The sequence below is a fragment of the Canis lupus genome, chromosome 10 (genome assembly GCF_011100685.1).
Source record: "Canis lupus familiaris isolate Mischka breed German Shepherd chromosome 10, alternate assembly UU_Cfam_GSD_1.0, whole genome shotgun sequence".
Taxonomy (NCBI): domain Eukaryota; kingdom Metazoa; phylum Chordata; class Mammalia; order Carnivora; family Canidae; genus Canis; species Canis lupus.
The window spans coordinates 64,754,905-65,014,335 of NC_049231.1; the positions used below are offsets into that span (position 1 = coordinate 64,754,905).

A 259,431-nucleotide genomic window follows, 5' to 3' on the forward strand; every position below is an offset into this window, starting at 1 on the left:
TATATATATCCATTCACCTATTGATGGACATTTGGGTTGTTTCCGATTTTTAGTTATTACAAACAACGCTACCATGAACATTTATGTTCAAGTCTTTGTGGGGATGTATATTTTCATTTATCTTGGGTTAATACCTAGGACACGAGAGTATAAATACCCAGGTAGGTATATGGCTTAACGTTTTAAGAAGCTGCCTGTTTTCCAAAATGGCTGTAACATTTTACATTCTCATTAGCAATACATGAAAGTTCCAGTTGTTCCATATCCTCTCCAACATTTGGTATGGTTAGTCTTTTGTATTTTAAATATTCTAGTGGGTGTACAGGTACATCACTATGATTTTAATTAGCATTTCCTTTATGATTAACAATGCTGAGCGTGTTTCCATGTGCTCATCTGCCAACTGAATATCTTCTTTGGTAAAAATGTCTTTTCATATCTTTCGTCCATATTTTTATTTGTGTGTTTGTGCATATAAATGTGTGTTCTTATTATTGAGTTTCAAGAGTTCTTTATTAATCTGGTTACAAGTCCTAATCTGATATGTGATTTGCAAATATTTTCCTTCAGTCTCTGGCTTGCTTTATCATTCTCTTCATAGTGTCTTTCAGAGAGCAAAAGTTCTTAATTTTGAGGAAGTCCTATTTACCAATTTTTCTTAGTGGATAATCCTTTTGGTGTAGCATCTAAGAATCCTTGCCTGCCCCATAGACACCATGATTTTTTTCTTACAGAAGTTTTGTAGTTTTAAGTTTTATATTTAGGTCTATGATCCACTTTTTAAAGATTTATTCATTTATTTGAGAAAGAGAGAGTGAGAGTGTGTTGTGGGGAGGGATAGAGGGAAAGAGAGAGAGAGAATCTTCAAGCAGACTCCTCACTGAGTGCGGAGCCTGATGTGGGCTTGATCCCAGGACCCTGAGATCGTGGCCTGAGTCAAAATCAAGGGTCAGACACTCAAATGACTGCCACCCAGGTGCCCATCTATGATCCTTTTTGAGTTAATTTGTTTAATATGATGAGAGACACAAAGTTCTTTGTTTTGTACATAAATGTCACATTGTTCCAGCACCATTTGTTGAAAAACAAAAACCACCACATTTTCTTCAATAAAGTACCTTGTACTTTTGTTGAAAAATCAATGAACCATATATATGTATAGATCTATTCCTGGATTCTCTATTCTATTCCTTTGAACTACTTTATTATCTTGACACCAGTATCTTTAAATCTTGAAGTCATGTAGCATACTCTTTCAACTTTGTGGTGTTTTTTCATAATTGCTTTGGCTGTTCTTGATTCTTTGCAATTCCACATGAATTCTGGAATTGACTTGTCAATTTCTACAGCTTGCTGAGATTTTCATGGAGGTTGCATTGAATTTATAGATCAATTTGGCAAGAGACATCTTAAAAATATCAAGTCTTCAATCACTTGGGTGTTTTTAAAAAATGCTTATGCCTGGCTACTCCTGACCAACTTAATTAGAATCTTTGGGGATGGGAGATGGGTATTGCTTCTTTCTAAGAAATTCCCTGGGTGATTTTATGTGTGGCCAGGGTGCTGAACACTAAGACCTGACACATCTCTTAGTGGAATTATGCCTGCTTAGTACTCCAAACAGAATGAGCCATGTTGTATAACACAAGGAATGACTGAGGGAACCAGTGACACTCAACTTAAAGAAAACCTTTGGGGCGCCTGGTTGGCTCAGTCAGAAGAGCAGGTAATTCTTGATCCTGAGGTTGGGACTTCCTGGGAGAGGCGGTCATTGTAGTCCTGTAGACCAAATAACTCCTTGGTGGGATTCATTCATTCAACATCCATCAGGCATCTATTATGTACTAATAGAAAAGTTGTGGAAGCTTTTCAGCATCAGCAGAATTCTTGAAAAAATGGCTTAGCTAACTCTGAGTTTCTGATTCTACAAAATTTCTTTAATTTCAATGGAATTTTCATGAAATGGCAGCATTACATGGTTGGGCCACAGATATAGACTTTGTTATAATTCATATTCAGAGTTGGGAAAAAATGAAATAAATTGTGTAGATAGGTAACTAGTTCTGTGTGAGGGATATGAACACAGGAGCATATAGCATTATGTGGGAGGGACAGTAGAAATGGTTATAACAGGAGCAATCTCACTGGGACACGGAAGCTTAGAACCATGAAACTTCCATAGAATGAGTCTACTGTGTTGATCACATGAGCAGCACAATGATATTGTATATGAAGTTTATATGCAGGTAAAGTAGTAGTAAAGTGTTTGACAGGTTTAAAAATAAATGCAATTAGTTTTTTTAAGGGCACATGGAATGTTAACCATGACTGACCATATTCTGAGCCATAGTTTAAAAAATTTTCAAATGATTAAAACCATCTAGAGCATAGTGTCTGATTATAATGGAATTAAGCTAGAGATCAATAATAAAAAGATAACTAGAAAGTTGCTAAGTAGAAATTAAGTAGTACTTTTCTAAATAACCAATGGGCCTAAGAAGTAACCACATACACACACACACAAAAAGGAAACTATTTTGAACTGAAATGAATATTTAAAACAAATTTTTTTTAAGATTTTATTTATTTATTCATTAGAGACACACACACACACACACAGAGAGAGGCAGAGACACAGGCAGAGGGAGAAGCAGGCTCTGTGCAGGGAGCCTGATGTGGGACTTGATCCCAGGTCTGCAGGATCACGCCCTGAGCTGAAGGCAGCGCTAAACAGCTGAGCCACCCGGGCTGCCTGAATATTTTGTTTTGTATTATGGAAATACAGTATATTGAAACTGAGATTCTAGTTTCATGGTACTCAGACCACCCGGGCTGCCTGAATATTTTGTTTTGTATTATGGAAATACAGTATATTGAAACTGAGATTCTAGTTTCATGGTACTCAGAGAAAAGAAGGCTAAAAATCATTTTACCACGTAAGCAAATACCAACTTAAACCCAAAGGAAATGTTAGAGTGAATCATTTTGAAATTATTTGTATCCAACTACTTTTTACCGATAAAAATAGCAATTTCATTTTGGTCAGCCTAATAGAATGAAGGAAATAATAAAAAGCAAAACTTAACAAGTTACAATAAAATAGAAACAAAATTACAATGGTGAGAATCAAAACCAAAGTTAGTTCCTTATAAGACTAGTACAGAAATTCTTAAAATATAGTCTGGGGATACTTAGATGTCCCTGAGTTCAAGGGGTCCATGAGGTCAAAATTCTTTTTTTTTTTTTTTTAAGATTTTATTTATTTATTCATGAGAGACAAGAGAGAGAGAGGCAGAAACACAGGCAGAGGGAGAAGCAGGCTCCATGCAGGGAGCCCGACACGAGACTCGATCCTGCGTCTCCAGAATCATGCCCTGGGCCGAAGTTGGCGCTAAACCACTGTGCCACTGGGGCTACCCAATTATTTCAATAACAATAGTAATAATATGCTATTTTCCTTTTTTATCCTCATTCTCTCACAGGTATGAAGTTTTCCAGTGGCAACATGACAACATATTACAACAGGTTGAAAGCAAAAGTAGATAAGAGAATCCAGTTGTTTTTTATTACGTATGATATTTATAGAGGATTTGAAATGTAAAACATCATTCTTATCATTCAATTTTTTGTTTTGAAAAATATTGCAATTTTCATTAAAATAGAGATATTTTTATAAAACTGTGTTATTTTGTTAAAATGTAATAACTTTTATCTTTTTATTTATTTTTTTAAAGATTTTATTTATTTATTCATGATAGTCACAGAGAGAGAGAGAGAGGCAGAGACATAGTCAGAGGGAGAAGCAGGCTCCATGCAGGGAGCCCGATGTGGGATTCGATCCCGGGTCTCCAGGATCACGCCCTGGGCCAAAGGCAGGTGCCAAACCGCTGCGCCACCCAGGGATCCCCAAAATGTAATAACTTTTAAATAAATATTTTTAAATGTTCATAATTTAAATTTCTAATATGGTAATGTTGGTACATATAGCCAATATAAACAAAAGTTCTGTAAGATCCTGAATGATCTTTTTAAGATTTTATTTATTTATTTATTTATTTATTTATTTATTTATTTGAGAGAGAGAGAGTGTGTGTGCACGCACCTGTATGCATGTGCACAAGTGAGGGCAGAGACAGATGGGGAGGGAGAGGGAAAGAATCCCAAGCAGACTCCACATTGAGTATACAGCCTGTTTCAGGGCTCGATCTCCTAACCCAGAGATCATGACCTGAGCTGAAACCAAGAGTCAGACAGTTAACCGACTGAGCCACCCAGGTGCCCTATGGTCCTCAACAATTTTTAAAAGTGTAAAGGATCCTGCAAATCACCGAACTAAAAATTGATTTATCACTGGGGTGTTGATCAAGGAAAAAATAAAAAATAAGGCATGAATTCTAATATCAGAAATAAAAAGGAGATATAGACATTAAGAAGTAGTAAGATATTATAAAAATCTTTATGCAAATTCATTTGAAATTTTAATGAATTGACAAATTCTTAGAAAAATCAACTAAAACTAACAAAAGGAAGTAAAAATATAAAAAATTCCATATCAACTTAAACATTTAACCTCTAATTAAAAACTCTTCTCACAGGCAGCTCTGGAGGCTCAGCGGTTTAGCACTGCCTTCAGCCCAGGGCCTGATCCTGGATCAAGTCCCACATGAGGCTCCCTGCATGGAGTTGGCTTCTCCCTCTGCCTGTGTCTCTGCCTCTCTCTCTCTCTCTCTGTGTCTCTCATGAATAAATAAATAAAATCTTTAAAAAGAAATAAAATAAAACTCTTCTCTGATATACTCAAAACTTCTAGATCCAGATGACTTTGCCAGTGAATTTTACCAAATAACTAAAGAAGAAATAATACCAATCTTAATGAACTCTTCGAGAGAATAGATTAAAAGGGGAAATGTGCCAACTTACTTAATGAGACCAACATAACCTGTTACCAAAACCTCAAAGGGACAATACAAGAAAGAAACATCACAGGCGAATCTCTTTCATGACAGATGCAAAAGTCCTCAATCAAATATTAGCAGATTTAATCTGGTCATAGATAATAGGGTAATATATCACCAAAAGCTAAGTTTATTCCAGGGGTGCAATGTTGGCCTAATATTTGAAAATCAATCAATATAATTCATAACAGAATTAAGATAGAATTAAGGATATCACTTAAATGCTCAATTTGATGATACAGAAAAAGCATTGCCATTAAAAAAATCCAACAATTATTCATGATACAAAAATAAAGCCTCTTAACAAATTAGGTATACAAAGGAACTTCATTAATCTGACAAAAAATAGTTACAAAGTACCTATAGAAAACATCACACTTAATTTGAGATCTTGAAAGCTTTTCTCCTGAGATTAGGAAAGAGGCAAAGATGCCCACCATCACCACTGTTATTCACTATTTTCCCAAAAAGCTTCACCAGTACAATGTCAAGAAAAATATATGATAGGTATAAGTATTGGGATGAGAGAAAAATGATAAAACTATCATTATTCACAGGCAATAACAACTGTATACACAGAGATCCAACAGAATTTTCAAAGAAATCATTAGCATTGTATTCATGTAATTTCACTCTTGTATATATATCCAATAAAAAGTGTAAATATGTGTAAAAGATACAAATGTTTATAGCAGTATTATTTACAAGTCAGAAACTGGAAACAACCCAAAATGCCCATCAACAGTACAATGGAAAAATAAGTTGAGATATATTAATACAATGGATACTATCCAGCAACAGAGAAACAGACCAATGATAGATGCCAACAACATGGCCAATCTCAAAAGCATTGTGTTGAATGAAAGAAGTTAGACATAAGAAGTGTGTATTGTGTGATAATGTCTATATGACACTCAGAAACAGGTGAAACGAATTTATTGTGTTAGAAGTCAGAAGAATAATTATAATTCAGAAATCAGAAAACGTGACTATGGTATGGGGGGGATTTCTGAGGCGTAAGTAGTGCTTTACTTTATTTCTTGATCCAAGTGGAAATGACTTAGATATGTTTACTGCATAAAAATTCATCAAGCTGAATACCTATGAATGTTGTACTTTTTTGAATATATATTATATTATGTATATGTATTATGTTTCAGCAAAATAATTAATAAAGATGTTTGTACAAGACATTGAAGAAGAGATATTTTTTTACCTGTTAATGCAAATGAATGAGTGTGAATAAGAAAGCTTTGAAAAATTCCAAGGCCAACGCAAAAATATTTTTGAGATAAATCAAACTGTACCAAAGGAGGAATCATAATAAATTATATAATTTAGCTCAATGTTTTTTTTTTTTTTTTAATTTTTATTTATTTATGATAGTCACACACAGAGAGAGAGAGAGGCAGAGACACAGGCAGAGGGAGAAGCAGGCTCCATGCACCGGGAGCCCGACGTGGGATTCGATCCTGGGTCTCCAGGATCGCGCCCTGGGCCAAAGGCAGGCGCCAAACCGCTGTACCACCCAGGGATCCCAATTTAGCTCAATGTTATTATGGAAGAAAAAATACTTATTTTGTTTTAGCATTGGAAATTTAGATAAAAGTATGAGCATATTTAGAAGATAATAGTATAGAGAATTATAAATGTAATGAGTCACTATTTATTCTAGGAACTATATAAAACATCACAGTAGAAGCCTGGGAAAAGTTGAACCTCAAATTAAGAAGACCTCCCACTCTAATAAAAGTATGCTATGGCTAAATATAAAATAAACTAGACATAATTTTAGAAGAGATCAGTGAAGTCCAGGAGATGGTAGGTCAGAAGTTACATAGAGCAAAAAATATTATAAAAATAACTTTGAAGGGCCACAAAATTGAATAGAAAACATTTTTTATGACAATTTATAATAAAATTGTCCAAAATCAATCTGAGAATCAATGGAATCAGGCCATCATCAATGGAGCAAGTGTAAAATGAAGGAATAGCTACAGAAAGCATTTTTTTCTTTCATCTTTATTAAGAATATTTTAGAAAATGTCTTACTTCTGAACTCCACTATTCTCAGTATTTCAAACTCTTCTCTCCCCCCACTATCAAATCTCCTGAGGAAATCAGACTATTCCCATGATTTCTTTTCCCAAAATTTCGACCACCACCTAGCTGTTTGATATCTTCCAATCTTTATCTCCAGCCACCCCTATTCTGAGTTCCAGATCTTTAACATTCTACTGCCTCAGATAATTCACACACAGCCCCCAAATGTCAAAAGCCAAGTTTATGACCTTTTCAGGCAAATCTGATCTTCCTTTGTTCTAAATTGTAGTTAGTGGTACTATTCTCCTAGTTGGTCAGTCTGGAATAATCTTAGTCATCTTCACCTCCTTCTTCTCCCTTAACCCCCACCACAAACCATCCCTCCATCTGTTGTTTCTACCTCCGAAATCACTCCTGGATCCCCACCTCTCAGCTTCTCCTACAACTGTCTCAAAGCAGGTCCCTTTTTATTATTTCCATAGATTATTCCAGTAATTTCCTATCTCCCTAGGTTCTCTATTACAAAGTCTATTTTCCACACTGCTACTGATATCATCTTATATTTATATATATATACAATATATATATTTATAAATATATATATAATCTATCTAAATCTATCTAAAATACAAATCACATTAGCCCCATGCTTTAAAACCTCCAATGGTTTCTAGGCCCTGCTTATAAATCTCTTAATCTGACAGATGTAGATGGCTCTGTTAGGTAACAGCCTTTGCAAAGACATGCTAACCCCCACTCAACTATCTCCCTTAACGTACAGATACATACCTATGAGCAAGCAACATAGAGAATCAGGGAGCACAATCTTGGGGTCATCTTCTGAGCCCTGAAGCAATATTTATCAAAAACTTTTCTAAGAGAAACCATGAATTAGTGCTTGAAAGAAATAAAGGTCATTAATCCTTCCTTATAGTCCAGATAGTCTAAAGCATACTCTTGCACGGATTAAGATCATCAGAGAGCTAGATACCTATTCTTTGTTGAAATTGTCCCCTGAAAGTTAAGCTTCCCTGAATAGCACCTAATCGTAATGTGATCAGCCCATACCGAACTACTATGACAAATTGCCTCTTGAAACTTGCTGTTCTTGTCCAGGAAATTGTTTCTCCCTCTTTATAAGGTCCCATGGGAGAAATTCATGTCTATTCTGTGTATTAATATGCCTCTTAAACAATTGGTTTGTTTGATCTTAAACACACTGAATTGCTGGAAAAGTTAGAGGCATTGTATAGATCATTATAGCATGCATTTTCACTATCATCAGTGGCTCGAGTTTATGTCCCATCTTACTTTTTTTTCTTCTACCTACTTTCAAGGTATATTATCTTGGATCATGGTAAACGATCTTAAAGTCTTTCTGCAACAAGAGGGAAATAGAAGAAATAACTAAACAAATACATAAGCATTTAAATAAATAAATAAATAAATAAATAAATAAATAAATAAACACATCCCACTACCTCTCTTGTTTTATGCAGTATTGTCATAGCTGCACACCAAAACTACCTTTGAAGTTTTATAAATATTTCATGCCTAAAGCTCCTTTCCAGACTTACTGAATGAGGATCTTGAGGGAAGAGGCCTAGGAATTAATATTTAAAAATAAACACAGAACCATATAGGTTGCTCAATAAAAGAAATAACTGATCAATTGGACTTCATCAAATTAAGAACTTTTGCAAAGATACTGATAAGAGAATGAAAAGATAGGTCACAGACAGAAAATATTTGCAGATCACACATCAGATAAGAGACTAGTATTAAGAATACATAAAGAACTCTCAGAACTTAAGAATATAAGTAACCCAACACAAATGTAATGTGAACATAAGATTTGAATAACCATTTCACCAAAGAGGATATACAGATAGTAAATAAGCACATAAAAAGATATTCAACACCGTAAGTCATTAGGGAAATGCTATTACAACTACAATGCAAGTTAAAAACCATATCTATTAGAATATTTAAGATTTAAAAACTGATCATACCAAGTATTAGTGAGGGTGTGGAACAACTAGAACTCTCATACACTACTGGTGGGAATATGTAAATGTTATAGACATTTTGGAAAACAGTTTGGCAATTTAATTTAAAAAATTAAACATCCATCTACTGTATTGAAAGCATATATCCATATAAAGAGTTATAGTTGAATGTACATAGCATTTTATTTGTAAAATCTCAAATTGGAAATAACCCAAATGTCAATCAACAGGTGAATGAATGAACAAATTATGTTAATCCATATTGGAATATCACTCTGCAATAAAAGAAATACACAACTGATACATACAACATAAGTGATTCTGAAAATAATCATGCTGAATGAAGGAAGCCAGACAAAAAAGAATGTGTATATAAATTATTCCATTTATATAAAACTTTAATGAACACAAACTAATCTATAGTAATAGAAAACAGGTCAGGGGAAGACTAGAAATGAGGGAATAAAAAAGAGGGAAAGGGAAGAATTGCTGAGGAAACTTCTGGGGTGATAGAGATGGTCATTTTCTTGACTGTGATGATGATTTCATGGATGTACACATTTGTCAGAATTTATCAAATTATACATTCTAAGTATGTGCAATTATACCTCAATAAAACTATTTTTAAAAACATACAGTAAATATAGTACATATATAGATACTATAAACTATACATATAGACAGATACTATATATATAGATAGATATTGAATCTATCTTTTGAGGGGTAGAAAGATTATTAAGATAGCTAACAGTAAAATTCATAAGCAGGTTCAGGACTGAGTGACAAAATACATTTACATAAATCAACAGGCTCAGGCAGGCATCTTCCCAATTATTTGAAAGACCTATAGAAACTGTGAAAATACTAGATCTGTTTTCCAAAGTGTGTAGCCCATTGTATAAATGTCTACTTTATGGTAGGATGAATTGTTATTGCATCCAACCATAAAACATTTATACTTTTGAAAACAAACAAACTTATGTTTTGGAGGAAAACTTAGGGAATAATAGGTGTCAGAATAGATGTTTATTTACATTCCCACAATGAAAGATAGGATTTAAGTGTGCTTACGTAATTATATTCTTTAAATAGGGAATGAGGCAAAATAAAATTTCTGAGAAATAAGGCATATGTTTGTCCTGGCATATTCTGATTTTGCAGGAGCCTCAGAGACAGTATGCTGCTGTTGCGGTAGACCTCTCACCTGAGGATAAACCATAATCAATCTTGTAAGTGTGTATTTCCTTGGGGCTTGATGTTGATTAAGTACCTTGTGAGGAATTAATGGTAAATGCTTTCCATTTTTGAGTGCAAAAATGGGAGGCAACCTCACCAAAGTCTTTCAAATCACTTTCTCAGATAGACAGAAAACACTGCTGGAAAAAAAAATGTTTTTAGCTTCAACTTCTAATCCATGTGTGAGTATGGGCCTTTAAAGCTTAATCCAGCTTCATGATAAACAAAATCTGTATGTCTGAATTATCCTTTCGTTAACTTTTTCCGAAATACTCCAAGAACTAGTTCTTAGAATCAAGATATTGTCCTACCTAGTCTTTGACATAGTTTCTTAAGTCGAGTTCTAGGTTTATAAAGATAAATAACACAGAGTAGCTGCCCTTGAGTTGTTCACACTCTTTCCCTCAACTACCTACAACAGCTGTGTTCTAGACGCCAAACAGTCTAGGAGTTTTGTATTCTTATTTCCAGCTCTGTGCCCATGCACTCAGCTTTTCAGCTATGCAGAGCTGTTTGCTTCTGTCTTGCAGAAGCCTCAAATGTGTCAGAGTGACTGGCAGTCAATGACCTTTCCGATAGGAGGCCTGGCCCAACACACTTCTGTTTAGTAAATGAATGCTGCATCTCTTTTTTTTAAATTTATTTTTATTTATTTATGATACATACAGAGAGAGAGAGAAAGGCAGAGACACAGGCAGAGGGAGAAGCAGGCTCCATGCACGGGAGCCCGACGTGGGATTCGATCCTGGGTCTCCAGGATCGCGCCCTGGGCCAAAGGCAGGCGCCAAACTGCTGCGCCACCCAGGGATCCCTGCATCTCTTATTTTACCCAGAGAGAAACGTCCAAATGCCATAAAAAAGCTAGAGGAAAGGGTTCTCTTGTGGGTCATGGGAAACTATGGATGCCAGAGTACAATCTGGAAAGAAGAGATAGAAGGATTATTCTGCCCTTTAACAGAAGGATACCCTGCTGGTGAGCCAGGCTGAACATTATTATCCTCAATTATAAAGAAGAAAATATTTTCCTGTTACACGTTTTTCCTTCCAAGCACAGAACTCCCAAGGATATACTTGGCCTAATCAGAAGTAGGGGCTGAAGTATAACAAATCAAAGGCAGCTTCAGGAGGAGAATCACAGTGGTTGAATCAGCCCACAAAGTCTAATTCAAGACACCTGCTGTTTCGTTTACCAATAACAGCCTTCTCAGGACAACACATCTTTCTTTGTTTCCTAGCACTGATGGATAATGTATGCACAGCTTGTAAAACAACATTTATTATGCTAACTAACTTCAGGAGGAATGCAAGTGATAAAGAAAATAAATAGCTAGGTAGGTGTAATGGAGCCTTTTTAGGCTCTAAAAAAAAAAAGAGCCAAATAAAACACAACAAAAACCAAACAACATGTGGGACCTGAAATCCAGGCCAAGTTGTCATCTTACATTCCTCTCTTCACAAAGAAAATCATTTCAAAAAGAGATAGGCGCGCTACACACAGTTGGAGTTGAGCCACCATTGAAAACTGGAGAATCAGGTCTGTTACAGAATTAATTTAAGAAAAGTGGATTGTTTGCTGTGAGCCATTCTGTTTAATCAGTGCTATTTCCCTCTGTATTATTATTTCAGAGCTACATCCCTGAGGAGCATCACACTATCCCTCTGTTTCTTTCCTGTAGCATTTCCATATTTAATCCCAATCTAAATGCCAAGACTTCAACTGGCCCTGAAGTGCCATGCAGATATTTGCTGAGCATAGGCATTCCATGATCAGCACATATTCAGCACCACACACACCTGTCCGTGCAGCAGACATCGCATATATCAAATATGTGTACCCAGAAATGTTGGGATGGGATAGATGTGGGGTGACTTGGGAGAAGAAAGAGAAGGAAGGGATAGGGAATTACACTGAAGTGCCTGTAATATGCCAGGCACTCTACAAGATACTTTGTGTACATTAGCCAAAGCTTAAAGCTTGCCTATCTCCTCTCCCTTCTTACCCAACCCAAGATTTTCCATTCAGTAAAGGATATGTTCCTACTGATGGCATCATGCCCCAGGTATAAACATGCCAATTTATCCCAGGCACACCCAAGGGGTGAAAGGTAGGGAGAAGGTAAGCCCAAGGTCCAAGGAGAGGGGACATTTAACTCTGCCTGGTAGCAGTAAAAACTTATTCTTTTATGTAATTCTTATTCTTTATGTCATTCACTGTTGAGAGGTCGTCCAGAGGCAGTTTGTCATTTCACTCATTCCTTTAGCAATATTGAGTGCTTGCTCTAGACACTGTAGAGTCTAGGAAAACAGACATAGTCTCTGTCTTCAAGAAACATAGCCTTCTTGGGAGACAGACAGACATGTCAACAACAGAAACAAAATGATCTGTGGGGTGAGTGTAGTAGTAGGAGCAGTTACAAGATAGAAGAGGGGAATAGAGGTGGGAGCAATCCCTCTGCTTGTGGGAACTAGGTAAGCTTCCTGGAGGCAGTGACATGTCCCTCGCGTGAGTCATTAGTTCATTATTACTGGAACCATAGTGGCAGTGAGTGAAATTGCCACTTGCCCACATCCTGTTGAGGTTACTTCGGGTAGGCCCCAGGATTCTGACTCTGACAAGTGCTCTCTGGCCACCACAGGAGAAGAAAAAACTCTTTCTCTACCTTCTCATGTTCGTTGGCTGTGGGTCTGCAATTTAAAGTGACAACAGACAGATTAATGGGAAGAAAAAGGAGTTTATTTATGTGTGCAATGCTCCTACAGATAGGAAAACACTGTGATGAGTAACTGAAGGGGGAGGATAAAATTTGGGGCTTATATACCATCTCAATATGTGAAGATGATGGGGAGAGAGACAGGTAGGGGAAAGCAAATGACCCTTTTTGAAAGACACATGAGTTCTCATGAGAAAATAAAACAAGAGATAAAGAGCTTGTGATAATGTTTGTCATTATAGGCATGAGTGGTCTTCCTAGCTTCTATAGGGCCATAAAACTTCATTGCAGAAAAGATGTGAGGTAGGTTTTATTCACATTCTTTCTGCTGAGGCTGGATCCACCCTGAAGAAGAATTTGTAGCAAGCTTTCTTTCCCAGAAATTGCTGTTTGTAGTCAGATAAGGGAAATTCTGAGGCTTTTTTTCTACACCTGTTGAATCTCATATGTCCTCAGCTTAAAAGAGTCTTTATACAAAAGTAGCCTATTTGAGGGCAGCATGCTTTGGTCCCTTTTACCACCTACCCCAAAGCAATAAATCCACAGGCACGAAGTCTGTGTGTGTGTGTGTGTGTGTGTGTGTACATGTAAAAAGAATCACTGGGAAATGCAGAGAGAATTGGATGGTTAGCCTGGAAAGCTCTTCCTTCACCTCTTCCTCATGTAAATTCATCCTTCAAACTATAGCCAAGTGTCGTTTTCCCTTACACAAAATCTGGCCTGACTTCCCTGACTAGGCCAAATCCTAGCACCAAATCCCCAGCACCATTTTACATTTGCAGTGCTGCTTTTATTTGCACAGCTTCTGTTTGTTGGATTAGCACCTAACTCCCTTCTTCTCTGTCTCCACGGGGGACATGACTATCTATGTCTTTTTCCTCAGCATTGTACACCCAGCATCTGACACTGAACTGGAGACAAAATGTATGGTCAATAAATATTTGTTGAGTGAATGAACAGAAGTGAGGAAGAATCAAAGCAGAGTGGGTTGTCACCTAAGTACCCAGGGATCAGCAAGAAGGTCCCAGAAAACACCTCTGAGGCAGCTAAAAGGGGCACTCAAAAGAAGACATAGAAATCCCAACGACAAACTTTGGCCCAAGACTTGTCTTAGATTGGCTGGCAGAGGGAATTTCTTCTGAAAATAATGAAATGTGCCTGCATTTGATAACAGAATCTGGGCATAAGAAAATATGGGTTCAAAAAAGTTCTGATCCTTTCTATAATAAGAGTCGTATAGATTAAAAAACGTAAGTGACAAGTAGATGAAAGATGACTCTTCAAAGATGATTTTTTTAAAATTCTGAACTTCTGAAAGAAAAAGAAAAAGAACAACTCCATTTAAAAAAAAAAAAATGAAGCTTCTAGAGGGAAGCCCTGGCAAAGATCTTGCTGCGATAAGAAAAGACAGTGAAGTAACGATTAACTCAAAATTTAGGCCCAATTACCCAAAACAAATGTTAGCAAACTGAAACATTTTAAGATTACTGCATTCTTACATACTGAAAATCATAGACCATATATGCAACTGTATTATAGTACTTACATTCAAATCTCAGTGTTGAAATTGTACAAGGAACCAATGTTGTATTCAGACACAGACTTTAAAATAGGCAAATTTCCATGAATCTTGATGTTTGGAGTGGATTTCTTAGTCTCTGAGAGCCTCAGTTTCTTCATATACACTATGAACATAATTATGCTGCCTCTCAAACTTGTAAAGATTAAATGAGACAATGTATATAAAGAATCTGGCTGTGCTTAGGTTATTAGGGTTCAATAAGTGGTAATTATTGTTAAATTAATAAAACTATCTCTTTCAAGCATTTAAGAATATTTCTTAGGGACGCCTGCGTGGCTCAGCTGTTGAGCATCCTGCTTTGGCTCAGGGCATGATCCTGGAGTCCTGGGATCGAGTACCACATCGGGCTTCCTGCATGAAGCCTGCTTCTGCCTCTGTGAGGCAGACCTCTCTTTCTCTGTGTGTCTCTCATTAATAAATAAATAAAATCTTTAAAAATAAAAAAGAAAAGAATATTTCTTTAAAAAAATCTATTTGCCACGAGATTTGCTCTTCAACTTCATTGAATTGGTTTTTTTCCTCATTTGTGAAAAGAATATTTAAATATATTCTCATTCTTCCTAGTCAACACTAGTGAAAATGTGTTCCTTAGGCATAGAGGAGAAAATATTTCCTTTTTCCTTTCCAGGTTCTTTTTCATATTGGAGGAATTGTTTCTTCCTTCCTCCCTTCTCCCCCCTCTGCTTCTTTTGTGCACACCTAAGCTGACTACTTAGCATGAGTTCACACTCATTGCTTCTCCCTCTCTCTGGTGTAGGGAGCTGAGCTCATTCATTATTGAAGAAGAGTGGAATGTCATTTTTTAGTAGGTATTTTGAAAGAATACTAAATTGGCACTTATAAATTAAGAATCTATAAATATTACATTATATACATTTATTATTCTATTTTAATATTTATAAAGTTCTTAATGCATCTTTCCTGCAAATAATTTACTTTCCTAGAGTGCTATGTTTTAGGAAAGGTTTATCATATTCCTCTATTGTCCTTTTTTTTTTTTTTTTTTTATGATAGGCACACAGTGAGAGAGAGAGAGAGGCAGAGACATAGGCAGAGGGAAAAGCAGGCTCCATGCACCCGGAGCCTGACGTGGGATTCGATCCCGGGTCTCCAGGATCGCGCCCTGGGCCAAAGGCAAGCGCTAAACCGCTGCGCCACCCAGGGATCCCTGTCCTTTTTTTTTTTTTTTTTTTGCTTAAAATTAGGCATCTGGCAAATGCATATACTCTTCCACCTAACTGAAGCAAAAGCAAAGGAACTACTAGAATCTTAGATTCATTTCCTGTCCCTAATTTGAACCTTGCAAGTTTTGATTTAGGCCATCTGGAGAAACTTGAATTGTTTATACTAAGTTTCTGTATGATTGTGTAGCAAGACAAAGACTTTTTTAAAAAAGAATACATCAAGATATGGTACCAATATACACATTTTTTTGAGAGGGATAATGCATGGGCATGTGCAGAGGGGAGTCGGGGGGTTGGAGGGTGGGTGGTGAGGTGCAGAGGAAGAGAGAGGATTTTAAGCCAGATGCCAGGCTCTGTATCATGACCCTGAGATCATGACTTGAGCTGAAATCAAGAGTTGGACACTTAACCAACTGAGCCACCCAGGCACCTCTGGAATATCTTTAACCAACATAAACATTTTTATTAGTAAAAACAGAGTACACATCAGTAACACAGCCTCATGTTTTGAAAACAAAATTAATTATATTGACCTATGGGGTACCTGGGTTAAAGTCTGCCTTTGGCTCAGGTCATGATCCCAGAATCCTGGGCCTGAACCCCATGTTGGGCTCTTTGCTCAGTGGGGAGCCTGCTTCACCCTCTCCTTCTCCCTCTGCCTGCCATTCTGCCTACTTGTGCTCATTCTCTCTCATCAAATAAATAAATAAAATCTTTTAAAAAATAATAATTATATTGACCTAGCTTTAGATAAGACATATGTGTTTGCCACAAACTCCTTAGTCTAAATTTTTATGTTCCCATTTCATTTTGTTTCTCTAGGCAACAGTCAATTAGGAAGAAAGTAAATACTTGAATAAAAAAATTCAGTCCCATTATGGAATGTCTTTAGGAGGATGTCTCCATGCAGTTTTGAAGAAAGGACCTAAATAAGCATCTTGATGCAAACCTTCAGGAATCCTGGATAAATTTTAACGTCAAGGATTTGTTTATGATACTGCTGGTGCCCAATGTGTATGTCAATTACACCTCCTTAGATCCCCACTTACATCCTCATCTCCGTGAAAATGCTGAACTTTAGCCTGTCAGCCTCTCACTTTTTTTTTCAATATGGTAAGCAAGTCACTGACTAGTCATTTAAATAACCACAACTAAGACATAAGATTGTGTTTCATCAAGTAATACAGACATGACATAAAGCCTTATCAGAGGAAAAAAAGTTCTCAAAAAAATTCAAATTGCATGCACTGATGTAATGACACAATATGAAAAAAGAATGATTCATACTCTTAAGAGAGTAAAATTGTACAAACGTGAGCACCACAAGCACAGGGAATTTTATCTTTTGGGACTTGATATATTTCAAATGCCTAGAACAGTTTCTGGAATATAATAAGTGCTCAATAAATATGTATCGAGTGAATGAACAGTCAAGACAATATAGGTGAGGAAAGGGCATAATTTCTAGTAGATCTCTGATCCATGATTGTCCTAGCCTTCTCCTATGAGTACATCTGCCTTGAATTTTTTTTAAATTACACCAACTAGAATTTCCTGGGATCCTAAGAAAAATAAACATGGAACAGGTAAGTTTAAACTGGGGAAAAATTATGGTGCCCATGACCTTACAGAAAATGGTGCTGGGAACTGAAAAAAAACAAAAAAACAAACAAACAAAAAAAGAATTTAGAAGGATAGAGTACTCAAGATGGGACCCTAAGGGCAAAGATGTCTTCAGGTAAGAAAAAGCAGGCATCTTAAGGCAAACATTACCAACTAGGTAATTTTGCCCAGGGTAACCTGGATTCACACACCAGAAGAAAAGTGTGTTTAAGTAAGTAGATTACAAAAACAGACTGAGGAGTTCCTCTACCTACACCTATTGTTAAAACTATTGGACAAAAAAAAGATGAAAGATGCATTCATTGGAGAGTTTGGAGGCTTATTTAAAAATAACACCACATCTATTAATTAAGGGCGCTGAAATTTTGAAAAATCAAATACGTGACTTATTTTCATTGGCTCTTCTAGATTAGACTACTTAAAAAGAAGTATTAAAACAAACATACATCAGAACAGCACTACCTAAAACTGGAGGTAAACTTGAGGTCTGACCATAATCCAACCTCTATCAATTAAAATGATAGCACATATAAATCATTGCTAACCCAAGATACTAAGGTAAAATGATTGGTAAAATTGGTTGCCAATATCATATCTCTTTCTCTTTTAACCTTAGATAGAACTCATGATATGTAGCAGTCTGTGGGTGTATGCTGCAACATTTTATAACCAGAATAATTACACAGTCCTTCAAAATACATGTGAAAACAAGTAGTATAATTTTCCAGTCCATGATGTTCCAGGAAAGTCAAGTTTCATAAAAAACAAAAATAAGCGATATGTCACTGATGGGTATGATTTGCAGGTCATTACCCAGGGCTCTTTCCAGTAAGGAGTTTGATCAACAGATGTAATGGGAAACAGGAGAATTCTTCTTAGTAAATTGTCCAACTTCATATTTTTATACTTGAGAGAAACATATGTTTCAATACTTAGCAGAATGAGCAGTAGTGGGAGGCCTGTGAAAATTGTTTGCAGCCACAACGTGGAATACATCTTTAGGGCTTCTCTTACAATTCTTTTAAGGACTTCTTTTCTTCCTAAAGCTAAATACAGATACAATCCTATTTTATTCACTTATACCATTATCTCTTAAAATCAGTATATTATCTAATGGGCATTTTTACTTTTACAAACAAAACAAAACTACCTCAGCTCAGTTGTTCAATTGTGCAACTGATTTTCTTAAAAAATTACTTTTTTTTTGTTATTACTTTTTGTTACACCATTCTGCAAATGGATTTCAAAATGATGACTTAGATGCACACAAATGCTACCTACCTTGGCTACTCTCACGTTTTCAAATCTTTCTTTTAATCCAGTCATACTGCCTTCTGCTTATGACACTGCAGACTTCAGTGTCACACACATATGTCTGAGGAGTGTGCCTATGATTCTGACCACTCAGACCTTAAACATAGATTCTCATGCAATAACTACAACAACAAATAGGGAAATAAAGACAAATGCAAAACAACAACAGTAACAACCAGCACAACACAACAAAAGCAAATAGCATGGAGCAGCGGTAGAGGAGGAGAGGGGATGTGGTGAGAAACGGAGGCCAATATGGGTGTATGACCCAGGATTCTAGCAGTTAGCCTTGGAATACTATGTCCCATTCTAGGGTTGATGCAAGAACAAATCACAGAATATGGAAACCTAATTCCTTGTTTATATTACCTCTTACATCTTCTTTCCCCAGAAAAAGGTGGGCCAGGCCAGGGGCAGAGACTAGGTCTGTTTTACAATTTTTTCTCTATTGATAGATACAGATGTAGTGAAATGCCAGGACACCTGCACCTCAATGTTTATAGCAGCAATGTCCATAACAGACAAACTGTGGAAGGAGCCACAATGTCCTTTGACAGATGAATGGATAAAGAAGATGTGGTCTATATATACAACGGAATATTACTCAGCCATTAGAAAGGACAAATATCCACCATTTGCTTCGACATGGATGGAACTGGAGGGTATTATGCAGAATGAAGTAATCAATCGGAGAAGGACAACCATCATATGGTTTCACTCATACAAGGAATATAAGAAATAGTGAAAGGGATTATAAGGGAAAGGAGGGGAAATGAGTGGGAAAAATTAGAGAGGGAGACAAACCACGAGAGACTCCTAACTCTGGGAAATGAATAAAGGATAGTGGAAGGGGAGATGGGCGGGGGTATGGGGTAACTGGGTGACAGGCACTGAGGAGGGCACTTGGTGGGATGAGCACTGGGTGTTATACTATATGTTGGCAAATCAAACTTCAATAAAAACAAAAAAACAAAAAAAAAGAAGTAAATCCTGTGAAACTAATGAAGTTTAAGCTGGGGAACTTTTGTTTTGTATGAGCCTAGGAGGGTCCTAGCAATATGTTCACATGTAAAATGATACTGTAATATTTGCAAAAGTAATATGTTCTAACTGCAATCACTATTGAAGTAAAAGTATCCCCATTAGAGCTTCTTACACTTTCCTGCATGGTGTAGTGTTGGAGTAACTGCAAGTAAATTTAACTAAGGGAAAGTTGAGTTGGAGATACATCTGGTTTGGGTTTGGTGGGAATGTTCATGTGATTTGTATAGTTAAGTTTTTGCTAGCTATCTCAATGTAGGAATGGCTCCCAAGAATACCCCTAAATTATCCATGACTTCAAGTGTTCAAGACCCTAAGGCAAAGTAGCCAGAGATTGTATCATGATGTAAACAGGTCCTATAGTGGCCAGTAAAGAAGTATATAAGTAGTGGAGGAGAAGCTAAATTTGAAATGTATGGAACCAGAAGTTAGCCTGGGGGAAATTCTAGTCATTAGTTGTGCATAATTACAAGTGGAAGGTTTAATTCTCATCAATATTTAACAAAATAGAAGTTCTCTTCTGTACAGGATGAACTTGACAATATCACTTATATAATTAAAAACACACTATACACCTTCTCCCATTTTAATAAAAATTGGGTAAAAAGAATTATCATCATGCCTGTGTTCATGAGGAACAAACCTGTAGCAGTATTACAAATGATAAGTGCAGATGAGTATGTAGTGTTCATGTATCTCAAAGTATTATCACATGAACACACTGATAAAAATTTAAATTGCTTGCTGATTTAATATAAAATACTGAACCAATAAAGATAATATAAAACTTAAGATACCACCACATTGAGGACACCAATAACAATTCAGAGCATTAAGATTACCCTCTGTATGAGAGAATTTGAAATTCCTCAAGTCTGACTGCTTACACAACTTGATAGGAAACTTAACAGGGGTTTTCCCAAATTCTAAAAATTCACATGACATTACTAACAGTTTCAAATTTTATTTTTGATCAACCATGCTAGAGGTCTTTCCATTATTTCTATAGGAAAAATTTTACAAAACTATTGTATGAAGAAACTACCGAAAAGTATATAAATGTAAAAATAGGGGAGAAGGATTACAGAGGTTTGTCACACAAGTTAATAAAGATACTATATTATTTTTTTAGATATTTGTAATTTTAGTGGTATTTATCAGCTTTTAGAAGCTTACATTTGTTATGATTTCTTTTCTCTAATTTCATACCTTTTTAAAAAAATATTTTATTTATTTATTCATGACAGATACAGAGATAGAGAGAGAGAGAGAGAGAGGCAGAGACACAGGCAGAGGGAGAAGCAGGCTCCATGCAGGGAGCCTGACGTGGGACTCGATCTCAGGTCTCCAGGATCACACCCCGGGCCAAAGGCAGCACTAAACCGCTGGGCCACTGGGGCTGCCCAATTTCATACCTTTAAAGAAAAAAATATTTATTTATTTATTCTAGAAGAGGGAGAGGGGCAGAGGGAGAGTGAAAGAGAGAATCCTAAGCAGATTCCCTTTGAGCGCAGAGCCCAATGTGGGGCTTGATCCCATTACCTGGAGATCATGACCTGAGCTGAAACCAAGAGTTGGACACTCAACCGACTGAGCCACCCAGGCCCTTCATACCTTTTTTGATATGTAATCTAGTATTCTTTTTCTTAAAGAGGGCTCTCAAATTATATAAACTCAAGTCACACGAAAGATAGATCTGCTTCTTTCCAGTGCCTGGCTCAGAATTGACACATTAGATGTTTTTTGAAAGAATATATAGGAATTATTGTCAACATAAAGGTGGTGACATGATTCCTTGTGAAGGGAGGGCCAGCCAATACTCAGGTTCTTTAACCAGCCTTCAAAGCTAGACCAGTTTGAGAATGGTGGTGGTACCACACCTGCCAGTAGAGATCCTGAACCCAGCTAGTGAGAAGCCAAGATGGCAGAGGCAGAGAAAATTAGCCTGGAGCCTGTCATATTGTTTCACGGCCAAGAAACAATAGTTTTCCTTAAGCTTTCATTATTGACGGGCGCTGAAATTAATTAAAATAAATTCTTCCTATTCCCAAAGAATATGCAAATTAAGTTTCACGTGTTTGGAAATGTATTCCTTTGAATTATGTTTCCCCTCTGAGGAAAATGGTTCCTCTTTCTTCCCTTTAAATGGAATAATGCAAATCATATGTGAGTGGGATTACAACAGGCCCCAGGATATCAATGTTTGGAAATGACTAAAATCTTTTCACACAGTCTCAAGTTAAAATACCTCACTTGAATAAAATGCATGCTGTAATCTGATATTGCTATTCACGTTCCTATTTGACAATATTCCCATTCCAAAACAGTGTTTAACCTCAAATTTTCTTGAGTGCTTCATTTCCATCAACTGCCAGAAGTCTAGGAAGCTCTATTAACCAAAGACAAAGTGAAATCTAGACACATGGTTAAGCTAACTGCTTCCCAATGGGGCTGCTTCTGAGGTATCAGCAACCTAGAACTAAACCCACCCAGAAGACCAAATGGGATTTGATGGGAGAGGTGTGGATTAGGCAGTTGTCTCTCAGGGTGCTGAGAGAAAGTAGCTCTGAGTTCTGATACTCAGATTATGAAAAAGGTGGAAATAACCCAGAGGAAAGCAGTTTGGAAGTCCAAGAAGGCAGCATCAGGGAGTCCTGTCAGTAGCTAACAGAACTTTAGCTACCTGGCTGGTGTTCAGGGACAGATTCTAGTCCCTGGTGATAGTAGAAACTGGTAACAAAACAGGACTCTGGTTATTGAAGATATTAAGTCAGATAACAGCCACAGGGAAGCAAGGCAGGAACTCAGTTAACCAAACTGATGCGCAAGTGGGTCTTGGAGGGTAAAGTGGGGACTTATAATCAGAACTTGGGCAAGTAATCAGAGCTGGGCTAGCAAGAAAGATATCCTGATGCTGAATCCCATAGCATTAGGCTACAGCCCTATAAATCTCCTGTGCTCGAGGTCTGGATTGGACAGCAAGGTGAGTGAGCTCATAGTGAGGATCAAGCAGCCTTTGCAGAGGGAAGAAGAGGACTGCAAAGACTGGGGACCAGATAAGACCAGAATGATGAAAAGTAAAGGAAGGCCCTAACTCTGTACAGGGCTTTTGAAATAAGTCATCAAAAAGGAACATATACATAAAATTTAACAAGAGGATAACTTGAATCTTTTAGGCTACTTCTAATAAAAAGAAGGCCTCTTAGTAAGGGGAAGTATTTTTTACTGGGAGTAAGAAATAGAGCTTTTTTTTTAAAGTATAGATTCTTTAGCTTTCCTTTACACATACTAAGGCATGAAATAAATTGTTAATACAGATTGTAATTAAGGACATTTTCTTTTTTTAAAATTCAGGAAGCATTAAGTTAGGACCAGAAAAAGCAACTTTCTCTTCCTAAACTCTGATTTAACAATTATTTGATATACATTCCTCACTTATTAAGCTGCTTGGCACATTTTATCTCTTGACTCACTGCCTGATGGGTTGTGCCAATCGTAGATGACACTGGGATTCATCATGTACCATCACATATCATGGCTCAAATCCTGCCTTAGTATTCCAGTCCCTTGTGGGTTAGAGCCTTATACCAAGCCCCAGTCCACTCAGCTGGGCAGCTGATCTGTGGATCTTGACTCTGAAAGACTGAATCCTATTCCCTATACCTTTATCTTCTGACTGGGATTCTTCTCTGAAGATATGGATGACCCTAAGTCATGGAAATGGTGCCTGCTTCTCTTGGAGTATTACTTACTGAAACATCTGCCTGAGTAACATGACATTGGCCCCTTCCCAAACATACAAACAAACAAAACACAAAGATTTGGAACCTGACAGCACAGAGTTGATCTCAACCTGTTACTTAATTGTAGATAAGTCACTGAGCTTCTCTAAGCCTATTTCCTCATCTGTAAAATGAGTGATTCCTACCCACAAAACAACTGTGAAAATTAAATGAGATAAATACTGTAAAACATCTACTATAGTGCCTGCATATAAAAGCTGCTTCAAAGAGGATAGCTATTGTGATTACTAGGAAATATAAGAAAAAATAAATAAAATCAACTCATCCAACAAATGTTTATTAAGTGATTAGTTGCCAAGTTTTTTTTTTTTTTTTTAAGCAGGCTCCACACTCACTGTGGAGCCCAATGCAGGGCTTGTGATCAAGACCTGAGCTGAGATCAAGAATCAGATGCTTAACTGACTGAGCCACCCTAGTGCCCCAGTAGCCAAGTATTTTACTGAGCTCTGGAGTGAGGTATCAAGGGGAAGATGACATGGCCTTCTAGGTTCTAGGTATTTGCATCACCAGCATCTTCGCCATAGACATATTTGCCACAAGTATTTTCACTACAAACATGTTAGCTGTATCTGTCATTGACCGTAAGGCAAATTTGCTTAAAAGATAAAAAAGTAATTGATTGACAGTTTAGTTTGACTGTTGTTGGTTTCATCAACTGGTTGACAATATGATTTCAGAGCTCCACTGAAGCAGTACTCCCATTTTTATGGGGTTAAATCTTAACCCTCATAAAGTTCTGTACTGTATCAAAGTTTTGAACTCACATTTTCTATGGAACTTTGGAACTTCTGTCAATGGACAGGAACTTCTGTCAATGGACAGGTGACAATATATCAGGAACAAACAATAGCATAGAAGGTTTTCAAAATTCAAGACAATGTTGAGTTACAAATATGCATCCTAGTATTTGAAAACTGTCTTAATGAAGGAAAAAAACTTAGCAAAAAAAAAAAAAGTGCAATGTTGCACAAGGAAACAAGGACCTTAATGAATAAAAGACCTTGAAGACAATGCTTAGGTACAATCCACAACACAAATTCAGTCATTTTTGCAGTATTGCCATGAATCTACAGTACACATTTTGAATGTATTTAAATATTTTACATTTTGCAATTAGGTCTTTTTAATTTTGTTATTCATTTTTAAAGTTTCATCATGGTCTTTTTTAAACAAATGTCCATTATTTTTTGTGATTTTATCTTTTATGGCAAAAGTGCCTTATAGTTAGTTAGTTAGTTGTGCAACAAAAATGTAGCAAAATGCCTGAGGCAAAAATGCTTGCGGCAAAAATGCGGCAAAAATATCAAACACGGGTCCCTCTAGTGGGGACAGAGGATAAGTAAATAGAAATTATCAACACAATGTGTTGTGAATAGTACAATGACAGGTGTCAGCTCAGCATGTTATGGATATTCATAGGAAAGGCATCTAAACTGGAAGAGGTGATCATAAAAGAGCACCCTAAAGAAAAGAGTAGATTAAAAGAAAGGGGGATAAAAGGTGCTCCTGGTAGAAGCTTGAAAGAGTATGGTGGATTTGGGAAACTGTAAGTAGACCATGAATATGGCTGGAATACAGATAGGGAGTAGGGAGGAGTCAGAGAGGGAAATGGAAAGGTAAGTGTGTTTCTCTCCTGATTGCCTTTGTGGCTAGCATAAGGAGTTTGGGATCAGACCTTAGGGCTGGGACAGGTTTTAAGCAGAGGAACAACATGAGCATATTTAGTTTTAGAAAAATACTCCAAAGATTTGAATAGCACTGAAAACAAGCGTAGAATCACCATTGGAAAAGCCTATGTACCACTCAAGAAGGAAGTTCCTCTCTTATTATTTTTGTAATGTAAATGTCATGACAAAATGATTCCAAAGGTCTTCAGGCAATGAAAAAAAAATTAAATAAAATGCCTTTTACTGTGAGCATCCTGAGTTTTTTAAAAAAAAATTATACACTTTCAAAGATGATTAAAATGAAATTCTAGGATCCCTACACATGCTCCAAATCCATGTTCTTAACACTCTGTGCCCCTGGTGGTCACAGGTCTAACTTAAATGACTTTTGGGTGAGAGGGAGGGAGAAAGAGAATATTAAGCAGGCTCCACACCCAGTGTGGAGCCCAACATTCAGATCGATCTCACAACCCTGAGATCATGACCTGAGCTGAAATCAAGAGTCAGACTTTTAACCAACTTGAACCACCCAGGTGCCCCTGAAAATGACTTTATAAAAGGAAATTCTATTTAATGTAAAATGCTTAGTCTCCAAGGATTAGTGTAGAACTATATTTGCACCAAACTCAATGAGTGTTATTGACAATTTGAAATTCTTAAAATTCTCAATTTTGTAAAAATACTTAGTACTTTCATAGTATATGAGTGTGTGGCATTTCCATTTCTAGGATGCTGGCAGGAAATTTAATTTTTGAGAAATGATTGTGAAAGAACTTAAGGACACAGAAGTAAGATTAAAGACATCTGCTGAATCATACATACATTAGGAATATCTGTCAAAAATGTCAGATATTGGCTGTTGAAACTTTTATTTCTCAAAGGGCCAAACTGGCCAGATCATATCAAAAAGGCACACTCCAACAAAAGCCCAGCTCTGAATTGCCCTGTTTTATGTTTGTACTTTGCCATTTATCTTTTATCCTTCAATATTGGTTTCCATTTGTGCAATAGACACTGAGGTTATCTCTTCAACATCCTATCTCCTGACATTGTGCATCAGCTATATGGTTTAAGGAACTGACCTGGGCAACTGAGGCAAGCCCTGATAAATCTGACTCAGTCAAGAAAATCTGATCTTTCTTGCCTATAATTAGTCTAGGAATCAATGCTTAAACCAGTCAGCATATGGCACTCCTTTACAAACAGGCTGGCTTAGGAATAGGCACATGACTGTGTATCTAGGCCAATGAGATATGCCAAGAAGATTGCTTGGAGGCTTCTGGGAAATGTTTTCTCACTCTTAAGTGAGATTCATTAGAAAAAATGGCATTTTTTTGTTTTTTAAACTAAGAAGCATATAGGTCCAATTGTTGCTACCATCCTGTGACCACAGGAGATCATGTTAGTCTAGACCTAATATATTATCCTGAGTCCTTATTAACATTGTTGAACTAAGTTTCAACCAAACCTGAAACTAAGTTTATCTCTGAATTTCGAATTGTGTGAACCAATAAAGTTCCTTACAGTTTAAGCCATCACTTTGAGTTGGGTTTCTGTTACTTGTAGCTAAAAGCATTCTAAGTGATGTAATTTCCTACCGCTTTTGCCTATCACCTTTGCTTTTAATCTCATGTACCAACTGGCTATCTTTCTTAGCTTTAAACATCAGCACTCTTTTATCTAGTCATTTAGAATGAATATTTTGGTTGTCTAGCTAATGTCTTCTCCCAGCTTCTTCCACTAGACATTATCATGCAGGATAGATTGTATGAACCTAGTGCATCCATGACAGGAGCTAGCCTGAGGACAAAGTCAATATGCTGAAAAAGATGAAACAGAAAAATGTGGGGGGGGGGGGGAATAAGACCTTGATAATGTCATTTAACTGCTGGAGTACATTATTTTCAGACTTCTTATCATCTGACTAACAAATATTCTCATGTTTAAGATAATATGAGTTAAGGCATTCTGGTGTTTGAATTTGAAAACAACTGGGATGATAAAGAATTTGCTACCAAAATGTGGGATGCTTCAAATAACAAACCCCAAGTTATGGAATTGGATGAGTGGAAGTGGTGGACCAGGGGACAGTGATAATCCCACTATTTCAGACCGAGATAATGGTCACTCTTATTCTGTGGTAGAACAACATTTCATTGAAGTATCACTCTGTATCAGAGACTCAGACTTTGAGACTTTAGTATTAGGGGAAATGGCAGTAAGAATGAGAATATTAGTATGTTTTGGCTACTTATTATGGCTTTTACTAAAAACCTATAACAGAGAGGGAAGCTTAGGCTGAAAGCAATAGTAGGAGATGAGCTTAGTTGTCAAAAAGTTTCTCCTAATGATGTTCTGTTAAATAATCTACATTGGACAAGGATAGCTAATTTTCTGCCAGATATTGGATTACAGATGGGACTTTTCTGCCTAAGTCCATTGTTTTCAATTTCACTGGGGTGCAGAGGTCATCAAAATGTGGACACGGGGAATAGACAGATCTCCGAGAGATGTCTGTGGCTAGAAGATTCTTCTCAGACCCAAACACTACATTTAGATGAGCCCTTTGACTATATTTACTGGTTTGTGGAATTGGCCAAAAGGAAAGAAATCAGGACTCACTAAGATTTTAAAAGAATTGACTGCTGAAGAAATTCTAAGCTTCGCCAATCCATAACAATGAACACTTCTGTGATAGTTCAGTCCCTAAGGCATTCACCAGTCTCCCAAACTCACGCGAACAGGAAATGCTAAACCCTCCAATATCTGTCTCAAATGTGGCCACAAAAGACAATGAATAAGAAAGACGCTCCCAAAGGACAGAACCAAGGGCCATGGAGGCCAATGGATTTTCCTAGAAATCAAGAATCAGAGGCTACCAGATTCTGACTATCAGGATGGGCAGGCTCTCCTTTCTAATAGGATCTGATATGGGCTACGGACCAATGTCCTCTGAGTGTTTTCCATTCTCTCCTTTCCAGATGACAGTTTTGAGTGTAGTTATTCTGTTCCTTGTCCATTATTGTATATTGAAAATGGAGTGGAAAACGTATGTTAAAGCCATGAATCCCTGGCTCCCAAGGAGCCACCCAGACCTGGCAGAGAGCTCTTGGCCTTGGAGCTGGATATGGTTACTGAGTGAGACTGGGTTGTCTCCCACTGGGGAGATAAAAAATGTGTCTCGTGTATGTATGGACATTTTTAAGACAGTATGAGTGGGAAGAGGGAGGTACAAAACTTGACTTATATATGATACTGTTATTGTTTATGGGACATCCATTTCCCCTTCTTATTATTGAAAGAACTTACCCTCTTCTATTTGTTCATGTGTATCAGAAGAGACTGGTCTCTTGCCCACTCCCAAGACTGGTCTAGGCCAATCATGATTCCCCTAATCCTCTTGCTGGTAACTCTTTTAGACATGGGTGTGCTGAGAAATGAAACAAGAAGTTTGCCAAAAGACTTCTGGTAAAGATTTCTCTACTTTTTAAAAGAAACATAAGAAAGTCACAGTCTCTGTCTGTGTGCTGTACCTTATCAGTCAGGTTATGATACATGGACCTGCTGCAGTCATCTAATGACCATGAGGAGAGCTTCATACTAAGTACAAAACTGACATACTTAGGAGAGAAATACAATGGAAAGAAACAGGATCCTCCAGACACTGAATTGAGTAGTCTCATAGCTTCTTCACCTCGGATTTATTGTTCTTTGTAATAATAAATATCTTTGTTGTTTAAGTCTATTTAAATTTAGAATGTCTTTGACTTGCTATTCAAAGCATCCTCACTGATATAACACCTCTCTGTTTCACCCTTTGAGTGCTGTTTTCACCTGATTAATATTTCATAATGCAAACTTCCCTAGAGGCAACTCATTGAAGGCAGAGGCTGGACACTAACCTAGACACTATATTCACATATACTTTTTGGAGCACAAATAATTTATTCAGTCATACCACACAAATATTAATTCAGACCTTAGTCTTTCAGTATCTGTTATGGACTAAATTGTGTCCCCCTACCCAAATTCATATGTTGAAGTTCTAACCCCTAGTATCTCAGAATATGATCTTATTTAGAAATAAGGTCTTCACAGAGGTAATCAAGTTAAAATGAAGCCATTGGGGTGGATCCTACTCTAATATGAAAAGTGTACTTATAAAAAAGAGGAAATTTGACACAGATATGAATAGAAGGTAAATACTGTGAAGAGACATGGAGAAGATAGTCATCTATAAGCCAAAGAGAAAGACCTGGAGCATATCACTCCCTCACAGTCTACAAAAGGAACCAACTCTGTCAACACTTTAGTCCCAGATTTCTAGCCTCCAGAACCGTGGGACATTTCTGTTATTTAAGCCATTTAGTTTATGGTACTTTATTAGAGCAGCCTTAAGCAAACTAATACAGCCAGTGTCTGTGCCATTCCTTCTAGGATATAATGTATGTAAGTGTTATATGTAACTTTTGAATTACTAAATTGTATACCTGATACTAATATCACACTGTATGTTGACTAACTGGGATTTAATAAAAACTTTAAATTATAGATATAGACATAGATATGTAGATATAGATATAGAAGTACTTACTCCCTATTCTCAACAAGCTCAATAAAGCAACTGACTGGGTAGTCACATTTAAACTAATTAAGAGAGAAGTTATTCTCAAACGCTTTAGAAGAAACTGTTTGTTTTTTTTTCATGAGAAACAAATGGAAAGACAGACAGAGGCAGAGGGAGATGCAGGCTCCCTGCGAAGAGCCTGATGGGGGACTTGATTCCAGGACTCCAGGATCATGCCCTGAGCTGAAGGCAGATGCTCAACCACTGAGCCACTCAGGCATCCCTAAAAGAAATTATTTGTAATTCAACAAGTCATATGCCAATTGCAGATCATTCTTTGTGTGCATTAAAGTAGATTTCTGTTATAAATGTTCATGGTAAGTAAATGTTATGCTCATGAGAGGAATAAAGTATTACATTAATCTTAAAATATTAGACAATTAATTTGGATCAGCTTCTATAATTAATTTTAATTGGTAAGTTTTTATCTAAAAGATTTGCAATGAACAAATTTTTAACAGTTGCTGCAGACCATCAATAAAGTTCCCAGGATGTGGAGATTATCAAGGAAGAAGGATAGTTTAAAAATATTAAAAGTATGGTCTTTGTCCTCTTTTAGATAATCTAACAGCCATACTAAGAACAATGAAAAGATAATTATGCTTACAAAGTGAGGTGTAGGAAAAAGAAAATGTAGGCGATGAAAGGAAGATAGCACTAGGAAGCGGATAGCCATGGAAGGCTTTCTCTGTAGAAAGTGACAACTTTTGTGCTGGGTTTTAAAGTAGAGCACCCATCACTGGTCACTGTTCTATTTCTCTTCCCTGTTCAGAGCCAAGATTTAGATCTACATTTATTTTGCCAAGGAAACACCAGACTCTTCTTGCTACCAAGACTTAACAGCCAGTCCCTGCCAACATGCCTTGGGCCAAACCGTGGTGAGCCATAAAATTCTTATAGTCCAATTAATTTCAGATGCCTTTTCTTTTCTTTTTTTTTTTCAGATGCCTTTTCAAAAAAAAATGTACAACTATTACCTAAGAAATAAGTGGTCATGGCACAAAAAGATTTAAAATTTTATTTGAAGTCTATTTATCTTGAGCTCTTCTAAATTTGTCTTAATATTATAATTTACCACCTATTTACAGGAAGCCATAGAATAAATCCTCAACAGTTGAGTTTTTTTAAGAAACAGAATTAAAAGTAAATAACATATTTGACTTTAGATGAATATGCCATTTTTGAGCTACTCATGTGAAATTTCATGTAAAAGTAAGCTTATTTGTAAAAGAGAGAGAGAGAGAGAGAGACAAAGAGAAATAAATATTTAAAATGTCATTTTAATGTTCAAATGTTTCTTTTATCCCAGAAGAAATCTCTGGTTAGGAGAATGAAGTAAAAACAAGTATCTTTATTTTGGCTTTGATTAGATTGCATCTATCATAATTATTTATTGAATTGAAATCTGAGGTATTTTTCTTCTAAGTATAGTAGTAATACTATATTTAATATCCCTAGAATGTTACATTTCTCAGTTGAAATGACACTAACCTTAGAAAGATCCACTTTGAATTTTGGTAGGTCATCAGTGTTCCCAGATCCATCTATGATCTGAAATGTTTTAGAATTGAGCAAATGTGTGTTTCTTTTTTTTTTTTTTTTTTTATTGGTGTTCAATTTACTAACATACAGAATAATACCCAGTGAAATGTGTGTTTCTTACCTTTGCTTAATTAATATATCTACTAAGAATGTTTCTCATGTTAGAGTCTGCCAATACAAATAATAATTTTCTTCTTCTGGAATTTTTTCCTATTTCATAAATCAATGGCATTTCTGAAGAGAGAGTTTGGTAAAAGTGAACAAAGTGGCCAGGAAATCTAGCCTATGAGTATATTAATTAAGAAAGCTCACCAATATCTTATTGTTGTTGAATTCAAGAACAGAAACTGAATATAAAGGCAGGTAAACCACAGAGGGTTGGTGGTATCTCAGAAACAGACTCTTAGATTTGGAAGTGATCTCAAACATTATCAAGTTACAAATGAGATAACTGAGGCTCACTGAGACTTAGTGACTTACTCGAACCATAGAACATTCTACCCAAACTCTAACCAACTGAAACACTAGGTTTCATACTTGCACCTGTTCAGGAAGTGAATCCTTTTCACATGTCATGACACAAAAAAATCAAGGTTTTCTCTTTGTAGTTAGGTCTTTTATAGCATTTCTAGAGACCCTGACATTTCGAAGGCCCACATCTTGAAATCTATGTATGGACTTGAACATAGGCACTTCAAAAAATGGGTCAAAAAGAGGCCATGCCTGCCAATTAGCATTTGTTTTTCAAAATAATGATATTTACCATTAATTATCAATGGAAATTTATCAGTAAGCTCCTAAATGGAACTATGGCTCATGAGATTCTGACATTTTCACTCTGACATTTATTCCTTGGAAGAGACACCAACTGGGTAGCAAAAATTCCTGTGAGTGTGACTTATCAATTTCAAACACACAAGGAAAAAGAGTTTCTGATTTAATACTGAAAAAAATAATAAATTTGGTCATCAGATTTATTGCCTGCAATAAATTTGCACATTTATTGCAAGCAATAAACATATGGAATATATGCTAAAAATAGAATGATATTTCTTTTTGGCAGAATTTGTATAGTGTAAACCAGAAAAGTATCATCTTTTCATACTATATTGTTGAGTAATATAGAACTAACATACCAAAAGTTGAAAAATTTGGCTCTTTGCTTAAGTAACTTTGAGTAGTGAGTTATATAACTTGCCAGCACTTACCATCTGCTGTAGCCCCTACCTCTTTATTTATTCTGGGTGTTTGAAATGATTTTTCTGGATACTTTTTAATAGCTCTTAATATAGAAAATACTATTCAAACATTACGCTTATTTTATTATGTTTCATTATGTTTATAAAGCAGATAATATCTTAGTTTAGACTGCTATCAAAAATGCCATAGACTGGGCTTATAAACAACAGAAATTTATTTCTCACGGTTTTGGAGGCTGAGAATTTCCAGATCAAGGCACTAGCAGATTCAGTGTCTGGTGAGATGCTGCTTCCTGATTCATAGACAGCATCTTTTCTCTGTGTTTGCATAAAGTGCAAGTAGGGAGGGACCTCTTTACTGTCTCTTTTATGAGGGCACTAATTCCATTTATGAGAGTTCTATCTTCATGGTCTAATCCTCTCTTAAAGGCCCTACCTCCAAATATCATCACACTGGGGATTAGGTTTCAATACAGGAATTTTGGCAGGACACAAACATTCAGTCTGTAGCAGACAATAAGAAAATAAAAGTAAGTTATTCCTAGCAATTCACTTTTTCATATTACTGAGGAGGTTATGACTCAGGCTTGAGCTCTCCCTTGATCTCATTCACCACATACTCAATTCAGTGTCAAGTATAGGCAAGGCACTTGCAGACATCCTTTGGGAATTTAAATTACTGAACACAAATACACATCATGTCAGTCATTAGTTTTAGGCGTGTACTTTAACATCACTGACAACTAAATGCCATGCTTTTATACTTAATTTCACATTGTTCTTTCAATCTTTTACCGTCACACATTACCAGAAAATGACACATGATTAAGTGAAAAAATTGGCACTGAATTGAAATTTAATTGAAATAGCTGCCTTCAGGGGGAGTTTTCATTCACAACAGGTTTATCCTAGATGATACTGTACTTGGTATTTGATTGTGACTGACTATAAAATTTTATCTGGCTCAGTTATCCCTTTCATACTCAGAGTAAGCTCATACCATATTTTCCCAAGCACATTAAGGAGAAGCATCTTTCTCAGTTCCTATTCCAGGCCTTTGGAGGCATAGAAATATTCTGGAGAACAAGCCAGATGCTCTCATCCCAACTCCATGTATGTGCCCTTACTCTTCTTAATGCAAGGTAGCCAGATCCCAAATTGCAAAATAATGTTAGCGAGCAGAGCTAGAGCGACTTAGCAGAATTCTTCAGAGCCATGGTGGACCAGCTCTCAGCCCCTAACCTCTTCTTCTTCAGGCCTATTTCTTTGTCATATATGACAAGAGCATATGCAGAGTCCATGCCAGCATGTCTCTGGTTGGAAACAGGAGCAAAAGGAAAGCTAGCCATGTCATATCAAACTGATCCAGTTTTATTCTCCCTTATAGAAGCAAAGGTATCAGGACTAACAATTCCAGTCAAGAATTAAATATATTTTTGACAAAATTGCTTTCTGCTGGGAACCTATATATTCAGTGAGTACCCCACCTAACCCCATTTAGGATCACTGAATTTCAGAACTGGGAAGCATCTTAATGACTCCAATTGGAGTTGGGAAGTTAAAGATCAAAATATCACCTTTATTATTGAGAAGCCTGCTGGGGGAATGAGGGTTAGAGTTGAAAGCCAGATGAACTTGCTAATATTTCCTGACATACCCCACTGCACCTCTGCCCCCAAACCAAACTCTGAACAGAACTTGATACTGCCTCAGTCCTGTCCAGGACTGAAAGTTTATGTGTTTTTTTTTTTAAATGGATTACTCAATTATAATCTGTGGATTCATAGCTGTCAGCTACTAATCAGGTGGATTTGAGGCCAGAGTGCTATTCTGGGGAAATCCTTCTGAAATAAAGGTAGACGGAAAACACATCATTTCCCCCAGCATTATGATGGGCAGAGCCATAGGAAGTTTGGTGAATAGAATCCTCCATTTCATTTCAAAGTAATTTGAGAACAGTCTAGTAAGAGTGTACTGTAATTATTAATACAGAATCTGGTCTACTCTTAATAATATATAAAAGAGGTTTACTAACCTCTCCCAAACATACTAGCAAAAAAAAAAAATAAAATAAAATATAAAGTACTGGGAAGCCTGGGTGGCTCAGCAGTTGAGGGTCTGCCTTTGGCTCAGGGTGTGATCCCAGAGTCCAGGAATCAAATTCCACATCGAGGTCCCCACATGGGGCCTGCTTCTCCCTCTGCCTATGTCTCTGCCTCTCTCTCTGTCTCTCATGAAAAAATAAATAAACTCTTAAAAAATAAAATAAAATTTAAACCACTGTAGGGATTTTTCCTCTTAAAGTGTTATCACAACAATTTATCTTAACGTCATATTGTGAATAATTTTAACAACAAACTTATTTTGAAGGAAATAATGCTGGATATAGAACTCTTCTATATGAGAAAAATTTAAGCTTAAAACTAAGATGAGTTTTGCTTGCAGTTTAATTCTAAATGATAAGACTTTTAAAATAAAAACTTAAATCTCAGAAAATGACATTACACTGGATTGGTGAAGTTCACAAATATATAAAAGCCATCTATCTGAAAGCAATCAAACCAACAAAGGCAGTCAGTAACAGGTTCATATATTAGGTGTCTAATTACTTATTGAATTATTACAAAGAGTGATTATATAAAACCTGAGGAATTGGCTTTTTATCTCTGAACATTAAGACCTTTAATTCATTCAGGGCTCGTCATTTTAATAAAATATATGAGGTCACAATCTGTGAACTTACATGTTATGGTCTTTAGTAGAAATGCTATTTATAACAGGAATTTACTGAAACGAAGCTGGCAGGATATTGAAAAAATCATTTGAGTTGCTCAAATTATTAAAAATAGAGTATTTTATCTACAATTTTTAAAAATTTAATTCCATCATAAGAAATATTTTTCTTTAAATGAAATTTTTCGTCTACCATATACTTTAGATTTTGATGAGACTCCACTCTACAACATTTGACTTATCAATCTAGTAAATAGAATAGGTAATTTAAAAAATGATATGTAAAATAGCACCAAAAGACCAGGAGAAACTGCAAATACAAAATTACTTTTATAATTTATTGAGCATCCTAATTTGAGGTTCTCTACTACCCGATGTGTTCTCTTCTATTCTCTTCTGGATAATCTTATCCACTTTCATGTTTTCAAATACCATCTTATATGTTAAGATGGTACATGGGTACTATGACTACAATAGAAAGTGAGATAGGAAAAGCTTCAGAGAGGAAATAATGATGGAATAGATGTCTAGGGGAAGAAATGACAGAAGAGAAACAAGTAGGCTGACACTGCAGGGAGAAAGAACAGTATGAGTCAAGTTCCTGAGTGTGAATCAGCTTGCCAAATAGTTAGTTCCCTTAAACACTGGCCCTAGCTCACAGTAAGTAGGAAATGGCCAGAAACCAGGCGAGAGCCAGATCAGGGAGGGTCTGATTTGTCTACTTGGGAATCCAAATGTATTCCATAGTTCTTATTCCTATGTGCAGCAATAAAGAGACCCGAAAGGCCTTTTTAAGCAAAGGAAAAACAGGATCAGATTTGTATTTAATAGGGAAGAAAGAAGTTTCTATTTTAATCCCTCCTGCCTTCTAAATAATATGAATTAAATTTGTTCTGTTGAGCCCCTGAAGAGATTTGGTTGTACACATTTGTAAGTGGAAAGCTAGAGAACTAGGTGAACTGCTAGAGGGAGAACAAATTCCTTAAAACAACTTTAGGGAAATAGAACAAAAGTGAGAGAATCCAGGAAAATATCCAAAGGCAGTGTCTCCATAGGTTCTGTAAAGTACTAACTCACAAATACTATGAGTGGTTGGCTTTCTGTCTGTTTGTTTTGGTAGAAACTCGGCTTCACTTTCAAGATCATTCCCAGAGATAATACTCACTAAACAGATCTTGAGGAGAGGAAACCATGAGAATGTTTTGACAAACAGACTATAAGGTAACTCCCCATGATCTTTGCTTCTTGGTGTTCACATCTCTGGTGTTTACAACCCTTGAGTATGGGCAGACAGAACCTGTAACTTGCTTATAATGAATGGAATATAGCAAAGGTGGTGGGCTGTCATTCCCATGACCACATTGGTCTATCTTGTTTAGTAAACTCACTCCAGGGACTTTCCTTGCTGGTTTAATGAAGTCAGCAGACATGTTGGGAAAGTTCACATGGTGAGGGACCTCTAGGAGCTGAGGGCAACCTAGAAGCCAATAGCCAGAAAAAAGTGGGGTTCTGAGTCATACAACTGCAAACAAATGAATTTTACCAACAACCTGAGTAAGCTTGGAAGCAGAGTCTGTCCCAGTCAAGCCTCCTGTTGACACTTTATAGTCTTGTGAGACCCTAAGCAGAGGGACCCAGCTAACCTGTGCCAGGATTCTGACTGTGAAATTATAAATGTATATGTTAAGTCCCTAAAATTTGTGGTGATTTGTTAAACAACAATAGAAAACTAATACAAATATCACAATTCCCCAACCTGTCTCCCATTTCACCAAATTTATAGATATTTCATAGTCTGAGCTCTGAGTTATAAAAATTTTAGGGAAATCACTTTCTAAAGCTGCAAAAAGGATGGATTAAAGGAGTAGGAGAACAAAGGCAGGATGTAAGGGTAATAGTCCAAGTGAGAAATGGTGAGAGCCAGAGCCAAATTATGAAAAATAGGAGAAGAAATGTAACGAGTCCATCTAGAACATGATAAATTCAAGATGTCTATAGAACTTCCAAGTGATTATATCTAGTTGCTTTGGTACTAACTTTGAGAGATACTAGTTTTTATCTAGCAAAACACATTTTCCTGGACATAACCCTTCAAACTTGACAATAACCTGCCTTTTCAGCCCTCACCATGTATTCTACACTTCATGGAGCAACTAGATGCTCCCCAAACAGGACACACATATTCACATTTCTATATCTTTGTTCATGTTGTTCCCTTTGAGTGAAATGTACTTCCCAATTATGTTTATTTATGAAAATCCAACTCACCTTTCAAAATCCAATGAAAATGTCAATAAGCTTTGTTAGAATGTATGCTTTCTCAAAGGCAGGGCTCTTTGTTTTGTTTGCAGTTATACCTTAAACTATACTATAGTTTACTATATTATGCTATAGAATAATATCTGGCACCTAGTAGGCACACAATAAATATTTCTTGAGTAAATGGATGAATGTCTTAGTATTAGCCATTCCTAATTGTCTCCCCATCACAGAGCAAGTATTGTATATTCCACATGCTTAACAAATGTTTACTGATAAGTAGTACAGTTAAAAACCTCTTCTAATGTTTCTGAGAAAATAAAGAAAAGAAAATGTAAACTGCAATCACGGCGATCCCTGGATGGCTCAGTGGTTTAGCGCCTGCCTTTGGCTGGGGCGATCTGGGATCAAGTCCTACATCAGGCTCCCTGCACGAAGCCTGCTTCTTCCTCTGCCTGTGTCTCTGCCTCTCTCTGTGTGTGTCTCTCATGAATAAATAAATAAAATCTTTAAAAAATAAATAAACTGCGATCACTTGTCAATTCATTCAACAAATGGTCAACAAATGGTTACTGCACACATAGTATATACAAGAGACTATATCAGCAATATAGTATTACCCTAAAGTCATTCTCAACACCTTCTCCCTTGCCTCCTTCTAATTACAGAAGTGGAGTAGATGCTGGTTCTCCCAGGGTGTTTTACAGCTAAAGATAGTCATGTAACACCGTTATGGTCATTAAAATGCAAGAGGGAGGGATCCCTGGGTGGCGCAGCGGTTTAGCGCCTGCCTTTGGCCCAGGGCGCGATCCTGGAGACCCAGGATCGAATCCCACGTCAGGCTCCCAGTGCATGGAGCCTGCTTCTCCCTCTGCCTGTGTCTCTGCCTCTCTCTCTCTCTCTCTCTCTGTGTGACTATCATAAATAAAAAAAATAAAATAAAAAAAATTTAAAAATGCAAGGGGAAAAATAATTGAATAGGTGATTGAGAAAGATGCATCTTTCTCGGCAAAAAAAAGAGTCAAGTAGAAAGTTCTGTTCGTGGAGTGCCTGGTTGGCTCAGTCAGTTAAGCTGCTGACTCTTGGCTTAGGTTCAAGTCATCATCTCAGGGTTCTGGGCTTGAGCCCCTTGAAGAGCTTTGTGCTCAGCAGAGTCTGTTTGGGGATTCTCTCTCCCTCTTTCTCTGCCCCTCCCCCTGCTCACACATTCTCTCCCTATATATAAAATAAATAGATCTTTAACAATAAAAAAGGAAGCTCTGTGCATAGCGTGTCCTGCTTTCTGCCTTTGAAAATGGTTATGGTGCTTATAGCTATTGCATCCAACTTGTGACTACAAAGAAAAGGCAAAGGGAACACAGAGATACTAACCTAAGCGCTTATATTAAACTGCTAAACCAATGCCAGCAAGCACCTAATTCTGGATTTCCTCTTATGTTAGGCAAATAAACTCTCTTGCTTAAGATCTATTAGTCTGTTATTCTGTTGCTTATAGCTCAAAATATCCCCAAATTAATAGATAAGGTTAAAAAATTTGGATAACAATATAATCTGGCAAATAATGCTACACGTGAAATAGGTTTAAAATGCCTAGTTGATTTTGAAATTGTAGTGTTGAAAGTAACACTTATGTATCTTTTAAAAATATACAACATAAGTGACACTATCTAGCATTTGGCTATGTTGTCATAGTCCTCACTGTCTCTCAGGATGTAAACCTTATCCTGTGGATAGTTGTGTCAAAAATGAAGAAATTACGATTTCAATAGAGTAGTTTGTCAACTCTGAATTCAGAGGTAGGCCTATTAAAATTCAAAGGATAGGATCTAGTTTAAAAATGGAAAATTAGTACTAGTGAAATTTTCAAATTTATCCACCCAAAAGTTTCCAAAAATTATATTCCAAAATAATGAGACTGTCTCTGCCCTTTTCAGAAAAGTTAAGCAAGACTTTTGATTTATAGACATTGCAAAACACAGGTGGTAATAAAAGAGCACATTGCATAATTGTATTCCTATAAAAACTCCAAGCCATTTTGTAGGATCATTTTTACACTGCTTTTCTATTAAGTACAATGAGAACTCTGTTTTTCTCTGTTACACTTGCCAAGTGTCCTCAGAGCCTGAGCAGTGTTTTAAATTGCTTTTATAAATGAATAGTGTAGCCAATCACCGGTTCCTAGAACTGCTGAATAAATGAAGCAAATATTCAATAAAAAACTACCAGTGTAATGAATAATAATCCTGGAGACTTTTCAATAGATTAAAAAAATGAATCATTTATTAAAACTATTTCTAAGAAATTTCATTAACAGGAAGTGTTCTGCATTAGCAGAATTACTCTACTATGAAGAGTAGTTATCAACATCTTCCTTCTTACTGTTTATTCACAGGCACTATTTACTCAGAAAACACTTACAAGGTTAAGGAAGCATTGAGCTGGGTCTGGAGTTGCATGATACACAGATGAAGGAGACTCTCCCCTCCAAAACAGCTTTTGCTGTAGAGTAGCGGCAGCTACATAGGCTAAAAGCCTCTCAACCATGTCCCAGTAGTTCTGTTAAGGTTGGGCCTATTAGAATCTAAGGGTGGAAGAGTAGCTTAGATGGATGACTTTATTTGTTCACTTACTTAGGAGCTGCTTTTAATCCCATACTAATAGAAGTGTCCCTGTTAACCATGCCCATAATGAGATGAATGTACCAAGTTTAGCGTGGGTGACAGCTGCAAGCACCAATGCAAATTATCGTGACCAAACAAAAGAACCGACGCAATTGCATAAAGCTGTCTTTGGTTTTGTTTTTTACTCAAATTACATATTGCTGCTGTTTTAAGAGATCAGGTCAATGTTTACTGATGTGAAACTTGTTTGTTTATTGATAGTGCCTTGAGAAACAAAAATGAGGATACTTATTAGAATTCTATATCTTATCTCTTGGCAGTATTGTATTTTCATTCATACAACATTTTATTTTTTTACTTTTTTTAAAGATTTTATTTATTTATTCATGAGAGACGGAGAGAGACAGAGAATGAGAGAGAGAGAGAGAGGCAGAGACACAGGCAAAGGGAGAAGCAGGCTCCATTCAGGGAGCCGGACGTGGGACTTAATCCCAGGACTCCAGGATCACGCCCTGGGCAGAAGGCAGGCGCCAAACCACTGAGCCACCCAGGGATTCCCCATACAACATTTTAAAGTCAGTTGTAAGCAGGTTGACCAATTCTTACAGAAATTCCTGCCAAAAATAATGTTATTATGGGTGATTATCACTAAAAAAGAAAACTAATCATATCTTATAGTAAGAAGCTGAAAACACCCACAAAAAGCCTTATACAAAAATATTCATAGCAGCTTTTTTTGGTAATAGCCAAAAAAAAAAAAAAAAAAAAAAAAAACCCAGCCCAAAACAAAACAAAAAACAAACAAAAAGGAAAGAAAGAAAAAGAATTCAAATGTCCATTATTAGCTCACTGGGTAAATAAAACTGTGATACATGGTGGTGGGTTGAATAGTGGCTCCCAAAAAAGATATGTCCACTTGGAACCTGGGAATGTGACTTTATTTGGGAAAAAAAGGATCTTTGCAGATAAAATTCAGGCTCTTAAGATGGCATCATCCTTGATTAATGTGGATACTAAATCCAATGACACTGTCCATCTAAAAAGACATAAAAGAAGAAAGACATAGAGACACACAGGGAAAGGCCATATGAAGACAGAGGCAAAGATAAAGTGTAGGAACAAGGAACCCCCAGAAGCTGGAGGAATCCAAGAAGGATTAGCCCCTAGAGTCTTCAGAGGGAGCATGGCCCTACCAACACCTTGATTTCAGACTTATGACCTCCAGAGCTGTGAGAGAATAAATCTTTGTGGTTCTAAGCTATGAAGTTTGTGGTAATTTCTTAAGACAGTTCTAAGAACCTAATAAGTATAATCATACAGTGGAATACTGCTCAGCTATAAAGAAGAATTAACTACTAATCCCCTCAGCAACATGGATGACTCTTACAAAGTAGTTGGGTGAAAGATGCCATATAGTCAGACAGAAAGACACAGTATTCATTTTCATGAAGTTCAAGAATAGGCAAACTTAATCTATGGGAATAAAAACCAGAGGAATAGTAGACTTCTTGGGGTCAGGGTGGGAGCTGACTGAAAGAGGCACGAAGGCACTTTCTGGGTGAATGGAAATGTTCTACATCTTGATTGGGATAGTGATTACATAGGTGAATAAAACTCATCAAAAAGTACGCTTATGAGCTGCTACATTTTATTCAACATAAATTAGATCTTAATAAAAAAATACTGAGAAAAAAACACACAACAACAAACAGCAATGAGGACTGAAATTATGTACCAAGTCAGGGGTTGGCAAACTGTAACCTATGGGCCAAACCTGACCTGCTGCCAATAAAATTTTATTGGAGCACAGCCAGGCCCAATCATTTACATATTATCTAGGGATGCTTTCATCCTACAAAGTCAGAGTTGAGTAGTGGTGACAGAGACCGTATGGCCCGCAAAGCTGAACATATTTACTGTCTAGCCCTTTAGAGCAAGTTTGCCAACCCCTGCACTAAAATTATAGTCTATAACTATGCCTGTAACTATGGAGGCCCTTTCTTGTTTAATATTCTTGTATAACTCTCATTATACTCAATGGCATAAATTAGCAGTGTTTGCTAAGTAAGATGCTTGAAATGTCTTCACCCTAGGCACCTAGGTGAGACTGTGAGCTCAATCTTAGGATTCTTAGTACATCAGTTCATTTTTCTTTCACTTGCTGTTTTTCAGCACAATAGTTCAGTACTACACTCTCCAAAGTCATGGCATATTACCCATATATGTGTTAACTTAATGGCCTCACCTGTGAGGCATGCTAAGAACTGAAGGAGTCCAGAAATGTCACTCCAAAATATGCCACTCTGGCATATTGATACTTTGAATTAAAGGCACTTGAAAAACAGCAAATATGAGAAAAACCTTCTTTTTCTTGAAAGTGGGAGATGAAATTCGTATATCAAAGATGCCCTCCCTATACCACAAAGAACATAATATTATCAAGGACAAGAAGTTAAGACCAAGAGAATGCTATACACACATTGTGAAAATAATTCTTCTCTTCTGTTAGCCTCCACATATAGTCTTTTCCCCATAATTGCCTCTCTTTATTCAACCTAATATAAAAGTGAGTAGGTTTTGCCACTTGTTTGGATTTTCTCTCCTTATGAAGGCTCCCATATCATGTAAAACTTGTATTAAATAAATCCGTATGCTTTTCTCCTGCTGATCTGTCTTATGTCAATTTAATTCTCAGGCCCAGTCAAAAAGAACCCTAAAATGGTGAAGGTAGAAGTTTGCCTCACTTAAGGAACTTGACAGTTGATTACAGAGAAATGAAAGACAAAATTGGCAATGGATGGGGCCAGGGCTAAGAGGACTTAGCCAGCAGATGTAGTGATCCCAAGCAGCTATGGCTCAGTGCTTGAGAAAGGCCTAGCTAACTTGTTTGGATTCTTGCAAACATAATCATCAAAAGTGTCTAATCCAAAGGTCTAGGGACTCTAGGGCAAAATTTTATGAACTTAGGAAGTAAAAACTATCAGCCAGATAGGGCTTTTCATTGCATTTAGAATAAAAACCTAAATCCTTAAAATGGTCTCCAAGGCCCTCAGTAATATGTCATTGCCTACCTCTCAGCCTTTCTTCTTCCTTCCTTCTACAACTTCTTTTAACAGTAGGAACATGATCAATGTTGACTTCAAGAAGATTTCTCTGGCAGCAGTAGAGGAGAGCCTGAAAATGAAGAGAACAGTTAGGAACTACAAGGATGGCTTAAGCAATAAAGAACAATTTCATGAATGTCTGAATTAGGAGAGTGACAGTGGGAATGAAGAAATGATGGATTCTGGCATAAATAAAACATTTTATTATTCACTCAATGAAACCCTATATAGCAATGAAAAAAACCTCCTTTAATTAGGTGTTAGAGTTCAAAAAAACCTCCTTCAAATTAGAGTTCATTATATGCATCGTAATTTCTGGTATGTTACCAATGGATAGGAGTTCCTCAGAACCTTCATAGGTCAGGCGGCTGGAGTTTCCCGTAGGTAGAAAATATTAAGGTGTCTGCTCTCCTAGCTCCATGGTTCTCAAACTTGAGCATATATCCTAATCTCCTAGAGGGCTTATTAAAACACATCTTCCTGGGTTCCACCCCTAAAGTTTCTGATTTATAGGCCTCTAGTGAAAATTTGCATTTCTAACGAGTTCTAACAAGTTCCTAGGTGATGCCATTGCTACAGGTCTAAGGACAACATTTTGAGAACCACTTTCTAGCCCAAATCAGACAAACTGGCAAAGTGAGACCCCACTGAAATGGTTGGAGAGAGCTTCTTTGAGTCTGGCTATCCAAGCACAGGAGAGAAGCACTCTTTTCTAAGGTACTTAGAAGAAGAGTGGACTCCATTTACCCATGCAGGCCCCCTTTTCCCAAAGGGATTTGGCCTTCCCAAGTTATAGGCCACAAAGTATCTTCTCCTAAAGGTGGCCCCAGAAACACAGATAGTCAACAAGGGCCTCTGATGGCTGCTTTTAATTACTGAGTTGCTCCAGTAAGGAATTAGGGGGAAAAAAGAAAGAAAGGGGTTGGGGGTGGGGGGTGGGGTTCAGGAACATGTGTTTGAGCTATTTTCTTCCCAGAAACTCCTGTGAGAATTTAAAGAGATAAAAAAGCAATAGTGCCTGAGACAGTAAGAGCACTCAGAAGATGTTAGCTGTTATTGTTGTGACTTCAACTTTTTTGAGGTAGGTGTTTGCAAAGATGGCTTTGTCATAACAGAGCATGTAGGAAAAGCCAGTTTATCGGAGAGGTGATTAGCTTAGTTAGGCACATTTTAATGTCTGCATTTTCATATTTATAAATTTTAATGACATGGCTCTAAGGTGAAAATTGAGGAATTTTATAAAACAGAGCTAACAAGTTATATAAAAAATAGAGAAGACAGCAGAAAGACTCTGGAGCTTCCTTAGGGAAATGGAGATGTGACCCCATTTGAGGCCTCACTAGCTAGAGGGTATACCCTAATGTTAGCAGCTGGCTGGCTCATGGAGACTAGTTTTTGAGGACAGGCAGCAAACACATGTTAAGCTTGTGATGTGATTTGGCAGAAAGTCTTGACAAACTTCTCTCATTCTTTAAACACGTGGTTCCAAAGTTTCTAAACAAAGTGCAGTGTGAACTTTGACTTTGTGTCCCTTGGTGTGGGGAGGGAGGGGCAGATTTTGCAATGCCTTATTAAATATGTCAGGGTTTTGCCTGCTGCAAAAAAACATGTACTCTCTTCAGGCAAGTTACTTTTTGGTACATGCCTATACTTTAATATTTGTATCTCAACAATCCATTCCAAAGTATTTCTATGCTTCATATAGTTTCAAATTACCCTGAGACATTTACATGAGTTCTATGAATTATACACACCTTAAAGTAAAAAAAAAAAATCGCAAAACCCATATAAATTTAACTAAATTTATTACAAATTATAGGAATATATTTATTTGAAAAACTTCAGCGACTATTTTGTCGTTTGTTTTTTTAAGGTCAAATTATGAACCTGTAACTTTAGAAAATCTACATAGTTAATGTTCTTAACAGTCAAAATGCAGTTGTTAGACCCATTCCATATGATTCAGTTAAATGCAATTCAACATTCATTTACTGTGTGACTGGTAGGTTCAGGGGACATTTAGGAGAATAAATAATGAAGTCCTTGTCCTTAAGGAGTTCATAGTCTTTTGGTCATGTGTTTCTTTGTTTCTTTGTCACTCTCTCCCACTAATTATGATTGTCTAGTCCCTAGACGAAGAAGTGACTGCCAGGCAGTCTGAACATGTTGTCACTGAGGAAGTGAACTTCGGTTGGCTTTTGAAAGATATTAAGAATTGTGGTGGGGAGGTGAGGAGAGGAGGGCAGAACATTCTAAACAGAAGTAACAAAACAAGCGCAAAAAACACTGACTTAAAAAATAATTTCTTGAGATTGACAAGCAGCTCTATAGGGCTATAGCACCTGTGTTCATTTCAAGAGGGGTGCAAATGAGGGTAAAAAAGTTAGGTGGGGCCAGATGGTAAAAGGTTCTTTTTTGTGCTCTAAGGAGTTTTGATTTTATGTAGGTGGCTGGAAGCCATGGAAGCTTTGTAAGGGAGCAAAGCTAACAAGATTCAATTTGTGTTTTGGCAACAACTTTAGGGGCAACATTATAGACAGTGGACCATAGTGAAGTACCACAACAAAGCCATGTTAGGATTTGGTCACAAAAGCCCTCAGGAGGCAGAACTCTGTTTATTGTGTTACCAAGTGTTTAATTTGGCAGTAGCCTTAAATTGTTTTTATTATTTTTAAAAAGATTTATAGATTTTTAGAGATAGAGAGGGAGAATGCCAGCTGGGGGTAGGGGTGGGCAGAAGGAGAGAGAGTCTTAGGCAGACTCCTCACTGAGCCTGGAGCCCAATGCAGGGCCCGATTTCATCATCCTGAGATCATGACCTGAACTGAAATCAAGAGTTGGACTTGTGCCCAAGCCACATGTCTGGCTCCATGCTCAGCATGGAGTCTGCTTTAGACTGTCTGTCGCTCTCCCTTAGCCCCTCTTCCGCTCCATGCTCTCTCATGTTCTCTCTCTCGAATAAATAAATAAATCTTTAAATTCCAGTTAGTTAATATACAACATAATATTGGTTTCAGATGTAGAATTTAGTGATTCATCACTTACATACAACACTCAATGCTCATCACAAGTGCCCTCCTTAATGTCCGTCTCCCATTTAACCCATCCCTCTGCCCACCTCCCCTCCAGCAACCCTCAGTCTGTTCTTCCATAGTTAAGAGTCTGGTTTCTGGTTTGCATCTCTTTTTTTTCCTCTACATACATCTGTTTCATTTCTTGAATTCCACATATGGTGAAATCATTCAATATTTGTCTTTCTCTAACTGACTTACTTCGCTTAGCGTAATACACTCTAGTTTCACATTGTTGTAAATGGCAATATTTCATTCTTTTTGGTGGGTGAATAAAATTCCATTGTGTGCAAGTATGTATGTGTATACACACACACACACACATATATATACACATATACCTACACACTCACACACACACATAGACACACACACATCTTCTTTATTCATTCTTCAGTCAATGGGCCTTTGGGCTCTTTCCATAACTTGGCTATTATTGATAATGCTGCTATAAACATCAAGGTGCATATATCCCTTAGAATCAGTATTTTTGTATACTTTAGGTAAATATCTAGCAGTGCAATTGCTGGTTTGTAGCGTGGTTCTATTTTTAACCTTCTGAGGTGCCTCCATACCATTTTCTAGAGTTGTTATACCAGTTTACATCCCCACCAACAGTGTAAGAATGTTCCCCTTTCTTCACATCCTCACCAACACTTGTTTCCTGTGTTGTTAATTTTAGCCATTCTGATTGGTGTGATATTTCATTGTAGTTTTGATCTGTATTTCCCTAATGGTGAGAGATGTCAACTATCTTTCCATGTGTCTGTTAGACATCTGTATGTCTTCATTGGAAAAATGTCTATTCATATCTTCTGTCCATTTTGTAACAGGGTTATTTGTTTTTTGGGGTTTTGAGTTTTATAAGTTCTTTATATATTTTGGATACTAACCCTTTATCAGATATGTCATTTGCAAATATTTTCCTGCCTTTTAGTTTTGTTGATTGTTTCCTTCACTGTGTGGAAGCTTTTCATCTTGATGAAATCTCAATGGTTTATTTTTGTTTTTATTTCCCTTGCCTCAGGAGACATATCTAGCAAGAAGTTTCTGTGGCTGATATCAAAGAAGTTACTGTCTGTGTTCTCTAAGATTTTGATGGTTTTCCTATTCCATGTTTAGGTCTTTCACTGATTTTGAATTTATTTTCGTGTATGGTGTAAGAAAGTAGTCTGGGGCGCTTTGGTGGGTCAGTTAGTTAAATGTCTGACTCTTGATTTTGGCTGAGGTCGTGATCACAGGGTCATGAGATTGAGCCCCAGGTCAGGCTCTGTGCTCAGCAGGGAGTGTTTGTGAGATTTCTCACTCCCTCCTTCTCTCCCTCTGCCCCTCCCCATGCTTCCGCACTGCCTCTTCCTACTAAATATATTTTTTTTAATAGTCCAATTTCATTCTTTTGCATGTTGTTGTCTACTTTTTCCCCAACACCATTTTTTTTCATTGAATATTCTTTCCTGCTTTGTTGAAGGTTAGTTGACCAATAGTTGTGGGTTTATTTCTAGATTTTCTATTCTGTTCCATTGATCTATGTGTCTGTTTTTGTGTGAATACCATACTATCTTGATCACTAGAGCTTTGCAATACTTGAAGTCTGGAATTATGGTGTCTCTAGCTTTGCTTTCCTTTTTCAAGATTATTTTGGCTATTTGGGGTCTTTTGTGGTTCCATACAAATATTAAGATTGTTTGTTCTAGCTTTGTGAAAACTGCTGTTGTTATTTTGATAGGGACTGCATTAAATGTGTAGACTGCTTTGGGTAGTATGGACATTTTAACAATATTTGTTCTTCTAATCCTATGAGCATGGAACATTTTTCAATTTCTTGTGCCATATTCAAATTCTTTCATCAGTGTTTTATAGTTTTCAGAGTACATGTCTTTTACCTCTTTGTTTCCTAGGTACTTTATGGGTTTTGATACAATTGTACATGGAATCAATTCCTTGGAGAAATTAAATATTAATTGAAAGTAGCTCTTATTTCATATAGGTTCTCAAAATGAGTCATAGAAGAAAGTACTCAGTCAGATCAGCTTTTGTTATATTAATTTACCTCATGGAGGGGGCACCAGAGTGGCTCAGTGGTTGAGCATCTGCCTTTGGCTCAGGGTACGGTCCCGGGGTCCCAGGATCCAGTCCTGCATCGGGCTCCCCGCAGGGAGTCTGCTTCTCCCTCTGCCAATGTCTCTGCCCCTCTTTCTGTTTCTCATGAATAAATAAATAAATAAATAAAATCTTAAAAAAATAATTTGCCTTATGTAATGTATAAAAAAAAAACCAAGAAACCCTACTAAATTTAATTAAATCTTTTAAAAGATAGCATAAAATATACTCATCAGAAACTCTGATACCAATTTTTTTTGTCTTAAACATGGAACCAAATTACAAACAAACCTCACTTAAAATGAATTGCTTTTATTTTCCCCTATTTTTTGAGGTAAAATTGGTATTTGCTTCAGGTATACATTATAATTTGATATTTCTATACACCATACAAATGATATTTGATCACCACCATAAGTCCAATTACCAGGCATCACCATACAATAGAGCTCCTTCAGCCATTTCACCTACCCCCCAAACATCCTTCCCCTTTTATAACTACCCACCTTCATCTGTGAATTTGTCTTTTAAGTTGAAACTATGCTCAAAGTGGGGCTTGAACTTATAACCTTGAGATCAAGAGTCATATGCTCTACCAACTGAACCAGCCAGGGACCTGTTTTGTTTTTCAGGTGCTGCATATAAGTGAAACGATATAGTACTTGTTTTTCTCTGTCTGACTTATTTCATTTAGCATAAAACTGTTAGGATCCATCTATGTTGTTGCAAATGGCAAGATTTCCTTCTCTTTTATGGCTAAGTAGCATTCTGTTGTATGTGTGTGTATATATATATGTACATATGTATGTATGTGTATATATATGTACATATGTGTATTGCCATCTTTTTTATTCCTTCAACCATCAATGGACACTTAAGTTGTTTCCATACATTGGCTATTGTAAATAATGCTGCAATGAACATATGGTGCATGCATCTTTTAGAATTAGTGTTTTTGTATTTTTTTTTAATAAATACCAGAAGTGGAATAGCTGAACTGTATGGTAGTTCTATTTTCAATATTTTGAGGAATCTCCATACTATTTTTCTGGAATAACTGCACCAATCTACATTCCCACCAACTGTGTACAAAGGTTCTCTTCTTCACATCCTCTCTAACACTTATTTCTTATCTTTTTGATAATAGCCATTCTGACAGTTATGAAGTAATAACTCATCCTGGTTTTGATTTGCATTTCCCTGATAATTAGTGATGTTAAGAATCTTTTCATGTGCTTCTTGGTCATTTGTACATCTTCTTTGGAAAAATGTCTATTCAGATCGTCTGCCTATTTTTTAGTCAGGTTGTTTGTTTTATGTTTTTGTGAGTTCTTTATATATGTGGATATTAACCCCTTACTGGTTATAGATTTGTAAATATTTTCTCCCAATAAGTGTCTTGCCTTTTTGTTTTGTTGATGGTTTCCTTTGTTGTGCAGATACTTTTTAGTTTCATGTAGTCCTATTATTTGTTTGTTTGTTTCCCTTGCCTTTGGAGTTGGATCCAATTAAAAAAATTGCTAAGATAGTATTAAGGAGCTTACTGCCTATATTTGCTTCTAGAAATTATATGGCTTCAGGTTGTACATTCAAGTCTTTAATCTATCTGTAGTTAATTTTTGTGTATGGTGTAAGATAGTAATCTAGTTTCAGTCTTTTACATATGACTATCCAATTTTCCCAAAACCACTTATTGAAGAGATTGTCCTTTCTCCATTGTATAGTCTTGGCTTCAATTTCTCCCTTTAGATCTGTTAATATTTGTTTATATTGGTGCTCCTTTGTTGGGTGCATAAATATTTACAAATGCTATATCCTCTTGTTAGATTAATCCCTTTATCACTATGTAATGCCCTTCCTTGTCTTTTATTACAGTCTTTGTTTTAAAGTCTATTATCACTATAAGTGATAAAGTCTATTTTATCACTATTATATCACAATAGCAACTTTCTTTTTGCTTCTATTTGCATAGAATATCTTTTTTCCATCCCTTCACTTTCAGTCTGGGATGTTCTTAGATTTGAAGTGAGTCTCTTCTAAACAACTTATAGATGGGTCTTGTTTTGTTGTTGTTTTTTATTTATGATAGTCACACAGAGAGAGAGAAAGAGGCAGAGACCTAGGCAGAGGGAGAAGCAGGCTCCATGCACCGGGAGCCCTACGTGGGATTCAATCCCGGGTCTCCAGGATCGCGCCCCAGGCCAAAGGCAGGTGCCAAACCGCTGCGCCACCCAGGGATCCCTGTTGTTGTTTTTTTTTTTTTACCCATTGAGGCACTCTATGTCTTTTGATTGGAGAAATTAGTCTATTTATATTTCAAATAATTATTGTCAGGCATGTACTGACTGCTATTTTGTTGACTGTTTTCTGGATGTTTTTGTTGTTCCTCTCTGTTCTTTCTTTTCTCTTATTCTTGTCCCTTGGAGTTAATTGATTTTCTTTAGTGTTAAGTTTCAATTCCTCTCTCATTGTCTTTTATGTGTGCACTATAGATTTTTGCTTTGTAGTTACCCTGAGGGTCACATAACAGTCTCCCTATAAAATAGTCTTTTTTTTTTTTTTAAAGATTTTATTTATTTATTCATGAGAGATACAGAGAGAGAGGCAGAGACATAGGCAGAGGGAGAAGCAGGCTCCATGCAGGGAACCTGATGTGGGACTCGATCCCGGGTCTCCAGGATCACACCCTCGGCTGAAGGCAGCACTAAACCACTGAGCTACCCGGGCTGCCCAAAATAGTCTATTTTAATATAGTAGCCTCTCTGTATAATAGTTTCTACATTTTTACTCCCCCATCAGATGTGCTTATTTTGTTTTTTATGTCATATTTACATCTTTTTTTGCAACCCTTAACTAAGTATTACAGTTAATTATATACATTTGCTTGTGCCAGCAAGATTTGTACTTTTATATATTTTCTTGCTATTTGTTAGTGCCTTTTGTTTTTTCATCTTAAAGAAGGCCCTTTAGTATTTCCTATAAGGCCAGTTTAGTGGAGATGAACAACTGTTGTTTTGTTTGCCTGAGAAACTCTTTATCTATCTTTCAATTCTGAATGATAACCTTGCCAGGAAAAGTATTACTGGTTGGAAATTTTTTCCTTTTAACCCATGAGTATATCATGCTAACTCCTTCTGGCCTGCAAAGTTGCTGCTGAAAAGTCATACCCCATAGTCTTATGGGGTTTCCCTTGTATGTTACAAGTTGTTTTTCTCTTGATACTTTTAATATTCTAACTTTTGGCATTTTAATTATAATGTGTCTTGGTATAGATCTGTTTGTGTTCATCTTATTTGGAAACTCTGTGCTTCCTAGAGCTGGATGTCTGTTTTCTTCCTCAGGTTAAGGAGGTTTTCAGTCATTATTTTTTCAAATAAGCTTTCTATTCCCACCCCGCCTCTCTTCCTGCTTAACCCCTGTAATGCAAATGTTATTCTGCTTGATGTTGTCCCACAAGTCCCTCAAGCTATCTTCACTTTAAAAAATTATTTTCTCTTCTAATCAGCTGCTTTGATTAGGTGATTTCCACTGCCCTGTCTTCAAGGTCACTGATCTGTTTTTCTACTTTGTCTAGTCTGCTTTGAGTTCCTTTAGTGTATTTTTTAGTTTAGCTATTGTATTCTTCAGCTCTGTAACTACTATACTTTATTATGCTTTCTATCTCTTTGATGACATTCTATGTTCATCCATTCTTCTCCCAAGTTCAGTGAGCATCTTTATTAATATTACTTTGAACTCTTTATCAGGTAGATTATTTATCTCTGTTTCATTAAGGTCTTTTGTCATGTTCTCTTGTTTGGGACATATTCTTCTGTCTTCTCATTTTGCTTCACTCTGTGGTTATTCTCTGTATTAGCTGAAACAGCTACTGTCTTGAAAGAGTGGCCTTACTTTGGAGGTGAATTTTATCACTCAACCTTGCCCTAGCTTTTGGTTGATCTTTGTAACTGTCTAAATAGCCTAATTTGCTCTTGATAGGTTCCAGTTGCTAAGGGTGTGCCAATACCTATCAGTGCTCCAAAGGGAGAGGTCTCAGAAAGTGCCTAGTTTCAGGCTAACTGTAAGCCAGATCTCTAGGCAACAGTTTTTAAGGTATATAAGCATGTATAGTCTTGTGGTTCCACAATTGTAAAACTTGCTGAGTTCCAGACCAGATCTAAAGGAGTCCCCTGGGTTGCAAAAGACATGGCTTTCAATGTGTAGAAAAGATCCTTTATGGGAGGTATTAGCAAATTGGCAAAGCCAAAGGACAGCAATAATATGGTGTCTCTCTGCCCATGCTTCCTGGGTGAATTTCTGTAGCTTCTGGATGTGTGACAAACCTGAAGACCACTCCTCAGACTGAAGCTCTTTGGAACAAAAAAATAGGCCTTTTTCACATGAAGACTGGAGATGTATTTCAGTCTTTTCATGCAGTGCTCTGGGAATAGTAGCCTGCCAAGGACTATCTATAATTTTTCAGATCTGTGGAGTCCAAAACTGTGATCTCCTCTTCCCCAGGGCCAGGCACTGTAGGGGCATCTCTTTATGTGTCTGCCACTGTGGCAGGGCAGGCCATGGCTGTAGCACGTGGGAATGAGGTGCTTGAACTGCCAGGCCAGGATATGGCATAATAGGCCATGGCTGTGGCTGTGGCGGCAGGAGCTTCCATTAGACCTTGCAAGCTAGAGAAGAAGTGTGAAAATGGCACAGTACTGGCACCAACAAAGTAGAAGAATGCAAAAATGGCACCCATGAATACTTCAATCTCTGGAGAAAGTCCCAACAGTTTCTGCCTCTCTAGCAGATGCTTTAAGATTAACAAATGAGTCTCTTTTGCATACAGTCTAGGAACCTTTCAAACTGTTGCTTTTGTATGGGTCCCAGGGTGAGTGGAAATATGGGCAAAACCTTTAAGAGCAGATTTTCCATTTCCTACAGCCCTCTGGTTCTCCTGGAAGTGAGTCCTATTGGTTTTCAAGACCAGATGCTTTAGGGACCTTCTTTCTGGTACAGTTCCTAAGGGTTGGGAATGTTGGGCACAAATCCCTCGCTCCTCAGGGACAAGCTCTGTATTAAGAGATCCCTCCCAACTATGGGTCTCTGCACCTAGGTTGGAGAGTTTCTTGCAAGACTGCTTCTCTGCCTCTCTTACTTATCTTGGTGTGTCCTTTTTATCCTTTGTTGTGGAGGTGCTTTTCACCTAGCTTCTAGGTCCTTATCACAGGGAATTGTTCCACACAGAGCCAAAGATTTATTCATTGTCTTTATGGGAGGAGGTGAGTTCAGGATCCTTCTATGCTGCCATCTTGAATCTCCTTCTATTTCCCCGCACACTTTTATTTTGTAAAGTTTCAAATCTATTTTACTGTATGTAAACTACACCTCAATTTTTAAAATTTCATTAAAGAAAAGTATTAAAAAGTTTCACTCTCAGAAAAACTTTTCCAAACTATATAAAAGTCTGGCATAATGAAACTAGAAACTCTCTCTTTCCAGAACCAATTAAAAGTAAGTTATAGACTACTTAGACATGTCACTTATCCCCCTAAACACATCAGCAAAACTTAAGAGGTATTTTGATAACCAAATTTTGTTATACTCAATTGACTCTTTCAAAAGCCACCATGGATCAAAGAAACATATACATGTGAAATGTAGAACGGGTAAGTTGAAATTAAATCTTCATTATATGTGATCAAAACTGAAGGTGAAAGAGCACAGCAAATTAGTGGGGGAGAAAAAAGAATTATTCAATAAAATAAAATCTTAAAAATTAAATCTTAATTTTACATGATATAATAAAAAGAGTCTAAACAGACTAATTAAGAACTATAGGTTAAAAAAATCTTATTATTAGGGATCCCTGGGTGGCGCAGCGGTTTGGCGCCTGCCTTTGGCCTGGGGCGCGATCTTGGAGACCCGGGATCGAATCCCACGTCGGGCTCCCGGTGCATGAAGCCTGCTTCTCTCTCTGCCTGTGTCTCTGCCTCTCTCTCTCTGTGTGACTATCATAAATAAATAAAAATTAAAAAAAATTTTTTTTAAATCTTATTATTAAAAGAGAAAATAGGGGCATCCAGGTGGTTCAGTTGGTTAAGCATCTGACTCTTGACTTTAGCTCAGGTCATGACCTTAGGGTCATGAAATAGAGCCCCATATCAAACTCTGCAGTCAGCATGGAGCCTCCTTGAGATTCTCTCTCTCTCTCTCCCTCTGCCCCTCCACCTCCTTCTCTCTAAAATAAATAAATAAATCTAAAAAAACAAAAAAGATGAAATAATCATTTATGTCATTATTTGCTTTTATATTTACAGTTTGCTTGATCTTGAATAAAACAAGGACTTGGCATAGTTTTTCTATGATTACCTTACTCCATTGTACATGTTATCATCCTTAATATTTTAGCTGCATCTTATTTTTGTACTCTCTCCTTTATCGAGGTGTAGATTAATTTTTTCTTTCTTCTTGCCACTGTGTTTCCTGAACTTCCCATGAATATTACCAACTCAAAATTTTTACATGTCCTAGAATTGCAGCTTGGAAAGCAATTCCTTCAGATATATTTTTGGCTTCCTTCCTCAACTGGTTCAGGTCTTTGATCAAATTATTTCCTGGTGTCAGCTTCAAATTTTCTATCTCCTGCCCTCCTTCATTTTTTTTCATATAATTTATTACTACATATTTTATTAAATATTTATTTGTTCATCATCTTCCTCCTTTCCCCAAGAATATATATTAGGAAGGGCAGAAACTCAGTTTTATTCACTGATATGTCCCTAGGAGCTAGAACAGTACCTAGAACAGTAGGTACTTAAGTATTTGTTGATTTAATGAATTAGTGGCCTCTCCTACATGTCTTATTCTTTCCTTTTTTATGCAGATGAGTTCTTTTCTGTGTATCTATGCAGATGGGCCAAATATGGCTGCCCCCAGAATGACACTCTTATTCTCCCAAGTGACCAACAAAAAATTATCAGTATTTCTGAGTTCCAACTTCAAATTCCTAGGAGAGAAAAATCTCACTGGTACAGGTTGGGTCAGTAGTCTTTCTTTGGTCCAGTTAGGTGTATACAGTTAGGTGGCAGGTCAAAATGTGCACAAGGCCACAGAGGTCTTACCTCAGTGGAATAGAAGCTTTTAGAAAAGGGAGGGTCTGGGTAAGCAAGTACTCAAATATAGTCTTATATTTGCTGTAAGGGCAAACTGAGGAAAATTGAAAGCCAACATAGAAATGCAAGCAATTATAGTGTTCATTGTCAGATAAAACACTATTATATAGAATCAATAAAGTAATATGTTAATTTAAAATCATCTTTAGCATTGGCTTATAGTGTAACAATATTTTAACATTTCGATTTTTCTTGCTTTATCTTCTTCTTACTTAATTCATTGCCTAGACTTCTAATAGCTTAAACTCTTGCCCCTGCCCCAGCTTTCCCTCCCTTGAGCCTTAAGTAATCTTCAAAACTTATTGTTAACTTTTCCTTTCTTAAGTAATGGAAGATTGCCTATCTTTTTGTTTCTCAAAATATTGCCTAATACTTGCTTTCATTAGGAAATAAACCACTTTATGTTACAGAAGCTTATGAGTTTGTATTTTTTATGTATTAAAAAAGAAAAAATCCTCCAAAAGATACATATTTTAAATTATTATGATAAAAGTAATACATGTATGAGTTAAAAAATTCAAACAGATGAGTAGAAAAAGGAAAGATAAAAATGTAGCCCAACGATTGTCCAGAGCCTAGTTCTGCTTCCCAGAGCACTTTGTTGACCAGGACACAAGTAGGAAATACATTTTACACACACACACACACACACACACACACACACACACACACAAAGTTGAGAAAAGTTTCAATTTTATTACACTTACTAGTGCAATGCAACTTAATATTTCCTTTTTCCTTCTTTTTTTAATGTAGGTTGTAACCCACTAAATTCATTCCCACAATTTGAAAAAAAAAGTACCCTAAAGGTAGCTATATCAAACTGTTTAGTATTTCTGATAGTTATCTCCATAATTGAAAACAATATGTACATACTGCCACTTTTTTTGGGTCAACTCCTGACATTTTTTTTATTGACTCCACACTGAAAATGAACAATGAGAATTTAGGTCAATTATATTGCTCTTCATTTTTCTTCCCTTGGTCTTATCTTTGAAACTTTTATTATATTACATTAAGTTCTATTTGTTACTTTATTATTTTATTTTATTTATTTATTTTTTTTTTTTAAATTTTTTTTTTTATTTATTTATGATAGTCACAGAGAGAGAGAGAGGCAGAGACACAGGCAGAGGGAGAAGCAGGCTCCATGCACCGGGAGCCCGACGTGGGATTCGATCCCGGGTCTCCAGGATCATGCCCTGGGCCAAAGGCAGGCGCCAAACCGCTGCGCCACCCAGGGATCCCTTACTTTATTATTTTAAAGAACACACTCAAACCTTTAATTTATGATCCACTCTTCTGAAAATGTCCCTTGACTTCTATATTACGTAAGATTAATATATTTTGCATTCTTTCACTTCCCTCCACTTAACCAACTTCCATTAGCTTCTATCACTTTTTACATTGTCATTATTTATATTTACTTTGTTAGAATAATCAAGTCTTCCATATTTTATCTTTAAATTTAATTTGAAAAATGAATGGTTTCTTTTTCAGCATTACAATTTTTAAAATCCTATTCACTGCCGAATCAAGTAGTATGAATAAATTCATGAAAAGGGAATCATAAACCATGCTACTAAATGTTCTAGGTGTAATGTCAAATGGATTCTCTTTGTTATATGTCCACTGATTACTCATAATAATGTCACATTTTAGTTTGTTTCATCTTTGGGCCATGGCTTATACAATATTTTGCCTTTACTAAAGATTCCAGTTGTCTTTCTTTGGTGTTGATGACAGGAGAAGCATATGTCACCCTATCATTAAGATTACTAATGTTTTTATCATGCTATTTCATAAAATTAATATACATTTTTCTTAAAGATACTCTTCTAGATCCTTCTTTCTACTATTTCTGATCCTTCTTTCTACTACTTTCTGTTCTACTATTATTGATTATGTTGAAGCCCTAAATATTTGTGGTTCCTAAAATATCCTACTACTAAGTTTCCACATTTCTGTCTTGAGTTCTCTTTTCATTTTGCTGGAACATTTCCTTAGGCATTTTTTCCCCCTGAAAAGGCGCAGGAGGCCAAAAAAAAAAAGAAGATATTCCTAATTTGTCCTCATCCTTGAATGTTTTGTTCATAGAATTGTAGGTTCAGAGATATTTTCTCTCAGAACTTTGAAAGTATTGCTTTATTGTCTTCTAAAAATCAATGTTGCTGAGAAGATAAATGGCAAACTTCAATCTACTTCAATTTCCCCATCATTCTACTGCTCTTGTAATGGTAACTGGCAATCTACTCAGCTGACTCTTTTCTGTCCTTAGTTTAACTGAACTCTATTACTCACTTTTCTGAAACTCACTTCTCTGGGTTTTATACCACACACCTATCCTAGTTTTCTTGAATAATTGGCTCCGCTTGCTCATTCTTCTTCACATGTTTTTTCCTTTCTCTATATGACCTCTAAATGCCAGAGTTCTTTTACCCTCTGTCTATTCCCTATGTATTTTCCCTACACAATCGTATCCATTCTTAGGGCTTTAAAAACTATTTGCTGACAATTCCTAAATTTATATCAGTAGGCTAGAATTCCTTTCTAAGCTCCAGATTCACATCTTTAAATATCTACTTAACATCTCTCTTGTGTGTCTCCTAGGCATTTCAAACTTAACATGACCAAAATGGTTCTCTAAATCTGGATCTCCCTCAGCCTTTACCAACTCAATAAATGGCCCTGTGATAAACTGTCCTCTACACTCTTCCCTTTTGTTCACTCCTCATGACTCCTTCCTCCTCAACAAATCCATCACCAATTCCTGTTCTTTCCACCTTCAGACTATATCTCTATACGCTTTTAAAAAAGTAAATTAGATCATGTCAATTCTCTGTCTTAAATGACTGAATTGCTTTTCATAGCATTTAGGGTAAGTCCAAAGCCTTTACAGCCAGCTCTACGTGACTGATTTCTTCCTATTTCTCCAAAATTATTTCTTGTCTCTTGCCATGTTCTACTCACTTATTTCCTCACTCCATCTTCCTGTCATCTCTTAGAATACAGATCGCTCCTTCTATCTCAGAGCCTCTGTACTTGCTGTGCTATCTAGCATACATTCTCTATAGGTCTTTATATGGCTGAATTTTTAATCTTTCAGATTTTAGCTTAAATGCTCAGGGCTTCCATGTTAACCTACACAAAAAGGTAACCTTCTGGAGAGTTAATGGTGTCAATTGGAATTTAGCCTCCATTGGTAGAAGTCTAAATGCTACCTTTCAGAAAGGCTTTCCTTGACCACATTACCATATTAACGTTCCCTGTTATTCTGGATCACAGCATTCTATTTCATTCATAGCTTTTCATTCAATCTGTAATTATTTAATAATAATTAATAATTATTATTTTATTTATTGGTTTATAGCCTGTCAGCCCACTTAGTAAACTTTTCTGTTAGGTTCACTATTATAAACCTGCAGCCTACTAGTTCCTGGTTCATGGTAGTGTTCAATGAATATTTTTTGAACGAATAAATGAATGAAACTATGCTCTGAAACTTCATAAAAGAATGTGAAAAATAAAATGATTTCAGTTTAGTTTTTCCTGGCCTGGGCACATTTCATCTGAAAAGTCATTTCTCTTCACGTTTTCTTTTACCATTTATTTAATTATTTCTACCCCTTGAATTTTTCTGTTCTATTTCGTGGAACTTCTCTTTGATATATCATAGGACTTGAGTGGGACTTATCCCTTTGCCCTAGAGTTGATGATATGTCAAACTGAGTGCCAAGAGGTGTTAAGTATCTCATTTTAAAGAGAAAGCCTCAATAATTAGAGCTTTGCTACCCCCAACCAGTACCCAAATCCCTCTTCCCCATTTATCCTGTGTCTATGACTAGATGATTGAGGAAGGATAGAGAAAAAAGAAATTGTCAGCATTTTTGTGGGCAAGAGTGCAGCATCTTTTCCAAGGGGAGCAAGGGAATCTATTTCTTTCCTCCTAAACTAAGTGAGGTATGATGACTGAAAATCACTTCTCACAAGAAGGGAAGATCAATGTCAACCTCAAATGTTGGCTATCTTTGAAGGAGAGGGAAGAGTGAAAATACAGACATACTTCCCTCTCCACTGCAGGTTCCTGGAGTCACAAGTAAAAGCTGAGCCAAAATGATTGGAGAATGGGGAGATAAGATTTAAGTGGGATATTAAATTGAAATTTCAAACTGAACTATGGGTGTCTTGAAAGCCAAAAGTAATCAGTGTTGTCAAGAGGCAGGAAAGGGCAATTTGACAGGTCATGACTGAAGAAAGTGTTTGATACACCACATCATAATTTCTCTCTCATATTTTCTATTGTTTTGTCTCTATGTTCCAGGAATTCCTTGAACTTTACCTTTCATCCCTTCTATCAAATGGTTTAATTTTAGCAATTACGTTCTTAATTCCCAAGCATTATCTCTTGTACTCTGATTATTGCTTTTCTATAGCTTGTTCTTATTTTATGTTTATAGTGTCCTTAATTCTCTGAACTAGTCTTCATGTCCTTCATATTTAAACTTTGTTTTATCATTGCCCTTCTCTTTGGTGCAATTGATTTTCCTCAAATATCTAATAATTCTTGATTTTCCGTATTCATGAATGAGGGACTAGGTTGATGAACATTGGTGCTGGAATGTGGGTTTTCTTTGTTGTTAGGTAGATATATACTTTAAACATGATTTTTATTTTTATTACACAAGCACTTGTTCATTGCAGAATAGTGTATAAAAATAATTTTAAAAAGAAAGGTTACCCATGATCTTACCACTCAGAGGTAACCGTTAACATTCTGGTGTATTTTTATCCAGTCTTAGATAACAAGCAAGCAAGCAAACTTTTTTTAAACAAAGGTTTGTAAAAACTGGCCTTACTACATATATTTTTTAGCTTGTTTTCCCCCACTTAGGATATAAGGAATATCTTTCCATGATAATATATATATTACCAAATGTATTTATAATTTATTCACTGGTTAGTGACATTTGAGTTGTATCTTCATTTTTACTATTAAAACAATGCAAGAAATATCCTTGGAAACTTGGAAGTATCCAATATATCTTTAAAGCAGTATTTTTTAAATTATGTTAAAAATGTATTTTAAAATCAAACCTATCTTTTTCCACTTAAAGACTTTCAAGATCTCTGAAAAGCAGATCTCTTAAGTTTAATGGTACTCATTTTTCTCTTTCTTTTTTTGAAGAAATGGAAAGAGAGATAAGGGGGAGGAGGAGGGAGAAAGAGAAAATCTTAAGCAGCTCCACACCCAGTGCAGAGCCTGACATGGTGCTTGACCTCATAATTCCGAGATCATGACCTGAGCCAAAATCAAAAGTTGGACAACTTAACCTACTGAGCCATGCGGGTGCCCCATAGGGATACTGATTTAATCAGAAAGTGATCAGAAGAAATTTCTTCCTCAGAAAGGTTTGGGGAATAGAGTTTCAAGGTGAGAAATGAGTGGGCTGAAAATACAATCCCGATGTGCAAAGATTAAGAGCAGTTCTGGGGGTAAACAAAGAATAAATGAGTATGGTTTGATTCTTCTTTGACGCCACATTAATGAGTTATCAGTCATCTATGCTGTGTAATAATAAATAGTATTGGATTTGACTCAGCTGGGCGACTGATTCTTCTATGGTCTTCTCTGAATCACTTGTGGCTGGGTTGACTCATTAGGCAGTCTGACTACAGCTGGAGAGCCGAAGATGGGCTCCAACACGTCTGGCAGTTAGTCCTGGTTGGTCTAGGGAGTCTCAACTAGAAAAGCTCTACTTTAGGTGGCTTGCCATTTTCCAGTAGGCTAGAAATGGCTTTGTTATATGGTAGTCTCAGGGCATCATACCAATGGGGAGATTAGAAGTTGAAAAGCTTCTTGGGGCTAAGGTTAAATGTCACACGCTATCACTTCTGCTTCATTCTACTGATCAAAGTAAGTCACTAGGCCAACTGAGACTCAAGGTGTGTTGGGAAGAAAAGTCTGCACCTCTTAATGGGAGGAGTGACAAAATCACCTTGCAAAGGAGTGGGACACAGGGATGGAAGGAACTGTGGCCATCTTTGTTAACACTATCACAACAGAATTTGTTTTGAAATGCTCCCTTTAGTGTTCTAAAGGTAAATTTATAAGTTGACCATTTGCCATCCAAAATATTGATACCTAAAGAAATAATGAGGAACAACCAATATATACCTATATAGTACTCTACAGCTTTTAAATTATTTCATAAATACCTCATTTGAAGTTCATTCAACAAATTTCTTTTGAGTGCCAACCACTGTGATATGCTCTGGGGATATAAGATAGATAAAGTTCCTTGCATCTACGTAGGGAAAATATATATTTAATATGTAATAACAAGGAATAATAACTTGACATTATGTCATGGCAATACAGGAAATCATTAATTGAAATCATCATCATCACTCATACTCTGTGCCAACAGTCAGTGAGATGATATTTATGATAACTCTGTAAGAGGCAAGACAGGTTATTAGGTGTTATTCTCATTTCGGTGAGGAAACCAAGTCTTACAGAGCTAATCAAGTAATTTATCCAAGTTTTTTGGGTTCTAAGTGGCAGAACTAAAAAAAAAAAAAAAAAAACAGGCTATTTTCCAGTCTTTTTTTTTTTTTTTTCCAGTATACTCTTTTGCCTCCTTAAGAAACCAATATGAGTACCTGAAACGGAAAAAAATACCAATAAATTAAAACAAACACCTTTTATTTTGTATGGATTCTTCACAAAGGACCTCAGTGTTTACAGCTTTAGGGATTGATTATGTAGTGTGTAACACACCTAATCTAGTGCACCTACCTAAACAACAGGCAATTCTGTTTACTTCCTAAATCTCTTTGGATCCTAAACTGTTATCATTTGGTTGCACTAGGTTGAGAAAAAGCCATTTTAAAAATAATACCTGAAGGGGTTCTTTCAAATGACTAAAGACAACAGAAGATTAGACGAGAATGACTAAACCGAGTTACCACTCCATAATGAACTATACCATATCCAGTGCACTAAGCAGTGAACTTAATCAGGAATATATACATCTCGGCCTCAAATTCTTTTTGGAATAAGAAAGGATGTAAGTGATTGATAAATGTATGGACATATGTAATAAATACCAACACACACACACACACACACACACACACACATATGTGTACATAAAGATTTCAGTAATTACCAGTGTGATTTTAGCATTGTTTTATTCCTTCTCACTAGGAAACTGGTAAAACCCTCAAGCTAACATGGCTTAAACAAAGTTTTGGTATATTTGGATCCTTATTTTTCTTTAATTATCCTGGTACTCCATCTGTGGCTTTATCTGGTCTCCATCTCCTGCTTATCTGTGTTATGTATCAAATAGTTTAAAGTCTCTGAATCTGTGATGCTCCAAATCCAGACGGCAGTGTTCAATAAGTTTATTTCTATTATTCCAATAATCTCAGTTTTTGTTACCATATAGATCCGTGCAAAGCCAAGACTTCAGTATGTTTGCAAACCTCTAATGTTTTCTTTGTTAAACACTGGTTGAAAGTCACTGATAATTGAGAACGGCCTGTCTCTCCCAGCACTGTTCTGTGCTCCAAATTCTCATTTTCTTGGTGTGCTGCACAGCAGTGATGGGAGGGGTAATATAAACCAGAATTTTCTAATTCAATGCTTTGAATGGCTTATAGCTGTGAAGCATGATGTTGAGCCTTTAAGGCCTGGCGCAGGCAGTTGGGACCCCCCAGGGCTGGTTACTTCCAGCTGCTAGCAGCCTTTATCAGAGGGTGGTCCAAGAAGAGCAGAGTCTCTACAGGTGGAGTGGATGATGAAAAACATTCAGTAGTTCCACAGGCCACTCATCCAAGGTGAATAGCAGTATGCTCAGCAGTTGGCTGCTGAAGCAGATGTCCAGATGGCAGAGTACCTCCTTGGCTGTGTTTAGCACAGCACAGCAAGCATGTAGCTCCTGCCTGGATGGTGCAACTTTGGTGGCTCTGAAACTCTGACTTCACAGACATCAGATACTGCTGATTGTTTGCAGCTGATATGCTCTTTCAGTGGCATCCAAACTAGTTTTGGTCTTACTGATCCAACAATGTGTATGTGTTACAAATCAAAGCTTCATCATTATTTGAAAATAATTTGTTAGGAAAAAGTGCAGCTGAACCAAAAACCACTGAGCTGAACCACTTGCCTTATCACATTAAATTTGCCTTATTACATTAAATTTCATTATTGTGTTTATCAGTAAAAAGAAGTGTTAGACTCCTTGAATATAATTTCAACCACTATACATTTTTTTATGGTTTCTAAAGAAATGGTTAAAAAATTTTGCTTAACTCTATTTAAGCATCAACATTTCTCATGAATAGTGACTGTGTTAGTTTCCTCTGGTTGCTAAAACAAATGACCACAAACCAAGTGGTTTATAACAATATATGTTTATTCTCTTACAGTTCTGGAAGCCTGAAGTCTGAAATGGGTTGTTTCTCTGGAATCAAGGTGTCAGCAGGGGCACATTACATCTTACAGACTCTAGAGGAAAATCATTTCCTCGTCTTTTTCATCTTCTATAGGCTGTTTCCATTGCTTTGCTCATGGCCTTGAATCATGTTGCCTTTTCTACCCCTGCCTCCATTATCACATCACTTTTTTCTTGTCTGTTTTCAAATCTCCTTCTACCTATGCTTTATTATTTTTTATATAACCTCTACTTCCAGCGTGGGGCTTTACCTCATGACCCCAAGATCAAGAGTCACAAGCTCTACTAACTGAGTCAGCCAGGGGCCCCTTTCTGCCTCATTTTATCAAGACACTAGTGAATACATTTAGGGCCTAACCAAGTAATCGAAGGATAATCTCTCCATCTGAAAATCCTGAAAGTACCTGTTACCATAGTCACAGGTACAAGGGGTTAAGAACTAGTTATCTTTGAGGACCACTATTCAGTCTACCATAGTGACTATCAAGAGATTTGAAGAGAATATAATTTGAAAGCCTTGATCAAAAACTATGTGTAGCTTTTTCAAACATAAAACCTGACTCAAAGGTTATGTTCACTTTTGAGTTCACAGGTGAGTTCAAATTTCTCATTCAAAAATTTGAAAACATTTTATCTCAGAGTTTTATACAAGTTCAGTAGCTAATAATTCCCCTATTACTTTGCACTTACTTTTATTTTCATGCTTTTATTATTTAAAAAGCAATTAACCTATCACCAAGTCCAATATGATGCCCACAAATTCCCTCTAGGTTATCTCAGGATGTCATACAAATATTATCATTTTCTCTCTGTGCTGTGGATGAGGCAGAGGTTAGGAAATAATAGCTCTGCAAAGTTTAGGAAGCTAATACAAAGGAGAAAACAAAGCCAAGGTTTTAAATAAGCGAAGTCTATAACTCTTATAAAAGAAGTCAAACACATACTGCCTAAAATCCAGGAACCAAAAAAATGGCAATATAAGCATTTAGAAATAGGTGTATATAACTGTCAGAAGAAAAATGGTTGCCTCTGGCGTGCACAGACGGAGTGAAGAGAGGTAGGGCAACAGAGTACTGCTATTCATTATGGACATTCTGGCACTGGTTAGATATATATATTTTTAAAGATGCACATCCTTACTGGAATGCTTTTTTAAAAGTTCAACTAAAAATGGTACCAGCATTTAACATTAATTTTTTCTGTGGTCTTTTCTCTAAATGACATTCCTCCTTCTTTCCACTCTAGAGAGGGGAAAACATTGTTACTTTTAATTCCCTAATCCTATTTCCCATTTAATGACATATAGTCACCCAATTATTTAGGTCTCATCCAAAGAACAGTCCTGAGGATTTTCTCTTTAATACTACGAGTGGTGGGTGTGAAATGCTTAAAATAAATTCCCCAAGACTAAGTTAGGGAACAGAAGTTCTTTATCCTTTCCTTTCCAGTGGTGGCACTGGCAGGAAATTTAATAAGCTAGACCAGGGACAGAGATGTTTGGAAAACCATCAAAAGACATTCGATGGAAGGCACAACAGGGAATCTTTAATATGGTTGAAAGAGGATGAAAAAATAGGATTAAACGGAATACTTTTCTATTTCACCGCTCTTCTGTATGAGGATTTCAAAGTCAATAAGTAGCCTCATCTATACATATATCACTACAGCAAAGCAGAATGTTTATTTTGTCTTATGAATTTAGAAGCAATGTATTATTACTTAGCGAGTCTTTTTATATTTCTGAATTATGATTACATGATGATCTATGTTTATTAAAAATCCTGAGAGAATATAGGATTTTTTTTTAACGGTTATCTACTCATTAAAGAAATGATTCCTTTGTCTCTATCATCAAGGGGGGTCTGGAGATGCAGTTTGGCACATGAGAGAGATACAACCATTTCATGGGCATCACCATTTCTCACCGACACTCTTCTCTGGGCAACATGCAGAACAGGAGAAGCAGGAGACAACACAGTAAGGACGTGCCCTCTATGCAACTCTCAAAGGAGAATCTAGAGGGGAATTATTGATAAATGTGAACAAGATAATACATGTTGTAGTTAAACCACATTCTTCTGAGCCTGATGACTTTCAAAACTACTTAGAAGATTTATCAACTCTTATCAACTTAGATAATTATCTGTAATGTAAGACAACCTTATTTTTTAAAGCATCTTAAGTTATTTGAAATAACTGCTACTGTTATGATATAAAAGTTAAGTAATCTGCAAATTTAATTTAAAAATCATAGTATGAATAAACGGAAGGATATGTCATAATTTAAATTCACAACTTGTTTCAACAAACTTCCTGATTCATTGGCAACAGGAAAGAATGAAGTCTTTCTCTTCCTCAAGTAATTGGAAACACCATTCATTTTTTTAGTCTACTCATTCATTAGCGGTTTGTCTCATCGATATTATTTGATACCTTCTTCCAGTTAACCCTGTTTGGTTACCTTTTGAGTCAAAATGAAATGCCCTATTGTTAGATCTAGTCGGTACATGGCAATTTCTGACTAACAGTGGCCCCTTTTCCCTTTTTCATGTGGGTGGCCTAGGATTTAGATAGGTACAGATAGGAGCCAATATTGAATCTGGGCAACAGTCTAGTATATAATTGCTGCCTGGTTTCTTGGCTAAACACCCGGGGCAGTACAGAGAAATTTTTATGTCTCTGACATGTTCTCCCAAACTGCCTTGCTTTATTTTCTTGTGTGTAGGGTATGGAAGTAGGATAGACAAGAAAAAAATAATAGACCACACACATGGCTGGTCTGTACAGTTATTTCATACTTTAGCAATTTCAAAACCACCTCTTATTAGATAATGCTCATGTTGGGAGCTTAGCAAAACTTACTGTAAAGCCATCAGGACATTGCATTTACTGCTATTATACTTTGGCCCAAGTTCACATTCTAGGTAGAAATAACTATAACTTAGAAATTCTTTACCTCTAAATAGAAGTTAAATTTTAGAATCTTATTGGTGGCACTAAACTGGCTATTCAGTATACACTCATTGACTGAATGCTTGGTATGGACCAGATACTGTGCTGAGCACTAAATCTAAAAAGGCATCTCATTCCAACTTACTCCTGCACACACAGTCCTTCCCAGGCCCCCATCTTTATCCTCCTTTAGAATACCCCCAAGTTTCTGCAAAGGTTTAACCTGCAAATCCATCTATCCATATTACAGATTTCTAATGACAGATGTATCAACATCATGCACTTTGAAGGTAAACTCCACAGTAGTATGTCCTTTAAAAAACGATTAAATACACATACACATCCCAGAGAAAGTGATTTCAGGCATTAAGATGTATAAGTATACAGAGAAGTAGGCAATTGCCTTTTAAGCAGACTTGCAAGTGCTCCATTGCCATGACCTTTCTCCCCCTATCCTCACCTGATCTGTCAAGTGAGGTCGTTTCTAGTGGCTCTGAGGGAGTGGGAGGCTCTTTTACAGAACGTTTGGAGGTTCAAAACTTAAGTTTAAATCACTGTATAAAGAAATTCCATTTTACAAGGGCACTATTTGCAAGTAATACTTGGGAATAGAGCTTCTAGGGTGCTACTTCTCCAAGAACCAGTCTTTGGGCAATTATGGACATAACTGTTGAAGACAGGCAGTTACTTTACCATTTGGAGATTTTTTGAGGCAGCAAATGTACGATATCCCTTGGCACTATATCTCAATATTTAATCATTCATAAATCAAGATATCATTCCTAGGTATTACCAAATCTTCTTGCTGTAATGAAAACGCACTTTCTCTCCTTAACCTTCTGTAAAGTTCGAAAATAACTGATCCTCCCACTGACAAAAAAAAAAAAAACCTTATATAAATGAAAGACTCTTCATTGCCCTTTATCTTTTGCAGGCTAAGCAAACCTACAGGCCCAAATGTTTTGGTGGCATCTTATTTTGGTGTTACCACTGATTGATAAATCCTAATTGGTGCCTATAATTTCTCTACCTCACACAACAGAGGCGGAGGTTCTGATTAAGATTGTGTCTCCAGGGATCCCTGGGTGGCCCAGTGGTTTTAGCGCCTGCCTTTGGCCCAGGGTGTGATCCTGGAGACCCAGGATCAAATCCCACATCGGGCTCTCGGTGCATGGAGCCTGCTTCTCCCTCTGCCTGTGTCTCTGCCTCTCTCTCTTTCTCTCTATCATAAATAAATTAATTAATTAAAAAAAAAAAGATTGTGTCTCCAAGTGCTCTTATTAAGATGTAGGTACCTGGGTTTTATTTTTTATTATTTAAAAAAATATTTTTAAGATTGTATTTATTTATTCATGAGACACACACACACACAGAGAGAGAGAGAGAGAGGCAGAGACACAGGCAGAGGGAGAAGCAGGCTCCATGCGGGGAGCTCGACGTGGGACACTCCCTGGGCTGAAGGCGCGCTAAACCGCTGAACCACCTGGGCTGCCCTTATTTTTTAAGATTTTATTTATTCATGAGGGAGAGAGAGAGACAGAGAGAGAGACACACACACAGGCAAAAGGAGAAGCAGGGTCCCTGCGCGGGGAGCCTGATGCTGGACTCGATCCCACAACCAGGGATCATGACCTGAGCCGAAGGCTCCGACCAAAGGCTTCCAAATGGAGGGGGAGGGGAGGTGTTTGGGAGAAAGTGGGGGCTTGGGGTGTCAGATGTTCCACCACTGCAACCCAGGTGCCCCGATATCAGGGTTTTTTTTTTTTGGATATTTCCTTGGTTTTATTTGGGGAAATTAGTTTTCTAGCTGAGAGGTCAACCCTTTTGTATTTCACATAAGAAACCTATCAGCAAGATACCTTGTGTTGCTCTGTAGCATGACCCATCACCGGCCTTGTCTGTGTCACTTCTCAAAGGGCACTTCCATATGAATATGTGGCACTAAAGAACATGAAGGTTTTGTTTAGGGATGAATCATCATTAGAAAATTCACACTTTACCTTGGTTGATTAGTGTGGTCCAAAGCCTCAAACTCCTAGATTTACTTGGTTTATCGGAGGCCCCTAAGGGAGCGCTGACAATTGATCTGTCCTGACGCAGGCTGACGGGGTCGTGGGGTCTGAGACACACCCTCCGGGTCCTACAGGTGTGGGCCACACCAGGTGTGCCTTAGCGGGCGCTGGGCGGGGCCCCTCTGGCCGCCACACCATCGCCACACGTTCTCTCAACATCTTCCTTCCTTGTGGACTTCGAGAATATCAGAGGTGAGCATCTCTGGGGTCACAGCCATTTCCACTTGAGTCAGGAAAGGAAATCTGCCTATGGCAGCAGAAATCCCGGCGGGAGTAGGTAGTGTGTGTGGGGGGAGCTCCGGTGGCGGAGCCTCCATCCGACACTTTTCCGACTCCCTAAGTCCCTCCTTCTGTCAGCGGGCCCCACACATCCCCCTGCTTACTCCTTAACGCACCTGCACCCTCCCCAGGCCACAGGGAGCGAGGACAGCAGGAATCTACTGTGAAGGGCCTGGGCTCGCTCAGGTGGCTGCCCGGGGGCGTTCCGGCTCCAGCCGCCGTTTAGATACCGATCTTCAATCCCAGGTAAACCGGGACATTTCTGAAGGACTGTTTAAAAAAAAAATAATATTTTTTTTTTTTAAAACCCACTCGTGCTGAAGTATCTGCAGGAGGCGGGGGATTCTACCCGGTGAGACACCCCCTGCCCCGCCGCCGCACGTGCGGCTCCCTCAGGCGCCTCCCGGGGTCCGGCTCAGCGCGCCCACCTCCGCGGGGCTCCCGCGGGCCGCAGACGCCCCGCCCCCTGCCACCTCCGCGCGTCTCATTGGCCAGGCCTTGCGTCCGCCTCGGCTCCTGATTGGCGGTTGCTGCTGCCTGTAGGAGCCGCGGGGACATTTCCGCATTGAAGCGGGGGGGGGGCCTCCCCCCGCTCCCAAATGGAGGGGGAGGGGAGGTGTATTGGGAGAAAGTGGGGGCTTGGGGTGTCAGAAGCCGGCAGCCAGGTGGGCGCAAGGGGGCCGGCGGCTGGGCGGCGACCGCTGGCGAGGAGTTCAAGTTGTGCGTGTGTGTGTGTGTGAGGGGAGAGGGGGAGAGAAAAGGGTGCCTCAGAGGTGACATTCTCTCAGCCTGCGAGTCTTCCTCCCGGGGCGCCATAAACGCCCCCCAGTTTCTCAGCTGCTGAAAGAAGCGGAAGGTGGGTCTCGCGGCGGCGGTGTGGAGAGGGGCGGGGAAGGGCTTCCCACGACCCCTCGGGCGGGTGTTTCCCTCCGGGAGCTGCGTTAAGCTCCGCTCCGCGACCGGCTGTGTGGCCCGGGAGGCCGAATTTGGGGTGCGGGGCCCTCCCGCGCTCCTGCCCCCCTCCTCTCGCGGGCGGCCCCCGCGCCTTTGCAGCGGGGAGGGGGGCCTTTCCCCCTCCCCCCTCCCGGAGGACGCGCCGGGGGCCGGTGTCGCCGCTCTCCGCTGCAAGGGGGCGACCTGGAGGCCCCGGGCCGCCGGCGGGCGCGCGGGATCTCGCCGTCTCCGGGTCCCGGGGCGTCCGCCGGCTGCTAACAAATGGTGGCGTCGTCGCCCCCTCTTCGCGGCCTCCCCCCGCCTCCCCGGACCCTGCTCGGGCGCCCGCAGCTGTCCCGGGGTTTCCCGGGGACCTGGCCGGAGGCTGGACGGCCGCGAGGGGGAGGGGACAGGGGGTGCGGCCGGGCGGGCGTTTGCCGCCGTCCTGCCCAGGAGGGCGTGGGGACGGGGGGGGGGGGGCGGTGAAATCGCTGTCGTAGATCCTCCTCTTTCATTGATGAAATTTAAGTTCGTGTGGTGTTTTTTTTTTTTTTTTTTTTAAAAACCTTTTCCGGGAGTCTCCAGCTGGCCCTGGTGTGTGTCAGGAGCGCGGTGTAGACAGGAGTTCCAGGCAGGCTCAGTCACACGAAGTTCCTGTCTTTTCTGAAGTGGAGGAGGTTTTCCTGGTGTTTGTTTGGTTTGGGCTTTTCTTTTCTTTCTTTTTTTTTTTTTTTTCTTTTGAGGTAATTTTAATCGCTTTGAATAAATAACTCTCCCTTAAGTGACTGGCCGTAGGAAGGGGAGAAAGAGCACGGCGGTGAGTTAAAGCCGGGGAGGAAGAGAGAACTGCCCCATAGCGTGGCTCCTCTAGAAATTAACACACAAATACATACATCATCAGAGTGTTTTACTAGATCCCAAAAATGTCGAGATATGTGCAAGGTAAGACACCCTTTTTTTTTTTTTTTTTTTTTTGTCTCCCGTGTTGCTTCCGTCGGGGGTGGTGGTGGTGGTGGTTTGGAAGTGGAAATGTTCCTTTGAGATCCTGTCAGCGAAACCCTTTTCCTCAAATTGACATTTGAGCTGCTGTGAGCTGCTCGGGTTGGCATTTCGGGTACGGAGAGTTCATCCCCCTGGGCCCTGCCGGGATTCAGTTCTGCGTCCCCGAAATCAGGTTAGTGGCACTCGGGCTCGCTAGGATAGTGGCGGTACATGACGATAAAACAGGCTTTTTTGGCTGCTGATCGACCGGTCTCCTCTTTTTCCTGGTGGAAGTCAAGGTAACCGACCGGGAAGGGGAGCTGGGAGGGTTGCGGGGAAGGTTAGGTGGGTTTTGCCAGGACTGTTGGGGGAGCTTTAGTGTTCTCTGCTTCTCCTCCCGCTTGTATGTGAGTGTGGACGTGGTTGGAGTCTCAGATTCAGTTCTTGCGAAACCGGGAGTCGCTTGGAGGAGCTGGAGGTCATTTTCAATAAGAGAAACGACTTTGCTGCATTGCTGCTTATTTTCCCCTCTTTGAAAATCTGGGGAGATTCTTCAGGTTGCTTTGAATCTTGAAAATTGCCCTCTAGATTTTACATGTGTAATTAAAAAGGTTCGCGAATGCCTCTGAACGGAGTTGAGCGGAGTTAAGCATTCACACTGCTTCTCTCTCTCTCTCTCTCTCTCTCTCTCTGTGTGTGTGTGTGTGTGTGTGTAGAATGTAAACAGTGGGATTGGTGCTGCCTTAAACCTGCCACTCACTAGTTTTTAGCCTAGGATTTGCCTAGTGCTATTGCAAGTAATAAACCCTTTTCTTTCAGACCCCAGACTGTTAAAAGCTTCAGCTATCCTGCCCAACACACACAGCTAAGAGCTAGTGAAAGTTCACAACCACTTAATGTGACTCTCAACAGATGTATTTTTTAAAAAATTGTCAGTTATGGCCATTTTTAACCCTAGAAATAAAAATGCCGTAGTAAGTTTTATATCCCTTTTTTCTTTTTTTTTTAAATCTATATATTCATAAGAGAGAGAGGCAGAGACATCGGCAGAGGGAGAAGCAGGGAGCCAGACGTGGGACTCGATCCTGGGACTCCAGGATCACACCCCAGCCAAAGGCAGGCGCTAAACCACTGAGCCACCCAAGCATCCCTTTATATCCCTTTCTTAACCCTTCTTTGAGTTTTGTATAATAAAGAATATTTTCACTGCCTGTCTTATTATGGAAACAGATGGGACAACTTACGCCTGCATTTTAGCACTGAGCTCAGAAATGTCACTTGTCATTAGACTTTCAAATTCATGTTATAAGTTATATGCGGTGAGAGAGGCTTTTTATATTCCGATTGAACAACTGTCTTAAGAATGGAAAAGTAGAGGTAACTGTTAATTTGCCGGTTTTGTAACAGCAACAGCAAAATTACCAGAAAGCTGTTTTTGTTGTTGGTTTTTTTTTTTTTTTTTTTTTTGCAAGAATATGCTAGGGAAAAGTGGGCAAGTCACTTCTTTTTAAAAGTTAAGACGATTACACTTGAGGTATTCCTTACAGTTACGCGTTAGAATAGCTTGCAGAGGTGGTGTGTGTTGACTGATTTCACAGCCTTTGCTGTTAATGACTCTTCAGGAGATTCAAAGTAAGTAAGTGGCAATAGCTAAGAATTGCTATGTGTATTTCTTTCCCTTGCCATCTGCTTTTTAAGAAAATAAGCTTTTTATCTTGGAAAACTTTTAGATTTATAGAAAAGTTCCACATTTGTCAAAACTAAGAAATTATGGGTACAGAACTATTAACTAAACTGCAGAGTTATTCAGGCCACTGTTCCATGATTCAATCCAATACTGCATTTAGTTGCCATCCACTTTTGCTTTAAATGGTAGTTTTCCTTTTAAGTTATTTTGCACAAAAGGGCAATACCGTCCCCTCCAAATTTAACATGATTGTGTTCCTGTTTATCGTTTAAATTTTGTATCGCAGGTGTAAACCCCCTATACATTTAATTAACGCCTGCTATTACAAATGATAAACCTAATTGGCTAATGATTCAGGTGTCTCTACTGATCACTTTTCAAGTGTAAGGTTTGGGATTTTTGTCTTGGAATTTTTTTGTACCAGATCAAATTGTTTAATCTTTGCTCTATCACTTATCGATATTTCCACTCAGTGACAGTTAGCTCGTGCCATAGGAGAAAGTTTGAATCAATATTAGGCCTCTGTTTTCATATGTTGTCTCATGTAAGCTTCACAAGAGCCCGTAAGAAGTAGATTTTTATCATGACCTTACAGCTGAGGAAATTTAAGTATCTTGTCCAAAGGTCACAGCTAAGTAAGCGTTGAAAGTCATATATAAATGTGTCGAAAATCCTTGTCGTTTCTAATACTTTTTGTTGCTTCTTACATTAAAAACTTACCCAAATGGCTTGTTTCTCCAACTGGACTGTCCATTCCCTGTGGACAAAGATAATAATATATCCCTGGGGAAATACAATGTCTTGAAGTGGTGGAGGTTCCAGAAGAATTTGTCATGGATGCCAAATGAGAAACTCAGCATTTTCCATGTATTTAGTAGGTTAGCCTACATTTTTATTTGCAGTTGTAGTTTTTTTTTTATAACACCACTTAGATTATATAAATGTTATGAAAAATAGAAGGGTTTGGATTTAGGTTTGAATCCTGCTGACAGGTGATCTTAGATACATAACTTTTCTGAACCTCAGTTTCTACTTACATAAATATTGGGTATTAATACGTTGCTATGGGGTTATTGGGAAGCTGAAACGAGATGAATTAAATGAATGTCCTAGTCCCAAATGGCCAGTGAGTTTTGCTTTTCCTTCTTAAAATGATATTAGTCATACGGATAACGTTGCCACCATAAGTATAACCACATGTCATCAACAGAAGTAAATAGAAACGAGGCAGGTATGACAGTTCTTTATTTTCCTATTCTAAGTTTGGTGTTTAGTCTTCCAGCACTTGGGAGTTGATACATTAAAAAAAAAAGTGCAAGGGTTGGAGGGGGGAAGCTTGCAAGGTGATATGAATACAAAATCAGTGACAGTGTTTGTTTCCGTCCAGTTCAGCAAAACAATTTTTGAATGCTTACAATGTGCAGTACACTGTATTGAGATTTCATGGGTATCCCTTACAGTAGGCACTTGAAATTCAGAACATCTAGGTATTATACCTGTGTGTTATATGCGCATGTTTTTGAATTCCTGAACGAGACTTGGGGTTGCTATTCTTGGCTTGAATCTTCCCCGACAACTAGGCAATGAACTTTGTAGGAAAACTGGGCATCTCTGTTCTCAAGCCCTGGGACCAATAAGTCATTAAATAGAAATGTTCGGTTAATAAAAATGCTTAGTGTTGATAGGCAAGAACACTCTCAGTATATATTCCTTGGCCAAAACAAGGTTCAACATTCTTTGGGCATCTGCCAAGTCTGTGTTCCTCAGGCACTTAAATATCTTTCTTACAGGAAGACTCTTCTTTCCTGGATCTAGGACATAATTCCCTAGGTGTCATTCTGCCCTCAGGTCACCTTCTGCCTGCACTTGTGAAATTACTTCCTATTTGCTAGTATTCTCCACTCCAGGGGTTGTCGCAGGGCCCTCAATTATTCTAAATAAATGTGAATATTAGCTGAGTGAGAAGGAATTCCCTGTTACAGTTGGAGGTGCTAGGGGTCTTCAGCTGATGTGAGTTTTTTGCCAGGTTTGTCAGTGGATGCCATTCGGGATTTTGCTTTTGAAAAGTTTTAAGAGCTATGGGATGATATATCTCCACATGATTTGAAGTTTATAAATGGTGCAGGAACTATTGTCATCTAGCCAGCTAAGACCATGTTATATACTTTTACCATATATTAGAGAAATTTTTAAAAAAATTGTTCTTGATAAGCTGTTATCTATCTAAATTATATAAAAATGTCCACTAATATTCTTAAATTGAGGTACTTATTTTTCAGCGGAAGCCATTTGAGTATCTCTGTGTCACTTAAAAAATATTTGAGGCCCATCGACTTTCCCATTTGTTGGAATTCTCTTTTTTTGGCTTTTTTTGGGGGATTCCTGCTTGGTGGATGGCAGCTATCCAGAGGAGGATTAGCTGAGCTAATTTTAACTGAAGGGGTCTCAGATGAATATAGGAATGAGATGCATTATGGGGCCTGGCTGTGGAGGTTGGGCCTTGGCCTGCTTCTTCCCAAATCCTCAAACTAAATTTAGCTTATTGCTGATTATTGAGATGACTAGGATGCTTTTAGCCCAGGGGGATTGTGACAGATTTTAGACAGTAGTAGAGGGGGCAAAGTAATGACTAAGGCACACTCTTCGTTTTTTAAAGAGATGGCTTAGAATTCATTATGTTGCTAGAGGGAGGGGGACTTAGTTAAATTAGAATCACAGTTATAAATAGAAAATTAAAAGAAACTCAAGATAGTTGAGCTGATGAAAACTTTGTTTTCCATCATGAACTTTGTAATCTCTATGGTTAAATTGCCTTTGTTCTTTATTACTGGGTCTTTCTTCTAGTAAGATGGATGATTTTCATTTGTGAAAGCCTCCTGAAAAAAGAAATTGATAAGGAACATTGGAGAAATAAGAAATCTTAACTGTTATATTTCTTGGAAGTGCCATTTTAATATTCTGAAGATAAATTGAAAAATTACGAGGAAATTAAAATGTTAATTTTGGACAATAGGTGTTTTCTTGTGATGTTGCTTCACAACTTTTCCCTGTATATGTGTGCTATTTTTTTCTTCATAGAAAATTATAACTTTAAAATAATGAGGTACTTAATTTGTGTGAGGAACATTACTTGGCCTAATAATGAAAATGCCCTAGGTAAAAGAATAATATACTGTGGTTTTCTATTTCCACCAAATTGTATTTGGTACTTTTATGTGTAAGTGCGGGTATTAGGAATTCTCAGAAAGTCAGATATATACATTATTGAAAAGTTAATATAAACAAATATTTGAAAGTGAAACTAGCTCTGGATTATCTGTAAAAAAAAAAAAAAAAAAGAATAATTAAGAGTGGACTGTACTAACTTTCCATAATGTGATTTCTCTTGATAACCAGAATTTATGCCATTGGAGAAAATCCCAGGATTATTAATAAATTAGGGGGAGATCCTTTGAGCATTTGCGATTTAGTGAATGAGAAAGTATGATTCACTTACCACCATTCTGATTGCTTGGAATCTCTTGAGAAGCTTGACTTTTTCTAAAGACTGGTGTCCTTTTGACACAGCCTATGTCTTCTATTCTAAACTATCATATTTTGAACTTGGTGTAATAGTGTTTGCATTGTGGACATCTTTGTCTTGGGTGATTTAATGGGTTGTTCCAGGCACAACGACATTTAATTGAAACCATATCTCTTAGGCCTCTAAAATTCTTCTACCAGGCATGCATCTTTCTATTAATAGCTTATTAAATTCTTTGAAAGTTGGCTTGCTAAGCCATTAAAAGAAAATTAAACTTTATGTGTTTGATTGGGTTTAAGTGTGAGAAAGGGGATAATACTCTATTTGAAAGCTGTTTCCCAGTTATTGGTGATGCAGACATCTCCTTTAGTTTGTTGCAAAGTAATTGTTGAGGGCTCAATTTCTGCCTCTGCCAATAGTCCCATTGTTTATTTTTTTTTCAGCCATTGCCAAACGGAATCGATTGTGCCCCCAAACCATTTTGACAATTAAGGATTGTTTTTGAGAACCATGGAGAAATTGGCTATGTTGTTGTAGTTCACTTCCACAAACAACAAAATGTTTTGTTTTCCAAAACATTTCTAGATATTTGTTATTTTTTCCTATGCAAATCAAGAGAATTCCATTTCTCTGTGATTTTACTTGTATCTTTGAAAAAAATTTTCATTGTATTCATGTACATGAAATAGTCCTATTATGTTTAGTCTACTTTTTAAATATTAGTCACCAAAGTGTAAAAAATACCGTTCTAGGGGATATTCCCTTTATTTATTTTTATTTATTTTTATTTTTTTATTTTTGGGGATATTCCCTTTAATAGTAACTTCATTGCTCTTTGACCACAAAGGCTTGCAGACAAGGTGTTTGTAGTTTGCTTTCCTCTGGTTGCTGCCCTGGCAAAGGCTGATGTGATGTTTCATTTACGTTTAAACCCTGCTTAGAATTTTAAAACTTTCAAAGAGTTCAGGAAAATGGAATAACACAGTTCTATGCACTCTTTTAGGTTCACTTATGCCAGTGATAAAATGCTTAGCCTTGGTAATGAAATATTTAGAGAGTGCAGAGAAACTTTCTTTGATTTTTCATTGCCCAGAAAACAAACAGTATAGAGGGAAAAGGTGGAGAGCATAAAATGATGCTTACTCCAGGGGCACCTGGGTGGCTCAGTGGTTGAGCATCTGCTCAGGTTGTGATCCTGGGATCAAGTCCTACATAAGGCTGCAGCAGGGAACCTGCTTCTCCCTCTGCCTATGTCTCTGCCTCTTTCTTCGTCTCTCATGAATAAATAAATAAATAAAATCTTTTTTAAAAAAAGGATGCTTATTTTGGTATTTAGTTTTAGTCTCACCTAATAATCTCACATTATAGACATAGTTGGATTTTGCATCTTGTCATTCAGGCATACTCCTGGAGGTGACAAACCATGTAAAAATACTGGAACCAAGAAAGGGGAGACCTTCCTCAGAAAGGAGAAGCAGGGCACCAGGATTTGGATTCCAGCTTGGCACTGCTACTGTGTCCTTAGGCACGTCAGCGTCTCTGGGGCCCTGTTTCATCTCAAAGATAAGAGAATAGGACTCACTGACCTTAAAGCTTTTCCAAGCTTAGAAGTTTTATCTAAATGTACATATATCAAATTACAGGGGAAGCCTGCCAAATAATTTTTTGTGCTTGATGATGAGTTTATGTTGTATCTCTTTTCCTTCCTCTTTCAACAAATGAGTGTTCTAGGCCCCTTGGCATACCTTCTTGTATCTGTTATTAATGCTAGGTAATATTAACCAGTTGACACATCTCTTCTGAAAGTTCTGTTTTCTAGAAGTGATATTTTCTTTTTTTTCTTAAGACTTTAAGAGCTGCTCTATTGTATGAGAGCAAAGTTAATATTAATTATTACTGATAAATCTGATTTACGTGTAAATTCTAACAGTTAAAACCAATCTTTAAAGTAAGCAATGCATGATCAGCAAAAATCTTGATTAGCAAGTAGCTCTGCATATTCAGTGCTGGAATAGTTCTCAGAAAACTGGTATCTTTTACCTTTATCAGAAAACATTTATTAAGCATTCAAATGTATGTAACACTGAATCATTTGAAAACCTGTGTAAATATAGGGGTGCCTAGGTGGCTCAGTGGCTGACTCTTGGTTTCGGCTCAGGTCATGATCTCAGGGTCATGAGATCCAAGCCCTGCTTCCAGATCCACTCTCAGTGGGGAGTCTGCTTGTGATTATCTCTCCTGCAACTTCCTTTCCTTCTGCCGGCCCCATTCATAATTTCTCTCTTTAAAAACAAATAAATCTTTAAAAAAAACTATGTAAATGTAAATAATCCTACTATAGTTTTAGTCTAAACTCAATATTAACTTTAATACTAAAAGATTATATAAAATCAACTATTGATTTTTCTTATGATTGACATGGACTATATTCTTCCTAAATTAAGCTAAATCTAAATATATAAATTGGTACAATTTTATTTAATTTCTAAAGTTAGTGAAAACATTATGTTGGTGTTTATATAAGATAATAACAATTGGAAAGAAATTTAGAGGTCATTTTCTCTAGATTGGCTATCAGTTTGGAATTTCTTTGGCAACATGCTGATAATTGATAAATCAATGTCTTAATCCTTGGGGCCTTCAACTGCTCAAGACACAGTCCATATTTTGCTTAGCCCTACTTCTCCATGACTTAAATCCTGGCTATTATCAGGCCCCACCTCCATTAGACTAGATTCGACCTTCTTAATGTATTTCTATCACATATCAGTATCTTAATAGGCTCTTACTAATTATTTAATAAACATTACTTGAATATTTACTATGTTTCAAGCTCTGTATTAGGGGGAATACAGTCCAAACAAACTAGACATGATCTGTTCCAACAGAAATTATAACTTGTTGGAAAAGATAGACATTGAATAAACAATAAAAAGCATGATATTATAAAGGAGAATTAGAAGAATTTACCATGTGAGCATGTAGTGGGCAACCATACTTAGTTTTGAAAGATTTTTAGAGGAGATTACATTTGAACTGAGTTCTGACAAATGATATATATTAGTGGCTCCTTAAGCCACTAATATGAAAATATAAGTCTTGATCTCTTATTTACACATTATCAGGTGCCTGCACTATGTCAGGTGCTGAGGTAGGTGTTGGAAAAACATTTTTCAAGGCTAACATCCTCGAAGTGTCGCAGACAGACGTCTAAGCAAAGAAGTAAACTTTAGGGGGTATTTGATATAGTAAAAAGGCAGGAGTGATTAAAACCTTCACATTAAAGGAGTTGTAATAGAAAGGAAGGCCTCTTTGCATATTCAGAAGCTACCACCTAGAACACACTACATCACCCCCAAAATAGCAGAAGCTACTCAAGTTGCAGAGTTTGAGCTTTTGGGGGCTGAGGTATTTCCTGGAGGCTAGGATGATTCTCATGATTTGGGAATTCATGCTAGGCCACTGATTTCTAATTTTTTCCTTCTCATTTCTGCCTACCCTGCTCTAAATATGTTGAATGACACTTGAGATGTATGTTTTGGGACAATCTTATAATAATTAGAATGCTTTTAATTTCATGGAACAGAAATGTACAAACACTGTTGGCTTGAAAAATGAGGAGATTCACATGAATCTTGAAGTAGGATGTTCCAGAGTTGGCTCATTGAGTATAAAGACTACATCAGTCTCTTCTTCCTTCTCCTCTGCTTTCTTAAGCCTATCGTGCTCATTCTTAAGTTAGCTTACCTTAAGGTCACTAAATGGCAGAAGAAACTGCAGGTGAGGGGTAGGAACATATGTCTGGGGGTGGAGCAGGCCCTATTTCTTTCCATGAGGAGCACCTTTCTCCTAAGTCCTTTGGCAGACTATACCCTTGTGGCTCACTGGCCAGAATCCTATTATTTAAAAAAAAAAAAAAAAAGAATCCTATTATTTCATGCTTAATCCAATCTCTGGGAAGGCTTTAGACCAGTCTGGGCCAGGCACCATCTCTGAAGCACATGGCCTTAGGGCAGACAGTAGGTGACAATAACACTGTGTAGGGAGAGGAAGGATGTGCATGGCTGCTACAAATGGATTTAGTGGAGTATAATTTATATCAGAGCTACTCAAAGCAATACAGGTAGCATGCACTTAGTAGAAATGCATATTCTCTCCACCCCAGACCCACCCCCAGAGTCAGACTCCTGGGAGCTTGCCCAGGAATCTATGTTTTAACAAGCCCTCTAGGTGATTGGTATGCACATTAAAGTTTTAGAAGCACTACTGAAATATCACAAATGAACTAAGAAATTGCAACCTTTAGGCAATCTGCTTTGGTGCTTTCGTTAACTTTGGCTATTCAAAAAGTTATTTCAACTTGGCTTTTTAAGACAGATCTAAGGAATTCATATTTATTTTTCATCAAATACAAATCGCATCAATGAAGAAAAGAAATGATATGATTGAGGTTGCAGCTTAGGGAGACCAATCAGTTCTGCTTGGTACCATCAGATTAGAGTGACACATGGGCAGCAGACTGGTTAGAAAGCTGTCCTCATGACCAGGAGAGTGAAAATGAGAGGGAAATTAAGGTAGCAGCGGTAGGAATGAGAAGCAATGAATGGAATTGTGGCAATTAAAGTATATAGTATTGGATTAGATGTTAGGGGGAAAGAGCAGAGAGCCAACTCTGCTGAGGTGTTTGCAGGTCACCTGGCACTGACCAAGAGAATGTTCATATCATGGAGAGCAGGGCAGTGAATTTAGATGACTTGGACATGTTGAGTTTGAGGTACCCAACCTGAGGATCTAGGTGGAAAAAAGTCTACTAGACTGTAGGGAATGTGAGACTGGAGCTCAGGAAAAAAGATCAGGATGTGAGGCCCATATTTGAGAATTATCAGTAATGAGATTGGTAAGGGAATAATTAAGGGGAAAAGTAGTCTGAGGACAGAATTGTAGGAAACTCAGGGAGTGGAAGAAAGAGCCAGTTATTCAATATTGAGGCCGGTCACAGAGGTAGCAAAAGGTATGGAGTAATATTGGATAATAGAATTCAAAGAAGAAAAGCTTTTCTAGGAGGAGTATTCATAAATAAGTTTAAGGACCACAATGAGAGCCAAAAAGAGGATGGTTAGCTTTAAGTGGTCATAAATCTACTCTGTATATGTCCTCAACTTTATCCATGGTTATTTCCAATTATCAATACATTCTTAGAGTTTTAAACTTACTGTTTAAGTTAAGTCCGCCCTATTAAGTCTGCCCTTATCTGCCATTTCACTTACCTGCTAGTCAGCTGAGGTCTAGAAGCAGATGATCCTCCTCCTGACATATCGTCCCAAGGTCAATACAGGTATACCCCAGAGATATTACAGGTTTGGTTCTGGACCACAGCAGTAAAACAAATATTGGAATAAAGGGAGAATCAAATGAGGGGTTTTGTTGTTATTTCCCAGTACATTTAAAAGTTATGTATAGGGGTACCTGGCTGGCCCAGTGGTTGAGTGTCTCCCTTCGGCTCAGGGTGTGATCATGGGGTCCTGGGATCGAGTCCCATATCAGGCTTCTTGTAGGGATCCTGCTCCTCCCTCTGCCTGTGTCTCTGCCCCTCTATCTGTCTCTCATGAATAAATAAATAAAAATATTTTAAAAAGTTATGTTTATCCTATGCTGTAGTCTATTAAGTGTGCAATAGTATTATGGCTAAAAAAAGTGTGCATATCTTAATTAAAAATATTTTGCAGCTAAACAATACTAATCATCACCTACACTTTCAGTGCGTCCTAATCACTGGTCACAGATCCCCATAACATAGATAACAATAGTGAAAAAATTTGAAGTATTGTGAAATTACCAAAATGCATACAGAGACACAAAAGTGAGCAAATGCCGTTGGAAAAATGGTGCTGATAGACTTGCTCAATTCAGGGTTACCACAGACCTTCAGTTAAAAAAAAAAAAAGCAATATCTGCAAAGTGCAATAAAACAAGGTATACCTGCAGTAGCCTAATGCTATACCACAATGCCTACCTATATCGTTCATTTCATCTCATCATGTAAGCATTTTATCTTCTCACATCACAAGACAGACTACAGTACAATATTTTGAGACCACATTCATGAAACTTCTATTCTCGTACATTACAATTATCCTATTGTTAATCTCTTAGCATGCCTAATTTATAAATTAAATGTTATCGTAGCTCTGTATGTACAGGGAAACACATGCTATATATAGGAGTCTGTACTACCTGTGATTTCAGGCCACCCAGTGGGAGTCTTGGAATACATCCCCTGCAGATGAGTTGAGAACTCTACCATATTTATATCACAAATCATTTCCTGTTGAAGATTAAGTGAGCTCTCCAGTTCTCTGACTTTGGGTTCCTCTCATTGTGGGTTTCCAAGGAAGGTTGGGACTGATAGATCTAATGAGTGGTAGTGGATGGGGAGGTGACCTGAGGAGAGCTTCTAACCTCTCTGTTGCTAATGTATTCCTTCTGTAGTCTTTCCCTGGCCTGTGCTTTGTCCTTTAGAATGTGAAGTTGTTTTGTTTGTGCCGATGTCAGGGAAGGGTATTATGTATAATATATATAATATATATGTATAAGAGATATATAATCTATACCTCTTAGTTGATGAAATGGATGAAATTAAACACCTGAATTAAAACAACCACTTGTTAGATTGAGTGTCTCCTACTTGATTCTGTTGCTTTTGTTGCTTTCTTCTTCTTTCTTCTTTCTTTTTTCTTCTTTCTTTCTTCTTCCTTCTTCCTTCTCCTTCTCCTTCTTCTTCTTCTTTTTTTTTGGCTCCCAGTTAGATAGGGGAAAGTCCATGATGTTGAAATTTTAGTTCTTGTGAACAAGGAAGAATTAGGAAATAAAGATAGCAGGGAAAAAAAAAAAAAACTTCCTTAAAAAAAAAAAAAGTTACTGCTTGTTCTATCCCAAATTAAGTCAACCAGGACAATTGTAGTGACCCCATGTGGAGGGGAGTTTCCTATCTGTTCCATTGGGTGTAAGAAGACATTCTGATAGAAATACTTTTGGAGTGTTATTTTTGATTTTGTGCCAAGGATTAAAGAGAGTCAGACTAGGAGGAAAAAATGAGCATGGTATTTCCACCCCACTGTCGTGGGATGGGACTCAGAATAAATTGGCTCTGCTTCTGAGCTCCAGCATTAGCTGGTTCTATGACCTTGGATAACTCATTTAACTATTTCAGCCTCAGTTTCTTCATCTGTAAAATAACTCATTTAACTATTTCAGCCTCAGTTTCTTCATCTGTAAATGTTGAGGGTAGATAAAATGCTCCTTTTCATCTCTAAAAATATTTTGAGTTAAGACCAAGGTATTGAAATGTTTTTTTTTTTAATTTTATAGCTGTTGTTTTTTTCATTTTCCTTTTTATTTTTTTGAGAGTGAGTGAGTGTGCACACAAGCAGGTGTTGGGGGAGGCAGGCAGAATGAGAGATAGAGAATCTTAGGCAGGCTCCATGCCCCACACAGAGCCCAATGCAGGGCTTGATCTCACAAGCCTGAGATCATGACCTGAACTGAAACCAAGAGTTGGTTGCTTAACTGACTGAGCTACCCAGGCACCCCAGTAATGAAATGTTTGATTCCTAATCCACTCTTTGTCCAAAGTTGAGCAGTTCCCTATTGCTAGGAAGTGAGAAGGGATAAAACATTTTGGGAGGTTAGGAATCTTGTATTATTCAGGAGATTCTTTAATTGACCTTCCATTAGAAACACAACTGTCCTTGCCAGAAGTGTAACCTGAGAATCTTAAGTCCAACAAAACTTTTAAAATCCATACTTCTTTTCCTACCAGAAATTCCAGACCTTTCTTAGAAAACTCAGGAATGGATAAGGAGGTCACTGCTAAGGGAAATGGTTTCTAGCTCTATGCCTCCCAGTCTGTGTCAGGTGTTTAGGATAGACTTTCTTCTTGATTAAGCATAAGTCCTTATTCTTGCATATTCTTTAATCCTTAAAAGCCCTTCTTTATTGTTTAGTCCCTAAGAAAACAAAACTTCATAGTAGCACTGCCCAGAGGAAAGGGAAGGAAAAAGCAGTGGAATAGGGTGGAAGAGGTGATAGGCTCTTTATTTTTTTCTGTGCGTGTGTGTGATAGGCTCTTTATAACATTCTTTGTTGTATTAGCTGTTTGTATTTGTAGTGGCTAGAAGGAATACAAATTGTTCTTTGCATTTGGTGCTATATCAAAGGAATGGGAGGAATAAAGGTTAGGGATATTTGTTACAACTTGAGTTTGAATCTGTGTCTGGGTTTTTTTGTTTTTTGTTTTTGTTTTGTTTTGTTTTATTCTAAGGGTTGAACTCCCTGCAGCTGGCATAATATCACATGTAGTAGTAAATGTGTCTTTCAGCCAGCCTTCTTAGGTTGGCTCTGTAGGGAGGATTGTGACATGGTTTCTATGTGTTTTGACCTTAAATCATGTAGATTGATAGGCAGTTGTTCTGCAGAGGGATTCTTTAAGCTTGATGGGGTGTTTGTTCAATTAGTTTTTTATTTTTATTTTTTTATCGTTTTCATGTAGACAAATCTCAAGAAGCCACTATAGTTATTTTTAAACCTTGCAGTTACATTTGTTGTTACCTCATTTTGGCATTTGCCCAGAATATAAGTTAAATTTCCATTGCTAATTTTTAGGAATGTGACTGAGAATGCTGGCTTTCAGGATCTAACTTCAGCAACAAAGCAGCAAGTCTGTAGATGTCTATGATCCCAACAAAAACTTTAAAAAAAAATCATTATAAAGTTCTTGATCTATTTTAATCCATGTGTGACACAGAATCAAAGAATTCATGTGTTCCTTGATTTAGAGGTTTTATATTTAGTGGATTTTTCTTCCAAATTATTTCTTAAATATTAATATGGGTGTTGGCTTAAAGATTGGGGGAGAGATATCCCAGGTATACCTGAGGCAGGAGGTTTGGGGCAGGGGGATTTTAAACTGTGACCTATTTTAGGATACAATTAAGTCAGCCAAGGGATGAACTTGTATAGTTAATGTCATGTTGACTCTAGTTTAAAATGTTCTGCAGGAGTTTTTAGTTACCTATCATAGTTATGCAAACATGCTCATCCATTGTCATGAATTTTTACATAGGATAATCAAGTTGCCTCTCACTAGTGGAAACATACATTTAGGTTATTTATGGAACACACAGGTGTGTTTCTTAGCTCAAAGAAGTTATTTATGGACCACTGTTTGGGTCACTTAAAATGTTTACTGGAGTCTATAAACTTAGTTGTGTTGTGGTTTATGCCTATAAAAAGAGCACCATTAAAAAATGGCTATTTTAGGATTAGATTATGTGCTCTCACCAAATTTCTTTTTTTTTTTCCTCTTGGGTTTAAACATGACAGAAAACAGATTTTAAAAGGTTTTTGAAGAGCTTGAAGGTTAAATAGCTCATTTGTTAACACTTTTAGGTATTTGGGAGAAGGAGAAGCTGTCTACATTAAATAAATTGCTTTAAGAGTTACATAATTTACTAATTTCTGCTCTCAAAAGTATCCTAAAAATATTATGTTGGCTTTAATTCTGTTTAAATGTTTTCTTCTGTCCAGATAACAAAATAATTTATGGTGGGGATGCCTGGTGGCTCAGTTGATTAAGCATGGAACTCGATTTTGGCCCAGGTCATGATCTCAGTGTCCTGGGATTGAGCCCCAGGTTGGGCAGCATGCTCAGTTTAGAATCTTCTTGAGATTCTCCCTTCTTCATCCCCTCCTCTTTTCCTCTCCCCTTAGTCTTGTCTCTGAAATACATAAATCTTTAAAAAATATTTATGGTGTGTAGGAGGTAGTATTTTTAGTTTTATTGAAATATGATTCTACTAAATCAACATTTGTAGGACTGAGTAGTTGTCAAAAACATGTTTGAACATAAACTTCAAAACTACGTTTATAAAATGACTTAGTTACTGAAGAAAAAGGGTAAGGTGAACAATATAGTCTGATTATCCCTTATTTAGATAAGTAATTACTATCTAGATGGCTAAAGCATGTAAAAGAACCTGTGTTGGCATTTTTCTCCCAAGGTAGTTAGACCTGGGTTGTTTTCTTTTTCTCTACTTTTCTGTTTTTCTTTTCATCTATCAGGCATTTCTGTCACCATTAGTGAGTCACCTTTATTGAGATCCATCTGTCACAGAGATGTCCAGCTATGCCAAAAGCCCTGATAGTCTTGTCTGACACAGATAAACACTGAAAAGTCTTGGCTGAAATTGAGGACAAGAAGCAGGGAAGCAGACCCTGCATCTTTTTAAGTGAAAATTTTGACCATAGAGGTGCCTGGGAGTTGCCAGTATCTCTCAAGTTTTTCTTTAGTAATGGATGTGAAACCGGAGTGGCTTCCCTTCTAAAATGGAAAGAATTCCTTAATTTTTTCATGTGGCCTGGAGGGGAAGGGATTTTTTGCTTCTGTGAAGTTGCTAAACCCCTTCGGTTCTCTTATCGGGCAGCAGTTCCATAAGGGAAATTTCCGTAAAATATACCCTTATTCCAGTTATTTTTCTCCAGCTTTGATGGCTAAGAGGTAAACATTAGTAGAGATGGAACTATACACACAAATGAAGATTAATCCTTTTAGTCCCACCTGCCCCTTCTTCCCAAAAGTCTTTATTAGTGTTTTAGATATACTAGGAATGCATATAGGTGTACCAAATTTGAGGCCATATGATTATATAGTCCTAATTAGTTGATGCTACCGAAATCCTTCAAGTGGGTGATAGCACCATAGGATTGAGCCCTTCTCATTTGCTGGCACACTAGAAATAAATCATTTATAGCTTACCAGCTGTTTGAATGGCTGTCTGATTTTTCTGTTGGTGGTTTTATGTTTTTAAGATCTTAGTAAAGCCATGTCTCAAGATGGTGCTTCTCAGTTTCAAGAAGTCATTCGACAAGAGCTAGAATTATCTGTGAAGAAGGAACTAGAAAAAATACTTACCACAGCACCATCACATGAGTTTGAGGTAAGGATTTTACAATGTTTTTTGCTTCCATCCACCTGCATACTGAGTTGCTATTGCTGCTGTTGATCATCCAGCCTGAAATACAAAATATAAGAGCAATAAAAACATTAGGATTACTTAACACTTAAGGATTTTCAACATTTGCCCATTGTTAAGCCATTGTCCTTTCTTTTTTTAATTCTAGGAAGTTTCTAAAGTATAAAAGAATCAGAACAAAATTTTATTTGTCCTGTGTTCTAATATCATTGGGTAGAAAAACTTAGAATTGTGAGAAGTTTATCAGCCATATATCCTGCTGCATGCGTTTTTCCAGAGAGCCAATTCTAATAGAACCATGCTACTTTGTCAGCTATAATAGCAGTTTCCCAGCATAGACAGGTATTTTTACTTTTTATACTTATAAATCAATAGATCATCCTTTTCATTTTCAAATTTTAGTTTGTACTTTATGTTTTGAGTTTAGTTGTGTTTTATTCCTTTTTCCTTAGGTAAAGATTAATTTTCACTTAAAAGAGGTAGAGAAAGATATTGACAAATAAATATAGAGAACCTATTGAAATTCTCATGGACCAAATAGTGTTCAGGTTACATGATACTGGTGGGAGATTTGGAAGATTATTTGCTTGCATTCCTTTAAGTGTGGTTCTTAGGTTTTCTTCCTCTTTTAAGTGGGGGGTATAAAAAGTCTCTGCTGTACTTCATGTTCTCATAGTATAAGAATTTCATTGAAAGGTGTTTTAAATGTATAATATGTATCTATATTTATTAAATAGTAGGCATTTTGCTAGTTGTAACAAGAACTTCTATTTTCATAGCACACTAAAAAAGACCTTGATGGATTTCGGAAGCTATTTCATAGATTTTTGCAAGAAAAGGGGCCTTCTGTGGATTGGGGAAAAATACAGAGACCTCCAGAAGATTCGGTAAGTTTTAGATAAATTGTAGGAAAATTTAAGGTAATTCAAGGCCTGGTTTTAAATTTGGGGGTGAGGTACTGTGGAGATACTATAAGAACCATCATTTTAGACATAGACAGGAATTGTTTTGCATTCTCTTCCCTCATGCCGAAACTACAGAGATAGCCTACTGCTTTCCTTCCTGTTTGTTAGTCCTATCTTTTCAGTCCTGCAGGGGATTTATGAAAGTTTAATCTCCCTGTAACACTACCTCATAACTTAACATCCCTGAATACGAGGCAATTCTTTTGCAAAGTACCAAACACACAGTAAGAGCTTCATTTATGTTCCTTCTCTCTCCCAAACCATCTGATTTCTCACAGCCTATAGTGTCTTGTACAGATGCTATGTCATCTACTTAAAGCTCTCCTCATGCTTTCAACCCATCTTTATAGCCCTGTTTCCCCTGCCTGCATTTCACAGGTTGTATTATCCTGCTTCTAGACTTTTGTATGTCATTTCCTTGGAATACTTTGGACTGTTTACCTATCAAAATCCTGCTCATTCCAAATGCCTCCACCTCTGTCTTCAACCCCTAGCATAAATCTGCTTTGAAGAAGTGTAGTGCAGTAGTATTATAGGCACAAATCCTAGTTTTACTACTTATGAGCTTTATGTAAAATGAGAATAATACCAAGTGACTTAGGTATTTTACAGGGTTGCCATGAGGCTTTATTAAGAAACATATGTGGAAACATGTTAAACCATGAAGCATTCTTCAGGTACTAGTGGTAGTACATGTGGCACTTAGCTGGCTTGAGTAGTAGTTGATTGTATGTGTGTATTTTTTTCATGCTAGACCTTGAAGTCAGGGGACCATGCGTCCTGAGCAAATGTTTGTTGAGTGGATGATCTAAATGCATTTATTGTCTAGAGAATAAGTTTTGGTAAAGTATTGACTTTTCTTTCTCGTTTGACATCTGCTTTGTAGCACTTTTCATTGCAGGTAGAAGAGACTTGGTAGGGTGGAGCAATTGTATGTAGATAGTTTATATCTTAAATGTTTATAATCTTTTTTTAGATTTTTTTTATTTATTTATTTGAGAGGGAGAAAGAGCAGGAAAGAGAGAGCAGGGGCAGAGGGAGATGCAGACTTCCTGCCGAGCTGGGAGCCCGATATGGGGCTGGATCCTGGGACTCAGTGACCATGACTTGAGCCAAAGGCAGACACTTAACTAACTGAGCCACTCAGGCACCCCTTAAATGTCTACAATCTTAGGTAATCCAATACTGGCTTTAAAACAATGCTGTTGAAAGCAGAGGTTTGGTAAAGTACTGCCTGAAGGCTGCTCCACTGACCGTTTGTAAAGTTTTATTGGAACATAACCATGCATTCATTTATATACCATTTATTGTGGCTTAAGCTAATGGAGACTCTCGTGTTTTTTTCCTGGGAAAATCTACAGTTCCTGGTTAGGAGTGCTTTTATTTCCAGTATGTGGAAAATGCTTTTCAGTTCTTAAACTTGTTAAAATTCTGAATTATATGCTCAGTGTAAAAATAAATAAATAAATAAAATAAATAAATAAATAAATAAATAAATCCCACCTAACAAAGGAGTCTCTCATTTTTGATATTGAAATTAAAAATCTACTTGCATATATTGCTTGCCAATTACTCTGTGTGTGTGTGTGTGTGTGTGTGTGTGTGTGTATGTGTATCTATGTGCATGTCTGTGTTTAAGGTCTACTGTTTTGGACTTTGATTCCTTGGCTTTAGTGAATGAATTATGATTTATTTTTCTGGTTTTAGTGTAGAATTAATAATATTTTCTCCTGAAAAACAAAAAAGAATAGAAGTCTTTAGGATAGTTAGTTTTTAAAAAAGGGGCTATTTGTAAATTCAGTCAGATTTTTAAAAATGTCTTGGAATAGGCCTAAAGTTATAACAAAAATTTAGGCAAGTGTATTTCTCTCCTTTTAAGTAACTTTGATTTTTGCCTAGAAATGTATTCCTAACTGAAATAACTTAATTTTTTAAATTAATGATAGACCTGGGTGTAAAGGTGTAATTCTTGCTTGCATACTTGGACTTTGTTTTTTTCCTATATAAACTTAACCATTTGATGATAGAGCCTACCTTGAAAGAAAGAACACAGATTTGTTACTTTCAGTTTAAGGTTCAAGATTCTGCTTTGCCAGTGAGAAATCTACCTATCTGTTTTTATTTTATTTTATTTTACTTATTTATTTGAGAGAGAGAAGAAAGCAGTGGCAGAGGCAGAGGTTTCTTTATTTTGAGAGAGGACTGTAATATAAAGAAGGGTTTCTTTAAATAGGCATTGCAGGGTACAGAAAGAAGGGAAGGAGGGAGGGACCAGAACCACCTAGGGATTTTTCCAGTTCAGTACTACCATCCCCAAGAAGGTTCTCACAGACACTTTCAAGAGGCTGTGTGCCTGTAGTGATAATTACTGAGAGTAATACAGAGTTGATAGGGAAAAAGAATTAAGTAAATAGAATTCTGGCTTAATTTGATTTGTGAAGTCTTCTCTCTGTTTATAAAAGTATAAGTCTTCATTAAAAATTTTGAAACCTAGGTTTTAAGCATCTTTAAAAAAATACTTATAATCCCATATGCCCTTAATGTTGAAGGTCTCAGAAGGCAAAAGATAAGTTCGCTCTTTTATGTCCTGAGCTTCTTGAGGCCACAGATGTTACTCTGTATGTTAACAACTTTTGCAAATAGTTCTGAGATTATAGATCATGAGACAATGTTGTTCACCTTGCTTCCCTACATTTTTCTAGCTCCCTTTTTCCTTATCCCCTTCCCTGCAGATTTTCTCTTTTGTCATAGAGATTATACACAAATCAGTTTTCCTCTCAAAACACAACTTTCCTTAGTACACACAGGTTTTTGATTTTTAAATGCAGGTGATACTTTAGCCTTCTAACCAAAAAAGAAAGTATTGTGAGAGAATAATTATTTAGAGTAATATTTCTCACGTCAGCCTTGCATCAAAGCTGTGCTCATAAACATTGTCATTATAGGGTATCTCTGTTTTTGTATAGGAGTTGGCCAACTACCAGTTGGCCATCTTGTTTTATGAAGTTTTATTGGAACACAGCCTATAGCTACTGTCATGTGACAATGTGGAGTTGAAGAGTGAGAATTGAGGCCATGTGGTCTATACAACCTAACAGAATTCTGTCCTGGTCCTTCATGGAAAATTTTTGCTGACCCCATTTTAATATACTTATTTATAGAAATTCTTCAGTAGTTTTCTTTACTTCTTTGGCCTCCAGGAAACTGCCTTATAAGTAGGCATTGAAATTTTATGTTGTCATTTTACTTTAAAATTTTCTTATTTTTTTCTTTTAAAAAAATTTAAATGCAATTAACATATAGTGTATCATTAGTTTCAGAGGTAGAGTTCAGTGACTTCTCAGTCTCCCAAGTGCTTATTACATCATGCACATTTTACTCACTCTTGCCTACTATGTTAGTTCATTTTAGTTCTGGTCAGTAAGCATGTACATGTGTTTTTTTTTTTTTTTTAAATCAAAACAACTTTTTGTTGAAGTGTAGTTGACACATAATGTTACATTACTTTCACGTGTACAATACAGTGATTCTTGACATTTTTATACATTTTGCAATGCTCACCGCTCACTGCAAGTGTAGCTACATTCTGTCCCCATGCAGAACTACTATAATACCATTGCCTGTATTCAATGTGGTGTACCTTTTATTCCTGTAACTTACTCATTGTATAACTGGAAGCCTGTATCTCCTGCTCTGCTCCCCTTTGGCAACCATGAGTTTGTTCTGCACATACACGTTCTTCTGAAATGCCTATTGAGTACAGGGGCGCCTCACTGGCTCAGTTGGTAGAGCATCTGACTCTTGATCCCAGGGTCATGAGTTTGATCCCCGCACTAGGCATGAAGCCTAATTTAAAAAAAAAAAAATAAGGAGTCCATATTTTATTGAATTATGGCTAAGAAAAAAGAACCCAATTTATGGAGTTATGGTATAGATAATGCTCTGCCTTTGTTTTCTGAATATTAATTATATACATGTTATAATCAAAGTGTATCTTGACATTCAGCTATATAAATAAGAGAAAGTCTTATAAAAATGTATTAAGGTGTTTTGGATTAGAGCAAGGAAGGACCAATTGGCATATACAGTTTCATTTGACCATTTTATTGTTTTCTAGAGAATCTGTGAATATCTCATTCCTGACCAAGCTTAATGTTTGAGTTTATATGTTGGGTGTAGAAGCGTGGGAACTAGATAAAGAAACAAGAAGTTTTTTTTTTAATTTAGATAGGAAGACAAGGTCCCTGGTTGACTTGATTCTCATTGTTCTTGTTTTATTTATTTATTTATTTTTATTTTTTTTCATTGTTCTTGTTTTAAAGTCTCCAAAAGGGTGGGGATTTATTTGTGAATGGGGAAGAGTTATATGGGCTCAGCTCTTTTTTTTTTTTTTTAATGCAGAGAATTGGCATATAGAATATCATATAATGTGACTTTAGCTTCAACAGATTTTTTTGTTGTGCTCCATAAAATAGAGATCTTTTCTTAGTCTATCAGTAAAAACATTAAAATGTGTATGTTTAAATGATAAGGCATCCAGGAAAGTTAGTATATGTGTGCAGAGTAAAAATACATAATGTTTTTTTTTTTTTGGAAGATGAATCATATTGTGCAGCTAATGTTTGCACATCTTTTTTGAAAGACTTACTGGAGATAGTTTGGCTAAAGATTCGACATGATATGACACAAGACGGTTTGCTTTGAGTATCCTATGTCAAGTGAGTTTTCCAACTGTAGTCAGCAAGTGATATAGCCATTACAGACTTGTTTTATGTGTTTACAAAGAAAAATAAGATCTTGAATGTCAAAGTACTCCACAAAAAGGAAATAGTGATATTTAAGGAAATGGTCCTAAGAATATGGCTGGATACCAAAGAATCTATCTTTTCCTTGATAAAAAAAAAAAGTTTTAAACTGGTAATATATAGAACTACCAATCTAAACAAACATATTTATACTAATTTAGCAAGTACTGCTAAAGCACTAATTCACTACCTTTTGATTCTAGGATGAATGAAATCAACAGTATTTAACAACCCCCCCGACCCACCCCCACCCCGGGCTACCTTCCTTCACATGCCTTCATATAATAGGGGCTCTTTATTTCTGGAAGGAAACGTGACTAAGAAGGCTGATCTTGGGCCTGTAATTCTTAATTTCATTTTGGTTACTTATTTATTTCATTACAGAACTAGTAATGATAAATATGTGGCCATTTTAAAATCGATTCCATGATTGGCATTGAGAGACTCCAGGTAATTGTGTTGGATCAGGGTCTTTAACCACTGCCCTTGTGTCCAGAGCAGAGGACAATCCAGTCCCACAGTATTGAGTTTCTTGGGAAAATCATAACATAAGTATAGATGGTAGTACTGCCCTGGGAACATGCCATTATCCCCTGTTCAACCCGTACCTACAGAGATTCTTTTTGGACCTTGGCTCGTGTTTTTTAAGGCCTAATGCAGATAATTTTATTTATTACCGTCTCCAAGATTATCTTTTATGTAGACATTTTATATAATCAGATGAGAATAATATATCTGTGAGGTTCTCCTATTTCACATTTTCAACTCTGGTACAACTGTAAGGGAATTTACATTTATTTACTATATGATAGCCCTGAACCTACAAGACTAGTTCTGGGAGAATTTTTATATTAAACAAGATGGATGGACCAAGCCTACCTACAATCCTTTCTGCCCTGTAATTCCTTGGGGATATTTTACAGTTCAAACCCATGTTGACCTTTGAACAACATTGGTTTAAACTCTGTGGGTCCAGTTATGCATGAGGTTTTTTTTTTTTTTTTTTTTTTTTTTTTTTACAATACTGTAAATATATTTTCTTTTTCCTATGATTTTTTTTCTCTAGCTTATTTTATTATAAGAATAAAATATATAATACATATACAAAATAAGTGTTAATCTACTGCTTATATTATTGGTAAGGCTTCCAGTTCAGAGTTAGGTTATTAGTGGGTAAGTTTTGGGGGAGTTAAAAGTTAATACACAGATTTTTGACTGCAAGGGGTGTTGGTACTCCAACTTCTCATTTGTTTAAAGGTTAACTGCAATTCATTTTCCTTATTTTAAATGAGATGTGGATAGCAGACTCTGCTTGTCCCACTGTGTAGTCAAGATGAAACTGGAATGTTTACCAGGCATCTCACCCTGGGAAGTCTTTGCAAGGATTGTAGACCCTTCATAGATATTTTGAAATTATAGGTAAAACTGCATAAATACATATTTTTTTTAGGATAGATTTCCTGGCTTCCCTCAGATTCTCAGAGGTTCATGACCTATAAAGGTTAAGAATTTCTCTCCCCCCCATCTTTATTTTTATTTATTTATTTTTTAAGATTTTATTTATTCATGAGAGACTGAGAGAGAGGCAGAGACATAGGCAGAGGGAAAAGCAGGCTCCACGCAGGGAGCCTGACGTGGGACTCGATCCCCGGGGTCTCCAGGATCAGGCCCTGGACTGAAGGCGGCACTAAACCGCTGAGCCACATGGGCTGTCCTCTCTCTCTCTCTCTCTTTAATGCAGAACTATCTTGAATCTCATTGAAGAAACTCTTAGTGGCCTCTGCCAGTCACTAGCTGAGGCTACAAAAATAAGTCTTCTTTTCTCTTCAGCAGTTTGGCCTCGAGTTTGTGGAGGAAACGGCTACCTACAGAATAGTGTGATAAAGCAGTCCATTGGATGCTGTGGAAGCATCTAACTTGCATGAAGGCTCAGGAAAGACATCCTCGTGTTATGGTGGTCTCCTGGGTAACCTCAGGGTAGGACTTCTCTGAGGATGGGAGGAAAATTTAAGAGGAAAAAAAGCTTTGAGAAAAATAGGGGTGTCATAATAATAGGCTTATAGCATGTAGCTAGTCTTCTGGTTGTGGAGCATATGGGGGCTATGTCTGATGTCTGCTTCTCCACGTCTAGAGCCAGATGCCAAGTCTCTGTATCTGCCTCTTTAATTGTGGCTCCTGTTTATTGGCTGAGGTTCTCAGCCAGTGGATTCTGCTGGAGAGATGTCAGAAACTTCAATTTCCATTTAAGAGAGACATTAATAGTGAAAGATTGAAACACAATTTAAAAAACATGCTTCACTATATACCTCAAACAATTTGTTTATATTTTTCAGCATTGTAAAACATAAACCCCCAAATAGTTTAAAATTAGATGCTTATTCTTGTTTTTGTGTTTTATTGCAATTTTGATAAACCTTATAAGATTAATCAGCATTTTAGCTGGTTTTTTTTTTTTTTTTGAATGGCTTTTCTTTTTGAGGGTTTATCGAGGTGTGATTTACATATAATAAACTGTACTCTTTTTAGTGGTGTGAGTTTTGGCAAATGCATACAGTCATGTAACTACCATCAAAATAAAAAATTAGAACTTTTCCATCATTCCCAACAGTTCCTTTTTGCCACTTTAAAATATACTATTTCTTAAACCCTTGCAGGATTCCAGTCCACTCTACCTTTTTTCTTGAAAGCACAAGCTGAGCAAATATATATCTTTCTAAATTATTGCCTTTTCTTTCATTCATACTTCTCACAAGGAAGCGGTCAGCCTAGTTCCACCTTCAGCGGGTTTTTTCTCTTAGCCTTTATCCACTACTCATACTTGTACCTTAATCTTCTATAGAGATTTCTTTTTATAGCCTCTGGCCTTTCCCCTTTCCTCACCTTCATTCTTCCAGAGCTGCTCCAACAATGTGAATCACATATTTAAACTAACAGCATACTCAACACTGCTTTAATCATTGGCTATTTAGTATCGCAGAGTTTAAAGCTAGTATAGGGCATATGCAGGATGATGTTAAGAGGCTTCGGTTTTATTTTTTAGAAAATTTGGAGTTATCACGGTTACTTTGAAGCATTTTTGTCCACAGACTATAACAGGAGGATTGGGTTTTAAGAAATGTACAAGTTTGATTTTAGTGAAGAGCAATCCTAGTCACATAAGCAGGTTGGGATGTATTTTGAACCTCTTATTATCTCTTCTATTTGGATGTGGGCCAAATGCCCTATAAGGTTAACTACTACTTTCATGACTTCAACTGATTTCTATAAAAGGGTTATGAATATAGACCTGTTTGTAGCATTTGAATTTTTCTTTTACTATCTGCATATATTACTTTTCCCCCCAAGTTTTTATTTAGATTCCAGTTAGTTAACCTACAGGATAATATTAGTTTCAGTCGTAGAATTGAGTGGTTCCTCACTTACATACAATGCCCAGTGCTCATCATAACAAGTGCTATCCTTAATACCCATCACCCACTTAACCCATCCCCCTCCACATTCCTACTTCCCCTCCAGCAACCTGCAGTTCTTTATAGTTAAGAATATGTTTTCTGGTCCGCCTCTCTCTTGTACTTCCCCACCCTCATGTTCATCTGTTTTGTTTATTAAATTCCACATATGAGTGAAATCACATGGTTGTCTTTCTCTTACTGACTTATTACACTTAGCATAATACTCCCTAGCTCCATCCACGTTGTTACAAATGGCAAGATTCATTCTTCTTGTTGGCTGAGTAGTATTGTGTGTGTGTGTGTGTGTGTGTGTGTGTGTGTGTGTGTTTGTGTGTATCCTGTGTTAATTTTAGCCATCCTGACTGGTGTGAGTTTTAATTTGTATTTCCCTATTGGTGAGTGATGGTGACCATATTTCTTTGTGTTTGTTAGCCATCTGTATGTCCTTGGAAAAATGTCTATTCATATCTTCCTATTTTTTAACTGGGTTGTTTTTTGGGTGTTGAGTTCTGTAAGTTCTTTATATATTTTGGGTACTAACCTTTATCAGATGTCATTTGCAAATATCTTCTCCCATTTAAAGGTTACCTTTTAGTTTTGTTGTTTCCTTCCCTGTACAGAAGCTTTTTATCTTGATAAATAACCAGTAATTTATTTTTGTTTTTGTTTCCCTTGCCTTGGGAGACCTATCTAGCAAGAAGTTGCTACGGCTCATGTCAGAGGTTATGTTCTCCTCTAGAATTTTGATGGTTTCCTATCTCATATTAGGTCTTTCATCATTTTAAATTTATTTTTGTGTATGGTATAAGAAAGTAGTCCAACTTCATTCTTTTGCATGTTGCCCAATCTTCTCAACACTATTTGTTGAAGAGATGGTCTTTTTTTCCATTGGATATTATTTCCTGCTTTGTCCAAGATTAGTTGATCATGTAATTGTGGGTTCATTTCTGGGTTTTCTATTCTGTTCTGTTGATCTATATGTCTTCTTTTGCCAGTACCATACTGTCTTGATGATTACAACTCTGTAATATAGCTTGAAGTCTGGAATTGTGACACTGCCAACTTTGCTTTTGTTTTTTCAAGATTGCTTTGGCTATTTGGGGTCTTTTCTGGTTTCATACAAATTTTAGGAGTATTTGTTCTAGCTCTGAAAAATGCTGTTGATATTTTGATAGGGATTGCATTAAATGTGTAGATTGCTTTGGGTAGTATGGACATTGAACAATATTTGTTCTTCCTTTTGCATGGTAAATGTTTTTTCATCCCTTCACTTTAAATCTGCAACTGTCTTTAGGTCTAAAATGAATCTCTTGTAGGCAGCATATAGATGAATCTTGTTTTTTATCCATTCTGACATGTTTTTTTGTCTTTTGATTGGAGCGTTTACTCCATTGTACCCAGAGTAAATTTTGATATATATTTGTTGATATTTTATTACTTGCTCTGTCATTATTTCTGGAGATTTTTTTTTCTGTTCCTTTCTAGTCTTAGTCACTTTTGGTCTTTCCTTCCCACTCAGAGTCCCCTTTAACGTTTCTTGCAGTGCTGGTTTAGTGGTCACAAACTCTTTTAGTTTTTGTTTATCTAGGAAACTCTTTATCTCTCCTATTCTGAACAAACACCCTTACAAGATAGAGTATTCTTGGCTGCAGATTTTTCCCATTCAGCACATTGAATATATCTCTTCTGGCTTGCCATGTTTCTGTGGAGAGTTCTGCTGCTAATCTCATGTGTCTTCCCTTGTAAGTTACGGACTTCCTTTGTCTTACTGCTTTTAGGATTTTTTTCTTTATCAATATATTTTACAAATTTAACTAGAATATGTCTTGGTGTTAGCCTGCTTTTTGTTAATTTTGATGGGGATTCTCTATGCCTCCTGGATTTAGGTATTTGTTTCTTTCCCCAGGTTAGGTAAGTTTTCAGCTATAATTTCCTCAAATAAACCTCTCTCTTCTTCTTCTGGGACTCCTATGATACAGATGTTACTACATTTGATGGAATCACTGAGTTCCCTAAGCCTACTCTCATGATCTATCATTCTTTCCTTTATTCAGCTATATTTTTCCATAATTCTATCTACTATATCACTTACTTATTCCTCTGCTTCTTCCATCCTTGTGGTCATTATATCCAGTCAGTCTCAAATCTCAGATACTGCATTTTTTCATTTTTGCCTGATATTTTTTAGCTCTTTTTTTTAAAAAAAAAGATTTTTTAAAAGGTTTTATTTATTTATTCATGAGAGACAGAGAGGCAGAGATAGAGGCAGAGGGAGAAGTGGGGAGCCTGATATGGAACTTGATCTCAGGACCCTGGGATCAGGCCCTGAACCAACCACTGAGCCACCCAGGCATCCCATGTTTTTTGTAGCTCTTTTATCTCTATGGTAGGGGTTTCCCTGATAACCTCCATGCTTTTCTCAAGCCCAAAGAGTATCTTTATGATTTTCTCTTTATGGCTGTGACCTTTTCTTGTTCTTACTTTTGGGGTAAATTCCCCCATCTTGGCATTTTGTCTAGGTCTCTGTCATCTTCTGTGTTAGATATCTTGTTATGTTTCCTGATTCTGTGAGTAATGGCTTTATGAAGAAGAGGTCATATAGTTTCCAGGGCCTGGTGCTTCACAAAGTCTCTGTATGTGCTGTGTGTACTCTGCTGTTGTAGTTTGGTTGCTCTGTCCCTTGGGTCAGTCATCTGCAGAGGCTCTTCTTGCCTGAAGTGGACAGTGTTTGGACCTTGGCCAGAATGTGGCAAGTTTTTACTATGTGTGCTCTAAACTGCTTGTTAAATGAGACCTGGTACTATTTCCACTAGAACTGAAGCTTTGCAGAACTGTAGTGAGTAGAAGTGGTGCGTGTGCAGGTTTGTGCTGGTTTTCTGGGGGAAGGGGCCCGCTGCACTGGTCCTTAGGCAACACCTACCTGAAAAAAGCAGTACCAGCAGAGCACAGGGGGATGGGACCTACTGTAAGCAGGTTAGGCATCCAGTGTTGGTGCTGTGCTGTTTACTGGAATTGGTTTATGCTGAGGGGCAGGGGAAGAAAATGGTGCCAGCCTATTCCTTTTCCCTGGAGAGGGATGTCTGTGCTTGTTGCTCTTAGGGAAACCCTCCCAGAAGAGCGAATAATTGAATAATTATTATCCCCTTTTGCATAACAGGTGTTTTTCAGATTGCTGTTTTTTTACTGTGTATGTCTCTGGGTTGCTTGTCTGCCTAGAGCAATGCAATATACTTTGAGTTCTATTGCAGCCAAGCCTGTGGACTTCTAAAACTTCACTCTTTAGGGTTCTGGTGTGGTGGGGACCTGCACTGGTCTCCTGGGTGAGAGTCTTGCTGTGCTGGGACCAATGCACTTTTGACCTAGAAGGGTAATTATACCAGAGTGTGGGGTGTGTGGGATTTGTGGCAACGCAGGCTAGACAGCCATTGTTTGGCTTAGCCACCCTCAGCAGTTGTCTCTGTGCCTATGCTGAGGGTCAAAGGAGTGAAATGGTATCTGTGGGCTCTTTTGTCCCCAGAGAGGCAATGTCACCTCTCACAGATGCACTCCAAGAAGAGGGAGCAATCTTTCCACCAAATGTCCTAAGTGATCCTCAGATCACACAGTTCGCCCCCTGGTTGCTTGCCTGCCTTCTCTTCAGGAGTAGGGCAGTGCCCTTAGGTTGCTATTCCAGCCAAGCCCATGAACCTCCAGAACTCCACTCTCTGAGCCCCACTGGTTGCAAAACTGAAGAAAATGAGAAAATCAGCTCCTCTTGTTTTTCCCAACCACTGGCTTAGGGGGAAATGTTTCCTTGTTCATTCCCCTGTGCACTCCTACTCCTCTCTTGCTTTCTCTGACTGGGGCTCCCTCCCCTCTGCAGCACCAGCACCAGAGATCTGATTGTTTCCCAGACTACATCTCTGCACTTTCTACCTTCCTTGATGTGGTCTTCTCTCTCTCTATTTGTGCAGCTTGTTCTACAGTTCTCAGGTTGATTTTCTTGGGTACCCAGAATGATTTGATAATTATCTAGCTGTGTTTGAGTGACTAGGAGAGCCTAGGGTCCTCCATCCTCTTAGCTCCCCCTGTCTGTATATATTAGTTTTGCCCTTTGCAGTTAAAAAATACCCCAAAGTCTTAGAACTTCCTAGAATTTCTATAAGAAATTGTAGATTATAGTCAGTTGTAGTTGGCACCTTCTCTTCATAGTTAACTCCTACTTTGTGGAATCACTTGCTATCTGTAACTATCATTTTTTGTTTGATTCTTGTTATTGTCATCTGAGTTTTCTGCTAATTATTTTATTGTCATCTCTTTAGTTTACTGGGTTTAAAGTACGCAGTTGTAATGAGAGTATTACCATTTTACATCTTTTCAGAAATGTGGAAGTTGCTACAATTTTTAATGGGAGGTCAGTAGGTACGGGACTTTGAGAGGCAGATATCAGAACTTAAAAATAATGCTATAAGTAGATACACATAGAAGAATTGAATAAGTGAGAAGTGATTTATAATATGTGTTTTTAAATAACTTTTTAGGGCAGCCCCAGTGGCCCAGTGGTTTAGTGCCACCTTCAGCCCAGGGTGTGATCCTGGAGACTTGGGATCGAGTCTCATGTCGGGCTCCCTGCATGGAGCCTGCTTCTCGTCTGCTTATGTCTCTGCCCCCCCCCCCCGTCCCCCCGTGTCTCTCATGAATAAATAGATAAAATATTTAAAAAATAACTTTTTAACTTTAGAATAGTTTGATTTATAGAAAAGTTGCAAAGAAACACTGTATTTAACTAGAAACATTATATAGCTATCCAAGCTGGGTTTTGTTACCTATATCCTATTTCTAAACTTCCTGCTGAGTCAAAAGAAGTACAAAATAATTGCTGAAAGTGCAGATGGAGTTTTTGTCCCAAGTTGAAAACGGAAAATAAATAAAAGATAGCTGAGAAGAAACATGGAAATGCCAGAAGGGAACCTATGACTAGACTAAATATGGAGAATGGTGGTAGAAGTATACCATTAAGCAAAGATTTATGTTTATAGACAGGTGTGTTTAAGACAAGTGTCTTCATTTCACATAGTCCTAAAGCCTTCAGGAGACTGGAAAGTTTTCTGTTTTTTTTAAAAGAGCATGAAACAAATACCAAGCCAAAAGTTTTTGTTTTTTAATGAATCAAAGCTTTCAGTACTTTTCATTTTTAAAAAAATTCATAAAAACCTATATATGCAAAGCTCTGTATGGCTCAAATTTATCATCAGTGTTGGGGTGATTTTATGTTGCATGTTGTACTGAATCCTATATATTTGTGATCTCATTTAATATTCACAAAAGACCTGGAAGACAGGCCACTATTGTGCTCATTTTACAAAAAAGGAAACAGAAGTTCAGAGTTAGTAATTTGCCTAAGAGGAAGAACCCTGATGTGAACCAGGTAGTCCAACAACCTGGTTCATTGGTATCTGTTAGTAACAGTAATGGAGCTCTTCAGGAAATATAGAATCTCTAGAGCACAGAATGTCTTTATCTTTAGAATATAGAATGTGGTGTTCTTTATGTGCTTATCAGCAATATAATAGCAATATTAAAATAATAACAATAGAAATACAGCAGTAATGGCAAACATTTATTCATTAATGTGCCAAGCATTGTTCTCAGTTCTTTACATGATCCTCACAACTCTGGGAGCTTACAGTGTTAACTTTGTTTCACAGTGGAAAACTCTGAGAGTAAGAGGGATTGAGTTGTCACACAACTTTACTTAGCTTATAAATGAGTGGCAGAACCAGAATTTAGGTCCAGATCTGTCTGAGCTCAGACCCTTAACCACCACGGTGTTATAGAATAATCATCAGTTGCCATCAGTCAAAGTTATGAAGGTCTTTAAAGCATAGCTTTCCCATCATTTTTCCATTCCTTGAGAAGAACTGTTGAGTAGGCTCCACTACTTTCCTTAAAGCTAAAATACCTTCACTTTTCTTTGAGGTTCTTCCGGCAACACATTTAACAAATACTTACTGAAGAGCTACTGTGCAGTGGGCATTGGTCCAGGGGCTGGGATACAAGTAAACAAGATAAACAAGGGCCTGATACTCATTGCATGTCATTCTAGTGGGAGAGAGAAAACAAAATGCATACATAAATGAGGTAATTTAAAAGATTAACTTCCTATTGCTGCTTCCCTGGCCCAGGCTTACTCTTAGCAGTCACATCTCCCTGGCTGAAGTCTTTGTCTGGCTTACCTATAGGCACTATATGAAGCTATAAAGTCTCCTTTATTCATGTCTTTTATTATGTAAATTTATCAAGTGTGCTATTTTAACAATGAGAAATGAAAAAATAGTCACTTCTTTTAAAGAGCACAGTGCTGCCCTTCTTCTCCTGTACAGTGATATACATTAGGAAGTTAAGAGGATAAATAAAAAGAGGTTGTTTAGCTGGGAGGGAGGCACTTTTGCTGCTTCAGGTTCTGCCCAGCTGGCTTGAGGACTAACTACACAAGTCTTCAGTAGCAAATTAGTTTAGAATTTTTGGTTTAGTAGGGAAGATGTTTACACAAAGGTATGTTTATGGTACAATGGGATAATAGCTGAGGGTAATTCTGAAGGAACTTCACTAACCAGCTTCCACCTAACCAACTAGAGAAATTAACTGATGTTCTCCATTTTCTTTGAATACTTGGGTGTACTCTGTATTGTAAGTTCTTTTCTCACTAGTGAAATAGCTTGTTCACTAAAAGTTAATTTATTTATTCCCAAACCTGTTCACACTAGTTGTAACTATTGTAATGGCATAATGTAATTAAATTTTTTGTAAACTAATGGAATGGGTTTAAGATAGTTATTAATGAAAATTGAGTTGAATGCTTTGGGGGAGAAGCAATTGTTAAATTAGGTGTGGGCAAGACAAGTATGAAAGATTAAGAAAATTGCATAAATCTAGAATGATCTTCTGTATGCAGATTGTTTTACAAATGACTGTGTCCTTGGTCCACTTAAAGAACTGAAACTGGAAATCAACACATGGTATATTTTTGGTGTGCTTTACATAAGATGATATACCTCTAGTCAACATATCTATACCGTATCTAAGGAAAAGACCTTTGTGAATGAATGAACAAAAAGTTGATATAGGTTATATATTTAAAACATTTTCATGATTCTATATTTGGACTTATTTATTAAATTAAAAATTTAAACCTCTCCAAAATGTTTTAAATAAATGGGTTTCTGGTATTTGTACCAAGTGTAGAAGGAAAAGGAGCAGCTGGGAAGTTGGGAAGTTCGGGATGAAGAGGTGATGTTAGAACTGAGGCTTGAGGGATGCCTGGGTGGCTCAGCGGTTGAATGTTTGCCTTTGGCTCAGGGAGTGATCCTGGAGTCCTGGGATTGAGTCCCACATCAGGCTACCTGCATGGAGCCTGCTTCTCCCTCTGCCTGTGTCTCTGCTTCTCTCTCTCTCTCTCTCTCTCTCTCGAATAAATAAATAAAATCTTTAAAAAAAAAAAAAAAAAGGAACTGAGGCTTGAGGTATAAGTGTTTGCCCAAAAAGTCAGGTGGATATTTCAGGTTTAAGAGAATAAAATGTGCAAAGGCCCAAAGGGACAAAAGAGTGGAAGGTACTCTAAGAACTACAGTTTCTGTAGTACTGCTGGCAAATAAGAATGGAAATGAGTGAGAGATGAAAGTAGACAAGGTAGACTTACCTTGTATACAGATTATGTCAGCAGTTCATTGTCAGGAGGGATCAATTTGGCTGAACTAAGAAGATGATACAGAAGATGGGAGATAACAGGAGATGGGAGGTCCTTAGCCTAATAGCAGGCAGTTGGAATCAGTTTTTAGGAGGCAAGTGAGAGTGAGTTTTTAGGTGGCTGTTCTTTAAGTTCTTGTATCCTAAATTCCATATTACATAGTGAATTCAGACTACTTAAAGTTCTCGGTCACCATTACAGAAATGGCTCTCTTTAATTTTGTTTTTGTTTTTAGCTACTTTTTATTAGGGCTAACTGACCTTCTTGCAGTTTAGTTTCTATACGTTGATATGTATTGAGCAAACTTGTATAGTTTAAAATATCTCATGATCTTGGGCTAGAATATTCTCAATCATATGCTTAGTCAGTAGGTATTTGAGCAGTTACCTTATGCTCCGTATCAATCACTAATATATTCCATTACAAAACCAACTACACAAGTGTACTGAATTTATTCTCTTTCAGTGTATTAACACTTTTTTCTCCCCAGTTTAGCAGTAATGTCAGTGAAGTGAAGAATACAGGCTCCTGAGCTTTAAATGCCGGATTCATTATTTGTAGCCACATAACATTGGACAGGTTATTTAACTGCATTTAAGCCTTAATTTCCTTCCTCATATGAAGTAGACATAATAAAAGTATGATTTTAGTAAGGATTATTGAGAATGTATGCAAAGCATTTACTATATGCCAGGCGCTCTGATAAAGATTCCATAAGTGTTTATTATTGCTGTATATTCAACAAATATTTATTAAGTACCTTGTTGGTGTCAGGTGCTATCTTGGATACAGTACAAACAACAGAACTGTATTAAGATGACGGACAGAATCCTTTTTAAAAATTCTGTAACTTTTTTCTTTAACCTTTAGGATTTCAGGAGGTCTGTACTCTGTTAAGCCAGTGAGAATAAACAACGTTAATGTCCTCCATAATGAAGGTGATTAGCTGCACCATTCTGTTAGATGAGTTTTATTGAAGATCCACATAGTGAAAGCCCTAGGGTGTATGTGGAATTGTATTTAACCAGCAACTCCATCCATGACTTTTTATCTACTAAACTCAAGATATATGTGAGGGGTTGGCCTCATCTCAAGGATTATCATAGCTATTAAAAGAATCAGGTGCCCATTCTCGTACTATGTGGAACTGTATGTACCTAAAGGGGTGTGTGTTAACTGTGGGGTGTAAAGTTTAATGAGCTGGGGAAACTTTGCAGAATGTTGCTGGCATTGGATTCTCAAAGCTTAGGTGACAAAGTAGGAAGGGTGGCTGATAACCATTTAGGATTTGTTTTTTGATCATATATCATGAAGCAAGGCTTTTTCCACTTTGGAAATCAGATGTTTTTTCTTTGTTTTTTGATGGTGGGAAATAATGACTCAAACTCATCACTTTGAAGGAGATATATTAGTAGGAAGAGTTGACAGGAACCTGAGGGTGGGAAGTTTGTACAGTTGTTTCAGTTTGTGTTATTTCTGGAGATTCTCTTATATTTGTACATGTAGGTTGATGGTAATTTTCTCTAGTATAAAAATCCTGGGGGAATTAAGATGCCAGAGGAATAGGGAACCCTAATTTCATCTGGTCCCTGGAATTCAGCTAGATATCAAATCATTCTGAACTCCTGTGAAATCAACCAGAGATCTGAGAAAAGAATTCCTGCAATTCTACGAATAGAAAAGCAACCATTTTTGCAAGATAGGAGGTGCAGAAACATGAATCTGAGGTGATATATGGGAAGATAAACCCAGGGGGCGGGAGTCTTTTAAGCCAGGTACTGGAAAGTGTTAGAAGTAGTGGAGCACAAAATCAACGTTTAGAAGTCTGCCTGAAAGGTGCTCAGGAAGCAGGGCAGAATCCCAGGTGGGACAGTGTGGTCTCCAGATCCCTGGAGTCACAGAAAGAACAGGGATGCCTGAGTGTGACAGACTTTATCAACCATTGGAGCAGGGAAACTGGCTGAAAACAGTAAATTCTGTTCAGTGTTGCCATAAGCCTTAAGCCACTGCATGGCCACGTGACAGCTCTCTGAGCAGAGGCCCAGCAAGTGACTGAACCGCACGGAGACCCCCAGGAGGAGCTGTGTGGGTGAGTACCTTAGGAGTCTAAAGTTTAAAGACTTGAAATGGGTTCGAGTGCCTCAGATAAAAATGCCCAGTCACAGGCTGGGTGAACACAGAGCTCAGAAGGAAACCAGGGAGACAAGAGCAATTGACTCCTTTTTTGTGAGAGTGCACTGAAGAGTGGGGACACATGTTTTCAGCTCAGGGAGTAGAGATCAGGGCACTGCCATTTTCATCCTCCAAATTGGTGCTGAAAGCCTTCAGGGAACAAAAGACACATAGAGCTATCCAGAGCCCCTTACACTGAGCCATAGCGTAAGGGGGCAAAGGCCGTGTAATTCCACGCAGGCTTAGACACCTGAGAATCAGCACAACAGGCCTCTCCCCCAGAAGACCAGCAGGAACATCTGGCAAATACCAAGTTTACCAATCATAAAGAACTGCAAACTCCAGTTTTTTGGGGAAAACAGTATATAGCATTTGTAGTTTTTTCTTCTTTAATCTTTCAGTTTAAAATATTTTTTCCTTTCCAGCTATTTTATCAATTATTTTCTTAAGTCTTTTAATTTTCATTTTTACATTTATGTTTTTATATATATATTTTTTCAATTTTGGCTTCCTTTCATTGTATTCAACTTTGTGTGTATGTGTGTGTATGTATATATATATACTTAATTTATATATATAAATAAATTTTTCTTGCTTTCCTATTTTGGGATCTAGCTTCTTCTAACAAACAGACCAAAATATACCAAGATCTAGTTTATTGTTCTATTCACCTTCTGTTTGATTTTATTTTCTCTCTCTCTCTCTCTTTTTTTTTTTTTTTTTTTTTTTTTGTGGGAGAGGGAGTTTCTGTTCTCTTTTGATTTGTTCAGTGTATATTTTTCTGGTGGTGTTGCTGTTTTTGTATTTTCTCTCTTGTTCATCTAGTCTTTTCTTGATGACATGACAAGACAGAAGAACTCACCCTAAAAGAGAACAAGTGGCAGTACTTCCAGGGATTTAATCAATATGGATATAAGTAAGATGTCAGAACTAGAATTCAAAACAGGGATTATAAAGATACTAGCTGGGCTTGAAAAAAGCATAGAAGACAGTAGATAATCCCTTACTGGAGAAATAAAATCTAATCAGGTTGAAATCAAAAAGCCAATTACTGAGACGCAATAAAAAATGGAGGCTCTTACTGCTAGGATAAATGAGGCAGAAGAGAGTAGAAGACAAAATGATGGAGATTAAAGCTGAGAAAAAGAAAAATACTCCTGGATCATGACAGGAGGAGCCAATTAAATCAATTAATAACAAAGAAACACAATAATGATACAATAATAGTAGGGGACTTTAACACCACACTCACACAATGGACAGATTATCTAAGCAGAAGATCAACAAGGAAACAAGGGCTTTGAATGACATACTGGACCAGATGGACCAAAATGTATTCAAAGATGTATTCAAAGCATTTCATCCTAAAGCAACAGAATACACATTCTCCTTGAATACACATGGAACATTCTTCAGAATAGATTATATAGAGGGTCACAAATCGGGTCTCAACTGGTACCAAAAGATTGAGATTATTCCCTCTATATTTCAGACCATAATGCTTTAAAACTTGAACTCAGTCACAAGAGAAAATTTAGAAGGAACACAAATACATGGAGGTTAAAGAGCATCCTCTTAAAAAATGAAGTCAACGAGGAAATTAACAATGAAAAAAATTCATGGAAACAAAGGAAAATGAGAACGCAACTCTTCAAAACCTTTGTGATGCAGCAAAGGTGGTCCTAAGAGGGAAGTGTATAGCAATACAAGCCTTTCTCAAGAAACAAGAAAAGTCTCAAATACATGACTTAACCCTTCACCTACAGGAGCTGGAGAAAGAACAGCAAATAAAGCCTAAACCTAGCAGGAGAAGAGGATTAATAAAGATCAGAGCAGAAGTCAATGAAATAAAACAAGTACAGTAGAACAGATTAATGAACCTGGGAGCTGGTTCTTTGAAAGAATTTATAAGATGGATAAACCCCTAGCCAGTCTTATCAAAAATAAAAGAGAAAGGACTCAAACAAAATCATAAATGAAATCAGAGAGATCACAGTCAACACTGAAGAAATACAATTATAAGAACATATTATGAGCAACTATATGCCAACAAATTAGGCAATCTGGAAGAAATGGGTACATTCCTAGAAACATATAAACTAACAAAACTGAAATAGGAAGAAATGGGAAATTGAACAGACCCATAACCAACAAAGAAATTGAATCAGTCATCAAAAATCTCCCAACAAACAAGAGTCCAGGACAGATGGCCTTCCAGGGGAATTCTACCAAACATTTAAAGAATTACTACTGCGGGATCCCTGGGTGGCTCAGCGGTTTGGTGCCTGCCTTTGGCCCAGGGCGCGATCCTGGGGTCCCAGGATCGAGTCCCACATCGGGCTCCCAGTGTGGAGCCTGCTTCTCCCTCCTCCTGTGTCTCTGCCTCTGTGTCTCTCTCTGTCTCTCTCTCTCTCTACCATAAATAAACAAAATCTTAAAAAAAAAAAAAGAATTAATACCTATTCTTCTGAGGCTGTTTTAAGGTCAGCATTACTTTGATCCAAAACCAGACAAAGACTTCACGAAAAAGAATTACAGACCAATATACCTGATAAACATGGATGCAAAAATTTTCACCAAGATACTAGCCAATAAGATCCAGTAGTACATTAAGGGGATTGTTCACCATCCCCAAGTGGGGTTTATCCTTGGGCTGCAAGGGTGGTTCAACATCTGCAAATCTACCAGTGTGATACAACACATTAATTAAAGAAAGGGTAAAAACCATATGAACCTCTCAATAAATGCAGAAAATGCATTTGACAAAATACAACATCCTTTCTTGATTAAAAGTCTCCATAGTGTAGGGGTAGAGGGAACATATCTCAATATCATAAAAGCCATGTACAAAAAACCCACAGCAAATATCATTATCAACTTTCAAAAGCTTTCAGCTTTCCTGCTAAGGTCAGGAACAGAACAGGGATGTCCACTCTCACCACTGTTGTTTAACATAGTACTAGAAGTCCTAGCCTCAGCAATCAGACAACGGAAAGAAATAAAAGGCATCTGAATTGGCAACGAAGTCAAACTCTGACTCTTCATATATGATGTGATGTGGAAAACCCAAAAGACTCCTCCCAAAAATTGCTAGAACACATATAGGAAATCAGTAAAGTGAGAGGATATAAAATCAATGCACAGAAATCAGTTGCACTTCTAGACACTAACAATGAGACAGAAGAAAAATTAATCGATCCATTTATGTTTGCACCCAAAACCATAAGATACCTAAATAAACCTAACCAAAGAAAGAAAGGATCTGTACTCTGAAAACTATAGAACAATTATAAAAGAAATTGAGAGAAGATACAGAGAAATGGAAAAACATCCCATGCCTGTTTGGAGGACTGGAAGAATATTGTTAAAATGTCTGTGCTACCCAGAGCAATGTATACATTCAGCACAATCCTTATCAAATATCATCAATATTTTTCACAGAGTTGGAAAAAATAATTCTGACATTTCTATGGAACCAGAAAATACCCAAAATAGCCAAAGGTAAGTTGGTATCACATTATGGTGGTGGCGGCATCACAATTCCAACAACAAATGTTGGTGAGAAAGTGAAGAAAGGGGAGCCCTCTTACACTGCTGGTGACAATGCAAGCTGGTGCAGCCACTCTGGAAAACTGTGGAGGTTCCTCAAAAAGTTAAAAATAGAGCTTACCCTATGACCCATCAATTGTCACTAGTAAGTATCTACCCAAAGGATACAAACACAGTGATCCAAAGGGGCACCTGCACCCCCCGTGTTGATAGCAGCCGTGTCCACAATAACCAAACTATGGAAAGAGCCTAGATGTCCATCTACAGATGAATGAATAAAGATGTGGTGTACATACACACACACACACACACACACACACACACACACACACTGGAATATTACTCAGCCATCAAAAAATGAAATCTTACCGTTTGCAATGACATGGATGGAACTAGAGGCTTTAAGCTAAATAAGTCAATCAAAGAAAGACATATGACTTCACTCATATGTGGAATTTGAGAAACAGGAGCATAGGGGGAAGGAAGGGAACAATAAGATGATGTCAGAGAGGGAGACAAACCATAAGAGACTCTTCACCTGCTAGAGGGGAGGTCCGTGGGGTGATGGGCTAAAGGGGTGATGGGCATTAAGGAAGGCTCGTGATGTGATGAGCACTGGGCATTGTTATGTGCACTGATGAATCACTAAACTCTACCTCTGAAACTAATAATACACGATATGTTAATGAATTGAACTTAAATTTTAAAATCCTGTGATGAATATATTTATACATAAATCTTTGCATCTCTGATTTATTTTGAAGAATAACAAGAATTGGCATTTTTTCAGAGGATATGAACTTTCTAAAGTTTCTTGTTAGATATTTCAAATTGCTTTTCAGAAGGGTATACCAGTTTGCCCCCTTCTATTAATTTATTGGCTCAACAGCAATTTTTTGAGTGCCAGTTAAATAGTAGAGGACCATACCGACAAAGCCCTACCCTCATTTCATTTCTAGATTACAATCTAGTGGTGGAGTGGACAATACAGGATGTATAAGGTCATTTCCAATAGTGATGTGTGACATGAAGAAAAATAAAGATGAGACAGGATACAGAGAATAAGCAGTAGAGATGCTATTTTAGATAGGGTAGGTGGAAATGGGAAAGGCCTCTCTTAATTAATATTGAGTAAAGATCTATACCTATTTTATTGCCAGTTTCACTGCAGTTATTAAAACATTGAAATACTATTGCTGTAAAGAATATTTGCTGGTGAAGATGAAAAATATCTTTAAAGTTTTATTTTTTTGATTATTAGGTTGGTTTTTTCCATTGGCTATTTGTATTATTGCTTAAAATATTTAATATAGAACTATCCTTTTCCTTATAGTAATTCCTATGATTCTTATCTTTATATAACAAAAAGGCATGGTATTTAAGTTTGGGCAACATGAGACTTAGGGTGAAAATAAGTGACTATTATGATTGTCTCCTGGTAATAGTTCTTGCTGAGATTTTTACTAGGGCTAACATTAGTCCCTGATGTAGCAGATTGTGTTGAAGGATACTGAGCATAAGTTACAGGCTTGATGCTGATGAGAGTAACTGTTTAGAGAACAATGCTGGTGCCAAGATTCCTGACTTGGTCTTTGAAAGGATGTGTTTGCTTATCCCCTCTTAAAATTTTTGCCTTTGGACATGAGGATTCAGCTTATTCCCTCTACAATTGGAAAAATTGTCCTGTTTTCCTGTCCACAGTTTTATTTACTTTAGAATAATTAAAAATAATTTTGAAAAACCCCAAAGATGTAGGACATTATTTATAGCTAGCTTGATTTGATAGTTTTCCTTGTGTTTTTATAATTTATAAGCAGAAGAAGACAAAATAATTTTCTTAGGAAATGTACTTTTCCAGGCTGTTTATTATGTGATTGTTTTATTTGCTTACTTATCACAGAAAGATTGTTTTATAATTACTAATATGGCCTATAAACATTATTTATGCAAAGTCTTAGATTTATGTTTTCTTTATCAAAATTATATATGATGTATGCTGATCCAGTACTTCTTCCTTGAATTAAAATAATGGGGGTTTGTAATCTGGTTTCTATTTAGTGGTTAAACCACTTTTGATTTAAACTTAGCATTAAAAAGAAAAAAATTCCAAGAACAGATTTCACTTATTAATATTAATCTCTATTTGTTCCATTCATTTACTCACTTACTCACAGATATGTGAGTGCCACCAAGAAGCCTGACAGGTGAAGGTGACAAATACGGTGCAGGGGGGCATCACCCGGCATTTCCTTTCCTTGTGGAGTTTACAGTCGTGGAACACATAGGGAGTGTGAGGAGACAATATGGAGACAGTGTAATAATTGCTATTAACAGAAGCTGGTAGTACTTGAAATTAGGAGTTGTGTCCGATCCACTCCTGGGGGTATGAGGGCCATAAAAGGCTTCTAAAGGAAGTGATATTTTTGCTCTGTGGTCCTTAGACACCTTGATGGGGTATACATGTGTGCCCACACACATAACACCCACAAAAAGCACTTAAAAGTTTCTTAATGCTTTTAGTTATGAAATACACATAAAATGTACCATTTATCTTGATTATTATTTTTTTTTTGATTATTTTTTTTAATCTTTTTTTATCTTGATCATTTCTAAGTGTATGCATTAGTGGTAGTAAATATATTCATATGGTTGTGCAACCAATCTCCACAACTTTTTCATCCTGAAAAATTGAAATTCTGTACCCATTAAACAGTACCACCCATTCTCCTCCCCGCCCTGCCCAACTTGTGCCAACCACCATTTTTTCTGTCTCTATAAATTTAACTACTCTAACTTTATATAAGTGGTAAGAGACATTTTTAATCTTAGGTTTTCTTTCTGTTGTTTTGAAAATTGCCTGAGTTCTGCTACCAATGACATGTCCTTGCTTTTGCTTTGCTGGACAAATAGGAGATAAAAAACCTGGGTGATTGTTATACGATAGTGTTCTTGCCAGTGGAAGCACAGAGCCAGTGTAGCCTAAAGGAGATCATACCTCTACGGCCAACCTGAGAAGGTGTCGGGTAGTATGGAGCCATTTTAGAAGAAGCAAAGTTTTAAAAGGCAGAAATATTATCAAAACTTGTATTTTTCTCACCTCAGAAGATTGTTTTAAACTGGGGTTTGGCAGGCCCTTTCTGTAAAAGACTCAATAGTAAATATTTTAGACTTTGTTGGCATGCATTCTCTGTCATGGTTACTCAGCTCAGCAACAGTAGCACGAAAGCAGCCATAGAAATGTAAACTAATGAGAGTGGCTGTGTTCCAATAGCAATTTATGAGACAGGTGGCAGACTCGATTGTTCCAAAGACTATAGTTTTTTTTGTTTTTTTTGTTTTTTTTTAAGATTTTATTTATTCATGAGAGAAAGAGAGAGAGGTGGAGACACAGACAGAGAAAGAAGCAGGCTCCATGCAGGGAGCTTGATGTGGGACTCGATCCTGGGTTTCCAGGATCAGGCCCTGGGCTGAAGGCAGCACTAAACCGTTGAGCCACCTGGGCTGCCCCCAAAGACTAAAGTTTTTGAACCCTGTCGTAAAGACTCGGGCTTAAACATAACTGGAGAGAGAGACTTTGGGTAAAGCCCGTACCTGGGAGATCATTAAGCTGGTTTGTGATTTGGAGCAGAGAGAGAAATTCAGCACCATATTTTATCAAATTTGTGCCATTGGGTATAAGGTGCACCTTTTGGGTACTGCTAAGAAAGAAAAATAGGGCAACCAATTGGTTTTAAGATCCCATTGAGTATATGCTACATCCTCATCTCAGAAATGTTAATACATGGAGTGGGAGTAGAGAGTGTCTGAGTCAGTGGTGCATTGATAATTCTAGCCAACGTTGGTGCTCTTACTGTGGGCTATACATTTTGCTTGGCACTTCACATGCATTATCTCATTTATCCTCATAAAAAATCAATGAAGATGAAAAAGGCTTAGAGCAGCTAAATTACTGGCCATAATAAACAGTCGAGTCTAAGATTCAGACCCAAGCAGCCTGGCATTAAAGCTTGTGCTCTCAGCCACTGTGTACTGTACTGCCTCATTCAGTTCTGCAGTAGTCTTTATCAGATGGTACCATTCATGCTGGAATTGTTATAGTTCATTATAATGATTTGAATCAGGTCATGGAGGAAACAGCAGCTCCATCATGTCCTTGCAATTTCAGACATTTCTCAGTTCAGCCAACAACTGGTTTTCATCCATTATGTGTCCTGCTGGTGCCCTGAGAGAATTACTATGAATTCTTTCTGAAAATGTTTTTAAAATGATAAAATTCTCAAGAAGCCAAGCAAAATTTGTGTTGGAAGAGAAGTCTTGGTGCACAGATAGCATCTGTGATGCCAGCCAGCACTTCTAGTCGTACTGCTGCCGAGGAGAGTGAGCACCACATACCACTGTAACTCTTCTGCCTCTGTGAGCTTTGTATTGAAGATGCTGTGATCCTGCATGAGTGATGCAGACTTCACCAAAGAGGACCTTATTGACTTTTGAAGACAAAGGAAATATCATGAGCCACCGAGTTCTCAGATTCTTGGAGAATTTAGGTGTTTCTATTACAAGCCTACATTCAACTGACAGAGCAAGCTGTGAGAAGTTGCCTTGTAGAGAGCTGAGGTTTTCAGTACTTGTGATCATAAAAAAGAAATGTCAGAATAGAATGGCAATTAAAGATGGATCCATGTAATCTTCTCATACCTTATCACAGTGTCAGCTTTTTATTCAAGCCAAACAGAAGCCTTCTCGTTGAAGTTCAGTTTGGAGAGAGTTAAAGTTTATTTTTGCTTTATTTGTGTTAAACTTTCATCGTGAAATACAGCATCTATAAGGATTATTTTTATACTGGGCAAATGAAATTCCACAGGAGTAAGGTAAATTATATACAAAAAGTTTTGTTTTTTAGTGGGCGGGAGGGGGTGGTATTTGCACTTGTCTGAGAATCCATGCCTGATAGCTCATAAGGCCTGAGAATTGCTGGTCTGAACTGAGATGTGGAGGATAAAGGAAAGGCGATTAGTGAAGTGAAGTTGCATGAGGAGGGGGAAATGCAGAGGCCTACAAATAAGAGATACAGCATGTCAACTCACTGCTCCATGTTCCTGGAGCACAGCGTGTCAGGGAGAACAGGAGAGGGAAAAGTGCAAGGCACAGAGGTCCACATCATCAAGCATCTCACAAACCATGTCTTCCAGTTAGAATTAGATTCAGCTACATTTAATAGTGAAACTCAGAATAAGAAATCTAGAGAGAGGCAATTCAGAGCTAGTATGGCAGCATGGTGCTCATCAGGAACCTGGGCTTCCCAGTCTTGCCACTCTTGCCATCTTTAGCATATCTCCTCATGGTCCCAGATGGCTGCTTGAATGAACTCTAGTCAGCATGTCTCCGTTCCAAACAGGAGGAAGGAGGAAGAAGGGCACGGCCCCTGCACTTTCTTAGAAACTTCCTGGAAATCTTTCACTTCCACTTAATCACAACTTTGGCACAAATAGTTGCAAGGAAGATTGGGAAATGCGATCTTTTATTTGGGATGGTGGTGTGCCCAGCTGAAAATCAAGCTTCTAAAGTGGAAGGGGAAAAGTGATGTTGGAGTAGGCAGCTAATAATCTCTGCCATGCCATGTCATATTTTGTGAATGCTGTAATTAGGAGAGAAACATGTTCAAATGTTCTTTTCTAAAAGATTGCCACCTGCAAGGTGAAGGAGGATTGGAGATCATAAAGCCCACCACTGCAGTGACACAGTTGAGAGGTGAGTGGGATGCTGACTGGAAGCAGGGACAGTTTCAAGAGGCTCACAGGTCTTGGTCGTTGATCGGATGTGAACAGTCTGGTTTAGCAGCTGAGTTTGTCTTGGTGCCATAGAGACAGCAGTGAATGAATGAAGCCATGGGATTGGAGCAGATTGCCTGGGGAAAGGAGATCCACCTAGAATGGGTTTGAAAAAGGCAGAAAGAGGAGGAAAATAGAATGTAGTGTTTCAGGAGTCAAGAAGAGAGCATTTCAAGGTAGAAGGGGTGGGCAGTTACATCAGATGCCACTTAGTGCACAAGAGAATTGATGTCACTGATCGGATTTCACAATTAAGAGGATGTGGATGACCTTGTTAAGAGCAGTTCACTGAACCATGGAAAAGACCAGATTGCAGTGGGTGAGTGAGTGACAGGTAAGGAAACAGGTGAGTGCAGCACCTTTTCCAGGAAGTCCTGCCTCTAAGAAGAGGGAGAAGAAAGGGATGTCGGTGTAGAAAAGCATGAGCGAGTAAATGCACTGTTGTTTTCTTTCTTGGTTTTTAGATGGCAGGTGTTGAATATGTTTATGTTAATGGAAAGGAATAGAGAGGGAGAAGCTGCCAGAGACCGGCTGATGGTCAACATAGATTCTTGAGATGGGCCCTGGCAGAGAGCTTGCCTTAGGGTGGAAGACAGCCTCTTGTAATCAGAAGCGAGGAGGGAAGAAGCAAAGATGGGGGTGCAGGTTCTGAGCATCTGGTGGCAGGAAGTTGAGGTTGTTCCCATCTATGCTGGTTTTTATTCGCCCTATGAAATAGGGTTTGAACTCCTCTTGGTGGCTGCGGGGCTGTTGGTGAGTTTGCTGGTGGACCATGTGATAATGTACACGATGTGTCCGTTTTTCCTTAGTGGAAAAAAAAAACCCTGTGGTTTAGCTATGTCATTAATGTGTGGGAGCTTTCAGATGACCCAGATCTTAGTCATTATCTTTAGAAATGTGAAACGAAGAGACAATATGTGAAAGTGCCTTAGCACTTTACTTGGCACACAGACACCATGCAGGAAGGGTTTGTGAATAAGCTTATGTTCTTAGACTATTTCCTGTACATATGGAGCATCATTCCAAACTTGCTTTACTATTTACATGGTTCATTTTCTTTCAGGCAAATTTACTTTTGTTGAAAAAAAAAAAAGATCTTTCAGAGTGCAATAATCATACCCTTGTGAACCATAACAGGGCAGGTACTGTTAGCTTGTTTTGGATATTTGGCACTGCCTCCAGGAATAGCACAAATATGCTACCAAGAACTGGGTTATACTATTGGTAATGGGAACAGTGTGTCCATGACTGTGTGATGAATTCAGCTTTTCTTCTAACTGGAAACTAAGTTGTGAACAGACTTGGCAAGGATCAGATCATGGTAGACTGTTTTTAAAAGATCTTTAAAAAATATTTCAGTTTCTGCAGAAAACTAGATTGACATCCTATAGGGAAGAATTTCGTTTAAGTCACGCTCTTCAGTACATTGCCAACTACTTTCTTTTGTTCACTGCCCAGAGGAGATTAGGTATTTGACCAATTCTTTTCTCCCAGGAGGAGGGAGCATGAGTGGCCCAGCCTTCTGTGTATGTCTTGCAAGGAGCCTTATGGGGTTTGCTCCACCTCACCTGTGGTGGTTGCCCTACTGTGTATTTAGTTGCAGTAGAGGTCTTCTTACAACTCTGAACTCTCTTCATGTCTGGGAGAAAGAGAAATGAGAGGAGCAGGATTGAGAGCATAAAAATCGCTCTCTTGATTGATTAAAGTGCTCAAGTCAGAGTAACATCGAGGCCGTGTCTGGCAGTGCGTGGTACTCTCTGTTGTCTCCAAACAGCATCCATCTTTGCATGAGTAGATGTCTTTGTGCATTCTCCTGGGGCAGCCGAGAAGAGGAAAGTGAGGGGCTGGTCTAAAAATGTCTCTGTGACTTAGGTGTATCCGATGTAACTTCAGCTGTTGCCAAGCAACTTTCTAACACAGATCCCCTTGGTTTGTGGAACTAAACAGAGCTCTGTGGGATTGCTTGCTGAGGTCCCTGGTGAGGGTGTGGACAGCACCACCAACAGAAAGAACTTGTGTTGGCATAAAGGTGATTTATGTGATGGAGAGCTCTGCTTACTGCCTAATTTAACCTGTAATAAACTTTAGATAGAAAGTGTCCTGGCTTCTTGGAATCTAATGGTTGTACCTTTCTTTGCACATGTGTATGTGTTTGTTTCTGTGAGGGTGGGGTGGATATAAATCACGAAACATAAGTGAAAAAAGTCCAATGAAGGTTTCCAGCAGTAACACTTAAGCTAACCATTCTGGACATCTCTTCCCTCGTCACAACTGTTACTTCAGACCTTGTGACTCTTCTTCCTTTTCCCTTCATAGTTCTGCTCCATCCTCTTAACAGTCAAGTTCCTCCGTGAAGCCTGTTTTTAATTAGCTGCTTTAAAGATGAGATAGAGCAAGACGAGGGGTGTTACTGAAAGCACCTCACGAAGAACCATGGTTCCTTGACATTTATAGAGGTACCGTGACTCCTTGCCCACTCATCGTGGGGTGGAGGGTTCTAAATGTGGCACTTCACAGAGAATTCTGGCCACTTAACTGGATGGTAAACAAGTCTTTCTACTTGTGAGTTGCCTGGGCTTGTGCCCAAAAGTCTTTATTAACTCGATTTTGGAACTCGATGTAATGTAGGAATCAGCTCATTTTATTTCATACGAAATCTTTGAAAAGTAATTCAGAATTACATTTAAAATTTAAACTCAAGTTTTTAAGATACCAAGCTTGGGGAGATTTGAATTAAAAGTATAGTTGATACATCTTTGTCTGAAAATAAAATGGCTTAGTATTAAAATCACTGTGAGGCCTGACACTTCTATCACTATCCTAGAGAGGTTTTGGGATACAAGAAAAAATTTATTTAGTCTCAAAATATTCAGTCATTAAAGAATTATCTTCTTAAAGTATTCTAATAAAATGCATGTTTTTAAGTTTGTTGTGAACAAAATGACTTTTTCTGTAAATACTTTTCATGAACTTCATATTCTTTATGGTGTGTGGATGAAAGATGATTTATCTTGAATATATATGATTTTCGAGTTTTTTTTTTCTCCTGGTGAAACTTTAGGCATAAGATGACATTTGGTTTTTAATTCATCTTCACAGAAAGTGGAAAATTCCTGTTAGTGTTTTTTCTTAAAGACTCATGATCGAAAGGGAAATAAATAGCTAAAAATTAAACATGGGTCCTAAAACTCACTTTAACGCTATGCCTATTAGTATACCATGCATTTCTTTAAAGGTTAGAATTAAGTTATAATTCAGTTTACATTATTCACTTGATTTTGCTCTGTAAATCTGTATAAACATGTGTTGATTCAAAAAGGAAATTCTGTTCTTCCTAAAGATATCCTACATATTTAATTTTTATATTTACTGTCAGTTTCCCAATTTAACTGAATATTTGTAGACATTGTTGTACACAAAAACAGCTTATAAAATGTAGCATTTTTTACTCTTACAGTAATCATTTATATTAGACTGGAACAACATTCACAGTACATGAAATTTGACGTTAACCCCAAGTTACATCTAGAATGTTTACCTCAAGTTGAAACGGATTATCCAAATATTGACATTAATCCTAATGGCATGCCTTGTTTGAATTGCTGATGTTGCTAAGATGATAAGATATGGGAAGGGTTGGCATTCAGCCTTCGAGAGGGTTAAGCTAAAGCTGAATACAGATTATTTGCTCAAATTCTGAGACTGAAGTTGAACATCATTGTATCTTAGTAAAAAGCTCTCAACTATGCATTGTTGTATAAATGGGATGTTGATTACTGAAGACCAGGAAAACTAGGGTTTAGCTTATCTTTTTGTGTGTTTAGTCGAATGTCTTGTGATGTCAGTGTTAATAAAGTGAAAAAAAGATTACACTGAACAAAAAAATCCTGGCAGAGTTATATTAAAGTGAAAAACGTAATTCTCATTCCTTGGTTGATTTTTTTTTTTTTAATAGACCATCCAGAACTGCACATGCCGTTAGCCAATGTGTGTTGATTTCCAGTAATATTAAACAAAATGAAAAGTTTAGCTCCTTAGTTTGCATTAGCCACATTTCGAGTACTCAGCAGCCACATGTGGCCAGCACAAATAAGACATTTCCATAATTGCAGAAAGTTCTGTTGGACAGCACTAGGTCTAGTGAGTGACTGAAAAAAAGTGCCATCCTCTTGATGTTTTGACTACATAATTATGAAGAAATCTTTTTATATTTATATTTCCGTAGGTTTTCCCTTGAAATGATTAAGATAGGCTGCTTATCCCTTAGAGATACTAGGAAATTTAGAACACAGTTGTTGAATTATGACTGAAACCCAAGTCCTGCTGTTCTGCATTGTTTTCACATGTATCTGAAGAGCAGCATTTTCTTAAATTTATACTTTTAGACCTGTGGTTTTGCTTGTAGTAATCTTTTCATCCTTTAGCTTTTTAATTCAAAGTTAGGATGTACTGTTTGATAAATTCAAGTAAAAAGAATCCGTTTTCCGATTACTAAACTGAGACTTCAGAACTTGTATCCTATTCCACTTTTAATATCTGCAGATGGAACACATAACTTTTATAAGACTCAGTTTGTCATAGATTTGTCAACCAGTATTCCAGTCCTTCATACCAGGTCCCCTCTTCCCAGATATGTTGCATACATACAAATAAACTTTAAATATGGACCTTTTCTTGGAAAAGCTGCATTAATTTGGAATATTCTCAAACATATAAGTTGCATTTTATTTATTTTTTTATTTTTTATTTTTATTTTTTTTATAAGTTGCATTTTAAAAGGCACACTGATTCTTGAGGACATTATGCAAAGTGAAATAAGTCATTCACAAACAGACACTGCAGAATTCCACTTGTATGAGGTCGCTAGAGAGTAGTCAGACTCAGAGGCAGAAGATTAGAAGCATGGTTGCTGGGAGCTGGGTGGAGGGGGGAATGGGGACATGTTTTTTAAAGAATATAGTTCCAGTGTTGCAAAATGAAAATTATTCTGGAGATTGGCTGCCCAACAATATGAATACACATAATACTTGAACTGTAGACTTAAAAATGGTTAGGATGCCAAATTTTATGCTACTACAATTAAAAAAAAAAATAGTGTCTGTCACAAAGCTGGTTCTCCCAACTTGGTGGTTTTGAGAATGTCTTTTCTATTCTTTGCCCTTTCATTTTTCATACACACTTTAGGTTGACTTGTCAGCTTCCACAAACTGTTAAGATTTTGATTAGGATTGCATTGATCAGTTTGGGAAGAAATGACATCTTTACATTAGTAAGTCTTCTAGTTTATAAACATGATAGATACATCCCTAAATTTTTTTGTCTTTCAATTTTTCTCAAAAACATTTTATAAAGTATTCAGTGTAGAATGCTTGCATATCTTTTTTTAGATTTGTTCCTAGAAATTTGTTATTTTTGACAGTGTAGTAAAAGGTAACTTTTTAAACAATTGTTTCTAATTCTTTATATTTGTAGAAATGTCTCATCTTTTTAAACCATCTTTAAACGTTTCTAAGCATTTCTAAGCATACAATTCGTTCGTGTTAAGTACATTCACAGAACTCTTTGGTTTTACACAATGAAAACTGTTCCCATTAAACAATTCACCATGCCTCCCTGCCCCAATCCTTGGTAATTACCCTCTACTCTCTATCTGTAGGGTCTGACTGTTCTAGGTACCAATTATAAGTTGAATCATACAAGTATTTGCATTTTTTAAGACTGATTTATTTTACTGTAACAATATTCTCAAGGTTCGTTCATGTTGTAGTATATGTCAGAATTTCTTCCCCTTTTTAAGGCTGAATAATTTTCTATTGAATGCCACATTTTGTTTTATCCATTCATCTGTTGATGGATGTTTGAGTTGCTTCACTTTTTGGCTATTGTGAATAAATGCTGCTATGAAGGTGAGTAAACAAATATCTCTTTGAGAACTTGCTTTCAGTTCTTTGAGGTATGTATCCAGAGGTGAACTTGGTAGATCCTGTGGTATTCTATTTAAAACTTTTCTAGGAATCACTGTACTTTATTTTTTTTATTTTTATTTTTTATTTTTTAAAGATTTTATTTATGTATATCAGAGAGAGAAAGAGAGGCAGAGACACAGGCAGAGGGAGAAGCAGGCTCCATGCAGGGAGCCTGATGTGGGACTTGATCCCAGGACTCCAGGATCACGCTCTGGGCCAAAGACAGGTGCCAAACTGCTGAGCCACCCAAGGGTCCCCTATACTTTCTTTAATTGCACATCATTTTACATTCCCACCAGCAGAGCCCAGGGATTCTAAAAGTAGTTGTTTGGTTTTTAAAATATTGACCATGTATCTTAAGTGTTGCTATGCTCCCATTATTCTAATAATGTGTAGGGTCTTTGGACTTTCTATATATAAAACCATCTGTGAATAATGACAGTTTTGTTTCTTTTAATGGTATATAAATTGAATACTAGATGGCAGTGAAAAGTGAATGTATTATAGCTTCATGCACTAATGTGAATTATTCTTAGGTAAAACATTGAATTAAAGAAGCCAAAGTTTAGAGACAAAATTAAGTAAAATATTATCATTATGGGTACATACATAGGGGGTAAAACTAGACAGTAAGAGTCAAGGTGGTGGTTACCACTAGGGGTGGAAGAGGAATGTAGCCAGGGATCGACTCAAGGAGGCTTCTAAGTTACAGCAGTATTCTTTTATTTAGGTTATTCTTTCAACTGTATATATTTTATAAACTTATATGTGTGATGTTTCATAATGAAAATCTTTAAGGTGAAATTGGAAAATGTAGGCCTGTCTCACCATATGTAGAAGAAAAATTCTTTGTTTTTTTAAAGGTATATTAAAGGAAGCATTAAATACGTAAAAATATTTCTAAATTAATAATTTTACCTACAACGAATGCATGAACCTCAGGAGTTTCAGTTAAATTGATTTCCACACCTTGAGCCCTCTGTAAATATCAGATTCTTTTTTGGAAGTCAAAAGTAACTGCTAAATAGAAATTCTTGGCTTTTAAAAGATAATTGGAAGATAATTGGCTCGGTTCCATTTGCTAACACTTTTGAGTAAATGTAATGTGCCCGAGAAATTCTCCCAATCTAATAATAGGCTGTTTGAAGCCATTATATCACAGTGGCATTCCTTTTAGTGACTGGTTGATTTCAACAGCTCTGCTGATGAAAGGATTATAAGCTGCCATGTTATATTAGGGTGACAAGCTCCAGCTCTGTTATCTCCTCTTACTTTTCTAGTAGTATAACATTTAAATTGGGACTTTTTCTCCCAAACAATATTACTAGTTTCTTTGACATGCTGAAGAAACAGTGTTCATGGCAATGGAGTCAAAACATCCTTCAAGGAATGCCAGCTGGGCCACGGGCACTTTGTGTGCTGGGTATCCAAGTTGTTATCATCCATGTATTGTCCTCACCTGGACCAAGTGCTGCCAGGGAAGCAACTAGTATAATCTTTGTTCTTTCCTGCCCTCCCCCCTTTTTCCCTTGGTGGTTAGCATCCCAGTATTTACGCAGCAGGCAGTGATGGCCATGGTGCCCACAAGTCTGTCACCAGCCCTTTCAAGCTTGAATGACTCCTGAAGACTGCTTAGTGGCACTTACCAGGAAGATTGGCAATCCTACCATATTAGGAAATAATTCAGAGTGAGTGATAACTAGGGGTGGTAGTCAGTGGAGAGTCTTAGAGAAGAGTGTTTATTTCTCAGCATTTACACAAAGCAGAAAGTGCGTTCATTTGCAGTTAGCAATTAACAGAGTGTCTTGCAGGGTAGAGGAAATGAGTCTCAGACTAGTTTGTGTGGAAAGAACTGCTTAGAGCAAAAACTGTGTGGGCAGCAGTAGACATACATACGACATGTATGTGTGTTTGACCAATTATAAAGGGATTTTTGCCTCCACAACCTAATCGTTGGATTGTGAGCCCATCAACTCCTTTCCTAATTACAGACTTCATCCACCACCCATCCACACAGCCCCTACAGGTAGAAAAAAAAAAAAAAAAAAAAAAAACCTCATGGTGAGTATTGACTATATGGATGTCGTACATTGTGATGAAGGGTACATTTGATGATGTATTGCATTAAAGAAGGATAATGCAAAAAAAAAAAGTCCCATAGAAGGTTAGAGAATATACTGTGATCTTTTCAGAAGCTTTCATTCTTGCTATAAGATCTTTAGACTTGCTTGTGCTTCTGCTCTGAACAAAAGAATTTGGGCTCCCACTATGTGGCTGTTCCTGTTCTAGGAGGAAGAAGTTGCAGAGTAATGCTCTGTGCTCCCAGAAATAGACAAGGGTGCAGGGAAGAGGGGGTTCTCTCCAACCCAGGTCTTGCCTTTCCTACCCCAGCAGGGTATTTAGTAGAGTATTGAGAACACAATTTTCCAGTATGATCTTCCATTCAGTGATGCCTGACAGATTCATAAGGAATTCTATCCTTGTTACATACCTAGAAGTATGACCACAACCCCATGCCGCCTTCTTCCTCTGAAGGGCAGACTTGCTGGTGAATGGAAGAGAAAGGCAAAGAACATTTGATTTTGTGTTTTGCCTCCTTTGGGAGAAGGAATAATTTATGATCATATATGTACTTCACCAGAACTGAAGTAGATCTGTACTACACCAGAAATATTTACATATTTGATGAGTTTTGTAATACCCCATTTACTATATTGGTACAACTTGGGAATTCTAAGTTTTTAAAGGTAGTCCAAGTAACTTAGATGTTATCACCAGCCAGACTGTAATTTTTCCTCCATTGTAATGGAAGTGAACCACTAAACTACTTTGTGCTAGAAAAGTTGCCAGTAAGTAAGTACTTGATTTTGTATCGGAAGGACTTGTGACACTAAAGGAAATGCAGTTAAAACTTCCCATGGAGAAAAGCAAAGCTCTTTAAGGACACACGAAAATAATTGAGATTGATTGGATTTTAATTCTCTCATAAAGCTATTTGAATTGTGTAACTTTTTTTTTTTTTTTTTAATTTCAGATTCAACCCTATGAAAAGATAAAGGCCAGGGGCTTACCTGATAATATATCTTCTGTGCTGAACAAGCTGGTGGTGGTGAAACTCAACGGTGGTTTGGGAACCAGCATGGGCTGCAAAGGCCCCAAAAGTCTGATCGGTGTGAGGAATGAGAATACTTTTTTGGATCTGACCGTTCAGCAAATTGAAGTGAGTGACATTCAGCCTTTTCCATGAACCACTAAAATCAGTTTTAGGTCATTAGAAATATTACCGTATAAAATAACAGATGTGGATTTGAGCTAGTCAAGAAGCTTGCTATCCTTAGTTTCTTTATTAGTATATAAAAAGGTTTGGTGTTCCCAAGGGCAGATCTTTAAGGTGAGTACAATAAAAGCTTTTGATCTTTAAATAGCATTTGTGGTTGTTGAAATCTCTGGATCTTTTTGGATTCTCCTTTGATCTCCCTCTCCTCTCCTGCCTTTCTTTCTAGTGGCGCAGCCTTCATCATAGCTGGGGTGATCTGGCTTTATTAACTCCTTCTGGGAGGGGGGCGGAGAATTTCCGTATCTGGTTGGCGGCCACGGATGCTAAGAACCGTCCTTGATTGCTCTCTTAGGGATAGTCATTAGTCGTGGACCACAAGTTCGCCAGGGCCAGTCTTGTTCATCTCTTTATTTCTAGTGTCCAGTACGGTGCTGGCTAACCACACCAGTAACACTAGCAGCAGCAGCAGCGACTGACATTTATCTAGCATGCACTGCACACTGAGTATTATTCTGAGCTTTTTTCATGAACTGAGTCATTTGTTCCTTTCAACAACTCTGTAAGATAAGTACTCTTTTACTGTCATCCCCATTTTACAGGTGAGGAAATCAAGGCACAGCGAGAGGTTGATTTACTTGCCCAAGATTCCCTGTGTAAACACAGGATTGTCTGACTTCTGAGAACCTGTTTTCTTCACAGTTCTTGGCATTAATCCCGAGACTAGGAAATCAGGTCTTTGTAACATCTGTACTTTCATCCCCACTGTGCTCTGGGCACAGGGTAAATGCTTAGTCAGCATCTGCCTGTCCAGGAAGGCCACAAGGCCCTGGCGGGCGCTCCAGAGTCAGACTGTGTGTGGAGGCCGGGGGGCTGGCGGGTGGGGGGGTTCTTGGCTCTGCTGTTGACCTGCCGCCGCTCTGGGCCTTAGTTTAGCCATCTGTATATGCAGACAATAGTTTCTGTCTCATAGGGTTGTGATTTAATGACTAAGTACATGGTAAACTGCTTAACAGTGTCTGGCTTATGCTAAATATTTATATTTGGCTACAGGTGATGGTTTTGGATACTTTGTGATGAACTATTACCAGTTTTATAATTTTAAGTGAAAGAAAAGTAGGTCTGGGTAATCTGATTGTTATTTTCCTCCCTAGCATTTGAACAAAACCTACAATACAGATGTTCCTCTTGTTCTAATGAACTCTTTTAACACGGATGAAGATACAAAAAAAATACTACAGAAGTACAATCATTGTCGTGTGAAAATCTACACTTTTAATCAAAGCAGGTACAATAAGTAAAAAAAAAAAAAAAAAGTCTGGAGGGTGTTCCTCCTGGGAAACAAAGACTTCTTTGTCTTGTTTTAAACAGAGTAGCCTCAAGATGTGCATGTACCAAAACCTCAGGTTTGCAAATGTTCAGTGTCTTTCAAGGCTGCACACTTGTTCATTGATGGGTGATTGTTATATTCACTCTGTGATTCTGTAACTTCCACCTCCTAAGGGAGAGTCTGCTTGTTCCACGTCCAGAATACTTAAGGATGGCCTAGGTCTCTGCTCTTTGGGGGCATATTTGGGCTCCGCGTGGGTCTATGAAAATTTTTATATGTTCTACAGTATTGATAACCTTCTTTCATATGGGAAGAAGTTTATTCAACATCCTGAATAGGCTTGGGGGAAATTTAATAAATCCTGGAAAAAAATCTTCTACTTTGAGGAAAGAAAAGTAAGTACAGGCATACTTTGTTTGATTGCACTTTAGTTGCACCTTTTAGATACTGCATTTGTTTTTTACAAGTGGAAGATTTGTGGCAACCCTGCAGTGAGCAAGTAAGTCTACTGGTATTGGTGCCACTTTTCCAATAGCATTTGCTCACTTTGTGTCTGTGTCACACATTTTGGTATTCTCACAATATTTCAAACTTGTCCTTTATTATTGTATTTGTTATGGGGATCTGTGATCAGTGATTATGATTTGCTGGAAGCCCAGATGGTTAGCATTTTTAGCAATGAAGTACTTTTTAAAATCAAGGCATGTACATTTTTTTAGACATAACGCTACTCCACACTTGATAGACTACAGTATAGTGTAAGCAGAACTTTTAGATGCCCTGGGAAACCTAAACATTCATTCGACTCACTTTATTGCGGTGGTTGGAATAGAACCTGCACGTCTCCAGGTGGCCTGTAGAAAGGAATTCAAATGACAGATTCTGATAAAGCCCATGCACCTGGGGAAGGAAGTCTTCCATCAAAGACTGAATATGGGTCTATATGAACTTGTACAGAACAGATGTTTCTAAAAGTTATATTGTTGTTTTAAACTATTTTTTCATGGACACTTTGTAAGTTGCAGGTGCTCTGCCTCCATCTTGTGGTCCCTGGTCTGTTACGGAGCTCACTCCTCTGTTTCCCTCGCTCCCCACCACCAGCCCTGGCACATGTTCTCGCTAGTAGTTGGGAGCAGGTGTCCCTGAGCACTGATTTGCTGTTGATTTTCTGGGAAAGAAAGAGCACCCCCCCCCCCCCGAGTATATCTGTTTGTAGAAATGGGCATATTTTTCCAAATAGATCTAGAGGGAAAAGAACAATTCCATGACCAAAGAACAGACCCATGACCAAATAAGTTTGAGAAATTTACTTAATGTAGCTCTCGTCTTGTAGAGCCATAAAAATCTCTGTATATCCTAAAAATACGAGGTGTCCTCCCATCTGTATAGCGATGGAAATCTTTTTTTGCAGCAAATATAATGATCTAGGAGACTGATTGTTGGACAACACAGATAAGAGATTTTCTTAAATGGATTTGCCTCTGATTAAACTGTTGATAGACTGAAGAGGAGGGAAGTTTTATTTAACCTTAAATTCATTGTTTTACTTGAAGGTCTGGATTGCTTTACAGAATTGGTACTGAAAAAGACTTTGTTTTTGTTTTTTTTTTAAAGGTACCCAAGGATTAATAAAGAATCTTTACTGCCTGTAGCAAAGGATGTCTCATACTCAGGGGAAAATACAGAAGCTTGGTACCCTCCAGGTCATGGTGATATTTATGCCAGTTTCTACAACTCTGGTTTGCTCGACACCCTTATAGGAGAAGGCAAAGAGTATATTTTTGTGTCAAACATAGATAATCTGGGTGCCACTGTGGATCTTTATATTCTTAATCATCTAATGAACCCACCCAATGGAAAACCCTGTGAATTTGTCATGGAAGTCACAAATAAAACACGTGCAGATGTAAAGGTAAATATTGAGAGGAAGCAGTTTGGGGATTCACATCTTCACACTGCATAGGTTCTGTAGTTCAGAATTTTTTTTTTATTGGAAAGTTTCAGTGGTAAAACATATTCATCCACTTAATAACATAAGAGAGTGAGATAGTGTTCCGTAGAGTACCCTAAGTTCCACCTGTCATAACTGTGTAAATTGAGATTGAACAGTATTGTTGAATAATCTATATGGGTGATTTTAACTGAAAATAGTTCCATGTATATTTACAAGATAAGTGAAAACACTTTCAGTGTTTGCTCAAACCTTTAATATTCTTCTAGTCTGGTGCTTATGTGCATTTATTTTTCTCCTTTAGAGAAAATTTATTATTTCTGTTTCTACCTATGCATTTCTATATATATGTTTTATCACTCTAATATCTCTGCAGTTGCAAAAAAAAATTCTTTGTTTAGTGGTCATGAAATGGTACAGAAGGTTTTACTACTTGGCCCCAAGGAATAGGAGAACAGGCGGTGTGAGAATACTAACATGGTCATTCCCTAGACTGGGTTCTATGCCTCTTGCAAACGAGTGAATGTTCCTCTCCCCGCACTGCTGAGGCATCATGACTCAGAGGTCACTTCTCACCCATTTGTATCTTCCCTTTTCTTCACTTATTGTAGAGCCAATCAGAGCAGGGTCTGAGGTAGTAGGACTAGTGGGTTAGTAATGGATGGTGGTTTGGGAACTGGAGGGAATGGCTTCCCCTAGACCTTCAAAAAGTGAGGCAGACCCTGATGTACTCTCAGGGTTTTTATTATGGACAAGAGGGCGGGCATACAGTTAGGATGACAACCTGAATATTTCCTTTGGTTCTACCATTATATGTCTATTGCTGTGTGTCCCTGATGGAATCCATGCCAAAACTTTTTATTTCTGGGGGATTTTACCAATGTCCTTTCTCTACCACTTCCATAGACTGGCAGTAGTGTGGCACGGCTGGGATTGGGAGAGATGTGGAGGTACTCAAACACTCCTCTCTGCCTTTCTAGGGTGGGACGCTCACCCAGTATGAAGGCAAGTTGAGACTCGTGGAAATCGCTCAAGTGCCAAAAGCTCATGTGGATGAGTTCAAGTCTGTATCAAAATTCAAAATATTCAACACAAACAACCTCTGGATCTCTCTTGCAGCAGTTAAGAGACTGCAGGAGCAAAATGCTATTGATATGGAAATCATTGTGAATCCCAAGGTAAGCCTGAGGTGCAGCTCTTGTCTCCCTGGTTCCTGAGATCACAGTAGGTAGGCTGTGCACAGATCCCACTACCCACTCTCTGGCCCATCTATTCACTGGTTCCTCCTTTGTGCCTCGTAAGTCACTCCAGCGCCTGGCCCTGTGTTTCAGGGTCCACACCCATCTTTTTAGTGTGCTAAGCCTTGGCACTCATTGCTCTGACACTTCAAGGCCTTTTGGCCTCAGGCATCTTGCATGAGTTTTGTGCAAAGCTTCGGTTCTATATCGTAAAATGGAAACGTTACTAAACAGGAGTTATGATGCTGAACAAAAGACCATGTACATCTAAGCACCTGGCATGCGGTAGGTACTTGCTTAAATGTCACTTGTCAGGATCCTGTCTCCTTCCCAAACATTAACTAGCCCACAAGGAACTAAGTTGTTAAAACCTCTTTCTCTTCTCCCCCGGGCCCCTTTTCTTTCTTACAGACTTTGGATGGAGGCCTGAACGTCATTCAGTTAGAAACTGCAGTAGGGGCTGCCATTAAAAGTTTTGAGAACTCGCTCGGTATTAATGTTCCTCGGAGCCGTTTTCTACCTGTCAAAACCACATCAGATCTCTTACTTGTGATGTCAAACCTCTATAGCCTTAATGCGGGATCTTTGACGATGAGTGAAAAGCGGGAATTTCCTACAGTACCCTTGGTTAAATTAGGCAGTTCTTTTACCAAGGTATGTAGTTAGAGATATGGTACACATGTGGATTTGTGGTTCTTAAATGTCTAAGTATAAAAATGACTGGAATGATATGAATTGGGGTCTAATTACAGTCTCGCCTGCTGACCTGTTACATTCCTGTGTCTTTGATTTTGATCTCTTAAAGGGAATCAACCATAGAGGATAAAGACGTAACTCACTTTTGAAATTTGGTTGCTAAAGAGTAGGAAAAAATGTTTAATTTGGGGACATTTTACTTTGTCTCTTGTAAAACCATTTACTGCTTTCAGCAGTGGGAGAATGTAAATTCTGGTTTAACAAACACTGAGCCCCTACCATGTGGTGGGCAGTGTTCTAGGTGCTGGATAGTTAGGAGTAAGTAAAATGGACTAAAATCCTTGCCTTCATGAATATTCTAGCGGGGTAAGAATGATAATAGGCAAATGTATAGTATGGCACATGGTAGAAAATGCTATGGAGAAAGAGCGGGAGTAAGGAATGTGTGGGTGGTGTGGCAGGGTACAATTTTACAGTGGGTGGCCAGAGATGGTCTCACAGAGAAATTGCGTGTACCATGCAGGCATCTGGGATGAAGAGCATTCCAGGCAGGGGGAGTGGCAAGTATAGGAGGACCTGACCCTAGCATGCAAAGTGGAATTCAGAACACTGCATCACATGAAATACTGTGAGGTTAATGGAGGGGGACCCAGTGAGCCTGTGCAGCTGGTGTGGAGTCCTGCGAGGCCCTCCTGGCATATTCTGGTCCTGGTTGAAGTTTCGTGCCACCTGGTGTGGAAGCAGGTTCTGCCTCATATGTTTGCTGGGGAAGATTCTGGGTACTGTGGCTGCTGCAATTTCCAGGATAACATCAGGCATCTTAGGACTCTCCCTGTTTTGGAGCTGAGCTGGGAGAGGGTACCACCAGCCATTTTTCTACCTCATCTCACCCCTCCCTTCGCTTCCTAGCCTCCACAGTACCCTGCAGGACATCAGGACTTTAGCTGCCCTATTTTGAGAACAGGGGCTGAGTGGACGCTGGCAAGTTGCTCTGGGGAAGAATGTGTTAGAGACTTTACAGAGCATAATATGGCAGGTGCAGAGTAAGCAAGGGAGACATGGAGGGGTCGGAGAGGGGAACAGTCCCAATGTGTAGAACCTTGCAACTGGAGATTGGGAATGTGGGTGGCTTTTCCCCCCTCTGGTGGATGAGAAACCATCAGAGTTGTGAGCTAAGGGGTGAAGTTACCGATCTGGCGAGCGAGGGTTGAATCAGAGCGGAATCCTGACAAGAGGAAATGGTGGCTTTGACCACGGTGATGGCAGTGGAAATACCGAAAAAACGATCTTGAGATATTGTGAAAGTTATACCTACAGGATTTGCTGTTGGACTAGATGGGAGTGTAAGAGAAGGATGATTCCAGGGCTTTTAGCCTATGCAACTGCTGAAAGCATGGAATCTCCTGCCATTTATGGAGATGGGGGAAGTAGGTTTAGGTCTAAAGGGGAGCAGGATGGGGAGTTAAGTTTTAGAGATACTGTATTGGTTAGAACTTCAAATTTATTTTCTTTCTAGATCAGAGGAGAGATGTGGAAGAGACAGGTAAATTTGAGAGTCCTCTGTGTACAGCTGGTATTTAAAGCCGTGAGATAGGGGTCACCCAGGGAAGAGGTGTCCAAGAACTGAGCCCTAAGGTAGTCTGAGTTAGAGGATGGGGATGAGGTGGAGGAAACAGCAAAGCTTGCTGAGGAGCTGGGTAGAAAACCATAAATGTGTGTGTTCTGAAAGCCCCAAATTAAGAAAATGTCTCAAGAAAGAGTGATCATCTGTGTCAAGTGCTGCTGCTAATTCAACAGGAATGGTTCAAGAGCAATGAGAATTCACCAGTAGAATTATCAGTACAGAGGTTCCAGAGCCTGACAGGAAAGGATTTAACAAAGAATAAGAGAAATTAGAGATACAAAGGTGAACAACTAATTTAAGAATTTTGCCCTTAAAGAAAAGCAGAAAACAATTGGCAGCCATAGATAGAAAAGGATATAAGATTTGAAAGATTTTTGTTTGCTTTTTAAAGATGGAAGAATTTTGGGGATGTTTATGCACGGACTGGAACTGATGCAGTCAGAGGGAGAAGGAATCACTGGCCAACATCTCTGGGCCCTAAGGAGGCCTGGCCTTCAGCTGGAGGAACTGTCCAAGCCCAGTACTGGGTACTAGGAAGGGACAGAGTAGCGGGCTGGGGGCAAGTGGGTTATGGGAGGAACCGGTGGAACTTTTCAGATTGCTTCTAATTTTCTTAGCAAAATAGGGAACAAGGCCTCTAAGACGATTTCTAGTGCCTACAAATCTAAGGAAATAAGAGGCAAAAGATCTGCATCATTTGTAATGATAATCTGTGCTGTTGCTGTGCATGAGATACTGCACTTCTTCTGAATCCTGCCTATCACATAAAGCCCAGCTCGTCTACCTTACTTCAGTGACGAGCTCTTTCTAACTAACCTCCAGATTATTTGAACTACTCATTGGGCTTTTAGCATGTTGGTTATCTTCTTACTGATACCCAGTCTGCTCAGTGGTGTATAAATTGCTTGATTGTAGGGACGGACCATGCTGCACAGGATCTAGCATATAGCAAGTGCTTAATAAAAGGCTCTTCCCCTGGAGGGCCTGAGCTCGGCCATACACAGAATGTTTCCACAGTTTAGTTAGACTAGTTTGTTAATTTAATCCCGGTGTTTTTGTGTTAACCCATTTTTGAAACAATTTGCTTCTTTCAGGTTCAGGATTATCTGAGAAGGTTTGAAAGTATACCAGATATGCTTGAATTGGATCACCTCACAGTTTCAGGAGATGTGACATTTGGCAAGAATGTTTCACTAAAGGTGTGTTGTTCTAATGAAAATTACAGTTCTTACAGCTTTACAAAACAGGTTTCATGTTCTATTCCTAAATTTACCTTTATTTTAAAGAATACCTCTTAGACTATACTAGGTGTTTAGAAGACATAAATACATTGTTAAAATGAAATAGCTACCACAGTATTTAGTATTAGTACTGTCTTCCATAGATATACAACATAGTTAAAATACAATCACAATTGTTGTATATAGGAACTCTGGAATATAGCATTCAAATGGAAAGCAAACACTAGTAAATAACGTAACTAGTACCAATTTACTGAAATGACAGTCTTTAAAATAGAATCACTGTTAAAATAACATTAGCTCACCAAAAATGACTGTTTGAATGAAAGCAGAAAAAAAATGACAACTTCACTTATACTGAATATCATCTATTCCCATTAATCGGTTGTCATCAGTATAAAGAGATTCATTCGTATACCGTAGTACTTGGGTACTTTGCAGAGTATCGTCTAACCTAAGAAACAGGAAGGACTATAGGTATAAATATTAAAGCTCAGAGCTAAAGATACAACAGCTTTTTCCTATTAAAAAAAAAAAAATCCCATACCTAGATTACATGTGTTCTTCCTTTAGTAAACCTCCTTAAATGAAGATCTTGGGAAAACAAAAAGGTGTGTGTGTATGTGTGTAAACAGTTGACTCTTGAAAAACATGAGAGTTTGGGGAGGTGACCCCCATGTAGTCAAAAATCCATGTATAACTTTTGAGTCTCCCAAAATGTAACTATTAATAGCCTCTTGTTGACTGGAAGTCTTACTGATAACAGTTGATTAACACATAGTTCGCAGGCAGTACATATTATATACAGTAGTCTTACAATAGAGGAAGCTAGAGAAAAGTTTAAGAAAATCATTCACGGTACCATATTCACTGAAAAAAATGTAAGTGGACCCAGACAGTTCTAACATGCTGTTCCAGGGTCAGCTGTACAGACCTCTACATACGTGTATATACACACCTGGATGTAGACAGAACGTTATTGCTGATGTTGTGTGTATACACACGCGTGCACACACGTACGTGGAACTTCACTGCTGATACTGCCTCATCTAAACAGACTTAAGACATGAAGAATATTACAGTAAACTGTTTTTAAAAACAAAAACCCAAACCTCTATGTAAATATAAACCAAGCACCTCGGTATCTTTATGTGAAGGCGGATGATGCTGGTGACCTTGCAGACAGATCTTTGAAGGCCCGTCATGCTGTGGCACAGGGTCCACTTCTCACTGCGGGTAGGACCGCCTCGGATCCAGAGGCGGCGTTATCTAGAACTACTGCCAGGATTCTTAGAGGGACACCGTATACAGTTTTCCTTAACATGTTACTTTTCTTGTTTAATGTTGCTTATAAATACAACTGCTCCGTTGTAAATGGAGTTCTACATAAATTTGGTAATTTTAAGAAAATCCGTTGGATTTCAGCTGCAGTTTTAAGTATACTTTCTTCTGTTTTGTCTTCCTCGTCATGTAGGGAACAGTTATCATCATTGCAAATCATGGTGACCGAATTGACATCCCACCTGGAGCAGTATTAGAGAACAAGATTGTATCGGGGAACCTCCGTATCTTGGACCACTGAGAGGAAAAATACTGTGTACACTTCATACTAATTATGGGCTAAACAGTTTCTTACAATGAAATGTTCTCTAGGATTCTAAAGTTGGCAGGTACTTTACTGTGTTACTGTACCCTGCGGTGTTAATTTTTAAAGTAGAGTTTTTTGCAATATGCTTTTAGTCGAAGAAAAGCACAGATGGAAGCAATATTTTTTCTTCTCTGAAGAGGACCCTGAAAGTTAGTTCATCGTAAAGTGCAATACTGTTTAATCTTAAAACTGGGGCAGCTCTGCTGGAACATCTTTTAACAGAGGCCTCAGTGATGGTCACTTTGAATTGCTTGTGATTTCAAAAATAAAGCTGTGAGGCAATCCATGTGCACACATACACTTTCAATGCTAACTTTATGAAATGGCCAAAAAAAAAAAAAAAAAAAAGGTTTACTCTTGAGAAACAGTTACTGGATCAGTTGGAAGGTCTGCTCTTGAAATATTTAAGTACTCACTGGCCAGTTACCTAACACATCTAGTTTTTGCATTTCTAAGAATCTCCACCACATCATTCTTTCCATAGGAATGAAACCTGAAGGTATTTAGTCCCTTTCCTCTGGTCCTCAAGCTGGGATGCCTGCCATGCTTTCCACAGACTCTCCCGTTTATTAAAACAAAGGGATGTTTCTTTTCCCAGCTGCAGGGATGGGGTGGGTAGAGGTAGGGTACTTCTTTTACATCCTTGTTCTCTGGTGTGGTGGGTGGAGGTATAACTTTATAAAAAGTCCCCTTTCCTTGAAGCTTTCTTCTTGCGATTGAAAATATTCACAGATAACCTTTCAAGTCTGCTCTGCTGGTAGTTTAATTTGTGGCTTTTCTCTAAGGAGTAATTATATTTTCTAATTCTTCCATACTTGTTTTTGAGTAGGCTGCTTGTAATTTAAAGTTTACTGTATACTATTAAAAAAAAGTTGCCTTATAAAGTCTGGTAATTTTTTACAGCTTTATTTTAGACAGTTGAAGAACCAGTGACATACCTTAGTAATGATAAAACAGGCTTTCCTTTTAGGAAATGAAGGAGCACAAAATAAGACTGTTATCTCATTGTACATAATCCCCACAAGTTTAGGCACTCTGACAGGGTTAGGCAAGATTCCCGGGATGAGGTGAGGCACAGGCACTTTCATTTGTAGAGTGCTGCTGATTCTAATTTTGAAGGTAGGTATTATAAAAGCTTTAAATAACTTACTCATCACCTTATATTTCTGGCCCCGACACAGCAGCCTATATTTTAAAAGTTCTAGTTCTCCCTCGTCTTTGTTCATATACACGTCGAAAGTAACTTAAAAACAAGAACCCGAGGGGGCCATACTTCGCATGTTATCTAAATGTTAAAATGAGAACTCATAAATAGGCAGAGTATATGAAAATGTATTCTTACCATCTGCTAGAAATAAAAAGGCAAAAAAAACCACCCCCACAAACCAACCCTTCATAGATACTTTTATAAAAATACAGCTATTAAACTGCAGCCTTTCATATACCACTTCTGAAAAGTATTTAAGTTAGTAGTTGAATAAATAAATGCCAATATCTTATTCTTTAATTATTACTGTGATCAGACTTTCAAGTATTTAGACTATACTGGAAGGCTTTACCCAGCCGACATAAAGTGGTGGTAGAAAGATTAAATATGCGACACACAAGGCCTGAAACCTGACATTGGTCACTAAAACAAAAACTGAATTCCTAAATCCAAGCAATCAAAAGATGTTTATTTTTTATAGAAAGATCTGTAAAAAAATAATTTTTCAAACAGCTTTACTTTCATAGAGAAAACTTTCTACAGAGGTTGACTAAGATTTTAATATTTTAAATTGTACCATCATTAAATAAGGTGGGACACCATATGAATTTCATTGCACTGGAAGAAATGCAAAGCATTTTTTAATATAAAGTATACAGAGCATTCTAGTCAACTACAGCTGTGTTACAGCTATGTGTTCTTTTGGATTTGGTCCAAAGAAACCTGAGTCTGTTTCCAGAGAGAATGAAAAATGTTATAGACACCTGATCAGTTACTCCTCACTGAAGGAAGCATAAAAATGGCATTCCTTGTAGACCCCATTGAATCCCAGTTTCCCAACACTGATAATTTCCTTTTCCCCTTCCCCTGTCCCAGTTCACTTTGGGTTCGAGGTCCAGTTCTTGAATCACAGGCATCCATATTTTCTTCATAAACATACACATCCCATGGTCAGATGAGCTACCCCGTTTTCCAGTATGTCATCACCTCTTCTGTTCCCAGATCTCGGACATATTTAGGTCCAAATCTTTAAGACCTTTTAAGGCTTGAAGATTTCCAGTGTAAAAAGCTACATCTGCTGTGACCAACCTAAACATTGGAGACAAAACTATTTTTAATCTCATACTTTCTACCGCATAATTAAAGAAGCAATGCTCATAGAGTCAGTCTTATCCTAGCTGCTAGACTATTATTTAAAATTCTGATTTCCTAGGGACCAAATGTCAGTATTATTTCTTAGCAGGATTCCTGCTATCATATAGTTAGAGTGCTCTATTTCAACAGTAAATATCTTGAAGGACTAAACCAGTGCAGGCCGGACTTGGTTTCATAATTCTGCCCAATAAAACATCATAAAATAATAATATGTTAAGATGTTTCTTTGATCAGTTGTAGCAGACTATACAGTTGACCCTTGAACATCACGAGTTTGAACTGCACAGGTCTACTTATGCAGATTTTTTTCAACATGGTACAGCATGAAATGTACTTTTATGATTTTCAAAAACTTTTCTCCAGCTTTATTACAAGAACATAGTATATAACATAAAAATGTGTTAACTGTTGATGTTAACGATAAGGCTTCTGGCCAACTGTGTATTATTAGATTCTTGGGAAGTCAAAAATTACATGCAGGTTTTCCTAACCCCCGCATTATTCAAGGATCAACTGTACACGTATATGACCAATGAAATCAGGTAAAAGAAAGACAAGGCTTCCTGAGTGACATCCAAAGAAGTTCATGCTGGGACTCCTGCGTATGTATTACAAGATATAAAACTTGATACTGACAATACAGCAACACTAGATGAGAAAACAAAGTCACATCTTTGTGTACTGAACTGTCCCATCCACGGCTATACTTGAGAGGACATTCCAGGAAAGAACACTCAGATAAACAGGTATCACAGCTTCAAGCATGTAAAATAGGGATCGGTCTGAGTAGATGTATGTGTTGGCACATACGGGCCGTGGAGGAACGAAGAGACTTCGATTTAATAGTTTGTAAAAGGAGTGGAAATCCCACCTCAGTACTTTAATGAACACCTACGTCATGGACTGCGGGACCCTCTGCGGCAAAGGGATTGGAAGCACCCTTAGCGCCGGTACCACGGCCCAATTTATAAATGCCTTCAGCCATATGCACTGGATGCTTCACCTCTTATCACATGGCAGAGTTTACTAAGGACCACATTTTTCATTTAAAACTCATCTAATCTGAGTACTTTAAAAAGATTTGAAATTACACTGGTGATAGATAATATGGTCAGTTAAATACACTGAAACTGACAGCAACAGCTCAAAAAAGGACAAAGCCTTTATAAGGCAAGGTCCTCACATTAAAAACTAAGCGTAAAATTAGCATAAATATTCATTTAAACATATTTCTAGAGTTCTATCAAAGTTGAAAATTGTTTGACATAAAAGCAGAAGTTTGCAACATTCATAACAAAGGGTTAGTTTGACTAGTGCGTACACAAAAATCTAAGATCAAGAAAAATAATACCCACGAGAAAAATGGGCAAAGAAAGTGAACAGGAAAAGTCAGAGAACATGTGAATGACTAATAAACATGAAAAGAGGACAAACATTAGAAAATGTAAATCAAAACAAGATACTACTGGCAACGAAGGACTTAAAAATCTAACAGCAAATGTTGGCAACACAGAGGCCACTTTGGAGAATATTCTGGCAATACCTAGTAGAGTGAAAATGTACATATGCTCTGATCAACTTGGATATGACCCATAAAGAAATGGTCACACCAGTAGGCATGTTTATAGATCTTCACACGGCATAGTTGTAATGGAAAAAAATAGTGAACTAGAAATGTCTCATTTGGGGCAATATGGTAGATTCCTGTGGGAGAATAAAAAGCAGTAAAAAATGGACAATTCCTACCTATCAAATAGATAAACCAGTAATAATGCTGAATAGAAAAAAGGAGCATATGCACAATATACCACATAAGTAAATTAAGTTTATAAAACAGTGCTACCTACTTTTTTAAGGTATAGAGAGATAATGCAAAGGACTTAAGGAATACAGACCAAACTTATTGGAAATATTAACTATGGGGTTGGGAGAGAAAGAGTAAGACCGGAGAAAGGGATGCTTCAGTTTCATTTGGAATGTCGTTCTTTTTTTTCCTTAAATATTTGAGAGTGAGTGAGAGAGAGAGAGAGCATGTGCCGGGGAGAGGGACAAGGGAGGGAGGGGAGCAGACTCCCCACTGAGCTGGGAGCACGATGCAGGGCTCCATCCCAGGACCCCTGGGATCGTGACCCGAGCCCAAGACAGATGTTTAACCAACCAAGCCACCCAGGCACCCCTTGTTTTCTAACGTAAACATTCTTTTCCAGTGAAAATGAAAACTGTTAATGATCAATTCTAAGCAGCAATACAACTATTATCATTCTATGTCTGTATTTTAAAAATGCCTTAAAATACATTTTAAAAATCTCATCAAAAAACTTGGTTTAGGGAGAAAGGAGGATAGGGAGTAACTGCTTAATGGGTAGAAGATTTCCTCTTGGCTTTTATTTTTTTTTGACTGTTGAACCTATTTTATCATGTGACTGGAAAAACGAACTAGAATTCACTTGTGAATGCACAAACTGCTACTGCATTATTTAAGGTAAAATGGTTAATTTTATGTCAATTTCATCTTAAAAAAAAAAAAAAAGCCATGCTTTTTAGAGCCATTTCAAGAACAAAAATTCCTTTTAAGCAGATAGTTTCCTATGCCTTTGGCTAGAGTCTAGAGGTTAATTTTCAGGGAATTCCATCTGTAAAGGGATCATTTAGAGGCATAAATTGCCTTATAGAGAATTAGTGTCTTTAAAAGTATGTGACAGTGAAGATCTCTAAGGTGGTATGACCCCCAAATAGCTGTATTAACAAAGAAAATAATAGGTAATGAGTTAGCTTGGATGCTTCAGAACTATTGGTCAGAAAAACCAACCAACCAACACAGATTTAGCTATGGGAATAAAAGTAGAAGGTTATAATGGAGTGGGACTTAAAAATATTAGTTTTTAAAAAAGTTTCTGAGAGGTATCTGGTGTTCATAAAATGTCCTTGAACTTTTTCTGTGGTCTTGAAATTTTTGAAAGTAACAATTCTTAAAAAAAAAAAAGAAAAGAAAAGAAAGAAAGAGAAGAACCAGGTAATAATCAAGGGAGAGAATCAGATTTTTACATAAAAAAAATTCAGCATGATCATCAGACTCAACTGAAGCTTCCAAGTATTTCTTGCAAAATCAATTCAATATATTTGTTTTGTTGGACAGGGCCAATTTCTGACTCCAAAATACGATTTTTCATTTGTTCCTATAAACTTGAAATTTAAGCCTGAAACTTAACAGGGAATAAAGTATTTGATTCCTTGAATATCCACAGAACGGATAACACTAAAGAAATCATATTAAGGTGTAGCTTCATGATCAGTGCTTTTGCATTTTGTCCCCATTATCTTTATCTATGTTGCTCTTCACAAAAATCTTGCAACAGTACTTTTTACCATCATCCCTATTTTCAAATCTAGGAAAATGAAAGTACATAGAGAGTAAGCAATTTACCTAAATTCACATAGCTATTAAGTAGCAGCACTTTACCCATTTCGGATTCTGAATTGTTTTCTCTTATATAACTACACTATTTCACCGATAATACATGTAATTTGTCCAAAAGCTTACAATAAAATGGACATACATACACTTATGCTCTGTTTTTTTGTGACCCAATGAAAGAGTTAAAGCAAATTTTATCCTTCTCATTTTATAATTAAGGCAGAAGTTAAGTGGACCTTCTCGCTATCACATAGCTACAAAGTAGGACTTTTTGAGTCCTGTCTGCATACAGAGAAACTACTGGGTAACATAGAAGGTACAACTGACTCCCACTGCCTCAAAACAGACATGTAAGTTAAGTAACTGACCATTTCTAAAACACGTTAATCTACACAGATAGATACAGATACCCTCTCCGGAAAGAAAGAAAAGGAAAAAAGTTGCTGATTTCACCACTGTGGGGGCACATAGTAAAAATATGTCACAAACATACCCATTTTGAGGTCCTCCATCATTTATCACATTTAAATGAGATAACTGCTTTTTCAAGTGGAGTTTATAACTTGCATTAATTCTTAAAAATAACATCTGGAAAAGAAATAAAATGGTTTCTTAAAACTCTACTGAAATAGAAGACACAAGCATCTGAGTTACCAGTATCAAATCAATATTATGTGGAGGAAGTATTTTTTAAAAAATCTTTGCTTTGGCATACACTTGTAAGAAGCTCCTCTTAGGTATTTAGTTGCTATTTTAGTATAATTTTTCCTCCTTTTTTGGAGAAAAGCTCATTTTCCCCTTATCAGCAGAACTTCTTTTAGAGACGTAACTTATCACTGCCTTTCTGCCCCTTAGAAGTCCTCTAGGATATATAAGGGGGACTGACCAAGACAGGTAAAAAGAAATGGAGAATTCTGTAATATATTAAATAGGAATGTGATAGAAAAAAAAGTTACAATGGTAGAGGCAAAGGTACTTTCATCCTTCCAAACTGGTAAAATTACTTGAAAGTATTTTATTGCTCCTGCATGCACATTTTTGTTGCAATGACCCAAAACTTCTGTGGGAAATAGAGTTACTCTCTGAAAACGATTTTGTGGAGTAACATATATCTTCTGTTGGGGGAAAATATATGTAAAGTCATCTATGGAAGTTTTGTGGAATTACTGGTATTCAAGTGACAATACTGACATAAAATCTAATTCTTACTCAGCTTTGACAAGAGCTCCCTTTAAATTATGATGCAGATAAAAAAACACATGGAATACCTGGATGCCCAGCTCCCTGACCTGGCCATAAGAACTCAAGATGACAAATCCAGAAGGTCAGAATCAGAGGTGGGAGATTTTACACTTGGAATGAGAAGGATGGCTTGACTGGGAAGAAATGAGGAAGAAAAAAGACCCCCAAGTGGGTGCTCCATATCTTATGGCTCCTTCTCAGTCCTCAGTGAGCCCTCAAAGGAGTTGGATGATATTTAATCATGAGTTTGGAATGATTAATGAAAATCTAGGGAAGCATGAAGAAAAACAGTAATAGCTACTATAGGATGGAAGTCTGAGGTGGTATGGGAAAGGAGACCCAGCAGAAGAAAGAGTAGACAAGAGACACTAAGAAAGTTACTTTTCGCTCCCAAAACTACCATTTCCATGTACTCAACCAATTAGAGGTAAACTCCAATAACAAATTTATCTGAATAGCAAAAATCCCAGTGAAAAGTCATTAGTCATACAACTAGGCTTGTAGTCTAACACTGTATCATTCTACAGCTAGGCTTGAATGAGATAACCTGGTATAGAGGGAACACGCTAAGGTGGGTAAAGATGATTGGAAAAAAAAAAATACTGGAAACTTCTAAGTACCAGGAGAAGGGAACCAAGCAAGTGGGGGGGGGGGGGGTGGTAGGAATGTTGGTGAACAGTGATGAGAATTCTGTGTAACATTTTTATAGGAAAGATTATAGGGACAAAGGATGGATACTTCAGAGGTGAGAAGTGCCAAAGGCTACCCATTTTGCTGTTTTCCGTTATGCCTACTACAGATCACTTGTGCTGATCTAACAACTATTAATGAGGTATACTGATTGAGTTACTTTATGTGTCTTATTAATTCCATCACTAATTCCTCCACTATCCCATTTGGATTATAAGAACATCAGTATATTTGACTGTTGATAAATGCCAACTCTAATTTTCAAACTAATAATATAATGAATGATGGAAGTAGACTCTGAGATCTCTGATAGTCAATGGACAAATGAAAAATCTGCTTTTTATAATTGCTGACATAGAGCAGAACAGTATTGCCCTGGCCTGTTAGAGCTAGGGGCACTTTGAAATCAGAAATTTTCATCCACGTTCCACAGGTCAATGTAACAGCTGAAAAAACTAATAATCATATTGGAATATGAACTAGGCTTAAATGCACCAAAAGTATGTAAAAATACTCCAATTCTGCATGCATATGTTATATATCAAAAAGCAGTTTTAGGAATTACTACTCACTTGTGTTTGTTCTTCTGGAAGAAGATCAAATATAGCTTCATGCATTTTTGCCATTTGCTTACAAATATTCCTGAAACAGGCAGAAGGAACGGGAGCTTTCACCTCATACTGGCAGGGAAAAATAATGAGAATTATGTCATATCCTCTGGATTGTTTAATGTTCCTACTGTTCCCTCAGACGTAGGTTTTCAGCCCTTACATGCCTAACTCTGATATTGTTGAAGCTTACACTTCAACTATGATCTGTGCTACTCATGCAAATCTCAAGAACTTTTCATTAAATATCCTAATCTACTTTGAGAAAGCCGGCATAATTTAGTGGCTAAGAACATAGGCTACTTCCCTTAAGATTGACTACTTCGGTTCAAATCCCAGCTCTTCAAATTCTTAGCTATGTGACAATGGGCAAGTTAAAGTTACTTCATTCTCTATCTCAAAGAGCTTGCTGTGAGGACTTAAAAAGATGGCTCATAAGGATACACAACAGTGCTTGATACAAAATATTTACACAAAAAATGTTAGCTACCAATCTGGCTCAATATACAATGATGAATCTTTAGGCCCTCCAAATGAACAGATTATTTTTAAACATAATTTTCAGAATGTGTCAACATGATCAGATCTGAAATCAATAGGACTCTGGTAGGATTAAAATTTTTTCTTTTGTAGGTAGGCCAATATACAGTAATCATATTTAGCCTCACTATGGTAAAGAAAGACTTTTCAGCAATGATCTATACTGAAAATTTAAACAGGTAAATTCATTTTACTATCCTTACAATTGAACAATACACCAATATCATCCATATAACCATCTCTGGCCCACAGTTTATAATTCACAAATTATATACTATTTTAATTTACAAGACTTGTCTGGGCTAAATAATTTACTTTTTTTAAAGATTTTATTTATTTATTCATGAGAGATACGGAAAGAGAGAGAGGCAGAGACGCAGGCAGAGGGAGAAGCAGGCTCCCTCCATGCAGGGAGCCCGACATGGGACTCGATCCTGGGACTCCAGGATCACACCCTGAGCCGAAGGCAGGCACCAGACTGCTGAGCCACCCAGGGATCCCTGGGCTAAATAATTTAATGTACTAATCTTACAGAGTTTATTAAAATGATGAGTTCCAATATAATGCTCTTAGAACCATGTAGAAGTCACCATGTGAGTGCACCAAAATAAGAAAAGTTGTGATCACCTAGCGTTTTACCTTGCCTCAGCCTGAAATATATAAAATACCCCCTTATCTTTTTTTATTAATAACACTTTTAAGATACAATTCACATACCATAAAATTCACCCTTTTAAAGTATACAATTAACTGGTTTTTAGTAAACTCATACAACCATCACTATTAATTTCTGAACTTTTTCATCACCCCAAAAGAAACCCATAACCATCAGCAGTTACTCCCTATGCCCCACGCTCCCCGGCTCCTGGCAACTACTAATTTCCATAAATGTAATCATACAATATGTGGCTTTTTGTGACTGGCTTCTTTCACTTAGCATAATGCTTTCAACAGTCTTCCAAGTTGTTAACACGCATCAATACTTCGTCCTTCAAGGGGCAGCATGATATTCTACTGTATGAATATACCATAATTTATCTCATCATCAGCTGATGGACATTTGGGTTCTTTCCACTTTCTGGCTATTATGAATAATAATGCTATGGACATTCATGTACTGGTTTCTGTGTGAAAAATGTTTTTTAATTCTCTGGGGTGTATACTTAGAAATGGAATTACTGTGTCATATGGTAACTTTAATCTTTGAGAAAATGCCAAAATTTTTTCCAAAGTAGCTATATCATTTTACAATCCTATTCAGCAGTGTATGAGGGCTCCAATTTCTCCACATCCTCCACCAATACTTGTTATTGTCTGTCTTTTTTATTTAGACATCCTAGTGGGTATGAAATAGTTATTTCATTGTGGTAATGTCCCCATATCGAACTACCATCCTGTACTGGGTTGAACAGTATCCCCCCCCAAATTCATGTTCACTTAGAATCTTGTAAGGTCATACTGGTTAGAGTGGGCCCTAAATCCACTGACTGGTGTCTTTATAAAAGAAAGGAGAAGGAAATTTAGACACAGACACACAGAAGGAAAATGGCCACATGAAGACAGAGGCAGAAATCGGAATGATGCATCTACAAGCCAGAGAATGCCAACAACTGATGGCAAGCACCAGAAGCTAGAAAGACTCTCTGCTAAGGCCTTTAGAGGGAGCATGGCTGACAACACTTTGATTTAGGACTTCTTGCCTCCAGAACCATGAGAGAATATATTTCTGTGGTTTTAAAGCCGCTCAGTCTTTGGTAATTTGTAATGGCAGCTCCAGGTAACTAGTACACCCCCTAAAACCTTCCTTCACCTCTGCCTCCCCTAGAGATGCTATCCTTTCCATCTTACCTTCACCATCATATTTCTCCAGTCACCAAAACTTGATACTGTACTCCTTTATTCTCAACCCTTAAAATTTGGTTCTTGCCACTACCCAAAGCACTTTCCTCCACTATTAACAACAATCTTCTGAAATGTCTTTCTGCAAAAATCACTGAAGACATCTTAACTTCCAAATTTAGTAATTTCCCTAGGCATTCTTCTTCCTCATTGCTCTGCAGTATTCACACACGTCACACTTGAAACATGGTCCTTGGTCCTCATGGAATGAAATGCTTTCCTGATTCCTCCCCTCCTGACCTTCCTCGTCTTATGTCTCCTAAGCACAAAGCTTCCTCAATTTTACTCCTCCTTATTGTCCCCTCTTTCTCTCTTATCAATCTCAACCTAACAACTTCTAATATATCTCTAGTCCTGAACCATTTTATTAAGTCACACATTTCCTAAATGTTCCATACCATCCCTGAGTTTACCATGAGCTTTCCCCAACCCGCTCCTCTTTCATGTTTCAATTACTATTGCTGGTATTACAATCCTCCTGCTCACACAGACTGGAAATCTCCCAGTCAGTTTTTATTCCTCAGTGGCTAAGTGCCATCAAATGTACTTTCAGATTATTTTGCACATTCCTACTGCAGGTCAGAATTTCTCAACCTCTACACTACTGACATTTTGGATTACCTTGTTTTTTGTTGTTTGGGCTATCCTGTGTATTATATATAGGATGTTCAGTAGCATTCTTGACCTCTCTTCTCTAGCTACCAGTATCATCCCACTCCCCAAACTGTGACAACCAAAAATGTTTCCAACACTTCTGAAAGTCCTCAGAGGACAAAGCTATCTCCGTTAAGAAACACTGCCCTAGGTAAGGTCTTCAAGATTCTCACCTGAAAAAAATGTAGTCACATTTTAATGAGTCCAAATATAAGGTCAACAAACATTTAATAAAACTGACTAGTACACAGTAAGCTCTGGATACATATTTTCTTAGATGTGTGTATATATGAACATGTGTGTGTGTGTGTGTGTGTGTATGTAGGTATGTAGGTGTATGTGTGTGTGTATGTGTGTGTGAATGTGTATGATTGAATGAATGCATCAGATACTATGCCGGCTAGTGTACAAGGATGAATCAGAGACAGAGATCTCTGGGGAGCGGACAGCCTAAAAGCTGATTGGCAGTCCAGAAAGTGGATCCCGCATGCCACAAGAACCCGGGTGAAGGAAATATAGGCAACAGCATAGATGGCTTCCAGAGCAGCACACCTGAGCTGCTGAGTCTTCAAATGAAAAAAAATTAAGTGAAAGCATTCCAAACAAAGGACACGCCATATCACCTCAAATCCACTGTACATGCTATCTGATAAATCCTTCTAAAGTGCAATTCTAATCATGTGATTTGTTAATTTAAAAACTTTTGGGTTCTACTTCCACAGAGATAGCACAGAGAAACTGTCTCACTTTGGCAGAGCATAGGAAGAAGAGGTGACTACCTCAGACAGAAAACTAACATTTTCACAAATTCCCAATGGCCATATATGGACTAGCATATGTTTACAGTAAGTGAGAATTCTGGCCACAGCGCAATCTGCACTCACTCACAAATTCTTCTCCACAGGTCTCCAGGTACTCACAAGCAACACTGAGGTCAGAACTGGAGACCACAGAGTCACTCTCAGTAGTAACACAGGCAAGCAGGAGGTAACTGGCTGCCACTAGAGAAAAGGAACAAGTGCTGCCCACTTCCCTGCACCCTCCTCTTATAAAAGGAAAAGCCTAAAGTCATAGAGAAAGGGCACCAAATTCTTTTATCCCCAGGGCTGTGAGGATAAAAACAAAAAAATACTTCTAAGCCCAGGATCAAAAACTAATCAAAGCAGAGGTTGGCTACCACTGGAGGAGGGGTGGGAACACTGAGAAGGCTTTACTTCCAAGTCTGATTCCAAGACTTATAATAATGCTATGATAGTTACAACATTAAGACAAGGTATTGCTGTAAGACAGACTTACAGATCAATGGAACGGAATAGAAAATCTGAAAATAGACCCACACAAAAAGAGCCAATTGAGATTTTCAACAAAGATGCCAATGGAGAAAGGACAGTCTTTTCAACAAAAGGTGTCAGAACTATCCAGAAAAAAGAATATATAAAAATCAACTAGAAATGGATCACAGATATATACATAAAACCTGAAACAATAAACCTTTCAGAAGAAAACACTGAAAACTATCTTTGTGACTTGGATTATACAAAAATTCCTTAGTATAGGACATAAGAACCATGAACAATAAAAGAAAAAACTGGTAAATGAATTCATCAAAATTTAAAAACTGTTCTTAAGACACTGTTAAGAAAATGAAAAGATAAGTGACAGACTGGGAGAAAACACTTAGGAAATACATATCTGATAAAGGACTTATATCTAGAATATATAGACAACTCTTAAAACTCAATAACCCAATCTTTAAAAGTTAACTAAAAGTTTAAACACTCTACCAAAGACATGGGTGGAAACGAATACATGAAAAGGTACTCAACATCTAAGTTATTATGTAAACTAAAACCACAATGAGATACTATTCCATACAGATACATTAAAAAACAAACAGACATACAATAGAAAGCACTGGTGAAGGTGAAAAGCATCTAAACTCTCATATATCACAAGGAGGGGGAAAAATGGTATAGTCCCTTTGGAAAAAAAAATTGGCAGTTTTAATGAAGTGTCACAAAGTTTTACATTTCTATACAACCATCAATCTATTCGAAGGTATTACACAAAGAAATGGAACATGTGCCCACATAAAGATGTGCACGTGAATGTTTATAGCAGCATTATTCATAAAAGCCAAAGACCAGAGAGAATCCAAAGGACTATCCACTGATAAATGGATGACTAAACAGTGATACATCCATACAGTGGATACTACTCTGTAACAAAAAGGAACAAACCACTAGCACATATTATGAATTTCAAAAGCACTATGCTAAATGAAAGGAGCCTGGGACAACAAGCTACATTCTAATTCCATTTAAAGGACATTCTGGAAAAAAAACAAACTACATAGATGAAAATCAGATCAGTTGTCAAAGTTTTGTGATGTGGGGAGAGAACTGACTACAGAAGTGCTCCAGAGAATGTTTAACAGTGATGCAGCTGTTGCGTATCTTGATTGTGGTAGTTCTACCAACACATAGGTTAAAGTTAGCCAACTGTATACTTAGAAAGAGTGAATTTTTTGGAATGCAAGTTATAGCCCTACAAGCCTGACTTAAATTGTTTAGCTTTCCACTGGAAGTCAAAACTCTTTATTTGCCTTTCCACCATACCTCCCATTCCTTGGTTCATTCACCCTAATACATTAGCTAAGTGGAATAACTTGCCTTTGTTATTAACAACATCAGCAAAAGCATTAGCAGCCAACATTTACTGGAAACTTGCTATAGTCAGACATATGATAAAAAAAAAAAAGGCACTCCATATAAATATTATCTCATTAATCATCACTATAACCTTATAAGGCTCTATTATTTTCCCCATTTAAAGCCAGAAACTGAGGCTTGAGGAGATTAATTTGCCCAAGGTGCTTCAGTGGCTATTCTGGGACAAACACTGAATGTGAACTTAGGTCTATTGGACTCCAAAACCCTTCCTCTTGATTCCTACCCGCTATTACCTCAGAGCATCTCATTAGCTCACCTTTATTTGACCTGATCATGCCTATGTTTGTTTAAAAGCAAAACTTACGTGCATGCCTCATCCATGAGGCTTTCCCAGATCTCCCTCCTCAGCTGGTAATCAGCTCCTCAAAAAGCATTAAAAGCTCTAATAGCACAAAATCAATTCTGTACTTATGGCTCTTGACATACTCTACCCTCCTGTTATAATTATCGATATGCTTCTCCTATTAGATATTTTACTATTTGAGGGACAACACTGAAGATTTCTTCACCCTATGTGTCCCACGTACCTCACACAGTTCAACTTCCTGAATGAATAAAGGAATGAATGAATGAATAAATTATGGCTGGGACATTAGTTTAGCCAGTAGTACAATTAGATGCTAATGTTTCAAAAAAAAGAAAAAAAAAAGATGTTAATGTTTCATTCTATCCAAGCAATGGTACCATTACTTATTAGCTTTTTAGAATCAGCCTCTATTACTGTGTTATCCTTCTTTCCCTATATTAAATTTTCAGATAAGAAAACAAAAAGCTACAATTAAGAGGCTAACCCAAACCAAATACTGTAAATACTGTCTGTTATCTTGGGATGAATTAAATACAGAGCTAAACTCCCAGGCAACCCATGAAAACCACCAGGATATGGAGTGGCAAAGAGAGACTTGCTAATACTGGGAGAATGTAATAGGTCAAGGTAACAGGAGAAGTAGGAAGTTGAAGTAGGAAGATAGGAGTGAAGAGTGAAGGGTAAGGCAAAGTGACTAGGCCTGATTAAGTGGCATTTTTCTAAAGATACCTTCCAGGATGGGGAAGCCCTGCTGGAAACCACTGCTTCTTTTAATGACCCATTTGGAATGGGAAACAAACAAGAAACAGATACTGAAATTGATGATCTATGAGGGAAATAACAGAGCACCTTAGACTCTGGCACTTCAGGCTGGAAAATAAGAACACACCTTATGACAAATTATTTCTCTATTCTCATCTTTGTTCTCTCAATTCTGTCTCTGAAAGACTTTCAGACTAAAACCTAGTTTGAAGAAGGTACATATTTGTCAATGCAGCTAATATAAAAACTTCTATATACGGTTTCTATCATTCTTAAAATAATCTCCTCCTTCCCCGTTCCAACCCCTTAGGAGATGATTATCCATTATTCAGGCAATCTGAACATTCTATTGAGTTTTTCTAAACCCTAAATAATTTGATTGTTTAGACAACTGTGAAAAGGCATGGTACCTTTAATCAATGCCTAATAATTTCCATAAATCATTACCTTAGATAATAGCTTGTCAAATAAGCTATCCATTATCGCTACAAGCTTAGCTGATATTTCAGCTATGTGGTCATGGTAGTCCTGTAACGAGAAAGAACATTATATTTTAAAGTCCCTGTGTCACATCTAAAAAGTACTTAACAATTATGAAATTCCAGTAGAAAATAGAAGGAAAAGTACCTTAGTGATATGATCAAAATGCCTAAGCATGCTATATTGCTTAGGCTGCAGCCGAGCTTCAAAATGAGCCCGGATCACAGGAATGTAGTGCACAATTAACTGCAAACAACGTGAAGAAAGAGCTGAAGATCCCAGTAGTGAATATATCAGGGAGAAACAAAACAAGATATTAGTGGAGTTTAATTAAATATCAAATTAAATTAAAAATGTCAATTATTTTCACATACTTTATTTCATAAATGAAGAACACACTGGCAGAAAGCAGCAACATTATTTCACTTTAACAAAATGATTTGTGGGGCGCCTGGATGGCTTAGTCAGTTGGGCAATCTGACTCTCGGTTTCAGCTCCCGTCATAATCCTATGGTCATGGGATAGAGCCCCATATTGGGCTCCATGCTCAGTGTGGAGTCTGCTTCAGATACTTTCTCTTTCCCCCTATGCCCCTCCCCACTCACATGCTCTCTATCACTCAAATAAATAAAAATCTTTTTAAAAAATGATATGGAACTGAACGATGTAGTAAATATGCTGCTTTCCCCAATGAACTCAAGTTGTTAGTATTACAGACATGAGGAAGCTAACGGGACAACTGATTCTCTTCTGACATCCAGATACCTTTCACCTCAAAGCACCACATATGTATTATATCTTAACATTTTCTATAGTGATGCAACTTCCAAATAGTGGAAATTCCTCATAACATTTCCCTAGAAGTTAATTTTTCAGTAACACACAAAAGAGTGAAGTAGCATTTACTACTTTTAGAGCCTTTAATTAGAGTCATAAAACATCAGGTATAATAAAAACACAATGAGTATGGTGATCTCATTGTAAAATCTCAGCATGTGAATTAAAAGCAAGAATCCATACCCAAATTTTTTGTCGTTATTGTTTTTAGTCCAACAACTTGCAGTGCACCAGCTCCAAGAACTAACTGGCAACTTCTTGAATTGAAGTACTAACAAAGGAAGGAGAAAAAAAAAAGCCCAACAATTTATTAAAAACTGTTCTATATATGCTGGCGTTGTGTTTACAGTTCTAAAAATACATTCCTCTTTTCTCTCATTCAAGGACCAAATGAATTTTCTAGTAGAAGCAGTTAGGATCTATTTATGTAATGACAAAAAAAGGGGGAGGGGTGTTCCTAAATGATATTTATTGTCTGGTAGGAAAAAAGTGGAATTCTAAAAAACAATTGTTCAGAAATTATAATCTGCATTCATAAACTACTTCAGTTTCACTAAAACAGCACACTATATGTTAATTATACTTCAATTAAAAAAAAACTAGTTCAGTTTCAGTCATTCTTATTGGAGAGTCTTATTTTCAAAAGGGTAACAAAATCTTTCTGGACTAAAATATGACAACTCAATTTGGGGGCAGAATTAATTGATTAGACATTTGAAAAAAAACTTTTTCTTTATGCTAGCAGTTAAAAATATCTGTTAAAATGAAATGGCTGAATAAGATTATCACCACATTTTCATTTTACATCAATGGTTCTGAAAGAATGATTTAAGAAAAATCTCTAACCTTAGTGAGATGAATTTTGTAAAGTTCAGTGAATTCCTTCCATGCACATTTGAAACCAGTCCAGGTTTTTTGACCTAAGTGGCCTCAGTCATGTTCAGCACCTAACGAACAAATCATCTCCTGTCTCCAATGTCATTAACAACTCTATGGGTATAATGAGGAATCACTAAAAGTGAAGTGAGAAGGAAGCAGACGGCCTTCTTCCAGTAACATGTTGTGATGCAACCACAATCAAATGTCACAAAATTAATGTCTTAAAAATAACTTAACCCTGAAACGTCTTAGTTTGAAGGTTAGTTATACTCTAATGAGTTACTTCTTCCAATTATTTTTCCATCACAGAGTGAAATCATACACACCTTCAATAAATCTGACAGACGTGTAAGCATGTCAGTAGTAACAGATGGGATATTGTCCACACACTGGCAATATTCAAGGATAATTCTTATCAAGAGCAATACAGTTCTGTAAGAAAAGAAATATGACCCAATAAGCACTCAAAACAAGAAAGTTAAAATGATTCAACACATAAAAGTCAATACTGATCTTGATAACTATGAAATTATGTGTTTTACCTATAAATGCAGCAGAGTAGGGACTAAGGTGAGGCAAGACAGATTCCTAGGGTGCAAAATTAAGGGCACTCATTTTCAGGGTCATGCAATTACAGGTAGAATGAGTACCTTAAGTTTTATGCATTGGCACATAACTCTCTGTGTGGCATTCCTAATAAGTAAGTCTCTTCAATAAGACATCCTGGGGTATCCTGGGGCGTGGAGCCTGCTTGGGATTCTCTATCTCCCTCTCCCTTTGCCCACCTCCCTCAAAAAAATATATGAGAGAGCAAGTATCCCATTCCTTGGCATTTCAGAAACACTGACAAAAAGCCTACCCAGTGTTGCTGGTTATATAGTAGGTGCTCAATCATGAACTGCTGAATTAACAATGGGAACCTAGTCTTGATTTTCTTGGTTAGACGAAAGAGAAACTGTGGCTTCAAAGAACAATGGTATCTCCTAAACAGTTACTGGTAAGTCACAAAAGGTTTTCTTAACATGAGGAAGTTACCTGAACATGTCATAAACTGAAAAGGGACACTACTGGGAGGTTAAATAAGATTGAGGTTAAGGTGAATAGAGCCATTATGGGACCTCCAAGTTCAATGAGATGCTCAGAAATGAGTGATCCACGTAAAATAGTTTTATAAAAGTCTGAAGAAAAAAAAAGTCTGAAGAAAAAAAAGTCTGAAGGATATCAGAAAGTAATGATTCAAGAAAGTGCCTAGCCCTTATCACAGCTAAATTGTCAGACCATGTATTACTCTCCATGCATATTTCTAGTGTCTGCTCTACTGGGCAGGGGTCCACTGTTTATCTTTTGTAATATTCTCTCAGAAGATAAAATATTCTCCCCTTAGCTAGGGAGCCAAATTTTGGGGGGAGTGGTCTTTTTGTCTGAAGAGCCAGAGGGGTACCACTTCCATCAAGCAAGAGTAACAAGATAAAGGATAGTTAAGGAGAGAAGTCATAATTGTTTATAAGATTTGAAATCATTAATCTAAAATTTCCAATTCACATCAAGGGGAATTAGAAGACTTATGTTTTAAAATAACTGACTTAATAATAAAGAAAAATGTGTCACTCACCCAACGACAGCATACTGTTGTCCCTCAACAATGAGAACTTCAGCTGGTTTCCTTTCTTCTGTAGCTAGAGAGTTAAGCAAATAACCATGAGAGACATAGGAACAAGATGAAAGAAATTATTAGAGAAAAAAATTTAAACTAGGAAAAAACTACAAAAGATTTTAGGGCCCAATTTAGGGCCTAGTAGGGCCTAAAACTATCTTATTTCTGAAAACAAATGTTGACTTCTTGAGAAGCAATTTGGCACAGAATAAAATATATTAAGTTTGGAATCAGAGAAATTTGGATTTGAGTTCCAGTACTGCTGGTTACTGGATGCATGACCTGTTTCAATTAGCTAACTTCTTTGAGTCTCAACATCTGTGTCCATTAAACATGGATAACAGTATTTATCATTCTATTGTTAACAACAGAATTCAGGACTACAAACCGCCTATCCTAGGTCTGGCACATGGTAGGTGATCAGTAAGTGGTAAGGAAAAAAATATTAGTTTGAAAAGGCAGAACTAGAATTTCAACTGATTATCTTTATTATAATTCTTAGAATACAAGCTAATTCCTATATTCAATGGAAAGAGTATATCTTTAATTTATATTTATATATAATATATATTCAATTTTCAATTTTACTACAGAAATTACTGTATTTTCAGCATGTGGTTTTTTTTATTATAAAACAAAATTCAGCATGTTGAGGTAAAAAGAACAGGAGACTGGATTACTGTCCTGAATCAGCCAAATCAATTAGATTATCATGAGCGAGTCATCATGCTTCCCTCAGCTTCAAGTCCCTTTGACTTGGCATTAAATATCTACCTTCCTCATTTCTTTAAAGGAAAGAAATTCAGTGATACAATTTCTAACTACAATTCATTCTGTATGTCGGATTAAATTTTTGAGGACAGGGATAGTGTCTTAATCAATTCTCCACATTGCAGAGAATCGGCAGAGCACAATAATGTAGAGAAAGGGTCTTAAAGTCAGTCTGCCTGAATTTGGAGCCCAGCTCTACCACTTCCTAGCTCTGTAACCTTAGGCAAATTGCCTAATCTCTTTGTGCCTCAGTTTCCATATTTGTCAAATGGGAATATAACAGTATCAAATTTGTGGATCTATAAATGAGATAACAATGTAAAGTATTTAGAACAAACTGTGTAGCATCAAGTAAGCATTCAATTAAATATTAATTGCTATCCATTAAATTGCATTTCCCCATGCCTAACCAAGCAGCTAGTAACTCATTAATGGATGGTGGATGAATGAATAATAACCAAGGATCCTTAACTGGTAAAAACTAGTAAAATGTTAATGGACTTCTAATAGCATGTACTTTCTTCTTGCTCAGGGCGGGGGGGGGGGGGAAACTGGGACAGAAGTAAGGTATATAAAAGAAACCTCTTATTGTCAGTATCCTCCAAAGAGAAAGTAAAAATAAACAGTTCACTTTGAAACACACACACACACACAACCCCACAGTTAACTTAATCACTCTCTCATTTTAATTAAAAAATTATTATGTTTGCATGAGAGTGAATTGTAACACTTTGAGCTATTCAGGGAGAGAAAACATGTCATAGTCATCTAGCACAGCACCTCACAAAGTGAGAAGTCATCAAATACAGCCTGAAAGAGTAAATGAGAGATAAATCTTATAATTTTATACTTGTGATATAAAATAATCAGTGTTTTATTTTTTCCTTCAATCTTTGCCACTTGAATACTTTTGCTTTGCTATCCTGTGATCAGTTAAAAGACTGTGACCACAATCCAACACTGTCACCTACTAAACAATAATCATGAGGCAATAGAAATCTACTTAATTCATTCAATTCTTCCCTCTGTCCTGTATGAATTACTCTACTTTACACCTGTTCTTAATCCCACCTCTCTTGTCACAGGGTTAGAAGAGACAGCCTTTCACCTCAACCCTAGATTTAATTCCAGGAGCCCTGCCTCACACTCAGTACATGCCACTCTTCTGTTTATTCTTCTTCCTCTTTCTGTTAAACATAAAAATATAATTCAGTTTCTCTCAATTCCCTGAGTGGATTAAAGTAATTACCTAATTATTCTCTTAGGTCTCTAATGCTACTTCACCACTCACTTTCCCTTCACAACCAAACTTGTCAAAAAAGGAGGCTAGATTTGTTTGCCAGTCCTCACCTTCCAAGTTACTCAGTACTCAACTACCAACTGACTCTGTCACTCTACTGAATTATTAAAATTGCAAATGATCTCCTACATGTCAAACTAGTGGTCACTATTTGTCTTTCACTCAGTCTTTCTCTTGTAGTACAGGCGCATTTTGTGCAAATGTTGATATACACAATTCAAAAATATTTCTATGTAAAAATATTAAACTTTTATTAAATGCATCTACATACTCCATTGAAAATATCTGATAATTGGTTGCCTCATGCACCTCTTGATCATGAATTCAAGTCCCATGATGGGCATGGGGTCTACTTAAAATCAAAAAATTTAATTTGTAGTTTTTATTTTTTAGAATACAAAACTTATTTTTTAAGATTTTATTTATTTATTCATGAGAGACACAGAGAGAGAGGGGGCTGGGGGGGCGGGGCAGAGACATAGGCAGAAGGAGAAGCAGGCTCCACGCAGGGAGCCCAATGTGGGACTTGATCCCAGGATTCCAAGATCATGCCCTGGGCCAAAGGCAGACGCTCAACCACCGAGCCACCCACGCGTCCTGAAAACAAAACTTTCAAAAAACTATTGGACAATCTTATAATTTCAAATCTGGTACTACAGGGTAAATTGTACATAAGCTTACATTATTATTACCTGACAACTCCACTTTAATTGGCATACAAAAGTATCTTTCAGTCATTATATTTCTTTCATATGAAACCCAACAGTCATTTGATACCAATAACAATTCTTTTCTTGAAACTAATTTTTTATTTTTTTATTCTTCTGGATTTCCTCCTATCTCTCTGGCCCTTCCTTCTGAGTCTCCTTCATAGTTTTCTTTTTCTACAGTTCTTTACATTTTGGCTTTCTCTATTATATCACTACTGCATTACTTAAGGTTGCTAATCCACATCTTTTTTTCCATTAGGTTTAGCCCTTTTAAAGGAGTATTATAGGGCAGCCCCGGTGGTGTAGTGGTTTAGTGCCGCCTGGGGTGTGATCCTGGAGGCCTGGGATCGAGTCCCACGTCAGGTTCCCTGCATGGAGCCTGCTTCTTCCTCTGCCTGTGTCTCTGCCTCTCTCTCTCTCTCTCTGAATAAACAAATAAATAAATAATATTTAAAAAAAATAAAATAAAGGAGGATTATAACTGTTAACTCTGTCTTAATATTTGACACATAGTAGAAGCTTACTAGTGTTCATGTCTTTAAACATGGTACAGTGAGCATAGCCATTAAATTATATAAAGCTGGTTTCAAATCTCAGCTCATCATTTGTACAAATTTCCTTAATCCCTGGAAGCCTTAAATCTCCTGTTAAACAAGGTTAACAATAACATCTTCATCATAAGTTGTTGTGCTCATAAACTGGAATAATGCATGTAAAAGCAATTGGCCCAGTGTCTGGCATATGGTTAACATTCAATACATATCTGAAATTATTATTACAAATTACCACAGATAACTATTCCAGTCAATTACTTACTAAGCTGGCATTATTAGTTCTAGGCTTTTCAAGAAGCACTGTCAATTCAAGAAATGTTAAGCATTCCTATAAAATGAATAAACAGTATAAAATCAGAAAAGAGTGTGTGAAAGAATACACATACCCCCTGACTTTTTTTCAGGTAAAGCAATCTTTCCACCTGATATAGAATCAACAAGATCCTGAAATTCTGCAGGAACATCAGCTTGCTTCCAGCGCTCATTGTCTAAGAGGAGGCTATTCAAAAGAGGAAAAAAAAGAAGATAAACTTTAACAATATTTCAATACCATCTTCTTTGATTGAAAAGAAAAGATAAAGCTGAGTACATATGACTTTTTATTGTCATATCTTTTAGTAATAATAAAGACACTACATGTATCTTAGTTAAATTCAGGTAGACCTCATATTTACATTTTATACAGTAATGGCCATTAGCTGCTAATAGTACTAAGATTTCTAAAATAAATGTATACCTTAATAAATTAAAATAATTCATAATTTCATAATCATTCAATATGAGTACTTTCAGAAAATATTTCTTTTTATATTTCTTAGTCTAACCAAAAAGAATCGTGAAACATAATTAAGTTCCCATTGAGTAGGAAAGGAAAAGTCAATCTATTGAGGATTTTTCTGATTAGTACTTTAATGAAAATAAACATTCTTTTTTTTTTTAAAAATAAACATTCTAATTCCACTTTGAAAAGCCAAGAAATATGATTTTAATTCCACAATCTGCCTTTAATAAAAAAAAAAAAAAAAAAGAAAAAAGTTTTTCAGGGATCTGGTTAGCCAATCAATTAAATATAAATCATGTTTTGTAAAGAAAAGGGAAAAAACTGAACAGAATGAACATGGTAATGATACCTGAGCTTAGTTTTTCTCTCTTCATGAAATCTGTTTACAAATTTATTAGCTTGGCTCTGAAGTGCTCCAAGTAATGACATACTTTTTCTTCCACAGATCTGCTCAGTATCTAAAATGAATGTTTCCATTAATCTAGAAAGTGTTATGAATTCCGTGGAATTTAGCTTCTCAAGAAAACCATCCTAAATTTTAAAGATAACACAAAAATCATGACAGAGAGTTAGGTATAACACCAAATAAGAATAAGCTATAAAACCAATTTAGTTTAACATATGTTAATTATATTATCTTAATAATATATGTTAATGCATAAACATTACCTTAAAATCATTTTTAATGAAGTTTCTCAATACTTCAGTTCCAGAAATTGAACATAAAAAGCTTAAAATGCCTAAATTTTACACTGATCTCTTTATAATATAGTAGCTCAAATAAATTCAAGTCATACTATAAAATGTTCACAATATTGGATTTCAACCATTTTCATTAATATAGTGGCTATACACACATATATGTAATATGTACATATATAAAATAGCATATTAACTTCAAATTAATTAAGGCATTAAATTTAAAAATTAGTCTTTCAATCTTTTTTTTAAAGAATAATAAATTTTCTTATTTCTTTTATTTGGATTATTTTACATTTCAACATCTTCCTAATTGGCCACACCAGTATCATTAACCTTATTAAATATTAAAAATATAATATGCATTATAGGCAACATAGGGACACAAGCAAGGATATGATGCTAGATCTTCAAAATAATTACACTTTGCATAAAATATCTAAAATTTCATCAAAGAACTAACCTTTGCTCTTGACATGAGAAATTTAACAGCTCGATCATGGCATATATCTGAGGCACTATACAATAATTCCTGGATATTATTTGCCAGTTTTTCTAGCTCTAAATCAGTTAATTTCATGTCTTCATTGACCCTGAAAATGACAAAAGAGATTAAGTCGTGGAAAATTGTGAGTATATTGTTCTCGATGGGTAGCATACCAATAAAAACCAAAAAGTTGTAAATTCACATCTGATAAAAAATTCTGTGATATATCAAATGCTTTTTGTGTGTGTGGTGAAACATCACTTAAACAAGCTCAGATAATACAAATATTTTACCCTAATAATATATAAAAATAATTTTCTCCATCTATGCATGGGTGCCCAGGATGACACACTGGAAGGAGGAAGGAGAGATGTTAGTTCATGACAGGCACTCTTTTTTTTTTTTTTTTACCTAGAATTATGAATGATTGCTAATATTCAGTTCAACTGAACTAATATTTCCTGAACATTTATTGTGTTTAAGTGCTAGGTACATGAGGGGACACAATAGGTGGCTGTCCTTAAGGAACAGTTCTGTGGGAGCTGGTATCAAAATAGCACTGGACTCTTTATGTGGAAGTAATAAATATGAGTTCAGAAAGATAAACATATGGGAAAACAGAAAAAAGACTCATATTACTATACACAAAAATAAATTCCAGATGGATTGCACATCTAAATGTGATGAGGGTGGCAACAAAGCTTCTAGAAGATAACATAAGAGAATATGATCAGGGCCTTAGGATAATTTGGAAAGATTTATTAAATAAGACAAAGAAGGGCAGCCCAGGTGGCTCAGCGATTTAGCGCTGCCTTCAGCCCAGGGCGTGATCCTGGAGACCTGGGATGGAGTCCACGTCAAGTCAGGCTCCCTGCATGGAGCCTGCTTCTCCCTCTGCCTGTGTCTTTGCCTCTTTCTCTCTCTGTGTTTCTTGTGAATAAATAAATAAAATCTTTAAAAAAAAAAAAAATAAGACAAAGAAAAAAAAAAGCAAAAACCACAAAGGAAAAGAGTGAATCACAGGATTACATTAAAACTAGGAACTTTTGTTCATCAAAGACCCCAAATAAGACTAGAAGATTCTTATAATCTGGACAACCAACAAAAGGATTGTGTTGAGACTACATAAAAAACTCCCATAAATCAATAGGTAAAAGAGAAACCAATAGGGAAGTGGGCAAAGAACTTGAATTGGTTCTTCACAGAAGAGGACATCCAAACAGCCAATGAATATATGAAAAACGATCTCTTACCAATCATCAGGAAAATAAAAATTAAGACTAATATACCTGCAACATATCCGCCAGAATGGCAAACATGTGAAAGACTGACAGTTATCAAGACTAAATGAAGATGTGTAGTGACAGGAGCTCTTTCACATTGCTGATGGGATTGCAAATTGACCATTCACATACCTTATTCATAGAATATTCAACAGAAATGCTTATAACATGTGCACCAAAGACACTTAAAAGAATGTTCACAACAATCAAAATGGAAATAACTCAAATTTAATTTATGGTAGGATAAATACATTGTGGTATAGTCAGAAAGTGAAATATTCTGCACACAAATTAAATTACTGTTATATGCAAAAACTTAGAAGAACATCACAAACATAATAATGCTGAGTGAAAGAGATTTGAGATAAAAGAATATGATTTCATTTATGGTTCCATTTATATAAAGTTTAAAGGCAAGAAAAAAGAACCACTTTTCATGGATTCCTTTGGTAAAGAGTAAAAACATAATCACAAGAGGGGTTTCTAGAGAGCTGGTGATGTTCCATCTCTTAACTTTGATGATGATTACTCCAGTGTATTCACTTTGTGATATTTGAGGTGAAAACGGATAACCGATGTATTGGCCTATATGTGCATTATGCTCCAATTAAAAAGTTAAAACAAAAAAGGCAGGTACCAGCTCTTTCTCCTCTCCATCCTATTGTTAGGAATTCAGATTTGATTATAAAAGCTGAAGCTGCCTCTTTAGAAACAGATGGAAGCTACAAAACGAGGATGGCAGAGCTGCTTTCGTGATTGTGGACCTCTTACCTCTGAACTGTTGTATCAAAGAAACTAATTCTATGCTACAGAGGTTTTTATACCTTTTGTAATAGTTTCAGACTGCACCGTAACCAATAAATGTGAAATATTAGCCTGAACAGAGAAAAATATTTGTATTAATATGTAGTTCAGGGTTTTCTTTTTGGTGGGGATAGGAGTATGATAGCTGACTTTATGCTATAACTGTAACCTTTATAAGCTCCTGGGACATAACCTGACTTCTATAAAAATGAAAAAAAGTACATACCAAATTCTTGTTATTCTTAATAACTAAATCCAAACTGTGTTCTTGGAACTGAAAGATTTTATTAGCTTTGCTTTGCTCTATACAAAAGATTATTGGGACAACAGGTGAATTTTAAATTTGGTTAGATGGTAATAATGTATCAATGTTTTTTTTATTCTAATTGGCATATGGTAATTATTTAAGAAAGTATTCTTGTATTTTAGGAAATATACACTGAAGAATATGGAGATAATGGTACATCATGTCTCCAATCTTTTGCCAAATGATTCAGAAGAAAGTATTAACAGAGACAAGAAGAGAAGGGAGCAAGAAAGAGGAAGGGAGAGAGAAGGCAATGCAGTAAACTGTTAAGAAATGAGAAATCAAGGTAAAGGATATATGACTTCTTTTGTACAACTCCAGCAACTTTTCTGTAAATTTGAAATTATTTCGAAATAAGTTTTAAAAAGTCAGGTTTGAAAAGATGGTGTAATCCACTTGCAAATTCACATCTTTGACAAAAAAATGGTCAATCGAACAGATCTTCACTATACACAAAATACAAAGGTATCATAGTAGAAGAAAGAAAAATAAACAAGGTAATGCTTATCTGATTTCCAAGACAAGTTCTACCACTAGTAACTTTAAATAAGTGGACTAAACTCTCTGAAATAAGGCATTTAATTAAATGGTTCCTTTCCAGCCTTAAAATTCTGCAGTTCTCAATTACTTTACATTCCATACATTTTCAAAAAGATATCTGTTTCATAAAGTTAATTTATTTTTGTTAAATTAAATTCCAATACTGAAGTTCATATGGTTCTTGCAATAACCTGTCTTGTTGAAACCATTAATAAGATGACTCAAAGTCATGTAAAGTTCGCAGCAGTCACTATACTCACATAATATCCACACCTCCTGGAGTAGCAGATGATGATGTCTGTTCTTTGCTGGATGAAGAATCAGTAGTACATTCTGGTTCGGATACCGAATCACTGCTGCAGGGCTCACTATTTGGAGATGCATTTCTTTGAGAGGTAGTATCAATTGCTATAGGTGTTAATTCACTCTCATTGAATGCATCACTTATAAACATGCCTTCATGGATTAAATAAGCCACCTCTGTGTCCAGTGAATTGTCTTTTGTAACATTCTTCTGTTGTGAAATCTCTTCCAATTCTCTGGTCCTTCGGTTTTTGTCGAGAACTGAGAGAACAACACTGTGAATGATATTTAACGTTGCCTATAAGAAAACAGGATACATTTTTAAAGGATTTAAAATAACACATATCTAAAGTTCCCAAAAGTGCATTCTGCATATTTACTTTTGAATATCTTATAAATGAGCACCAATGTCATGCATATTAGAATTTCTACCAATTTTTTATCACACAGTAAAGGTGACTGTGAAAAACAAGAGAAAGCTTAGTAATAGAATTCTGTATTTTAAGTGATTTTGTAAGTTGAAATTTCCCTAAAATATATTGCATACATATTAAATAGTTGAAATAGCTTACACTAAACAAAACATAACTTGCCTATCATATATCTGGTATAGAGTTAAATAGCCAGAATATATAAAGAACTCTTACAACTTAACAAAAAAATCTGATTAAAAAATGGGCAAAAAAAATATTTCTCCAAAGAAGACATGCAAATGGAAGATTAGCACATGAAAAGATGTTTAACATCACTAATCTTTAGAAAAATGCAAATTAGGGATTCCTGGGTGGCTCACTGGCTGAGCTCTGCTTTTGGCTTGGTGCATGACCCTGGGGTCCTGGGATATAGTCCTGCATCAGGTTTCCTACAGAAAGCCTGCTTCTCCCTCTGCCTATGTCTCTACCTCTCTCTTGGTGTATCTCACAAATAAATAAATGCAATCTTTAACAGTAAAGAAGATGCAAATCAAAACTAAAATGAGAGACCACCTCACACCCATTAGGGTGATATTATAAAAAAAAAAAAAAAAAAAACAACAGGTGTTAGAACATGGAGATATTGGAACCATTGTATACTGGTAGATTAAATAACAACTTCAAATAGTTTGTTCTTGTAATATAGTAAACACTTATAAACAATCTTTTCTTTCTCTTTTTTAAAGATTTATTTATTTGAGAAGAGAGGGAGAGAGTGTATGGGGGAAGGGTGGAGAGAGTGTATGGGGGAAGGAGGGGAGAGAGAGAGAGAGAGAGAGAGAAAATCCCAAGCAGACTCCACACTGAGCGTGGAGCCTGATGCAGGGCTCAATCCCACAACCCCAAGATCATGACCTGAGCCAAAACCAAAAGTCAGACACTCAAACAACTGTGCCACTCAGGTGCCCCCAAAACCACCTTTCCTGATCACAGAAGTTATACATCCCTTTGTGGAAAACTTAGGAAAAATAAACAAAAAAAGAATAATAAATTCAAATTATACTGTCAAAAGATAACTACCAAAAAGACAAACTCTTTGTTACACAAAGATAAAAAGATAAATCTTTTTAAAATAGCTGAGCTCATACTATGTAAATAGGTCTATATTTTGCCTTTTTACTTAATGTTATAATATACACATTTTTTTTTTACAACATTGAAAATCCTAGCTGCATGATAGTCCATAGTAATGAATATATCAAGCACAATTTACCATTCCTCTACTGTTAGACATCTGGGTTCTTTCCAATTTGTAATTATTTAAAAATTCTCAATTAAAAATGAACAGCTTGCAATTAACACTACTTTTCATTGAAATCATACCCTTACAGAATCACAAACTTTTTTCAAAGAAAAAAGTACCATATTTATAGATTATATATCATCTTCAGAGATGTTTTACAGAAGTATTAGCTTATGGGGTCTAAAGGTAAAAATGAGAAATGACAACTATCACAAATCACTGTTCCCATACTCTACATATATCAATAAAAATTTGGCTTAATTTAACTGATACAAAACCTAAAAGTGAAATAGCTATTTAAAAAATTACTGGCAAAAGATACGAAGCAATAGAAGTACCATCCATAAATGAATGGGATAAAGCAGATGTAGTGCACACGTGCGTGCACACACACAGATATTAGTCAACCATAAAAGATTGAATCTTGCCATTTGCAACAACATGGATGAATCTAGAGGGCAAAATGCTAAGTGAAGTCAGTCAGAGAAAGGCAAATATCATATGATTTCACTCATATATGGAATATAAAAAACAAAACAAAGAACAAAAGAGACAAAAAACCAGACTCTCAAATATAGAGAACTGGTGGTTGCCAGAGGGAAGGTGGGTAGGGGGTGGGTGAAAAAGGTGAGGGGGATTAAGGGTACACTTATCATGGTGAACACTGAGTAATGTATAGGATTGTTGAATCATTATAATGTACACCTGGAACTAATATAATACTGCATGTCAATTATATTTAAATTTAAAAATTACTGGCAAAATGTTAGCCAATTCTATAATTTGCAGTGTAAGAGTTCTATACATCACAGACATGCAATAACAGAAGAGTATGTGATACAGTCATGGTGGGAATACAAGAAAAAGTGAACACATGGCCTAGTGTTTGAGCAATCCACAGATACAGTTTTGTTCTCTATCACTCTCAATAGGTGGGGTCCACATTTTGGCAGAAGTCTAAATTAAGTGAATCACATTTTAAAAAAACTTTCCCACTCAGATATACATGACTTAACATCACTCCAATATTGATAAGGAAAAGTCATGTCACAGATAAGTACCAAAGTCCCCCAGACCATTTAATAGGATACTTAAGAGATGATAGGGAAAAAAAAAAGGGGGGGGGGGATGATAGGGATGTTAACTAACACATGTAACACAATACTGCCATCTGATAATCCAAAGAATGTTAAATTTCACAAACAGCCTGTTACATTCAGTAATTCCTAATGACCGTCTTATTAAAACACAGCTATGTCATGTTGGTAATTCTAACCAAAATGTATTAGTCTATGACATCCTCTCTTCTGAAAAATGCTGTGTGGCATGTGTTCTTTTCCTTATACTGAGTGGCTTAAAATTAAGTGATTTGACTACTGAGAATAATTAAATGTAATGTATAATCCTCGACTGGCTTTCAGATTAAAAAGTGAAATAAAAACCTAAAATGAAGGACGTAAGTAAAGCAATTTAAATTTGAACTATATGTTAAAAAATACCATTATAGCAACATCAACTATTTCTAGAAAAAATAAGTGGTTTGGAACAGATTTTTGAGTGTTTTATAATATTGTACCTCTAGATAATCCAGAGAGATTCAAGAATCACAAAATCACAAGAGGAAATATTACTGTATAATATTTAATGCAAAGCAAGCATTATATTTTTAATATAAAACAAATCATTAAAAATTAGAGTATCAAAGTACTCTGAAGCACTTCAAATCTTACTTGAAACCAAGCTTCTTTAGAAAAATTACAAAAATAAATTGTGTTTTTCTTCTAATTTTTTTCTGTATGTATGTTATACATCTAGAAAGTAGACTTACTTTTAGGGATATTCTGGACAAACTGATAATCACATAGGCTTACCTTAACTCTTTGTAGGAAAATTGTAAACTTAGAGAAAATATCCTTTAGCAAATCAAACCACTGAGGAAAATTCAACATTCTCATCTGATCTGCAAGCCTAAGGGAAAAAAAAAAAATTCAACAAAAACAATGACTGTCTTTGGGCAGCTAGAATTTATTTTTTATTTTTATTTTTATTTTTAAGATTTTATTCATTTATTCATGAGAGACAGAGAGAGAGAGAGGCAGAGACACAGCAGAGGGACAACCAGGCTCGAGGCAAGGAGCCTGAGGCGGGACTCAATCCGGGGACTCCAGGATCATGCCCTGGGACGAAGGCAGGCACCAAACCGCTGAGCCACCCAGGGATCCCCTAGAATTTATTCTCAAAAGATGATTCTATACTTAAGACATAGGAATTTATTTAAGTTGATAAAGTTTCATAGGGAAGAAAATTATAAATAACTGACTCTCCATGTCTATAGGGCTTTTAACAGAATCTAAATAACTTAATTTTTCCAACTACTAGTGATACCAGCATTGTTACAGTTGCTTCAACTAATTCTGAAACAGAGTTTTCGCTAGATAACAATGTGGAAATTAAAACTCCTCTATTCTTATTCTTTGAGTTTGGCCTGGAGAAGTTTCACAGTTATCCATATTGCTATTTATACCTTGGCCCAGTTAATAAAGTTTAGGGATCTATATGAAATAGAAATTCATAGAATCTATCACTTATCTTCTCAAAATGAACGAACAGGAATTTCAGGGGTGAAAACAAAAAATTACAGTTAGGCAATTCAAAATCACATACTCAAATTTCTCAAAGCCAATTAGAAGCTAGGCTTTAATTACAGAGCTAAATAATTTAAACTTAATACTGCGATTCCTCTAAAATGGATTATCTTCAATTTCCCTCCTCCGTATCTACATTGTCCTTTCCATCCTCTTTCTAACCTGAGAGGCTGACCTGCTAGGCTTGGCCAATGAGGAGCCCTAAAAAAAAGACTGGAAAGAGCAAAGGTACTGGTAACTCCATTTCCCTCCCTGAGAGGCTATCTCAAGATGATTGCCTCTCACACTGACAATCACTTCAACTATTAGTCTTTTTTTTTCTTCAACTAAGTGTTCTCCTTCTGAATCCTACTAATTTTTCTCATCCCTTGTCCCTTAAAGGTCCTGCGCTGTCACTTGTGATTTTCCTACACTCTACCCAAACCTGAGTAAATAATTCCTTAACTAAATCCTCCTTAAATTATTTTAATGTGTCATCTTTTCCCTGACTGATAACCCCCAACCTAATATTTATACTTACTTCATAACAATATCTGTGTCAATTTCTTCTATTTGTGATACTTTATTAATCACACACTGCAAAATTTAAGAAAAAAAATTTGATTAATGTCTTTAAAATTTTAAGTACTAAATGGTTCATTTGTATATTAAAAATGACCTCAGTGACTATGAAGATCATTTTACTAGATTTCTCTTATGGCTTTTACATATACCTCAAGGTGTATAAAAAACTGCAGGATTATACCCTTAGCCTATTAAATAATTATTCCAGGGTATGCTTGAACTGTATTAATTTAAATCCCCTACTATTTAAAACTATTCAAAAAACATACATCAAACAAACAACACACAGAACTATAATTCTTAGGAACAAGGTAAAAACCCCATATAAAAATTTCAAAAGAAATTCATTTGGGGGGTTATGTTTTCTTGCAATATACTCAATAGTTTTTTTTTTAAAAGATGCTTAGCCCTCAGGAGAATCCTGGGAATTATGACATAGGAGTTTTTTTAAAAATTGTTTAGAAGTATAACCTACATACAGAAAAATTAGACAAATTATGTTCACAGCTCAATAATTTTTTACAAAGGAGTACACTTGTGTAATGAGAACTCATGAAATTGAACACTGCCAGTAAGCTCCTCTTGCTCCCCTCCTAGTCACTACTTCCTCCCAAAAGATAATATTACTTTGATTTCTAATACCATAGATTAATTCTATGTTTGAATTTTACAAAGGTGTAATCATACAATGTATATACCCCTTTATATCGATTTTCTTTGGCTACATTATGTATGTGATAATCATCCATGCTGCTTCATGTGATTTATTCATTCTCATTAGTACTCAATTGTATAAATATACCACAATTCTATTGATCTTTTCTGATGACAGAATTTGGGTTTTTCAAAAAAACAAAGGAATCTGGGCTTTTCGAGTTTTTTATTACCAATAGTAACACCATGCATAATATTTGGTGCTGTCTTTGGTGAACTTATGTATGCGTTTCTGTTAGGTAAATACCTAGAAGCAAAATTGCTGAGTCTTTTTTTTTTTTTTTTAAGATTTAATTTATTCATTCATGGGGTGGGGGCAGAGACACAGGCAGAGGGAGGAGCAGGCTCCATGCAAGGAGCCCTATGCGGGACTTGATCCCAGGTCTCCAGGATCACGCCCTGGATGTGAAGGCAAGCATTAAACTGCTGAGCCACCCAGGGATCCCAAGAATGGTTTAGTCTTAATATATGTGTATAGTTAGTGCTAGTAGCTACTGTCAACAATTTTTGAAAGTGGTTATAACAATTTTAAAATACAGTGTTTCAATGTTTGAAAGAGATATAAGATGGGGTGATTATAATTTCTTTTTTGCTTATTTTATTTACATTAAAAACTCAGAAACATTCAACCTAATGACAATGATCAGTTATGCCTAATAGATATATTTAAAATTGCTTTTTCATATTTAGAAAAACTGAAGTTTAATTAATGATATTCATCTGAGTAAAAAGGCAAAACAAAGATGAGGAAAGACTGAAAAAACACAGATTTTAGTTTACAATTATCATTTGAGATGAGGATAAGAGGAAATAAATGTTTACCTACTGCTGGTAGGGTGTATTTGGTAAAATCTTTTTAGAAAGCAATTCAGCTTTCTCAAATAATTTAAAAATACTTTCCACTCTGACCAATAATTCAATTTCTAGGAATTAGCTATAAGAAAACAGTCATAACTAAGGAAAAACAAACAAAACTTTATACCAAAGATGTGTGTCACAGTGTTCTATAACACCAAACTGAAAACAATTTAAATATTCAACATGGAGGAAGGCATAATATAATGATGGAGTTTTATACAACCATCAAAAATGATGTTTCTGAAGGCTGAAATGAAAAAATGCTTATGTTATGATTCTAATTGAAATATATATATACACAATTCAAAACCATATATACAGTATGATAGCAACAATGAAAAACATCAGTAACAATTTACACTTAGAAATATTCTTAAAGTGATAATCTTTTGGCTGGTAAGACTTTTTTCTTCTATACTTCCATATTTTAGTTTTTAAATGAGAAAATGTTACTATTATAACTGCCTATATTATCACTAGGATCATGTAAAAATAAACTTATTTAAAAGATTCTAGACCAAAATATATCAAATAAAAATGTATAATTACCTGTTTAATGATATTCTTTGCTGTAATAATCATTTCTTCACTATAGATTTCTAAAAAATTAAGTTTTCTTTGTTTTAAAAGTCCAAATACAAGAGATACAAGCCTTTCCTATTAAAATAAAAGTACAAAATTTCACAATTTAAATATGAAATAATCTCACTCAGAAGTAGAACTATTTTTAACATCATTGGTTTTATTATTTAATCTTCAGATCCCTATCCTGCAAATGGTATTTTCTAGAAGCCTAAAAACAAAACAAAACAAAACAAAACCCTGAAACCTTTCCATAGCAATCTTGTCATCAGATTATTGGAGTCACTGTTTTAATACAGGTCAATCTTAATTCACTGTAGTGGATCAAATGAAGCTGGTTTGGGGGCAAAACAATATAAGCACATTTTGGCCTAGTTTCATTAAGTAGCTAGAAAATATCCTTCTCAAACCCCGATGATGTATAAATACTCCATGAGCCCCGTACTTTTTAGTTAGTGGTCAAGAAGACTGAAATGATGACCTGGACTATTTGTGGGGGATTAACTACTAACAAATATAAACATCTCTTTAGTTAGGCTGCTATCAGGGCTTCTGGATTCTTTACTAGTTCTTGGCAGTAAGCAGCACTGAAAAGTTAGCAGATAAGAGAAGCATGGATTTGATGTATCTGCACATGCATATGTATAAAACATGATTATAAGGGGTTCAGTGACTATATATGACTGATAAGTTACTATATAATAATGATCACTTTTATAAAAGACATACACCAATACATGGATACATATGGATATGTTAGTTCATCCTATATCTAGATTTTAAACTTTGTTTGTAAGCTATATATGACCTCATTTTAAATCCAATTTCTAATTAAGCTATAAAATTACTTTATTCTCTAACTTCACAGGATAATGAACAATTATGGTGCTTGCTAAAGTCACACAGTTAGTAGAGGACTTCATAGAAGTCTGACTGAGCTTGAAATTTAAGATAATTTTGCTGACTATAATCTGAGAAGAATATGCTCTAAACTAAGACTGTTAGGAATTAATACTAAGCAACATCACTTTCATCCACAGTTCAAAACATATACCTCAAAAAAATAACAAAACAAAACACATACCTCTTCTAAAATTTGACAATCGTCTTCCAGTGGTCTGTTTAAGTCACTGTGAGAATAAGTAGAAAATTCTGCAATCATCATTTTATCTATCAGTTTTTCTAATTCACAAAGTTGTGATCCCAAATGCCTACAAAGGAAGAGGAAAACATAACATTTATTCATTAAAAACCCAATTCATTCATCAAGAAAACTAGTAGGCAAAACTTTTCTAGCTGACAGCATTTGTGCAATAATGTGATACTTGAGTAAAATGGAGTCTTTTAACTTAACAAAAAAAATAACTGTGATAGTTTCATCTCATCTCCCAAATTATTTTTTTCTTTACATGCTTAGCCTCCAAACACTTACATGTATTATAGGAAACATGATTCTAGAAATTTCATGACTGCTTTTTTGCTGCTTCTCACAGACAAACTATTCAGGTATTCTAAATCCTTTCCTAATTGACCATTTACTGAATAGCAATGTCAGCAGCTCCCCAGCCATTCACTTATTCCATAAATACAAGTGCCTACTATGGCCCTGCTGGGGTGGATTTAAATACCTGAAGGACTATAGGGACAGACTGACTCAATTCAATTTGTTATGAACAGTCTGAGTTACTGGGCAATTCCCCTCAGGTCATTACCCTGAAAAGTCATTAGGACACAAGACTGGAAATATAAAAATACTAAGCTACAGTCTATCCTTGGAACTTTTTCTCATAAAATATAAGGTTCCTTTTTAATCTAATATTTACAGATCCTACATAAGCTTGGAGTAAGAAGAACTCTAATCAGATGGTCAAAGTTGTGAGGGTGGTAAAGGCAAATACTACTAATGGGATTTGGAAGCTTTTCCGTAGAGAAAGCATGCAGTATCCAAAGGACAAGAATGATCCCATTTAAAAAAAAAAAAAAAAAAGCATGATCCCATTAAGTCCCTGTTCAGGGGGGCTCTTAGGATCACTATCTTCATATACTAAGGGATCTTTACCATACAGTCTAATAGCTTCATAAAAACAATGGGTAATACAGTCAGTCCAAAGTATTTAAAAAATTAAGTGAAATAGGCCAATGAGAAATTTGTTTATACATAATAAAAAATTTTTAAAGCTCTATTCTTTGGTGCATTTTCAAAACATGTATATTTAAATGTCTAAATTTAAAATTTGTCTTAATTATTGAATAGAAAACATTTAAAAACATATATACTCCAACCAGAGCCCATATTTTTAGAAATTAGCTTAAAACATGTGACCTAAAAATAAATAAATAAAACATGTGACCTTTAAATCCCTTGTTCTTTATGTAACAACATTTGGTAAGAAATGATAAATTTGAAAACATCTGATGCGAAATAATGTATAAATTTGCAATATGAAAATTTTACAATATGAAATTATATTTCTTACAGCTAATTAGAAGACTAAGAAGATTCTCATAAATGGCACCAACATTTCACAATAATCTAATTTTGAACATATTCACTAGTACAAACTTGTATTGGCAGTGTCTAGCAAAAGTATACAGGTAATTAACCTTTGACCTAGGAATTTCACTTCTCACTATCTGTCTCAAAGATACACTCATAAAAATACAAAAGAACATACATTCATTGCAGCACTGTTTGAAACTACAAAGGAATAGAAACCACCCAAATGTTGACCTATGGGGGTTAGTTGACTGTATCATAATAGACACTAATGTACTGTTAAAAGAATTGAGGACTACCAATTAACATATATTGCTACAGAGCAGTTTCTCAACTTTTTTTTTTCATTGTTGCCGCAAGAATCCTTTTTAGACATTTTTATTCCTAATCACCCCGCACGTACACTTAATATCACAGATATACTGTATATCTGTTTATGTACCTTGGCCCTTTGGAGGGCCACAAGCCATTATTAATATCCAATTTTTTTTCACACTTAAAAGAACCAATTCTTGCTCCCTTAGGATGATATCCCCTCATTGAGAAGGCACACTGTAAAGTGATCTCCAGGGTATACTGTAAAGTGACAATAGCAAGGTAATGCAAAGTAATACAGTATACTAATGCTTATCTAAGATGAGGGACAGATAGAGAGATGGCTGGATGGATGATGGATAAATATAAGTTAAAACTTCTAAAAATGGTGACTTATAGGGTAGGTAGGAAGGAAGGAACCAGAGAGAAGTTAAGTTTCTTTGAACATCCTTTGTTTCAGAGATCTGACTTTGGAACCATGTAACTACTCATAGACATGTTATAGCACAACATTGCATTTAAAAATTTCAACCCTGAGGGTGCCTGGGTGGCTCAGTCCATTAAGCATCTGCCTTTGCCTCAGGTCATGATCCCAGGGTCCTGGGATGGAGCCCCACATTGGTCTCCCTGCTCAGCAGAGTCTGCTTCTCTCTCTGACCCTCCCCTCACTCATGGTAGTGCTCTATCTTAAATAAATAAAATCTTTTAAAAAAATTAATTTAATTGCACATCAAGTTAGCAGCAAATGTATACAAAGAGGAATTATTTCAAGTGACTTTAAAATATAGAAATGTATCTATTTATATATACAGTATATCTTAAGTGAACTTAAGGAGGCTCCTACAAAAGACATAACAATCTGAACGTTGACAAAAACAAAAACAGCAAAAAACCTAAATACTTCAAGTATATGTAAATTCACATGTTTATAAAAATATATTTTAAAAAAATCATCAGTTACCTTTGGAAGATGCTAGATTTTCAATTCATCATTTTTAAAACTGCTAAGTAAGAAAAAGGCATGTAGAATTTATCCTGCCTCTCCTTGTAAGAATTGTCCTTCAGTGTTACCAAATTGCTATGGAGAAATACCACTTTACAGAAATATTCCAATTAATAAATGAATAAGGAAGTATAGAACTAGAATATTATTATTTGTAACCCATAATGAGATGATAAACCTAAGCAGTGATCATCAAATGGCTGCTAATATCATAAAAGGAGAGACAACCAAATAATATGCCTTTTTTTTTTTTTTTTGGATTTGGAATCTGATCTTTTACTTAAATATAAATGCCTTACTGAAATGTTACAATGATATCTCTTTTTTTTTTTGCCGAGATAAAATAAGTGTTTGCATTTTATTAGTTTCAAGGGTAGAATTTAGTGATTCATCAGTTGCATACAATGCACTGTGCTTATTACATCAAGTGCCCTCTTTAATGCCCATCACCAATTATCCCTTTCCCCCATCTGCCTTCCCCAGAAATATGTCTCTTGGCTAAAATTAAAATACACACCACTACCTATTAGGTGTTCCTGCTAAAAAGTAAACCTTCACTCTAATCAAGCATTTTAAGTCTAACTACCAATTTACAGAAAATATAAGCAAAGGATTAAAAAAAAAACACCAATGACTGTAAGACATAATAGAATGTTGTAAAATTTCATTAGAGCATATAAACAAAATGTTCTGGGAGTTCAGAATTCACAAAAACAGTTTATACAGAAAATAATATCATGGTCAAAAAATATAGAAAGAATGAGAAAAAAGAAAACATGCATAAGCATTTTTTTTAATGCCACTATTCTATGCTATTAGCTTCATATTATACAGAAGAATCATTCACAAATAAGGACATTCACATTCCTCTTAGAGATTACCAATTGTAGCAAATAGACTACAGGAAGATTTGGGAATCAAAGTTCCCTTTAAAAACATTAGAAAGAACATTGGAGCTAAAAGCAAAACTTGGACAAAGAGCTCTCAAATGGAAACACTGTTACCAAATTAATCCCAAAGAGTCCCTCCATTGCTACTAACAAAAAGATTTTTTTTTTTTAAGATTTTGTTTATTTATTCATGAGACTCACAGAGAGAGAGGCAGAGACAGGCAGAGGGAGAAGCAGGCTCCATGCAGGGAGCCCGATGTGGGATCCGATCCCGGGACCCCAGGATCACGCCCTGGGCTGCAGGTGGTGCTAAACCATTGAGCCACCTGGGCTGCCCGACAAAAAGATTTCCTATTTTAATACCCTATGCTTTTCTAAGATTTGCCTCCACAAAAATGACTAAAATTTGGTTTCCAGTATAAAAGAAAAAGAAAAATGTGTGAAATTCAAGCACAATGTCTTTTAACTCCTCCTGGGAAGGCATAATCATTTTAATAAACTAAGAACACAGTTTACGTCACTAATGCTTTTAAGTAGACAAGAGACAGAAAATACACATTATCTTAATTGATCAAAAATATAAAGGGTTCGAAACTAATTCTTACGCTTCCAAATAAAACTATGGGCCTTAAAAATATTTGTGAAGCTACAAAATAAGAAACTAATGTTAATACTTAATAGTGTTAAAGTCAAGAAAGTAAATCATCAACATAAGATTTGACAGTAATTAAAACAAAACTGGGTTATTTCAACTGTAAGTAAGTATTCTTGACTAGAAAAACATTTTCTTTTAGAATACTTTCATCTTTGGAAATTATTTACATATGAAGATGTTTATCAAAGTCAGAGACTCAACATAAGTTCTGATACCAAACTTTTATATAGTTATAACCAACTGGAACTGACATTTGATAAGCAGCTTTACGGAACTGTTTCATGTGAAGAATAAGCACTCTTTATACACATGTGTAGGTTCTAAAAAAATAATAATATAGAAAGATACTTGAGTAAAATGTAGACAGTGAAAATATTTGAAAGTCTTTTTAAAAATCATATATACTTTATGAAAACTTTGTCCCTTAAGGTACAAACAAAAAAAGTAAGATTGAAAGTAAAGGCAAACTCTTCCTTGGGCTCAAAATAAATAAGTCATAATGTACTGGCAATAATAATCAACAAGGTTCTTAAATATTTTCCAGACAGCTTTGGATAACTATACTTTTCATCAGTATTATTGGACATAAACTGAAGAGTCAAGGAACATTAAGTAGAATGAAATATGATCTTGGGGATAAAAATTATAAGAGTTTAGAATTTGTTTTTAGCAGGCAGGCAGCATTCAATATTTGATTTATTTCTCAGTGTTGTCCTATTCAGAGGATAAAAGTACTCTATAGAATCAGCTTCAAATATTTATCAACATTCATGGTATTATACAGTGAAAGATACAACATCTGTCATTACAGAAGTCAATTTTTCTAAAGTAGTGATAAAATTAGTGCTATTTACTTTAAAAATATATTCCAGGGTGCCTGGGTGGCTCAGTCAGTTAAGCACTGGACTCTTTGTTTCAGTTTATGTCATCATCTAATAAGGGTCATCAGACTGAGCCCCACGTAGGGCCCTGCATTCAGCGCAGAGTCTATTTGTCCTTCTCCCTCCCGTCTCTCCCCTTGCTCTGTCTCTAATAAGTAAATAAAATCTTAAAAAATAAAAATAGGGACACCAGGGTGGCTCAACTGGCTAAGAGTCTGCCTTCAGCTCAGGTCATGATTACAGGTCCTGAGATTGAACCCAGCATAGGGATCCCTGCTTAGTGGGGAGTCCACTTCTCCCTCTCCCTCTGCTCCTTTCCCCCCTCCACCCCACTTGTGCTCTCAAATAAATGAATAAAATATTTTTAAAAAATAAAAATAAAAATATATTCTATTCAGACATTCAGAAACAGAAACATTTAAAATTTCAGAGTGAAAGGGAAACTAAAAATCATTTTGTCCATGCTAGGAAATCCAAAGTAGGCTTCAAAGAACTATGATCCACCCAAAAATGATTGTAAAATTTTAGGTACCAGTATGTCTTTATGGAAAGAAGATCTAATTAGCAGTGTTCAATAGATTCTCAAAGAGGTTTGTGACTCAGATATTTTCTTTAGACATTCAAGTCTAGATTAGGTTCCTTCCCTAAGGTTAGAGCTCCGTGACAATCCGTACATTCATCATCATACAGTATTGCACAGCATGATGACTACCCAGTAATTTCTGTCTCCTTTATTCTGCCAAATAAATTGTAGAAACAGAGCAGAGAGCATCTCTGCTTTGTTCATGGCAATATTCTCAGTAATCTGCTTGGTGTCTCACATGTAAAGGTGATCAATAACCATGTCTTGAAGGAATGAATCAATAATTTATGTCATTAAATTTGGGCCACCTTTCAAAAAATGTGTTCTAAGTAAATATTCCAATACCTATCCCTAGTCAATAAGAACTTATAATTCAGTTACATTTCTCCTGAAGCTAACTTTTCCAGAATATATTAAATATATATTAAGTTACAGAATACATCTTCCATACAAACTTTTTAATAGTCACTTAATAGAGTAAGGTTTGGATAGATTTCCCAGCAAACAGGGGCTTCTACAAGTACATTGCAAGCCTGCTTAACTGAAACTCTGATGGTCTATACCTGGTTTATCCATAAATTAAATATTTTGACATGATCTCACATAAAATAGTTAAAACCCTAATGTTAAAAACATTTTCAAAATAAGAACTTGGGAAAAACTGGGTCTTTTCCATTACCTTATAGAATTTTTTGCAATGTGATAAACAGACTGCAAATCAGAAATGAATTTTAATAATTACCACATAATTATATATAAATGTAATAATTGCATTATTAAATAAATATTAAACTTAAAATCTATTCAAGAATTTTTTAAATGAACTTAATTTTATTTTTTTTAAAGATTTTATTTATTCATAAGAGACACAGAGAGAGAGAGGCAGAGACATAGGCAGAGGGAAAGCAGATTCCTTGTGGAGAGCCGATGAGGAACTCAATTCCAGGACCCCAGGATCACGCCCTGAGCCAAAGGCAAACGCTCAACCACTGAACCACCCAGGTGCCCAAAATGAACTTAATTTTAGATATACTGGTATTCCTTCCTGCACCTTGATCTACTAACTTGACACAAAACTATTTCAACATTTTCAAAATGTTATTTTCAAAGTTGTGACCGGCCTTTCATAGGTACCATCTACCAGAAAATTTAATTTTGTTTCTCCATCCAAATGTTTATGTAAATATTGTTCATTACAGTTTTTGTTGTGCTATGACTAAAATATCACAATGATAACATTACTAAACAGATCAATCTAGAAGAAAAAATATTCATGTAACTTTCATCCATACATACTTCCTCAGCTAACATTACACACTAAAATTTATCCTTTACAAACTTCTAACATTATTTCTAAAAACTTAAAGGACATACCGGAAGCTGTGAATGCCCTGAAGTTCCTGCTGTAGAACCTCTTGTGTTGTTGCTATTAAGTCCAATGCTCCAACAAATTCAGAAGTGGATAACAACACCTGTACTGTAGGCTGAGTCTGGTGTACAGTGGCCATTAACTTGAGTTTATTGTACACTTTCACACAATTGTTTCTGGTAAGTGCCAGTCTTAAAATGTGTAGTGATCCTTCACACATTACTTTATCAATCTGTGCAATCTTATCTCGAAGCATCTTTACAGCCTGGGAAGTTTTCTTGAGGTAGTCCTGCAATTCGTGTTGAGAGGTCATTGCATGAAAAAATGCTTCGGAACGTAGAGAGATCTGGTGAGCAATGTTTACTTCCACAATATCCAGATAATGGCTCAGCTTAAGAAGGAAGAAAAAAAAAATATCATATGGAGTATTCTAAGATTATCTTCTTTGGCTATCCAAATACTTCCTGAAAATGATATAAGATTCCTACATGTATTTTAAATGCCATTATATGAACTACTGGATTATAAGGTTCTTGACATCAGGCATAATAAAATGGAAAGGAGATGAAAGATAACATGACATAGCATTCATCTTAGCTTCAGTTTTTGAGTCAGACAGACCTGGGTTCAAATTTTAGTTTTGCCACTTACTAACCAGATGACTTTATTCGAATTACTTAGTATGTCTTGGCCTCAGTTTCCTCATCTATAAAATAAGAATACTTATACCTGTATTCTAAGACTGTTAAAACTAGAAAATTACATATATAAAATACCAGTGCCTGGTACATAGAAGGAGGTCAATAAATGGTTAACTATAATAAACTTTTAGTCAGATGCACACTGTGTGATGGTGTAGTGGTTAAGATCATTCTATCTCAGACTTCTAAAATAGATCATCATCTTAGATGACTGTGGGGTACTTTTTCTTTCTTGAAAGTAGTTGGTTTGGAGGGCAGTAATAGCAGGAGCAGAGAAAGAAGGTAAATCTGCTTCTTGCACTCTTTTGTCTCATATTTATTAATCTTTGGGTTGCTAAAAAGCAATATGGGGACAAAGCTACTTGAGTACATTACAAGCTAAAGTGGACTCAATTTTCAGAATAGGAAATGGAGAATGAGTAACTCCTTCAGGATACTGCTACTCAGGACGCAGTTTATACAACTGCTGCCAGTTTGTGAACTGTTTAACCGGTTCATGATAAAAGGAATTTGCTGGAAAGTAAATCAACTACATCAAGCCCAATAGTGATTTTTCATAGAAAGACTTTGTTTTTCCATAGAAAGACTTTAAAAAAAAAAAAAAAAGATTTTATTTATTTATTCATGATAGACATAGAGAGAGAGAGAGGTAGAGACACAGGCAGAGGGAGAAGCAGGCTCCATGCCGGGAGCTCGACGCGGGACTCGATCCCAGGACTACCAAGATCGTGCCCTGGGCCAAAGGCAGGCGCCAAACCACTGAGCCACCCAGGGATCCCCCGAAAGACTTTCTTAATAAAGGAAGCAGTGCAATGATTTACATTCTAGTGCAAACTCCTTAATTCATCACAGACCAGGACTTTGGGTAGCACTTCAATAGAATACAAATTATCTAATCCTCTTTGTATCATTCCCTCTCTTTAAACCTAGTAAGATAAAAACAGCTACTTATCAATCATAAAGTGAATCTGAAAGTGTTCTCTTGGAATCCTTTCTTCCATTCCTTTTCTAAGAAGAGAGTAGAACGAAAAGGACCCAGGATAGAAATATAACAAATCTGATACTGTAACTTACCAAAATATAAAATTCCATTACTTTAAACATTTAGCATGAGACAACTGTTTAATTTGAATTTCAAAGATTTCTGCAAGTTATCAATATTCCATTGATCTATTCCTTTCAATGGCATATTTTCATAATTCATTTTCTATTAAAGTTCTATAAAGGGAACAACTTTTAGTCTTCCTAAAAGAATTTAGCAAGTATTAGTATGTAGGATGAGATTTTTATTGGCTTTTGTTGTTTTTCTCTCTTAAGGTATTACTTTAACAGGGAACATATTGGAATGTGAAAAAGCAATGTGGGAGTGAGCCTGTGCCCATAAACCCATAATTTTCATCAGATTTATGAATCTGTTCTTACTCAAGGAAAATCCTTATAGGTAAAAATGCTGCCAGAGGAAAAATGACTTCACTTTTATTTTCAACTGTGAAAAAAGGAGTACTCAGGATCCTTTCCCTACATTTCTTCTCCTCAAACTAATTTTTTCTTTAGTTACTAGACCACATTTATTGAATAATCTTCCGAAGACAAGTTTTCAGACTGCCAAGAGAGGTCACTAGCCTGAAACAAAATGCTTTCTTCTTAGTTTAAGAACCAGTTTTAAAACAGCTCTAAACTGCTGAGAAAGAACAGGAATCAAAAGATCTTTACTTCCTATTCAAGTTTTAAAAGATTCTTGATAGGAGTTAAGCTAGGTTTAAAACTGTACATTTTAAGTGATTTTCAAGATGTTGACTTCTCACAGAATATTGTAAAATTAAAAAAAAAACTTCTGACTAATAACATACAAAATATTAGGCTTTGCAAATCTAAAAATATACTATTGTATTTTTAATACAATACTGTATTTTGTAACTATCATATTTTTTCTTCAAAATAATCATTCTTACAATGTGGGGAAAGGAAAAATGGTACCTCAGCAAAAGTTGACTTTGTATACTTCAAGTCATAAAGAATACAAAATTAGCCAATATATTATTTGGGATAAATGTAAGCAATTAAATGTTATCTAATATATCTTTTAAGCTGAAATTCTATCAACTATTTCACATAAGAAGCACTGCAACAATTATCTTTTCCTTTTTCACCAGCACAACTTGTTTTCCATTGAATCAAAATGCTTTCACTTTATCAGTTAAGATATGAAGGCAATAATAGTAACAATGAAATTAAAAGCAATAGCCCTTACTAAATAACTAAATCAGAACTCACATAAAAGGTACTACTTAACTAAAATAAAGTTTTCTACATGGAAAAAGTATAAAAGAAATTACCTTTTCTTGTAGCAACTTTGAGGAAGCTGCATCACGATTTCCTTTTCCACCAGCAGTATTAAAATGAGACCATGGTAAAACTGAATTAAAAGTTAAGGAATCGTCCAAGGCAAAATCTGGTTTCATAAAAATCTATTAAAAAATGTATTTTCCTCAATTAGATAAACATTTTTTATATCCATTAACTCTTCAAACATCATAAGACCATTAAATAATGATTAACTTGGATCTGAAGCATAAATAGCAAAAGCAAGTGATGATAGGTTGATTTACACAAACAAAAATCTGTATAAAAAAAAGTATAGCGTTTCACCACACTAAAAATACTCATGAAGAGATAGAAAAATGTTTTTTGTCTTTACCAATGGAGGTGATCATTCCATCACTATGTAACCAAATTCACTAATGCAGTCCAACTAGGCACACACCCAAGGGAGATATCCTACTTATCCCAAAATTTGTTATTATTTCCCACTGAGAGTTTTTTTTTAAATGTCAAATCTCAAACTCTATTTATATTTCTATTTTTTCCTGCTTAAAATGCTTTCAAAATTAGTTTTATAGATAGACATATATTAAATTTTAAAACCAAAACAAATTCAACTTTATGAAAAGGTCAATTGTTTTTCCTTTACATACTATAACTATTTAGGCACTAAGTCCTACCCATTATACTTTCTAAATAATACTTGAATCCTCTCTCTCCTCTATGTCTAGAGTATTTCATCAATGCAGCCCTTCATTATCTCTGGATTACAGTAAATAGCTATCTACTGATGTCCTCCTTCAATCTATCCCCTATACTAGTGTCAGATATACTTTTAAAATGCAAGTATAACTGAATTAACTTCTGTTTAAATCTCTCAATGGATTCCTATGACCTAAGGACCAAACTCTTCAGAATGGCATCAAAGGCCCTTCATTTTTTTTTAACTTTCTCACCAATTTGTATTTTGCCACTTCCACTATTACAAGTTACATTCTAGCAATACTCAACTTCCATACCCTCTTATGCTTAATTATCTTTGTATATACTTTCAGCCTAGAATATCTTTCCTGACTATTTTCCTAGAAAATACAACCCAATCAAAAGGGCAAACATTATCTCTGTATGTTTACCCCATTTCTGAACACATCAACCACCCCATCTCTGAACACAAGTACATATGCCACATATATTTATATATCTCATATTTCACAAAAATTATTTATTGACTATATGTATCACTCCCTGGAGACTGGATTTATAGCTAATTAATCTTTGTATCTCCAGTACCTAGCATAAGGCCTAAACATGGTTTGACTTACTTAATTTCTATGCTATATTTTATTATATGTACTGATCCATTTTACCTATGGAAATTCAGCAAGATGGCCAATTATCTTCAGTTGGGAAGAAATGTATTCATGTAAATTTGCCATTTAAGTAAGGTGAAAGATTAGATATGGGGAGTTGAGGGAAAGTCTTCCAGGCTAAAGGAAAAGTACAAGTAAAGAAGAGACCCAGCAAAATAGTTTAACTGAAGTAAAAAAATGTATAAAGATCAATAAGCAAAAGTTGAGTTTGACTATGATGGAAATCAATAATCAAAGGCCTTAAATGACACTTTGAATTTTATTTTGTAGGAATCAAAGTACTTAAAAAATGTCTACCCTCTCCTTTTTGTTTCTGTTGTCTGGGTCTTCTCACCTTAAAGAGTAGTTATCACAGACCTCTTTGAGAATCTGATTAATGCCATGAATCTGATTAATTAACTCTATGGGGGGAGGGGCGGGGGCAAAGAGAAAACACCTATGACACATCTCTATAAAATTTTTCATACAAAGGAAATATCTCTTAATAATTTGAAGGGGTAGTAACATCAACAAAATTCTTTTTCAGAATGGAGACTTAAACATATTTGTAGATTTAGGTAATAAAGAAATTGATGACGGTAAAAGAAAGAAGAAAAGTGATGCACAAAGTGCCAGAACAGGCAAAGTGGTTAGTGTCAGAAGGTCAAATGAAAGCTTCTTATAAGGAAAAATTAAAGATATATAAGATTATTAAAAAATTAAAGATATTAAAAGCAGTATTCTCATTTATTAAGCTCTGTTACCTTAGGTACTTGCTCCAGATCTGTCCTGGATTTATCTATGAAAAAAAAAAGAGAGAGAAAATATTATTCTTTAAACTTGTTTTCATTTTATTCCATAAAATATATTTTGACCAGATTCTGTACTATGTCACAATTATGTAATCACTTAAATCCCTCAACAAACGTCAAGCCTAATATTAAAGCACTGAAAAAATTCCTATGTTTCAAGTAATTTTAATCAATTGTATGGTAGCAAGGAAACAAAATACATTTCAAGTCTTTTTTAAATGGACACAGAAAGCTTGATGCTATCTTAAGTTTGGTGAAATTAAGTTTGGCATATGGTTTTTAAAAATGAATTACAAAAAAAAATAAAATAAAATAAAATAAAAATGAATTCTAATTTTAATTAGAATATAGGAATATTCTAATAAAGGAATACAGCTTTTACTGTTCAAAATACTCCCAAAATACTCAAAATACCCACCCAGTATGATCAAAGATTTTGATACCATATTAGGATATTAGCACCCTATTAATTTTCTTCTTAGACATCTTAGTTTGTATCATCTACAAAACTGCAAATGAACCTACTTTACCTTTATTTCACCAACTCAATCTCAGAGGAAGTACCCTCCTTTCAAAAACTAACCTTCCTGGGTTGGACTCCAGGCCCTCCTGCCTCTTCTGTGAGCTCACTTCATCAATCACCCTGCCTCTTTCTGTATCTTCAATCTCTTCCCTTCTAATAACTCTTTCTCTTTGCATATATTCATGCTCAGTTCTCTCCCATTAAAACAAATAGGAAGGAACGAAGGGAGGGAGGGAGGGAAGGATTGATCAATTAAACCCAGCGGCCTGGACTAGGCGGATGCAAGGGAGGCCCTCCAGTACAAATCTTAAGGAAGCATTCACTATCGGTTATGCAAATGCCTCTCCTGCATCGAAGTTCCCAAATTAAGATTTTGTTTGATATTTATGCTATGCTACAAATATCACATATTTATCCACATATTATCTACAAATAGCATATATTCATACCATGAGTATGTAAGAGAGTCCTGTCAAAGGTATCTTTAGGAGGACAAATATTCTTGCATCTCTCATGAATCTTCTCTCTCTATAAAAAAAAATAACAAAATCAATGCTATGTAGCAATATGAATATTCAAAGCATCAAAATGTTTCATAAAAGAATATGCCAAATTAGTTCTACATTTTTAATGTGAAATCACTAGCCTCCTGAAATTAAACACAAATAACAAGTATGTTTAATAAACCAATATGAACTCTATGAATACGTACATGCTTATACTCATCCCATTTTATATAATTATAATAAAATCTCTATAAATTTGGAATGAAGTGGGAATGCAAATGAAAAATCCTTATTTATATAACAGAAATCAATTGAAAATAATTTTTTAAAACAAGAAAATGTGAAAATCTATATAAGACAGAAAGGCTATTGGTTGATACTTTCTGAGAGAGAGAGAGAGGAGAGAAAAAGAAAGAAACCCTACTCTAATTTCAGATTAGATGATCACTAACAATTCTATCTTTTCAGGGATACCATAAATAGGACACATGGGAAAGTGGGGCATGGAAAGGAAAAAATACTGAGCTAGCAGTGTTCCGAGTTCTGAAGGCAATTGTGGCAGAACCTACAGGACTGTCTTCCAACGTGGCTGTACCATTTTGCAGTCATTGTGGGTCAATTACCCACGATGAATATAAGTTCCTATCAGTCCATTTTCTTGCCAGCATTTGGTCACTGTTTTGAATTTTTGCAATTCTGATAGAATGCTATAGCAGTATCTCATTGTTGTTTTAATTTGCAATTCCCTAATGACATACAATGTTAAACTTTTCATACGCTCATTTGCCATCTTTATGTCTTCTTTCATGAGATGCCTGTTCAGATCTTTTGCACATTTTTATTATGACAAAATACACACAATATAAAACTTACCACTTAAAACTATTAGTGATGTTGACTACTTTTCCACATGCTTATTGGTCATCTGTACATCTTCTTTGGAAAAATGTTCATTCAAGTTCTTTTCCCATTTTTTTAGTTGAGTTATTTCTTATTGTTGATTAAAAGTCAACAAACTCTTAAAAGGAGTTATTTGTATATTTTTGGATACCTATCCTTTATCATACATGTGTTTTGCAAATATTTTCTCCCAGTGTCTAGCCTATATACATTCTTTTACGGTGTCTTTCAAAGAGTGGAAGGTTTTAATTTTAACAAAGTCTAACTTGTCAATTTTGTGTTTCATGGATTGTGCTTTTGATGCCACTATCTAAAAAATAATCACCAAATTCAAAGTTATGTATTTTCTCCTATGTGAGCTTCTAGTTTTACAGTTTTACATTTAGATCTACAATCTATTTTCTGCTTATTTCTGTGAAAGGTGTGGGTAATCTATGTCTAGATTTTTTTTTCTTTTTTCCCTGCAGGTGGATATCTAGTTGTTCCAGTACCATTTACTCAAAAGACTAATGAATGACCTTTGAACCGGTGTCAAAAATCAGTTGACTGTATTTGTGTGGGTCTATTTTTTAGCTCTCTACTCTGTTTATCTACAAAACAAGCTGCTAGAATTTTAACTGGGATGCATTGAATCTATAGCTATAGAGCAAGCTGGGAACAAACATGTTGACAATATTGAGTCTTCATATCTATATACATGGACTCTCTCTCCATTTATTTAGATCTTCATTGATTCCTTTCATCAGTTTTGTAGTTATCCTCATATAGGTCTTGCAAATATTTTGTTAAGATTTATACCAAAGTATTTCATTTTCTTTGGTGCTAATATAAATGGCACTGTGTTAATTTCAAATTCTAACTGGACATCACTAGCACACAATAAAGTAATTCACTTTTGTAATATAAACCTTGTATCCTGCAATCTTGTTATAACTGCTTATTAGTTCCAGACGTTTCTTTTCTGATTCTTTGGGATTTTCTACATAGACAATCATGGTATCTGTGAACAGACAATTTTATTTCCTCCTTCCCACTGTATATATCTTTCATTTCCTTTTCTTATCTCATTGCATAGTTAGAATCTCCAGAGTGATGTTCAAAAACAGCAGTGAGAAGGAACATCCTTACTTTGTTCCTGATCTTGGTGGGAAAGCATCTAGTTTCTCACAATTAGTTGTAGGGTTTTTACAGATGTTCTTTATCAAGTTGAAGCTTCCCTATATTCCTAGTTTGCTAAGAGTTTTTATCATGAATGGGTACTGAGTTTTTTCAATGTTTTCTCCACATCTATTGATATGAACGTATGATTTTTCTTCTTTAGCCTATTAATGTATGGATTACACAAAATGCTTTTTGAATATTGGATCAGCCTTGCATATCTGGAATAAATCTCACTTAGTTATGGTATAAAATTCATTTCACACATTATTGGGTTTGATTTTCCAATATTTCGTTAAGGATTTCTGCATCCATGTTCATAAGGTATAGTAGTCTATAGTCTTTTTTTTAATAATATCTTTGTCTAATGTCAATGTTAGGTTAATGCTGCCTAAGAATAAGTTAGAAAGTATCCCCTTTGCTTCTACTTTCTGGAACAGGTAATAAAGAACTGGTATAACTTCTTGCTTAAATGGTTGGTATAATTCAACAGTGAACCCATCTGGCCCTGGTGTTATCTATTTTGAAAGGTTATTGTTGATTATTATTATTGATTCAATTTCTTTAGTAAGTATAGTCTTATTCGGAGTGTCTATTTCTCACGTGTAAGTTCTGGAAGTTTGTGTCTTCTAAGGAATTGATCTATTTCATCTAGGCTATGGGAATTTGTAAGCATAGAGCTGTTCATAATATTCTTTTATTATCTTTTTAATGTCCATGAGATCATTAGCGGTGTGTCCTCATTCATTTCTAATATAGCAATTTAGGTCTTCTTTTTTCCTTAAATGACCTGGCTAGACAGCTACCAATTTATTGATCTTCTCAAAGAACCAGCTTTCAGTTTGGATTTTCTCTACTAATTTCTTATTTTCAGTTTTACTGATTTCTGGTATAATTTTTATTATTTCTTTTCTTCTGTTTTTGTTGTTCTGTTTTGTTTAGTATAGTTAACACAATATTACATTAGTACACAGGTACATATGTACATAGGTACCTAACATAGTGATTCACCTTCTACTTACTTTGGATTTAACATGTTCTTTTTCTGGTCTTCTGCGGCGAAAGCTTAGATTATTAATTTTAGATTTTTTTCTTTCCTAATATATGCATAATGCTACTAAACTTCCCTCTAAGCAATATTTTCATTTCACTAACCCACACATTTTGATAAGTTTCTATCAACATTTCCTTAAGCTCACTGATTCTTTCCTCTGTCATTTCAAGTCTATTGATGAATAAAAATAAAAAAAAAGATTTTATTTATCTTTTCATGAGAAACACAGAGAGGCAGAGGCATAGGAGTAGGGAGAAGCAGACTCCCTGCAGGGAGCCTGATGCAAGACTCAATGCCAGGAACCCAGGATCAAGACCAAAGGCAGATGCTCAACAACTGAGCCACCCAGGTGCTCCAAAACTTTGCAAACTTAAATAAAGTCTGAGACATGCAGTCCTTTCCCTTGTATTCCCTTATTATTATACAGGTGCCCTATTGATATGGTGGTAAAATGTGGGAGGAGGCAAAGCACTCTTCAGACCTAGGATTAGGTAGCTTTTCTTTAGTGAGTTTATGTCCCTGGGCTATGGTCTTTGAAAAGCTTTTAAATTGCTGATTTTCAGTTTGTTCAGATTTTTTTCTTGTGAGAATGGGAGTAGAAGCTTCCAAGTTTCCTACATGCTGAACCAGAAGTATTTTTAATGTTTTAGGAAACCACTAACCTGTTTTCCAAAAGGGTTATACCACTTTAAATTCCCACCAACGGTATATAAAAGTTCTAGTTATTCTACCAGGACTGATAATAGGGTGAGGCAAGCCTGGAGTACAATACTTAAAGAGGTACCTACTCTTAAATGAATAACAAGCCTTCTTAAACTAAGCACTTCTTTCAGTTCTTACTGAAAGAACTGAGTTTAAAGCAACATATTAAGACTCTGCTAGACCTAGCATGCTCTATTAAATTTTCTGTGGTAAATGAGAGACACAGAAACAGTTCTACTCTGCTCATTTCTTAAACCTCACAAATCTGTTTTTTATTGGCCTAACTGAACAATTTTCTCCTTGGTAGGTAAGGTGGATTTCATGATGAATCTTAGCACCATTAGAAAAGTGTATTTTGAAAAATCACTACAGTAAGAGAAATATATGTACATATATCTAAGTAAAGAATGAAATACAACCCAGGACAATAGAATGCATATAGATAGAAAATAATACTGTAAGCTCATCAAAGATCACTGGCCAAAAATCTACAATTAATCAAACTAAAGATCTTTCTTTTCTTTTTGATTAGGTATTACCTGAGAGATTTCCTGTTGATACACTGTAAAATGTTCCTTGCTGATCTGTGGGAGGTAGAATGAAGGTATGACTTCAGTGTCCACAAAGTCCAATCCCCATGTTTTTGTGAAGAAGTCAGATTCTCTTTTTGCTAATCTAGGATCATTTAATGCTGCTGGGAGGTTTACTTTGGAATGATATACAGTCCATCTATGTTGATCTGTAACTAGAGATGGGGCAACACATAAACTATTTGAATCACCTGCAAAAAGTAAACAAGAGAACTCTGTGAACTAAGTTCTACATTTGAAAGTACATCCTAGAAAAAGAAAAATGCTTAGTTCCTACTCTACAAATAGAAATTCTTCTGCAACAAACATTTTAATGAAAATCAGTCTGATTAATAACCTTCAGCTTTCACCAAGGGAAGAAAAGCATGTATAAAATGAAGAATATGCAAAATTTGAGTTGTCATTGCAGGGTGGGGTGAATGGTAAAGAAAATCTTTCATTAATTTCTTTCCTTAATGTACAATTTCTCTTTCCTTTTTCAATTTCCTCTTCTATCTTTCAATTGTATATCTTGTATCCTTTACTACTCCAGATTTTTCACAAATACACCTTTCTTCTATTGTAGTATGGCAGACACACTGGACTCTAATACCCTTTGTTTGGCTTATAAATAGATGACAGAAATGCTGCTGTGGCATTAACCATAGAGGAAAGAAATATTATAGTTGATCCTTGTTATTCATGATAGTTTTGTTCTATAATGTAACAATTAGCAAATACTGAACAATTGCTCCTAGGGGAAATACAGGGTTAGGTACCTTCAGGCCTCTGGTCACAAAATTCTCATCAACTGATCAATAAGTAATCTTGTTTTGTGTGTGTTTCTGTTTAAAGACACCTTATTGAAAATAAAAAATAAAATAAAAATAAAAAAATAAAAAATAAAGACACCTTATTTAATATATATTGTTCATTCATTAACACTGAACCCACGACTCACACTGAATGAATTTTCTTCATAAGGCACCTACATTGCAGTCTTTTTGTACTTAGAAACACTAGAAAGCCCTTCAGCACTACGTTTGAGAACCATTTTAAACAGCAAAATCACCAAAAAAAATCTCAAAAGTGCAAAAAAATGTGGCATTAATAGACCACAGAAAGGACACTTGTTTATAGCATGAGCGCTAAAACAAGAAGGCAGAGTGCTGTCTTGTTCAACCTTAGCTACGGACATGTGCATCAGGCAATTCAAGTTTTTCATTTCTCTGTGTATGACTGCAAATGACCACAAAAATACCACAAGTATTGATTTTGGAGTTATAAATAAGTTTTAGGGAGTAGGCAAATTTCCAAACATGGAATTCAAATAATGAAACTTCACTATACTACGACTAACTAAAAAACTTTAAATCTGAAGCTTCATTTTCAAAACTTTTTTTTAAGCAATTTACGCAAGTAACTTCTATGGAAATGCATGAAGAGAACTATATTCCAATTTCCCAAAAAGCTTACTTCCAAATAATTGACCTCTTTAGTTTTAAAACTATAAAATTTACTCTTTTAAATACTGCTGACCCTTGAACAATGGGAGGGTTAGAGCACAGATCACCCCCTCCATGTAAGTCAAAAATCCACATATAACTTTAACTCTCCCCAAACTTTACTAATAACCTATTGTTGACTGAAAGCCCTACCAATAACATAAACAGTCAATTAACACATATTCTGTATGTTATATATATTATATACTGTATTCTTACAAGAAAGTAAGCTCAAGGAAAGAAAATGTTACGAAGAAAACCGTAAAGAAGAGAAAATAGTTATAGTACTCTACTATATTACAAAAAAAAAAAAAAAAGACCTGCATATAAGTGGACCCATACAATTCAAACCTGTGTTGTTCAAGGAGGGTCAATTTGAACCATCAGATTCTATATAGATCTATATATAAAACGATATATAGATTCTATATATCGATATATATATTCTATATATATATATCGATCTATATATAGATTCTATATAGAATCTGACTACTCTCTAAAAATAATACAGATCCTCAGTTAGAAAGAAAGAAAGAAAGAAAGAAAGAAAGAAAGAAAGAAAGAAAGAAAGAAAGAAAGAAAGAAAGGCATTACCTGTGGGTTCCTTGGGACATACGTCTGGCAGTGACTGCACAGGTCGAATGTGTTTTGTTGGATCTACCTCTTTTTTAAAGAAAACATCACTGCTGCTTCCTTGAGGCACTGGTGAAGAACTGTGGCTTGAAGCCATTGCATAAAATCACCACTCAACTGAAAACAAGTAACAAGTAATCATCAAGACACTTAACATAATCAAAGTTCATCTATAAGTATGATGCATGCCTCAAATTTTCTTTAAAAAAGACCCCTTATCCAAAATCCCTCAAGCTGTAAGTACACAATTTAAATACTATTAACTTTAAGAGTCACTCGTAATAGTTTACTAAGAAAGTTGTCTGTCCTTGTTTGAAAACTATTCTCCTCAAAGTGAAATATCCTTAGTCTTTTATCCCAAGTACAAAATAGATACTACAGCTGTAACTAATATATATTAAAGATGAAAACACCCATTCATTCAACAAATATACAGTAATTATGCATTATAGCAAAATGGATAAGTGAATGAGTTTTTGAAGTCTGACTGCCTGGGTTCTTTCACTTAATAGCAGAATAATCTTAAGGAAATTTATTTAACCTTTGTGTCTCCAACCTCCATCTGTAAAAATGGAGATGAAAAGAGATCCCATTTCATAAACATTTTTTGTAAGATTACAAGGAATGGATATATGTAAAGCATTTAAAACAATGTTCATCTCCACTAAGTGTTATACTATATGTGGGCAAACTGAATTTAAGTAATATATTTAAATTTAAAAAATCATCTACAAAAAATAAAACAATGCTCATATCAAAGTTAGTGTTCACAAAAGCTAATTATCATAATTATCACTATGTGGACTGTCACTATATTAAATGATTATAAAAGAAGTATAATTCTTCATGGTGCCTACAATTACATTAAGTAATCAAAACAATCAAAACACTAAAGAAAACACAAGTTAACCTATGTCTACATTTTTTCGTAAGTCCTAAAAGAATTTGTGGGGCAAGCCAACATAATATAAGCTACAGTGCCAGGTAGAACTTTACAAATGAAGCGGTACATAACCTGGATACTGAAGAACATGTATTATTTTATTATTGGAGGGTAGATAATCTTATATTGCAGGGTATTATCTATCAAATAGCACGTATTCAGTAAATATTTTTCAATGAAGAAATAAATAAGCATAATCAGAAGTTTATAGCTGAAAGGGAACTTAGAGATCACCTTGTCTAAATGTAAGACCCTGAAAGACTAGGTAGCTTACAAAGATACATGTATTTCAACAAATTAAAAAAAAGAAAAGAAAAAGAAAGGCCTAGTAAGGAAATCTGGTGAATAGAATAAGAATATGAAATAAAGAGCAGAGACATAAGGCTAATAAGAACGATGACAAAAAAGTTCATCTAATCTAACTTCCCTCTAGTTTATCAGAAAGCTAAAACTTACATTTCCCAGACTTCTTTGAATATCTGTCACAGTCCTCCTAATGCAAAGGAAACACATCCAATTACCACTCACTGAGACCATAAGAAACAAGCTGTTAAGAAAATGCACAAAGATAAATAACTTCCCTCAAGGTCCCTGACCAGAAAGCAAACGCTACCATAAAAAAAAAGGTTAAGGGACATGGAATAATCCTAAAATTATGTGGAAACTGACATGGTTAGAGTAAAATGTTTGCATTGGTAAGTACTGACAAATAAATCATATTTTATTTACACACACACACACACACACACACACACACAGAGTATGGTTAGACAAATTAGTCAGAGAGCCTTGGCTTGCAAGGCATCACTGACCTGTAGAAGTTACACCCATTCACATTAAGTATATGACTGTTTTTGTATAAAAGCATCATATATTTGAAAGAAAAAATTAAAGGATAGGAAATATTGTATAATACATAATCCTGTATATTAAATGTTCAGTAGGACAATTCTAAATTTAACATTAAATCTAACCTTTTAATTAATTTCATCAAACAAAATGGCTAAACTAAAAACATTTTGACATATTAAAGAGGGTAGCTACAAATATCTGGAAAATGTATTTATGCTGAATGCCCATTGCTTGATGTCAGATAAATTAAATATTGATTCCAACAATAGCACACTACAATTTCAATTTATTTTATTTACCATCATGTCATTTTAACAGCAAGGAAAAATCCTAAGTGCCATCTCAGCCAGAAATACTTGAGGAGATGGGGACTTGTACAAAAACATTTCTAGACTCCTATAAATTACTTCAGTATCTGGGCGAGGGTGGGAGCAGGGGAGGGACACCTTATTTACTCATTAAAAATTTTGAATTGGGAAACATGCAGATTTTCTGTTTTTTCCTACACCTCTCCTAATTCTTAGGAAAAGAGGGAAAATCTCTAGCTATAAAGAGATTATGTAAAATTAGGGGACTGTCTACATAGGTGAGTCCCAATTTTAAACCATGTGACTCTCCATTTCCTTCAACTATCCTGAGTTAAGATTTCCCCACAGTAAGAACTAAAATTTGTATTAATGACCACATAAATATGGTAGCTACTTGGTATGTGCAATCATTGTTTAAAAAACATTATGGGTTTATTCATAAGGCATGGATGCATAACAAATACAGCAAATCCCCATGGCCTCTAACTTCAGCAAAAAAAAAAAAAAAAAAATCTTTCCTTGAAAGGCTAAAGAACAAAAATAATAAGGCATCTTAGTAAGAAAGTTTCTCTAAGAATAGTCTATCCAGAAAAAAAAAATAGCAAAAATAAAAACAAAAAATACAGAATACAGGGAAAAGGAAAGCTCTAAGAACCAAATGCAGGTAACCTATGATTTCCAATACCTTCACTTGTAACAACTAGAAACACATTTGGCATGTAATCAGTCGTCCCATAATAAGAATCTATAAATCACTCTACCATTCTTCATCTGATCATCTTTTCATAATTTTAACAATACCATACTCAACTGTTATCTTGAATCCTTTGGTTTCTCACATTTAGTCACCGTTTATGTATTTCTATTTTTTGCAATAATCATACTGAAATTTTGGTCTTTATATAGGTCTTCTCTATTAGACTATGAACTTCTTGATGTTTCCATTTTCCTATGTATTCTATGTGCCTAAAGCAGTTCCTGGCGCACAAATAGTATATAATGAATACTTTAAAGATGAATGAAATGGGTGGTGTGTAGAACAGATCAGAAGAGAAATGTTAGACAGTTTCTCATAATCCTTTAGTGAATAGATAAGAGCATGGGTATGAGATGATAAGTAGAATACTTATGAAATCTTTTGTAAAACTAAAATGGTGTAAAGTGAAGAAACGGTTACCATTAATTTATACGGAAAAATGTTTGTTTTAGGCTGTTCCCTGAACGTAGAATACCCTAGGTTCAAGGAACAAGTGAAAAGTATACCTATCCCCACAAAGAAACCATGGTTCATTGAAGAAATACCTGAGTCCAGACCTGGAGCAAAGAAAGAACATGTTGATCCTTGGGAACTCTTGTGTCAGAAAGCAAGTAAATGCTCAAAGACAGACCAGAAGAATTGTCAAAAGAACAAAGGACCAAGTTAAAGAGGCTCCCACTGGCCACATGGGGGAAAATCTGAGCAAAAAAAAAAAAAGAAAGAAAGCTACCTGAGCATAATCTACTGGATAAATAAAAAATAATGAATACAGAGTGATATTTAGGGGAAAACAAAGAGATGAGGAAAAGGGACTGGAGTGGGATTAAAGAAAGGGAAGTTCTTCTTTGCAGAAGAAAGCCAGTAATAAATGTAGAAAGAATAATTGAATGAGAAAATCATGATTTTGTAATCCCAATGTAAAAACTAATTGAGGCAAAGATCATCAACATATGCTAAAGTTATTAGGTGAAAAGTTGTTCAGAAACAGAAAACTCACCTAGTGCCAAAGTGTTACCCCCCACAGATTACTTAGCAATGCAAAGGGGGAATGAATCTTTTTTTTTTTTTTAAGATTTTATTTATTTATTCATGAGAGACAGAGAGAGATAGAGAGAGAGGCAGAGACACAGGCAGAGAGAGAAGCAGGCTCCATGCAGGGAGCCTGATGTGGGACTCAATCCCAGGACTTGATCTCAGGACTCCAAGATCACCCCCTGGGCCGAAGGCAGGAGCTCAACCGCTAAGCCACTCAGGGATCCCCAGGAATGAATCTTTAGTATCTGGCTGTCACTACCTTAACTAAGTCATCAAACTTGGCATCATTAATAACAGTAAAACAACTTAATATTAAGTGATTCATGAAATTATAAACGTGATCACCCATGAAGCATGTCTCACCAAAAATGCTTAACCCAATCTAATTAAGCCTCTAAACCAGGGGTTAAGCTTTTCTGCCCTGAGGATTCCTTGGCAATCTGGTGAAGTCTACAGACCCCTTCCCAGAATAATGTCTGTAATGTATAAAATACATTGGATTACAATGGACAACTATACTGAGATAAATTTTTTAAATACAATATATAGTAATTTTTGCTTCTCAATTAATGCAAACCTATCTTAATTTCTAAGCAATAAATGAAATATTTCAAGGTACCTGTAACAAATTAATGCAACATGAAAATAGTTGAAATTTCTACCAATGACAAAGTTACAGGTAGTACTAATACCCCTGTGAAGGATTACCTACACTCATAATTAAAGGAAATGCTAAAATCCAGTTAAAGCATGGTTTCTCAACCATGGCATCATTAAGACTTTGAGCTGAATAATTCTTTGTTATTGAGTGTTGTCCCCCTATACATTGTAGGATCTTTAGATGTATCCCTGGCCTCTATCCACTTGACGCCGATAGCACCCTCTCCTCCTTCTCCACACAAAGTTATGACAACCAAATATGTATCCGGACAAAGTCAAACATCCTGGGGTGGGGGAAAAGAGGGGAGAGGATAAAATCACCCCAGCTGAGAGCCACCAGTTAAAATAAAGATAATCATCAGATAAATTAACATATGGACTGATTGAAGGTACTAGTATCAATTCTTAAAATAAATATTAATAAAGGTTCATTTCTTTTTTTCCTTAGATTAAAGAAATGAATAATCCTTAAGCTGGGTGAAACCTTACACAGGACTTTGGACTTGATCCACAAGACTGGTAAATCATTATAAACTTTAATCCATCACTCTAGGAGATTATCAGTATGGAGGGCCAAGAACAGAATCTAAGAGGATTTAAACATTTCTTAAGAAAGAAATGAGAGATATAGGGGCACCTGGATGGCTTGGTTGGTTAAGCATCTGACTCTTAATTTTGGATTACGTCATGATCTCAGGGTTGTGAGATTGATCCCCAAGTAGGGCTCTGTGCTCAGCAGACTCTGCCTTTCTCCCTCTCTGCCCTCCCTACCACACGTGTGTGCACACGTGCATGCTCTCTTCCATAAATAAATAAATAAATCCTGAAACAGCAGAGCACCTGGGTAGCTCAGTCGGTTAGGCGTCAAACTCTTTGATTTCAGCTGGGGTTGTGGTCTCAGGGTTGTGAGATCAAGCCCCAAGTTAGGCTAGACACATGGGCTCTCCCTTTGCCTCTGCCCCCCACCCCCCGCCCCCGCGCGCTCTTTGTTTTTTGTTTCTCTCTCTCTCTCTCTCTCAAAATAAATAAGATCTTTAAAAAAAAATGTAGGAAAAGTTTGTGATAAAGAAGAAACATCCAAGAAAGTGAGAGAAAAATCAATTCAGAATTCACAAATAAAAGGGGAAAAAAAGAAAACATCGTTTAGATTTGGCAATTAGGCAGTGACCAGTCACATCAGAAACAATGTCAAGTCCAACAGTGGGTATGGAGGCCAGACTGCAGATGTTGGAGTAGAACCCACAATTATATGGTCAACTAATCCTCGACAAAGTAGAAAAGAATATCCAATGGAAAAAAGGCATTCTCTTCAACACATGGTGTTGGAAAAAAATTGGACAGCAACATGCAGAAAGAAGAAACTGGACCAGTTTCTTACATCATATACAAAAACAAATTCAAAATGAAAGACCTGAATGTGAGACAGGAATTCATCAAAATCCTAGAGAACACAGGCAGCAACCTTTTGGACCTCAGCCACAGCAACCTCTTACTAGATGTTTTTAAAGGCAAGGGAAGGCCAGCCCGGATGGCCCAGTGGTTTAGCGCTGCCTTCAGTCTGGGGCATGATCCTGGGGACCCGGGATTGAGTCCCACATTGGGCTCCCTGCATGGAGCCTGCTTCTCCCTCTTCCTGTGTCTCTGCTGTCTCTCTCTCTCTCTCTCTCTCTCTCTCTCTCTCTCTCTCTGTCTCATGAATAAATAAATAAAATCTTTAAAGGCAAGGGAAGCAAAATGAATTATTGGGACTTCATCAAGATAGAAAACTTCAACAGCAAAGGAAACAATCAACAAAACTAAAAGGTAACCCATGGAATGGGAGAAGATATTTGCAAGTGACATATCAGATGAAGGCCTAGTATCTAAAATCTATAAAAAACTTATCAAATTCAACGCCCCCAAAAAAGGAGTCCAGTTAAGCAAAGGGCAGAAGACATGAATAGATATTTTCCCGAAGAAGACATACAAATAGCAAACAAACACATGAAAAAATGCTCAATATCACTATCAGGGAAATACAAATCAAAACAAGGAGATACCACTTCACACCAGTCAGAATGACTAAAATTAACCACTCAGGAAACAACAGATGTTGGCAAGGGTAAGGAGAAAGGGGAACCCTCTTACACTGTTAGTGAGAATGCAAACTGGTACAGCCACTCTAGAAAACAGCATGGAGGTTCCTCAAAAAGTTAAAAATAGAACTACCCTACAACCCAGCAATTGCACTACTAGGTGTTTACCCAAAGGATACAATCACAGTTATTCAAAGGGGTATATGCACCCTAATGTTTATAGCAGCAATGTCCACTATAGCCAAAACATGGGAAGAGCCCAAATGTCCATCAACTGATGAACAGATAAAGAAGATGTCTCACTCACACACACACTAGGATATTACTCAGCCATCAAAAAGAATGAAATCTTGCCATGCCATCTGCAATGACGTGGATGGAACCAGAAGGTATTATGTTAAGCAAAATAAGTCAGAGAAAGACAAATACCCTATGATTTCACTCATATGTAGAATTTAAGAAACAAAACAGATGAACAAACATAGGGGAAGGGAAGGATAATGAAAATAAGACAAAGAGGGAGGCAAACCGTAAGAGACTTTTAAATATAGGGACAAACTGAGGGTTGGTGGAGAGGAAGTGGGGTAACTGGGTGATGGGCATTAAGGAGGGCACTTGATGTAATGAGCACTGGGTGTTATATGCAACGGATGAATCACTAAATTCTACCCCTGATATTAACACTACACTATATGTGAATTAACTTGAATTTAAATCAAATCCTGAAAGGAAAAAAAAAAAAAAAAAAAGCTGAAGTGGAATTGGTAGGGAGATTAAGAAACAAAGACTATACTTTCAAGAGACTCAATTATGAGATTACACAACAGAACAAAATAGTAAAATAATAATAGTAAAATCCCATTTGATATAAAAACTACATAGCTCTCTCTAGATACACATAATATATGAAAAGGTATACAACAAAACATTATCTGCTTAGTGGCATAACAAGCCTCTCCTGACCACTGTATCTAAGCACATCCTCTCCCTTCCTTTCCACTGGTCCTCACTAGCATGACACTTTGTGATCTTTGTAGTATTTGTTTAAATTATAACCAATTATTTACCTGTTAATCTTCTGTCTCCCTCACTATACTGAAAACCTATACTTGCTTCATTCACTTTCCTATACCACATTTAGCAAAGTCTAAGCAATTGTTAAAATGCATGAAACTTCAATGAATAGGGATGCCTGGGTGGCTCAGTTAGTCAAGCATCTGCGTTCAACTCAGGTCATAAACCAGGGGTCCCTGGATGGAGTCCAGCACTGGGCTCCCTGCTCAGCAGGGAGTCTGCTTCTTCCTCTCCCTTTGCCCCTCCCTCTGCTCCTGCTTTCTCTCTCTCTCTCAATTAATTAAATTAATTAAAAATTTTTAAAAAGTTCAAGGGACGCCTGGGTGGCTCAGTGGTTAAGTGTCTGCCTTCAGCTCAGGGCGTGACCCTGGAGTCCCAGGATCAAATCCCACATCAGGCTTCCCGCATAGAGCCTACTTCTCCCTCTGCCTGTGTCTCTGCTTCTTTCCTCCTCTGTGTCTCTCATGAATAAATAAATAAAATCTTTTTTAAATTTTTTAATTAAATTAAATTTTTAAAAAGTTCAATGAATGGATGAACAAAGGAATGAATATCAGGGATAAAGAGGTAATAAGCACAAATAAGCCACTAACAATGTCCTATCTAAAAACATACGAAGTCAACATTATCTTGTTTGTAGGACATTACCTGACTTTCTAAAATTTTATTCTAGAGTCTCTACATTCTTGTAACACAGTATATAAAGTATACTTAAGAAAATTGGCCATAAAGTGAATTAGATATCGAACACTTATTAGTTGTGTGACCTTGACAACTTTCTTACCTTCCCAAGTCTCAGTTTCCTTATTTGTAAATGGGACAGCAATGGTATCTTTCTCATAGGAATGTTGTAAAACTTAAATATAACTTACATAACCTATGTAAACTCATCGCACAATACTTGGCACATAGTAGACATTCAATAAAAAAAACTGCAACTACTACTATTTACTATTATCAACATCTTAAGTGTTAACATTTGGACTGGGCCATAGAAAGTTTTAAAATCAATTTAAACCTTAGGTTCCTGAGCCTCCTCTATTAGTGTCCTTTGCTTGAGTGCTCCTAGTTTGTAGAGAGAGGAGGCAACGAAGTTATATAGGCACATATAATTTTTTTTAAGATTTTATTTATTCATGAGAGAGAGAGAGAGAGAGAGAGAGAGGCAGAGACACAGGCAGAGGGAGAAGCAGGTTCCATGCAGGGAGCCCGATGTGGGATTCAATCCTGGGACTCCAGGATCACGCCCTGGGCTGAAGGCAGGCACTAAACCGCTGAGCCACCCAGGGATCCCCGGGCACATATAATTTACTATCAACAAAGTAGCCCAAGAATAGAACAGTCGTCCTCAAAGCCATACTCATAAAAGGAGAGAAAAAAGAATACTGGAAAATGATGTTGAAACTAGAAAATAGGTGGCCTAGAAGAGAAGCAAGTTTGATGACAAATACTATGTGAGAGAGAAAGGATGAGGGAGGGAAGGCAGAGGCAGATGATTTAGAAAACATCTGAATAAAGGTCAAAGTTGAATCCATGGGAGCAGATAAAAATTGTAATCTCTGAGTTGGAGGGGACTTTTTTAAAAAAGATTTTATTTATTTATTTGAGAGAGACAGAGAGACAGAAATAGCAACAGAGAGCATAGGCAGGGAGGGAGCAGAGGGAGAAGCAGATTCCCCACTGAGCAGGGAGCCCAACACAGGGTTCGATCCTAGGACCCTGGGATCATGATGTGAGCAGAAGGCAGATGCTTAACCAACTGAGCCATCCAGGTGCCCCAGGGAGGGACTTTAAAAGAACATCTGGCTCAACTTTCTACCTAATTAATGAGTCCTTTCTACAAGGGTCCTTTTTTGGTCTCCATTTGAAAACCTTTAATAGTGGAGAACGGACTTCTTCGAAAGCAGATTATTACTGTACAACTATAATTGCTTTAGGAAAAAAAATTCTCTCCTGTAGCGTACAGAATCCTGCCTCCCTGAATTTTCAATCGCTTTTCCAAGTTCAATTACATTGCAGGAATAAAAGAGAATACTTCTAGTCACAGGAAAGTAATACACAACGAGAAAGTGCAAAAAGTGGGGGGGGGGGGGGGGTAGGTAGCGGCTAATAAGAGCTCAGAGAAAGGGGTAAGGCAAATACATTTACAGGGAATGGAAGAAAGAAGTCAGAAATACCCATCCTTACAGAAGCAAGGGAGAAGTGTCCAGGAGGAAAGTGTGAACAGGGGATCCCTTGGTGGCGCAGCGGTTTGGCGCCTGCCTTTGGCCCAGGGCGCGATCCTGGAGACCCGGGATCGAATCCCACGTCAGGCTCCCGGTGCATGGAGCCTGCTTCTCCCTCTGCCTGTGTCTCTGCCTCTCTCTTTATCTCTGTGTGACTATCATAAATAAATTAAAAAAAAAGAAATATTAAAAAAATAAAAAAAAATTAAAAAAATTAAAAAAAAAAAGTGTGAACAGTAGTGTCAACAAGATCCAGAGAGAGAAGTCAAGGAGGTTACTGATTTAGAACAGTATTAGGACAGTGGTTAGGACAGAAGCTGTACCTCAAAAGGTTAATTAAGTGATGAAGTAATAAAGGCAACAAGATCAACATCTCTTTGGTGGTGAAAGAAGTGACTAAGATTTGAGCAAGAATTTTTTTAGCCAAAGGAGACCTGAGTATATCTGTAGGCAAACAGCAAGAAACCAACTGAAGGGATAAGAAAAGGTACTGGAGAGAGAAAATGGAGAGAGAAAGAAGAGTTAGATATACATGGGGATTAGGGGTATGGCAGTGAAGGCAGAGAGAGAATAATGACACCTAGGGACTGTGAGGCACCTCACACTATGCCCTACCTCGAGAAAGACAGGACTCTGTCAGGCAACAGTGAGAAAATTAGCAAGGCGGTAACAGAAAAAGTGCACTCCATCCCACTTCTCTAATTCCCTTATAGCGGGCGGGGAGTGGAATCAGTTGAGACTTGGGTACACTCCCACCCAAGTTCTAAAGTCCTAAGGTTAAGAGTGAAAACATGTTATCAGTGAAAGAAGGAAAGATGGCAAGGGAGAGGGAAGCAACAGAAAGGAGAATTACATTATTACTAATATTTGACTAAACACAATACATTTCATAATTGCTTGTTTTCATTCTGATTATTTTGTTTGTCTAACAATCTAAAAAAACATGTCTGAATGAATCAGTGATCCGCATTATGTGGATGAAGAAACAGGTTCAAAAGAAATTTGGTTTCAGACTATTTAGCTAATTAATTGTGAAGATGGGATTTGCACTCAGATCTTCTGATTCTAAATTCCATGCCTGTCTCTACACCATATTTGCTCTCCAAAAAAACAAAATCTAAATTATTTCACTATATTGCCTCTCATCCATTTCAGACATCCAGTATTTTCCTCTCTTCTTTTTCTCATCAGATCCAATAACAATTATTTACACTAACAAATATTTATGTCCATCTTATATGAAAAAGAAATGGTAGCAATAATAATCATCTAACTGTGATAAGATTTTTTTAAGACTTGACTTCAACTTTTTTTAATTTATTTAAGTAATCTCTACACCCAATGTGGGGCTCAAACTCACAACCCTGAGATCAAATAAGAATTGATTTTTTTTAGGACAGTTTTAGGTTCAAAGAATTTTATAAGACCTGGGTGGCTAGAAAACTGCTCCTTAAGGAGAAAGATAAATTTTCATCAGTATAATCTACTATTATTTTTCTTAGCAAAGGGATAACTCTTGAGCTGCAACTTGGCTACTGTGAGCCATCATTTTAATACTTTCAACAGGAAATATGTTCTGAATTTTAAGTAATTAATGAACTTTTTAAAAAGATTTTATTTATTTATATGAAAGAGAGCATGCACAAAGCAGGGGGAGAGGCAGAGAGAGAGAGAGGGAGAAGCAGACTCCCTGCTGAGCATGCTCCCCACCCTGCACAGGGCCTGTGGCAGGTAGTGGGTTAAGTATGAACACCAATATGGGTGAGGCTTGATCCCAAGACCCAGAGATCATGACCCCAGCTTAAGTCAGAAACTTAGCCAACTGGGCCACCCAGATACCCCCAAGTAATTAAATAACTCATTAGTGAGCTTTTATAACATATGTATTTATAATTTGAGAAGATATAAAGTGGGAAATTTTTACACTTTTCTACACATATTGCCATTTTACATAATAGCAATATGGTGTAGAGACAGAGCTCTAGCTCTGTCACATTTTGTGATACAATTCTGGGTTTGAGTTTAGTAAAAAAGAAAAAAAGTCAATACTCAATTCTTTTTTTTTTTTTAAAGCAAACGAACAAATAATGGCAAACTGATATACTAATACATGCAAGGGAAAAAGCCATACTGTAATATCCTACCAAAGATCAATTTGACAGAAATCAGTCGAGACTATTTTTTAAATCAGTAATTTAAGATACCTCAAATACCTCACATTCTAAGAAGCACTTTTCAAAATACTTTTGGAATTTTAAGAGCCAACTTCTGGTAAATGTTATAGATAGGCTTCCTTGATACAACTTACACACAAATAGCAATATACTTCTACACCATTCAAGATTCACCACCTGACAAAATCTAGTTTAATTATAATTTTTAAGTACTTAAAAACTTTTAAATTATTTATCACAAAGATCTCAATAATAAAGCTAAAATTTAAACATAAACATCTGGGCTTTCAAGAAATACCCACAAATTAAGGTTGCCACATAAATAAGTACTTGTCTACTTATTTTGGGTATTAAAGGAGCACAGAAGAAGCTAAAGTGAACCCAGAAAATAAAAACAAAGTCAAAACCAGAACATAAGAACACAGTTGTACTATTTGCCTTTTCTTTACATTCTCATTTGATATTATAAGGCCCAGGGTCCTGTAGGAAATTGAATACATGTGCTTCCTGACATTGCTCATTTACTTTCAATTTAGTGACAAGAAGGAACAATGAGAAAGAATCATGACTAGAAAGACAGAAAGAATACTATTTATAATACTACATTTAAATATTTTTAAATGGCAATAATTGAATGATAAAACCAAACTGTGATAAAAAAATTTTTTTTCAATGGAAACCAAATATAACTTAGATGCTTTATCTTACTCCTTTTGGGACCATTGATACGACTATATTATTAGTGAAATTTTTGTCAAAAATCAATCAGATTAGAATGTTAGTATTCTGTTCTTGGTGTCATATTCAAAGATTAGCAAATAAACCCTATATCATTCAAAGTTACTGGTAATATATATGTCTTAAATACGTAAACCATTAGACATATCAAAAATGCCTACACAAGAAGAGTAAATTTAAAATAAAATCTGTATAACTTACCCTACCTTAAAAATATGTGCTAGAAGAAATTATATTTTAATCTATTCCTAAGAACAAAAATGACAGTTGGATTTATTCCGTCAATTACTTCAAGAGTCTCCCTTGCATGTTCAATTCTGTCCTCCCTCATCCAATTTCAATCTATCTTTGCTTCGTTCCTGGCTGCAGAACACCAGAGAAAATTTATATGGAACATCAGATTATAAATGTTTAAATTCTAACCTCAGATAAGGCCCTACTCAGCAGTCTTTTCACTGATTTATCCTCAAACACTGCTCTTTCCCCATCCCCACAGTATTTATAACCTCCATCACTCTGCTCATGTCCCCTAGTTTACCCTCATCAATCCCACACTCAAAAAGTAACTGTGTTTTTACCTCACAACAAAAGAAAAAGGGTCCTCAGCTAGAACTTCTTCCCTCCATATCCAATTGTACCTAATCCTCACAACTCTTAACTTCTGGGGTACAATACAGGTGGCTACGCTTGTCCAGAGTTAAGCCCCTAACCAGCAGTTCCTAATCTCATTTCTTCCCACTTCATCTGAGACCCTATTCTATTAATTATTCCCTGACTCTCCTATCTTCAATCTCATCAGCCCACCAAAAAAAAAGTACAAGTGCTAAATAAAGTCCTTTCTCTCTATTTCCTCAGGCTACTACTTCTTGCCTCCCCTTCACTGGCAAATCTCTATTCGTTCTTTGATCTATCTCCTTAGCAACCTACCTTCCAACTTCACCACTCACTTGGCTCTGGAAAAGGTGAGGAATGACCTGATTTCCAAATTTAATTGCCTATTCTCAGTCTTTATCTAATCTGACCTCACTGCCCTCAAAAGCCAATAAAAGTAGACAGCATAAAATAGAAAAATCATCTTGTAATCCTCCAGTGCAATGACTGATTCAAGCAAGGAATGGATGGTAAAAGCACTGGTCTAAAAGGCTATTAGGAAAAGGATATTTACATGGCCACAAATTATCACCCTATCAATTATTTATTAATTAAATAGTAGAGAGATCTATCAGTTCCCACCCTTACCAAGTGATCAAAGCTAGAATCACCAAGAAGGTGACAGCCTGCCATTATGTGCCTCCTGATGTGATAAAGTGGTAGGAATACACTTTATCTACATGATATTTTTGCCAGAAATATCTAACCAGAATCTAACCATGAAGAAACAGACTAATTCAGAATATGGAATATACTCGAGCACAAATGCCTTCACTTTTCAAAGGATAAACCAAAGAAGAGAAGGAGGCACTGGGCCTCAGTCCAGATGGGGTAGACTAAAGAGGCATACCAGTCGGATGCAATGCATGAACCCTGACTGAATATTGCATTAGCAGAGAGAAAAAAAAGCCATAAAAATTTTGGGGGGACAAATGGAGAAATTTAGGTATGGACTGTATGTTTAATAATGTTATTGAGTAACTGTTGATATTTTTAGGTGTCATAATAATACTGTGATTGTGTAAAAGAAAGTCCCTATAATTGGGAAATGTATGCTTAAGTATTTAGGCGTAAAGCATCAGAAATCTACAGCCTGCTTTTAGATTTGGCAAAGGGAAATGTGTATGGGAGGGGGAGGTTTATATATGTAAACTCACTCCACTATTAGGTGCTCACTCCACTATTCTTTTGATTTTTCTGTAGGTTAAAATTTTTTCAATAAAAATAATGAATCAATGAAGGCTTACCAAGAACTGACAATAATTAGAAATGAGCCAAACAAATGGGGAGGAAGTGTGTGACAAGAATACTCCAGGAATAGAGAATATATGTGCAAAGTCTTGGAGGGGAAAAAAGAGCCTTCTGCCAGAAACCAGAAGTAATTCAGTATGTCTGAGAAAATTAGGGGTGCCTGAGTGGCTCAGTCAATTAAGCATCTGACTCTTGACTTTCACACAGGTCATAATCTCAGGGTTGTGAGATTGAGCCCCACGTCAGGCTCCTGGCTCAGCGTGGAAGCTGCTTGAGACTCTCTCTCTCTCTCTGCTCTCCCCCTCCTCATGCACATATACTTGCTCTGTCTTAAATAAAATCTTTTTTTTTTTTAATGAGGAAATTATATATTTGGGGGAAGAAGGGAGTTGGGGAGAGTCACAGGCTAGAGAGGTAAATTGGGAAAAGAACTTAAATGAATTTATAAATCTATTAAAAGAATAGGGAATGCGGGGTAGCCCTGGTGGCTCAGTGGTTTAGCGCCACCTTGAGCCCAGGGCGCAATCCTGGAGACCCAGGATCAAGTCCCACGTCGGGTTCCCTGTATGGAGCCTGCTTCTCCCTCTGCCTGTGTCTCTGCCTCTCTCTCTCTCCCCCTGTGTCTGTCATGAATAAATAAATAAAATCTTAAAAAAAAAAAGAAAAAAGAATAGGGAATGCGAATTTCATCCTAAAGATAAAGTCACAGAAGTAATTTATGATGAGAAGAGATATAATCAGATTTGCCCTTTAGAAAAATCACTGATTATAGCAAAGAGAATGGAATGGAGAAGACCAAGACTAGAAGAGTCCAGACAGGAAACTTGCAGTAATCTCAGTGGGAGAAGATAGTAGCTTGAACTCAGATAACGGTAGTAGAGATAGAGAAAACCAAAGAGATTCCAGATCTTTCTCCAGTTCTAATCTCTTTTCAGTGTCCTAGAACCATATTTATAACTGCCTACTGGGCATCTTCACCTACAAGTCTCAAAGATGAAAACTGAATATATCCAAAACTTAAATTCATTATTTACTATCTTCATCTGACTCCACTTGCCAAAAGTTTACTCCTTCTCTAGCTCAGTTAATGGCAACATAATCTGTTAGTTTCCTAAATTAGAGACCCTAGAGCCAACTTGACTCCCTGATCTCTACATTCTTTAATTTCTATACCAATGTGGACTGTCCTATGGATTCTATCTCCAAAATTAATCACATACCCATCCCTTGCTCTCCATTCCAATTGTCAGTAATCTAGTTCAGGATTTTATTTACAGATTAAACTGCTATGAGAATCTTCTACCAAAAGTCATTCATTGGTCCTAACCTCACTCAACTTTAGAATCATCTTTCTAAAATTCAGATCTGATTAGGCCCCTCTCCTTAAGTATTCTTTGATACACATCTATCAAGTCCAAAAACTTTTTTACAACCTGGTTCTAATCTACCCCTCAGTCTAGCCAAACTGAAACATCATCAACAAGACATTAACTTTCTTGACATATTTATATGATTTCAAAGTTTTACTTTATTCACTCCATATCATAAAATGTGATGCATACCACAATATTCATACCCAAACACCAACTTCCTGTGAGTCAAAAAGCCAACTATTTGATTATAAAATTCTCCAAATCAGTAACACTTTTGCCATGAAAATTCCCTTCTTAAATCCAATTTGTTTACAATAAAAACAAACAAAAAAACAAATATCGCCACATAATGTTTTCTTAATACTGTCTCCAACTATTCTAACCTAATGCTACCCTCGAAAAATCTCATTCAATAGCTCCAGTTCTGTTTCTTCAAGTCTTAATTTTGCATGACTGTAAAGCTGACCAGTTAAAAAAATTGTAAGAGATTACATTTTTCCCCATTCATTTCATGTTTTTTAGTTAATTCAACTCTAAACACTAGAGCACATCTATGGACTACTGGACATGTAGAAAAATCAAAGCATCTCGTTTTGTGCAAAAAGATGTTGAAAAATAACAGAAAAAGAAACAAATCTAGAAAGAGATTAAGATCTTACAGTGAATAGACTTTAAAACTCTATTCAGTTAAAGCCTCATATCTGAAGAGCAATTACTAGGGGCAGAGTACCCCCTAATTATAAAACAAGTCAGAAAGAATTATTCCCAACAAGGGAATTAATCCAGATAACTAGAGCTTACTCTTGAAAAGGCTAAAACTTTTTGTACAAATATGTCACTACTGAAAATTTTAATTCTGAAATGAATTATATATTTTTCATAACTTTTCAAATAGCATAGTTTAAAAACGGGTAACCCTTTCTCGTTAACTTATATTTGCCCAAAAAAAAAAAAAAAAAAAAAAAAAAAAAAAAAAAACTTATATTTGCCCATATTATACCGTATTTACAGTGATACTTTCAGGTGCTACTGAAAGAAGTCAATTTGCTCTTATAGGGAAGAATTTGAAATTTTGGTGATAATACTGGTTCTTTTACTAGTTTGTTACCAATATATTTTTAGAATTTCTCTCTTCTTTCTAGAGATACTATCTGCAGTCACTGTTCTCTGCCTTGCTGTCTATATTCCTAACTTTGGTACCCTCTATATCCTATTCTAATTTGATTCTTCTGAAACAAGTAACTTTTTAAAATTTAGGTATAATTGACAAATAACATATTATATTAGTTCCAGGTGTAGGAACTAATTCTTACACGGTGTTTTATAGTTGACGTAGCACCTAAACACACCTTACCTTACTTAATTTTCACAATCACATTATAATACAGGAATTATCACTATTCCTATTTCATAGATGAGAGTCTAATCAAGGCTCAGAAAGACTGAGAATAATAAATTTATCTAAGTAATAAGGCAGGTAAGTAGCAAAAGTGACCCCCAACTGTCAGTCTTTTTTTCTTTCATCACTAAACTAAGCTTGTTAAAAACAAATTAAATGAAAAATAAAACCAAACTAAATGAGTCAAAATTGGGGCCTACAAGAATGAGAAAAAAAAGTTGCAATTCATATATGAGCTCCGAATCTTGTTGGACATTCACAATGTACATTAGTAATTCATAAAAAATTAGTTTACTACTTCTCTCTTTTGGCATTTGAAGCTACCAGAAAAACAAAACCAAAAACCTTCTATATAAAAAAAAAATACTACTATATCTACTGCAATTTCAAAAACCTTTGCACCAGTAACTCACAATTCAAAACACAAAAGTAGTTCAAATCTGCAGTAAAAGAAGGCTTTTGCATTTTCAGGGAAAAAAATTTTTTCTTCAGAATTTGAGATACCTAAACAGACTAAAGAATATCTGCATTGTGCATAATTAGATTGCTTTCTACTTCTCCCTTTACCGCCTTCCACTTTATTCCACTTCAAAGAGTGAGTCGTTGGAGGACTTAAAGGGTTAATCTAATGTACTAAACAGTACTCAGTGAGACCTATTTTCCCACCTGGTGGGAGATGAGAACACTAGTTCAGGCACTTACTGGAATAATGCAAACCACAGGTTTAAAGCAATACTACCACCATTTGGGTGGATACTTCTTTGTTGAATGGGGAGGGTGGGATGACATAGGATATATCTGGTGCATTGTGAAGTTTGGCAACATTCCTGCCTAGATGACAATGGCACCCCACCTTCAGTTGTGACATTGAAAAAAGAAAAACGTTTCTAGACACCGCCAAATGTCTCTTGGAGGGCAAATTCGCCCTGTATGAGAACCATTAGTTTGGATGTTAGGGCCGTGGGTCTTTGGAAAAGGAGGCCTACAACCAACCTTGTTAATCTTAGTTTTTTTTTTTTTTTTAATTAATTTTGTTTTTAAAATTTGAATTTTTAAAAACAGAACAATAACAGTACAAGGAGACACCTAAATAATATACAGTATATGCCATCCTTCTTTAAGTTAAAGCATTTTTAGAGAATTTTGTTAAGATGGATTTCATCTATGTGGATACATTAGTCTCCCCACAATCCTCCATCCCCAAATGGGGAAATGTCCAGTTCTTCTCCAACGCTGCTAGTAAAATGTCAAACATATGCACACATAAGAGAACCTAACAATTCTAACTAGCAAATCCCCATGTCTTGCCTTACTTGGCCACACTGTGGGTCTTAAGCCACAATCCTAGAGATTCAGGCTTCCACTCCAGATTTCTTCATATGGTTCCTGCCATCTATTCGTGAAGCAAGCAGGAAGTAAGCTGATGACCTTTAAGGTTTTTTTCTAATCCTGATATCCTAATATTCAATGGCAAAAATAGTCCAACTTCTACTTGACTCCCAGCTAATCAGACTACCTCTTGAGATCACTGAAATCATTCATGCTAACTTTTTTCTTTCTCCATACTTTATGCTGAATATAACCAAATAATCAGTTGTTTAGAACATGGATTATTAACACCAGTGATCAGCTGCTTATTCTGACTCAAAATATTTTAAACATGTAAGTTGATTTTAAAAGAAACGCCTCAAAAAGCTATGAGCTGATATCATCATGAATAAATCACAATAAGCAAATATTAAGATGGAAAATACATTAGTGGTTGCTAGGACAGAGGTCAGGTGGGGAGATGAAGGGAGTTCTGTTAATGAATAGGTTTCTTTTTCGGGTAAAATTAGGTTAGGATGATGGTTTCACAACTCTGTGAATATCCTAGAAATCATTTAATTTTACATTTTAAGTGAGTGTGCTTCAAAGTTGTTTGTAAAAAGCTAAAGCAGGAAAAAATTGCACTCAACTTCCATTGATAGGAAAAGGAATGTGATTAAGAACAAATTCTGCAAACTTTGCCGTTTCATGAGTTATGTAAGATCTGATTATAATTCTGACATAAAAACTGGATAAATTTTAACTTTTCCGGAAAGCATACAAAAATTTAATCATCTTTTCCCAGTAAACTTTGGATAATCGAAAAACAACAAAGAACACTGCAGAAAGCCAAATGCTAGAGGAACAACACCTCTACAACAGCAAAATACAGGAGTATAGTCAACAAAATATGGAAAGTCTTTATAGTTCTATGATGCATTCTTTACAAAGAAAACCCTTACAACATTTTTCACTCCCTTTGAAAAAAACAATCCTCAGACTGTATAATGTCTGTCCTGGGAAAGAACTCTGAAGTTATCAGCAAAATTTAAAAACAGCCGAGATCACAGTAAAACTGCAAACATCTAACCCCCCAGATCACAACTATCAATCACCCAAAACCTGCATCTATTGGTCATTTTTACCAAAACCTATCATCAGCAATGATGACCACTAGGAACCACCAAGTAATACCCATTTCTAGGAAATAAGGCTCTGAGATACAGTCAAATCCCATCATTCGTCTGTTCCACCACAACTGCTTAGAAATCAAGGCTCCCTAAGTACTTTTTCCAATCAGAACTCTCCACCAGATTTATAAAAGTCCACCTGAACGTCTATCAAAGTCTGCAGTTCAAGTTACCACCAAAACGCGTTTCTCAGCACGCTGTATCAGGATATCATCTGCCTTGTAAGCATTTACTATCAAGACTGCCCTGGGGTTTGAGAAATCAAACACAGAGGCAATTAAAAACAACACGAAACAAAAAAAAAAGGGGGGGGGGAACCACACAATTTAATTCTTCGAAAGTAAGGAGAGCCTCACTCAATAAAGGCCTAAATAAACAAATAAATAAAGCTGGTTAAAAGTGAATTGAAACAAAACTTGCAACCCCGGGGCCCGTCAAAATTCTAAAAATAACCACCCTGCGCGCTACACACGGGCCGAGCAAGTGGTTTATTGTAATAATGGGCCCCCGAAAGTTCTCCCGTCCACGACGGGAGCAGGCAGGGGAGGAGGCCTGCTTTTTGTACCGATGCCCAGATGGAAAGAAGCAGAACTGAAGAAAATCAATTACTGAACAAATGATGGCGAACTGATGGCCAAACTGCAGAAACACCGAGTTATGGGGGGGGGGGGGGGGAGGTTCGCCTTGCTTTTCTTCCTTAGAAAAACGATTTAAAAAAAAAAATTTTTTTTTTACATGTAAATTATTCCAGCAGCCTCCAAAGGGGGGGTTAAGCAAGGGCCGGGCTGGAACAAGAAAGGGAAAGTTTGGGGGCGGCGGAAGTTCCAGCCCGGATCCCAGAGAGGGGCGCGGGGGGGGGGGGGATCGCGGCGATGTCGGCCGCCGACCGCCCGACCTGAGGGGGGGAGCACGGCCGCCCGGCCCGAGCCCAGAGCGGCGGCGAGGAGGAGGAGGAGGAAGGGGGGGAGCGAGGGCGGAATGGAAGCTCCGGCGCCCGTCAGTTGCGACCGAAACTCTTTCGGCCGCGGCCGGGGGGACGAGGGGGTGGGGTCTCGGGCCGTCCCCCCGCGGGAGCCGGGGCGGGGGGCGCCGCGCGGGGGGCCGCCACCTACCTGCGGGGCCCGGGCAGCCGCCCCAGAGCGCGGCCTAGCGCATCGCCGCCGCCTCCAGCCCTCCGCTCGCGCCGAGGCTGCTCCGCGGCCGCCGCCGCCCGGAGCCCCGCCGGGCCCGAGCCCGAGCCCGGCCTCCCGCCCCCGCCCCGCGCCGCGCCGCGCCGGCGGGCCCGTCAGCCGGGGGAGCACAGGGCCGCGCCCCCGAGCGCTGCTCCGTCGCGGGTGAGAGGCGGCCGCGGCGGCTCCCTCACGTCTCTCCCGGGTGTCCTGTCAGCCAGCAGTTTCCCCCGGGTCCGCAGCGCCGCCTCCGCCGCTGCCGCCACCGCCTCTCCCACATCCCCGGCCTCCGGAGGAGCCGCCGCCGCGCCGCGACCACCGCCCCCGGCGCGCCCGCCGCCTGCTCCGCCGCTCGCCCTCGGCCCGCGGCCCCCTCGGCCCGGCCGGGTCCCGGACAGCGCGCCGGAGGCCGCCGGAGGCCGCCGCAGCCCCCGGCCCACAATCCACCGCGCAGGCGCCTCCGCCGGGGCGGGAGGGCCGCGGCCCGGGCCGGGGCGGGGGGGGGGCGCGGGGGCGGGCGCGGGGCTCCCGGGAGCGGGAAGCGCCGGCGCCGGCCCGCGGAGCCCTCCACGCACACACGGACGCCCGCGCCCGGCCCCGCGCTGCCCCGCGGCCCTTCCCCCGCCCGCCTTCCCGCGGGAGCAGCCCCGGGGCCGGCCGCCCCCCAGCCCAGCCGACTCCCGCCGCCCCGAACGCCTCCCGGGACCTCGTCCAGCAGACACTTTCCCAACCTCCCACCTCGCCTTTCAAGGCCGACGCTGTTTATAGAGTTTCCCAAATAAAGGTCCTTTGGAAGGTCAAAGGTCACCCTCTCCCCCCAACACCCCCCCCACCACCACCCGGACTCGGAAAACCGTGCACTGTGCCCTCGCAGGGACGCCCTCCCCCGCCCGCCGGGTCCTGCTTTAAGTTTCGCCCTGGTCGCAGGCCTCCCCGCGCAGCCACCCATCGTCACCCTACGCGGGCACCCAGACCGGTTACTTCTGCTCTGGGACTGAGATCCCGAGATACCTTCTGGCTGTGATTGTGAACAGTGATACCACTCAGCCTGGCGTCCGAGGGCTTGCAATTCTAACCCAGCAAAAGAGCAACCTGCACGAGAGGACATGTGTCTCAGAATATATATATATGTGTGTGTGTGTGTGTGTGTGTGTGTGTATATATATATATATATATATATTTTTTTTTTTTTTTTTTTTTTTTTTAGAAGAGAAAAAGGGGGCCTCAACCATGGGCGGCTTCTGTCTTCGCTTCAGGAGGACTTCTGAACATTTTGCAACTACTCCTTGCCTTAAAATATCTGCCAAAGTTGCAGGCCTTTGTTTTTGTTGGTGGTGGTGGTGGGTTTTTTTTTTTTTTTTTTTTTCTCAGTTGCAGGTGTTTATAAGCCAACCTGTTTTATCAAAAGTGAAAATGTAGCGCTTAACAACTGGGGATTTAAAAAAAAAAAAAAAAAAGGTTGGTGCAAATTTCACTTCCAAGAAGTCACTTTGAAAACTGCAAACACAACTTTGTGAAGTATTTTACCCACTAAGGAGCTAAAGCTGGGGGAAGGGAGGACATAGGCGAAGAATGTGACAGAAATAGCTGAGAGGAAATTCTTATGTTTTCCTGAATTCAACTCATTCTCTACAATTTTGTAATGAGAGGAAAATATCAACCCCCTCCCATATGAAATAAATTTAACTATAATAAAGAAATCCCTCTGAATCCCTGATCTCATATAAAACCAGATGAGTTTTTATTATGAAAATATTAAGGAAAGCCTCTCCAAATTTCAACCGAGGCCAGAGAAGAAAATGATTTCAATTTAAGTCTAGAATCAATTTTTAGATTATACTAAGAAATGGATTTAGCAATTTCCCATATTTTGAATCTGTATCAGGAAGTCAACAGTAGTCTGAAAGTTGCCAAAGTCTGCAGTTTGGCCTTTAAAAAGCTTATTTGTGTTTATACCTCACCTTGTTTCAAAAAAAGATTCCAGGTTGTTCTAGTTGGCACTTGAATTAAATAATTATCGTGAGGTATCTCCCAGACAAGACAGACTGGTTTGCTTTCCTCATTATCCATCCGTAGATAGCATGCCATAGGAAGAAAATACACAGTGAGTATTTTGCTTAATTCTTTCAGGGATATAACAAGGTATTTACTTTTAGTTTGCCACAGAACAATTCATAATCGTAAATGTAAACAAAGAAGTAAATGCTGATGTTAAAGTTTGTCAAAAAAAAAAAAAAACCTGTTAATTGGACAAGTAATTTAATTTAAAGTTAGATGAAGGGGATCCCTGGGTGGCTCAGTAGTTTAGCACCTGCCTTGGGCCCAGGGTGTGATCCTGGAGTCCTGGGATCCAGTCCCGGGATTGAGTCCCACATCGGAGTCTGCTTCCTTCTCTCTCTCTCTCTCATTCTCTCTGTCTCTCATGAATAAATAAAATCTTTTAAAAAATAAAATAAAGTTAGATGAATTTCCATTTAATTAATATGTTCATTTGTCATCTCTTGAATTGCTTCATTAGAAATGATTTATTTCATTGAGTCAATCATTAGAAAAGCCAAACCACAAATAAATGTGTAGAGATGCATTATTAGTATTCATTTCCAGAAAACACAGATGACAGAAAATTAAGATAAACTGATAGAAATCATGATTGCCCTCAATAAAAGCAAATATGAAGGTTTTTAGCTATCCTATTACTAACACTATATTTGGCATAGTATTTATAAAACCTATTAAGAATTATGAATGGTTATGGTCATTAGGGTGACATATTCTCATTAAAGGAAGAATGGGCAAATTTTCTAATGCTGTAACACCTCTAAAAGGTCTGTGCTCATATTTACTGTATGTTCGGTGCATATGTGTGGGTGGCAGTAGTGAGGTTAACGTGTCTATTTGATCAGTAAACACCATTTTTAATGACTCGTTTGACAGAAACTATACATTCACATGCCAATATATAAATACAGAAGGGAAAGGGGCCACTGGTAGAAGGAACAATCAGAAAAATCATTTTGTAGTTTAGTTAGACGTAAGCACTAGCTTTTCTTTATTCCCACAATAACACACCTTAAATCTATCAAGTAGAAACCCACTCAAGTCCTCTAAACCTACTCTATAGTTAATTATGTATAATTACATCATGTGTTTAGCATAAATTATCCTTGATAAGCAAAATATACATACATTCATGAACTGAAAGTATGCTGATAGTCTTATCACAGTTTCATTTTTTGGTCCAGTGCCCTGAATTATCTTATCCATCATATTTAAGCTATCTTAAAATGTTACAATGTTATAAAATCACACTTGATAGCAATAGTATTGGAACCTGAAACTATGTTTTACTATGTCTATAGTAGTCCCTATGTCTAAGGACTATCTTAATGTAGGAAACTTTCTAACTTACACTGAGTATGATGTAAGACATTAAAACTCTATGTGGATCTAAGCACCACTAGATATTTTACATTTCATGTGGTAATAATACACTCAATAATTTTGGGGAGTTAATATAAAAGTTTTTGACATACCATCATCTGTATCTCCTAAATCCATTGCTTGATTACACTGAAAACAATTATTTAACTCTGTTACATTTCTCTTTGACTCTGATACTCCAAATTTCTGGTTGATTGTCATAATAATATCAACTACCATTTACTGAGAATTTACTGAGCTCCAAGCATAGGGAAAACCAAGGCAGCATGGTGTGTTGGTTTTCTATTGCTGTGTTAAAATTAGCAAAACGTAGCATTTTAAAATAACACATATTTATTATGTTACATTTTCTGTGAGTCAGGAGTCTACACAGAGTGTAGCTTGGCCTTCTACTCAGGATCTCATATGTCTTCGATCAAAGGATGTCAGTCTGTGTTTTCATCTGGAGGCTGGACTGGGGAGCAGTCTGCTTCCAAGGTCATTCAGGTTGGTAACGAAATTCCTTTTCTTGCAGTTCTAGGACTGAGAGCCCTGGCTTCTTGCTGGCTCTAGGCTGCCTTCAGCTCCTAGAGTCCACCTGCAGTCCATTTTCATGTAAATTTTCTCAATATGTCTGCTTCAGAGGAGAGAAGAGCGGCTCTAAACACTCTAAAGTGAGTGGGCTAGCAAGAAAGAGTGATAGTCTATCACCTTTGCCATGTTCTATTGTTTAGAAGCAAGTCACAAGGTTTGCCCACACTTGAGGAGATTACACAAAGATGGAAACACCAAGAGGTAGAAATCATGGTGGCTACCCTAGAATCTGTCTGCTACCCACAGTGATTAACTCCACAGGCTTTGGAATTTAGCTAACCATGGATCAGCTCACCTTTGACACTTGAGCTATGCGATTTTGATCTCAGTTTCTAGTCCTTTATTTCTTCATCTGACAAGTAAGAGTAATGACCTCTTCACATTTCATTTCTATCCTTTGATTGAAGACATTTTTTCCCCATGTAAAATGAGGATAACAATAGAGTTAGGATTAATAAGGATTAAATAAGCATTTTAATATGTTAACCGATAACATGAAAAGTTCAATAAGCACCGTTACTTTCCTTTTTCCTTCTCTCCTTTTTATTTTGATCTTGGTCTAACAGAAGTCCCATTCACATTTCTACTTTCAACTGTTACATCTTTAGCTTATGCCTTGTGCATGTGTGTGTGCATGTGTATACCTGTATATAGGGCCATGCAAAACCAACTCTAGTATCAATGCCTTTAAAAACAGGACTGTATTGCAAGTGTTATCTCCAACTTGAACTGAGCAAAAATTTTAATGATAAATCCATGACAGTACAAAGGTAACTATTAGACGTAGAATCTTTGAGAGTTTAGAGACATCGGCAAGAGAAGAGTATGTGAAACAAGTAATTCCTACTTCATACCTGAAGCCTTTTTTATACTTCTACCTGGAACAGGAGTCAACCACACAGCATATCTAGTCCATGAGTCATGAGTCATGTTACTATTGGAAAATAGTGAAAAAGTTGTTGAGCAGATTAGAGGGGCATAGCAATCAGAAATACGGGCATATCCCGATAAACATAAAATTATTTCCAAATTGGACCATTTCCCTAGAGGAGAATTGTGTGTGTGTGTGTATATATATATATATATATATATATACACACACACACACGCACATATATATGTGTCCATATATATACAATTATATATATATGGTTACCATTATATAGTCAGTTATATATAGTTACCTAGAGTTTTATATTATATATAAATGTATATATACCATTTTATTAGTCCCAATATCATATTTTTTCTTATGTTACTTTATATAGTATTTGGTTCTTCTATTGTCTCATTGAGTTCTTTTATCTATAGAGACCTTGTCTAATAAACCAAATTATAAATATTTCCAGAAAAGGATTTTCTGTTGTTGCTGCTTTTGTACTTTAAAAACTATCCCTGCAAGGGGTGCCTGGGTGGGTTCATCAGTTGAGGGTCTGACTCTTGATTTCAGCTCAGGTCACGATTTCAGGGTTGTAAGATCAAGCCCCACCTGGGGCTCTGTGTTGAGCATGGAACCTGCTTAAGATTCTCTCTTTCCCTCTCCCTTGCCCCTCTCCCCCTCAAAACAAAACAAAACAAGCCAAATCTATCCCTGCAGAATCTGGGACAATATACTACATACTTTCAGCAAATGTTTGTTGAATTAAAAAACAAATGTGAATTACTTCCCCTTAGTAAATGATATTTGGTATAATGAATCTGAATAATTCATTAAATTAATGTATGACCTTAAAATCATACTTAACTCATAGCCCATATCTACTATGTCAGCAAATCTATTAGTTATACCTTCAAAACATATCTCAAACTAAACATTTCTTCCCACTCACATTGTATCTACCCTGGACCAAGCCATCTTGCCTACAGGGCCCCTACACTCTAGATCACTCCTTATAGGAAGGACCATTCAGAGACTGTGGAGTGAATAATACTTCTTAGAATTCTGCAGTGTTTAGTACAATGATCCTACCTGCCTGAATTATTGCAAAAGTCTCCCAGCCTTTGTCCCCCACCAGTCTATTCTTTCTTTTTTTTTAAGACTTCTATTTATTTATGCATGAGAGACATAGAGAGAGGCAGAAACACAGGCAGAGGGAGAAGCAGGCTCCATGCAGGGAGCCCGATGCAGGACCTGATCCCGGGTCCCCAGGATCACGCCCTGGGTTGAAGGCAGGCACTAAACAACTGAACCACCTGGGAGTCCCTATTCATTTTTTTTTATATTTATTTATTTATTTATTTATTTATTTATTTATTTATTTATTTATTTATTTATTTATTTATGATAGACATAGAAAGAGAGAGAGAGGCAGAGACACAGGAGGAGGGAGAAGCAGGCTCCATGCCAGGAGCCCGACACGGGACTCGATCCCGGGACTCCAGGATCGCTCCCTGGGCCAAAGGCAGGCGCCAAACCACTGAGCCACCCAAGGATCCCCCCCTATTCTTAACATAATAGTCAACTTGATACTTTAATACGTGGGTCAGATCATGTCACCCTCCTGCTTAAAACTCTCCAGTGGTCCTGTCTCATTCATAGTAAAATGACAAAGTCCTTACAAGGTCCTAGATGATGTCATCCCAATCTTTCCTCTCTGACTTTATCTCCTCCTGCTCTCTCCATTTCTTACTGTCCTCTAGTCTTATTGGGCTCCTCCTGGGACATGCCAGGCAGGCTACGGCCTCAGAGCATTGACACTTACTCTTCCCTCTGCCTGGAATGATTTTCCCCCAGATGTCCAAATGGATAAATCTCACCATTTTCAGGTCTTTATTCAAATTTTGCCTTCTCTTTTTTATTTTTTTAAAAGATTTTATTTATTTATTCATGAGAGACACAGATAGAGAGACAGGCAGAGACACAGAGGAGAAGCAGGCTCCATGCAGGAAGCCCGATGTGGGACTCGATCCTGGGACTCCAGGATCACGCCCTGGGCCGAAGGCAGGTGCCAAACTGCTGAGCCACCCCAGGATCCCCCAAATTTTACCTTCTCAAGGAGACATACCATGACACCCATATTTCTCATTGCAACACCATGCCCAATATGCTTTTTTTTTTTTTTAAGATTTTATTTATTTATTCATGAGAAACACAGAGAGAGAGAGAGAGAGAAGCAGAGACACAGGCAGAGGGAGAAGCAGGCTCCATGCAAGGAGCCCGACGTGGGACTCCATCCCGGGTCTCCAGGATCACACCCTGGGCAGAAGTCGGTGCTAAACCGCTGAGCCACCGGGGCTGCCCCCAATATGCTTTTTTTCTACTCATTTTTCTACTTAGTCTTTATTATCATCTAATCCCCTCCCTACATTTTATTTGTTGTCTCTTTCCCCCACAGGAATGTAAGCTTCATGAGAGTAGAGAGTTTTGTCTGTTTTGTTGACCACTTTATCCCCCAACACCTGGAACAATGCCTGGTACAGGTAAGAGCTCAATAGATACTTGTTGACATAATGAATGGAAGATCTGGATAGACTAGTGCTTAGAAACATAAACCACTCTTTCTATACACTAAGCAGAATCAATACCCAATTAGTCTTATGTCTTGAACATAAGTTTCCACTGATATGTTATAGGGCTCAAGATTTTTGTAAGTCACATTAATCTGTTAGATTTATGATAAAGATGATAGTCTGAGCTTGTTTTATAATTGGAATATTTTAAGTAGGGGCACCTGGTTGGCTCAGTGGTTGAGCATCTGCCTTTGGCTCAGGGCATGATCCAGGGGTCCTGGGATCGAGTCCCACATCAGGCTCCATGCAGTGAGCCTGCCTCACCCTCTGCCTGTCTCTGCCTCTGTGTCTCTCATTAATAAATAAATAAAAATCTAAAAAAAAATTTAAAGGAATATCTTAAGTAATGACTGATATTATTTTTAAAATATGCAGTTCTACACTGAAGTAGAACTATAAGGACAGATGGTTAAGCATTTATTAGGGAAAAATATTCATTTAAGACTTCTCTAGGAAAAGGAGAAATTTCATCTGGGAAAATTATGGGCAATTTAGAAGCCATATATATTTCCCGAGAAATAGAAGTCATAGTTGGCCTCTCAAGGGGTTTCCTCAAGAACCACCTTCTACATTGAGTTGTTTAGTGTCTCAACACCAGCCATCACAGAAACGACCTCTTAAGCGCAGGAATACAAATTCTTACACCACTATGTATTATCTTTATTTAATTTGAGAGAACTTGTGCATGTGCACATGTGCAATGAGCAGGGGAGGGGCAGAGAGAGAGAGAGAGAGAGAGAGAGAGAGAGAATCACAAGCAGGCTCCAAACTCAGCACAGAGTGTGACACAGGGCTCAGTCCCATGACCCTGAGATCAGAATCTGAGCTAAAACCAATAGTTGGACATTTAACTGACTGAGCCAACCAGGTGCCCTTACTATTTAATATTCTTAAGTATAAGGGGACAAGTCAAATATTTTATAACCAAAATAAACAGAGAGAGGGAAAAAAAGTGGGTCTCCTGAAACCAGGACAATTTCACAATATAATCCAAAATAAAAATCAACATAGGGGGCACCTGAGTGGCTCAGTTGGTTAAGTACCTGACACTTGGTCAGACTCACATTTGACTCAGACTCACATTTGGTTCATGTCATGATCTCATGGGTCATAAGATCGTGCCCCATGTCACGCTTCTCACTCAGCAGAGAGTCTGCTTGAGATTCTCTCTTCCTCTCCTTCTGTCCCTCCCCCACTCACACTCTTTCCCTCTCTCTCAAATAAATAAATCTTTAAAAGAAATAGATCAACATAACAATGGATTGCAATTACATAATGGACTTTCCTTGGATACCAAAATATATTAGAATAGCCATTTAATTCTAATGCCATTGTCTGGTCTTTTTGGTTCCCAGTCTACCAGGAAGTAAAATATATGTTTTCTCAGATTATTCTCTTCTATGAATTGTTAAGTTGTTAGTTAACTTAACAATTGTTAATTGTTAAGTTCTCAATCAGAATCTGATTTCAATCTAGACATCTTATTTCCAAAAATCTAATTTTAATTCAGAAAAGTATTTTTCCCTTCCATGCTTTTAAGGTTCTATATAAAACAAAAATAATAAACTTGAAGAAAGAAAACATAATTGAAGTAAAAGATTTTTGGAACAGAAGAGGCCTCTCATTGGCAATAAAATGGAGGTCCAAATGGCTGAAACAGATAATGGTTTAGAGGTGGAAACTGATTTCAAATCAGAAGCCAGGTTTTAAGGTCTTCCGGTCCCATTTTATTTTATTTTATTTTATTTTATTTACTCAACCACTGAGCCACCCAGGTGCCCCTCCCCACCCAGTCCCATGGTACTTTGTCCCATAGTATTCCTTGGGAATGCTACAGCAATGAATTACCATAAAATTGAAAAATTATATTAACTGGAATTGCTTATTATTTGAATCCAAAATATATCATGTTCCCTCTCTCTTCCAAAGAAAAGCTAAGGCTTACTCTAAAATATGAAATATGAAGGTTCTCTTTACTCATTTAAAAAAAAATCTTGTACAAAAGATTTTGCTTGGTAATAAGCATTTAACAACCTCAGAGATAAACAATGTAGATTAATTTATTATGTTAAGTACTCATTATTAGTTCACAAATCCAAGAGACAGTTCCCATATTCAGTTGCAAGAATGCAGTATTTTAGACAATGTATAGCTTATTTTTGTGTATTCTTCCTTTATAAATATGCAAGAGCCTATTTCCATTCTTCTAAGTTTATCCTAACTTTACTTTGTAGTTCAGTATACTTAGCAAAAGAAATGGTAAAGTGAACAAAAAGGACACATTTACAAAACATAAGTATTTTTGTGTCTATTACAAAGTGAAAGTCAGACTACAGTTTTTTTCCCCATAGATCCCTACAACAAGCATATATCAAATCAGTGAGCAAACAAAAAGCTTGTACAAATGTCTTTGTCTTTATGATTACACTGGCTTACTGATCCGTGCCAATGAGTGCTGCTTTAATTCCAGGTGGTCAGCATATCTCTCTGGTTAATGGCATCCAGAGGGAAATTGCTTTCCTCTCTGGTTGACTCTTTACTGCCTGCCTGGGCTGCCTGCATGCCTCAATATGTTAGAGGTTATCTCAGTTACTCATTACTTGCCCCTGATGATGTTAATTTGTGTCAAAATCATAATTCCTTTTAATTATGTGCCCAATATTCTGATTCTGATTCTAAATCTCTTTCTATAATGAAGAGGTAGGAAAAATGTTTCTATATCAATATTCTCTAACCCCTGCACTCATCCATATTCTCTAGTAGACACCCAGACATTCCATTCACATTCAATGAATATTTATCAAGACGTTTCTGGGTCCTAGATGCTAGCCTTAAGCAAGACTGATTCAGTTCATGCTCTCATAGCACTGACTTTCTGGGTTGGAGTGGAGAGGGAGTGTACGAGAGAGACATTAAGCAAACAATTATATGAATTTCTCAATAAGGGTTGGAATATGTGTCAAGGAAAGGTAAAAGAAGCTATAAGAGCCTGTAAAAGTGAGTGTAATTTAATATTAGGTGAACAGAGAATTCTTGCCCAAGGAAGCAGGGTTTCAGGTGAAAAATGAATAGGAATTGGACACGGAAGGGGAATAGTGGTCATGAAGAGTTCCAGGCAGTAGAAATGGCCAGCAGAAAGACGGCATGAAGGAGCTAGGGAACAGAGAAAAAAACAATATAGCTGGCATGCAATGAGACAAAAGTAGAACAAAGCCAGATCATAGAGGGAGTCATAGGTCATGTTGAAGTTTAAGTTTTATTGCAAGCTATGTCAGGGCTTTGAGTAAGGAGATGACTCAAGCATGGTTTTAAAAGATGAGTTTGACTACTCTGTGGAGAATGAGTTTCTGGAGGTAACCAAGAGAAAGTGGCATGAACAGCTAGAGGGTATGTCTATTGGACTGAATGTGTTCCTCTGCCCGCAATTCATATGTAGAAGCCTCAAACTCCAATGTGATGGTATTTGGAGGCAGGACCTTTAGGCAGTAATTAGGTTTGGATAAGATCATGAGCATGAAGCCTCCATGACGGGATTAGTGTTCTTATAAAAAGGAGAGAGAGAGGTTACTCTTTCTCTACCATGTGAGGACACAGCAAAAAGGTGGCCATCTGGAGGCCAGGAAGAAGGCTTTTACTAGGAACTGAATCTGCTGGTGGCTTGATCCTGGACTTCTCAAATTCCATAATTGTAAGAAATTACTATCGGTTTTTTGAGCTACCCAGTCTATGGACTGTGGTATAGCAGCCCGAACTAAGATAGTGTCCAAATGGCCCAGGTGTTGGGTTAAGGTGGTAGTACTAAAGATAAAGAACAGTACAGTTTGAGAGGTATCCTAGGAGACACAACTTAAAGTATTCAGTAACTGGTTGGACATAGGCACTAAGAAATAGGTAGATGTCTGGGATGATTCCTACTTAGGCTCCTGACATGAGCAACTAGGAGGATGGTGGAACCACTTAATGAGGTAGGAAACATTGGAGGTTAAAAAGGTTTGGCACCATAAGTTCAGTAATTGATGTGTCCAACTAGGGATGTCTAGGTCATAGCTACCTGGAAATATCAAGGTAACATGTACCTGGAGATATATGGATGGGCTGGAATTCAGAAGGGAGGCCTGAAGGTATAAATTCAAAGGTTGTCAACATGAAGTTAATAATTGAAGGGATGGAAGTGTATGAGATCTCTGAGTGTATAGAGAGAGGAGAAGAAAAGAGAAAGGAAAAGATGATAAAGGCAAAAGGGCTTGCAACTGGCCACAGAGCCATACAACAAGCATGTATCAGCATATATCAAATCAATGAGCAAGCAAAACATTTGTGTAAATACCCTTGTGTTTATGATTAAACTAGGTCACTGATGTGTATCAGTGAGCGCTGCCTCGATTCCAGGTGGTCATATATATTTCTCTGGTCAACAGACTAAGTCCTGAGACGAGGAAAAGCAACCAGGGGAGACTAGAAAAAGGAGCCAGAGAGCAAGAAAGCCAGGAGACCATAAGGTCACAGAAACAAGGAAGTAAAAAATGTTTAAAGTTAGAAGTAGTCAACTATGGCAAATAGGATGTGTGCTGTCAATTAGATTTAGCAGCATGAAGGTCACTACTGATCCTAGTAAAGTAAGTTTGGTAGACGGTAGAATTAGAAGCAGATTGTGATGAGTTGAGGACTGTTATATGGAGAAAAACAAAAGATGAACCCAACTGTTGCTAGAAGCTTAGTTGTTAAGAGAGAGAGAGAGAGAGATGAAATGGTAGATAGAAACAGATATGAGGGAGGATTGTCCTAATATGGTAGATACATGAACATGTTTGAATTTCCATAAGTGTTCTTAAAAAAAAAAAAAATTAACTCCTCTGAGCATAATTGTTTTTCTCCCAAGTATTTATTTGCTCATGTTATTCTGTGGATTAAGAGATCTAATATAATTTAAATTTCAGTTTTAAAAAGAATCTGGCTTGTTGGGGGGGGGAGAGAATAATTTATTGCTATGTATTGCCATCATGTCATTAAAAAAAATCCATGGTTAGGGGTGCCTGAGTGGCTCAGTGGTTGAGCGTCTGCCTTCGGCTCAGGGCGTGATCCTGGAGTCCCAGGATCGAGCCCCACATTGAGCTCTTGGAAGGAGGCCTGCTTCTCTTTCTGCCTATGTCTCTGCCTTTCTCTGTGTGTCTCTCATGAATATATAAATAAAATCTTAAAAAAAAAAAAAAAGTCCATGGTTAAGGATGACTTAAGTCATGGTGAGATTTAGAAGCTCAAATGCTCAAGCAAGAAGTAATCCCCAAACTTCCCCCTCCGCAGCCACCAATTTTGCTATCATCCATTTATTCATGTAAAAATATTTATTGAAAATCTACTATGTCTCATAATCTATCTTAAGCACTGGAAATATGATGATACAGGGCAGCCTGGGTGGCTGAGTGGTTTAGTGCTGTCTTCAGGCGTGATCCTGGAGACCTGGGAGCGAGTCCCACGTCCAGCTCCCTGCATGGAGCCTGCTTCTCCCTCCGCCTATGTCTCTGCCTCTCTCTCTCTCTGTCTCATGAATAAATAAAATCTTTAAAAGAAAAAGGAAATACAATGATACAAATCATGAGCAAGCCCATTTTCACTACTTCTTTTTAGCATTGTACTGGAAGTTCTAACCAGTGTAAAAAGTTAAGAAAAATACATTTTAACCATATAAAAATTGGGAAGAAATAAAACTTACTATATTTAGGGAATATAACTGTGTATCCAGGAAATCTCAATGAATCTATAGATATATGAGTAGAATTAATTAACCAGTAAGGCTGCTGAATACAAAATGTGGTAGGCAGAATTTTAAGTTGTCCCCAAGCTTCTAGCTCCCACAGTGTACATGCCCTATGTAATCCTCTCCCTTTATTTGTGGGTGGACCTGTGAAAATGATGAGACCTCACTTGCATAATTAAGTTATGGTATATGGCAAAGGTGAAGGAACTTTGCAGATATAATTAAGAGCATTTGAACCTGAGTTAATTAAAAGCGAGATCATCCTGATGGCCCTACATAATCAGGTAAGTTCTTTAAAAAGAGAATTTAAAGGTCAAAGATGTCCTAAGTCAGAGATATTTGGAGCAAAAGAAATGGTCTCCTGCTTTAAAGAAACAAAATGCCATATTTCAGAGAGAGCTATGTGGCAGGAAATTCCAGTGGCTCCTCAGAGTAGGGGATGATAGCTAGTATGAAAGAGGAACCTCAGTCCTACAGCAACAAGGAACTGAATTACAATGATAATCAGTGAGCTTGGAAGAGGACCCTCCACCTGAAATGAGGCCATGAAGGCACCATGATTTTAGCCTAATGAGACTCTCAGCAGAATATCTAGCTAAATAGAATCTGGTATCTAGACTGTCTCATTGAAACTGTGAGATAATGAATTTGTTTTCTAAAATGTTTTAAAGTTTATGATAGTTTCTTATGCAGCAATAGAAAACCAATATATTAAGTCACAATACACAAATTCAATAGTTTTTCTATGGATAAGTAACAAAATTAAAAGAGCAATGTTACCTACAACTCATAATTGCACAAATTCCTCCATCCAGAAGGAAATGGAGTCATTTAACTGAAACATATAAAAAAATAAGGATGAGGAAGAACGTGGTTCTCCAGAAAAAGAAACAAAACAAAACTGGGGCCGCATTACAGAAGAGGAAATAAATGTGGGCTGAAAACCCAGCAAATGTCCACTAAGGTCTCCTGCAAGTGAAAACCCAGATTTGTTACTTTGTGTTAGGTCAACTTCCTTTTAATCTCTTTCATTTGAACACACATGCTTCGGGGATTTGGCCTGTTTCTTCTACTGCTAATACAATTGCAAACAGACTCATTTTGCCTTTTGTCAGCTTAGAAATATGGTACTCTCTCTCACCACATCTCTGTTTCTCTGGCTTGGAAATAAGCCCAAAAGATATATTCCTTTGAATCAATGATTTGTATGTTTGGGGTAAACACCCTATGTTTATAGCAACATTATTTACAATAGTCAAATTATGGAAGCATCCCAAATGTCCATTGATAAATGAATGGATAAAAAAGATGTGGTTAAGGTACCTGGGTGGCGCAATCGGTTGAGCATGTGACTCTTGCTCTCAGCTCAGGTCTTGATCTCAGGGTGATGAGTTTAAGTCCCATGTTGTGCTCCGCACTGAGCATGGAGTCTACTTAAAAAACAATAAACAAACAAAAAAAGATGTGATATATATGCATATACAATGGAATATTATCCCGCCATAAAAATGAATGAAATCCTGCCATTTGCAACAATATGGATGGAGCTACAGAGTATAATGTTAAGTGAAATTAGTCAGAGAAAGACAAATATTATATTATTTCGGTCATATGTGATATTTAAGAAACAAAAAAGTGAGTAAAGGGGAAAAAAGAGACAGCTACATCAAGAAACAGACTTTTAACTAGAGAGAACAAACTGATGGTAACCAGAAGAGGCCAGTGGGGAGGGTGAAATAGATGATGAAAATTAAGGAGTGTGCTTGGAATGAGCACAGGTTATGAATGGAATTGTTGAATCACTATTTTGTACACCTGAAACTAATATAATACTATGTGTTAATTATATTGGGAGTAAAATAAAATGAAGAAAATAAGACCCAATCAACCAAACAAAAATAACAGCAAAAATCCATTTAGAGTTTTAAATGTTTCTGCTAGAAGCTACAAAGTAATATCAAGATTGATAAAAATAATTGAACCTTGGAAAATGAGTTGTATTTCAATCCACCTCTAAGAGGTTCCTTTCAGGTGCCTCAGGGGCTGCCTCCCTGGTAAGCTTTCTTTACCATCGTCTTCTCTGGTCTGAATTACTCAGCTCCTCTGATTTTGTTCCTTTACACTGTATTGTAATTTTATGTTTACTTACCTGTCTTTCCCATTGCCTCATGAGTTCCTTAAGGACAGGGCTTTGGCCATTATCTCTGTACCTCTGTATCACGAGTACAAAGCTCAATGGGACATACACGGTGGAGGGTCAATAAATGTTTTCTAAATTAGTCTTTCATATTTCAATTGCATTTAATCCTGATAACAGCCTTGTGAGATAGAGATCACTAACCCTCTGCTTGGAGAGGTAGGGTAAGTGACTTGCTCAAGATCACACAAAATAGATGGAATCAGGATTTGAGCTTGAATCTCTCTAACATCAAAGGTTGTTTGTGCTCTTGGTCAATGACTTGGTTGAAAATTGTTCTTTTATTTGGAATAAGGTTCAAACTGTACCTTGCAAAAGTTTTCCCTTATTGGATCCTACCTGCCTTTCTAAGCCTTTCTATCATTGACCTTCATGCATCTTTCCTCAATACCCTTAAACAGACTTGGGTTTCCCTCGGTCTGTGCAAATCTTATTCCTTCTTCAAGAACAGCTCAGATGTCATCATCTCATTTACTAAATGTTCCCTTATTAGTTAGCCAGAAGTGACACCTTCCTCTTCCTCTCAACTGTCATTTATTTCCTGAACCATGGATATGACATTTATGACATACTAGCTCCTGTTCCAACTATTAGTGAACCTCTTAGTTTCCATATTAGACTCCTACACCATGACTTGTCTTCTCCTTGGCCCCTAGTATAGTGACGTCCATGTGGTAAACTTAAAAAAATTTGCTTATTGACTTAATGCTGGTAGAGGTGCCTTTTTGATATGCTACCCATTTTCCTTGCTGTCTAGGGGTTATGACTGTGCAAATCATTGTTAAATCTGCCCTCATATCCCATATCCTCCTCATATCCCCTAGCCTCAAAGGAATCTCAAAGGGATCTTATGCATTCAGAACCACCAGCTATTAAGTTGGCAAACTGAAGGACAGAAGGGGCTTTTGATAGCTATTAACAATATAGTTTCACAAATATTTTGAAGATATGGCTCGTAAACAATATTTAGTTTAGAAGGACTAGTGACTAAGAAAAGAAAAATAAGGAAATTTATTTTGGGTGTTTCTAAGGCTGATGTAATTTGGTCTGCTAATAGTAAAATCTCAAATTAACCAGACCCAATTAACTGGCATTAACTGCCTTTTCCATTCACACACGCATAGGCAGAGAGAGAGAGAGAGAGAGAGAGAGAGAGAGAAAGGATTTGTCCTTTGTAGGAAGAGACAAATGACAACACCAAATGACAACAGTAACAATATGTTGTCAAGGGTGCATTCAAAACAGCAACTAGCAGCATGTGTCTTCCTCTCAATAACAGGATAGTTTCCAGAAATGAAGCAATTCAAAATTCTGAATCGTACAGTAAGATACAAGGTTTTTTTTTTTTTTTTATTGGTGTTCAATTTACTAACATACAGAATAACACCCAGTGCCCGTCGCCCGTCACCCATTCACTCCCACCCCCCGCCCTCCTCCCCTTCTACCACCCCTAGTTCGTTTCCCAGAGTTAGCAGTCTTTATGTTCTGTCTCCCTTTCTGATATTTCCCACACATTTCTTCTCCCTTCCCTTATATTCCCTTCAAGGGTTTCACCAGAAAATTCACTTACCTACCACCTGTGCTTTTCCACAAATTATGTATAGTTAAGCAGTGTTACATCATAAAACTATAGTGAGCTACCTAGGAGCTTGTAAGTATAATATTCCTTAAAACAAGCAACTTTACAAATTTGTTTAAGGAAAGAATTATAACAACTAAACTAAACTAGCAATGTCAAAAAGAGACCAGAAGCCTCAAGGTACAGCTGGAGCAAAAGACCCTGGTATGCCTTGTTTTCTGCTAAATTGCAAGCTTCTTCAGCGATCAAATTTCAAGTTTCACTGCGGCAACGGACTCAACTGATTATTTAGGCTGCAAAAGTGAAACGAATATAAAGGGACATGATTGAAGTACTGAAAATTGCAATTACAGATGGCCCATGAAAATTAGTCTGTTCATCCTTTTAATCTGGTTGAATGATACAGGAAGGAGAGAATTTAAAAAGAAGTTTAATATTAATGGAAATACCAGAGAATTAAATGATATCATGCGGCACTTTTAAAGAGGTACTATTCACAGTGGCAAAGGAGGGAGTGGAGAAAAAGGCTGAAATAAGATGAATTCTTTTTTTAAACTGAGTAATCACACGTATTAACACTGAATGACAACCTCAACAAAATCAAGTTTCCAGTGATTAGAGCACAAGAACTTGCAGGCTAACACTGGAGATCCTGCTGAAAAAACACATTCATACCTATCATAACAGTAACCTCTAAAGTAAGATTGGCAGCAAATTAGTGTGGTGAGCAAAGCAGGCAATATGACAAATCCATTCAAATGATGATGATGGTGTGTTCGTGGCTATTTCCCATAATTATGAAAAAACCCAAACACTCTGAGTTTTCTTTTTGTTTTGTTTTTCTCTGTTTTTTTGGCCTACCTTCCCGGAGCCCTTTCCAACCCTTTCTACCTCCAAGTCTATATATCCAAATTCTAGAAGTGATCTCTGACCTCGCTACTGAGAAAAAGCAAGCGTCTACTCTTCATCCCTCTTCCACACCTCAAGCCACACAGGTCATTTTTCGCTTTGTAATAGAGGTATGAATGTGTGGTTTGTTTCCCCTACTAGACCTTAAAAGCATAAGATTCATGATTTGTCTCTGCATTTTCTACATTATCATTTCTTTCTTAAATATAGTAAGCAAACAACAAATGTTTATAAATATTATAAACGTGTTTCATGAACGAGATAGTAAGGATGGAGTTGCATTGATGTAGCTTTGTCTTATCCAGATTCTCTTTGACCAATGTCTCATCTTTTCAAAGGCTAAAGATGCAATTCTTATAACTTCATGGGCTAAGCATTGCCAGTGTTCAGATAGCACACAATGGATATATTCCAAAATCTTCACATGAATTGATTTTCTGAATTTAATTATATTTTATTGCCAGAGGAATCTTGCTGTTTAGAGGAACCATGTATAGGATCCTTTTGAAATACTTACCTCCTCCTAATTTAAGTATTTTGTTATGATTTTAACACAAAGGGATAATTTAACATTTTTTAAATAGTTCTCTACACAAAATGATAGTCACTCTTTTGGTACATAGCATTATAAATTTTGACAAATGCATAGTCACATAATCAAGAGACAGAACAGTGCCATCATTCAGAAAATTATCTCATGTTGTCCCTTTGTTAGCCCATCCCCTCACCCAAAATCGTTGGCAACCACCCATCTGTTCTCTGTTCTAATAGTTTTGTCTTTTCCAGAACATCACATAAATGGAATCAGATAATATATAGCCTTTCGAGTCTGCCATCTTTCGCTTAGCATAATGCATTTGAGATTCATCCATATTGTTGATGTATCAGTAGCTCATTTCTTTTAATTGCTGAGTTGTCTTCCAAGGTAGAGAGGTATCACAGTTGAAGGATATTTGAGTTGTTTCCAGGCTTGGGCTATTACGAATAAATCTTTTATAAATACTAGCAAAGAGGTTTTTGTGCGAATACATACTTTCATACTTTCATTTCTCTTGGATAAATATCTAGGAGTGGGATTACTTGGTCATATGGTAAATGTATATCTTCATAAAAACTGCCAAACTGTTTTCCAAAGTTGCTGCATTTGCATCCCCATCTACAATATATGAGAATTGCTCTGCATCCTAACCAGCGTTAGGTATTATAGGCTGTGTTTTTATTTTTTTAAATCTATTTTAAAGATTTTATTTATTTATTTTAAAGTAAACTCTACACTCAACACGGGGCTCAAACTCAGGACTCTGATATCAAGAGTCCCGTACTCTACTGACTGAGCCAGCCAGGCATCTCTGGCAGCTTTGTTTTTAAAAACCATTCTAGTGAGTGTGTAGTGGTATCTTATTGTGGTTTTAATTGGTGTTTCCCTAATGACCAGAGAGGTTGTGCATCTTTGCAGGTACTCATTTGCTATGTGTGTATCTTCTTTGGTGAAGTATCTGTTGACATTTTTTGTTCATTAAAAAAATTCAGCTTCTTATGTTTTGCTTTTACTAAATAATCTTGAAAGTTACATATTAATTTTGTAGAAAAAAGGAAGAAAATTAAAATCACCCATGAATCCACACTAACAGATAATGATTTTCAAATTTTGGTATGTGTATTGCCAGAGTGTTTTTTTATGTAGGTATACATGTTACAGACATGTAACCTGAATTTCTTGGTTGCAACAGCCTACATATACAAACTAGGTCAGTATGTAGTGATAACTCAAATGTTACTCACATCCTTTTCTACACTTCGATCACAAAATGTTTAAGACAAGGAAATGGAGAATTCTTCGATGGAGAAACTAACCTCAGAAAACATTTTTACACTCTGGGATTTTATAAAGAGCCAATAAAAAGTCCAAGTATCAAATGATCACCGTAAGAGAAGTCTCCCATTTGACATGTTCCCTTTCACCCCAGGAAGGGCTTTCAATTTGCTTTCTTAGTTGATTTTTCTTACAAAAAGAACAGAGACCCAAGAATCACCAGACAATTAAGAAAACAAAACAACATCAAAGGTAACAAACAAACGAAAAAGGAACTCGAAACAAACATGATGCAGGATGCAGGGGAAAAAAAAAGAATCTTTCTAAAAAAGCATTTGAAAATTAAAAGATGTAAGGCACCTGCCTGGCTCAGTGGTAGAGTGTGCAACTTTTGATCTCAGGGCCTTGAGTACAAGCTCCATATTGGGCATAGAGATTACTTAAAAAAAAAAAAAAAAAAAAAGGAAAGGAAAAAAGAAAATTAAAAACATAACCACTGAAATAAAAAAAAAAGCCAAAAAAGATCAGGCGAACATTGACGATACCTTCCAGAACTTCAAACAAAAAGACTAAGAGAAGGAAAATAGGGGGGAAAGGCAGAAAACTTAACAAATATCAAACAGAAATTCCATTTCAGCTAGAGTTCCATAGACTATAAGAATGAAGAAGAAAAAATTACAAATTCTAAGGAAAATTATCTGATCTGAAGAGCATGAATCTCCAGCCCAATGAATGAAAAAAACCAGGACATGAGTATGAACAGAGCACTGAGAACAAAGATCATAAGAACTTCCAAAGAGGAGGAAACTTACTACATCAAAATGAGGGGGGAAACAGGGCAGCCTGGGTGGCTCAGCGGTTTAGCACCATCTTCAGCCCAGGACGTGATCCTGGAGTCCTGGAATCGAGTCCCCCGTCAGGCTCCCTGCATGGGGCCTGCTTCTCCCTCTGCCTGTGTCTCTCTCTCTCTGTGTCTCTAATAAATAAATAAAATCTTATTAAAAAATGAGGGGGAAACAAACAGACACAACCTTAAAAAATAAAGAGAAGGGGAAACAATAATGTCAGGCTTCTCAATAACATCACTTAATTCTAGAATGCAGTGGAGTATTACATTACCTTCAACATTCTGAAGTGAAATTGTGTTTCACTAAGAATTTTATATCCAACCATCAATATAGTATGAAGGTAGAATAAAGACATTTTCAGAGATTCAAGGTCTCAAAACTTCACGCCTTATGTACCCTTTCTGGGGAAATTACTATTTTCAAAATAAGAGAGGCAACGGAGAAAGAAGACAAAGAGCCCAGGAAATGGCAGAGCTATGCTAGAGGATGAAAGGAAGTCGTAGAGTGACAACCATGCCTCAAAGCCTAGGGTGCAGCCAGTGCTGATTAGATCAGAGGACAGAGGCCCAGATGGTGACTTTACCTGGGGTGAGCATAGCATAACGTATAGACAGGTCATATCACTCTGCTGTATACCTGATATAACACTGTGTGTCAACTATACTTCAAAATGAAAAAAAAAAAAGGACAGGGATTTTTTTTGAGAAAAAAATAGAACTGATAAATCGTTTCATGGTTTTGCATTTGTAGGTTTGAAAAAATATATTGCTAATCATTTGACATTTGAAAATCTTTATATTCATAATTATGTAAATATTGACTACCAAATTAATCAAAACATTTTTGCTTTGTGATGTTTTCACCAGAAAGTCTTGCTATGTGACATTTAAAGATTATAGTAGAACTAAAATGGGAAGAGGTGGGGAAAGGGGAAATGGAGGTGGTAGTTGAGTGAAAGAGCGAAATCCTCAACTACCATAACAGGATGTCAATAGACTATGTTTTTGGATGATAGATCAAAAAATAGCTGAACGACAAAGACCTAAATGAGAGACCTGAAATCATAAAAATTCTAGGAGAGAACACAGGCAATAATTTCTCTGACACTGGCCGTACTGACATTTTTCTAGATATGTCTCCTAAGGCGAGGGAAGCAAAAGCAAACTAGTGAGACCACATCAAAATAAAATGCGTTTGCACAGCAAAGGAAACCATCTATAAAACAAAAAGGCCACCTTCTGAATGGGAGAAGATATTTGTGAGGGATATATCTTATATGGGGTTAATGTCTAAAATACATAAAAAACTTCTATATCGCAACACCGAAAAAACAAACAATCCAATAAAGAGGAGACAGATGACCTGAACAGACATTTTTCCAAAGAAGACATACAGATGGCCAACAGACACGTGAAAAGATGCTCAACAGCACTAGTTGTTAGGGAAACGCAAGGAAATGCAAAAACCACAAGAGGGATATTACCTTACACCTGTCAGAATGGCTAAAATTAAAAACACAAGAAACAACAGGTGTTGGTGAGCATGTGGAGAAAAAAGAACCCCCGGGCACTATTGGTGGGAATGTAAATTGGTACAGTCTTGTGGAAAAGAGTATGGAGTTTCCTGAAAAAAATTAAACATAGAAATACCATACAATCCAATAATACCATTCCTTTGGTATTTATCCAAAGGAAATAAAAACACTAATTTGGAAAGATATATGCACCCCTATGTTTACTGTAGACGTATTTACGGTAGCCAAGATATGGAAGCAACCTAAGTGTCCATTGAATAAACGGATGAGGAAAATGTGAGATTATATATATATATGTGTACACACACACACACACACACACACACACCCTCACCACAATGGAACATTATGTAGCCTTTAAAAGGATGAGATTGTGCCATTTGGGACAACCTGGGATGGCCCTACAGGGTCTTATGCTAAGTGAACTAGGTCATACTGAGAAAGACAAATACCATGTGATTTCATTCATAAATGGAATCTAAAAAGAACAAAGGAATAAACAAAAGCAGAATCAGACCTATAAATACAGAGAACAAACTGGCAGTTACTTGAGGAGAGGGGTGGGGGGGATGGGCAAAATGGGGGAGGGAAGTGGGAGACACAAGCTTCCAGTTATAATCTCTGGAATGAACAAGCCACAGAAATAAAAGGCTCAATATAGGGAATATAGTCAATGATATTGTAATAGTTTGGTGACAGATGGTAGCTACACTTGTGGTGAGTGCAGCATAATGTGTAAACTTGTTGGATCACTATGCTATACACCTGAAGCTAACTAACTAACATTGTATGTCAATTATACTCAGAAAAAGAAAAGGAAAAGGGGAAGAAATAGCTGAATGAACTAAACACAAAGAGGTAAATAATAGATAAAATAGCTAGATGTTAAAAGTGGTGGCCTCTCAAGAGCAGTATAGGTAGGAGATGGAAAAGGGGATGCACAGTGTCCTTATATGTCTTTTAAAATAATTTATTTTTTTAATACCACGTACGTATATGACTTTGATGGAGAACAAGTAAATAAAGAATATTTATATACATTCTTCAGGTAGAATTGGAGTTGGTGGCTCAAAAGGCCTGACACTTTTTAGTGCTACGTACAGAAAAATTGTCTTCCAGAAGCTGTAATCACTTATACAGACACCAGCCTATACGACAAGTATGCATCTCTTTACGTGTTTGCCAAACCAAGTTATTTTTTAAAAAATCTTTGCCAGTTGGGTAGGAGAAAAAGAAAGTCTGGCCATTACTTGAAGTACATTTTCTTTAAGTGGGTGCTACTTACAATTGAGGCTAAATGGCATTTTCTCAGTTTGCCTTCTGGTGAGTTCCTGGGTTATTATGTAATGAAATTATTAATGTTCTACATGAGCTTCTTTCTTAACATCTGGACTCTAGATCCACAGGGGCTACAAAAATTACCTTTGTTGTAAAAATCTCAGAAAAAATAACATATCCCAAACTGGGTTATTTCTCTGCCCAAACAAGTGCCTCCCCCAACTCCCTATTTCTGTTAATGTCCTTAGTAATTTTAGAGCCTTTTCTTCATATTTATTTATTTTTTTAAAAAATATTTTATTTATTTATTCATGAAAGACACACAGAGAGAGAAGCAGGCTCCATGCAGAAAGCCCGACGTGGGACCCGATCCTGAGACTCCAGGATGACACCCTGGGCGGAAGGTAGACGCTCAACCGCTGAGCCCCACAGGTGTTCCGCCTTTTCTTCATATTTAATCAGTCATATAATTAATCAACTTTGACTCTACATAGACTCTTATACCTGTTGCCTCCTTTCCATGCCCAATCTTTTTAAAAATGTTTTTTTCTTACATTTTTATTTTAATTCCAGTTAGCTAACATACAGTGTTATATCCATTTCAGGTGTACAATAGAGTGATTCAATACTTCCATACATCACCCAGGGGGCACCATGGCAAGTACACACCCACTCTTAAATATTGCTTTTGCTTCCAGGAGAATTTTGATAGCTATTTCCCAATTACCCTTCCAAAGTATTTTAGATAAACTTAGATTTCCACCAATAGTGGAAAGGAACAACCGCGTCCTCAAACTGTCAACATTTGGTACTAACAAACCCTTTGATTTTTATCAACCCAATAGGTGAAAAATAGATGATACCTGTTATTTTGATTTGTATTATTTATGTATGTGGCTATAACATGATTTCTGCTTACACCTCCGTTATTAGCATTAGGTCACATAGATGGGCTCAGTGCCAGGGGGGTGAGCAAAGCCAGCATTTTACTTTATAGCTTTTATGATGGAAAGAAGGTGCTGGAATGGATATGGAAGCTTCAGGGTTTTTTTTTTTTTTTTCATTTATGGCTTTTGGGTTTTGTGTTGTTCTCTTCGTGAAGATTAAAATTTCATTCATGATTTTAAAAAACTTTTTAGTATAAAAGCATTCAAATACACAAAAGTAGGGAGGATGCAATAAAGGACTTTCATGCATCCATCCTACAGTTTAACATTATTAAATTTTACATTTTGTTTCATCTACCCATACCTAATTATTTTTCTGAAGCTTTCCTAAAAAAAAAAAAAACTCAGTATCATAGGATTTTACTCATAATACTTGGTTTCTCTAACAAGTAAAGATTTTTTATTTATGTTATTAATGTTTATTAATCAATATTATTGATTTTTTCTATTGAGATGTATCACATCAACTAATTTTCACAAAATGAAAACACATAATTATATCTCATGTCAAGAAAGAGAGCCTTACCAATACTCCAGAAGCCCCTTTTTGTCTTTTCCAGATTACAGCTATAGGTGAAGAAAAAGTTTTCCTCAACCCTCTTAGGGTCTCTGGCTGGGCCTGAAAATTAAACTTCCAAAGACAGATTAACAGGAGAAAAGCAAACACATTTATTTAATATAAGTTTTACAGAAGAACCTTCATCAGGAAACGAGGACCACCCAAAAAACCAGAGCTGTGTATTTTTATGCTAGGTTGGATGGATAGTGGACTGTTACGGAGGATCGATTAAAGTGTTCGAGGTAATTACAGCAAACTGGGGGAACTTGGCAAGGCCCGTCTGTTAGGATATTTCTTGGTGTCTCTTTATCCTCCAAGAGAAGTATGAGTCTACCTCTCGCATGACTTTTATGACCTGTTTCAGAGGAGAAGGGGGAGTGACGAAGTGAAGAGGAGGAGTCAGAATTACCTTCCTGCTCAGTCTTTTCTCAAACTCTTTCAGCTTAAGATATTCAATATGCCAAGATGCCATCTTTTGGGGTAGTGTGTCCTAAACCCTACCACTACCCCGCTGCCATAGTTAACCACCAAATAAAGTAACCATACTTCATTTCACGTTGCCTGCTTTTGAACTTAAATGCAGAGAATTACATTATGAACTTTAAGTATGTAAATGGTGTATTGTTTGGGGTCTGGCTTCACTCATCATCATGCTTCTAAGATTCAACCGTGGAGCATATAGCAGCAGTTAGTTCTCAGCACTACAGAGTATTTCGCTGAGCTTTAAGATTTTTGAAGAAAGTGCAGGGCTCAAGGATGTAGCCCTGTAAACCATCAGTTTTTATTCTTTTCTCATCCTTTCTCCTACCAAAGATTGCCAGGACTGTGAAGAATGGATAAAGGTACATAGAACTGGAAGGATCGAGGAAATAATAAGCCTTTTAACAACAGAGATTTTATGTAGGGCACTATGAGCTGACTTGCAAAAATAGTGCTGTTGAGTGGTGAAGAACAAATGCTCTTATAATCAGAGAGAGGTGCCAATTCCTTCTGGGCACCATTCATATGGATGAGTTTGCTTTGTTGCCCTCCAGTTTTGGAATGTCTGTTGGTTTGCCCTCCTCTTTGCACTCCTGACACAGGGATAGGAAGGCAGGTAGGGTTGTGTATAGATTCCCTTGTATAGAGGAAGCGGTTGTTCAGTGGCCTTGGAAAAGCCCAAATGCTGATGCGTTACAGCAGGTGGCAGCCTTTCCCCAGGAGAGGGAAGACGGGAAGACCCAGGCTTACCTAATGAAGATCAGTTTTGGTTTTTATAGCTTCTGTTTGATTAAAGGTCAGGTGATTTATCTAGAACCTGAAGCTAAGCTTGGCCTCATAACAGAGAAGAGAAGCAGGGACCCTGGAAGCTGGAAAAGGAGTTGTGAGCTCACCTCTGGGTGAGCCAGTGGCTCTGAATTACTCAGTGGCTGCCCTCAGGGAGCCTACTCAAGGTCTGACTCAACACTGGTGATGGGTGAAGGGTGTCAGTCTGAGCCTCAGAAAGCAGGGCAGTGGCGAATTGACCCCAGGACACAGAATCCGAGCAGATCAAGAATTACCCTGCTGTGTACTGGGAGGGTGGTCAGTTGACAGCAGAAATACCTATCCCCTTTTCATTCCAGATCTGTAAAGCAGAAATTCATTCATTCATTTAATTTATTTTAAAGCAAGATCTATGCTCAATATGGGGTTTGATAAATCAGCCTTTAAACTAAACTGCCAAGTATTTTTTTTTAAGATTATGAAGTTCTTCTCATGCAAGTTTACAAAATGCTTATGGAAGGGTGCCTGAGTGGCTCAATCAGTTGGGTGTTGGACTCTTGGTTTGGGCATGGGTTGTGGTCTCGGGGGTGATGGGACTGGCCTGCCTCGGGCTCTGAGCTTGGCAGGGAGTCTGCTTCTCTCCCTCGCCCCGCCGCCCACGCGCTCGCTCTAAAATAAATAAATAAATCTTTAAAACAAAAACAAAAACCCCAAAGTGCTTATGGAAAGCCAGACTTGGTGGAGAAGCTTGGCATTGGGAAATGTATCCAGTTTGTTTTTACTTTATTAATGGTGGGACTGTAATTTATCATTTATCGAGAACATAGTACTTAGAAAATGACGTCATTCAAAACTTAATGGGAATGAGGAGACATTCACTAGGGTCCCTACAGATGGATTTGCTTCAGGCTACTGAAGTGATCAGGCAAGAGTAGGAACAGACAGAAATTATGGGACTAGCTGTGACTATTTAATTAAAATTAAGCAAAATTAAAACTAAAAATTCAACCCCCTCAACTTGACTTAGATGTGAAGTGGTTGCACTGGCCACATCTCCGGAGCTCAGTAGCTACATTTGGCTAATGGCTGTCATATTGGACGGCACAGACTATGGACCATTTCTATGATCACAGAAAGTTCTACCAAACAGCACTAAATGGGAGTCAAAAAGCAGGGAGTGGTGCCAAAGGAAAATGTGTGTGGTTAAAAACAAACCCTCCCTGTAATACTAAGTGGCATAATAATGATTCCAAAGTGTGGCAGGAGTTTCTAAACAGAGTATTTCATATAATCCCCATGGCAATCCACAGCCCCAACAATAATGCTACCGACAGTTGTAGAAACCTTACAGCAGGCCAAGCACTAAGAACTCTGGTGTAAGCTCGCTGCTCTTTCCAGAAGCTGGTGAGGCTGGTATGGTCGTCGCTGTTTAAGAGATGAAGAGACTGTGGCAAAGGGCTTCATGACTTCTCCACTGTTGCCTGGCTCAGAAGGAAGAGCTGGGATCCAAACTCAAGTTTTTCTGGGTTGTGATAATTAGAATGAAGGTGTGGAAAGTGCCTAACACACTCCATGTGTGAGCACACTTTGCCTCTAAGCCACGTTCTCCTCAGGCAGGCCCAGCTCTTGGAGTCTGTCACATAATTGTCTTTCTGGCTAAAGAAGGCGCCGTGCCAGTTCTGATAGAGAAACAATGATCCCCTGTTAGCCAGGATATGAGCCACTTCCTGCCCTCTAGAGCAGAAGCTGCCGTCCGCACAAAGGAAGCTGGTTTCTCGGAAGCTCACCTTTGAAAATTTTGAAGTAAAATATTCTGTTTAAGACAAAAACGAATCTTAGGACCATATAATAGGAAAATACTATTTTCTGTAAGTGATGAGATTATGAGAAATCGCCTCTTTTTGGTCAGCTGTATTTTGCAACATTTCTACATGAATATGTGTGATAAGATTTGAAAAGTCCCAAAGCCAAATACTGGCTTTTAAAAGTTCCAAGTCAGATACCGTATCATAAAATTTGTTAATTAACAATATTTTAGGCTATTTTTTAAGTGCTCTCTACACCCAACGTGGGGCTTGAGCTTACAACCCTAAGAGCAATAGTCCGCTGCTCCACTGACTCAGCCAGCCGAGGCACCCCATTAGGCTCTTGATAATATAGCAAATACTTTAATACTAATAGCCAATAGAAATCTTTTAGTTGGATGCTAAATACTTTGATCAAGAGCAGGAGAAGTGTGGAACCTAATTATAAGGTTGGAAAAGGCAGGAAACAATGAACAGGTACTCACAGCTGCTCTGCAGATGGGACTTGCTGTTTTGCATCCCGTGGCCCTGTAGATAGCTGCCTTATGTCCTCCAGGTCAAGACGAAGCAATAGTCAGGTCAACAAAACAGGGATAGTCTATAAATCACCCTATCATTTTTATCATTCATTGGCACCAAATGATCTCTAAAAGGGAATACGGTTGGTAAGAAGGAAGAATGAGAAAGGGGAGCTTTCCAGGCTATGGCATCGATGGTCTCCTTCTCAGGTGGGATTCCTTATGTCAAAACATTGTTACTGAGCATGTTGTGGGGGAGGGGAAAAAAGACCCTGAGGTCCTTAATTGCTAAGGTTCTTTTCTTCTATAAAGTTCTAAGACTTTGTGGCCTTACTTTAGTAGTATATCTACACATACTAGTCATATTCTTTCACGTGTACATACATTTTAAGGTTTCCTTTAATTAAATTTGGCGTCCTGCCGAAGGCTATCTTGATATACTTCTAGTTAAGCTCGCAGGTGGGTCCACTGTGTAGTGACAGCCAAATGAAATGGTAGGAAAAAAAAAAAGTTTCACATAACTAAGTATCCTGATGGAATACATCTTATAGAATTATCCCCTCTAATGGCAAAAAAAAAAAAAAAAAAAAAAGGAGCTTTTAAGTACAAACGATAACTCTGAGGCAGGATCAAGTGATAGAGTGGGCACCACAGAACCAGGAATTCACCCTCCTTCCCTCACTTCCCCACCTCGCAGGCTCCCATTGGATTGGAAATCTGATCCTCCTTAACTAGAGAGTGTCACTTAAGTTAGGTGGCTACAGCTTTAAAGCCAACCCAACCCTGCCCCCCCAAAAAAGAAAAAAACCACTCCCCAAGAAACCAAAAGACATGTGAATTTACAGCAACCAACTGTCTAGGAAGGCAGTTGAAAATGAGAAAGAATGAACTGAAAAAGGGGCAGATTCATTCTGCAGGTGGTGTATGCGGTCCCTTCTCCGAAACACAAATACTCCGGCTCGTTTGCTCTCGTTCCCTTCAAGAAGATGGACTTGGCAGGTTTAAGAAAGAAAAGCCCTGGAATCAAACCAGGCTCCTTTGTGTTTCCTGTTTGATTGAAAGTATTTTGAAGCAAGCAGAATCTTGAGATCAATTTACTTAAAAAATTTTTAGAGCTACCCATATGTGTATGTGCATCTTCTAGCGCCTGCAGATGCCTTCGAGCTTCCTGTTTCTTTCCTCTCTTCTCTTTTTCAGAGGTAAATAATATCTCAATTCTTTTTTGCTGGATGGAAAGAACCAAGCTAAGGTCACGGACGGGTCTGATACTGCAATATGTTCATTATGGGTTTTGCACTGCACTTCTAGTTTCATAAATAAGTCTGCATTTAGACTTTGGTTTATAGAATTCAGTTTACAGGTGTATCCTCTACGCTACTCTCAGCCCCTGGCTTTTCATGGATGCACGCTTTGCTCAAATGTCCCGAGACCTGGAAAGACGCGCTAGATGGATGAGCTACTCACACAGCCATTTACCTGGATTGCCTAGAGAAGCAAAGATCACATCTCATTTGGGGAATGAAAAACTTCAAGAAATACAGGATTTAGAGTCTCCTGTTTTTTCTTTTGGGCTTTAAGTGCAAAGACTTGAGTTAATCACCCTCAGCAGCTCACGGTACACAATCATCCACATGAGGCCTTTTCTTGTTTTACGTTATTTTCTTTGTTCTATTTCATATTTTCATTTCCCCACTTCGTCTCCAGCATCAGCAGCCACTCTAACATATTTAATATGTGCTTGGAAATGCATGTATCCCCGAGTTATATTTCATAATGTTGTCTTATGAATGTATGTGTTTTCAGTCTATTGTTCAACCGTTCTTGTTCTGCTTATTGCTTTAAGAAGGGGCGCAGAGAGAGAGGCAGAGAATCTTAAGCAGGCTCCACACCCAGCCCAGAGCCTGACGTGGGACTCAATCTCACTACCCTAGCTAGGATCATGCCCTGACCCAAATTCAAGAGTTGGACACTGAACCGACTGAGCCACCCAGGTGCCCATTTATTGTTTTTTTTTTTTTTCACAATGCTGTTTTTAAGTCCTTTCCATGTTCCTTTATGCACATTTTGAGCTGCTGCATGAGTTTCCGTATTATGTATCTAATGCTTTTAACATATCCATTCCTCCAGTGATAGATACCCAGACTGCCTCCGACACCCTTGTGCCTCAGACAAGCCTGTGCTAGAGACCTTCACACACGTCTCCTTATGAACCTGGGTGAAGGGGGGTTTCTGAGTCACCCACAGCATGTGCACATGTATGTGAACGCATGTGCACACACAATACATCTAATGACAGTCATGCCAGCAGCACATGAAGGGCCTTATTTCCCCACATCTTTGCCAAGACCACCAAGTCATTGCCCAACTCTCTAATTTCTACAAATCTATTGGGTGTGAGGGCAGTGAGTCTTAATATGCAGTTCTCTGTTTATGCATAACATTGACTTCTCTTCCACCTTTCCTGGTCGTTTGCCTTTCCACTCCCGAGAACTGGCTACTCACATGCTCTGTCGATGTTTTGACAAAATACTTTGCTTGACCAAACTACTCAGTCTCCTGAAACCATCTCCTGGGCCCATATGTGCACTTCCTTGCAAAATCCAGTTTTAGCAAGAACTCTCCCATCGCTGACATGTGATCATCCTGGACATCGGAGCAGATCCCTCATCCTCCACTGCCCTCAGCAAGAATCCTGTGAGGTGGGGATTAGCCAGCCGTTCCCTTCCCTTACCCTGATGTTTCCTCTTAGTAGTTTCATCCGTTGACCCCCACTCCTCCTGCCCCTTGGCTACCGACTTCCACCTGGCCTGCTGCATTCCCAGTTGAGCCCCGTTCCGCCTACTGTAGAACCTGCTGCGGCCGTCCTGAATAGAGTCTCCTCACCGTTTTTCCCCAAGTGTCATTGAGAGTTTTTTTTTTCAACAGTTTCTACTGGGTACTTGGATTTGTTGGCACCCCTTATATATGCTAGGCTCTTAAAAACGTTTTTATTTAAATTCCAGTTGGTGAGCTGACAAGTGTAATATTAGTTTCAGGTGTACAATAGAGTGATTCAAACTTCCATCCAACACCCCGTGCTCATCACACGTGCCCTCCTGAATCCCCATCACCTGTCTCACCCTTCCCCCCCACCTCCCCTCTGTTAACGATCTCTAGCGTTGAGTCTGTTTTTTGGTTTCTCTCTCTTTTTCCCTTTACTCATTTATTTTGTGTCTTAATTCCACATATGAGTGAAATCATATATATGCTAGGTTTTAATTCTTTGTTGATTTGAAATATCTTCTAAATATTTTCCATTTATCCTCTGCCTAAGTTTGTCTACAATAGCTTTTGCTGAACAGAAGTCCCTAATTTTGGTTTGGTCAAATCTGCCAACCTTTTGGGTTATGGTTTGTGCTTTTTGGGCCTGATTGACCAAGTTCTTCCCATCCCAAAGTCTCAAATATATTCTACATGTTCTTCTATCAGTGTTATCATTTTATAGCTTTTTAAGGGGTCACAAGGTACTAAAGGATGTGTGGTCATTATTAAAGAGTACCCCTAACTTTGGGCCACCTGGTAGGAGCTTACCAAAGAAAGGAAAGATTCTATGTCCATCTCAAGTCCTCCTTCTCTGGTGGTTAACTGAACGACTGTTCTGGTGTAGGCTGGTGGCCATAGTGACTAGAGAGCCCTTTCTGCTCTGGGCACCAGCGAGTCAGCAGTATCCCCCTCCCTTGTCCTGGCCACTGTCACCTCATGCCTGGACTTCTGTCCTAGCTTCCTGACACTGGCCTCCTCGCTTGTACGCTGGGCTTCTTCCTTTCTATTCACAGCCCTTTCATCAGAGTAGCAGAGCTCAGAGCAGTGCTGGCACATGGCAAGTACCCCGTGAGTGGTGGCTATTATTACTCTTACCACCATCATCATTGTTACAGACTTTGGCGCCTAATAAAATAGAAGTGAGAAATGCACCCAGCAACAGTAGTACGTGTTATACTATAGTTAAATGCGATCCAGAAAAATCTGTGTTGCTTCAACCGTAGTTTTTACCAATCTTTTTGCTTCACTAAGTTTAGACTAACAGTCCATCTTTGGTCACTCAGCATCTATTACAGTCGCAAGATCATCACCCTGAACATATATTCCTACTGTACAAGATGTGAGAAGCTGGAGATTCATCTCTGCAGGTTCTAGAAAATGTCTTGAATCTTTTTTTTTTAATTCAGCCTCTGATTTGCCTTTTTTTTTCATAGAAGTCAAGTGCACTGTATCAAAGTCCAGTTAGATGACAGAACCATACAATAATTTGAACAGGGAAAGTTTAATATTAATTATATTAACTGAAAATGGGATTAACTACTATGAAGTAAAGAAGATTCTAAAGAATACATGAATAGCGAGTATGGGGAGCCATACTCGCTTTTTTTTCATTATTGCTCCCCTAAGGAGATTTTTCTAGATCTTTTTTATTTCCCCTTGGTGCCTCCCTCCCATTAAATTTTAATACTGCAGATTCACTATATATCTGTTTATGTTCTGTGGTCCTTTGAAGGGCCACACACACCAGCACAATACCTGAAATTATTTCACACCCACCCCCCAGAACCATGTTTTACCCCCCACCGCTGGAGGATGCCTGTTCGAGGGCTAGGGCTGCATACTCAAGGAAGGGACACATTTGGAAAAGCCATTTCTCCCCACAAGCCTGAGATGCAGACCCCACTGGGGAGGGTGTAGCGAAGTGCTGGAAGTCAGGTGGGGAAACAAGAAATCACCTACTGGGGTGCCTGTGAGACCTGCGGGGGTGCTGAGCACAGCTGGAAGGAGAAGGAAAACCACATCAGAACAAGGAAGAAAAGCACTTGCCTCCTGCCGTGGTTCTCCAGTGCTCTTTACCGACAGACCCTCATGCCAGCTACAAAGGAGAAATGTCTACAGGTTTGGCTGCAGCATCACAAAGCAGAGCAGTGAAGATAGGTTTGGAGCTGAGAAGAAATAGTTCACTCGAATATGTCAAAAGAATTCCTTTTTTTTTTTAAATAGATTTTATTTATTTATTCATGAGACACAGAGAGAGGCAGAGACACAGGCAGAGGAAGAAGCAGGCTCCCTGCGGGGAACCTGATGTGGGATTCGATCCTGGGACCTGGGATCATGCCCTGAGCCACAGGCAGATGCTCAACCACTGAGCCACCCAGGTGCCCCAAGAAATTCTTTAAAAAAAAAAAAAAAAAACTTTTATTTATTAAGTCATACCCTACTTCAACGTAGGGCTCGAACTCACAACCCCAGATCAAGAATCAGATGTGCTACTGACTGAGCCAGCCAGGTGTCCCCAAAAGAAATTCTTTTAAATTAAGGGTTCTAATTAAGTTCTAGCTAATTGGTGTTTTATGATGCCAGGGTTTTACCACGTTGTAGTATATACACGTAAAAAAAAAAAAAAAAAAAAAAAAAACCCAGGAATTTGTAAAAATGCAGGGTCTATCACAGCAAAGCAGTTTATTAATATTACACGTTGTCATTTATGTGTGAATGTACGTCTTTGACCCACAATCAGTGGTATTTACAATTCGAGTTATTTTCTTGGGAATGGAAGTGATTGTCTGATTTGTTTACTTTCTTTCTCCAAACAATTCAGCCACAGAATGTTGACCAGCTGACACCAGTCTTGTCTTTTCGACAATAACATTTCTCAGGGTAATTCAGTGGACATTTTGATTTAAGTCTGTTGTGAGGTTGGCAAATGCATCAATTCATCGGAACCTGATTATTCTTAGGGGAACAGATGATTTGTCTCTGAATCACAAAGCTAAGGTCTAAACCTCAGAGCAGAGGTTACAAATCATTGTAACAAGGAAGCCTGGCTTAGCCAGCTGGACTTCCCTACTCACCATGTACTGCACCACCTAAGGGTAATGTCTGCAGCCAAAAGACAGCAAAGAGAGCTAATCAATGTCTCTAACCTTGTTTGAAATCTGCCCCAGACTAACTGCCTATAAGCCTCTAGCTGCATATCCTATAGATGTCTTAAGTCACTTGTAGTTTGCGTTTGGCTGGGTATGCGAATCAAGCTCTCTAGCTAGAATGCAGTTTCATTACCTATAAAGTGAAAAAGTTGGTAAAGATTATGTGAGTGGTATGTTGAATAAGCACAAATTTCTGACCTAAACCAAAATGCAACCTTCTTTATTCTTGTCCCCACTGTGACTTAACATATATATATATATATATATATATATATATATATAAAGTCAGGTGGTGGTCGAGGGAGGGAGCAAAGCCATTTTTCTCTGCTCTGGGATGAAAATTCTGGGAGGCCCTTAAATTTTTCCACTGCTCTGATGTCATGGACTGTCAATTTCTGTTATAAACACAGTCTCCACGCAGAAGTTAGATAAGTCTGAGATATTAAAACACAAAATCCGATTTTAAGGACGCATCTTTTCTTCTCCTCCAGCCCATGGCAGCTTCACTCTGAAAGCTTGCAGTGGGAAAGGGGAGGGGTGTTGGATGGCTCTTCCTCAGAACCTCTTATCAAGAGAATGGAAGCATCATTAAGCTAGATATTTCCTATTTGCTCCTGAGACCCACTCTCTACCATTGCCTATCTTCCTCTCTGTCCAGGGAGGCTGGCCCTATATAAATGTGTTCCCTTTCCCTTTAGCAACCAGTTGAGTTTTGCCAAGGTGGGGGAGCCCTGACGGAAGACCAGAGAAAGGGACAAGAGGGAGGTCAAGGCGTTTATCTGTTGGCTTTTTCCCAATGGGTTTGCCTCCTATTTGGCTGCATCAAGGTCATTGTTTCTCTTCCTGTGGTCTGCTCCAAACAGCTCTCTCTTTCCAAGCCTTGAAAATCACTCCTTTAGGGCCAAAGGGCACCAACCACTCTGCAGCTTCTAACTCCTACTCTTAGACTATCCCGTGGGTTTCCATTATACCCCAGCAGCCCTTTGTAAATTGTCTCTTTGAAAAGAAACTCTCCTCAAATTATCCTAATTTAAGTGTGCCATCTGTTTCCTGTTGAGACCTTAACTGGAAAAAAAAAATCCATCAAAATTCATATTGCATAGCAACACTTAAAGTCTTAAAAAATCCATTTTCCCAGATTAACTCACTTCACAAAACTCACTCTCAAATCATTTGCCCCATGATATTATCATCCAAAGTAGTTTAACAACTACTGTACTGTACAAGGTCCATTCTATGTTCAGAAGAGCCAGAGTTGGTGCTTCTAGTCTCCTCCAATGCATCTCTGCCTTTCTCTCTCAGGCTCTCTTATTGGCAATCTCTCCCAGTGAAGGAACATGGCTCTAATTAGTTCCGGTATCTTCAAGGATCAGTCTACCCTATTTCCAGGAATATATGTATTTTAAAAGAGAACTCCAGGATAAAAAGAGAGGCTCTAAAGGTAGAAATTTCAGACTTTGACACTAGGGTAGGAGAAGGATTTTGACCTCATCTATCCTGACCATGAGGAGGCCTTTCTTCTATCTTTGTTCTAACACATATCACCTAGAGCAGAACTTTAAAGTCCCTGCTTCAGGTTCTCTGCAGCTGTTCAAGACTTTCCAGTGTATCAGTTTTTCAAAATGCGTAGCCTCTATCAAGGAGAGCCTAGTTTTTCAGTTTTGAAAGTATAAGAGATACCTAAAGATTGTTGGTAATCGTTTCATAGTGTGCCTGAGAAATCATTCATGTTGCCTCTTTTTGTATATCTTGCCTCTGATCAGCCCTGCCTCTTCAGCCATACTTAAAATGAAAGAAATCAAGTAAACAACTTCCAGCAATCAGAGACCCTAAAATAGCAGGCAGCCCGCAGCAGGTTAGGCACACACCAGCACACATGTAATCACTCAAATTTCTTACCTGGCAAACAAGGCCAACAATTTATACTTTGATCTGACTTGATTATTTGAAAAAAGAACTGCTTTTCTGTGACATAAATATAGATGCCAGTTCTGTCTTGCAATCACTTTTCTTACTAGAAAGCCACATTAATCTTATGATTCCCTTACAAAGATATCAGTAGAATCGGATGATTTCTTATAAATGGTAAGCTAATAAAAAAGGTATCCACGAGGGCTTGTGGAGTTAAAAAAATATATAGTCTCTTTTCTTTTCCCCTCTGATTGAAATTAGCTGGTTTCAGTCCATAAATATTTACTATGTGCCAGGCACTGTTGACTGCAAAAAATGACGGTGCTGAAGAAGGCAAACCAAGTCCTTGCCTGTGGTGTTGCATTCCAAGTGAGGAGAGGGAGATAGGTAATAAACACGGAAATAAACAAACACAATTTCAGGAACTAAGTGTCATGAAAAGATAAAATAGGGTAAATAGGGCAGAGGGAACCTGAGGTGTGGTGTGGTTACTTGGTGACATCCGAGTGGAGACCTGAGGGCTGAGAAGGGGGCAGCAGTGTGGTCACCTAGGGAGGAGCTCTGCTAGCAAAGAAAGAGTAAGTGCAAAGCATCTGTAGTAGAAATGAATCTGGTGTGGGGCATCTGGGTGGCTCAGTCAGTTAAGGTCATGCTCTCAGGGTCCTGGGATTGAGCCCTACACCATATCTCTATTCCTGGATTCTGTTGTGATGGTTGGTTGATTGGACCCATGTGTCACATGCCTAAGCTCCCAACTAATGGTTTTGATTGGGCTCCTTGCCCAAACGGGGAGTCTGCTTCTCCATCTCCCTTTGCCCCTCCTGCCTCCCACTCGTGCTCTCTTTGTCTCTCTCAATTAAATAAATACGGTCTTAAAAAAAAAAAGGAACTGAACCTGGTGTAGTTGAGGGCAGGAAGATGGGCAGTATGGCTGGAGCAGAGTGAGAGTGACAGCTTAGAAGGGGATGAGGAGATGAGACTGAAGAAGGAGGCAGAGCCAGAGCCAGGCCAAAGGCTGATGGGAAGCTATTTGAGGGTTGAAAGCAGGGAAGCTGGGAAGTGATATAATCTACTTTATATTTAAAAAAAATAAGTCTGCTGCTTCATGGAGAATGGGTTGCAGGAGGTTAAACATAGAAGTGGGGAGCCGGATCCCTGGGTGGCGCAGTGGTTTGGCGCCTGCCTTTGGCCCAGGGCACGATCCTGGAGACCTGGGATCGAATCCCACATCAGGCTCCCGGTGCATGGAGCCTGCTTCTCCCTCTGCCTGTGTCTCTGCCTCTCTCTCTCTCTCTCTGTGACTATCATAAATAAATAAAATTAAAAAAAAAAAAAAAAAAAAAAGAAGTGGGGAGCCGATGGCAGGGAGGAGATATTTGCAGGATTGGTGGCTTGGCCTAGGGTTTCAGCAGAGAGGACATGCTGGCCTGTACAGTGCTTCTGTGAAAATTAGGAAATCTCCCCTTCCCTTTAGTGGCTCCCAATACCAGGTGGATTAACTGTGGGGTCTGGAGAAGAGAGGAAGCCAGATGACTAAGGTTTGCACCTGCATAATTGGGTGGACTGTGGTAGAATCACTAGTTCAGTTTTGGTCACATTCACTTAAAGGACCAGGAAGTGGGTGCACCCATTTCACAACATGCAAGCTTAGTAGCAACTGCCACACTGACGTTGGAAAAGTCAAGTAGTTTGGCTGTGGAGGGAAGTTACCACTTCTATCGGCACCGGAAACCTTATGCTGACGTAATGGAAATAGCATTTGTGAGGTACGCAACCAATTTATGTTGCCTTCCCAGTCAGCCCTTGTCCCCATGGTGCCCCCACCCAACTGAGTCAATGGCATGCATTGAGTCACAGAGAGAAATAAAAACAGTCAAGAGTGGGTTAAGTCACCATTTCGCTTTGTGTTTCAAAAATAGGATTTTAAAAAATCCACGGCAAGACAATAGTTTGAAATCAAGTGCTTTTGACTAGCAAAAGCCAGACTGTGTTGAAAGGAAAAAAAAAATGTAATTGTATATACCAGGGAGGCAGAGCTTGGAGGACTGGCCCTGAACAGATCGTAGATCATGCCAGGAAGAACACAGGATATGATGTCAGAGTCATTTCCCCACGAGAGGGAAAGAAAGATAAAGTTGAAGCAGCAGGCAGGAAGTTGGAAGATTCAGAGGGTATAAGCACAGGGTTGCCAGGGGTGAGCGGTGAGGGAGTCCTGAGCTGAAGGGTGTCTACCCTGCTTTCCATTTGGAACCAAGCCAACTACACGGAAGTGGGAGTGCTCTGGTCAGGCAACAAGAGGCCTTGTGATGGTGCTTCCAGTTCACAGGGGCCTGGTGTCTTTTCCTTAGGAGAGAAGGGCGAAGGCGAACAGGATGAATGGGCTGGCAGAGGCTGGCTTTGGGCTAAGAAGGTACAAGAGTCTTTACCCCTGAGGGCCGTGGCAAGGGCTGTGGCTGTCAGTAGATGGGATCAATGTAGGCCCACAGCCTGGAGAGAAGAATCTTCTCACTGAAGGAAGCTGCCAAGTCCTGGGTGTCGGCAGACAGACGTTCCCTGTGCCCAACCTGCAGCTTCACTTCTACCTGGGATGAAGGACAAACCCTGAGGAAGGATTGAGTGCTTTCCCAAGGTGGGCTATTTCAAACCTAAAGACACTGAGCTGTCCTTAATCAGCAACAATCCAGTGCTTTCCCCTACACCAGGAATGGGGGCTTTTTAGCAAGAAGTCATTATAGACAGTGAAGTGTTTTGTTGGTATATCTCATCTTAGTGCATACATTTCAAGATTGCTCCATTCGGATTAGGATTACTGAATGAAGAGAGCTCAGCTTGATGCACCTCAGCCCATCATGGGGAGAGGGGGAGAAAGGAAAGAAGAGGGCAAAGGGTAGACTCTCAACATTGGTTGCCTCCAGGGAAGGTAACTGGGGACAGAAGAGGGAGAAAGACATATTTTTTTACTGTATACTTTTTGTACCTTTTGCATTTGTACCAGGCATTGACTTTTTTTCTTTTTAAAAATTTTTATTTATTTATGAGAGAGAGAGATATGCAGAGACATAGGCAGAGGAAGAAGCAGGCTCCCTACTGGGAGCCCGATGCAGGACTTGATCCCAGGACCCCAGGATCACAACCTGAGCCAAAAGCAGATGCTCAGCCACTGAGCCACCCAGGTGTTCCAAGGATTAACTTTCAAAAAATAAATTAAAATGGGATAAAGAAAAGTTTCTGAAAACAGAAAAAATGCAGGGGCACCTGGCTGGCTCAGTAGGTAGAGCATTGACAACCCTAACCGTTTGAGCTCCATGTTGGGTATAGAGATTACTAAAAAATAAAAATAAACAGCAAAAAAAAAAAAATACAGATGCATGGAATCTGATAGTGAATGCTTGACAATTAAGTGTTTTTCCTCTGGCCAGGATTCTTCTCTGTGCACCGTGTGGTTATTCCTCTCATGTGCACTGATGTTGGTTTTGTAGGCTGTCCATCTTGTCTCTCCAGCTTGCCTTTGCCACCTGTGCTTTGTATCTCAAACACATACCGTATGCACCCAGGTGGTAGGCCATCCTTTCTAAAGGGGGAAACAATCCTACTGACTCAGTCTTGCCTCCCATCCTGGATTGAAGCATGGAAAGGATTGATGAGGGGTATTTGTCTCCACACTGGACACTTCTATTCCTTTAGCATCAAACAGCAGTGTGGAAGTAGTGGAGCGAATTCGGGCACTGGGGTCAAACTCACCAGAACTGAGCCCCGCCAGCTTTGGTTTCTTGGGTGAGTCTTGCGTTTCTTCTTCCACATAGTGGACTTGATACAAACCTCCGTGGCCTACCCTCACACAATGCTACAACCATTCTGATTATTCCCAACCCCCAGGCCAACAGCATAGAGAGTCATTTTTTTAAAATCTTGCATCTTCCCAGATTCTGCGCAGCCCTTCTTCCCATTTTTCTTGGTTTCTTCCTAAATCATAAGCCCCTCCATTCATCTGTCATATCTGTTACTCTCATCTACATCCTACCCTGTACTTTTACTCCCTTGACCCAACCTGCCTCTGCTTTCCTTTCTTATTAATGTTTTAGATTGTAAGTAACAGTCAGCTTAAGTCTAACTGGTTTAGACCCTAAGGGTGTTCAGTGGCTCAACTAACTGAAGATTCAGCAGTGGCCAGGCTTTTGGGGTTGGTTGCAGTTCAGTTACCACGTTTCTGTCTTTCTACTGAACCACCCTTAGGATCGGCTTCATTCTGGGACCAGGCTGTCCTACTGGCTATAGGCTGGATGTCAGCAGCAATTGAGCCCACATGCCTCCCCATTTTGTCTGGAGGGACTGAAAGGGAGTGAGTCTCTAAGCATCAAACAAAAATCCTGACCTTCCATTAATTGGACAGCGTGAAGCAATCGTGGTGAGTAGGAGATTGCCCTGTGCTAAACTCACTCGGCTCTAGATTAAGCTGTCCACTTCTGAGCCAGTCACAGTGGCAAGGGAGCCAGGATTACCATGATTAATTTAGGCCAGTGGTTCTCAACTGTGAGCAGAAATGCCTCCTTAGGAACATTTGGGAAGGTTATGATGAGGGGTGCCACTGACTTCTATTCCCCTCCTGTTGTACCTACCTTGATAAACCCTATTAATATCTCCTATGGTCTGGGTTCAAGGCTTTAAAATGTTAACTGGGCACAGGGTCACCGATAATAAAGTCTATTTGTCAGTGTCCCTTGCAACTAGATGTTCCATGTTCTATGGCCAATGAGTGTAAATATTAGTAGCACAGGGGCTTCTCCTGAGCCTTCCTTCTTCTTGCTGACTGGAGCGCAAGCCAAAAGGATGGTGTTGGAGAAATTGCTGGATCAGGACATGGAAGTCAAATCCTGAGGATAGTAAAACTAGGAGCTAGAAAGACTCTTGATTCTTGCTTGACACCTTGGTGCTCTAGTCTAGCCTTATTAGTCTACCTGGGTTTTTATGTAAGAGAGCAATTGACGTCTTTCATGTTTACTGTTATTTGGGCTTTTCCATCACTTGTAACCAAACAGAACTAATATAACAAAGTTGGATCATTCTAACTTCCCCACACCAATCCTGGGGGCTCTACATGCTGGTGGTCAAATTATATGACTACACAGATCACTGCCAATACCTAGTACCTTCTCCAACCTCACCTGGGCCCTCAGTGCTGCTTAGCTGTGTGTCCAATTCTCTCCAGTAGCCACTTCAAACCTCCTTCATTCTCTTCAGACTTTTCCTCCTTCTCCCATTTCCCTCTCAGCAGCTGACCTCTCCTTATTACAGAGGGAAAATACAAAAAAAAAAAACATTAGATAGGAACTTGTCTCCTCCATCACTCACCTCCAAGATTACTCATACCTGCACTCTTTTTTTTTTTTCTTTCCTCCAATTACAATGAGATTAGTTTTTGAAAGCTAATTTCTCCTCTGTGCTAGGGATCCAGTCTCTTCCATCGTACTCAGGGACTACCTTACTACTATCCAGTATCTTCCTCCCTTATTTCACCGGCTCCTTCCTTTCAGTATCAAGCATCCTCAAATAGTTCTCATCTACAAAACCAACACAGAAAAACTTCCCTTCAACCTTGCATCCCTATCCAGTTTTCTCTTCTTTCCTGTTCCCCCTCCTCCCTCTTCCCTCTTTACTCGCTTCACATCTCCCCCATCAACAGTCAAACTCCTTGACTTTTCCAGGTCTCCACTTCTTCATCCCTCAGGATCTTCTCAAACCACCAGAGCATAGTTTCTGTTTCCACCACTCTGCAAATATGCTGTTGCCAAGATCACCAACACCTTTCCTGTAGCCAAATCAACGGCTATTTCTCAGTCTTCAGCTTATTTTTGCACCTCAGTAATGTGACTCTATAGACCACCCCTTCTTAATGCATTTTCTTCTCTTGGCTTCCATATCATTTATCTCTTCTGGTTTTGTATTTTTTTTTCAATGACATCTCTTTCTCAGCCTTTGTTATTTTTTTTCCCCCTTCTTTTACTTTATCACTTAAGTGTTAATCTTTCTGTCTGTCTAGATCATGGCTTCTTGGGAAGTTTCATTCCCTTATAGAACCTCAGGCTGGTGATCCCAAATTGTCATTTCTATCTCCAAGGTGGATCTCATTTTGGGGCTTCAGAGTCATAAATTCAACAATCAACAGAGCAGCCATCACTGATATGATACCTTATGGTGATCTCGAACTACATTCATCCCTCACCCTCAGACCTGCTATTCTGTTATTCCAATATGGTAAATGAACAACCATCTGTCTAATTGCCCAAGATGGTCATGGGTCCTCTTTAATCAATCATAAAGTCTTGCCAGGTTTACTCCTCAATATGTTAAATGTTTCAGATCCATCCACTTATCTCCATTCTCACTGCTACTTCCCTCATACGGTTTCCCATTGTCTCTCACTTGGGCTATTCTAAAACTTGCTCTGCTTCCAGTCTTGCATACCCATTCTCCACAGTATAGCCGAGTGATCTTTCAAAAGTACAGATCTGGTCTCGGCATTCCCTGATTCCCTATGGCCGTTAGGATAAAGCTCAATGCCTTGGCTTTCTTACAAAAGCTGTTGGATAGGTCTCCAGCCTGTATCTTTGGCCTCTTCTCCTGCTATTTCCCTCCTTTTATTCTCCACTTAGCCACATTCAACTTCAGTTCCTAAATACATGCTCCTCTCTATTGGTGCTGAGCCTCTGAACAGGCTGAGCTGCTCCCTCTGCGGGGAATCCTATTCCCACTGCCCTCACCTGCCATCCTCCCTCATCCTTGGCTGCCTCCTCCTTCTTTCAGGTCTGTGATGGTTATCACTTTCATCTAGAGAGCCTTCTCTAACCTCTCTAAGAGGTTCCATACACCTCCTATGTGCTCTCTGCCAACCACAAAGACTGAGATCTTTATTTCTGTCATAGCACTTATACATCATATTCTGTTTATTCATCCACTTCCTTTTACTAGATTTTCAGCATTGTGAGGGTAAGGACCATGTCTATTTTACTCATCTTTACATCCCCGGTGTTCCTCACTTACTGGATGCTCAACATATTTTTAGTGAATACATGAATCCAAAGTAGGTATTCAGTATTCAATATCTGTGTCCCTTTCTCAGTGACTAAACTCGTCTGACTAGTTAGGCAATTAAGAGATCTTCAATGAAACAATTCTCATGGAGAGTGAAAAGACAGAATCATTCTCTTTAGATGTTTTTATTTAATGTTTTTTTTTTAATTACTAAGTTTAACAAAGCTCTGTAAATTGTGATGCTCATTCAGAGACAAAAAATCAAATTAAAATCAACTCTTGCTTTCCAATTAAGCTGTCAACAGGCTTCCTTCTTTGAGGTTTCCCCAGGAGTTCCACAGGACAAGGAGAGAAAAGGTGTATCTAACTGTCAGCAAAGACTCTTATTACTTTCCTATTCCACTCAGGAGTGGAGTTCTTCTCTCCTATCTTGTGATCTCAAGGTTGCTAGAAAATTAAAAATAGCCTTCATCACTCATGAAGGGTGAAGGGTCCATTTCTGGTCAAATATTCAATGAATATTTAACTGAATGCTGACTCTATGTCGGTTACCCTCTTGTCACAACCTCAAGTTTTATGAAAGATCAAACTTTTGTCTTCTGCAAGTATTTTATTCTCTTGAAGATCTCCCTTCACTCTATTATGAAAGGCCTCCTGGCCTTCAAGAAGCAGAATGAAATCAGAGAAATAGTTTCAGTCACAGTCATCCAAGTCCAAATCACATTACAGGCTTAAGACACCAAAGAGAATTTTGCTCTGAGCTGTTTTTCTAACCATATTGATCATAAAGCATTGCACTACTCACATGCTTGGATCCAGTCATTCCAGATGGTCCCTAACTCACACTGGTTTGACTTAACAGTTTTTTGACTTTATGATAGTTCAAAAGTGATACACATTCAAGAGAATTTTAAATTTGAATTGAATTTTAAATTTGGATCTTTTTCCAGGCTAGTGATGGGCAGTTTGGTGTTCTCTCGGGACACTGGGCAGCAGCATTGAGCCACAGTTCCCTGTCAGCCATGCAATTAGGAGGGTAAACAACCAATACACTTACAACCACGCTGTACCCATACAATTATTCCATACTTTCAGTAAAGTATTCAGTAATTTATAAGGGTAAGATATCCAAGACTTTATTATAAAATAGGTTTTGTTAGATGATTTCATCCAACTATAGGCCCATGTAAGTGTTCTGAGCACATTTAAGGTAGGCGAGGCTAAGCTATTGATGTTCAGTAGTATTCAATACATTTTCAACTTAAGACATTTTCAACTTCTGATGGGTTTATTGGAATGCAACCCCATTGAAAGCCGAGGAAGATCTGTATCTATCAGTCCCTGATATATGTTTGCTGGTCATAAAATAGTTTTTCTCCATGAGAAAATAATTGGTTCAGAAAGGACCAGAAATTTAAGAGTTATTAATAAATCAATTCCACTATCTCCAACTTCACTTAGAGAACTGACCTCCTATAATTCTCCAAAAAATATGGTATCATCTTGTAAGCACCTTTATAAGTTGAGTTTGCTTAGATACAACACTAGAAAACAAAAAGCAAATGCTGGCATTTCAGAAATGCTGTTAGCTGGAAATAAAGCATGCAAACAGAAGCAAATGAAAGAGGGCCTTTAAAGTCACTGTGTGTTTGCCAGCCAGGAAGATGATGTCATTGCATAAGATTCCATTTTGTATAATTATACCTAGTTTTCCAAATAAAGACTTCTATCACCTTTCCACAGAAAGAGAAACTGTAAAAAAACAAAGTCACAAATAGATTTTCGGGGAATGTTCTCATTTGTTTGTGTGTAAATCTTCCCTAGTGAATGCTGGGTCCTGTGATTACAGGTGTACTTACAAATCAAACCAAGGATATTTCAGAATCCAGAGCGTTGACTGGTAGCTCAAAGGATCAGCCATTATGAGCAACAATAATGGCATAAATCAAATTTATGTAATATTCTCAGTAAAAATTTAAACTACTACATGTTATACCAATTCTTTCATTCATGTCTCTCCCATTCTGTAGTATATTTCATGGGTGAGCAGGCTTAATTCATCATAATGAAGAAATACACAAAAAAGTTAAGATCAATTATCTATTCAAATTCCCATCACAACCAAACATTTCTGCAGATCAAAAAGATATTCAAACTGGTGTCACAGATCAACATATAACTAAACTGCAAGACAGGCTCATAGGGACAGTTCCTTAGAGTCTGTTAAGAGGTTTCAAATGTTGCATCACTGCACTGAACTGTGTCCCTTCAAACTAGACCCTTTCAAAGTGCTTTAGCTATGAATAATTTGGAATATCCTTTCCACTAGCCATTGAATGATTTAAAAAATACTTAAACTGAAGATGATTTCATCATTTCTTTTTTTTTTTTTTTTTTGATTTCATCATTTCTTTAAGATTCTCTGGTTTAAAAAAAAAAAAAGATTCTCTGGTTTTGTTATATCTCAAAGAGACTACTGAGCTCTTCAACTGAAGTTTTGTTAGTCTGGGACCATCTGCTCTGACAAGTCTAATTCCACACCAAGAACCAGCACCAAAGTCCTAAGGGACTAAGATGAGGTCAAATGGGCATGAATTCATTGATGCCAGAGTTGGATTATCATGTTCCCATAGGTTAGCAGGTAATGCGATTCTTAACCACAATAGAGCCAAGGACCTAAACATAAAAGTATGTTACAAAATTACAGGAAATGCTGGCTTCAGGATAACTGGATCCTCTCTAAAGGGGGACTCCTTATCTCAGTATTTTCAAACTCCCCTCACTCAGTCTCTAGTTTATTTACAGCGAATAACTGCTCATTGTTACCTACTCTGATAAAAGAACATCTAAAGACTGGTGTCTGGGGCCAGACTGGATTAAGGCTTGGACACATGCCTTGTCTGAAGAGTTCCTTGTGTTTATGAAATTCCACCCAGACATTTTCAATGGTCCTTTTGTATTTAAAGAGGAATTAAAACACTTTGGTAAATAAATATAGCATATTTGAAGTCAGTAGTAATAATGAAACCATAAAAGCACCTTTAAACAAACTCTTGGTTGTAAACTCTCAACCCTTTAAACTCCTATAGCAAAATGCCAAAGTGGTAAACAGTCTTTTAGTGCTTCTCTGCAAAAGGCCACGTCTCAAGAGTAAGTTTCTTTGACTTTCATCGCATCACAGGTATCACTTCATAGTTACAGTGATTGCCTCTGCAACTAAATACCAACTTTGCATAGTACATCTCATTCAGGAACTCCTGCCATAATTGAGTTCTTTGAATAAAATCAATCAAAAATATAATTAACATTTGCATTCCTGCAGTGGGACTGATATAGAAATTACACTAACAAACTTGTTAGAATTTACACACTCAAGTGAACACTATTTCTTTCAAAAAAGTCATCTTGAGGATTATACTCGTTCCAAAATGGGAAGCAGCTGTTTGGTGGGTGTGGGTGTGAGACAGAGGGGCAGAGAGCTCCAAGAAACTGCCAATCTCTTGATGTTATGATTCCTTCCTATAATTTCCGCACCTGGACATGTGGATAATAATTACTATGGCTTCTCATGGAGGGGGATGCACAATAAATTCTCTAATCACTGACCCTATCCTTAATCCCTATTTACACTCAGCTTTGGAAGTAATTACTTCAGGGATCCTAAGACCATAGTGGGAAATTCCTCCCGTTACCGCTCCTCACCTGCCCCTGAGCCCATCCCTGCTGTGAGTTCTTACATACTGCAGATCTCTGATAGCCATTTTGTGGGAAATTCCTTATTTTGTCCTTGTCCAGCTAGCCCAATTCAACTACTGTCTCTTTACCTAGGGATCTGTCCCTCATGATTCAAGCTTTGGACAACTTTATGGGCACGTAGGATTCAGGTTATTCAATTATATCATGAATTAAAAAAGATTTCGAGTTGCTTGGCAATATAGTAATTTTAACATTTCAAGGAGACATTACAATCACTATTTCAAATAACTCATTTTCCAAAGATCACTTGACAAAGTAGGTAATTCAAAGTGAGCAACATCTGAATGTGTTCCATTCCCACAGAGGTGTGATGTGCAAAACAATTGTGCTAACTTCACAATAAACAGAAAAAGTGTGACAGAGCCCTGTCTTTGAGTGAGCGCCCCCCGCCACCCCCCTTAGCTGAATGATTCACCCAGAGTACCAAAGGGCTGAAACTACAGCACAAGGCTTAAATTCTCACTTCCTACTCTTGTCTTTGATTTTCAAACTAGGCATACTTTTAGTTGAAAGAATTCTG

At 37.4% G+C, this 259,431-nt stretch overlaps 3 protein-coding genes and 4 long non-coding RNA genes across 16 annotated transcripts; 3 read left to right on the forward strand and 4 right to left on the reverse strand.

Annotated features, from left to right (window-relative positions):
* Positions 1 to 61,992: 61,992 nt before the first annotated feature.
* LOC119873741 (basic salivary proline-rich protein 1-like) lies at positions 61,993 to 71,174 on the reverse strand. The gene is made up of 3 exons (XM_038551589.1): positions 71,170 to 71,174; positions 68,852 to 70,784; positions 61,993 to 66,055 (listed from the first exon to the last, which is right to left on the reverse strand). Exons 1-2 carry the CDS (start codon positions 71,172 to 71,174, stop codon positions 69,689 to 69,691), a joined length of 1,101 nt encoding a protein of 366 aa, XP_038407517.1. The 3' UTR covers positions 61,993 to 66,055; positions 68,852 to 69,688.
* On the forward strand, positions 69,945 to 135,846 carry UGP2 (UDP-glucose pyrophosphorylase 2). Of its 3 annotated transcripts, none has more exons than XM_038551427.1 (10): positions 69,945 to 70,199; positions 87,334 to 87,461; positions 88,277 to 88,384; positions 124,995 to 125,180; positions 126,389 to 126,522; positions 128,179 to 128,476; positions 129,496 to 129,693; positions 130,165 to 130,407; positions 133,168 to 133,272; positions 134,789 to 134,900. In XM_038551427.1, exons 2-10 carry the CDS (start codon positions 87,348 to 87,350, stop codon positions 134,894 to 134,896), a joined length of 1,494 nt encoding a protein of 497 aa, XP_038407355.1. In that variant the 5' UTR covers positions 69,945 to 70,199; positions 87,334 to 87,347; the 3' UTR covers positions 134,897 to 134,900. The 3 variants fall into 3 exon arrangements, with proteins under 3 accessions (XP_038407355.1, XP_038407354.1, XP_038407356.1); XM_038551426.1 differs by lacking the exon at positions 69,945 to 70,199 and adding an exon at positions 70,826 to 71,218 and having other exon boundaries at positions 134,789 to 135,846; XM_038551428.1 differs by lacking the exon at positions 69,945 to 70,199 and adding an exon at positions 71,423 to 71,556.
* On the reverse strand, positions 80,117 to 81,993 carry LOC119873695. Its single transcript, XR_005366141.1, has 3 exons — positions 81,934 to 81,993; positions 81,735 to 81,832; positions 80,117 to 80,363 (listed from the first exon to the last, which is right to left on the reverse strand). It is a non-coding gene; the product is annotated as an uncharacterized LOC119873695 (long non-coding RNA).
* A 6-nt stretch (positions 135,847 to 135,852) lies between the features above and the next one.
* Positions 135,853 to 213,850, reverse strand: VPS54 (VPS54 subunit of GARP complex). 8 transcript variants are annotated; one of them, XM_038551424.1, is made up of 25 exons: positions 213,715 to 213,850; positions 212,765 to 212,845; positions 191,971 to 192,061; positions 190,533 to 190,688; positions 188,401 to 188,606; positions 183,991 to 184,069; positions 182,971 to 183,005; positions 180,872 to 181,003; positions 177,840 to 178,225; positions 170,726 to 170,852; positions 169,609 to 169,716; positions 167,444 to 167,499; positions 166,150 to 166,246; positions 162,520 to 162,860; positions 159,302 to 159,431; positions 158,489 to 158,670; positions 157,745 to 157,857; positions 153,982 to 154,045; positions 152,696 to 152,801; positions 151,674 to 151,761; positions 150,801 to 150,922; positions 150,621 to 150,701; positions 143,244 to 143,351; positions 141,233 to 141,327; positions 135,853 to 137,258 (listed from the first exon to the last, which is right to left on the reverse strand). In XM_038551424.1, exons 4-25 carry the CDS (start codon positions 190,666 to 190,668, stop codon positions 137,153 to 137,155), a joined length of 2,898 nt encoding a protein of 965 aa, XP_038407352.1. In that variant the 5' UTR covers positions 190,669 to 190,688; positions 191,971 to 192,061; positions 212,765 to 212,845; positions 213,715 to 213,850; the 3' UTR covers positions 135,853 to 137,152. The 8 variants fall into 8 exon arrangements, 7 of the variants coding, with proteins under 7 accessions (XP_038407352.1, XP_038407349.1, XP_038407347.1 ...); XM_038551421.1 differs by lacking the exons at positions 212,765 to 212,845; positions 213,715 to 213,850 and adding an exon at positions 211,697 to 211,800 and having other exon boundaries at positions 188,401 to 188,642; positions 191,971 to 192,007; XM_038551419.1 differs by lacking the exons at positions 212,765 to 212,845; positions 213,715 to 213,850 and adding an exon at positions 211,697 to 211,760 and having other exon boundaries at positions 188,401 to 188,642.
* A 1,690-nt stretch (positions 213,851 to 215,540) lies between these two features.
* On the reverse strand, positions 215,541 to 226,403 carry LOC111097855. The gene is made up of 3 exons (XR_005365243.1): positions 226,356 to 226,403; positions 216,622 to 216,701; positions 215,541 to 216,162 (listed from the first exon to the last, which is right to left on the reverse strand). It is a non-coding gene; the product is annotated as an uncharacterized LOC111097855 (long non-coding RNA).
* Positions 226,404 to 232,665: 6,262 nt separating this feature from the next.
* On the forward strand, positions 232,666 to 235,567 carry LOC111097856. Its single transcript, XR_005365245.1, has 3 exons — positions 232,666 to 232,966; positions 234,961 to 235,071; positions 235,509 to 235,567. It is a non-coding gene; the product is annotated as an uncharacterized LOC111097856 (long non-coding RNA).
* Positions 235,564 to 237,246, forward strand: LOC111097857. Its single transcript, XR_005365244.1, has 2 exons — positions 235,564 to 235,622; positions 236,698 to 237,246. It is a non-coding gene; the product is annotated as an uncharacterized LOC111097857 (long non-coding RNA).
* Positions 237,247 to 259,431: the final 22,185 nt, after the last annotated feature.

Excerpts from the sequence above, each read along its gene's own strand:
- UGP2 (XM_038551426.1), top strand. Across the intron at positions 126,523-128,178 it reads TACACTTTTAATCAAAGCAG|GTACCCAAGGATTAATAAAG; the intron begins GTACAATAAGTA and ends TTTTTTTTAAAG. Across the intron at positions 128,477-129,495 it reads AAACACGTGCAGATGTAAAG|GGTGGGACGCTCACCCAGTA; the intron begins GTAAATATTGAG and ends CTGCCTTTCTAG.
- VPS54 (XM_038551421.1), bottom strand. The coding sequence starts at position 190,668 with ATGGCTTCAAGCCACAGTTCTTCACCAGTGCCTCAAGGAAGCAGCAGT. Across the intron at positions 181,004-182,970 it reads ATCTGGAGCAAGTACCTAAG|ATTTTTATGAAACCAGATTT; the intron begins GTAACAGAGCTT and ends ATTTTTTAATAG. Across the intron at positions 167,500-169,608 it reads CAAAGAATATCATTAAACAG|TGTGTGATTAATAAAGTATC; the intron begins GTAATTATACAT and ends TAAATTTTGCAG.